Source organism: Astyanax mexicanus, chromosome 1 (assembly GCF_023375975.1).
Source record: "Astyanax mexicanus isolate ESR-SI-001 chromosome 1, AstMex3_surface, whole genome shotgun sequence".
In the NCBI taxonomy this organism is placed as follows: domain Eukaryota; kingdom Metazoa; phylum Chordata; class Actinopteri; order Characiformes; family Acestrorhamphidae; genus Astyanax; species Astyanax mexicanus.
In genome coordinates, this window is record NC_064408.1 from 108,063,200 (window position 1) to 108,274,956 (window position 211,757).

Genomic DNA, 211,757 nt, shown 5'->3' on the forward strand with positions numbered 1-211,757 from the left:
TCTTTGATGTTCCTAGTGTATTCCAAAAGAGTGTCACTACTTGGAGATTTCCCACCAGGAATTTGATAACTATGGCCAGATCTATGATCTATGTTGTTAATATTTTATTCACAGCAGCAATTAAGTGTACAGTGGCGTGCAAAAGTATTTATACCTTTAAACGTTTTCATATTTTGTCACCTTAGTGATAGACCAACACAACATAATTGTAGTGGACTGAAAACCATACATGGTCTCAAAATATTTATCTATAATATTTTTATTTATAATAAAATCTAAAAAAAAGTGTGATGTACACAATTTTTCAGCTTCACTATATTAATAGTAGTAGAGCCACCTTTTACTGCAATTACAGCTATATGTCTTTTTGGGGTTTGTCTCTACCAGCTTTACGCATCTAGGGACTGAGATTTTTGCTCAAAGCTCAGTCAGGTTGGAAGGAGATTTTCATGTCTTGCCACTAAAGCTCAGTGGTATTTAGATCAGGACTTTGATTGGGCCATTCTAACACATGCTTTTTTTTATCTAAACCATTCCACTGTAGCTCGGGTTGCATGTTTAGGGTCATTGTCTTGCTGGAAGGTGAACCACAAAAATTGAGATTTACTTTTTCTGCCACACAGCGCTTTGTATTTAGGCTGAAAATTAAAATTTGGTCTCATATGACCACAGCACCTTCTTACACATGTTTGCTGTGTCTTGTGGCAAAACACAAATAGCAATTTCTGATGTCAATACAAACAGCAATTTCAGATGTCAATGGTTTTCTTATTGCACCTCTTCCAAAAAGGCAAGATTTGTGGAGTGCACGACTTATAGTTGTCTTGTTGACAGATTCTCCCACCTGAGCTGTGGATTTCTGCAGCTCCTCTAAAGTGACCATGGGCCTCTTGTCTCAGTCTGTCGATCTGTCAATCTTTTATTTGAATTTTTGAAAACCATGCATTATATTTTTATTAAACTTTACTATTATGTGCTAATTTTGTGTTGGTCTATCACTAAAGATCTAAATAAAATACAGTTAAAGTTAAAGTTTGTGGTTATAAGGTGACAAAATGCGAAAAAGTTCACTGTAAACGTGAACTGGCTTAAAACTTCTGCCCCAGCATATGAATCTTGGATACATCGTACATACCATGTAAGAAATAACATATCATTTAAAACTGCATAGGCAAAAATTAAGTTATTAACTGAGTCCATAAGATGTTTTGTAGCTCATGGAGTTAATATGTAGAAATTAATGTCAATATTTTCTATTTTCTATATGTAAATGTGGAGATTTATTGTTACTGTCATCTAGCACTGGACTATTTTTAGCTCATTTGTTCCTTTCAGGATAGAGAAAGTATAAGGTGTAGAAACTGCTGATAAAATGAACTTAAGTTATTCATATTATTCCATGTTAGATTCTGCTGTTGCATTCTGGAACTTTGGAACTGTGCTTGGTTGGTTCCATCTCTAATGCCAAGTGTGAGCTAGAGGGGTATAAAGCCCCTCAGCATTGAACTTTGAAGCAGTGAAACTCGAATGATGGCGCTCCATTCAGTCTTTTTGGGATAAGTTGGGGAGTTGGGGATGAGGTTGGGTTGGGTTGTGATTATCCAACTTCCTGACCTCAGTAATGCTTCTGTCATTAGATGCAATCAAATCCTCAGAGCAATCTTCTAGAATCTAAAATCTAATAGTAAAAAAATCCCTATATAGCATAGACAGTTACTCTTACAAAAGCTGACAATGAATAAGATCAAGTGTATCTGTATTTTTTACACGTTTTGTGCAAAGCAGTATAGTGGGCTTAGGAGTAGAAAATTGCTGGTTCAGTTGGAGGCAGGAGTCTTACACATAATTAATTAATGAATTAACAATGTCTGGACACGCAAAATGCTGTATAATGCATTGTTATCAACTGATAATGTAAAAAAGAGTAACTTGGGAAATATTGATGTTGAATTCTCAACAGCGAGAATCGACAACAAGTGGCACACAATCGTAAAGTGGAACAGAATTTATTGGATATTTTAAACTTTTTTTAGAAATAAAAAACTGAAAAGTGGGGTGTGCAATATTATTCATACAGTTTCAGTCTCTTGATGTGCAAAACTGATAGAGACATACTTCAACGACTTGCAGCTGTAGGCATAGCAAAAGGTGGTGCTACAAAGTATTAATGCAAGGGGGCTGGATAATATTGCACGCCCAACTTTTCAGTTTTTTATTTCTAAAATAAAAATGAAATATCCAATACATTTTGTTCACGATTGTATCCCACTTATTGTTGATTCTTCACAAAAAAAAATACAATTTCTAAAATACAATTTCTAAATATACACCAGTCTCATTACATTTCATTTATGTTCGAAGCCTGAAATGTGGCAAAAGTTTTAAAAGTTCAAGGGAGTAGTTAACCTTAAAAACCATTAGCTAACAGCTGTTTGGGAAATGTTTTGAATGATGTACAGTTTTGGGAAACATTTTAAAATAGTGTACAATCTGAGAAGTTTAACTGGAATACAGGAGTCAACTCGGGTGTGACTTTATTCCCAGCTTAAACATTCAACTTCAGAAATCAAAAGGTGATGTATGCCTCTCAGGCTGGACAAAAGGTCAGGCAGGGACTGATCACTGGTTCAGACACATTCACTGCACATTTCTTTCAATAACAAATTTTACCAAGCATCTGACACTTCATTGAACTGTAAACGTTACAAGTATCACCAACATTCCAAACAGCGACGAGTGGCCTGCCTAATTTCTCCTTTCAGAATGTGTGTGTGAGTGTGAGAGAGAAAAGGAAAAAAAGAAAGGGTGAGACAGGTTGACAGAGACAGAGAGAGTGTTCCCACCTCTGGCCCTCTAGTTATAGTTGACTCTAAATATACACCGGTCTCATTACAGAGCCTGTGCCACATTTTTCTCCTCAACCCCTCTCGCCTCTGCACTTTCATCAGATTCACTGCAATGCTAAGCCTGTCTTTCATACTCTCGCGGCTCCCCTACTGTAACAGATTGCATTTGACCTTTGCTTGTTGTACAGCTCAGCCAGTCAGACACAACTATCGATGTCTTTATCTATGACTAGATTGCGAAGATGGAAACTGGAAAATATGCTGTATTGCAATCGTCCTGGATATCTCTACTTTGCCTCTGGTATCCCTAGAGGTTATTGGAGTTTCCAATGTTGAACACTGAGGAAATATTAAATATCACTGAGCCCTGAATGATCATAAAAGCAACAAATTATTGAGCTGGGGGGAGTTTTAATGTAGTTTTTACTAGTATAAACTTTGTTTTTAGAAATTAGCTACAGATCTTTACTGAATATAATTTTGACTAGCAGCAATTAATATACATAGAATTATCTAAAATTATCTTATCTAAAATTACTTGCTGACTAGTTGAAATAGTATTTGGATTTCGGGTATCTCCACTGCAAGATTTCTGATATGAATAATATAGTTAATCACTTAAAAAACAAAATATCTAATGGTATATTATAGTGCTCTAAAATTGCACATATCTGAAATGCACATGACAACATTACAACAGTAATGGCAATGTGTACCTGGACTATTTACTAGAATAAAGTCTATTTATTAGTATAATATAAATGTCTGAAGATTCTTAATGATTACAATCTAATGGCAATATTATGCTATTATATTATTATTTTATCAGTGGTATAAAATGGGCTTATAATGACATTAATATAATTTATTGCAATTATTTCAGAGACAATAAATCCCAATATCTAAGGGCAAATTAAACACTTCTTTGAGTTTAAACTGACTTCCACAAGGTAACATTGGTAACTGTGGTGATGTTTGCTTGTATTTTTTGTTGCTAATCATATTTTATTAGCGGTTAATGGTTAAGTACAGTAGACAGAACATGTTCCATAATTTTACCCTTTTTCTTTTTTAGTAGGTTTATACAAAAAAAAAACAATCCGTAAAAAATGAATTTTCTGTTGAGATTCAGGTAAAGCATATGCCATAAAACTTCTTTTACCGAATTAGTATTATTTTATTCTTTTAAAAGGTCCTATTTCCACTACTGTATTTTATATTCTCAGTCTGTCTCTGGGTACTTTGTGTTCTCTAGCTTTGATTTAAAGTTGTACTAAAGCTTTACACGAAACAGAGTCAACAACTATGGTGCCATATCTTATTGTACGCAATAATATCGCCAACATTTTTAAATATCGTGAACCACATTATACCCTGAAATACTGTTCTATATCACCCACCCCACTTTTTCACTGTTATTAGCAAAAGACTAATTCACACTGTTCTCATTTCCTATTTTATATCTACTAGAGACTTATACTAGAGATTATATCTGTCCAGTATAATTTATTTTACTTTAATCCTGGATATAATAATTGGTGTGCATTATTAGTATAATGACATTCTGGATCATTGACTTCTGTTACAAATCTGATAAAATTAATATACATAGAATTATCTAAAATTATCTTATCTAAAATTACTTGCTGACTAGTTGAAATAGTATTTGGATTTCGGGTATCTCCACTGCAAGATTTCTGATATGAATAATATAGTTAATCACTTAAAAAACAAAATATCTAATGGTATATTATAGTGCTCTAAAATTGCACATATCTGAAATGCACATGACAACATTACAACAGTAATGGCAATGTGTACCTGGACTATTTACTAGAATAAAGTCTATTTATTAGTATAATATAAATGTCTGAAGATTCTTAATGATTACAATCTAATGGCAATATTATGCTATTATATTATTATTTTATCAGTGGTATAAAATGGGCTTATAATGACATTAATATAATTTATTGCAATTATTTCAGAGACAATAAATCCCAATATCTAAGGGCAAATTAAACACTTCTTTGAGTTTAAACTGACTTCCACAAGGTAACATTGGTAACTGTGGTGATGTTTGCTTGTATTTTTTGTTGCTAATCATATTTTATTAGCGGTTAATGGTTAAGTACAGTAGACAGAACATGTTCCATAATTTTACCCTTTTTCTTTTTTAGTAGGTTTATACAAAAAAAAACAATCCGTAAAAAATGAATTTTCTGTTGAGATTCAGGTAAAGCATATGCCATAAAACTTCTTTTACCGAATTAGTATTATTTTATTCTTTTAAAAGGTCCTATTTCCACTACTGTATTTTATATTCTCAGTCTGTCTCTGGGTACTTTGTGTTCTCTAGCTTTGATTTAAAGTTGTACTAAAGCTTTACACGAAACAGAGTCAACAACTATGGTGCCATATCTTATTGTACGCAATAATATCGCCAACATTTTTAAATATCGTGAACCACATTATACCCTGAAATACTGTTCTATATCACCCACCCCACTTTTTCACTGTTATTAGCAAAAGACTAATTCACACTGTTCTCATTTCCTATTTTATATCTACTAGAGACTTATACTAGAGATTATATCTGTCCAGTATAATTTATTTTACTTTAATCCTGGATATAATAATTGGTGTGCATTATTAGTATAATGACATTCTGGATCATTGACTTCTGTTACAAATCTGATAAAATTCTTGTATTTTTTACATCTTAGTTAGGGGTGTCCCATATCACATTGTATGCAATAGTAAAAATGTAATTTTCATTTTGTTGCAGTAGTGTATTCTTGAAACAATAAAAAAAAATCAGTGTTTTGTCACCAAGAGCATCGTTCCGAAAATACCTGATTCAACATCTGATCTCAAAAACACAACAGTAAAACTAATAGAACAGGAACATACCCCCAGGTATGGTGAAGAATTGGTGCCAAATTAAAAAGCAATTACTGCAAATGGAATAAAACCACGTTTTCATCACCGTTTTTTTAATTGTATGCTGATGAAATGTAAAATGCTAATTCAAAATGCAGAAGGTTGAGAACATTATGTTGATTTAACATTTAACATTAAATGTTTCAACGTTGTTTGAACATTGGAACAACAAAAGACATTACTTTAATCATATTTAAACCACTTTTAATATTGAAGGTCGGTTGTGTGCCAGCTGGGTAAATAAATAAATACATGCATAAGTAATTGTAAAGATGAACAAACTAATTAATATTTATTTATTTATGCATTTTATATATATATATATTTGCATTTATTTATAAATAAATGACACATGGATACATAAACTAACAAGTATATTTATTTATTTAGTTATTTATTTATGTATTTTTACATTTATTTATTTGTATATATGTGCAATTATTAATTTTTACGTATGTCATTTTTCGTCCTTCATAAACAACAACATGCCCACCATCCATTATGTTTTACTATAGATTTTGTGTGCCAGATGGCGAAATAAATAAATACATCCATAAGTAATTGTAAAGATAAATAAACTAATTAATAAGTATATTATTTATTTATTTATTTATTGATGCATTTTTATATTTATTTTTAATATATTTGCATTAATTTATTTGTAAATAAATGACATATGGGTAAATAAATTAATACGTATATTATGTATTTTTTGATGTATTTTTACATTTATTTATTTGTATATATGTGCGATTGTTCATTTATACTTATGTAATTTTCCGTCCTACATAAGAAACTCAACATGTCATCCATCCACTATGCTTTACTGCCCATCCAAGCAAATCAGTCCTGAATTTTATACATTTCTAACAGTGAAATGTGAGTTAGGGCTCGTATTGCTGGTGTGATTTTAGGCTATAACGGATTAGTGCTCCATCTCACTGATCTGCCTGTCTGTCTGTAAATCTGTCTGTCTGTAGCTCTGCTATTTCATGCTAGAAATAATCTCATCACGTGGTTAATACTCGCCGATTTAGTGACGTCACGATCATCTGTTCAGGGCGCATCATCATCATCAGTACCGTGGGCTTCAGAGCAGCTTCGAGGAACAGGGTAAGAGCGTAAAACCGTCTAAAACAGCAGTATTTCTGTTATCAGACAGTGATAGACGTGTGTTTAACGTCGTTTAGATGTAGAGTTGCTGTATTACTGTGTTATTATATTACTATACTGTGTGTGTGTGATGACAGCAGCCTCTCTCCTCCCTCACAGCCGAGCCCTGCCTGCCTCTCTCTGAACCAGCGCGCGGCTGAAACAGAAAAAATAGAAGCTCTAAATAAACAGACTGAGCCTTTTCCCTATATTTATATATGTGTTTTATATATTTTCAATCGTCTTGTGTTTAATATCTCGGCTGTGTGGTCCTCACCCAGCTGACTCCACACTCCGTCGTGTGTTTGCTTATGTGTTTTCCTCGTTTTTCTCCATTATTCGCTTGTGATAAATGAATTAAAACCCTGTATCTGTATATAAGGGAGATACAGGAGCTGGTGTAAGCGCGTGTTTTCAGTGTATGTGAGCGTGTTTAATCCGCACTCAGAGACAGACAGGCTGAGGACGGTCTCTCCATCCTCACAGCAGAGCAGAAGCTCATGGCGTCCTTGAGTCCTGAAGGACGGAGCAGCAGCAGCAGGAGCAGCAGTGCTGAGGGCGGATGCTGCAGTAATGACTGTAATATATCAGCCCTCAGTATTAGCTAACGCTACCTAGATCAAACCAAGCTGAACTGCTTAAATGTTTGCACCAGGAGTGGCATTTTATAAATATGAACTTGTTTTCTTTGCATTATTTGAGATCTGAAGGCTCTGCATCGTTCTATAATTTTAGCCATTTCTAATTTTCTTCAAATAAATGCTATAAATTACGATATTTTTATTTGGAATGTGGGCGAAATGTTGTCTGTAGTTTATAGAATAAAACAACAATGTTATTTTTACTCAAACATGTACCTAAATATAGCAAAATCAGACAAACTGATTCAGAAACTAAAGTGGTCTCTTAATTTTTTCCCAGATATATATATATGTATCTAGAAACATCTGCCTATTTCATACACAAAATTCACCAAGACTCTGAGTTTGTACGAAAATAAAATTGAAAATAATGATAAAATGTAAAACATAAATGTAGCACAGTCAATAGGAAAACAAATAAACTTTTTTCAAGGAATTGTATGGTACCTTGATACAGAGTTAAACCGTTAGCAGGAAGCTGATTTGGCTAATCTGCTAATTTTGGCAACATTGTTTTTTGGCTTCATAATAAAAGCCCCAGGGCAGAAAATATTGCATAGATTTTTACTAAAATATTAATGTAGAAAAAAAAGAGTGTAGTGGCACGTGTGACCGTCTTCTATGGATTTTGTATTTTTTTTATCTTTTTATGTAATTTTGTCTGTTACTGATTGACGTTTATTAAAGGGAGCTTTAAAGTCTAGGCCATTTTTTAATTTAATAATTTGCTCCTGGAATTTTACAGTTTATAATACTTTGATGAGTATAATGTAATTAAATAATTAAAGACAATGTAATTAATTGTATACGTTTTTTAATCATCTGACAGCTCTATAAAAAAAAACAAAAATTTTGATAAATGATAACTGAAAACAGAAAAAAGTCAAATGGAATTTGCCAAAAAATAAAACTAATTTCATAGGGCCCTACAGATTAAAAACAAAATGTGCATAGATAATAAGTACAACAGAAACCTAAAATAAATACAAAAATATGTAAATATGTACGTGTGATTAAGATGCAGCTAGAATATGTAGTCCAGTGATATGACTGGGCGATTGTGCGTATCGCGAATAGTCCTGTGGTGAGTTACAATGTGTAGAGGTTCTAACCCACACGAACGGTGCAGTATGGGTCCTAGCGTAGCAGCTGAGTAAACAGGTATACTGCAAACAACAAAGGTTTAATTATATATGGTTATAAATAGCACACTCTATAGAAACCACTCAAGGTACCATAGCAACCACTCTAAAAGCACCAAAATAAAATGTAACACTCCCTATAGAACTTCTGGGACACGGTAACTACTACCCTGTAATGCATTACCAGCACCAGTGTAGAAACCACTTCTACGGCAATGCTGTAGAAACCACCTGGGGCACCTTAAATAATATATTGCTTGAAATACCATATAATCTCCTATAGCAACCACCTTAAATTTCACTTATGACATGACTATAGAATACTAATAAAAATATGTCATTTGCAGGTTATACAAGCTTAAAATAGCTTTAGTATAAGTAACTGTTTATAGCTTATAATCCTGTGTTTTTCAGTGTTAATGTGTTAATAATTATAATTTTCCTTTTTTCAGGTCTTCTGTTCAGACTCCCAGAGTCTGCATTTCTATTCTGGTTGAGAGTGTGGACAGCGGGTAATCATGGGAGAACTATTCCGGAGTGAGGAGATGACCCTAGCGCAGCTTTTCCTGCAGTCAGAAGCTGCATACTGCTGTGTCAGTGAACTGGGGGAACTGGGAATGGTGCAGTTCAGAGATGTGAGTAGACAAAGTAGATAATTAATGTGTTCTATATAAGGTAGTAGAAGGAGAGGTCTGTTTATGCATCTCTCCTTTTGTGTTTTTCACCTACCACTGAAGTAGACAGTATTGGATGGCATCACTTTATCATTTCAACTGCCAAATATTAAATGTCATCATCTCCTTGTGTTCTGCAGCTGAACCCTGATGTGAACGTGTTCCAGAGGAAGTTTGTCAATGAAGTGAGGCGCTGTGAGGAAATGGACAGAAAGCTGCGTAAGCCAAGCACGCACACACACACACACACACACACCATAAATGTCTAATAAAAAGGAATAGCTAAGTGTAATGAACAATAAATAGCTCCCTTCAATAAAACAAGAATCTCTTATGCCTTTCCTCAGTTTAAAGTCATTTATAGAGCATTGCTAAAAAAACAGCCTGGCAAAACTTGAACTGGCCATTTTTGTTAAGCTGGCTGCCAGTTTAGCTCTTGACCAGCACTGGGATCCTTTCCCTTGATAGTTTAGCTGGTCAACCAAAATGACTGGTCCACCAGCATGGCCAAATTGGTGTAAAGTCTGAGCATGCTGTATTACCAGTATGACTAGCTTGACCAAACTGACCAATAAGGTTTACCAAACTAATCAAACAGTATGACCACATTGGGCATGGTGATTATCCAGGTATACCAGCTTACCATTTACCTCAAACGAAAGCAAGCTGTTCAACAACTAGGAACTGGTATTTTTTATCCAAGCAGGATTTTGTCACCATAGCAAACAAACATAGAGACACATGAGCGATCAATAGCTCCCACATAGCAACACCTTACCAACCACCTGGGGCATTTTAAATAGAATATCATCTGAACCACCATTACAACTTTCATACGTGCCACTTGGAACACAAAAGCAACCACCTACAATACAAATTTTAAATTAAAGTTTATTTAGGCCTGTTTATGAAATGATTTATTGATTTTTTGATGGAATATTGCACAAATGTGGATCTCCGTATTGAAAAGGTCAAGATACATGACCTTCTTACTGGCCAGCTTAGCCATAAGGGTTGTGACGGTAGACCAACTAAACCTTCAAACTGAAATGGTAACATACGCTATGCTGTCAAAATTTGAGAGTCAGCCACCATAGCTAGCTAGATTACAGCCAGTTATGGTATGTTGTCTGCTGTCACCAGCTTTTAACCGCATTGTCCATCAAATACATTAGATCTTATACCTTTAGAGTACCTTTAAAGTTGGTCTTGAGCTGGAATCCTCCTCAGCAGGAGTTTTAGAAGGTAATTTAATAGAATTCTGTCAGGTCAAACTGAGGGCCTATTTACTCCTGTTCTACGACAGATAAAAATGAATGTAGTCCCCTTCAGGTACATTGCTCTGGGATAAGAATGTTCTTGTGAAATATGGAAAAATAGGTGAGCCTCTGTTCTAAGGGTTACAAAACCAGTCGCTATTATGCTCTACAGGGTTTGTGGAGAAGGAGATTAAGAAAGCCAACATCCCCACAGTGGACACTGGAGAGAATCCAGAAGTCCCCTTCCCACGAGACATGATTGACCTTGAGGTGAGTTAACTGTAGCCTAGTATTGTAGAAGTATCATGGGGACTGCCATTTAAATGTTCTAATGGAAATAGAAATGCTGGACAGGTTTCCCATTGACTATACTGTGCTTTTATGGCTGACAGGCAACTTTTGAGAAGTTGGAGAATGAGCTGAAGGAGATCAATACCAATCAAGAAGCTCTGAAGAAGAACTTTCTGGAACTGACTGAGCTCAAGCATATCCTCAGACGCACTCAGCAGTTCTTTGATGAGGTCAGATCTTCCTCTTGAGAATTAATTACAATAGAAACAGTATTGAGACTTTTGGAATTCATGCTGAACTCTACAACATTAGCTTGGTTTTGAGCACACACTCTTTTATAACTAGATGTTTAGGGTTATGCTGTTTATTTTTTTTTTCTAGATAAGGTAAATCAATATCTAAAATATGAAACAAGGATATTTTTGTGTGATGATTTTGTGTAATTCTGTGTAAATCTACATGGAAATGTCCAAACTCTGTTCAAAAGGTACAAAAACAATTGTTTATAGCATCTTTGCAACCACACAACACATTTGCAACCACATGGGATACAATATCAACTGCCTAAAAAACACATAGTCACATCTTAGTAACCACATGGGATACCATAGCAACCACCTAGTAACCAATTAGCAACAACATAGCAATACTTTACTTTACCATAGCGATACCTTAGGTAGCACCTGAGTTACGATTTCAACCCCTTAGCAGCACTTAGCATCCACATACAAAATGCATGCAGTTGCCTAGCAACTATTTAATGACAGTCTAGCAAGCATCAGGCATATTTTAGGAACAGCCTATCAAGACCAAAGCAACAACTTGGAATACCATATCAACGACCCAGCGCCTACTTTAAAGCAACCACTTTTGGAACCATAGCAACTCCCTAACAACCTTGTAACCACACCTTTGCAATGACATGTAATCAGATTGTAATAATTGTAACAACAATAATAATAATTATTATTTAATATTATTAAATATTATTATTAGATGGAGGACCCCAACTTGCTGGAAGAATCTTCATCTCTGCTGGACCCCAGTGAGGCTGGGAGAGGGGCTCCACTGAGGCTTGGGTGAGTCTGTTTTTGGTCATGGTTGCTGGTTGTATTTTTTCATTTGTCACATTTTTTTATTGTTTTCTGTGGTTTCATCAGTTTTATAGGCCCTAAAATAGAACCATGTGGGACTTCACAGGACATTTTGCACCAGTAGTTTCTGCATTAGAAATATTTTATTAATAATCGTAGGGTTTAGGAAGGAAGAGAGGGTGTGATAATAGCAGATAGTTAAAATGGCATGTTACACTTTTGTTACAGTTATCCAGTTGCCTGTTGTAGTGAGATCTTAATACAATGCTGTATTGTTGATGGGCTCTGCAGGTTTGTTGCTGGGGTGATAAACCGTGAGCGGATCCCCACATTCGAGCGCATGCTGTGGCGAGTTTGTCGTGGCAACGTGTTTTTAAGGCAGGCTGAGATTGAGGACCCTCTTGAGGACCCTACAACAGTAAGTGCCACCAGTCCATGTACAGAGTTAATTGTAAATATAGTGTAAAAAAGTATCTGATTAACTTCTAATACAAGTGCAGGGACTTTAAAAATGTGTGCTTGCTCTCTGTCTTACTTTATTTCTCTTATCCTGCAGGGAGATCAAGTGCACAAGTCGGTGTTTATCATCTTCTTCCAAGGAGACCAGCTGAAGAACCGGGTGAAGAAGATCTGTGAAGGGTATGCTTGCAGTTGACTAATGTAGCGTTGATAAATGAAGTAAGCTTTACTTTTGTTACTCGTTTAAATATCCTTAATGTCCTTAATCTTGGAATTTGTATTTCATTCCAGGTTCCGTGCATCTCTGTACCCATGTCCCGAGACCCCACAAGAGAGGAAGGAGATGGCAGCTGGTGTGAACACCCGTATTGATGACCTGCAGATGGTGCGTCCAAGCTTCAATTTCTAAAATATTTATTAAGCTACTCTCAGTCCAAATGTTTGTGGACATCTCTTCTAATGAATGCACTCTGCGTTTTAGCTATGTGCAAATACTGCTCTGCCACTTAAAAATGATGAGTTTCTTTGATTTTACCGAATTGAAAACCTCTGGAATATAATCAAGAGGAAGATGGATGATCACAAGTCAACTAAACTGAATTGCTTGAATTTTTGCACCAGGAGTGGCATAAAGTTATCCAAAAGCAGTGTGTAAGACTGGTGGAGGAGAACATGCCAAGAACATGCATGATAACTGTGATTAAAAACCAGGGTTATTCCACCAAATATTAATTTCTAAACTCTTAAATCTTTATGAATATGAGCTAGTTTTCTTTGCATTATTTGAGGTCTGAAAGCTCTGCATCTTTTTTGGTTATTTCAACCATTTCTCATTTCTGTAAATAAATGCTCTAAATGACAATTGTTCTATTTGGAATTTGGGAAAAATGTTGTTCCTAGTTTATAGAATAAAACAACAATGTTCATTTTGCACAAACATGCACCTAAAAATAGCAAAATCAGAGACACTGATTCAGAAACTGAAGTGGTCTCTTAATTTTTTTCCAGAGCTGTACACACACATACAATATATCCAGAGCAAATACGTTTACATGAACCTGTTCTCTGTACACCCAGTTCTAGGACTTGGATAGAAGGGTATAGATCCTCTTACGATCTCTAGGCATTAAGGTGTGAAGCAGTAAAACTGTGTTCACTGGATTGATAGTGATGCTCCATTCAATACTTTTGGGATGATGATAGGGGGATCATCCAAACTCGCAAATTAACTAAGACTCTTGTTGCTGAATTTAGTCAAATTTAGAAAAAAGCCTTTTCTGAAATATAGATGCAGTTACTCCAACAAATGCAGGATAAACGCATTTTGTATATTCCTAATATTGAAATGAATGAGCAGAGTAAGCAGCAATACTTTTGTCCATAGTGTATATTTACAGTGAAATTAGTGGTGAAGTTTTGTTGTTTATTGTAGGCTGGTTTGTATTTTTGTTTGTTTGTTTTAAATAAGATGTCACATGATACATCACTATTACTCAATGGTTTAATAGCTTTGCCAGTCACTTTTTACAAACTAACAGATGGATCCCGTGAGAAGTAACAATCAGTGGGTTGGATATAAATGTGTTTAGTAACGACAGATGTTACCTGACATTTACAGTAGTTATGTAAGTGGTGGCTTAAGCCTCCATCCCCTGGGACTCATTGTTCAGAAACACTGTGTACTCTTGTAGCATAGTTGAATGGGTTCCAGGTTTGGAGGATGTGTTTGGTACAGAGTGCAGTGTCGAGTGATTTAAAGTAATATTCTCAATGGCAGGCATCCACTTTAGTAGAGGATGGGAGTGTCCACTACCAGCTGGGCTATATGCAGCATTCCTTTACCTGTTTGATCTTTGGTGATGTTTAAATGTGAGCTGCAATATTCCTCAAAATGTAAATCCACATATTTTAACAGACAGAAAAAGTTGAGCTTACATGTTTTATAATGTTGCTACATGAATCTGGTGTAACACACATCTGTAATAGATTGAATGCAGTGTGGTGTAGAGTTCTAGTCTCTTGGCCAAAGGACATTTAAGGGCTTGTGGGTTTCTTTCAGTTTGGGATAATTTAGAGATTAGAGTTTCATGGAGACTGGAAACAACATCACACTGTGCAGTTCCTTCCCCAGGCAAAACACAGGATCTGAGCACTTTAGACCCTGTATATAAGCTCACACCTTTCTACTCTCATAACTACATTCATTTCATTAATAACATCAGGTTCATAGGCCCCACAACTGAACCCTGTGGGACTCCAAAGACATTTTAATCAGATGGTTAATGAAGATTTCACAAGATGTTTTGCATTAGAAATAATAACTCAATAATAAACCTCAGTAGGTTAAATAGATAGTAAAATCTAGAATATTTATTTATGTATGCACAATAAATTAGAGTGTGGATGTAAAACCAGAAATACCAAACAACATAGTGTTGGAAAAGTGCAAAACAAAAGCTTAAAGTTCATAAAAGATTGGGCTAATGTTGATCAGAACAGCATTTAAAAAAACAAAGGTTGTGACAGGAAGTGAACTATACCTTGTCATACCTTCCAGTGCTTCTACTGACTTTTCCACCTTCACAAACTCCAACTCCCAGAATGCATCTCTTAATCATGTGTCTCAGCCAGCCAATCAGCACCTGATTGTTAGATCAACTTCACCTGTGTTCTAAGTTATTACTGGGGGTTTTCCGTGTATAAATACAAGTGGGTTTGTCCTGTTTTTTTGTGAAGTATTGCCCCTGTTAATCAGCTGCCTACCGAGTGTTATTTCTTTGTTTATCTTTTTCTGTGTATGACCTATTTTTTGGCTTTTTTTCTCTGATTTTGTCTTGCCCTTTTGGTTAATTCTCTTGGCTATTTTATTCTGGTTCAGACCCTTATTTCTTGTTTATTGTTTATTCCTTTTGGTCTGTGATTTGGCTCTGATGTTTTGGTCAGTGTGGTTTGTACTGTTGTTAGTACTCCGTTCAAGCTTGTTGGTTTAGCTCTGTTTATTAAAGCTTCTCCTGATTTTTACTGCAAGCGTCTCACTCCTGTTTGTGGCGTCACATAACTTTTTTTTTTTTCTTTTTTCTTTGCTTTGTAATTCAGGTTTTGAACCAAACCGAGGACCACCGTCAGAGGGTCCTTCAGGCTGCCGCCAAAACCATGCGTGTTTGGTTCATCAAAGTGAGGAAGATGAAAGCCATCTACCACACACTCAATCTCTGCAACATTGACGTCACTCAGAAATGCTTGATTGCGGAGGTGTGGTGCCCTGTCTCTGACCTGGACTCCATACAGTTTGCTCTGCGAAGGGGAACGGTAAAACAGCCAGCCACATAATCTGATTTCATCCCATCACTGTCATCAGTAGTGGATTATTTTAACCAATTTTCTCTTTATTACTTCTGCAGGAGAGGAGTGGATCAACTGTTCCTTCAATCTTGAACAGAATGCAGACCAAGCAGACTCCGCCCACCTTCAACAAGACAAACAAATTCACCTCTGGCTTCCAAAACATTGTGGATGCTTATGGAATTGGAACCTACAGGGAGATGAATCCAGGTACTAAAAATGACTCTGCGTGTATGTGACAAGGAAAAAAAGCGCTGGAAAAAATGGTTTCTGAAATTTTACATTAATAATAAAACAGATTTAAACAGTTTTTATCTTAATCTCCAGCAAGCTGTCAAACTATTCAAGATGTGAATCTGCCTCTAAAATGCTTACCTGATAATTTCAATGATAAGTTAATGAAGAGAAAGAGTAACGGCCAAAACAGACCTAAATACAATGCAAAGATGCAGCACATTTTCTTACTACAATGAAGATTCCATTTAAAACCAGCCACGTTATGTGTCTTGAATATCATCAGGGTTATAGCCACATAAAAATCCAAGTATAAATTAATCCAACATACATTTAACACACGTGAAAATGCAATAATATTAGTTGAAACATAGGTGTACTCTTTCATAACTGAAGAAATATTAACATCAAACTCTCTGTTGTTACCTAGAAAATGTCAGATAGCATTGATTGAAATTATTTGGCAACCAGCTGATAAACCTACAATAGGTTCTTACAGTATAACTTCCTGTTTCTAACCAAAACATTAGGCCTCAAAACATAGATCCACTACAGTGAGCTTCTCTATTGTCATGCATGTTATAATTTTCTTGAACATCTGTTTTGTTGTGTGTTTTTGTGCTGGCTTCCTGCAGCACCCTACACCATCATCACCTTTCCCTTCCTGTTTGCTGTGATGTTCGGGGACATGGGTCACGGCTTGCTGATGACCTGCGCCGCCCTCTACCTCGTGCTCAGGGAGAGCCGCCTGCTTGCCCAGAAGAGTGACAATGAGGTCTGAGTTTATGTATTACTCTCTTTGAGTCTGTGACCTTATGATACAGTATCACTGATTTTCTCTCAGCTTCTGGTGCTTTACTGTTTTTTCTATACTAATCACTGAAAATACTAAAATCTATTAACCTTAACTTTTCTCTTTCTCTTTTCTCTCTGCCTTTTTCTCCTGCCTTTGTCTAGATGTTTAACATGGTTTTTGCCGGCCGGTATATAATCCTACTAATGGGAATCTTTTCTGTCTACACTGGAGTGATCTACAATGACTGCTTCTCCAAATCACTCAACATGTTTGGCTCAGGCTGGAGTGTCAAACCCATGTTTGGCCCCAAAGGAGGCAACTGGTCGTAAGTTCATATTTAGATAATAGCTAAGACAGTGCAGGCTAGAAAAAGTAAGTGATTGCTAGAATTTATTAATATGTGGATTTCCCATCCTAATAGGGTTAGGAGCCATTCAAAAATCTAATCTTCTATATAGTGTACCGTATTTTTTCACTATAAGGCACACTTAAAATCCTTTTATTTCCCCAAAAATCGTCAGGGCGCCTTATAATTAGGTGCACCTTATTTATGAATTTTACAAGTCAGGTTGTAAGGAGTAGTAAAGCCCTTCGATGAAGTACAGCGCTAAGCACTAGCTCTTTTGCCATTCAGTGGTGAGTATTATCAGCCTGTAGCGTGCGACTTACCCCAGCTAGCACTGCTGGAGCAGCATTACCATTACCCGTTAGCTGCACTAAGCGCTAGCTTTTGCGCCAGTCAGAGATGAATATATTGGACTGTAGCCTGTGTGTTTACTGTGTTAAAACACACTTACCGTATTTTTCGGACTATAAGGCGCACCGTATTATAAGGCGCACCGTATTATAAGACGCACTATCAAAGAACGCCTATTTTCTGCTATTTTTCCATACATAGGGCGCATCGCATTATAAGGCGCGTTAAGTGACACTAGAAAGGGTGCCTATATCAAAGTGAACAGGGGTGGCGCCATGTTTCCCTTCCCCCACCGGGGGTGGTCGCTTGCCGGTGGAGCGTCTCAGTATACAAATCTAGCTCTTTCAAAGTCAAACGAGTGCTGGATATTAATCTACACAGATTCCTCTCCTGAAAACTGTTTATTTGGGTGAGTAACGTGCTTCAGTTTATTTACAGTAAGCTTAGATTTCCAGATGTCCACTAAGGCTTGCTGCACCAGCGTTAGCATAGCTATCCGCTAGCACGCTAGCTAGTCACCTAAACTAGTAAAGTTAACCCAAACTTAAACGACAGCGTTACACTGAGTAATCCTGCGTGTTCTGGTAAGACAGTGAGATATTAGCTAGCGATTCGTCCCCCGTAGCTTGTTTTAACACGGTAAACAAGCAGATTACAGGCTGATAAAACTCACCTCTGAGAGAGTTAGCGCTTAGCATCTAGCTAATGCTAGCCAGGCAAAGCAGCACAGACTTACAGGCCGATAACTCACCTCTGAACGGTGAACGCTTAGCGATTAGCATCTAACTCTAATAATACTGCTCCAGCAGTATTAAAAGTGCTAAATTTAGAAAATACTGATCTCTGAACAGTGAAAAAGCTAGCTAGCTAAGCGGTTAGCATCTAGCTAATGCTATTGCTGCTCCAGCCTCGGAGCGGCACGGCTCTGCACGGAGTGTGTGTTTACTGCTCCTTACACCTGACGGGTAAAATTTAGATAATACTGATCTCTGAACAGTGAATAAGCTAGCTAATGCTATTTGCTGCTCCAGCCTCGGAGCGGCACGGCTCTGCACGGAGTGTGTGTTTACTGCTCCTTACACCTGACGGGTAAAATTTAGATAATACTGATCTCTGAACAGTGAATAAGCTAGCTAATGCTATTTGCTGCTCCAGCCTCGGAGCTGCACGGCTCTGGACTCTGTATAGCACTGAAACTCTGTATAACGCTGCACGGAGTGTGTGTTTACTGCTCCTTACAACCTGACGAGTAAAATTTAGATAATACTGATCTCAGTGAATAAGCTAGCTAGCTTAGCAGTTAGCATCTAGCTAATGCTATTGCTGCTCAGCCTCGGAGCTGCACGGCTCTGGACTCTGTATAGCACTGAAACTCTCTATAACGCTGCACGGAGTGTGTGTTTACTGCTCCTTACAACCTGACGAGTAAAATCCATACAAAAGGCGCACCGTATTATAAGACGCACTGTCAATTTTTGTGAAAATTAAAAGTTTTTAAGTGCGCCTTATAGTCCGAAAAATACGGTACATGGGACAAACTGCTATCTTATATTGCTCAGGGTTCCTGAGTGTAGCTCTGTTGGGCAGCATTAACCACAAACTGCGCTAAGCACGAACTCTTTTGCACAATGTGCCTTATAACCAATGCGCCTTACGTATGAAAATAGACCAGAAAATATATGTTTATTGATAGTGCCCCAAATAATCCAATAATCCAGTGTGTTTTACAGTGCAAAAAATACAGTAATATATTTTTTCAGCTATTTTTTTGTTGATTTATTGTTGTGCTTTGGGTCATTGTCTTGTTGCATCACCTTTTCAACTTAAGCACAAAAGCATGGGCTGCTGCTCTTTTATTCTGCTGTAAAATATTTTGATACACATTTAAATGTATCGTTTTTTATTGTTAAAATAGCTAAACTAACAGCATAAGCATGCTAACATTAAACTTTACAGTCATTTCAGACATTATGCAAACATCAACATGCTGTTTTATATCTATTAAAGATTGGAGAGGCAATTCAGTAAAGAGAATATTTCTCACTGTTATTTATTTCTCTGTGTGTTTGTTCATTTATGTAGGTTTGAGACACTCGATGGAAATGGTGTTCTGCAGCTTGATCCTGCTGTACCTGGAGTTTTTGGTGGACCATATCCTCTGGGCATCGACCCAGTAAGTCAATGCAATTAATAATGCAATTAATGCAATTAATAATTTTATTACTCAAACTAAAGTGTCTAAAGTGATTCCTCTTCTATTGCAACATACCTTAAACGTGTAGTTAAGGACTCAAAAGCAGTAAACAATGAGGCAAACATGGTGTTAATGTTGTTTTGCTGTACATTGATGTAATTCTTCTCTATGTTTGTTTTCTGTTAGATTTGGAACATAGCAACAAACAAGCTGACCTTCCTGAATTCATTTAAGATGAAGATGTCTGTGATTCTGGGTGTGATTCACATGCTGTTTGGAGTCACTTTATCTCTCTTCAATCACCTGTGAGTAAATGTATTGTTGCATTCATGTATTACTATCCTAGACATTTTGTAATAATGTACCAGCAGCTTGTGTGAAGCACCAGTATGCAGGAAAATGTCCTGGTATGTCTAGAGAGCAAAATAAAGAATTGGGGGTACTGCATATTAGCACCAACCCAACTTTAAATCAAAACCTAATAATGCATAAAAGAGACTCTGAGAGAACAAAAATGCAACCCTGTGTTAAAATTTCTAAAAAATAAAAAAAAGAGTGAGATTTCCCTTATTCTTGGCAATCAAGACACTTTTTGAAATTGAGGTAACACTTTACTTGGATGGTCCATTTTATGGCCTCATTGATGATTCAACTGAATGTCTGTTTAATGCAACTTAACCCTATGTTGAATGTAAATTATTCAAAACAGAACCTTATCCTACACCTGACCCTAATCATAACTCTAATAAACCCTAAAATCTAACCCTACACCAAACCCTAACCTTAACTATTAATAAACCCTAAAATCTAACCCTACACCAAACCCTAACCTTAACTATTAATAAACCCTAAAATCTAACCCTACATCTAACCGTATCCTAAAATGTTAAGATTAGAGTTTGGTTTAGAGTTGGATGTAGGGTTACAGTTTAATTGCATTTAATAGGCATGCAGTGGAATGCTATTTAATGACAGTTGAGCATCAAAGAGGTTGAGCATCAATGAGACCATCAAATGGACCATCCAATTAATGTGTTACCGAAATCGATAAATAGCATTTGTTCCCCCTCTCTTTGCAGAACTGATTTTTTGTCATTGGCATCTGTAGATCTTTAGTCATGAACTTTTAACTTTGTTAAGAACATTTAGTAATTGCTATTTTTAAAAAACAGTAGGTCACAGAGCATCACAGTTATGTTAGCCAATCGAGGATTTGCAAGTCATGAATATTCATGATGAGAGCCAAAAATTGGTGTACTTTCCCACCCACTCCTCCAACAAACTAATACAGCCTGAAACAGCTTACAGGGCATTCATTCATACTTGAGACCAAAATTAATTGAAAAAAAAACATAAAATGAGACCCGTATGTTCCTGCTGTGTTACCATTGTATACACTGTACTCACAATAGGCCTTTTTCACTGATGCTTGTTGTGTTCTCAGGTACTTTAAGAAGCCCCTAAACATCTTCCTGGGATTCATTCCTGAGATCGTGTTCATGAGCTGCCTGTTCGGATACCTTATCCTGCTGATCTTCTATAAATGGACAGCGTATGATGCAGAAACCTCTAAAGATGCTCCCAGCCTCCTCATCGCCTTCATCAACATGTGTCTCTTTAACTACAATGATCCTACTAACAAACCTCTCTACAGTGGTCAGGTACAAAGGCAATTACAGTCATCCCACTTGTTCCCTCACTCTTTTACTCTCTTTCTCTCTCTCTTTCTCACTTGGTCACTCACACACAAACACACACTTACACCCACTTATGAATGTTTAAAGCTTAGTATACTGGCCTTCAGTCCTGAAGATATATCTATCTATGATGGAAGAAAATATCTATTTAAAATATATTTATCAGATATATTTTTAAATGCATGAAAATGGACAAAAAATTGCATACGGTTTATACACAATAAAAATTTTGATTTTAGACACATGTTTAGCTTATATGAACTTGACCATTGAAAATATGATTTATTAAATATATTCTACTATATTTTAAATTACCTTTGGTTTAGTTTTCGGTTTGAAAAATAAGATAAAAATAAGATTTATAAAATGATTCCGTGTATCTCATAAAATTTGTTTTGGCAAGTTAAATGGATATTTTACTAATATGAAAGTTTAATACATGCTAAATATGTGTGTTCAAAAACAGATGTTTGTTAAAATATTTTAATATTTAGTCAATATATTCTGATATACATGTATTTGAAATGTGTGGAAATATATGTCCATATAGTTTTATAGTTCTAATATGTTTGTTACATAAGTTTAAGTTATTTTTCCTGCTTTCTCATTCTTCTCCTTTAGACTGGCATCCAGTGCCTGTTAGTGATAATCGCCTTGGCCTGTGTTCCCTGCATGCTGGTAGTGAAGACAATGGTTCTCCGCCGCCAGCACCTCTGGAAGAAGCACCTCGTATGTTTAAACTTTCTTCTGCCGCCTCTCCGTTTTTTACTATCTGTCCTTTTTTTTTTTTTAACAGTGGTTCTAAACAAAGTTCTCAGGCCCCCTGATGGTCCACATTCTTGCTGTATCCAAGCTGTCAACATACCAGAACCAAATCAGCAAGAAAACTAAATATCTGGTATGGGTGTTTTGGGATCTGGATTAGAGACAAATGGGAATCATCTGGGTGGCCCTGAGAACTCATCTGAGAACCACTGATTTAGATTATAGGATTATATTTACACTCACTGAGCAATTAATTAGGAAGACCACATTAGTATATGTAATCTGTATTAGTAAATATGTCTGAAGGCCAAGGACCTGCTGGCAGGAGCTGATAGAAATTTCTGATGATGATAATAATGATGATGATGATGATGATAATGATGATGACCACACTAATGCTTAATAGAATCCTTTTTTGCTCTCAAAACAGTCTCTTCTTATATTCATGGATTCCACTAGTTGTTGGCAACATCTTGTGGAACATTCAAAGATTCTGGTCCATGTTTTATTGATTATATCTTGCAGTTAATGCAATTTCTATGGAGCACCTTCATGCACTGAACCTCTGGGTTCTCCACATTCTAAAGAGGTTCCATTGGATTCAAATCTTGTGACTGGAAGGCCACAAACTCACTGTCAAATTTATGAAATCAGACTGAGACAAGATTTGCTTTGTGCATCATTATGCAGGAATGCAGTAATTTGTGATCATGAAGGGATGCGCATGGTCAGCAGCTGTGCTTAAATATCATGCAGCGTTCAAATAATAGTTGACAGGCCTAAAATGTGCCCAAAAAATATTCCCCACACAATTACACACATTACTCTGCATCCACCTGCCTATAGTGTAGACTCAAAGAAGGTTGGGTCTGTGGATTAAAGCTGCTAGTGCCAAATTTTGCCCCTTTCTTCTGTGTAACTTGGCACAAGTCCAGCTTTACCATACTAAAGTCTACATTCCTCTAGTATTCATCTGTCTAGTTTTGGTGAGCTTGTGTCTATTGCAGCTTCAGCTTTCTGTTCTTGGCTGCCAGACATGGTTTTCTGCTATTCTGCAGAGCACTTCTGGTTGATTTGATAACTGTATAAATGAATAGGTCTACTGGCTTTTTCTAATAAATTGCTTGGTGAGTGTATATTGTCTTTAGAAGTAATTCAGATACTAAATTAAGCCTCTGTGGTCAATGAATGTGCCGGTGTTTCAGACATTCAATATTTTTAAATGTTTTATTAATATCTTTGTGATAAAATATCCAGTTCACCAATAATATGTGAATATATGTGAATAATATTTCCACACCCACCTTTGTTTTTTTTTTTTGTTAAACTGACAAGTAAGTCTTTTGTAATTTTTAGTTCAGAGTGTTTAGTGCCAAGAGTTTCACACAAAGCATAGATGGTCGCACACATCCACTAATTACAGATGAAAGGTAGATAACGGAGAAACACCAGTTAAACATAGCGAGAGGCAGATGATGGACACACAAATCTAATAATTACAAATGAGTGGCAGATGATGCTTAATTATCACAAAGATCAAGGTACATTGAAAAAGGGTGGGCGATATGGCCCTAAAACACAATATTTCATGGCTATTTTTCGCAATAACGATACTCTTGGCGATATGACAAAACACTGGATAAAAAAAATAAACATTTCAAGAATACACTACTAATTAAAAAATAAATTTCATTAATGCATATGATATTATATGGGACACCCCTAACTGAGATATTCAAAAATACATGGATTTTTTTTTTCAGATTTGTAACAGAGGTCAATGATCCAGAATGTCATGATACTAATAATGCACTCCAAATATCTCCACATATCCAGGATTAAAGTAAAATAAATGATACTGGACAGATATAATCTGTCTCTAATAGATATAAAATAGGAAATGAGAACAGTGGATTTTTTTCTTTTTGCCAAAAACAGCAAAAAAGTAGTACCCTGATGTGATAATTAGGGCTGGGAGATATGGCACAATATTTCAGGGTATAATATCGTTCAGGATATTCAAAAATGTTATTCTACGATATTATTGCGTACAATACGATATGGCACACCGCTACATTGAATGTAAATTGAATTTGACATGCCGGCACATTCATCATCCTCAGAAAGTCAAGGATTGCATATTTGTTTGAGTTGTAGTGCTAAAGTATTGTGGGATGTGAACTTTATGTTATGTGTTTTTCATTCTTGATGCTTACAGAATGCCACTGGCTAATCCAAAGCACAACATAATAATCTCCATTTTACTAACTTGTCCCATTTTGTCTGAGGTGTCCAAACCCAGCTCGAGAGTAACACAGCTTTTCCTGCTCTAATACATCTGCCTGTTAACCCTTTCAGGAACTGAATAAGATGTATCAGTGAAGGGAATATACTGCACAAGAGCAGAGCTGTGGCAGACTGCACCATGACTGCTTTTGGACACTCTTGTCTTGATAATAAGTGGATATTGCATACAGTAGATTATATACCTAACACCATTAATAATTGTCTCAATCTGTTTAGACTGATTTAATAGTACTAATAGGACTAGCAGTGTTTTGGCCCAGTGGGGCACCTACCATGTATTTAGCCTTACTTAAAGTTGTATGTTTGGAGTTTTTAAGACATTTTCTTGACAAAAAGTGCATTTCTTTGTTACATAAGTTGAATGGCAGTTTACCAGTATATGTAGTACACTAGATTGATTAACATTTTTTGCTATAATGAGACAATACATGTGATATGGTCTTAATATACAGTATGCAATTGCAAAACAACGAAATACAAGCATGATATAGCAAGTTATATCATACTTGTAGTAGTATGTACTGTAGTAGTCTCTTGTGTAGATAGTAGAATTGTAGATAGAATATCTGGGCATGTTATGGGTGTTTTGCTATTTTTGGGTGTTAGACATTGAGGATCAGAGAAAGAATAGCTCTCAATAGCTCTGATAGTTAGATAACAATTAGAAAATAAACAAAATTAACCTACAAATGAGTTTTATGGATTACTTTTTATCATTTTAATCTAGCAGATCTAGCTTGATTGGATTAGATAAAGCCCCAACTTGGTCTGTTGTAATATTACCAATATTGGAGTAAGATTGGCGGCGCTGAACCTAAGGTGTGTGTTTGGTAGGTGCCCCGGAGCCATCCTGTACACACAGGCACACATATTCAAACACACACCACAAAGAGCCCGTGGCGAGCTGTGAGCCATTCAGACTTTGTTGGGTTTTGTATTTAGTCCCAGATGAGGGAGGCAAGCCCTGCTGAGAAACTAGAAACTTTAGAGCAGGCAGGCACCAGCTCACCCACCGGACTCACCCAACAGGGCACGCAGAAGTTCGGGGGCGTCCGGGTTGGTAACGGTCCCACCGAGGATGAGGCCGAGATCATCGAGCATGACCAGCTATCCCAGCACTCCGAGGACGGAGATGAGGTGGGTGGAGATAGAGACTGCAGCTGTTGTGACTGGAGTGGAGATATACTTCAGTGTACCTTCACTTCAATAGCTTCAAAATAAATATAAAGCTTTGGAAAAAATTAAGAGACCACTTCAGTCTCTAAATCAGTTTCTCTGATTTTGCTATTTATAGGTTTATGTTTGAGTAAAATGAACATTGATGTTTTATGCTATAAACTATGGATAGTATTTCTCCAAAATTCCAAATAAATATATTTTAGACCTTAAATAATGTAAAGAAAACAAGTTCATATTCATAAAGTTTTAAGAGTTCAGAAATAAATCAATATTTCATGGAATAACCATGGTTGTCAATCACAGTTTTCATGCATCTTAGCATGTTCTCCTCCACCAGTCTTACACTCTGCTTTTGGATACTTTTGGATAACTTTATGCCCATCATGGTGCACAAATTCAAGCAGTTCAGTTTGGTTTGATGGCTTGTGGTCATCTATCTTCCTCTTGATTATATTCCAGAGGTTTTCAATTTGGTAAAATCAAGGAAGCTCATCATTTTAAGTGGTCTTTTATTTATATCCAGGGCTGAATATGTACAAATGTTTGTGTTCATCCCTTCTAATAAATGCATTCAGCTACTGTAATTTAGGTTGCACCCTTTGCTGACACAGATTTCATTTGCAAATGCTTTTAGATGCTTATATGCTTATAGATAGAATAGAACTGAGTGAGAATTAATGGGCAGTGTGCCAAAGGCCAGGCATGGGCTTGAAGATTATTAAGCCCCCACCATTTGAGCTGTGGAGCTGTGGAGCAGCGTTCTCTGGAATAACATGATGCGGTGGGGTGGTGGTCACCCAACATTCTGACTTCATTAATGCTCTTGTTTCTCAATGCAATTAAATCCTCACAGCAGTGAACACAACAGTAAGCACTTAGTGGTATTTATTGAATAAACTGGATATGGATTTTAATTAAGCCATATCGAAGACTGAATGTGCCATTGATTTTCTTTTTTTCAAAGTGATTATATACATTAATCTTTATATATAGTGTATTTATGTATATTTTAATTTATTCCAAAGCCAGTGTGCTTTTAGACAAAGATAAACATACTGCCCAGATGGATTGTATGCATATATGAATGCTGGCACATATTGTTGTTTATATTTCACTTGTTTCATCTTTCATTTCATACAGGATGTTTAAAGAGCAGGTCATTCCTCACTTCTCATGTGTTTCCTCATGCACACCGGCAATGAGTTAAAACAGCAGACACATTACATACAACTCAATACAATAAATACAACAACATTTATATTCACTTTAGATTAACTAGCAACTGATTTAATCCTAGCTTGAAGTACAAAAAATACTGTAGGCATAGGAAATATATTTAATGAAATCCAGTTAGACTTCCTCAGTTTTACACTGGACTTTATTTAATCAGTTAAAAATATTACATTTTTTGCAAAACTGAAATATTGCTTTCTTCATAAAATACAGGAATCACAATCTTACTGTATAGACTGTAAACCTAATATTGGTGAAAGTGGTCTTAATTTTATCTCTGGGTGATATTAAAAAGCTCAAATTTAAGTTCCCTATAGCTGTAAATACCCTACTCTTAAACAATATGATATGAGACAATATAAATTCTTACCTTGAGGGTGCAGCGTAAGGCACAATGGAGGGATAGAAGAGGAGTAAGGAAGAGATGAAGATCAGAAGGACCACTTTTCCACTTCACAGTAATCTGAGAAATGTAAACAGTGAGATATCTTCTCCTGAGGAAGCCGCGAGCACCATGCGTCACCAGCTCCGTAAATTCCAGTTACTGTAACACGGAAAATATTTGCATCATTAGCACTGAATGATACAGTCACTGTTCATGTATTTAGTGAATATTTAGTATTGATTTAATTTACAGTCATAGAACAATCGAAAGAGAAAGAGCAATCCTTTTAAATTTATATTTATTAATACATTAGACAAATAGGTATTTTTAACATATAACTTTCATGTATTACCTAAGGAAATATGAACCATGTGACTAACTTCCATTTCTGCTTCTGTTCAAGCACTCAGAGGAAGAGCCGGTAAGACAGACGTGCACTGCTGTGTGTGTGTGTTCAGGGAATGTGTTTGAATGAAAGCATGCCTTTCTTTCCTATATTTCCATGTTTTCTTTCCTATATTATAGAGTGGCATGCAATACAAATGGGGGCACCCCTGATAATAAATGAGTAGAAGATGAATTTTTCTATGATAGGCATAAAGTATTCTTTTTTTTATTTTAACATTTTGTGGAGTTATGAATATAACTTAATTTTAGGAGACTGAGCCATGCCCTTTATTCCTCCCACTCGCTCTATATAAACCCTCACTTCCTCTCTACCTGCCTGTCAAAAACTTAACACCCACCTCCTCCCCAGTTTCAGCTTCATGCTTCCCAGTGATGCTAGCCCAAACTTCTGCCCAAAACTTCTAAGATCCCCCTCCCACACACACACACTTTTTTCCTTTCATCTAAGGGTGTGTGAAGTACAAGCAAAAATTACCTTAGTGTGTTACTTATGATTTGACACTTGGTCAGTTCCTGCCTCTTGAGTACTGTTGATCGAATCAACAAACAAAACCCTTTCCAGTTTAACGGAAACTCCTCCCAGTTCAACTAAAAATCAATACCACCAGAAATAATTGTTGTCTAACAAGCAAATTTGCATATTCCTTCCTGCAAAACATTTGGTCTTAGAACAACAATAGACTTAACAATCAGCATCCATGGGTTTATCTAAGCAGCTGCCTAGCACTTTAAACAGCAGAGTGTTTTCAGGTAAAAAAAAAAAAATTTTTCTAATGTATTGGAGAACTACCATGAGCGGGAATGTCGGAGGTCCTAATGAAGCCTAATGAATCTTCATCTATATTTCACTAAAAGATTTTGACCAGGGCTGTCCAAACTATTGCATGCCTCTGAACATATCCATGCAAATGAATTTTCCATCAAGAATTTTTGTCTTGACTAGACTCCTATTTACCTTAAAAGGTGTAATTTTCCTAGAAACCATTCAGTTTTTTTGCGTTTTTATTTTTAAATAAAATAGGTCACTCAGAGTTGCATATGCATGCTGCGTGTGAATCTGTTCTTCTACCCCCATCGCCTGCATTAGCCAATGAAAGAAAATAGACAGAAAAACGAGTGAATCAGGAAAAGACCCCAAACTGACGCCAACCAGTAATTTAGACTTAATGGTCTCGCCCACCTGCAGAGCCCTGAAGGTATTGTCACAGTGCTGTTATGTTTGCATGTCATACATTTTTTCATGAGTAAGAGTTGAAATCCTGTCGTTCTTCCCCGTCCACTCCTCCGACAAACTAAAACAGCCAGAACCAGGAGCACCGGAGCACTTTCTCACAAAACCAGCTACAGATCACCGCAAAATTTATGAAAAAAACATGAATTGAGATCTTTAAGTTTCTCAAAAAGGGGCACAAACTGTCCTCTACTTGATAATATAATAATATAAAAATTAATTTGCATACAAAAAAAGTCATGCTTCTCAAAACAGCATAACATGCCATAACCACCATAGTGAAGAGGGATGAGGTTTACCTTCAACAGGTACCAAGTTTAGGTTTAGCTCTTGAAGTTCACAAAGTCTAAACCCTAAACAGCCAGTGTCTTAACTGTAGAACAATGAGCGCATTAGCTCACTGTTTTTCCATGAGGCTGATGGAGCCGCACAGGCAGTCCGAACAAAAGGATCAGGTGGGAAAAGGGAAGCAGGTCTTTGCCAAGTCAAACGTTACAAGACCGACATGGAGAGAAGCACTTCTGGTGGGTTTCCTATGTGATAAAAAACACACTTTAACCTCCAGTCTTACCACATACCACACATATTACTGACATGCTCGGCTGTGTACCTGCTTCAGTAGATGATAAAAGGGTTTTTTAAAAGCTGCTAACTTGTGGAAGACTACTTTGTTTGAGAAATGGTTTCATGGGTCATCTGAAGGTCAGGAAAAAAGGGGTTAGCCTGCTATCACAGTCACCGCACCATTGTTTTCAGCAGAAATGAGTCAGAGTGGCTTACTCAATGAGAGGATATTATGATGGAAATAATGATTAGAGGTCCAGCATGGCTACTTCTTGAATAAACAGCCTGGAAGAACTGTACAACTTTATTTTCCAGTGTTCATGTAGTTCAGGAAGGACGAAAGGAATATTGATTGCTCAGTCAGATCAAAAGAAATGAAAAGGTGATGAGTGTCCAGTTGGATTTCTGATATATTGGGGGATTACTTGGCTCTTAAGTACACTATACTTCCAAATGTTTGTGGACATGCTTTCTAATGAATGTATCCAGCTACTTTAAGTTGCACGCATTGCTGACACAGATGTGCAAAAGCACACATACAACTTGTGTAGTCCCTCTAGATAGCACTGTCAATTAAAGAGAAGGTAACACTTTACAATAAGAGTACATTAATTAACAGTATTTACGACAGAATGTCTAATTATCAATTGACACGAGTTAAACCAGGTGTTTCAGTTTCATTGTACAACCCCTGTATATCTTGCCCCAACCCACCTTCTCCATTTTACACTACCTGCTCAATATCATAATATGCTCGTTTTCTCTGTATGTGTGCAGTTTGACTTTGGAGATGTAGCAGTTCACCAGGCCATTCACACTATTGAATACTGTCTTGGCTGTATCTCCAACACTGCCTCCTACCTGCGCCTCTGGGCTCTTAGTCTGGCCCATGCACGTGAGTACTCGCAAAGATTTAAACATGCGGTTCTTAAGGATATCCAGTATTTGCATTATATTGATGTTTTCATCTCTCTTCTACATCAAGTTTGTTTCTCTGTTTCTGTCTGTGTCTATCAGAGCTGTCTGAGGTGCTGTGGGGAATGGTCATGCACCTGGGCCTGGCCTCCCGGAGTGGTGGTGGATTCTTTGGCCTGTGTATCATCTTCCCAGCCTTTGCCACACTGACAGTGTGCATTTTGTTGGTCATGGAGGGGCTGTCTGCATTCTTGCATGCTCTGCGTCTGCACTGGTAAGTTACAGAAGTCCTTCAAATGTCAATTTTTTTCTCTCATTCTCATCATATGCTTGTTGTACTTATTAAATAACATTATTCATTATTCAGTTTCTTAATGTTTCAATCTATATTTCTATATATATATATAGATCATTTCAGTAGCATCTACACTTTTTTCGATTGCGTCTCATCACAAGATTGTACCTGACGCACATCTGGAGTTACGAGGCTGATTGTTTGCTTCACTAAAGAAGCAAATTTAATTAGAAAGCTTCCTTTAAAGTCATCCCACGATGATACCATGAAGTGTCAAATTTGTCAGTTTCACAGACACATAATCAATTACAGATGAAAGGCAAGTGATAGACACAGTAAGAGGCATTAGAACAGTGCATCCTATTTTAGCGATCTATAGCGCACTGGTCAATGGCGCATTGCTCTGGCTTTGGCGCGTTGGGATCATAAGAGCATTGGGCTTTGTGCATCTCAGCAGAGAAAACTGAACACACAATTGACCTGAACACACGTCACTTCCAGACCACCACGCCCACTGGCATTAATATATTCCTAAAGTCCAATGTTTTTTTAAGAACGTGTGCACAAGGTGTGAAAATAGACTGTTGACAGGGTGTAAGATAGCCACGAGCATCACAGGGTGCACAATAAGGCCCAGTATCTAATTTGCATTGTTATTTTGCAGATACTGTATATATTAATAGAAACATCAAGAAACATCAAATTTAACATAAAGGCACATCAAACAACCCCAAAATGAGTTTTTGAAGTTATGTTCTGTTTTAGTAACAGTGTCATAGGTACAACATAGGTACAAAGGTTTTATGTGTGTGCAGAACACACAGACTGTGCATTTTTATGACCAGGCACTTTTGCCAATTAAACTGCAGATCATGCTGCTTGTAAAAGCCAGAGCACAGACCTAGTAAAGGACAGATTTCCTAAATAAGGGCATCAAAATGTTCCATTACATTACATTTGGCAGACGCTTTTGTCCAAAGCGACTTACAATATTGAAGTGCAAATAGAAGAGGTTAAGTACAAAAATAATAGAAGTTAAAAATAAAGCATCTATAGATAGGGCCTTAAGGAGGTCAGAGGGAAATAATGGGATAGAGGAGTAGAGAAGAGGAAGAAGGAGATGAGGTTAGAATTAGTTAGTTTGTTAGAGGTGTTAGGAGAGTAAGTGCTCTTTGAAGAGCTCTGTCTTCAGGAGTTTCTTAAAGATAGCGAGAGATTCTCCTGATCTGGTAGTGGAAGGTAGTTTGTTCCACCATTGGGGAACTCTGTATGAGAACAGTCTGGATTGCTTTGTGTGAGTGTTTGGCAAAGCGAGGCGACGTTCATTGGAGGAGCGCAGCGGCCGGGAGGTAGCGTAAGCCTTCAGGAGCGAGTGCAGGTAGGAAGGAGCCTGTACTGTCATCACCTTGTAGGCGATTGTAAGCACTTTGAATTTGAATTGTAAGCACTTTGAATTTCCATCTGAGATCCTTCCCAATGCAGGACCATGAACTGCACTGTGTGGACTCCTGTTCATTTATGGTTTCTTCTCATGTTAAAGTAACTGTCTCCAATATACATTCCTCCAATATTACTACTGAATTATAGAGCATTACTGTGAGAATTACGATGTATAACAAAAGCAGCATTGGAGATTTGGTTTCTAATCTAATACGTTTTACCTTTAGCTCTTAAGTACACTATATTTCCAAATGGTTGTGAGAATTGCATTTTATTCAGTGACAAGAGCTGCGATAGTGAAGTCAAGGTGTTGGATGATCACCACCCCAACTTATCCCCAATTCCCCAATTTATCCCAAAAGTATTAAATGAAGCCGTATGTTCATGTTTATCGGCTCTACTGCTCAACTCCTGCTTTATTAGCTCTACATCTCTGAAGGGACTGGGCAATCTATGTCAGCATTAAATGTAGAGTAACTTAATGCATTTGTTAGACAGGATGTCCCCAAATATTTGGACATATAGTGTATACTTAATTTATTGCTAGGGCAATACAGCTGATGACAAATAAGATAAGAAAAGACAGATCCACAGTACAGCACCAGAAAAAATAAAAATAAATAAATAAAGCACATAAAAACAAATGTCCATCCCCGATACTTAAATAAAATGAAAATCAGAATGTTAGACACAATCACATGCCAGTAAAAAGTTCTTTGAACTCAAAGCACAAGTATGGAGTCAGAATGAAGCATGAGGTATGAGGTAGTTTTCTAGCCAGTGTGTAGAGAACATTCAGCTTAGCTTGTCTTTTTCGATTTGCACAGACGTAGGGATGGGCAATATTCCTAAAAACCTTTATGTGCATATACTTAAGCAAAATTATGATATACAGCTCTGGAAAAATAAGAGACCACTTAAAAATGACGAGTTTCTTTGATTTTACCAAATTGAAAACCTCTGGAATATAATCAAGAGGAAGATGGATGATCACCATCCATCAAACCAACCTCAACTGCTTGAATTTTTGCACCAGGAGTGGCATAAATTTATCCAAAAGCAGTGTGTAAGACTGGTGGAGGAGAAAGTGCCAAGATACATGAAAACTGTGACTAAAAACCAGGGTTATTCCACCAATTTCTGAACTCTTAAGACTTTATAATTATGAACGTGTTTTCTTTGCATTATTTGAGGTCTGAAAGCTCTGAAAATAAATGCTCTAAATGACAATATTTTTATTTAGAAATTGAGATAAATGTTGTCTGTAGTTTATAGAATAAAAAAACAATGTTCATTTTACTCAAACATATACCTATAAATAGCAAAATCTGAGAAACTAATTTAGAAACTGAAGTGGTATCTTAATTCTTTCCAGAGCTGTACATTACTCCACTATATGATGAAAACCTTAAAAAAGTATAACATTAAAGCATCACTATTTACTTGCAACATCAGAAATACAGTATAGCGTATATAGCAGATTGTCTATAATAATAAACACAGGACAGTTGCACACTGCTGTTGACTGTTGTTTGAGATGTTAAAATAAAATCATCATGCTTATTCTTTAGTTGAGATGTTTCTACAACATAATTTCTACAAGACTACACTCCTGAAATCCTTCCACACCAAACCATTTCCGCACAAAATATGTACCTTCTTTTTTAAAATTAAATCAGACACATATGCTAACTAAGAGATAGATATATATATATATTTTTTTTTTTTATAAAACAGTTTTAAATATGTTGATATTTATGCCTGACGTAGAAGTCCCTACAGTTATTTAATAATTGCACCTTGAAATTAGTATGAAATAAGCATTGAAGTCTTATGAGGATTTATAAGCTGCTGAGACTGTAGTTGTTTTGGAAGCTCTGCTCTAACCTCTGTCTCTCCTTTATCGACTATTCCAGGGTGGAGTTCCAGAACAAGTTCTACACCGGCTTGGGCTTCAAGTTCGTGCCCTTCTCTTTTGACAGCATCCTGGAGGGGCGCTTCGATGAGTAAAGCCGCTCTAACTATCTCCCAGCACAAACAAGGATTTCCCAGTATTCTGCTCTCTGCATGGAGCCCACGTGTACCCTCTCATGTCGTGTCAATACAGCTGCTGTTATGAAATGGCCATAAGCTATTACATTTGCCCTCTAAATGACTACTAGGAAACCATTGTTGTCAGTGTTCTTTTTCCCTAAAGCTATCTTTCCTTCTCTTCAATACAAATAGATGTTGCTAACAGTTTAGAATAAAGAACTCATCATCACTAAATAGTTGCACCCTGAAGGAATTGTCAGATTGCAATGCTATTCTAAAGGAACAATAAATGATTAAATAATTGGACTGATATGGACAACTCTTGGTCATACTTATTGAGCAACACATGCAGAAGTAGTGTGTAATACATGTGTAACAGAACATCAGATGTCTCAGCATGGAGTTGTAGAGGTTCCTAATGGAGTCCAGCAATTATCGATTAGCATTAATGCCGCTCGAATGCTAATTTATGCTAATTAATGCTAATTAATCCATGGAGCATTGATGGCACGTCCATATGGAATTCCTAACATTTTCTATAAGAGATAGGTTTGACATTGTAGCTGGCCATTGCATAGTATCTGTGTCTTCAAGGCAAGCTTTTCAGATCCACTGATTGCAGAATCTCATTAATGTAAGTTTGGGCTTAAAAAAGATTTAAATCTGGCATTGACTCCACCCTTTTGGAGGTGTAACACAAGACAACAATTCACAGTGCCTCCATACAAGTAATTGTTGGTTATTGTTACCAAGACTCAGTTAATTCTATCTGGGTGCAACTATTGTTTTGTTGATTAGTGTAAATTACCATAGTAGTGCAGTACAGTATCAGGAACAGTATTTCTGAACAATGCTGTGGTGTAATGCCGAAAACGTGAAATGTCAGCATGACAAATATGACAAACTAAAGGTTAAACTTTATTATCCTGAGCAGCCCTTCTAAAGGAATTCCAACAATAACAAAGCACGGGGGATACCCATCCTCCTGTGGAAAATACTCATCACATCTTTTACTGATTCCCTCTGATCACCCCGTCTCTCATCTGCACTTATTTTGTTACTGGAATGCAACCATTTGAGGAAAGGAAGCAGGAGCAGATGTTTCCTGATCAAGCCGAAGATTCTTTAAATCTGACTTCAGATTTCCCAAACTATATTTCCCATGGGGACTGTACTCATAAAGGCTTTCCGAAGAGAAAAACTATCTTAAGATATTTATAAAAAGGGATGTCCTTTACCAAGATGATCCTAACAAATCTTACATTCGTTCTTTAGAAAAGTAACTGCAAACTTTATCAAAGTTTTAATGATCCTACTACGCTTGTGGAACCTTTACTTTTAGTAAGCCCTAAAAAAAGAAAATCAATGAAAAGTGAATGTCAGTCAGTCAGTAAAAACTGGTGGCGTTAAAAAAAACAAGGTGTTTGAAAAAAAAAAAAAAGTCAAAAGTGAGTTTTGAGTTCATATGCAGATTGCTTGTAATGTAGCTGTTTATGCTGCATTTTGCAGCTTATTATGAATGAGACACATTTATAATTTTCCATAATATAGTTAAATTTGTGCACAAATTGTTAAAAATTAAGTAAACAAGGAACTGTATTGAGTGGTGGAGGAAATAATCAACAGGACACAAATCTATCTTTAAAAAATAGAATAACAATAGTGTGACATCAGAAAGCTATTGTTTTTCTTAAGTAGAAACTAACAGTAATTTAAGAACAATCACCACTTATAATACTGTAAAAATAGATATTAATTTTAGAAATTTGACAGGTTAAAATTATATGTCACCATTTGATCTTTTACAGAATGTGATAAGTTTAAGGCCAAGTGTAAGGTTACAAAATATTTAAGAACTTATATTTTTATGAATACCAATTATTAAGATTTTTTTAATCAAGAAAATAATGTATTTATTAATATATAACTATTTATCTTGCATTTGTTCTTTAGTATAAAATTATAAAAAAGGTATTTTCTAAGCTCGTTCTTAAGATCTTACAACGTTTTGAATCTGACCCCTGATCTGTTACAACTCTTACTTAACTATACCACCTACAGTCATAGCCCTACGGCAGCTATAATAAACATCAGTGACATATCTTTAGATTCCTAATCTAAGAAGCAGCAGAAGAAGCATTTCACAAATACTACATATTCAGTGGTAAAATGTGTGTGTGTGTGTGTGTGTGTGTGTAAACTCTTCAACCACGGTGCATATCTGTAGCAGGTCATCCATACTGTGTGGTTTGTAATTGCAGTGGCAGAAGATGTAATAAAATGACCTGTATATTGATGGCTCTGGTCTATAACCACTATAAAGAGGTGCTGTGCTCCGTGTTATTGCTGGAAGTGTTGTTCTGTGTGTGGATGTGATTTTGGTCTGTGAGTGTATGCATGTTCCATAAGAGACACCACTTCAAATGTGTTTGTTGATGTTTGTGATGAGGTGGAGCACATCTCTACCAGAAATCCACCATTAAATAAACCTGCTGGGAGAAAAACACTGAAGTGCACCGCTCTTTCTTTTATTTTAAGAAACTTTAGTGTACTTAAGCTGAGATTTGAATAATTAATAAATTGGGTACTGTAAAATGGAACAGTAATAAGCAATTTTGATGATATTTTTTAAAGGAAGTGGTTTTACTTCCTTGATAGCAAGAACATTTAATAAACGGCACTTTTTTGGTGGCGTTTCTTCGTTTAATGTTGATGATAAAAATAAAAATAAACTTTTAAAAACCTTTATTTAACATTCATAGGCATTGATTTTCTGACAATGAATCTTGATATGGAAACTTTTAATTGAGCTATTTAGCTGCTTCCTCAAATAATAATTATTATTATATTTATATATGATATTGATTACGAATTAATTGTAACTTTCTACACTGTAGAAACTTAGCTTTAAGAATAAAATACAAACAATATATATATATATATATATATATATATATATATATATGTTTCATGTAAAAAAAGTTTAATAAAAACAATACTTGTAAGACTAATGTTGAATCAATGTAAAATTGATGGGCACAAATAAATCAATTCTGATGTCAGAGATCAACATAGTTTCAGAGCATTATTAGACGGAAAAATCTACTTTAATTCAACATATTGTTGCCATCTGGGTAGTATGCTTAGAAATACAGAAATTATAAATTATAATAAGTTCTCAGATGCATACAGTGAGTCCAAGAAGTATTTGATCCCTTGCTGATTTTCTTCGTTGGCCCACTAATAAAGACATGATCATTCTATACTTTTAATGGTAGATGTATTCTTACATGGAGAGACAGAATATTAAAAAGAAAATCCAGAAAATAAATCTAAGGAATATATATTAATTGATTTGTATTTCATGGAGTGAAATAAGTATTTGATCCCTTAGTATTCATTAGCAGTTCTGGCTTTTACAGACCAGTTAGACACTCCCAATCAACTTGTTACCTGACCTGAAGCCACCTGTTCTCCCTAATCAAAAGGCAACAAAGGATTGGCTCAAGAAAAATCACATTAAGGTCATGGAGTGGCCCAGCCAGTCGCCAGACCTCAATCCGATCGAAAATCTATGGAGGGAGCTGAAGGTCAGAGTTGCCAAGCGACAGCCCACCAACCTTCATGATTTAAAGAGGATCTGCAAAGAAGAGTGGGCCAAAATTCCCCCTGGTGTGTGTGCTAAACTTGTGGTTAACTACAACAAACGTCTCACCGCTGTGCTTCAGAATGCAAATCGCTGATTTTTCTTTTACAGTGGTTTTGAGGAGAATGTTTTTTTTTCATTGGCTGGTTCACAACACTATTAAAACTCACCGTAGGCTCACAACACAACTTATTTTTTTAAGTGTAACAAAAATAGTCATTATTTTCTGTAATTATTCCAGGTAGCTACACTATATTTGTCTAATCTGTGTTGTATGAGGTAAATTACCTCAGGAGTCTGCAGCCAGGTTAGCTTTTAGCCTAGCTTTACCCTAGCTTTAGCCTGCTCCTGTTTCCAGGTTTTTGACTCAAGTCTTACTAGTGTTATGTATAAGATAATATTGGAATATAATCAGTCAATGTTTTATTATAACCGATTCCTTATAATCGATTCTTGGCAAGCCCAGGCGGCACCTGAGGAGAAAACATTATGGCTCAATAAAGGAGCCAAAATGGAAGCAGGGGTTTGGAGGGGGCCGGACGGCCGCCCTGTGTTACCCAGTGGACTTAGGGCTGCTGTGCTTGGAGAAGCACACAGTGTTGGACACGTGGGAATCAACCAGATGATGAAGAATGTACAGTATTGGTGGCACCCACATTTAAAGGACATGGTAACAGACTGGGTAAGAACTTGTCAAATTTGTAGTCAGTATAATCCTAAACCCTCCATTAAGCCACCACCTGGTAAGTTTCCCCATCGTGGCCGGCTGTTTTCAGGTAAGGCAGAAGCCTTTTTCATTAAAATTCTGCCCATTGGCTATACTAAATTTGACGTGGTGTTGGCTGTATGGAATTGTCTGTAAATTCTGGAGTCGTAGATATATTGGGGGCAAGTAGAGATGAGATATTGGGGTTTCTTGTGAAGTTTGGTGATAATGCGATAAATGTTAAAGAATAAAAGAGAATAAAGGGTTAAGAGTTCAGGCATTGGCAAGCCCATCAGCGTTCCGGACGCGGAGCTGACCCGTTTTACGGTGCTGGGTTTACGTATACAATTGTGTAGGATTGGTGTAGGTTAAAGTGATTTCATACTGGGAGGAGAATTGAGTATTTAATAGGACTGTATGCATGTAATGTTTCAGAGTCTGTCCCTGGAAGCTGACCGGTCTGCGAATCGTGAGGCTTCAGGGCAGGGTCTCCAGGAGCGTCCTGTTAATAAACTTGTTTTCTTTTGAGCACATCTACGACTCCGGGTGAACCTTCATAAACTAACAGAGGTTTTAGGTAATTATTTTGGTTTATATGCAACACTAGTAAAATAAAGTAAGCTGTTTCTTTTCTGATTTATGTTTAGCTGCATTTATGGTAGAGACTTTTGCTACAACACTTGATAACATGCAGGCTGTTATTAGCTAACTAATAAAATAACTAGCAATACATGAAAAACGTATGGTAAAAGTCTAGTATGATTTAACATTCTAATGAGATAAAAACACCACTCACTCTAATGCGTGTCTCATTTGTTTCATTCTCTTGGAATAGGGCAAAATAAACATCTTGTTTTTTATGACAATAGACCAAAAGTATAAAACTCGTAAGTAGAAACTTACAAGGAGGACTTGAAGGCACCATAACACCTTGTTTTTAGTGACAAGCTAACAAAAATACAAATAAATCAAGCCAAGACACCGTCCCAGTTTTGTGGTTTTAGATATGTTCCATTACAGAAGCGGTAATTACAATTGTCATTTATGGTATGTCACTTACATGGACTTGTGTAATGTGAAAGTACATGCAGATAACTTAGACTAACAGTAAAGGGTTATATTGCTTTACTGGCAATGATGCACTGCAGTAATAACTTTCTTTGTGTTAAAGCGAGACCTGTCTACTATAAACATAATAAGCAATGTAGGAAGTTTTGTTGAGGATTAAGTACTCTGCTGTGTAACTTTGCACAATAGTATGCAATGTATATTTTAGTACATAAACAGAAGTGTAAAGAGGTACATGGGGTGTTTTTTTTAAGCACATCCACACACACACACACACACACTGCAGCCTGGCACCAGAAGGGAGGACAGTTCTTCCCATTCAGTAAACACTATTCAGATTCCTGTGCAGGTCAGTGCTTGTCTCCGTGTCTCTTTAACATGGAAATTGCTTTCATTCTAAATCACCAGCTTTTTCCAGAATTTCACTGGAAAACAGAAAGAGCTTTCTGTTTATATATATATATATATATATTAAAAAAATTGTACGTCTTGTACATTACAACATATTTAATGCTGTACATTTAAAATAATTTGTAATTACTTTTATATATTAAATATGTAAGTGCTTTATTTCTATTATTATTTATTATATGCTTAGTATCTAATGCATTAGAGACATTCCGTCTCACATTCAGACATTTCTGTTGCATATTTCAAGAAATATCTAGCCTGTTTGTGTAATTTGCAGGAGGCCTACTATGTATGAGTAATGAGAGTCCTTTGGCAGGACTCCAAACATTACATACATACTCCTACCTGTGCAACATGATTCTAATGTCACTAAAGTCACTCTGGGTAAAAATAGAGTAATTAAGTTTAATTTACTCTGACATGACAAAAGTCATGGGATAGCAGTATGTACATTTTTCATGAGGTGTTTCTTCGCAGATGACCTGGGAATGACCACACCTGAGAGGCATGCCTACCACTATGTGAGGTGTTATCTTGTGTTACCTTGTGAGGAAGCGTGCTCATGACGATCAGAATTTGAGTGATGCTTGATAGTAGGTACCAGAGGGATGGGAGTTTCTATTTTTGAAGTTGTGTGGTCTTTAACATTCCACGATCCACAGTCTCATGTGTGTACCTGGAGTATGTTGTAGGAGGCATTACCACTCACAGTGGACAGCGCAGTGAGTGGTAATGATTGTGACTTGCAGTGTCTGTCTAGAGTTGTCTGTGCGAATCACTGAGTATACAGTTTATGATACAGTTTATGACTCTGGAAGAAATCACATTCCACACACATACCCTGCAGACCAGTACAACATTTTTTTAGCTTTAATACTTAATTGAAATAAATAAAAAAAAAACATTTGGCATGTCAGTGTATATAGCACTTTTCTCATAATCTCATAAAAGGTTGATTTAGAAAAAAAGTGCACAAGAAGAGCATGCATAAGGCTTTTTTAGAGCCATGAAACTAATAACTCTGAATAATTTTTAATTTAAGTCCAACATCCACAGAAGATCTGGTGTGCAGGCTGGATCCAGAAGTTTGGCTAAATAAAAGTGATACAAGACAAGAGCAGTTTAAACTGGATGCATAAAAGCATCAATATGAGCAATATAACAATACATGTAACTTAAGTGGAGTTTGTGTGGGTTAATATGGGGTTCAAAATGAAACACAACACAGTATAAAAAGTATACCAAGGTCTTAAACTAATATAAAAGTTAATTATAACATAGAGTTCTGTTCACTGGTTTAAAGCCTGCTGCCTGATATAATATCTTATTGATAGTGAACTGTCCTCAAAAATACAGTTTAAGTGAAAGAGCGCACTCTGCTGTTTAAAAAATGCATAACCAGACTAGCCTCACAATGAGCCTGTTTTTTTTTGCTTGTAGCTGTTTTTGAACTGGTCCTTCATTGGTTGACAACATCTTATTCTGGCAAGCCAGGGGGCACAGCATAATTAGGGCCCTATGAAATCTGTTTTATTTATTGGAAAATTCTATTTTTATATTTTGTTACATAAAATAATCCAATTAATTGCATGCTCTATCATTAATTAATTTAATAAATGAAACACATTTAATCACATTCATCAAGTATTTTAAACTGTACAATTCAATTGAGTTTTAGCTGAGGAGTGAAGTAGTGCATGAATAACTGGCATAGACTCACTTTGGCTGAAAACTGGCTCAGCTTCCATCCTGTTGCCAATTTCTTTATTAAATGGTTGTTTAATTTCCTCAGGAAAAAATCTCTCCAGTTATTGTCAAATGTTTTTTTTTTTTTAAGAATCTTCAGAGAACCAGAAGCGTTTCTCACATTTTTGACCCACTGATATGTTGAACGCTAATCAGTGGTACGTCCTCCTGGGCCTGCAGGGGCCAATGATGCATTGTTCTCCTGTAATTTATCACTGTTTGGTGAGTCCTCCTCAGGCCATGTCTGCTCTACAACAGAAGGTGTGTCATTTCCATTGGTCACTCACACTTCCTCCGATATATTTTAGCATTAATCTGCATGGATAAGAGCTAGAATAACAGCTAGGTTACTGTTAGGAGAAATTCTGTGTACTGAGTACTGTGTATTATTTATATATTATAGATTATTATAGATTAAATTATATTACAACCATTCAATATATATTTTCAAACCTCCCACGCCTAGCTAATATTTAAATGGTTGTATTTATTAATATAAATATATTAATTTAGGTCCACTTTTATAACAACAACAACAATAACAGTGATGGGGATATAAAACAAGATTTATTTTTTGCATTTTTTAAAACAAAGCAACAGTTTTAAAAAGATTTTAGTGAAAAAAAGTTAGGGACCAAAAATACAAAAGGAATTTTAGTGCTTTACAGTAATACAATGACGAATGACACAAAGATTATCACAAGGTCATTATAATGTGCATTATTTAGTTGAAGAGAAATTTATATTATAAGTTTATATTTTAGAATGAATAGAAACAGAGTCCGGGGGTGTGAGGGGGGATTTCTAGCCAATGAGGTGTGAACTCTGTCCTTATCAAGCTGTCTCGTGCAGCTAAAAAAAAAGCTACCGCAAGCCTGCAGCCGCCTTGCTCTCGCGAAATTAAAATGCCGCATGTCATCACCATGCAGTGAAGGCGCAGACTCAAGTCGGACAAAACAAACCAACATGCACTGAAGCAATTGAAGTTGAACAAACCTCATGATACATTGTGGATGGTTTCTTCAATTACTCTTTTAATTTCTTTAATAACATGTTTTAGGTTGTACCACTGTATTTGAAAACACTGGTTAATAGCCACACTATAAAGCATTAAACTGAATTTGTGTTGGTTTTCTTCCTAGATAGCAAGGAATATTTTATTAACAATGTTATTAACAACTATGGTTGCATTACGTATATTAATGTTGATGGAAAAACAACCTTTCATATAATATTGGATAGTGCTGAAATTCTGACATTAAATCAATGTTTATATAAAGGCTTTAAATAGTTGGGACTCTTCTACACTCTCAATGCTTTTAGACAGAAGGTGCTCCCCTCAAATAGTATAATGACTTATATTTAAATGCCCCTTTATACACCAGAATATCAGTACAAGGTATAATAAAATATGAAGATGTACATATTTAATAAAAATAAAATGTAATGCAAACAATACATATAAAACAATAATAATAAAACAACCTAAAATTGTTGTGCACAAATATTTTTACATCAGATATAAAATCTGATTAAGACGAGGAGATAATAAATATTGATTTAACATAATTTTGCTATCTGTGATAACTACAAGACAATCAAAATACAACAAACTTTAGAGACATTTATTCATATTAATAGTTCTACTCTGTTTACTGAAAGACCCCCTTCAAGTTTACAGGAAATAACAGGAAGTGTCAAACCAAGCTCAGCTTTTGAAACTGAACTTTGATGGCATGTGTTTGTCTTTAAGAGTGTGTATATAGATAGCTGCATAGTTTGGCATTGAATAGCATGCATTTGAAAGTTATGAGACATCAATTCGACCATTCAAATAAAGTGATACCAAACAATTAACACCAGAGATATTTTGTAAAATGTATTTATTTTTTATTGTCTTACATCTAAACAAGAATCAAGAAGCAGATAATCAAGTTAATTTTTCAGCAGACATAATTGAAAATTTATAAAAAATAAAGGAAATATAAAATAAAGAAGGATGAAAAGAAAAAACTTCAATATCAAAAATACAATATTACAACAAAACCCTGTAGATATAGTTATGGTTGGGTTGGTGGATAAGTATATTTCTCTTCTTATTGGATCAGAACTGTAGGGAGAAAAATGTTATTGTTATTACATTATATAAGTCTCTAAGCAAGGTATTCTGACAGAATTATATTATATTACATTAAACTGCACTATGCTATAAAATAATAATAATATTGTAATAATGGTAATGGTAATAACTTACCAGCTCACATGGCCACATTTTCATACAGGACTGTTTAAAAAAAACATATTTAACATATTTAAAAAATATATATCAAATAAATGTTAAAAAAAAACATTATATTGAAATGTTATTTAAATATGACTTGGATGTGTCACGTCCTGACCCTGTTTCCTGTCTGTCCTCATGCCTGTGTGTTCCCCACGTGACCTGTGCCCCTGTGTTCTGTCTCAGTACTTTTCCACCTCAATTTGTAGCTCCGCCCCCTAGCCCCAGGTGTTTCCACTTCCTGTGTGTGTTAAATAGCCCTCCTGTTTTATTGTTTTTTGTCGGTCTTTGCACCAACTTCTGTCGTTTGTCTCCCAGCGTTTCTTTTAGTCTTGTTTCAGTTACTCGTTTGTTTCTTTGTTTAGCCTCCCTGTTTTATGTTATCGTTACTCCCTCGTTTGTTTTGGTTTATTTCTTTGTTCCGTGTTTACTTGTTTCTTTGTTATTTATATATTTATTAAATCTCAATTACCTGCACTTCCGTCCGCCTCCTCGACTCCCTGACTGCACGTGCCTGACAGGATGTAAATAAACTACATGAAATTAGGGAAGAAAATGAACCTGCAGGGACATGTGAACAATGATCAACATATAGGGAGAATATATTGTATAAATGTATATATTTGTGGTATAAAACTATAATTTTTCTCAGAGACCCTTGTGAAAAGGAAGTATCCTTAAGAGCATTAAAAGTATGTTCAAATTAGATTAAGAATACTAAAAGTGCATTTTCAATTTAATATACTTTATGAAAATACACGTTATATATACTTTCTCAGTATTTCTATAAAATGTATTTTTAAGCAATATGATTTAAAATATATGTTGCGTTGATTAAATACTGCTTAAAGTGCACATTTTTTCTCCCAGTAACATTAAGGTGTACACAATATGTGCATCAAAATGCAAAGTAGTACATTTACAATATACTTCAAGAGTATTAAAAAAGGTGTTTAAAAAACACATACTTAAATCTACTGTTTTCAGAAGTTGTACAAAAAAGGGCACTCAAAAGCACAATGTAATGCTTTTATGTTTTGTTTAAATATAGCTTAATTACAACTGAAATATACTTATGCTGCCATAAGTTGTTCCAAAATAGTACATTCAGTATGTATTTAAGTACATATTTTAATTTTAAAAAGGATAAACTTTTCCATGTTAAGTTTACTTTAAAAAAATATACTTAAATATACTTTTCTTTTACTATGGGGATTTTACCTTCAAATACCTAATCTACTGTAAATATATAAGAGCACAATTAGGAGATCAAATGTTTAACAGGTGTTTGAGATGAAAAGATTGAATGTATAGCAGGAAGAAGCATTCACTGTAGATCAAAACCACAGGGCTGACTTTCAGTGATGCATTTCCTGATGCTGCATATTGAAATATTTAACTCACTAAAAATTAAAGATTCACGTTACAGAAGAAATTCTCATTTTATTACATGGTTATAGTTAACTATTATTACACTGTTCAAATTCTTACTGTATAGCCAAAGTGGAGAAAACTATAGAAGTTTAATACCGTGTTGCATGCCTCTTTCTTCTCTTTTTTTCCGGCACACTAATGTACATGCAATGAGGGTCAGTAAGGTGCACACAAAGCCAAGTGAAGCCAGGGTAAAAAACACAGTCAAGTGAAATACTTTAGTCTCCTCAGTGTTTGTTGGCTGGGTCGGCAGTGTTTGAGGGCTGGGTGTTGGATGTGAAAAACCTTCAATTACAAATAAGAAAAACATAACCATTAAAATACTGTTTGCAAAAACTGGAACATTAAACAAGGAGCCCTATTGTTCCCAGTATGTTAAATCCAAAACATGAATAGAAATTTGTGCTCTGAAAATTGCAGAAAATTATAAAAGATATGCCCAATATCTTGGCATGGAGCTTAGAGAGCTTTAGAGCTGCTCATGCAGCTTGAATATTCATTCGCTTCCTGCAGATTTTGTGGTAGGGTGTTGACAGTCTGTGTTGATAGAGGTGCAAAATGCATTCTGTAATATTAAACTGTATCAAATCCACACACATCCCAGATAACGCAGCAGGAGCAAGAACGCATGCGGATATGTGCGCTGTTCTAGGAACAGTATTTGTACTGTGACTTATGACGTATTCCCTGCCCACAAGAACTTACAGATAGACAAGAACGTAGACTGAGAAACAGCTCCACACATTTTAATCAGGGAAAGATCTGGTGGTGCAGATGTCAATAATTAAACGGACTATTAAACAAAAAAAAACATATTTTCCTATATAAATATTCAGAAAATGTAGATGATTTGTTCACTTATTTTTACTTCCAAATGTTTTGTCGTTTTTTTGTTCACTTTTTGACATAATGTTAATTTGGAAGTGACATAATCAACGAACCAAAAACAAAAGCTTTAAAATTACCTGTAAAGTCCTTTGGAAGTTTTCTATCCAAAAGTAAATTATATATTATGTATATAATATGTTACTGAAATATAACTTTATTCTGTAAATGAACATATGCATGTTAAAACAGCATGTTTTCTGGTATAATTCTACAAAATCAACACAATTATGCATAGTGCTGAATTAATAATAAATAAGAATGATAAATCTATAATAGTGTAAAGAATATATATGACTCATCTGAACACATATGAAAACATAAAAATTAAACAAATTCTACTAAACTGCAAGGTAAGAACATTTTAGTTTCTTAAGATTTTAAGAAACGTAAGAAATGATTTTAGAAACAAACCTTTGACGTTAAGCTTAAATGTGTAGCATGAAGAAGCATTCACAATGAATGATAACCATGAACTGTCTGTGATCTTCACAGGACTGATAGTCAGTGATGATTTCCCTGATGCAGCATCTTCTACTGTCTGAACTCTCTCACACAGGGGTCTCCGGGTTCTGCTGGAGGTGCAGGGTGAAGGGCAGCGGGTTATAGGAACTACCTGATCTCCTTCATTGATCCCCCACATGATCTGTGTGGCTTCAGGATGTGGTACAGGGGCAGAATGTGTGAAGGTTGAGTTCACCACAGCTTCAAACAGACCAAATATTGTACAGTCTGAATAGAGAGAAAACGGGGGCAAGACTGCATGGTCAGTACTTATTTACACCGGTGGACTCAAGCTGTTTGGAGGGCAGGAGAGAAAAAGTTAAAAAGGCACCTACAGCAGGACATTATACCCAACCAAAAAGCAAAAGCTATGATGATGAGCCATTTTCAATTAAACTTAATCTTTAAATCTACAATCTCTACAAAAAACTGTACTAAGCCATTTGAACGGGGGGATTGTGACTAAAACTGTAAACTTTCATGGATGGAATAAATGCACATTTACCACTGGAATTATTTATTTTTTACCCTCAATGACAATGACCTACTTTGTCTTTTACCATTAAATAGAATGCATCCTATTGTGAAGGGCACCTATAGGGCACCTTATCCCTTTTAATCCACTGAAAGGGCAACAATATGAAACCCTTATCCTATATCCTCTACATCCATTAGAGGGGCACTAACCGGCACTTCATAATTTTTTCTCACGTGTAGAAGAACCCTATACAGCACCTTATCCTATCACATTTACTCTACTGGAATTGGATTTTTTTTATTTAATCAAATCCACTTAAAAAATATTCCACATGTGTCACTGGCTGTCCAAACCATGAGCCTATGAGGAATTCCCTCAGAAAGTTCTCAGACCTCAGCTTGACCTTCTCTATTCCTGTAAACTATCATGTCTTTATTTCATTAGATAAACAAGACCTGCAAGTGATTTGATATGATCTTAAAGCCTAGCCTTTGTGGAAATCTATCATTTTAATAAAGAGTGCCAGGCTGGATGAATGATAACAACATTCAATGTCTATGAAAAAATAACTGATTTTAATATGTTAATGGTGTCCTTAAACTAAAATCCACTTTTTGTTGTTCCTTGTGAAATACAACAGGTCTCTCTGAGTTGTATATGCATGCTGCTCATGAAAAGAAATGTTCAGGAAAAGCACAATGTCTACTTCAACACGTGATTTTTGGCCTCGTATTCATGACCAAATAACACATCAGTGTTACATGCTTTGCCCAGTAATTCAAAGATAAGGAATAAATAAATAGATTTTAATTATGTGTAGTTAAACTAGTTAAAAGCAAAAATCCAACTGCCTGGGCGGCTCTACTGTGGCTCAGCCAACCCCGGGGTAGAATTTTACTTTCTGGACCTGGACTACCCACTATAGGTTTACATAGGATCTCTGGTGGATTTTGTGGTTTATAGAGACGTTTAGAGATGTTTGCATGTTTGAATAATCATGAGCATAAGACGAACACCCCAAACCCCACCCCCCACCCCACTCCTCCACAGGACTAATGCAGCATTATACTGGAGCATGTTTTTTTTTTTTTTTTTTTTTTTTACAAAAAAACAGCTCACAGGGCGTTTATTAATACTAGAGACCACAAAATGAATGAAAAATGATGGAATAAGACCTTGAAACACACTTACAAACCACAAGAAAAACACCTTACCTTTAGTCAAATGTTCCACTAGAGGCTCATCTGAGGGAAAATGAGAAAAAAGGAAATAACAAATCACAATAGGATGACAATCATGTGTTTTTTTTATTATAAAGTTTTAGATCAATGTTTTTGCAGAAATTAAGAAAATTCTAAAGGGTTTGCAAACTTTCAATCACCAATTAATTTTGTTGTGATTTGTGACTTTTTAATGTAATGCTTTGACAAACCTTTGACTTTTAGCTTTACTTCAGAGCAATATTTCACATTTCCAGTTTGCACTGTACACCGATACCAAAGAGCATCCTGGGAGTTAACAGGAATAATCGTCAGGGTTTCTGTTCCTGTTGCATTATCCTGAACAGTTCTCACTCTCTCACACAGCTGGATTCTGTTGTTGTTGCCCGCCGGGGGGCAGGATGGGGGACACTGGTTAATACGTTCTGCAGTGTTACCATAAACAGCCTCCCAGAAGACCTGTGTGATTCCAGGCTGTGGTGAAGATAGAGGACACCTAAGCGTAACTGCAGAATTCTGCACTGCTGTGACCGGGTCCTGTACTTTACATCCTGCATAAAGGAGAGAAGAGATTTCACTCTGCATGAATGCTTTGGTAAATTCTGAGCAGTGTTTAGGGTCGTAGTCTTGTTAAAGTATCTAGCCTCGGCACAACTTCAACTTTCTTACCGATTCTTGAACATCATTGCTGATATTGACTGAAATCCATGCAACCCTTACCTTTAACAAGATTCCCTGTACCTGCACTGACCACACAGCCCTACAGCATGATGGAACCACCTCCAAATTTTACTGTGGGCATCAGTAAAGTGTTTGTGTTGGAATGCTGTGTTCTTTTTTCGTCATGCATACCGCCCCACAAATAACTCCAAATAATTATAGTTTTATCTGACCACAGCACTTTATTCCGAAATTCCTTCTTCTGCATTACTCTTCAATACAGACTTAACTAGAACTGTGCCTGTGGTTCTTCCATTTCCTCACTATGTTTCTCACAGTGGAGAGAGATTTTTTTATTCTTCCTCTAAACCATGATGTTGAACAATCTTTGTGTTCAGGTCATTTGAGAGTTGTGTTCACATACACTCTAAAAAACAGAGGTACGAAACGAGTACTTTTTTGTACTCAAAGGTACACTTTTCATAATTGTACCCTCAAAGGTACAATATTGGTCTTTACAGGGTCAGATTTGTTCCCTCTGAAGTACAAAGTCATTTCTAACAGCAATAAGTACAGATTTGTACCATTTCACCAGCCAAAAGGTACATTCATTGTTCTGTACCACTGTACTGATAAACAATATATATATATATTTAATTGCACATTTTTTTTATTTGAAAGCCAGACAATTTTGCATCATGAAGTTCTTGACAAATATTTCGTTGATGATAATGTTTATAATGTTTATAATCCATACTGGCATAAAAAACATGGGTACAAAAAAGGACTTTCACTGAAAGGTACTTTTTTGTACCTCAATTTAAGGTACAGCCCCAGCGACAAGCTTTGTACTCTTTTAAGTACAAATCTGTGTATGAATATAGATCAAGGGTCAGTGAGCTTACCAAATTGTGTTCCAATAATTAGTGCTAAAGATATTCAAATCAATAAAACTACAAGGGTGTCCAAAATTATTCACCTGCCTAATTTTGTTTAAAGATTTTTTTTACACTTTCTGTAAATACTATAAACTTCATTTAACAAATATCACTGTGTTTGTCTGTGATATGATACATTTTACTGACATTTCTGATCCAAGCAACCAATGATTTATAAAGTTCACCACTTCTAACATGCTAACAGAGCTCAGAGCAGTTTAATGTGAAAGGTTTTATTCTAGAGAACTTGAAAATTTGAAATTTTCACTGTGCTACAGACAGGAAGCAGTCGTACAACGCATTTAGATACTAACCTAACTGTTGCACAGATTCATAGTTTACATTGCATTATATTCAGCAGATGTTTTTATCTAAAGTGACTTACAAATAATTATGTACATTAACACCAAAGTCCAAGGCAAAAACAGTGTCCGCTAAATGCAATGTAATGTAATTTAAACTATGAACCTGTGCAACAGAGGAAGCACCTGTTCCTCATAGAAGCTGCACACAAATCACTAAACTGAACACCAGTTCAGCTTCATAAACTGAAAAAACAAATGCCAGAGGGGCTGCACCGATTTTAATGTGAATCTAATCTTGACACAGAGCAGGACTTATTTTAGTTTTAATATGTTTTAAACTATTTTTGATTGTGTCATTTAGGACAAATATAGCTCAATAAGCAAAATTTCAAAATTGTGCAGCCGTTTAAAATTACTAATACAACAGGCCTTATTCACTATTACAAACCACATATTGTGTTATAATTTTTTTATTATTACTACAGACAAGTATATTATTTTAGTTAAAACTCAATCATCACGTTTCAGTGCCTTCAGCAATGTCTCAAACCAATAGAACACGCTCCAGACTCACCTCTGCTCTCTGCTGCAACTACTATCAGAAGAAGCAGGACTATTAGATGATGTGAAGACAGACACTGTGCCATCATTTAAATGAATCTACTCATCTCTCTGTTCTCTGCTGAATGGATATAACTTTCTCATGCTCTGCCTCCCCACCCTATTGTCTCAGTCTGAGTCTATACTGCTCACTTCCTGCTTTGTAGGTCCTGAGGTACTAGCAGATAATTTTGAACGAGCTTGCGATGGATATGTACAGTGGTGCTTGAAAATTTGTGAATGTAGAATGTTCCATATGTCTAAAATTCATAAGATTTCCCCACAAACAAATAAAACGTATTGATTTATTTATTTAATAAATGATGAATGAATAATTAAAATGCCTATCAAATGCTTAGCATTATTATTACTTAGTATTATTATTTTAATTAAAGGAATGATTTAATCTAAGCAGGCAGCGCTGTGGGCATGGTAAAAAAACACCTCACATCAAAAAATTAAATGCTCTAAACGTTCTATAAAATGAAGCTTAACATTCCTCTATATATGTTATAATATGTTCATTCAGAGTAAATATTAAAAATGTGTTACAGTCTTATAACTATGCTGTGGACATGAAATGCTTTGTTATATTGATATGATTGATCCTATAATCAGAACTCTTAGAATAAAATGTTCTGTGGCATTGCTCAAAACAACTACAGCGCTGTCAGTCCTCCCATTCAGGACAATGGTTTTACAGAAGACTCCATTTCCCAGCATTCTCAGCCCATGAACTACAATGACTTGGCTGAACACGTGACACTGCAGTTCAGCCTTGCCCACCTTCTGATTGTTCATTTTCCACACCTGTTTGTTTTAGTATAAATAGTCCTCTGTTTCCTCAGTTCCCAGCTGAGTATTATCTAGTTAACAAACTCTGTTACTACACATTTTCCCTACTCTCTTTTGTCTTCTTGTTATCTACCCTTTTCTGCTCTTTTTGAATTATTTTTTAATTTCAATAATCAAACTTGGAAAAAAAAGCAACCTTCAACTCTTTAACCTGTTCCACAATTATGGCACCCTTAAAATTTCTTGCAAATAAGACCTCGTAAAACATAATTTTGGGAGTGTGAGCCATGCCCTTACTCCTCCCACTCTCCGACCTATTTAACCATCACTTCCTCTCTACCTGAGTGTGGAACAACCTCACATGTGGCGTTGGCTCCCGCTCCTTACCTGGCTCCCACTCCTTGTCTGATCCGCGATGGTCCTCCACCTGTGTGTCTCCTGCCTCCGGCCGTTCTCTGCTGCCCTGGCTCCTCCACCGCCACTGTTACCGGCTGCTTTCCCCGGTATGGTGTGTTTTCCGGTCATCGCCGCCTCCATTGCCTCGTCGCCTTGGTCATCTTCGTCCTCCGTCGCCACCCTGTCTACCTTCATTGGTTGCTCCTGCTCTGCAACGTGGAGTGGAGCCTTCTTTTTGGGGCCTTAAACTAAGTTGTTCGACACCGTACTACACTTCAACCAATTCTAACTCCCTGGACCCCATGCTGTTATTCCAGTACACTCCATACATTTGGATAGGCCGGCAGCACCCCAAACACCTCACTTAATTACTTCACTATCTTTATTTCCCTAGAACCCCACACTGCCTTAATCATCTTGCCAGCATTGTACTTACCCTTCTTATTTTACCTCACCGCCTTAATTACCTCTCCGCCTTAATTCCTCCTCATCCGCTACTCTGATCTCCTCACCCTTTCTATTCTCTCTTTATCAGAGATGTCAACGACAGCCCTGCGCGACCCCACTATCCTAGATTAAGGGTGCTTTCACACCTGCCTCGTTTGGTCAGATTTTGGTACGACCAAGAGAGGTGGTCTCGGTCCGGATCTTCTGAAACATGGTCTGATTCGCCTGCAGTGTGAAAGCGTTTTTCTGGATGGTTCGGACCAATTACAGGAAGCTGAGCAGGCGTTCCTCAGCAACGGCAGCAGAAGAAGAAAAATAACCGGAAAAGCAGGAAAAACGAGCCGTGGATACAGTTGCTTCAGGACAAGCACATTCATTTGGCGAAGTTGAACTACTGTGCCTGAAGTTGCTGCTGCTGGTATTAAAACCACAATGGTTTTCTACTATGGAGTAGAAATGAATCTATTAATTCATTTTATCCTTATCCTGGAAAGGCTTTCCAACCGAATGAACCGCCCAACGTCAGACGCATGTCCTTCTAAAACCAATCTACGTCAAGTTAAGGAAAACGCATCGATACATAAGTGATGATGAAAGGATGTAGGAGTATCACACAAAGGTATGTGGTGCGCTCCCTAAACTGCAGTGTGAAAACAAAAATAAGTGGACCAAATATATACAATGTAGCAAACACATGAACCTTGGTTCGGACCACATACCCTCAAATCATACACATATTCACCAGCTCGAATCAGTGCAGCCTCCGGCTCTCCCAAGGACTTCCTGATCACATCCCAAATTCTCCAACTAAAGATCCCAAGTCTGCCACAGCTACAGACCTACTCGCAATCTTCTTCCGTACTCGATGTTCCGATCAAACTTTTTTGGGCTTCAGCTTCACGCTTTTCCAGCGAAGCGGCCCCGAACTCCTGCCCAACCATCTGAGTTCTCCCCCCCCCCCCCCCCCCCTCTCTTTTCCTTCTCTTTCAGTTAAGGGCGTGGGGAAATACTAGCAAAAAAGGGTTATTTCTTAATGTGTGATTTTTTCCCCCACCAAATAAAGGCACTTAAATTAAAGTTTATATTTTCCTCTTTTTTAAATACTATATTTGTAAATAAAGAATGTATTAGAAGCCAAAGAACACTTCTTAGCCAGGGGTACCAATAATTATGGAGGGAGCTGTATTTTATACAATACTATATATTATTTAGTCTAATAATAAATCATGTGTATTTAAAACAAATTTTTTACACACCATACAGATAATTTACAATCAAACTAGCTGTGACACACTTGGCATTCACACGGACATATAAGAGATTGAACCAAATTACTCGCTTATTTCACGCTAAAATAAAAACCATAATAGAATAAATAAAACAAAGTCAATTACAATTAAAATGCGTTAATTCACTGGACACTTTTAAGTCCTGGTGTGTCCCACAGGCTATAACTGTGTATATCAGATACTGAGTTGATTATAGATTTAAAACTCAACTCTTTTGGACCTGTCAGAATATCTAGTTCGCTTGGCTCACCAATATAAAACCACACAGTTTTTTAAATATAATTTATATTTCTATAATTATCAATTATCATATTCAAGAACATGTAGGATGGCCTGCAGGAATTGTTGATGCCTCATTCTTGTCTTCTAATACGTCACCATTTGCAGCAAGCACCTTTTTGCCTGTATGTTTAAAAAGAGAAGATAAGTGACTTGTGCGAGTCACTATTGCCCCACTTTGCTATAAGAGGAAATATGGGTAAATGAAACTAAAAGCAGCCTTTGATGCACGGAAACTGACCTTTGGACAGGGCTTCAGCTCCTTCTCACTAGTCTAGAGGCTGAGAGGTCTTGAGAGCATCCTGAGCAGCTGCATCACTGCCTGGTTTGGGACCTGCACCGTCTCTGACCGCAAGACCCTCCAGCGTATTGTGAGGACAGCTGAGAGGATCATCGGCGTCTCTCTCCCCTCCATCACGGACATCTACACCACCCGCAGCATCCGCAAAGCAACCAGCATTGTGAATGACCCCACCCATCCCTCACACAAACTGTTCTCCCTCCTGCCTTCGGGAAGAAGGTACCGCAGCATCCGGTCCAGCACGACCAGATTCTGCAACAGCTTCTACCCCCAAGCCATCAGACTCCTCAACTGCAGAGACTGAACTGATGTTTTTTCTGTACATGCACACACACTCTTACCCCACTTACCCCAGAAAATGGAAAGCACTAAAAACCCTACTACCTCACTGGACTCTATTGCACACTGTGTAATAGAGGTAATTACTACCTCACTGGTCTTTTTTGCACACTTTTTGCACACTGCATAATTTGCACACTGTCTTGTTATTTATTATTCTTTGTCTGTATGGTGTTGTATTGTCTGTCTGCACTTTTGTACTGTTGCACTATTGTTCTGTCTACACTGTGTTTATGTGCACCATGGTCCCTGGAGGAACGTTGTTTCGTTTCACTGTGTATTCTGTATATAGCTGAAATGACAATAAAAAACACTTTGACTTTGACTTTGACTTTGACTTTGGAGGGCTGGAGGGGTGTGTGGGTGGGTGCAGATGGTTGTGTTTAAGGTACAGGCCTTTGATGATGTTCTGCAGCACCAGCTCCACCACGCAGAGCATTGAATACGACAGGTCCAGGTTACTAATCATGTCAATTGGTTCCAGGGCGAGGGCAGCAACGAGGAGAGATAAGAAAGGAACAGCTAACCCACTGGATTGGGTTTTGCGCTTCTTCTATTCTACCCTCCACCTCAGGTCCAGCTTTATGTCTTTCATCTCTTCAATGTGGGGTTCAAAATGAAACACAACACAGTATAAAAAGTATACCAAGGTCTTGAAATAATAAAAAAGTTAATCATACCATAACGTTCTGTTTACTGGTTTAAAGCCTGCTGCCTAATACATTATGACAGTGAACTGTCCTCAAAAATACAGTTTAAGTGAAAGAGCGCACTCTGCTGTTTAAAAAACGCATAACCAGACTAGCCTCACAATGAGCCTGGCCTCTTACTATTTCTCTCATAATACCAAAAATAACTAAAAACACTGGAGTGTGCACTCGAGTGAATCCTGTTGAAGAGGGCTATGCAGATAAAAATCATAATAAAAGATGTTTCTGCTAAAAGAAAAATCCTGTTTTTTGAACTGGTCTTTGATTAGTTAAAAACAGCTTATTCACATAGCCAAGGGGGCATAGCATAATTAGGGCCCTATAAAATCTGTTTTATTTGGAAAATTCTTTTTTTCTGTTTTCAGTTTTCATCAGGTGAAAAAAAAATCCAAATAATTGCATGCTCTATGATTAATTAATTTAAATGAAACACATTTAATGACATTCATCAAGTATTTTAAACTGTACAACTTAATTGAGTTTTAGCTGAGGGGCAAATTAGTGCATGAATAACTGGCATATTTATAGCTGCACCTTTATTCACCTAGGACTAAGTTAAAATACTAAAATGACTTATATTAATCATGCTGGTTATCCATCATTATCATGGAGGTTGACCAGCAAGACCAGTAATACCAATCTGGTCAACCAACATGTCAAAGCAGCATGACCAGCAAGACCAAGACAGAAGTGGTTTAGCAGCCAGGTTACTAGTATAAAGTATGTTTTCCTCTGCATGAGCTTTTCAACCACCGTGATGATCACAAACCAGCTTGGACCATCTAAAACCAACTACCAACAAAGACCGGAAAGTCTGGTCTTGAGCTGAATTTTTCAGCAGGGTACATAGCAAAAACACCAGTGTTACATCAAATGTGTAAGTGTTAATTTTAAAGTGTTTATATAATTCTCACTGGGCTAGAGTTCATTCAGCACAGTCAACAATGTTAGAAATGTAAGTCCATTTCAGTGTTGATCTATTAACACTCTTGTAGTGTTAAAAGATCTCCGATTAGAGTTTTTACACTCCCTCAGTGTTGATTCTATTTTTTCTAGAGTTAAATTAATAACCCTACACTGTAATTTTTACACCCCCGCAGTGTTAATTCTATTTTTTTCTAAAGTTAATTTAATAACCCTACAGAGTGTAATTTTTACACACCCTCTGTGTTAGTTCTATTTTTTCTAGAGTTAAATTAATAACCCTACAGAGTGTATTTTTTTTTTACTCCAATGCTGCTTCCCTGTCAACACTTTTAAAGCTGAATTATTTTAAATAGCTAAGGTAAATAAAAAAAAACATGATTGATTAATTTTCAACCTTAAAAAGCAACACAAAGTCACTTCATGTTCGTATTTTCCACAGGACTGAATGCACGATGCTAAAAAAATAAACTAGCTAAAGATAATTAGACTAACCTAGATAGCTAACTTACATTTAAAAAAGCGTTTTATCCCCACAGCTACATTTTTATTTGTTAATAAATAAAGAACAATAATAAAAATGTGGTTTACCACAATGCTGCTAGTAAGTACATAAAAGCCAGCTTCATGTGTTATTAATTAATATTCTTTAAAATGGTGCTTTACAGAAAAGCTAAGCTAACTAGGTAGTCAAATTGCATTTAAGGTGGAATGGGAAATTTAAGAAACCAATTTTAGCCTCACAGCTACATTTTATTTGTTATTAAATTAAAAACTATTCTAAAAAGAGTGGTTTCCTGAAATCTTGCTAGTCAGCTTAAAAAGCCAGCTTCATGTATTATAACTTAATATGAGTTACTTTAAAATGACCCCTGACAAAAAAGTAAGTCAATGCTAGTTAGACAGATATCAGCTAGTATTTAAACAAAACAGGGTCCCTCATACAATATATTTACTGTGTCTAGTTATTGTGTAGGTACCGCAAACTTGGTAAAATTTATATTAAGAACAGAATATTCTATGAAATTTGTATTTAAATGGATTTTATTACCTTATTGGACTTCAAACTGTACAAGAAAATGGCTTACTGCTTCTTTTGTCAGGCTGTGGAGGAGCGTGTGAGGAGCCTAAACTAATTAAACACTGAGAGAGAGTTATTCACTTAACACCACTAACCATCAACACCCACTTCAGATTTTAACACTGCCAGTGCAGAGAACATGTAGAGCAGCTCTGAAATCAACTCTACACAACTCTGAATTAGGTTACTCTTGAAATTCAACACTGTAGTCAAAATTGTGTAGTCAGGCTGGTCAACCACCTTGTTTAGGTTGATTATGCTGGTGGACCAAAGCTAAGCTCTGGTACTGCAATTTGAAAGAAATGTAAATCTGTAAATCTAAAGAAAAAATCTGCTTAGTCTCTGGCCCTTCTGGCTGTCCTGTAAATTCAATGAAGGGACTCTGAGACTCTTGGTCTGGGAGGAAGGGCTGAGACTACCAAATGATTGGCTGAAAACTGGCTCAGCTTTTGTCCTGTACTGTGCCAAAATCTTTAATAAATGGTTGTTTAACTGTCCATTAATGATTAAATTTACTTTTTTTAAAGAATCTTCAGAATACCAGAAGTTTTCCCACTTTTCTGACCCACTGATCTTTTGAACACTAATCAGTCTTAAATCCTCCTGGGCCTGCAGGGGTCACTGATGCATTGTTCTCCTGTAATTCATCACTGTTTAGTGAGTCCTCCTCAGGCCCTGTCTGCTCTACAACAGAGTGTTATTTTCTTTGTCAATTAGAAGGGACGATCAAATCAAGTAAAACTGAACTTTGAGAAGTCAGACTTAATGTGATGTGTTTGTCTTTAAGAGTGTGTATCTAGATTGAGCTGCATTTATTAGACATGCAGTTGCAGGTTAGTTAAATGTTAGTTGAGCATCTATGAGGCACCAATGGACCATTAAAAAAAAATGATACAAAAAATTAACAACACCATAGATATTTAGTAAGATTTTTTTATTGTCTTACATCTGAACAAGAATCAAGAAGCTGATAATCAAGTAAATTTTTCAGCAGACGTAATTGAAAAAATATTTAAAAAAGAAGAAAATATTAAATAAAGAAATATCACAGCAAAGCCCTGTATATATAGTTATGATGAGGTTGGTAGAAAAGCATATTTCTCTTCTTTTTGGATCAGAACTGTAGGGAGAAAAATGTCATTAGTCACAAGTATAACGTTATATAAGTGTCTAAGCAAGGTGTCAGAATAATATTATATCATATTAAACTGCACAGTGCTATTAAATAATAATAATAGCACACCTTACCAGCTCACATGGCCACATATTCATACTGGACTATGGTATACAGTAACATATCTGAAAAATAATCAAATAAATGTTAAAACAACCATTATATTGAAATGTTATTTAAATATGACTTGAATGTAAGTAAACTGCATGATATTAGGGAAGAAACATGCAGGGACATGTGAACAATTTTGCCTGGTGTTGGATCAACATATAGAGAGAATATAGGGGTATTGGATAAAGGTGTACATCAATTATTATATTTTTGGGATAATTTTTTTTTTTTTCTCAGAGACCCTTGTGAAAAGGAAATAGCCTTAAGAGCATTAAAAGTGTTACACCTTAGCCTGTGTCTGTCCAGTGTCTTTCCTTTTTTGGTTCCTTCCTGCTCCTGTCCTCTGTTCTCCTGTTTTGTTTACCTGTCATGTTTCCCAGCCATGTGCTACTGTGTTTTGGTCATGTCTCCGCCTTAGCCCCGCCTTGTCATCTGTAACCCCTCCTGTCTCATTTGTAACTCCGCCCCCCTCATTACCTCCACAGGTGTCCCTAGTTTGTGCCTGTGTATAAATACCCCATGTGCTCCTTTGTAGTTTGTCGCATCTTTTGTCTCAACTTGTCATGTTACTCTGTCCAGATTGTGTTCATCTGTTTTGTTTAGCCACAGACCTGCTGTGTTGTTTGTCCTCAGTGTCTCAGGTTTGCTTTATTTAGTTTGTTTCTTTGTTTGCTTAGTTTTCTTGTTTGGTTCAGTATTTTAGTTTATCCTCTGTTTCATAGTGTTTTGTTTTAGTTACCTTTTCTTTTTATACTCCCTAGTGTTCTTTTCTTTGTTAGTTTAAATATGGATAATAAAAAAGACTTGCATTTGCATCCTGCCTCCTCCTCCGTGTTACAAAAAGTATGTTCAATTTAGATAAAGTGCATTTTCAATTTAATATACTTTATGAAAATACACATTATAAATACTTTCTCAGTATTTCCATAAAATGTATTTTATGTTATTTTTAAATGTATTAATTATTTGTTGTGTTGATGGAAAAAATATATAGTGGCATTAAATACTGCTTAAAGTGCACATTTTTCCTCCCAGTAACATTAAGGTGTACACAATATGTGCATCAAAACGCAAAGTAGTACATTTACAATATACTTCAAGAGTATTAAAAAAGGTGTTTAAAAACACATACTTTAATCTACTAAGTTTGCAGAAGTACAAGGGCACTCAAAAGCACAATTAAATGCTTTTATGTTTTGTTTAAATATAGCTTAATTACAACTGAAATATACTTAGGTTGCAATAAGTTGTTCCACAATAGTACATTTAGTAAGTATTTAACTACATATTTTCATTTTAAAAAGTATGTAGTTTTCCATGTTAAGTTTACTTTTAAAAGAATATACTTAAATATACTTTTCTTTTACAATGGGAATCTTTACCTTCAAATACCTAATCTACTGTAAATATATAAGAGAACAATTAGGAGATCAAATGTTTAAAAGGTGTTTGAGATAAAATGATTGAATGTATTGCAAGAAGAAGCATTCACTGTAGATCAAAACCACAGGGCTGACTTTCAGTGATGCATTTCCTGATGCTGCATATTGAAATATCTAATTCACTAAAAAATAAAGATTCCCGTCACAGAAGAAATTCACATTTTATTACATGGTTATATTTATTACATGGTTAAAAGTATAGAAGTTAAATACCGTGTTGCATACCTCTTTCTTCTCTTTTGTTCTGGCACACTGATGCACATGCAATTAAGGTCAGTAAGGTGCACACAAAGCCAAGTGAAGCCAGGGTAAAAACCACAGTCAAGTGAAGTACCTCAGTTTCCTCAGTGTTTGTTGGCTGGGTCGGCAGTGTTTGAGGGCTGGGTGTTGGATGTGAAAAACCTTCAATTACAAATAAGAAAAACATAACCATTAAAATACTGTTTGCAAAAACTGGAACATTAAACAAGGAGCCCTATTGTTCCCAGTATGTTAAATCCAAAACATGAATTGAACTTTGTGCTCTGAAAATTGCAGAAATTCATAAAATATATGCCCAATATCTTGGCATGGAGCTTAGAGAGCTTTAGAGCTGCTCATGCAGCTTGAATATTCATTCATTCCTGCGGATTTTGTGGTAGTGGTGGGGTGTTGATAGTCTGTGTTTATAGTGTTGCAAAATGCATTCTTTAATATTAAACTGTATAACATCCATACAAGTCAAATCCACATACATCCCAGATAACGCAGCAGGAGCAAAAACACATGCGGATATGTGCGCTGTTCTTGGTTAGCTGTAAACTTTTGAATAGAACAGTGTTTGGACTGCGAAGGAATTCCTGCTAATTCCTTCTGACTGCAACAAAATTTTGCCAAAACATATTACATTACATATATTACCTCACACTACAGCAAATGTTTGCTTAATTTCACAAAGCGCAAAGAATGAAGCTAATAATTAAATATTAATCCTGGCATCTATAACGAGAAGGGTCTGCGCGCAGATCTCATTTCTGAGCCCTACCTCTCCTGTGGTACCTACATGAGGCACCACAGAGGAGGTGGCATTGTTTCCAGTATCGCCATCTAGTGGTATGGGGTAGTATTGAGCCTGAAATTCGGTGTTATTTGTGCACGAAGCGTGGGGAACTTGTATTATTATTGTTTTAGATCAGTTATCATCAGGGACAAGCTAGGTGTCGTAGAAGAGGTGGACTGACAAATGAGATCTGCGGCCTGACGCTGTTGTCTATAACAGGAATGGAATATTAAACAAAAAAACATATTTTCCTATATTTTCCTTTGAAATGTTTAGAAAATGTAGATGATTTGTTCACTTGTTTTTACTTCCAAATGTTTTATTAAATATGATTTTTTGTTCACTTTTGGACATACTATGAATGAACCAAAAAGGACACCTTTAAAATTATCAGGTTAATCTGGTATAATTCTACAAAACCAACCAATTATGCATAGTACTGTATCAATAATAAATAAGAATGATCAATCTATAAAAGAGTGAAGAACATTTTACCTTTAATCTTATGCCCATGGGAGAACTCATCTGAACACATAAGGGACAAACAACATGAAAGACATCAAAATATAAATCCAAAAATATAAATCCTACTAAGCTGCAAGGTAACAATATGTTAGTGCGCAAGAAGAAGATTTTAAGATCTTAAAAAACGTAGGAAATTATCTCAATACCTGTGAAAAACTGCTGCGGTAACATGGCCTACCATTTACCAGAGCAATTATTCAAAGTATGCTGACTTAAAAATGGCCACTTTGGCAAACAAGAATAATGTTTTTGGAACCAACCTTTGACGTGAAGCCTAAATGTGTAGCATGAAGAAGCATTCACAATGAATGATAACCATGAACTGTCTGTGATCTCTACAGGACTGATAGTCAGTGATGATTTCCCTGATGCAGCATCTTCTACTGTCTGAACTCTCTCACACAGGGGTCTCCGGGTTATGCTGGAGGTGCAGAGTGAAGGGCAGCGAGTTATAGGAACTACCTGATCTCCTTCATTGATCCCCCACATGATCTGTGTGGCATTAGGATGTGGCACAGGGGCAGAATATGTGAGGGTTGAGTTCACCACGGCATGAAATGGATCAATAATTGTACAGCCTGAATAGAGAGAAAACAGAGACAGAAGGTGCATGTAAACCTAAAAAAAGAACTGTAAGAAGTGGTGAAGGGAATAAAGTAAAGTAGAATGGCTCTCTACACACCAATACTTCATAGCATAATGATCCTTAATTTACTAAAAAACGTAGTATGATTATAAATTATTGTTATTAGAACTAAGCAGTTTGTGTCTTTTTTAATGATTTTTTTTAGGATGCACACTTGCTGGTTAATGAGTCTTACCTTTAGGGAGGGACTGAACTGGAGGCTCATCTGAGTATGAAATAGGATATGAAAAAGACAAATAAGACATCAACCGCTTACATTTCACATAGTGCTGAATATAATTATTTTTCTCTGCATTGACTAAATATTGTCAGAGAAATACATGTTTCTCTAAAACAGCAAGCTTACAGGAAAGATAAAACCTTCTTAATCTTTAATGGAAGTCAATGTAAAAAGGGGTATTTCAAGTAAATTTAAGCACACAGGACAGTTTGTGTTCAAATTATGCAGTGAACTAAAAATGTACAAAAATGAAGATACTTGTTTTTGACTAGACAAGAGAATTGTAATGTTTGTAAACAAACCTTTAACTTTTAGATATACTTCAGAACAATTTTTCACATTGCCAGTTTGCACTGTACACCGATACCAAGAAGCATCCTGGGAGTTTACAGGACTAATGGTCAGGGTTTCTGTTCCTGTTGCATTATCCTGAACAGTTCTCACTCTCTCACACAGCTGGATTCTGTTGTTGTTGCCCGCTGGGGGGCAGGTTGGGGGGCACTGGTTAATAGGTTCCTCTTTGTCATCATGAACAGCCTCCCAGAAGACCTGTGTGATTCCAGGCTGTGGTGAAGATAGAGGACATCTAAGTGTAACTGCAGAATTCTGCACTGCTGTGACCCGCCCCCACTTTTCACATTCTGCATAAAGAAGAGAAGAGACATCAGGAGTCTGACTAAAGATTTTACTGTAATGAGGACACAGTTAGCTTTAAACTGACCTCTACCTGTCCACTCTGAGGTTCACCACTTCTAACAGGCTGCTAACACCTTACTTTGAGTAAGGAGGTGAGAGCTCAGAGCACTTTAATGTAAAATATTTCATTCTAGAGAACTAGAGCGTCTGAATTGTTCACTGTGTTGCAGACAGGAAGCAGTCGTACAACACGTTTAAATACTAACAGAACATTATTACATGAATAGTTACAAATATATTGCCTGATATCTATAATAGATAGCCTTGTGTTAGTGTTTTGAGTGAATAGTAAATTTAAACAATGTAATGCAAAACTTTAGGAAAGCCATGCTCTGTATCAAGATTAGATACGCCCTAAAACCTGTGCAGCCTCTCTGGCATTTGTTTCATAAAGTTAAAATAGGTTGTTTGTTTAAAGATTTGTGTGCAGCTTCTCTAAGGAACAGGTGCTTCTTCTGTTGTACAGGTTCATAGTTACATAATGTTACATTACATTACATTACCAATTCATTGCATTTAACAGACACTTTTATCCAAAGCCACTTACAAATAATGATGTACAATAGCATAGATGTTTAAGATAGATAGATAGATAGATAGATAGATAGATACTTTATTTATCCCGAAGGAAATTTAGGCATCCAGCAGCAACAACACAATACAATAAGAAACATACTCAGACAAATCAAAACACAGAAGAATAGAAAATATATAAGGCTATAAAAAAAAAAACCTAACTATACAAGGTAAGGATCTATCTGTAAACGGAGCAGTGCAGTAGATGTTGCTAATGGTCATAAATAATTAAATAATTAACAGAGTAAAGTGCAATGACATCGATTACGAAAGTGACTGATGTGACATAGAAATATAATATAATATAAATATGCATACGTTACAAGACAGTTCTAAAAAGAGAATGTGAAAATGTGAATACCCAATCATAAGTAAGGTATACTTAAATGTAAGCGAGGTTGGGGAAGTGTTAATATAAATAATTAAGTTGTTGAATAATGTCCAAGTGGTGTGCCTGGATAAGGCAAGATAAGGCAAAGATAAGGCAAAAACAGCATCTGTTAATGTAATGTAATGTAAAGTATAAACCCGTGCAACAGAAGAAGCACCTGTTCTTTGGAGAAGCTGCACAAAAATCTTTAAACCAAACACCAGTTTAGCTTAATAAACTGAGAAAACAAACGCTACAGAGGCTGTACAGATTTTATATCAGCATTTAACAGACACTTTTATCCAAAGCAACTTACAAATAATGATGTACCATAGCATAGAAGTTCAAGGCAAAAACAGCATCTGCTAAATATAATGTAATGTAAAGTATAAACCCGTGCAACAGAAGAAGCACCTGTTCCTCAGAGAAGCTGCACAAAACCAAACACCAGTTTAGCTTCACTAACTGATAAAACAAACGCTACAGAGGCTGTACAGCTTTTAAGGCGTATCTATTGTCGATAAAGAGCAAGTTTTGCATTACATCATTACATTTACTATGCACTATACACTTAACTATATACCTTATACACTTAAAACACTAACCCAATCCTATCTAGCCATATCTTATAGATATGAGGCATTATATTTGTTACAATTCATATAATTGTTTGAGTTGAGTTGTTTTCTGAAAGGAAACATGAAAGAGCAATTATTACAAATGAGCCAACTTTTACATACCCTAATTTAACATTTATTTTACAATTCTAAAATGTAGATGGCAGAGCAAATCACACAGAAAAGTTTCTGCAGTATAAATAGCATTATGTCTCCATGATAATATGTAGTTTGCTAATAAAGTATATAAATATACAAGTATATAAAACTGCCGCGGTAACATGGCCTACCTTTAGTTGTTTGAGAGTTGTTTTCTGAAAGGAAACAGTAAAAGTGCAATTATTCAAAGTATGCTGACTTAAAAATGGCCACTTTGGCAAACAAGAATAATTGTTTTGGAACCAACCTTTGACGTGAAGCCTAAATGTGTAGCATGAAGAAGCATTCACAATGAACGATAACCACAAAGTATCTGTTTCCTCTACAGGACTGATAGTCAGTGATGATTTCCCTGATGCAGCATATTCTACTGTCTGAACTCTCTCACACAGGGGTCTCCGGGTTATGCTGGAGGTGCAGAGTGAAGGGCAGCGGGTTATAGGAACTACCTGATCTCCTTCATTGATCCCCCACACGATCTGTGTGGCATTAGGATGTGGCACAGGGGCAGAATATGTGAGGGTTGAGTTCACCACGGCATGAAATTGATCAATAATTGTACAGCCTGAATAGAGAGAAAAACAGAGACATAAGGTGCATGTAAACCTAAAAAAAGAACTGTAAGAAGTGGTGAAGGGAATAGAGGAAATTGGAATGGCTCTTTAAACTCCAATACTTCGTAGCATAATGATCCTTAATTTACTAAAAAACGTAGTATGATTATAAATTACTGTTATTAGAACTAAGCAGTTTGTGTCTTTTTTAATGATTTTTTTTAGGATGCACACTTGCTGGTTAATGAGTCTTACCTTTATTAATTACCTTTATTAATACACGGCTTGAACTGTATTAATAATTCTACAGCCTGAATAGAGAAAAAAAAACAGGGGCAAGACTGCATGGTCAGTATTTATTTACACTGTTGGACTGGTGGAATCTTTACATCTACAAAGAAAGCTTGCTGTATGAACCCCTCACACACTGAAACATTGTGCCAAGGTTTACAGTTCAGACTTTAATAATATATTTAAACATTCTAGAGGGGGTGTGACTAATACTGTACACTTGCACATGTACATTGGAATTGTTTTAATTCTTAACTCACAATAACCTACTTTATCTTTTATTATTAAATAGAGTGTATCCTATTGTGAGGGCACCTATAGGGCACCACATCCGATTTAATCCACTAACAGGGCAACCATTAGGAAACCTCCCCTTATTCTCACACATGTGGCTATATCCTGGAGAAACCAACAGCTGTTCCTGAAAAATGAATATAACCAGAGGGTTATTTAAATCCACTTTTAAAATGTTCCATGTGTCACTGGCTGTCCAAACCATGAGCCTCTGAGGAGTTCTCTCAGAAAGCTCTCTGTTTTACAGAGCTCAGCTCAACCTTCTCTATTCCTGGAAACTATCATGTCTTCATTTCATTACATGAACCAGACCTGCAAGTGCTTTCATATCATCTTAAAGCCTAGCCTTTGTGGAAAAATGCTATTTTATTTTTCAAAGTGCCAGGCTGGATGAATGTAAACAACAATGTCTATGAAAAAAGAAGTGATTTTGATATGTTAAACACATGTACACACAAACCACAAGAAAAGCATCTTACCTTTAGTCAAATGTTGCACTGGAGGCTCATCTGAGGGAAAATAAGAAAGATTTTTTATGATTATGCTGATCAGAATAAATAGTAATTACTGTCCCTTTTTTAAACAAACAGGACAAAAATATTAATTATAAATATTGATAATTTATTTATTGAGGGAAATCAAAAATTACATATATGTAAGTGGCAAAAATATGTGAATCTTTAACATTAACTGATAAAAGTTTTCAATCAATGGGATGACAATCATGTGTTATTCTTATTACTAAGTTTTAGTTCTAAAGGGTTTGCAAACTTTCAATCACCCTTGTATTTTTTGTGATTTGTGAGTTTTTATGTAATGCTTAGAAACAAACCTTTAACTATTAGATATACTTCAGAGCAATTTTTCACATTGCCAGTTTGCACTGTACACCGATACCAAGAAGCATCCTGGGAGTTTACAGGACTAATGGTCAGGGTTCCTGTTCCTGTTGCAGGATCCTGAACAGTTCTCACTCTCTCACACAGCTGGATTCTGTTGTTGTTGCCCGCTGGGGGGCAGGTTGGGGGGCACTGGTTAATACGTTCTGTTTTGTCACCATAAACAGCCTCCCAGAACATCTGTGTGATTCCAGGCTGTGGTGAAGATAGATGACATCTAAGTGTAACTGCAGAATTCTGCACTGCTGTGACCCGCCCCCACTTTTCACATTCTGCATAAAGAAGAGAAGAGACATCAGGAGTCTGACTAAAGATTTTACTGTAATGAGGACACAGTTAGCTTTAAACTGACCTCTACCTGTCCACTCTGAGGTTCACCACTTCTAACAGGCTGCTAACACCTTACTTTGAGTAAGGAGGTGAGAGCTCAGAGCACTTTAATGTAAAATATTTCATTCTAGAGAACTAGAGCGTCTGAATTGTTCACTGTGTTGCAGACAGGAAGCAGTCGTACAACACATTTAAATACTAACAGAACATTATTACATGAATTGTTACAAATATATTGCCTGATATCTATAATAGATAGCCTTGTGTTAGTGTTTTGAGTGCATAGTAAATTTTAATGATGTAATGCAAAATTTTAGGAAAGCCATGCTCTGTATCAAGATTAGATATGCCCTAAAACCTGTGCAGCCTCTCTGGCATTTGTTTCATAAAGTTAAAATAGGTTGTTTGTTTAAAGATTTGTGTGCAGCTTCTCTAAGGAACAGGTGCTTCTTCTGTTGCACAGGTTCATAGTTACATAACGTTACATTACATTACCAATACATTGCATTGATTTAACACATCTATCCAAAGCCACTTACAAATAATGATGTACAATAGCATAGATGTTCAAGGCAAAAACAGCATCTGCTAAATATAACGTAATGTAAAGTATAAACCCGTGCAACAGAAGAAGCACCTGTTCCTCAGAGAAGCTGCACACAAATCTTTAAACCAAACACCAGTTCAGCTTCAAAAACTGAGAAAGCAAACGCTACAGAGGCTGTACAGATTTTAAGGCGTATCTAATCTTAATACAGAGCACATTTTGCATTACATCATTGTAAATGACAGCTGAATATTTTATTTATTTATTTATTTTTCTTTGGTAAATGATGCAGTTCTACCACTCTACATTTTGGGCTTTTATTTTGAAGAGCTCCGCTCTTATTCTACTACCTCCTGTTATTACTGACGCTAAACCTTCTGTTCGAGTTCTCACCATAATGCTGTGCACGTTGCTCCAGAAACGGTAAAAACATGAGAACAAATTAATTATTTATTATTTTCTGTGTTGACACTTTTGAAAGATATTTTATTGTAGTTTGCTCCGTTTTTGTGTCATTTGTATGTCACGCATAGACTGTCACTGAGAGGTGTGTGGAAGATAGGCTGTTGGCAGACAAAGCTCAAACTTAGCGCCCTTGGAAGCAGAAGGAGGTATGAAGAGACAAATTGTGCATTAATTCAAATGAGTGATTTATTTCATTTAAGACAAAGAGAAATGGTTATTATTATTTTATTTTCAGTAGGAACTGTAACTCATAATAACTTAAAAGGTTAAATTCATGTGGAAGTTTGCTACGACTTACTAATTTAAAAGTTTAAATACTGTTCTATTCATTATCTGTGAAATATGGTACTATGGCATTTGTGTTTTGTATCTATTATGTAGTTTTCAAGGTGTCAAAACGTCTGTGGTGAGAAGAGGAGAGAAATAAAGTTGCACCAGTAGAAGCTCCGAGCATTGTCTTGTGATTAATCCAAGTGGGCTGCTACAATCATATTATTTACTATGCACTATACACTTAACTATATACCTTATACACTTAAAACACTAATCCTAGCCTATCTAGTCTTATATATGAGGCATTATATTTGTTACAATTCATGTATTAGTATTCTGTTAGTATTTAAATACGTTGTACAACTGCTTCCTGTCTGCAGCCCTGTGAACAATTCAGACTCTCTAGTTCTCTAGAATTAAATATTTCACAATAAACTGCTCTGAGCTCTCTTTTTTGTATGTTTAATTAAACATTTTAGTTTTAATATGTTTTGAACAATTATTGGTTGTCCCCTTTATGACAAATATAGCTCAATAAGTACTTTCAAAATATATTTTTAAGGGTTTTTTTATAATGAATAATACAACATGCCCTATTCACTATTACAAACCACATATTGTGTTATAAATGTTTTTATTATTATTACAGACAAGTATTTTATTTTAGTTTACTACAAATGAATGAAAACCGAATCATCACATATCAGCACAAAGATGCTATCAGCCAACAGAAGACGTTTCAGACTCACCTTTGCTCTCTGCTGCAAATACTATCAGAAGCAGGACTATTAGATGATGTGAAGACAGACACTGTGCCATCATCTACTCGTCTCTCTGTTCTCTGATGAATGGATATAACTTTTTCTCAAGCTCTACCACCCCACCCTGTTTCCTCAATCTGAGTCTTCACTGCTCACTTCCTGCTTTGTAGGTCCTGAGGTACTAGCACATGATGCTTGAAAATTTGTGAACCTTTTATAATGTTCCCTATTTCAAAAATTCATAAGACTTCCTCACAATCAAACAATTTAAACTTTGTAATTAATTTATTGAAAAAAAAATATTTACACATATGTGAGTATCAAAAGTATGTAATCCATGGAAATATCTGTTTTTAAGTAGCAATCAAGGATATGTGTGTGTGTGTGTGTGTGTGTGTGTCTGTGTGTAAACGTATGTTAATAGCTGTTCAGGTATGAGTATTCATGCAGATATTAGCAGTTCCATCAGAGCTCCTACAGAGTGCATCCTGTAGAATACAGTCAGTGGCTGGCTCAGGTTCACCAGCACAAACCACACAGAGAACCCGAAGAACTGCTTCCCCAGACCACTCTCCAGCTCTGGGTGCGCACCAAACGCTGGGATCACCCACAACTACAAAAAAACACACACAAACATACACATAAACAACACATCTGCTGTCATTTCAAATAAACTCTGCAATAAGTTGTGCTGCAGAGCTTAATGCCCATTCTGTTTATGGGTCATTATCAGAATACTGTGCCTTTGGTCCTAAAAATGAACTAAAAGAAAACATTTTGATTTTTTTTCATATGTATTTCATATATATATTTGATGTCATATTTACACAGAACCTAAATTATCCCAGCTTAATCACTTTTTAACTACCTGTTATGCATGCAATGACTGGGTGGAACAACTGCTAAACAGCTTGAGATTTTTTTTATAATAATTAAAATGCCTATAAAATGCTTAGCAATTATTATTTTAATTAAAGGAATGATTTAATAAAAAAACCTACATCAAAGAAAAAAAAATAAAATGCATAAACAGTTCTATAAAATGAAGCTTAACATTCCTCTATATTTGTAATAATATGTTAATTCAGAGTAAGTATTTAAAATGTGTTGTTACAATGTTTGTAATAAATGTAAACAACTATGCTCTGGACATTATTGTATTATATTGATATTGATCCTATTATCAGAACTCTTAGAATAATAGGTTCTGTGGCAGATAATTTACACTCAGATTAGCTGTGATACAATTAGCATTCACACAGACATATAATAGATTGAAACAAATTACTGGCATTATTTATGCTAAATAAAAACAATAATAGAATAAATAAAACAAAGTCGATTACAATAAAAATACAATGATTTAATAAGCACTTTTATGTCCTGGTGTGCCCCACAGGCTATAAATGTGTATGTGGTTCAATACTGAAAATGCAATTAAAAACATGCAATGGTTCTTATAGTATGGCGATAGTGTGGGATAGTAGATTATTGTTAGAATCTGTTTTGGAAAACATTTCCACTGTGTGATGGTCTATCCCAGATGCCACCGAGCATATATTGAATATATTGAATATTTTGTCAACATAAGTTTTTGTTCCTGTGGTTCTATCAGCCAAGGGATAGGAAAAATAGCCTGAAATAATTATTTTTAGAATTTTTTAATAATACATACTAATAAACAGAGGTACAATGTAAGTACTTTCTTTTACTTAAAGGTATGCTTTTCATAATTGTAACCTCAAAGGTATAATATTAGTCTTTACAGGGTCAGATGTGTCTTTGCTAACAGCAAGAAGTACAGATTTGCTCTTTTAAGTGTACTTGTCTGAATTTGAGTGTGTATGCACTGTAGAGGGGGGAATATGTAAATCCCTTCTGATACTGGTTTTAAACAATTATTTCCCTACACAGTCTTTGTCTGTGTGAAGAAAAGCATTTCTACAGCTATATATGTAAAAATTACATTACATATATTATTTATTTATTTATATGCTGTTTCTATACTGTTCCAACTTTTCCTGATTTGGATCATGAATCCTGGATTGTAAAATTCAGGTCCAGATTTTGTATTGTATTTCTACAAACCTTCTATTTATGATGCTGTGATACAGATTCAAAATGATCTGTATTTGTATACTTTTTATTACACATTTATTAAACATCTTGGACATGCACACTCACAGTGATATTGGACAGGATGAGGAAAGCACAAATCTCCTGGAGCACTCTTCTGTTCCAGTGATCTGTATTACAGCCTTCATGGCCTGCAGGAATCGCTGATGCCTCATTCTTGTCTTCTATTGCATCACTATTTGCAGCAAGCACCTCTTTGCCTGTCTGTTTAAAAAGAGAAGATAAGTCACTTGTGCACCACTTCGCTATAAGAGGAAATATGCTTAAATAAAACTAAATGCAGCCTGTCATGCACGGAAACTGACCTTTGGACAGGGCTTCAGCTCCTTCTCACTAGTCTTGTGGCTGGAGTGCTGATGTAGGTGTGTGGGTGGGTGCAGATGGTTGTGTTTAAGAAGGTGCAGGCCTTTGATGATGAAGATGTTCTGCAGCACCAGCTCCACCACGCAGAGCATTGAATACGACAGGTCTAGGTTACTAATAATGTCAATGGGTTCCAGGGCGAGGGCAGCAACAAGGGAGAGATAAGAAAGGAACAGCTGACCCACTGCAGTGCCCACCAATAGCACCACGTCCAAGCTTTGCGTTGGGTTTTTACTTCCATTATGCACTTCTTCTACCCTACACCTCAGGTCCTGCTTTATCTCTTTCATCTCTTTGATCTCTCTTCTTTCCTCACATCTTCTCTGTTTCTGCACTTTTTTGTTCTGTCCCATGGTTGCTGTCAGCGAGCACAGAGCCATGATGGGCATCAGGGCCAGGTGGAAGCAGTAAAACAGTATAAAGGCTGTGGATTGCTCTGTACTCTGCCCCACCCAAACATGATACAATACAAACACAGTTGCCCCAGTTAGAAGCACCAGTAAACCCAAAACTGGACCAAACCGAACCCCTCCACGCAGCACTGAACGCAGCGAGCTCTTCTGGGCATGCTCAGTGTAAATGTCAGTCACATGACGCCCCACATTCTTCCACATCACATAGAGCATGCAGCCGGCCAGCAGGCTGAACTCCATGTTGAAGGGATACAGGATCTGGTAGCCCTGCCGCAGGGCCAGACACGCAGCACTGGCACTGCACTGGCATAGGGTGCTGTTTGTAGAACCTAAAATAGTAAATACAAGTTTAAGCAGCTTCACAGTGTTAGTTGCATTCATACCTAATGCTACTCTAACAAAACAACTGTTATTTTATAGCATCAGTATATTTTAGCATCAGGGCAACAACTCTTAAAAACAGTCCATGTACATTCATGTGAGACAAGTAAAACACCCCAAGAAAACAATTGTCTTTTTTAACATATTTAACCATATGGGGGTTCTATGCTCATTTTAACAATATTAACCCTTGTGTGGTGTTCGGGTCCGTGGGACCCGTTTTCATTTTTCATCAAATGATACTAAAAAATATTTTTTTTCTAACTCAAACTCATTGGCATTGGCTCATTTTTTTGTGAAAAACACATTTATATTACATACAGTATGTTTGGCCAAGGGCTAATAAACATTGCTTCATTTGTAAATTTGAAACTAAACATATCATATCTACTCATACGTTTAATTTATTTTCTTTTACATTTTATTAAAAAAAATAATAAAAAAGGAGTAGCACTTTTTGAAAGAAATGTAACATAAAAAAGGTAAAGGGCAAATATTAACCATGTAAGCTGTTTATATTGCTTGCAATTTAGGTGAAGCAAGCATGTGTAAAGCATTTTAATGTAAAATTGCTTTTTTTTGATAATTAAATACAAGTAACAAAGTAAACAAGTAACAAAAATATGAACACCACACAAGGGTAAATAGACTCAGGTTATATACCTCAACTAATATAACTGAAGAAATGCAGTAAAATTCAATATCTACTAGGAGAAGCAGATTGAAACATGGTGGTGGCAGCACCAGGCTGTAGAGATGCTTTCCTTCAGCAGGGACAGGGAAGTTGGTTAGAGTTAATAAAAAGATGGATGAAGCTAAATACAGGCAATCCTGGAAGAAAACCTATTGTAGGCAACAAAAGAATATTAAGTTAAAATGGCCCAGTCTTAAATTGCAAGACACGAAAATTGCTGTTCACAGACACTCTCCATCCAACTTGGCTGAATTTGAGTTTTGAGTTTTATAAGAAGGAATGAGCAAAATTCTCAGTCTCTAGATGTGCAAAGCTGGTAGAGACAAACCCCGAAGCACGAATGGGGGCTCTACTAAGTATTGATATAGGGGGGATTTCTATTTGATAAAAAAAATAGAAAACTATGTATCATCACTATGTATCACTTATGCACTACTTTGTGTTTGTTTATCACTTTAAAATCTCAATAAAATAAAATAAAAGTTTGAGGTTGTAAGGTGACAAAATGTGGAAAAGTTCCAGGGGTATGAATACTTTTGCAAGCCACTGTAGATTGATGGAAGTGAAAATTTACCTTATAAGATATAAATAAAAACACAAAATGCTGTAACCTCAGATTCATATCTCATTCGAATACAAAAATATATACGAATATAAGAATATATAAATATAAAAAACTATACAAAGTATTAGGTAGTGCCTAATAGAGTGGACAATGAGTGGATACAGTGTTTAAAAACACCAGCAGCAATGCTGCATATAATCTATTTGTACTCTCATACCAGCACAACATCCATTGACACACCACCACCATGTCAGTGTCACTGCAGTGCTAAAAATGACCCACCACCCAAATAATACCTGCTCTGTGGTGGTCTCTCCTGTTGAGTCTTGACCATTAAAGAATAGAGTGAAAAGAGGATAATAAAGCATGCAGAAAAGCAGAAGGGCTACCCTATGTAATAAATGAACTAAATTTTTAAGTATGTTCAAAAAGAAGAAGGTTTTCTTGGGGTATCCTCACTTTTACATACAGTAAAAGTAAGTATGATCAAAATCTGATCTAAACACACTGCACAAGAGATGTATACCACCTTTTGTGTCTTGTTGTGGCGATATGGAATATGAATTGTTGACAGGGTCTTGGTTCTGTTTGTCCATTTCTATCTCTGTATGGATGGAATCATCTGTTACTGCACAGAACCACAGCAGAACATCTGTGCACAGAGTCAGCATCAAGCCAAACCTGGTCACACACACAAACACACACACACATTCTTCTGAATCTTAAAAATTCTGAAATTATAATTCAAATTTCATGCACAGAAAGTCTGAGACAGGTACCTGGTAAAGACTTCATGTTTGTGTATACAGTCTTTGGAGTGAAACCACAGTAAATACGTCTAGAGAGAGAGATAGAGAAGAAGTTGTGTTTATTTATAACCTATGATCTTTATTGTCTTACTAAAGTAAGGTGTGAATATGGTTTCATATGAAACCTCAGGCCTCCAGCTAAAGATGTCTGTAAAAAACCTTATATCCTTCCTTATAACTATCTGCATTATATACTCTTTTTCTGTAAATACATTTCTCTGCAACAATCATTTCAGAATAAGTTGGCATGCACAAGTTTCCTACACAGGACTACTACAGTTTCCTATACTACTCCTATTGTATATCTTCCACACAAAAATCTTGCATCTCCATTTTAGCTGTTTTTGACTTTTTTTTACAGTCTGCTTACACAGACTTCAGCTGAATGCTGCAAATATAGGGTGTATTTTTACATTTTTCTATATGACACAGGAATCATATACTTAACTTTCACCTTTCACAATTCTAAGTATTCAGTATGTAAACATGAATAAATTAATAAATACATAAATAAATAAAGTTTACAAGGTGGAGTCGGTTCTGTTTGACAACTGAAGGCAGTGATGACTGTGTGGAAACCCTTTGTTTAGCCAACATGTTATCTTGTTTACTGAGGTAATTAACCTACAGTATCTAATTACAAGATAGCAAAGTTACATAATAAGCACTAGTAGCCCACAGTGCTAAGCCTGATATGCATATGATTTATAATAGGGTTTGATTATTTACTCATTCATAAAAAAATGCACCAAGAAGGAGTTGTTAAAATGGAATGAAACTTGTAATGAACTTGTGAATTTATTGGTGATATATGAACCGATAACAATTTCAGAGTGAAAGAATATATTTAATGAGGAAAACTATACAATTAGAGGCATTCTGGGAAAACCCTTGCTGTGTGTATCTGACATCTGTCTGAACAGTTTGCACTTTGTAAGTGATGCACATGTGCAAAAGAGCATTGCTTCACATTAAGTTTCACTTTGAATCTCAAGAGCTGAGAAGGAGTTCAGGCTGCAGCTGGGCTCATCACCTATAATTCGTTATCTTATTATTCAGGTTGAAGTACTTAAATCACTGTTCCTGTGAGTTTTCCTATCTTTTCACAGTCTTTTTTTTCATTTTGGCATCTACTCAAAGTCTTTCCTTCTCCTTGATGTAAAAGTCGTATGAATTCAAAATTGCCGCAAGACAGATATGTAACAGATTTTAGGATCACATATTGATGTTGCCTAAATCGGAACTGAATATGTCAGATTCGATTAGTTTTTTGCTATTTGCAGAGACAAACAAATGACACACCTGACGAAAAAGATCAGATTTGGGACACATTTACCTGTTGTGTGAACATAGTTTTAGTGTCCCTTGTATTACTAATAGGGGTTACTGAATGTCACATGCGATAGCTTGACAGATTTTAATAAAGTTAATGTGATGGCGGCAATTTGTAGAAATGACCACCCTGCTTCTCTCAGTCCAATCATGCAAACACTCATTTACAAAAAAAATTACACATACTAGATTAATGCAAAACTCGGCAAGCAGTTACGATCCAGGCAGATATGTAAAGAATTACAGATGTGGTCTGCACTGTTGGTCTTAGCACAAGAGTGCATAAAATGCTTTCTGTGTGGTGGTACCTAAAGGCTCTCAGAGGCTTCTCTTGGGTAGTGTACCTCCTGGTGAGACATTGTTGACTGCTATACAAGCCTCTACGACATTTTGCCCAGTTCAAAGACTTTGACAAAGCATATAGGTCATTATTGTGACATTTTAGATATAGTGTCATGGCAGGTAATTAAAAGAATTATGATTATGATCTGTGTTATTATTATTTACAGTAATTACATTCATTATGCTTAGGTTTATAGTATGCTGCAATTAGTTTGTATTAAACTATGATTGTATTACAAGTAAATTAAATTAAGCTTTTTAAGTGTATTACTATTATTATAGTTATAGTTAAGGGTTATGATTATTATAATTATTTTTTACCTGTAGGGCGAAGAAGGGAGCCTGTATGAAAGGTGAAAGGATCTGTACGAGTGACTGGCAATCTTTTAACAGCAGATAGTAGCTCACCCGGAACACACACAGCAATAAACTGAACCCTGCAAATAACATCAGCACCACTGGCACCAGCAAAAAACATACATATAAATACACACACGCGCACACACTCATATTAGCACAATACAAAAGAACGGATTCAATGATCAACAAAGCATATTTCTTGAATATGATACAGATCTTGGCTGTTATTTACCCATGACTGTGGTACTCCCTGCGTGGTGGTCAGTGTGAGGCAGTGGTCCAGGCTGTTTTCGAGCCCACAACAGGTACCACAGCATCCACAGCAAACTGAGCCCCATCAGAACCAGCAGAAACAGCTGAGGCTCCTGGTGCTTGAGCGCTGTAGGTTTTACTGCATCCCCAGCCAGAAGGGCCCCACCAAGCAACACCACATTCAGACCCATCAGCCCAGAGATGAGCCCGCGGCCACTGGGGACCCGCCGAGGGGGGTGGTCTGTTTCTTCACCACTGTCCACAGCAGCCTCAGAGATATCAGTCTTCTCAAGTCTGTCTGATCTTGCCTGCATTCTGCAATCAACACTTGTTTCTTTTGTGTTTCTTTTGCTTTCAGTCCCGTTCTTGATATAAGATCTAAAGCTACAATAAAGCTACAAATGATTGCTAGTTTAGAGGATCGAGACACACCAGAGAAGCTTCCAGCCACCTAATTTTCCAGCCCACATGCTTAGTAAAAGTGGGCATGCTCAGTTCAAGGTTATGAAGATAGTTATTAAAATTAATGACTATCTAGGGCACAAAGTTCAGCGCACTGGATGAGTAATAAAGGGGACTGATTAAGTACAACAGATTAGAAACTTGAGTCTCTATAAGTGCACAGGGGACACTGGGATAATATTCAGGACTCGTTTTACTGCAAATGCTTACAACTGGTAAAATACAGCGTGACCGAATGAGAAGGATGGTTGGCCTTCCATTGCCAAAATCCCAGCTAACAAAGAACATTATAAGAATGTTTAGCAATGTTTTAAAAAGGTTCCAGGAAGGTTAGGAAAATGTGTGACATATTAATGTTTTGTATCACAACTTTATTAGAAGGTTTCTCACATAACGCTTCAAGCTAGACAAATACAACATTATGAAAACATTAAAAGTAGTGTTCCAAAATCTAAAAATTAAAACATGGCCACAAGTTAGGTTTTAGTGACGTTACCAGAAAGTTTAAAAACTTAATATGAAAACAATAAGAAAAGCTGACTGATTGAAAAGAAAGTAAGAAATTGTAACATTTATAAAATGTTCTACTCAACAAAAAATGTGAGCTGGCATGACCTATAAAAATGTATTTAACTCTCATTTTATCAGTATCAAGAGTTTTATGTAATTTAACTAAACAAAACTAACTAAAAAACGTAAAGAATTGTCTTTTAAAATAATTTGTGTGGCTCTGAGTGGTCCAGAGGACTAAGGCACTGCCACTATGATCAGAAGATCGCTGGTTCGAATACTGTTTATGTAGCTTGCCATCAGCTACTGGAGGCCTAAGAGACCACAATTGGCCTTGCTCTCTCTGGGCGCTCTTTCCCCACATCACTCCAAAGGGTGATATCGCTCAGTGAACTGATGTATCTTAACTGAGTCGCTGCGCTTTCCTCAGAACATTGCTTTGCAGAACATCAACTCCGCCTCCGCCTCTTGTCTGCGTGACGCTTCTGTGTCGTCCTGGCAGACAAAAGGGCAGCCCGAGCCCTTCTCCAAGCCCGGCAACAACGGTTAACCGTCTGGTCGGCTGAAGGCACCCCCGTTACTGTCTCCTGTCCGGGGAAGGCAGGCGGAGCATAACCGAACTGGCACTCGAAGGGTGACATCCCTAAGGACGAGTGCCAGAGCGTATTATGGGCATACTCCGCCCACCTCAGTTGGTCGGACTAGGTAGACGGGGCCGCCAACGCCAGACAGCGGAGGGTCCGTTACAGATCCTGGTTGACCCTCTCTGTCTGTCCGTTGGACTGGGGGTGGAACCCTGAGGACAGACTGACCTCAGCCCCCAATAAGCAGCAAAAGGCCCCCAGAACCGGCTGGTGAACTGCACCCCGCGGTCCGACACAATGTCAGCGGGTGGTCCGTGGATGCGGACCACCTGGTCCAGCAGCACCTCTGCAGTCCCCTGCGCGGTTGGTAGCTTGGACAGGGCCACAAAGCGACCAGTCTTGGAAAACCTGTCCACAATGACCAGTATCACGGTGTTGCCCCGAGACGGGGGCAACCCCGTGATAAAGTCCATGGACAGGTGTGACCAGGGACGTGAGGGGACTGCTAGAGGGTGCAGTAGACCCGTGGGCCTGGCTCTGGGGTCCTTACCCTGCGCGCATGTTACACAGGCGGCCACGTGGGCACGCACGTCTTTTTCCATGCGGGGCCACCAAAACTGGCGCCGCAGGAACTCGAGCGTGCGTGTGACCCCTGGATGTGCGACCTGAGGTGAGGAGTGTCCCCAGGTGAGTACCTTTTTCCTGAGGGAGGGAGGTACATAATCCCGGCCTGGTGGGCCATTCCCCGGACCGGGATCTGTCTCTTGGGCCCGTCTGATGGCGTCCAAGAGTCCCCACCGAAGGGACGCCAGGATCCTGGCCAGAGGTAAAACGGTGGAGGGCTCGCTTAGGAGAGGGAGGGGTTCCCACTGGCGAGAGAGGGCGTCCGGTTTGATGTTCTTGGACCCAGGGCGGTATGACAAGACGAAATCAAACCGGGTAAAAAACAACCCCCATCTGGCCTGGCGTGGATTTAGGCGCCTGGCCTGTTGGATGTAGGCCAGGTTTTTGTGGTCTGTCCAGACCAGAAAGGGGTGTTTGGCCCCCTCAAGCCAGTGCCTCCACTCTTCTAGGGCGAGCTTCACCGCCAGGAGCTCCTTATCTCCCACGTCATACCTCTGCTCGGCAGGGGTCAGACGGTGGGAATAGTAGGCACATGGGTGCAGTCGGCCATCCAGCCCCGCCCGCTGGGACAAGACCGCACCCACACCTACTTCAGAGGCATCCACCTCCACGAGCCCCCTGGCTCGCCCCCGTAGCACATGGGAGCCGGTAACAGTGGCTCAACCAAATGTGCAGAGGGGGGTGCAGCCGCCGCAGGCTGCTCTTCCAGAAGAGGGTCCGGCCCCTGGGGAACTGGTTGATTGGTTGGGGGTGGGTTCTGGGCCAGCCTGGCCGTCAGACCCTGCAGCTGGGCCAAGATCTGCTGCAGGGTCTGCTCATGTCTCCTGATGGAAACCCCCTGGTTCCCTGGGGCGAGCTTTACCTGCTCGAGATCTTGCTGCTCTGCTGGGTCCATGTTAGGGCTGGATCTTTCTGTAATGGGCGGGGAGGAGCAGCTCTCCAGCCCAAAAGGTTGTAGGACCCAAGTGCAGAGCAGTTGATCTCAAAGCAGGTAAACCCAAGAAAAGGAAAATAATAATAATAATAATAATAATAATAATATATAATCGTTAATATATATATATATATATATATATATATATATATATATTAATAGGATATATAATATTATATAATAATATTATATCTGTGTATATGGGGGGTCCATCCCCAGTCCTTATTCCTTATTACACCCCGCTCCACGCGGGGATCGAACCCAGGCTGTCACAGCCGGCTGCTTTAATCGCCTTATAAGGCTCCACCGAAAGGGGCGGAGCAACGAAAACGGCGGAGGGGGGGAAATGGGTGGAAAACAAACCCCAAGGAGCGTGAGTGAAAGAGAGAGGGGGAGAAAACGTAAACAAAGCCGGGAAGTGCGGCTACCTCTTATGGCGCGAGGTAAAAATAAAGAGCTTCCAAGCTAAACAAAGAAGTGAACTGGGGTGCTTATGGATTAAACGCTGCTCCACCAGAGAGGAGAGGAACAGTGAGGGGAGAGAAAAGGTGAGCACACCGCGTGCCTCGCAGCGGCTACCACACACACACACACACACACACACACACACACACAAACAAAGACTCAGAGGAGAGCGGCGGAGCACACTGCTCTACACAGCCACACCAAACTCGAGAGGGAAATAAAGGATAGAAGCAGAAGTGAAATGAGAGCCGGAGCTCAGAGAAAAATCGGGCATAGATTCGCTCTCATGAGCTTCAAAGATCCAGCCCCGAGGACCTGAATCCAGTGTTGCCAACTCCTCAGTAAGGAAAGTAGCTATTGGCTGTCCAAAAAATCGCTAGAAGTCGCTAAATGACGTCATCGTCGAATTTGCATAATACATGTTTTTTAAGCTGTAAAGCATTAGGGTTGTGGGAGAGAAAAAAGTGAGTAAAAAACACCATAAATGTGTTAGAAATGTTACAAATGAACAACTTCTGTTGTTTTTTTAATAGGAGGTCACATTTTTACAGTAACTTCATTTTTACATGAATTACATAAATTAGTTTTTTGCCATGTTCTTAAATGTTATTATAAGAGCAGCAGTTAGCCGGAACTGTTATTCTACGTTTTTTTTTTGTTTGTTTGTTTGTTTGTTTTATTTTATTTTTATTTTTTACGTTTTCTTAAGTTTTCTTTATTTTTAAACCTATCATAGACAAATTGTTCAATGGTTCAATAGATATTTAGCTTTGTTTTATTAATTTATTTATTTTTAGCTTTGTATTTAGCTTTGTTTTATTTTATTTTTATTTTTTTACGTTGTCTTCTACCTATCATAGACAAATTGTTCAATAGATATTTAGCTTTTTACAAAGAGGCAGACACTGTGGAGGAGGTGAGTGACAGGCTATGTGGTGAATGAGCTGAGAGAATGACTGTGTGAGTTAAATTAAGGGATTTCTGTTCGTGTCACACTGAAGACGCATTAATATTTATACTTCTGCTCTGTAAATACAGAGCGGGGTCAATCAGCGGCGGCTGTGGGCACGCGCGATTCATACGGTGTGTTGGTGGAGCGGTGTGTGTGCTCTGACAGTCAGACTGCACTGTGAGTGGTGTGGGGCGGGGCTGACGGCAGCGCCCGCTGCAGCGCGGAGGACAGTAACCAAAGAGCGCGTGTTCATCTCAGAGTCGCCAAAAGTCTCTAATAACACCACAAAAACTCGCTAGATTTGTCGCTAGTCGCTTTTTAACAGAAAAAATCGCTAGAGGGTCTGAAAAGTCGCTAAATATAGCGACATAAGGCAGGTTTCCATCCAAACCTTTCGAAAAAAGAATGCGCAATTTCCAAATTTCGGCAGAAAAAAATGCGAATTAAGCTGTGTTTCCATTCACTACAGTTATGCGAATAAACTTTAGATAACGTGGGAGAGGACGCCAAACAAGAATGGAGAGGTTTGATTCTGTTTTTGCTCTGTGCAGAATTATTTTCGTGTCCATTTGCCATCTCTACATGGTGATGGTGTTTGGTGTTCAAAGACGCCGGGCAGGACGAGCTCTGGAAACGTTATAAGGGCGGAAATCTCGGCGCGACCACGGCGACAGCCACCGTATACCTGGGAGCACAAACGAAACAAACTGTTCTGGGAGAACATCGTTCAGAGCCATTTTTCTGATCAGCTTTGGATTCGGCATTTTAGAATGTCCAAAACAACGTTTGAAAAGCTGTGCGTCATGATTGGACCATATGTAGGGCCACGTATTTCCAGTGATCGCCCACATGTGCCAACTGATAAGAGAATCGCCATCGCCATATACAAGCTGGCCACCTGTGCTAAGTACAGAGTAGTGGGTGAAACATTTGGTGTAAGCGTAACAACAGTCCATCGTTGTGTGTACGCTGTATGCCAAGCAATACGAATAAAACTAATGAACCGGTACATTGCATTACCGGACGCGACGGAGGCGCGAGAAATAGCACAGCGCAATAACGCTGCGCACCATATACCACATACGTCATTTTTTATGCGAAAAACCCTTTTCCATCCAGTTTTTCCGAATTTTGGCGATGCGATATTCTAACTTTTCTACCCCCTCCTAGCGTAAAAATCGTTTTGCGATATTTGGGGCTTTTTTCAAATTTTTGACTTTTTCCATCCAGCTTTTTTCATGCGCATTTTCAAAATGCGCAAAAACTTGGTGGATGGAAAACCCTCTATAGTCGCTAAGTTGGCAACACTGCCTGAATCTCAGGGTTTATATAGGGGCAAACCCAGGTGGAGTGGATCAGGTTTGATTAGGGGCTCAAGACCTCCCCCTGGGTGCCGAAGAAGCCCTCGGCCGGCCCCTAGCCATTACATTTCTCTGTGCGAAAAATAATTTACAACATGACTTGACTAGGCTGTCCTAGCAAGCTCAGACCAGTCTTCAGCAACCCTGAAATAATAAAGTGGGTTTTTTATACAAGAATACGTTTTTGCTAATAGTACATTTTCCATTATTTTCAACTTAGATACTAGTTTTTTATCATTCTGACAGAAGGACATATGCATATACTAACTGTATGCATATAAAATTACTGTATTAATCCTCTGTATGTCCTGTACATATGCAGCTTTGACAATAAAACTACTTGAACTTGAACAGATATTGGCCAGTTACTTTAGCTTGATAATGACAATTTTAGCTCATTCTGTGTCAAGTGAAGATACTGTGATAGAAGTAACTGTGTTGTAAAAGTTGCAGTTTAAGGATTTATTTTCTTCAGTTTATTTGAGTAGTGTGTGTTAATGAACATTATTTTGGTGTTTATCACTACCTAGCTAACGCTAGCCTCAGAAAGAGAGGCATACCTTCCTAGTAAGTATAATATTCTCAACATTAACAATTTGGGCATTTTAATATATTTTGTCATCTGGCCACATTAAGTTCTTAATTCCATCAGTTTGGTGTAGGATTAATATTAGTGGATAAATGTTTGTGTGTGTTGAAGCACTACAGCTAACTGCTAGCTAGAACCATTTAGTTAAGCTCATAACTCACTTTTCTGTTGTCAAGTTGACACAGTTTTTGCATGTTATAATATTTATTTTTTGTATGTTCAGGACAGCAGACTTGTTGTTTTACAAAATATAAAATGTTTTAAAATGAGGTGTACTAGCTATCCTATCCAGACAAAAAAAGGGGACAATTTAAATTAAAATGTTTATATTTGATTAAAACAGCCAAAAAATGGGGGGTGGCTTTATTCAAGGTTACTAACTAGAGCAGGGGTCACCAACGTGGTGCCCGCGGGCACCAGGTAGCCCGCAAGGACCTTATGAGTAGCCCGCAGGCCTGGTCTAAAAATAGCATTTTTGTTGCTATTCTTTTTTTTTTATATCACAGTTGCATTGGTGTAATTTTAGATTATATTTGATTAACATTAGCTTAGAGATAGCCTATAGTTTATATATTATTATACAATATAATGTAATATAATATGTAATATTGTCATTAATTATTAATAATAACATATAATTAAAGGTAAATTGAGAAAATTTGTAATTTCACGAGTGTGTATCAAACTGGTAGCCCTTCGCATTAATTGGTACCCAAGAAGTAGCTCTCAGGTTCAATAAGGTTGGTGACCCCTGAACTAGAGCAAGTAACTCCAGTAACTAACATTTAAGTAACATTTAAACCATGTTAGGGAGAGCATACAGTACTCTATCGTGGTGAGTAAACATACATTTTCTCTTTGCTGTTCCTCTTCTTGCTTTAGACTTTTTTTACTCCTTTATTTTTACCTTCCTTTCTATCAGTCTTAAAATTGCCTGTGGTGATGTTGTGGGCTCTCGTTAAAACTCAGGGAGGGGTAGTGGTTAGTTCTGTGGAGAGTTCATATAAACTCACCCAGAATGGAAATAGTTCAGTTACGCATCCCTGTTAAGCCTTCAACCCCCCCCCCCCCCCCCCCCCCCCCCTAAAGGGGTAAATACAATAGTTTGGGGTGGTTAAAATATTTAAATATACTTCTTGCATATAATGTTAAATACTACAAAACAATGCAGTATCTGTTTCTGAAAAAAATATTGTGACACGATTTCAAGCCCCCCTAAAGTGGATACCATTCTGTGTTAATAAGCATTCCTCTTGTTTACAGCATTGTGATTCTAGCAACACTTGGCAGGAGTCCAAAGCGATTTCGTGTCAAAATAAAAGTCCCCCTAAAATGTAATAAAAATCAGTTTTGAGGCTGTAAATGAAATAGTATGAACTAGTTTAATAATAGTTACAGTTTAAAACTAATTAAAAGCGTTTTAAAACTTCTAAACACGTTTAAATAACGTAGATAAATGTTTACCTGCCTGCTGGCCATTTTTGGTCAGGTGGCTTCCGTCTAAGTTAAGGTACACAAGTTGCTCAAGCTACAGCATTAAGTGTAAGTAGCTTGCTATCTACTTAGCTTTCTCAAATATGCACTTTAAACACACTTTTCTTTACATAAATAACTCACATGAATTCGTTATACCACCTTAAATGCTGCTAATTTACCATTCTGCCTTAAATGCTGCTATCGCGGCATATAGGCTTTGGGCTGTTGATACTATTTTTGGCGCCTTTAAGGTGGAACAGAATATTACAATGGGAATCCACGTTCTGTTTTGTGATTTCTGCCCACCCTAAGTAGAAATGTGTAAAACTCTTAAAACACTTTATCATCTACTACAGCAGGGGTCACCAACATGGTGCCCGCGGGCACCAAGTAGCCCGCAAGGACCTTATGAGTAGCCCGCAGGCCTGGTCTAAAAATAGCATTTTTGTTGCTATTCCTTTTTTTTTTAAATCACAGTTGCATTGATGTAATTTTAGATTATATTACATTAATATTAGCTTAGAGATAGCCTATAGTTTATATATTATTATACAATATAATGTAATATAATATGTAATATTATATTAAAATATAATATAAAATGTAAACACTTGCAGAGATTTATAATAATAGTGTTGCCTATTGATATCTGTGTCTTCACATAGATGAATGTCATTAATTATTAATAATAACATATAATTAAAGGTAAATTGAGAAAATTTGTAATTTCACGAGTGTGTATCAAACTGGTAGCCCTTCGCATTAATTGGTACCCAAGAAGTAGCTCTCAGGTTCAAAAAGGTTGGTGACCCCTGTACTACAGTCTAAAGTGGGAACTGTGTTCTAACCTAGAGAATGTTTGTTTTAATGCAGGGAAACTGTTAAGGTGGAATGGAAATATGTTTTAAGGCGGAAGGGAAATGTGAACAATAAACTAAAAGCTTCATATGCTAAAGTAAACCTAGTAAGGAATTAGTGAGTAGTTTTTTAAAAGGCATTAGCCAAGTTATATAAATGCATTCTTACACCTCCCCATAACATTTAATATTGTAGTCCAAGTGTCAAAATGTGTGGATGAGATCTGGGCCTTATCTACAGGGATTTTCAGTTACATTGTTATTTTCTATTTATTTAGAATTAAATAACAATTTATTCTTTTGGGAGCGATCCTGTAGAATAATAATTCAAATTTAATGGTTAACTGTGGATTTTGCTGTATAATATATTATTTATGACTATAAAGGTTTTTGTGTGGTATGTGCTATATTAGCTGATGTAATGGAGTTAACTTTTACGTGGTGTAGACATTACAGTAAAGAAGCGAGACAATGTAAGACATTACAGTTTAGTGAAGCATGCACCTTCGCTGTACTGGTTTCCAGGGCCGTGCAGAGACCTTTGAAGAGGCAGGTGCTCAAAGTCAAAAGGGAGCACATCGAGCTGTTTCTCCTGAAAGGAGGGACTTTATCCGTTAACCGGCTCAATGATTGACTTTAAGAGCTTTCCCATTCACACAGCAGTCTGTCTCCTGATTAATACTGTTTTTTAATTTAATATAATATGGGACATTTACAGAAAAGCAAAAAGAAACTCAGGAAGCTGTGTTTTGACCCTTTTTATTATTGCTGTTTAATTCTGATTAACAACAGCAACGAAAGTGTCAAAAAGTATATGAAGAAACAGCTAAATACAGGCTATAAATGAAACTTTCACATTCAGTGCTTCTGAGGATATATATATATATATATATATATATATATATATATATATATATATATATATGTATGTTTTAATCTTTATTTTTGTTATCGTTATTTTATTTGTAGTTTATTATTTTATTTTAGAGAAACATGCCACAGCAAAGGTTTATAAAGGTTTATTATAGACTTAGTCAGTGGTGCAGCCTTTAGGGACGTCAGGGTGTTATATATACATCTAAATAAATTAAAAATACATATGTTTATGTATTAACTAATTTACTTGAGCCCCCAAACATTTTTAAATGATGTTTTAGTTGGTGTGGGTCCACCTCTAGGAGTGTAGGACTACTGTTATTTGTGAATTATCACTATCACTGAAAAAAAAGAAAAGTCAAAATTTAACTTGTCAATTAGGATGATTTTATCTTACAAAAATGTACAATAATTCACAAGTAAACAAGTTAACATTAAAACAAACATCATATTTAGATTAGTTTAAGTTTTAAACATTGTTAGGAAAAAACCCTGAACTAAAGACCTTTAAAGATCATGATGTCTTCCTAATCATGTATCATACACTGCATGTCCTATACTGTAGTAGATGGAACTCATTTCTTGTTGATTTGTGCATAATATATATGTTTTTTGTTAGTTTGTTTGTTTTCTTATCAGACTGCCTTAGATTAAGTTACATTTTTTTCCTTGTGTCTAATCACAATAAACCACACAAAACATGCAGTTATTAAAAACAATATGTTGTTCTGAACATAATGAACTTAACATTTATATACAATATCATAAAGGGCTCTGTGACAAAACAAGATACTTAATTATTTAAACATTTCTTAAAATATAAAAAAGAGAATTACAAAAGAGCAAAAACAGATCTTGTCACGTATGCCACTCATATAGCCGCATTTAGCTATGTGGGCTGAGATCTTCTCACTGGTCCTTAACTGTAGAGAAATAAACATGTCAAAACAAAACTATTATTAGCTAGTTTTATTAACTTGGACTGATTATATATATATATATATATATATATATATATATATATATATATATATATATATATATATATATATATATATATATAGATATATATCTAATATATATATATATATATATATATATATATATATTAGATATATAACTATGTTTGATAGGCTATATACAGTACCAGTCAATAGTTTGGACACATCTTTCAATGTTTTTATTATTTTTAATTGTTTTTCTACATTGTAAATTAATCTTATTTTGGGTGCTGTTAACCTGCAGTTTTTGATGCTGGTAACTCTAAAGAACTTATCCCTTGCAACAGAGCTCTTGGTCTTAATTCCATGGGGCAGTCCTGATGAGAGCCAGTTTCATCATAATGTTTTAAATGGTCTTTGTGACTGCAATTGAACATACTTTTAAAGTAAAAAAATTCAGATTGACTGACCTTGATTACATAGTTGAGCAGTTTTGTGTAACATTACTCAAATAGGGCCATGCTCTCAATCACATTAAGAGGGCAGGAAATTCAAGTAATAAACTCTTGACAAGGTCAGCACAGCTGTTAACTGAACGCCATTGCAGGTGACTCTACCTTATAAAGCTGACTGAAAAAATGAAAAGATATGCTACTTTGAAGAATCTAATATTTAAACAGCTCTGGAAAACATTAAGAGACCACCTTAGGTACTGAATCAGTTTATCTGATTATGCTATTTTTAGGTATATGTTTAGGTAAAATTAACATGTTTTATTCTATAAACTTTGGACAACATTTCTACCAAAATTCAAAATAAAAATAATATCACTTAAAGCATTTATTTGCAGAAAATGATGAGAGAAAGGGCTGAAATAACAAAAAAGATGCAGAGCTTTCAGACTGTAAATAATGCAAATAAAGTTCTTATGTATAAGAGTTCAGAAATCAATATTTGGTGTAATAAAACAGTTTTTTTAATCACAGTTTCCATTCCTCTTGGCTAGTTCTCCTCCATCAGTCTTACACACTGCTTTTGGATAACTTTATGCCACTCCTGATGCAAAAATTCAATATTCAAAAAAAAGAAAATGTAAAAATAATGAAAAAACACTGAATTTAAGGCGTGCCCAAACTTTTAACTGGTACTGTTTTTGTCATCATTTTACACATGCTATACATAATGAATGTTCTGTTAAGGGGTCATTCAAAAGCTGTTCTCTATCATCCATTATTTTGCTATTGAATACAGTCTATCTACAGTAATGACTGAAAACAACCCACCCATCTTCAGAATAACAACTTACATGTGCACATGCCCTCAGGAACATGATGGACTACAGAATATGGGTACTCTACGTAGAACAAAGGGAGAAAAGGCATTCAGTATATGTCCAAGTGAAAAAGAAAATCTATCAATTCTTGCGTATATTTATGGTATTAAATTGTTAAATACACTTACCAATGTCTACAATTTCTGCATACGCAGCATACTGGCTCTCAAGCTCAACTGTGTAAGAAATTAATTTAATGAATTAATTAACATGTTCTGTGCAATTACACATTCTCACCAGAGAGGTCTCTAAATCCCCAAATCCCCAAAACTTACAGACTGTTGCTTTAAAACAGCCCATTCAAAGCCAATATACACTAACATTTCATTAACCATCAAACAGCGAGTATTAAGTGACTCTCCAGCGACAATAATGTAACTGAATTAAACACCTGAATTCAGACATTAAGAGGTGTGTCCCCATAACTTTGTCTTTATAGTGTAGCTTATACATAATGGGGCAACATAAATTGCATTTTAAAATATCTATCAAGAAGCGTTCAAAGTGTTGTAAAATTTGTATTATTCAGATATGAGCCTTAAATTGTATAATTGCCCTAGACCAGTACTTCTCAAACATTTTAGACTAAATTAAAAAGTCAAACTGGCAACTAAATGTCATCCACAGGAATATATGCAAGCAAACTAGGGGTGAGCAAAATGGACATAAAATGCAATGTGTAAAAACACTTTGGGATATTCTGATGTCAGTTTGAAACACAATAAAAGAATGCTATTGAGATGTATACCCCAAACTCCAATAGGAATTCAGCAAAATTACTTTAATTTTAAAGTTCATGACATTTGCAGAATAATATGTTTTTTATCTGACAGTGACAATTAAAACACATTAAATTCATTAAAACATTTATTTGGTGTGCTTCACTTGCCACCAGTAGTACACATACCACAGTTTGAGAACCATGCTCTATACAGTCTTTGTTCAGATGCCCAAACTTACTTTTGCGCGTGTTTTGGATTTTCTGTTTTCTAACACAGAGGCGGATTTTCACCAGGGCCACCACTAGAGCCACAAGCAAACAGGCAAAGACTGTTGATGTTACAGCCACCATCACAGTCTGTGGAGGGCTTGGTGTTGTGTGTAAACCACCTGTGAACAAAGTAACATACATATTTATATATGGTTTTAATTTTTACACGGTAAACTGAATTATCACTGAGAGTGTACAATTTAACACTGGTGAATTTACTGTGGAAGCACACAGCAGGGAAAGTGACCCCAATCAGATTTTATTACCAAACCTGATGTGTATTTCAGGCAGTTCATACTATCTTTCAAAAGTGACCCATATTTGTCATTTGTTGGAACAGTTCAAGTTGTGCAAGTGACTCACTTCCTCAAAAAAACAGTGTTTTACGTTAAGTTTCAATTTCATCCTTGCCAGAATGACAGTTGCTATCAGAGAGTTTTGTTGGCGCACTGAGCATGTTATTTGTTTACACCCACTTATTTGATTTGTGTCATTAGTTTTATTTTATATATAGTTTTTTCTATTTTTTTCTATTCAGTTTTCAATGCCAATTACACAACCCACTCATTAGGACTCCCCCTATCACTAGTAATGTGAGACATTACTATCACTAGTAATGTGAGGAGTGTGAAGACTAGCACATGCCTCCTCCAATACATGTGAAGTCAGACTCCGCCTCTTTTCAAACTGCTGCTGATAGATAGATAGATAGATAGATAGATAGATAGATAGATAGATAGATAGATAGATAGATAGATAGATAGATAGATAGATATATAGATAGATAGATAGATAGATAGATAGATAGATAGATAGATAGATAGATAGATAGATAGATAGATAGATGGCATCCAGCAGCAGGTTACACAATACACAAAGTTAAAAAAGATAAAATATAAAGATACATATAAATGCAATCAAATAAGAAATAGAATATACAGTGTAAATGTACAGTCTTCGTGTGTGTGTGTGTGTGTGTAATGGAGATGGAGAATGGAGGTAGTGCAGTTGAACACAATAGACAGTGAACACCAGTTGATGTGCATAAAGTGAGGATAACTGATGTCAGCCAAACAGAAAGTGCAAATACACAGTTATATAATAATTTAAATTAAGCAGTGCAAAAGATACGTAAACAGTGCAAAGGATACGTAAACAGTAGATGAATTAACTAGTGAATGAACTACTAGTGCAAAATATGGTAGAACTATAAAAAGTGTTCTAGGCATCAGCAAGTCTGAGAGTGTGTCCATAGCTGGGGGTGTGTCCATGGTGTGGCCAGAGTGGCCGGAATGAAAAAGTTTCACAGAGTCTTTAGTTTGCTGTGCTGAGAGGAGTTGAACAGTCTTATGGCCTGAGGAACAAAAGACTTTCGGAGTCTGTCTGTGGAGCAGGACTGGGACAGCAGTCTGCCGCTGAATGAGCTCCTCTGCCTGGTGATGGTGCTGTGCAGAGGGTGGTGAACATTGTCCATGATGTTCAGCAGCTTACTGAGGGCTCTCCTCTCTGCCAGTGGTGTTAAGGACTCCAGCTCTAATCCCAGCACAGAACCAGCTTTCCTCACCAGCCTGTCCAGTCGTCCAGCATCCCTCTTGCTGATGCTGCCTCCCCAACACACAACAGTGTAAAAGAGGACGCTGGCTACCACAGACTGGTAGAACATCAGGAGGAGTTTCTGGCAGATGTTGAAAGCCCTGAGCCTTCTGAGGAAGTACAGTCTGCTCTGAGCCTTCCTGTAGAGGGAGTCAGTGTTCACTGACCAGTCCAGCCTGTCGTCCAGGTGCACACCAAGGTATTTGTAGGATTTGACCACCTCCACGTCGACCCCCTCGATGGAGATTGGCCGCGGAGCAGAGGGCCTGGACCTCCTGAAGTCTATGCACATCTCCTTGGTTTTGGAGATGTTCAGCTGCAGATGGTTCATCTTGCACCACATCACAAATTCCTCAACCAGGCTTCTGTACTCCCTCTCATCATCATTACGCACACACCCCACAATTGCAATTGATGTAGCATTGCCTAGTACCATCACAGCACGCTCGGAGGAAAGCACAGCAATTCGGTTCTGATACATCAGCTCACAGACGCCTTGTGCTGATTAACATCACTCTTTGGAGTGATGATGGAAACGAGCGCCATTTATCCACCCAGAGAGAGCAAGGCCTATTGTGCTCTCTCGGGGCTCCAACAGCTGATGGCAAGCTACAGGAACAGAATTCAAACCAGCGATTTCCTGATCATACATGGACTATATTTAGTTTTTAAGCATTTCATTTTCCTTGCTACAGACATGCCCTTCTGTGGTCATGCTTAGTCATTTCATTAGAAACATGGATTGATTGCAATAGGATACATTTTTGGAACATCACCCTGTATATTTTTGAGGTCTGTTACTTCCCTGTTGACTTCCACGTTGTCCATTTTTCACTCCAATTCCCTTCTCCTCACAGGCTTTTTCAGTCTCCATGATGTAAATGTCACATAAATTCTAATCTGGCTGTTTAGACAAAGTCACAGTGCTGTGAACTGGATATGTATTGGATTTCAATAACATATATGAAAGTGGCCCAAACTGAAATTGAAAATGTCCGATTGAGTGTTTTTTGCCATTCTCACAGCCACACAAATAACACATCTGAGGAAATAGGATCAGATTTGGGTCACTTTTACCTGCTGTGTAAAAGCTAATCGTTAAAAACATGTCTGGATTAAAGGTGAGCCACAACATTTTGAAGCAGTATTGCTGGATTTGATTTCATGTTTCAGTTGAAAGTTGATATTTCAAATTATGCTTAATTAGACTGGTTGATTGGTTGGTTCCGCTACATGACAAACAAGAAAAGCACACTTTTTACCTTGAGTGGTGACTGTCAAGATTATTGGCTTTAATGTAAAAGTGTAAACAAGTGTGTCTGAAACAAAAGGTAAAAACAATGATGTACTACTGAAGAACCACTTTCATGCACAGAAACCAAAGCACTTTGTCATTGCCAGTCCGGGACCAGAACGCTTCTACTGCAGGATGTGAGAACTGCGTAACGAAATAAACCGAGCCATATTTGTGTTAAATCCACCTCAGTTTACTGGCTTATTTCACTTTCATATTACAGTTTTGTATTATATTGGATCTGTATTAATACTGCAATTGCACTGTATAGCTGTCCATGAGGAGGGGAGCTCAAAGAGTGTTTCTTATTTAGGACAGTGGTGCAAAGGAAATTACACTTCCACACTGTAGGGGAAGCCCAAAATAAGGCAACATTAATTCTCACACAATGCTGCTTTAGACCAGCAGTTTGTAGAAGAATAATATTGTGGTAGAATAATATTACAAGATTTTACACAAATATCACTTCTCATGCAGTGAGTTAATGCAGTGTTATGTAGTTTTTGCATGCAATGTCATTTCCACTTCACTAAAGATATATTGTCAGACATTCCAAGTCTCTTAGAAGTTGCGGGAGTCTACCGCTTGTTAATATCGGCTCCCTGATGCCCACAAGTCAGATTAATCTCCTGGAATCTAGAATGAGAGTGAAGAGTGAACACAAACGCACATGCAGGTGACACAGACCCACAGATCTCGTATGGGAAAGAGAGGGAGAGGGAGAGAAAGGCGCTCCCCTCGTCTGCATAATCATGAAGTACATGCTAAACAGAGAGGGTTCTGATTGACCTGTTCTCCACAAAGAGTCTCTGAGTCAGTCAGTTTTAAATGTGAGCGGGCAGTATTTTTTTTTTTCCCTCCTGGCTGGGATGCATTCAGTGAGAAGAAGCATTATTGCGGAGGCAGGGAAAGTGGTGGCAGAGCCTTCCAAAACGAAGAAATGTAAAACTCTTCTGATTACACAAAAGTATATCCATGGTAAAAGTAAAAAACAAAGTCTTACAGTTTGTAATACTGTACAGTTGTACAGGTTGTAATAGTGATTGCCCACAGCATTGCCCATAGTGGATTAAATTTCGAGGACATTTGAAATAATTTTTTGCAACTTGGTATGTCTGCGTTATGCAGTAGTGAAATTCCAATCTGGAGACAGAAATGCTGTTTTCCCTCTTACAGGTCATCAGAGCAACAGAATCATTTAGACGCTGCTATGTGGAGGTAAATTTGCTACATAATATTTCAAACTGCAGTTGAGCTGATTTCATTCAAAATATGAGCCAACTTTTATATACCTTAATTTAACATTTATTTTAAAATTCCAAACTGTAGATGGCAGAGCAAATCACAGACTTATTATCTGCAGTATAAATAGCATTATATCTCCATGCTAATATTTAGTTAGCTAATATAGTATATAAGTATACAAGTATATAAAACTGCTGCGGTAACATGGCCTACCTTTAGTTGTTTGAGTTAAGTTGGTTTCTGAAAGGAAACATAAAAGAGCAATTATTACAAATGAGCCAACTTTTACATACCCTTATTTAACATTTATTTTACAATTCCAAACTGTAGATGGCAGAGCAAATCACAAAAAAAAATTATCTGCAGTATAAATAGCATTATGTCTCCATGCTAATATGTAGTTAGCTATCATAGTATATAAATATATAAGTATATAAGTATATAAAACTGCTGCAGTAACATGGCCTACCTTTAGTTGTTTGAGAGTTGTTTCCTGAAAGGAAACATGAAAGAGCAATTATTCAAAGTATGCTGACTTAAAAATGGCCACTTTGGCAAACAAGAAGAATTTGTTTAGAACCAACCTTTGACGGTAAGCCTAAATGTGTAGCATGAAGAAGCATTCACAATGAACGATAACCACAAAGTATCTGTTTCCTCTACAGGACTGATAGTCAGTGATGATTTCCCTGATGCAGCATCTTCTACTGTCTGAACTCTCTCACACAGGGGTCTCCGAGTTGTACTGGAGGTGCAGAGTGAAGGGCAGCGGGTTATAGGAACTACCTGATCTCCTTCATTGATCCCCCACATGATCTGTGTGGCATTAGGATGTGGCACAGGGGCAGAATATGTGAGGGTTGAGTTCACCACGGCATGAAATGGATCAATAATTCTACAGCCTGAATAGAGAGAAAACAGAGACAGAAGGTGCATGTAAACCTAAGCTAAATGGTACTGAAAAAAAGGAACTGTAAGAAGTGGTGAAGGGAATAAAGTAAAGTAGAATGGCTCTCTACACACCAATACTTCATAGCATAATGATCCTTAATTTACTAAAAAACGTAGTATGATTATAAATTATTGTTATTAGAACTAAGCAGTTTGTGTCTTTTTTAATGATTTTTTTTAGGATGCACACTTGCTGGTTAATGAGTCTTACCTTTAGTGAGGTGCTGAACTGGAGGCTCATCTGAGTATGAAATAGGATATGAAAAAGACAAATAAGACATCAACCGCTTACATTTCACATAGTGCTGAATATAATTATTTTTTTCTGCATTGACTAAATATTGTCAGAGAAATACATGTTTCTCTAAAACAGCAAGCTTACAGGAAAGATAAAACCTTCTTAATCTTTAATGGAAGTCAATGTAAAAAGGGGTATTTCAAGTAAATTTAAGCACACAATTTAAGCACACAGGACAGTTTGTGTTCAAATTATGCAGTGAACTAAAATGTACAAAAAAGAAGATACTTGTTTTTGACTAGACCAGAAAATTGTAATGTTTGTAAACAAACCTTTAACGTTTAGCTTTACTTCAGAGCAATTTTTCACATTGCCAGTTTGCACTGTACACCGATACCAAGAAGCATCCTGGGAGTTTACAGGACTAATGGTCAGGGTTCCTGTTCCTGTTGCATTATCCTGAACAGTTCTCACTCTCTCACACCGCTGGGTTCTGTTGTTGTTGCCCGCTGGGGGGCAGGATGGGGGACACTGGTTAATACGTTCTGTTTTGTCACCATGAACAGCCTCCCAGAAGACCTGTGTGATTCCAGGCTGTGGTGAAGATAGAGGACACCTAAGCGTAACTGCAGAATTCTGCACTGCTGTGACCGGCCCCCACTTTTCACATTCTGCATAAAGAAGAGAAGAGACAGCAGGAGTGTTAGTTGGTAAAGTTACTCCACCAATCCAATGTCAGACAGATTGTACACAAATGTGGCAAAGTCAAGATCATTATAACCATCCACAGGAGTGTCTATGGTGTCACATCAATGTCAAAAGTCAAGGGAACAAAAATACCAGGTGAAAAAAATGAGTTAAATTTACTTCTCGCAAAAAGAGCAGCCGCAGGCAGTTTGCATAACACGTGAGGACAACTGAGAATCTGAGAGGAAAAAAACATGAAAATAAAAAACATGAATGCTAAGCTTGAGAGCGATATTTTGTTCAGTGCGCACACAATTTTTCACATTTGTGCTCGCGTAAGTAAATTTAAGTAAATTTACACACACAAAATGTTTAAACAGGCAGGTTTATTCTTTTCAACTGGTATTTTTGCGCCCCGACTTTTGTCATTGATGTGACACCATGTGAAGCCATACGTGTCCACCAACAAAGATTACATCATGAGCAAGTCGTATAATATTGGTGAGGTCACAAGGTAACTTCCAAGCAACTGAAGGCCTTTCTCACATTGGTTCTTGTTAATGTTCATGAGTCCACCAGCAGAAGAACACTGTACAGAACAGTGTTAAGAATGGCAGGGCTGCATGATGAAAGCTGCTGCTCTCCAAACAAAACTGCTGCCCATCTGTAGTCAAAACACTATGAAGGAACATTTTGAGAACAGATGGGATGGAAGCATTATGTCTGAGGAAAGGAAAATAGTGTATATACAGTACATGGGTATATGTACATGGTGGTGGTAGTATCATTGTTTGTGCTTGCTATAAACCAGGGAATTCAAAAGGTAAATGTTTTTGTGTAAAATGTCATCTGTGTTCTCTTGAGCAGAACCTCAAGAGAAGGTGGGTCATGCACAAGACAATTCCTCTTAGCACAAAATTCTTCTACCAAAGAATGATTAAAGAAGAATGAAGTTAATGTTTTGGAATGGCCAAGTCATGTCCTCACCTTGTTATAGTATAAATGGTGTGGAAGGACCTAAAGTAAGCAGTTCATTGGAGATAACCCACCAACATAACAGAACTGAAGCATTTTTTAAAGTTTTGTACTGAAGAATGGTCTAAAATTCCTCCAAACCGATGTCCAGGAATTATTGCTGCATAGTAGGAGTTATAGGTGGTTATACCGCATACTGAAGGCTAGAGTTTATATACATTTGACACTTACAGGTACGTAATACTGGATAATTGTCCTTAATAATTAACAACCAATTCTAATATTTTTGTCCAATGTATGAAATTTAAAAGGGTTTGCAAACCTTCAAGCTCCACTGTTAGGTGGGGTATTTAAAGCATTTTAAAGCAAAGAAATCTCCTGTTTGGCCTTCAAATATTTTCATATTTATATTGACCACCAACTGAGGAGATCACATCACGCAATGCAAAGATCATTTTGCCTGAATCCCTCTGAAGTGACAGTCTCTGCTGCTCTGCTGTTAAACTGCTGTGGGGATCTAACAGCTTGTCTGGTTTGTTGTCTTGTTGTTAGTAAATGGTGACATTTAGAGAGTATTTTGGTCTAATGTGAAGCGTTGAAGAAAAGCACTTTGATCTCTGGCCCCAAAGAGCTCAGCCTGCTGCTTCTGACAATGCCTCTGGGCCTCCATTAACGGGATGTGAGAAGGAGAATTAGGAAATCAAGTTCTAACGGTACAAAAAAACAGAAGTGTTAAGGCACAGATGTAGATTAAGAGTAAAGGAGCAAATTTAGCAGTAATTAAATTGTTCTTTGAGGGACAAAGAAGATAAAACTAGCATCGCATCCCTCTACTTTTGCCATATCCTATAGAAGCTAAAGCACTGACCTGTGGGATTTCTGTCTTTATGTTTTTATAAAAACACATTTTTTAACAATTCTAATAAATTAAATTGAATTGAATAAAAATAATAATAATCATGATATAGTTTTCTTAAACTACAAGATGCTAAGAATCAGATCCATGCTTTTGCTTCCTACCACTGTAATGCATTATTCACTAGATTACCAGCTTGAATTCTAACTCAAAAAAGAGGGAGGACATTATACCGATTTTAGCTTCACTCCACTGTTTGCCTGCCTGATTCAATTTATTAGTGTTAGAGTTAGTACTAATTAAAATAAGGCATCTAACCTGCCAAATGAACACTGTCTATTTAATGATAAAACGTTATTGCTGCTGTCCAATAAACAACATGCATCTTCATTTTGTCCATTTTAAGTTTTATTAATTTCTCCACATTGTGTAAATAATTTTGAATGAATAGATCTATAATAATGCTCTAAAAAGTAAAGTTCCATTAACATTTTTATGCTCTTGTTGTCACAGTTTTGGAGATACATATTTTTCACTGAACAGCGCTGATGTGCAAATTATAATTATAAATCTTTAACTCCCTCCCACATACTTCCTGACACTGAGTCGTGGACGCTAGGTGGGCTAAAAAAAACAACAACATCTCTCTCTCTCTCTACAAAATACCTTCACTAGTATGAAGACAAAAGTATAAAGTATTAAATCGGACATAATAACAGATAGCAGTAAAAATATAAAAAAAAATATATATATATATATAATATGCATACAATGTATAATATATATGAAATATGATATATAAAAGATATATAAAATACCTACAAATACAACTTAAAAATGATGAGTTGAAAACCAAATTGAAAACCTCTGGAATATAATCAAGAGGAAGAGGGATGATCACAAGCCATCAAACCAAACTGAACTGCTTCAATTTTTGCACCAGGACTGGCATAAAGTTATCCAAAAGCAGTGTGTAAGACTGGTGGAGGAGAACATGCCAAGATGCATAAAAGCTGTGATTAAAAACCAGGGTTATTCCACCAAATATTAATTTCTAATCTCTTTATGAATATAAACTTGTTTTCTTTGCATTATTTGAGGTCTGAAAGCTCTGCATCTTTTTTGTTATTTCAGCCATTTCTCATTTTCTGTAAATAAATGCTCTAAATGACAATATTTTCATTTGGAATTTGGGAGAAACGTTGTCTGTAGTTTATAGAATAAAACAACAATGTTCTTTTTACTCAAACATAAACCTATAAATAGCTAAATCAGAGAAACTGATTCAGAAACTGAAGTAGTCTCTTAATTTTTTTCCAGAGCTGTATATAAAGCAGTTGATTTATATAGAAAAAAAGGATCTGAATCTTAAAATTGTCATGCTTGCTTTGGAGTAACTCTGCTCTAGAATGCTTTATTTTATTAGCATGGCATATGTGTGTGTGTGTGTGTGTGTGTGTGTGTGTGTGTGTGTGTGTGTGTGTGTGTGTGTGTGTGTGTGTGTGTGTGTGTGTGTAACCGGACAAAAACAGAAGCGTGCTGCTATTCATTTTGCTACCAAATAAACATTGACAAATTCAGCAACATTACCACAGAATATGTGCAGCTGATAAAACAACCTGGTTTACTGAGATGAGAGTGAAATTAGGAGACCTATAAGAAAATGTGGATAAAAGCAGTGGTGGACCATGTAGTTAAGTTAAATCAGATACCTGAGGTAAAATATTACTTCAGTAAAAGCTGAAGCTGAGGCTCCTTTTAGACCCCCAACTAAATAAAAGTACTAAATGATTTGCCTTCAAATTGACTTAGGTATCCAAAGTAAAATAAAGTGCCTTATTATGTCTCTAACGTTCTGCTATTATTTTTGTAACAATACTCTTGCTTAATCAACTCATTATATCTGAAAAGAAAAGACACATTTGAATAGAATGTCATTAATTAGTCTGAAAAATGAAGGGCAACAATTTCTATTATATAGAGCACACAGACAATGCACAACTTTGTGCAATCTATCAAAGTTTCGGTTTAAGGTTTTTTTAACATATAGGGGAAGTTTTGTGGCCAAGATTTCCCAAGATTTTACTATGTTGCTCTGACATTGAAACATCTGTATTCTTGCAATGATTAGCTCTTACCAACAGATCAGAACAAATTCAAAACAAAAGTGGGCATTGTTCCCTTATTTGTGTGCTTACTTTATGATTCTTTTTTTATGTTAAATTTTATTACGCACATGTAAACCTAAACTAACACCTTTTACTTTTTTATATTTTGTATACTATTGTGAAATAGTAGATATTTGAGTTCAAAATGTAGTAGAGTTAAAGCAGTCACCCAAAAATGAAATTAGTCAATAAGTCAAGTACATTTACAAAGAAAATACAAAAAAGTACAGTAATTACATTTACTGTACTTTTGCCATTCACAACAGGACAACTGTCAAGACTCACCTTTACTTTCTGTTGTGAGCACCAACAGGAGCAGAACTATTAAGTTGTGCGAAGACAGACACTGCGCCATTGTCATCCTCAGACAGTTACAGTCCTTCTACAGAGTCCTAACAGAACAGACACAACTTTCTCATCCTCCTCAGCTCTGTTTCTATCTGAGTGCTCACTGCACACTTCCTTATCGACTGACAGGAAATAGTATCAGTGGTCACCCTGTGAGCTGATTAATCTGTAGGCCGTGAAGTAACTGCTAGTGGTCTGCAGGCTGATTTTCAGTTGCATGTTGTGGGCCAGTAACATTTTTCAGTCAAGTACAAGTAGAAAAAACACTATAAGTAAAAACACAGAGATCAACTGTGTTCAAATTTTAAACATTACAGAAGCACAATAGAAGAAACATGCTGCTAATACAAAACACAAATAAAAAACAAGTAACTCAAGTCAAATTAAGTGTTATAACCTTGAGACAATTCAGCCATGGGCATCTGACCCTGCAAGTAACTTGGGCAGAAGCCACATCTACATTCAAAGCAGGAGGCCCTAGCCCCCAGGTCAGTGCAGCATACTTATAATTTCCTTTAAAGGTACCTTTACATTTACCTTACATGGTCATTATACAACTAAATTACATACTTAAGCCCTATCTGGACGTTTTTAGTTTTTTAGAGGGCCTGCCCTGAGGTAATTTTCTCTTTTATGGGGTCCTCTCTTTGTGTGTGGTCCTCCGGTAATTTTAGTCTTGTCCGGACGCACATCTGAGTTTTGTCACCTCGTGTTTAATAAAATAGCTATTTGTAAAAAAAAAAAAAAAAAGCCTTATAGGCGCGCTTCTATGGAGATCACCGTAGAGACAACAGCAGGTGGAAAGTGGGGAGGGGGCTTCTAACATTATGTCATGTGATCGAGAAAGCCTAAAAACTCACTGGTCCTCCGTTTTTTCAATTGCAGTCCGGACGTAAGAGTTTTATCACTAGAAGTGTGAAATATTTTTACATATGTTCCACTAAGAAATGAATCCTGTCGAGATAGGGTTCTAGACAACATTATATATATATATATATATGTTGGAAATATATATTTGTAGATGTACATATTATACACTGCCTGGCCAAAAAAAATCTCCACCTGCATTTAACTAAGCAAATGATGTGGGGTTGATGCTGCAGTTGGTCAGGTCTAGGTTCAGCAACAGTATGTGCTGAAAGAATGAGGTCAGCTGACTCCCTGAATATACTGAATATAGACCAGGTTATTCCATCAATTAATTTTTTATTCCCTGATGACACGGGTATATTGCAATATGATAATGTCAGGATTCATTGGGGCTGAAATTGTGAAAGAGTGATTCGGGGGCATGAGATCATCATTTTCACACATGGATTGTTCACCACAGAGTCCAGATCTTAACCTCATTGAGAATCTTTGGGATGTGCTGGAGAAGACTTTGTGCAGAGGTCAGACTCTACCATCATCAATGCTGCAAGATCTTGGTGAAAAATTAATGCACACTGGATTGAAATAAATCTTGTGACATTGCAGAAGCTTATTAAAATAATGCCACAGTGAATGCGTGCTACAATCAAAACTAAAGGCGGTCCAAGCAAATATTAATGCGTTACCTTTTTTTTTGATGCTGACTCTTTTTTTTGGACCAGGCAGTGTATCATTTTTATGTTTAAATTATTTTTTTTCTGCTGGATCTTCAGCAGGCCTATAAAGTTTATTGATAAAAACTAATTATAATGTGTTGATTAAAAAAAAAAAAAGATTTAATTCCTGAATGAATCGTAGACTAGATACATATAACCAATGTTCCTGTTTTATTTTGTTTTCTGCCAGAGCCAGTGGGAGGTGCTAATAAATTCAGGAGTACAACTATAAGAAGAATAAAACAGTAGCAGTGACCTGTGCTTGTGTGCACACATAGTAAAAATGGTTACAGATTGTTGTGTTGGGTTACTGTGATGCCGAATGCAGACCAATGTATAATGGTTTAGGTTCTCATATTATTTGTGGTTTACTATGCCTAAACAGGCCAGGATCTTAGGGGCTTCCCTCTAGTGGAGGATTTGGAGTATTACAATGGAAGCATTATATACTAAATATTTTATAATTTAGCTTCTTTGAGAATGTGTGTGTGTGCAAGAATGATACTCAAAGGTAAAAAGACTTAAGATATTTTTTATTAAAGACAATTTCATACAAGGTACTTATATCCTAAACAAACTGTATGACACAAAATATAACAAATGTAACAATGAAGAATAAAGGAGGCTATAATCATTCCCTTTTGTTACTGTGGTTCTTCCACACAGGACCAGTAGGCATCTTATGAAAGATTCCAATTCAAATGTCTCTTCAATTCATATTTTCATTTCTTTTTTGCTTAATTAACATAGAAAAGTCTATTCTTGTCTATCCCTAAACGATGTAAAACATTTTTGGCTAAAAATGATTGGCTCTTACTCAGCAAATATAAAAAAAAAAACATTTATCATTCACATTAAAACAAATCAAATCAAATCATGTCTTTTAATTAAAGCTTTCATGGTATATTCACTTCACTAAATTAATTTTAATAATTGAGGCATTTACCATTTATTATGACGCATTTTCATATATTACTATTTCTATTACTATTATAATATAGATTCCTGTAAAAAAAAAAAACAGGAACACTCGTGTAATTTCGTGTCATTTTGGAGAATTTCTATTGATCCACTGATCACCAAATCCTGGCACAATGTAAAGAACAACCATATGATTCCAAAAAAACAAAAAAAACAGCAAAACTGGAGATATAAGGTATTTGTGTGACAGCAACAATGTGTATTCTTATAGGCTTGTTGTAGTGATATAAAATGAGAAACATATACAAAAGACTGCAAAAATTACAAAACCCAACACTATGACAAAAATAAGCCACAGACCCAGAGGAAAACATTTAACAGTGAGACCCACTCACTTTTTTAAAGCAAGTAGAAAGCTCTACAGATGATACTTAACCAAACTATAATGCAAGCACAAAACAACAAACAGAAAACTGAAAACATAAAAATACTGCGATAGAATACAGATATTATTTGCAAAAAATGCACTTTTTTCTGTGCAATTGTTCAAATAAAGTACATAACGACCTACTGTTCTACAACCTTGTTGGTCTGGTATGGTCCTCTAGGTCAGTGGTTCTCCGCCCAAGCCTTTCCTGAAAAACATTAAAATGTGCAGAGAAGAGGGCCTCTAGGATGAAGCTTGAGAACATCTGCTCTATGTGATCTTGAAATACCCCTTTTTCTTATGAAAATGTTATAGCAGGACAATCTTTCCAGACCAGGGGTAAGAAACACTACACTACTCTACATAAATACAAAAAAAAAAAAAAAAACAACAACAATTTAGATGTATGAAAAATATAACGGAATAACAAAAGCAATTTGCTTTTGTTGGAGTGGTAAGGGTTCAATAATCCACAGTGTTAAGACTATTCCAGTGATTCATTCTTCACTTAAATCATAAATATGAAAAGAAAATTGTGCCATGTAACGTCTGTGCATTCTATATTTACTATGAGTATCACATCAGTTATTTAGACGATTTCATGAAGATTGTGGAGGTTGGAAAGCATGCTGGGTTTTGGTTTTTCTGACAGGAGCTGATATAAAGGTCCAAAATCAAATACAGATATCAACATGAATAAAACAATACAAGACTTAAAAAAGTGAAGCATGTTTTGGTACCACTATAATGCACTTAAGGTATGATGAAATCATAGAGGTTAAAATTGGACGCATTTTGTGATAAACCTTACTGACTATATCAACACTGCATCATAATGCAATATCTGTTTAGTCTGCATGTTGCTTCTGTGTTGTGTTTTGTGTCTATGCCAGAGTATGTTGTCCTATAATTGGCCACCAGGGGAGCTCTAACTCTACAGGAGTCTGAAAGCAGGACATCCTGCTTAGACAAATCTAGCACTTCCACTTTATACTCTGTATAAGCTCGCTAGCATTTATACATTTTATTAAATTCATGTTTTTGAGGAAGTAAGGAGTGCATGTTATTAGTTACCTTTTTCTCTTGTTTTGTTTCAAGTTTACTTGGTTGTGTTTACTGTGGTATGATGTGGCAAATGCTCACCACTAAAGTCATGTTTCCTCCACTGATTGACAAATTCATACTGGTTCATACAGTGTCTATTGTTTGGTCTGGCAGAGGATCTAGGGAGAGAGGCCAAGACCCTTGTTATAACAGTGATATATATTTATAGGATATATATTCATTTCTTGTTCCCAATTTTCTCCCAAATTAGTCTTATTCATATTGCTCATCACATTATAAGAACAAAACTAGCATTCGGTCTTCATCATGCAAAAAATGCAAACTGACATCTCAAATAAACAAAAAAAACAAAAAAACACTTTCCTAACATTGAAAATGTTCTTATTTTTTTCAATTATTATAAGAATAGATATATAAGATCTTTGTGACAGTTGCAAATCATCTCACAGCACAGACAAAAATGGAATATTCAGCAGAAATGCACCTAAAGCAAACTGCTTCCAGCCATAATACACAAAGTGATGTTAAAGAATACATGACATTCTTCTTCCTCTTCTGTGATGCATTTTGGCAATAGATATTCATTCTGCATGAATATGTAAGGTACACAAGGCCACAGTGACTGTTTTAAGACTGTTTTTAGGGAGGTCACATCAGTCACTATGAAAGTGAGAGATAAATAAGACTGCTATGCATTTATGTGTGTGTGTGTTTTTGCTTCTCATGCCTTAGGGTTTGGACTATTCCTGGCCTGGCTATGTTCTGTAGCAACATCTTCAGGCCTAAGGATAGGGTTCTGGAAAGAAGACTGACCAGTAGGCAGCGGCATCTTCTCTGGTAAGTCATTTTTTGGCATCCTTAAAACACACAAAAAATATAACCATGAGAAGACCATAGTATGCAGCTGACAACCAACACAAACATGACAAAGAATGCTTACTGTCAGACCACTGTTAATCATGGTTGATAAGTCGACTATCATATTCAAATTAAGAGGTCCTTCCTAAACAGAAATGGCAATATTTACATCAAAAATGATTGAGGTTATATCCATATACTGTATGATAAGTCAATAACATAATTATTGTGCCAATAATACTGTCAAACAAGCATACAGATTAAATCTAGCTAATAGTAGAAACTGACCCCACATAAGGCTTAATCTGTGTCCGAAATGTATACATTTATGATGTCCATATGCAAACCTATATTGTGAGGTTATAACTAATTATACAGTTAGTTCCAACCCTGCAATGTTATTGGCTGAGAGAAGTTCTTTGAGTGCTGTTATCAGTCGGTAATACACTGTAACTGAAGCTCTCCATGTATTACTTTGCTACATACAGGTAACCTAACAACGATGCAGCGCTTACAAACAGCTCAGCTACAAACAGAGCAAAATATATTGAAACATCAAAATATTTCAATAAACAGCGATAATGGAACTGTGGTATAATAAATAATATGCTCAATGTTCGTGTTATAACGTTTAATATTGACAATGCTGTAGATCAAAATATATAAGTATAAATAAATGTATTATTTTTTTATTATATTACCAATATATCATTGCCATAAATAGTCATAAAATAACAATAATAATGTTTTTCACAATTATTTCTGCATATTGTTTCAATCAACATTTGAGCTCACCTTCCATCAGGGGCTCTGCGAAGGCTCTCAGTCCTGCTGCTCACTCGACTGGAGCTTCCAGCTTTGCTGCGTCTTTCCACTTGCAGCCCTCCACTCTGCTCCTTGCTGCCCCTGCTGGACCCCCTACCAGAGCCCCCCGGCTCCCTCTGCTCCCGTGCAGATGTTTCAGATGAAGCCTGTGGTTCTGACCCAGATGCATGAGCTGGCATGTAGTGGTTGCTACAGGTGATTGGAGCAGATGAGTCGTCGTGGTTAGAGGTTGCGGTTGCTGGACCGCCCGTGTTGGTGCCCATGGACTTGGAGATGACCTTTAGCTTGTGTGAGCTGGGCTTGTAGTGCTTGTTTTTGTGCATACGATTGTTGTGCTTTAGGAAGAACTCGCAGGACTCTTGTAGAACACGCCGGCTCTCGCTGATGGGGCTGAGAGAGAGAGAGAGAGAGAGAGACAGAAGGATATGGATAGATGGATAAATAAATAAATTCACTAGGGTTTTTAGTGTTTAGAGCAGATTTACATTATTAGCTACAATGTAAAAAGCTAAACTAATATCATACTTCTTTAACTTGATAAACTAATGTTCCATTTCAGATCAGCATGGTCCTGCTTAAGTGGCTGTTTGGGATCAATAAAAGAGTAGTAGGATAAAACCAGAAAAAGTGAAGATGCTCCACACATAACATATTGAGGACGTATGCTAAGCGGGCCATTCTGAAAGACCTGGTTAACTTGATGCTTGGTGGTTCTAACAAGAAGCAAACTTCTGACAGCTGACTTCTGACCTGGTAGATTTTTGTAATTTCTAAGTCTTTGTCTGTGGCGTTTAGTTTAAAAAAAAGAAAATTAAACACTGTCTGTCCAAGCTGTGTGCAGAAACACTGTTAAAGTTAAACCACAGTTAAGTTAAACCACTGCTTTTTCAAACAACAGAAAAAAACATTTTGTTTCTCTGTTTAAAATCACTTCCTTTTTGTTATGTATTGCACTTTGTGGGTAATTTGTTTGTAAGGTAGGATACAGGGGTAGGCGACATGGCCTTAAAATAATATCACAATATTATATGACAAAACATAAAAAAAAAATAAAAAAAATCAAGAATACATTACTGCAACAAAATTATTATTGCATACGAAATGATATAGCACACCTCTAACTGAGATATTAAAAAATAACTATTTTATCAGATTTTTAAAAGATGTCAATGATCCAGAATGTCATGATACTAATAATGCACTCCATATATCTCCATATATCCAGGATTAAAGTAAAATAAATGATAATGGACAGATTTAATCTGTCTCTAGTAGATATATAATGGGAAATGCAAACAGTGTAATTTTTTTCTTTTGCTAAAAACAGTATTATTGTGTATGATAAGATATGGCACAGCCCTAGTAGAGAACATGACATTATTTGAGATGGTGCTGATAGTCATCTACTATTCATAAAAAAGGCAGAAACCGGACAGTGGTCTTACTCCTTTTTGCGTGTTCTCTTGAAAAAGAAGGCCCACTCTGAACATGTCTTCTTACTGCTGACCCAGAAAACTGCTGAGATGCCCACAATAAGCGTCATTAGGTATTTAATCAAAAACAGAGACAGGTCTGGATGAGAGGGGTCTGTTTTCTAGACGGGAAACAAAGACACAAATAGATTCAAATAAGAAAACACATACAAACACATTTACTTGAAAATGAATTTGTTGTTGTATATTATTTTTGTGTAGTAAGGAGGTTAATCTAATGAGAGATCTTACTCTATAAGAGCAGGGGATGCTGTACTCCTGACAGCGCTCGTTAATCCACGTATTCTCCCAGGCACTGCGGTGGGCCTGCTCATACACGTAACAGGCGAGCAGGATGAGCAGAGGAAGCAGGTACAGGCCACTAAACACACCAATACGGATCATGAACTTCTTCAGCTTCTCCTGGTTGCGCTCGTCATGCTGGATCACTTGTCGCACGTGGTTCAGTGAGACGATCCCAGCCAGGAGTAGAGAGAGCCCAACAACCACACCCAAAGCCTGCGGAGCCAGCACAAACCATCGGAGGGCTGCTAGATCATACAGCCCCACAAAGCACACGCCACTGATACCATCTCCTTCCACCTTATTTAGAGCCAACAGCATGACAGTAAGGGACCCTGGGATACCCCAGGCTGATGCATGGAACCACACAGCCTTCTTTTCAATCGCCTCACAGCTCCATTTAGGCCCTGCTGCTAAAAACCAGGTGATGGTGAGGATGACCCACCAGACCATGCCAGCAGTGGAGAAAAAGTAGAGCATCATGAAGAGCAGTGTGCAGACTTTGCTCTGGCTGCCCTGTACCACTGTTGACACTGTGCCAGGCTGACTGGCCTTGTTACAGGCTGCCTCATTACCCAGCAGGAACCCGATGAAGTAGATTAAAGACACCAAGCTGTAGCAGACAGCGTAGAAGATAATAGGTCGCTCTGGGTAGCGGAAGCGCTTGACGTCAATGAGAAATGTCAGGAAGGTGAAAAGTGTAGCGCATAAGCAGACGATGGAGCAGATACCGATGAAGGTCTTGGCAAATTCGATTTCATGCACTTTGAAATACATGTTTTCACATGGTGGAGCACAGTCCTGAGCGCCCAGGAAGGCGGAGCCCTGGCCAGGGCGGGTCTTTAGCTGCAGGGGGCACCAGAAGCCCAGATCCCTACTGGCTGATGGAGAACTTTTAGGTGTGGTTATGTCCTTTAGGGGAGGAACCTCAGAGCCATGTACAGATGTCTTACATGGCTCCAACCTATAAGAACACAAATAAAATAAAATTGTATTTAAACATTGCCAGATTTATGCACAGTGGCAAGTTACATCGAATAATCTTAATAGTAAACACATTATTGCTTTTAAAAGTATGCAAAATGCATTATTATGCTACTATAATATAATTACAGCAATGGCATACAATAATATTGCTTATTGTAATTATTACAGGGATGATACACTGTCCAAAAAATGGTAATTGTGACTAGTATAAAGGACTGAACACAAAACAAAGAAAAAACAGATGTGCTGTCCAGAATGAATAGATGTTTGATCACCTGTCACACTGCAGCTCTGGAGGCCAGGTGATACCAAAGGTCTGCATGTTCGCAGCACAGTCAGACAGGACACGTTCACATTGTGCCCTACAGGGTCGCAGAACCCGCGTCTGCTCCGTGCACTCCGGAACAAAGGCTTGGCAAAGGAAAAGATGCACATCTGGAGAGCAGCGCAGATTAGCCAGTGGCATGAAGTGCTGTAAACACAGAGAAATACGCTATAAAAACTGAAGTACAAAAGAAAAGGCAATGAGGAGAGAAAGTAGCACTTAAAATCATTCTCTACCCAATCACATCTACTGAGGCTGATGTGGTATAACAAAGTGAAATTTTATTTGTGAGGCTCCAGGAACTAAGATCTTCTTCTTTTGCAGCTTTTCTACTACTCAACTGTATTACTCACTTTCCTCTATTTTCCTACTCATTCATTTTGGCTCTGAGTTACAAACCTAGGTACAAAAAAAAACTAACAAAAATAGGTCAAAAGTCAAATATTTGCTGCTAATCCAAAAAAAACAAAAAAAAAAAACATAATGCTATTATGAAACCAGAAACCAGAACCACAATGACCAAATCACCTGTATACAGATGGCACACTCCACAAATTTATACAAGTGTAATACTTTTCAAATATTTGTGCCTAAATCGTGACATGTAATAAACACAGAAACCCATACACTATACTGACTCAAGTATTGGAACTCCTGCTCATTTATTGTTCCTTCTGAAATCAAGTGTATTAAATAGTTCATCCTTCTTTCTATTCTATTTTGGCGCTACTGTAATGATTTAATTGCATTCAGTGACAAGATCATTAGTAAGGACAGAATCTTGGATTATCACCACCATCCCACCCCATTCCAAATTCTCTAGCTTATAACAGAAGTATTGGATCGAGTCCCATCATTCCAGAGAATACAGTTCCACTGCTTTACAGTTCACTACTGGGGGCGTTGTACCTCTGTAATTCATGTAAATTTGTTTCATAGTCTTTTTTTTATAATTTTATTTCTAATTTTTATCCCATTTTCTACCCAAATTACAAGGCCAATTACCCAACCCAACTCTTTTCGAACTGTTAATGATGCAGCATTGCTGAGTAGCATCACAGCGTGCTCGGAGGAAAGCACAGCGACTTGGTTTTAATACATCAGCTCACAGACACCTTGTGCTGAGCGACATCAACATTTGGAGTGTTGAGGGGAGAGAGCGCCATCTACCAACGCAGAGAGAGGCTCCTCAGGGCTCCAGTCATCAATGGCAAGCTACATGAACAGGATTCGAACCGGCGATCTCCTGATCATAGTGGCAGCGCTTAGCCTGCTGGACCATCCAGAGCCATTTCATAGAGTCTTTAGTGGAACTAAACTAATTTGTTCATTAAAGGGTGTGTCCAGAAACATTTGGCCATACAGTGTATTACAAACATCTTCCTTTCCATTTTATTCCCAAAACCAATTTTGCTTTTTTTCTCTACACCGTATAACATATCAATACAGTACAGCAAGTACATCGCCTACTACTGTGTCCAAATCTACATAGTGAACTGGAACTATATCTCCAAATAACGATTAACTGACATTTTATAACGTTAAGGTACACTATATGTTCAAATGTTTGTGGACACCACTTCTAATGAATGCATGTAGCTGCTTTTAATTGTATCCAGGTGTGCAAATCCACACACACATACACAAACAACTTATCTAGTCCTTGTAGAGACATACTGCCAATAGTATACAGTTGGCACCATGCCTAATGCCAGGCAGAGGTTAGAGGGGTATAATGCTCCCCAGCACAGAGCTGTGCATTTCAGAACAAGCAAAGAATGAGCTGCTGTCCGAATACTTTTGTCCATACAGTGCAAGTTGTTTTTAGTTAAAGTACAGCAACACCAGCAGAACGGGAGATAGAAAGGGTAGCTGGCTTATGAGGACACTATTAAGCACAACCTTGTCAGGAAAGGGGTGGAGTAAACATCCTGTTACCCACAGAGCACAAAGCTATTGTCACTTTTAAAGATTAAGATCCACAAAGGATTTTTTAAGCGACAACAGAACCATATTTGGTTCCCTTAATAACTAATTCTATACAGGGGAATGTGTGAGCTTTGTAAACCTTTAAATTGTTAAAGTTAAGGTTCTTTAAAATCTAAAAAGGTTTTTAACATGTATTAGCAAATTAAAACGTGACTCTTCTTTGGCATTGCAAATTTCCCTTTATGCCCGTTTCTTCAGAACATAAGTTTCATACTTCACTTAACCTGGATACTCAACCCTTACACACATTCTAAGCACAAATTAAATATATCATCACTGCTGTCTCACAAGATCTCCAAAACCTTATTTATTAAAAAATATATATATATTATTATTCTTTCTCTAAAACTTCACTGGAGAAGATAAAAATCTTAAAACCGTGTTGTAAGTCAGTGCAAACTTTTTTTTTGCACTACATTTTTGATGTAATGAAAAAATGATGAAAAACATATTGTTCAACCATTAGAAGTCACAGATCAAGACATTCTGATACTCAGTAGCTCGGCATGTTTTTCTTTCCCTCTTTCCTTCCTTCCTCTGCTGTGGCAAGTTTTTAATTCAAAGGCTCTAACAATAATGCTGTGAATGTGTTTCCCCTGCAGCCTGAGCTGCCTGGTCATTTGACTCCCATTATTTGATACAGTAACAAAAGGAGTTGCCTGGTCTCTCAGCACTCACAAAGCCTGTGGGAAACTCAATCTGTTAGACATTGCCAGAAGAACTCCTCTGCTGGGCACAATGACTCTTTACATCTCTACAGCCAAAACTGCTTTGATTACGCAGTACAGTATAGTTTATCTAATGATCTTACAGCTTATTTTTCAAGAATTACATAAAGTCAGATCAGATTGTTGGAAAATGTGAAATCCTGTTGCCTAGTGTAACTGATTATGGTCTGATCAGACAGTGGGTCTTACCACAGGAGAACATAAAACTGCTTCTCCTACTGCCCTATTAGAAGGCTCTTAGGGGCTACTTTTCGGTGGCGTACCTCTTGGTGAGAGACTATTGACAGTTAGACATGCCTCTACTAAGCACTCAAAGTCATTCTGCCCAACTGACAGACATTAAGTGTGGGCACAACACTGGACTTAGGAAAGCAGGATGGCCAGTTCAACAAATTATCCACCGTCTAGACTATACACTGCCTTCAATTGCAGTAGTGACGTGCACTGGACTGCTATGCAGTGGAATTGTACCATCTTTAGTTGTGCTGTGCGATTATGGACAATTTTTTTTTTCTCTTTTCAATTATAATCGATTTTCCAAAAAAACAAAAAATCCTACTACACATGACAAAGAAATGGTTAAAAACTAGGTTTACCTGTAAAATAATAAATTTACACACACAGACACGCACATTATACTTGGATTATTCTTCAGAATGTGTGTTTCTGACGGAAATTTGAGAAAGAACGCCCTAAACTAGTCACAGAAGAAACTTTGAAGGAGTAATTATCATTGTTTTCCACAATTAATCATGCATACTCACTGACACTGCAGTTTTTAGAAACGATAGGATTAATTTCTAGGTAAATATATACTTTATCCCACTGGGTGTTTGTGTCGGAAGTGCTGGAACTTTTTTTTCAGTATGAGTCCTCAGGCTGAGCGCAATGGTTATTTAATATGTGCACGCTGGTCTGGGGGAGGTGCCAATAAGACGGATAAACTGAGTAGCGTTTTCAGATATTGTAGATTAAAATGATAAAATGTCTGTGTGTAAAATCTTGTTTACTCCTACTACATTTTAAAAATCGCATTAAAACTGTAATTCAAATTACCCGAATTAATCGTGAAAATTGCCCAGCACTAACCTTTAGTGATGAATCCAGGTTATTTTTTGGATCTGATGGCATCTAGAGGTGGCCAAACAGGTTACTACATAGTCCACTATATATTTTATTATTTTCTATTCAAATCCTCATTCTTGGTGCATTATTGTTTTTTGTCTACAAGTATATAGGAGTAAAGGAATGGAACCCACAGTTAGGAGCTTCTGAGCATTTAAGGGGGTTTTAAAAAAGATTACAACGGCTTTAAAGAGGACTCACAGTGCTTGTACCTTATCCAGTTTCATGTACTGCTGCAGAGACTGCTTATTAATTATGTGGCAAGAAGAGAAGCCCTACCTGCATTTTGCTGGCGGCGATATCCTGGTCGTAGTGCTCCAGCATGTTGGGGAAGAAGGTCATGTTGTAAGGCATACCATGGCACCACTGCACCCTCACCGGCTCACAGGTAAACAGGCTGTGAGCCAGGCATGAGCTCACCAGCGCCAAACACACACCCAAGCACAACCAGGCACGGCTTGGCATGGTGCTAGTTACTCCACCACAGTCAGCTTTGCAAAATCCCTCAGTAATTCAACAGCAACAAAACAAAGTATGGACGATGCTTAAGTTCCAGATAGTTTGGCAAGTGCTTCATCCAAAGTCCACGATGTCATGGGTCATTTTCATGGATACAAGTAGCCTGCCACCTGGCCTGGAAAGATGTCTGGAATCCTGCACTGTTCACTCCAACACACAGCAGAGATCTGAAACAGTAATGGAACAAGTCACGCAAGTTACAACCAACATAACAACTTAGTGCTGCACAGCAACAGGCATGCTGGGATACCTAAACACTTTACTCACTGGGTATTTTGGTGGAACTTACCCTAATATTATGATAAAGTCTCTTATTGTCGGTATTACATTGTTATTACAAAATAGTACCTAGATGTTACTAGATAATGCCAATAAAAACAGTTACATACAAACTAAAGCAAATTTTGGGATATGAAGGCATAAAAATTATATAGGTACAGCATAAGGACATGGCAAAAAATATCTTGTATATCTTGTATATACAAGAAAGCATCAATCAAACTTATCAGTTAGGATGAAAACAACAAAGAGGTTAGATCAATTTTTACATGTATATAAACCCTACAATTTAAAAGTGTTTATAATCTTAATGTTTAATAATGAGATATTTTCTCACAATTACAAAATGTTCTACTGCATGATTATGATGTGTCGTTTTTAAAACAATCTCATAATTAGATTTCTGTAAATGTTTTTTTTCACAAAAAAGATGTTTGTGTCTGCTAGTGGTGGGCGTATTTAAAATTTGCGATATGTGGCATCAAATAAAGATTTTTCTTTTTTTTTTTTTAACATAGGTGAATCCCGAACACTTGCCCTCCAATGTGACTCAGTTGAGTCTCTGCTTCATTACTCAACACATGGATACGAATAAAATCCTCACAAAATTCTGTTGGCATAGGGGTTACCTTGAGCGATTAGCTGGAGCCATCTCTCTGGGAAGAAAACACTGTGCTTTTTGTGTGTGTGATTGTTGCTAAAACCCAACCTGAACTCAAGAGTTTGCTACCGTCAAAAAAACAAGCACTCAGAGGTGTGTGGGCAAAATATTGTGATAGGATATAATTTACATTTTGGACATTTATCAAACGCTCCTATCCAGAGTGACTTACAATGTTATTCCTATTACAGAGTTGGGCTAATGTAGTATTAGGAGTCTTGCCCAAGGACTCTTATTGATGTAGTGCAGCATAGGTCACCCAAACTGTGAATTAAACCCCAGTCTCACACATGATGTGGTCACTCAGTGGTATTAGACACTGCACCACACCAATCAGGAGATGCCCTGTGATTCCACCTCTAATTACAGCATGTGTGGTTCTAATGACATACACTGCCTGGCCAAAAAAAAAAAAATCGCCACCAAAAAAAAAAAAAGGTCACACACTCAAATATGGGGTTGGAGCATCTTTAGCTTTGATTGCAGCACACATTCACCGTGGCATTGTTTTAATAAACTTCTGCAATGTAACAAGATTTATTTCAATCCAGTGTCCAGTATTTCAATTTTTCACCAAGATCTTGCAGCATTGATGATGGTGGAGTCTGACCACTGCAGAAAGTCTTCTCCAGCACATCCCAAAGATTCTCAATGAGGTTAAGATCTGGACTCTGTGGTGAACAATCCATGTGTGAAAATGATGATCTCATGCTCCCTGAATCACTCTTTCACAATTCCAGCACCATAAATCCTGACATTGTCATCTTGGAATATGCCCGTGTCATCAGGGAAGAAAAAATCCATTGATGGAATAACCTGGTCTATATTCAGTATATTCAGGTAGTCAGCGGACCTCATTTTTTCAGCACGCACTGTTGCTGAACCTAGATCTGACCAACTGCAGTATCAACTCCACATCATTTACTTATTTAAATCCAAGTGAAGACTTTTTTTTGGCCATGCAGTGTATCTAATAATAAAGAGAATAAATAGAGAATAAAGATTTTCTCTCACAAATACTAAATGTTCTGCAGTAATTGTTTAAATGAATAATTAATAAGATATTTTATTACAATTACAGGATGCTTTGTCTTAAATACATTATGTTGTTTTACAACATATCTTTAAATAATTCAATTCTTCACTCTTACAAGATGTATTGCCAAAAGATGCTAAAATTAGGATTCACGATATATAGCTTTTTAGGGGTATTTTATTATGATGATATAACAAATTTACATTTTTAATTTTATAATGTTAAGTCTTATACCAGTCATGACAACCTCATAGCATGAAACGTCATTTCTATGACAGTCTTGTAACAGAATGTTATCTTATTAGATCTGATGAATAGTGATATTCCTCTCTTGTATAGCATATAGTAGAATTCATAGAAAGATATCTAGCTATATTGAAAGGAAAGAATTTATTCTCTGAAGCTGAAGGTCCAGCTCACCCATAAAACATTATACAGAGGTATCATCTTCTAAGGAGGAGTTAGTTAATTAAACAGCTTAGTCAGCTATCTTGCTGGTACAGACATGCTGTTGTGAACTGAGGAATGTGGGGAGTTTGATTTCAGTCCACGCCACGAAGTCTGCACTCTGTTTGTAGCCTGGAGACACTTTACTGTAACCTGTAGCTGAACTTGTTGTTAGGGATTAGCTAAGTAATCTAGCCAACACTAGCTAATAGCTGTATAGCTAGGTTAGGTTATGCTGCCCATACACTGCACAACTTTGAAAAGACTCTGAAAAGACTTAACAGACAACAGTCTGACACCCCCTCACATCTAAAGACAAGTCACAGATTTTCAGTCACAGACTGAGATTTTACAAAGACTGAGGCTCTTGCAGATTCACTATTTGCAAAACTGCAACAAGATTTTTCTGGGATTATTTCCCATCATGCTTCTGATTTTACAGTTTACATACAATACACATTAAGTTACAAATAATGTGTACATTAATACTGTGATTTATCAGAGACTCACAGCTTTTGTCTCCGTCAATAGTTTATTTTTCTGCCACACTGTAAGGTCATGATATTTTTAATAGAATAAATACGTGTTCAACTCTGCCTATAAGCACCTTTTCTTTTCCTTTTTTTGCTACAACTTTGTATAGCAAAGGATCACAGTTTCACTGCTCAACATTTGCCTTTGTTTTAGGTTAAATTAATGCAATAAAGAACAACATTCTTGCAAAATGTGTATTTATTAAACTTGTTCGTATCAAAAACAACAGTGTGCAAAATATAATAACTTTAAATATGATGACTTTAAAGTGCTACATGTGGATATTAATGTGATATGTACAGTATTTTAAACACAGGTAGCACTTTAAAATCATTCTATTTAAATGTATTATATGCACTACGTTGTCTTATTGTGCAGTGTTATTTTTGATACAAACAAGTTTAATAAATACACTTTTTGCAAGAATGATGTTCTTTATTGCATTATTTCCTAAAACAAAGGCAAGTGTATAGCAGTGAAACTGTGTTTGTTTGTTTGTTAGCAAAAAAAATGTTGAAGAAGAAGCTTATAGGCAAAAGAACACAAAATTTATTCTATCAAAAAATATCGAGAACAAACAGTGTGGCAGAAAAATAAACTGTTGTTGGGGACAAAAGCTCAAAAGCTGTGAGTCTCTGATAAATCATAGTATTGATTTACACAGTATTTGTAACTTAATATGTTATATGTTACGTTATTGTATGTAAACTCCACCAGAAGCCTGATGGGGAATAATCTCAGAAATAACCTTTGCTAAATCTTAGTCTGTGTTTAAAAAGTCTGTGACTTGTCTTTAGATGTGAGAGGGTGTCAGACTTTAGTCTATTAAAAGTCTTTTCAGAGGCGTTTTAAAGTCGTGTAACGTAGTGTATAAAAAGCATTAGGTAACTTACAGAAACTTACTAACAAGCCAGCTAGCTACCAATACAGTGGATTTCCAGAGGTCTTGTGAAGACAGTCAGGAAATGTTTTGCTCTTTGTTCCCGCCTGGAAACTTTCAGAGTTCATAACTTAAAAGATAATAAATATAAATCCATATTTTACCTTAAAATAGTTTCAAAACAAAGTAGTAAATTAACCTAGCTTAGTTTAGTTACCCGTAAGTAAACAGCGAGCTTGACAGTGTAGCTAAAACTATAGTAACTAGTGTTGTACATCGGTCTAACGTCAATATTGTCCCTTTTCTGCATTATTAAGTACTTACAAAAGCTCCACAGTCCTTTACAGCATGTCCAAAGAATCCAAAAATCCCCAAACTATCAGTAAAACACCCGTCTCTCCGCAGAGGCCTCGGAAAACTCGTCTCTCAGCCTGGGAGTTACACGCTTCCTGAGGGAAATAAATCAAAAAAGCTGCGTTTCGGTAACGCAGAACTTCCACAGACGCCGCAATCTACATATCATACACTCACCACGGACCTGTGCGGGTATGACTTGTAGATCAGCGAAGCTTTTCACACAGCTGCCTGAAACTCCAGCTCTCCCAAGACTTTTACTGTTAAGGTCGGAACATGCGCAGAAAGCCCCCGACAGCTCCAACAAAGCAGGGTAGCAACAGCAGGGAACAACAACTAATTATACAGTAACTATATAGTAAGATAAGATATGTGATTGATGATTATATAAATGTTTATAAAAAATTAAATCAGAACGCGCAGCAAAGTTTAGCATTTATTCACTTCAATTCATGCACACAATGGGCATCTCCACTAGGTGGCGTGAGCAACAACAACATATGGAAGCAGAGATGAGGGGGAAAGAGGAATATTTTACATTCCTGATAGATGTCAGGCTATAAATCAAGACACTTTTATTGACGCCTAGCATCAACACAGGTGTGAAGGTGAAGGAGAATTGCATAAAAAATTGCATTGGATCAGTCCCCCACAGTATGTAAAAAAAACTAGAATTGATGGATAGATACACATTTTGAATAAATGAAGTTGCAAACAAATATAGGATTTATTAAATAGGAGAATTTATCAGTTGGTTACATATATGTTCAAGTAAATGTGCACAATACAGAAATTAAGAATTGATCAGTTGGTTTAAGATATAGAGAGGAGTTGGGTGTACATGTGCAAAAGTGGATGTGCCACATATTAGTAAATTAATCATTCAAGTGGTTTGTGTTCAGTTCTCTGTGTGTTGTGTTCTTCTTCTGCTACTACTACTACTATAAGTAATAGTAGCAGTAATAATAATAATAACACAATTATTATTATTAGTATCATTGTTATTATTATTGTTATCAGAAAGAATACTAATAATAAAAATACCATATAACAAAATGATGATGATCATCATCATAATAATCATCATCATTATTATTATTATCTTATTGTTATTCTTCTTCTTTGAATTCTTCGTCTTTTTCCTTGTAATAATAATAATGATTATTTTTGATAATATAATAATATCATACATAAAATAATTGTGTTTTGTTGTTATTATTAGATTCAAGATTCATTATTTTTTAGAGAATAGTATTTACAATAAGTAGAATAATAAAATAAAAAGAATATACTGATTTAAACTTTACAGTATAAACAGTTTACACAGTACACACAATAACAATACACATAATAACTTACACTACAGACAAATGAAAAAATGGTATCGCATGGAAATATGCTAAGTAAGACTCAATATATGAATTTACAGTGTTGTATAGCTGTGCAGATATCTAGAGAATGTATGAATTATTATTATTATTATTGTTATTATTATTATTATTATTATTATTATTATTATTATTATTATTATTATTATTATTACTATGATTATTGTTATTTATATTTAAAATACTTGTATTATTATTATTATTATTATTATTATTATTATTATTATTATTATTATTATTAGTAGTAGTAGTATTATTAATGCACTGTTCAGGAGCCTTCTAGTAATGACCGCGGCGACTTTCTAGAAGCAGCGTGGTTACGTCACGGACAGATGATCCTGTGGAAATCCCTGGGTGGTCACGTGGTGCAGGGGCCGTGTATCACCCTGGCTGGCAGGCCGCCGCCGCTCCGCTGTCAGTAATCAGCCGCAGGGCGCTGCGGATGATGTGAATGCTGAGCGGAATACGGCGTTTCTGTGTTCTTAGTTCCTCCGGAGCGGAGTAAAGGCTGAGAAGATGATTTCCCCCTGGGAGCGGCTTCACTCCACGCGCTGCTGTCTCTGCTGCCATGTCCGGACCGGGACCATCATCCTGGGCATCTGGTACATGGTAAGAGTTCAGCTCCATAACCAGTTAAAGAGAGTGACTGACTGCAATCCCACACTGACTAGTACAGCCACTGTAGTGCACATACATCCATGGCTGTAATTACAGTTAAGGACAGTGCACTGTAGAAGCTATAAAAGGCATATAGTCTGTACAGCATCACCATGCTGTGTTGTTTTGATCCATAGACTCATATGTAGCTACAGCAGGGCTGGACGATATAGACAACATTTATATCACAATATATATTTTTTAAATATCCTCGATATGCTTACTAATTTTATCACAATAAAATACAATAAAATATCGCTGTTATCTATAGTCTATGTTTTGATCATTTCATTTTAGTAGACAACAAGGCCTCACATCACATTATTTAGACCCCTTCAAAGAAAAATTATTAATCAACCGTTTCATATCAGTTCTTTTTTATTATTGGGTGATATTTTATTTTTTAATAATAAAAATAACTGTTTTCTCAAAAGGGAGATATGTTTGACATATGCTTATTATTTGGAAGGGCTCATTTCATGTAATACAAATCCATGAAACTAATTTCTTTTGTTCCACATATTTCTCTTTTTTTTTTCAAAAGGGAAATAAGTTAGGTAATATTATAGCTGAAGCACCGCCACACTCATACAAGCGTGGAATGAGGGCTGTTTAACTTCTATCATTGAAACATTTCTCTGTTCTTTATCCAAAAGAAAGAATTAGATCAGCTGAGAAAAAGTAACACCCCTCTATTCATGCATTATTAACTGAATGCCGTCAGGTGAAGCCTGTTTGTCTCAATTCCTCTGTAATAGGATCAAGCTGCTGCGGTGGAGATTAGCCTCCATTTTCCATTCAATTCACTGTAGCTTCAAACTGACAAAATAATACAACAGGCAGGCAGGAGACTGTTAAACACACTATTCTCATATGTCATTAGTCCTGGATGTTACTGTAAGACCCTGTTGTCTTGTTGGTTAATCTGGCTTGTAGTTTGTGGCTTGCTCTTGGGGTGCACACTATTAAAAAACAAACTGACATTGCAATAGGACTGGACAATACAGTCAATTTTTGTATTTTAATGTATTTCTTGATTTCAGTTCATTCAACAGAATTCAGATTTTAATATACTTTCATATAGGATAAAAGTTTATAAAAATGCCTGCATGCGTCTCATGGTTTGGTGGTTTCTTAATGCATTGTTTTAATTAGGCTATTAGTTGTGTTGTTACTGAAAAATAAAAATATATATTTTTAATGTAACCCATATACAGTGGTATGAAAAAGTTTGGGCACCCCTGATAATTTTCAGGGTTTTCCCTATAAATCTTTGGTTGTTTGGATCAGGAGTTTCAGTTGAATATATGAAATAGCAGATGAACACAGTGATATTTGAGAAGTAAAATTAAGTTTATAGGATTTACAGAAAGTGTGCAGTAATTCTTTAAACAAAATTAGTCAAGTGCAGATTTTTTTTTATAAATGTAGACAGGATACCTTTTTGATGACATCACCACAAAGCCTTAAAATGCTGGCTACTAAAAAGGAGGACAGTCTTACAGACTTTAAAGTGCTTCAAACTGGCCTGAGGCTCAGAGTGACATCTGGGTCATCTAGTATATGGCGTGTTTATTACATGTACTCATTTATTCAGTTAGGATCAAATGTATTATTTTAAAACATATGCTCCTTTTAGATTCTACTGCAGTTATATTATTGATAGGGATGGTAAAGGTATGTAGAGACAGATGCTTGGTAAGCTGCTGCTGAAAGTGTTTAGATGTCCAGGTCATAATATTTTCCAACACCTGCAGCTCTAAAGATTTGTAGCTTCTTTACATCATGGAACACTCCTCCTCAGAGCATGAGGGAACAGCACCGGTGCGCCAAAGATCGGAGCAGGTGACTGGTCGGATGGAGTATTGTGTGCATGAAGAGACAGCATTTGGAGTTCTGCATAATGTGTATAGATAGACTTGTATAGATCACCTTATGACATGGGTTAGTTAGTTAGTCAGTTAATTCGATAGGTAGGTAGGAAGGAAGGAAGGAAAGAAGGAAAGAAGGAAGGAGGGAAGGAGTGTGAATATACAGGATGTACCATAAAGTGTCCATAGTGTCCAGGAGTGCAAATGTACAGGTCTGGACGTACCCTAAAGTGTCAAGTGTCCAGGAGTGCAGTTAGAATATGTTAACAAGATGTGCAGTAAAATGACAATAGAGTCCCAGGGTGTAGATGTACATGTTACAGAGTGTGATAATAGTACAGATAAAAATAGGCTGTGATTAAAAAAGCATATGAGACTCGTTCCTCATCTGTCCTCTCTCTTCCGGCTCCACTGGGAGGAGTTGAAGAGTCTGATTGCTCTTGGAACAAAGGATCTCCTGAGTCTGTCTGTAACTCTGTGACAAGAACCTGCCACTGAAACTGCTTCTATGATCCATGATGATGGAATGCAGTCGGTGACCATCATCATCCATGATGGAGAGTAGTTTGTGCTGTGTCCTCCTCTCTGCCACCGTAACCACAGAGTCCAGCTCCACACCAACCACGGACCCCGCACGCCTGACCAGTTTAGGCACCTCTATGCCTACATGCTTTGTACATGTTTTGTAACCTCACATCCTCTGTGCCAGAGGTTGTTAGATGTTTTATTTAGGGATGCATAGATGTGAGAATTCTGGGCCGATATTTGATATTACACATGTTTAACTTCCAGAGAGACTATAAAGCCTGGTATAACTTTATAAACTCATGTAAATTTATTTGCCTTACATTTTAGCTTTCAACCAATAAACCAATAAACGTCGCCTCGCTTTGCCAAACATTCACACAAAGCAATCCAGACTGTTCTCATACAGAGTTCCCCAATGGTGGAACAAACTACCTTCCACTACCAGATCAGGAGAATCTCTCGCTATCTTTAAGAAACTCCTGAAGACAGAGCTCTTCAAAGAGCACTTACTCTCCTAACACCTCTAACACACTAACTACTTCTAACCTCGTTTCCTTCTTCCCCTCCTTCACTTCTCTATCCCATGATTTCCATTCGACTTCCTTTAAGGCCTATCTAAAAAATGTTTTATCTTAACTTCTATTACTTTTGTACTTCACTATTGTAAGTTGCTTTGGACAAAAGCGTCTGCCAAATGTAATGTAATGTAACCAACTGTATGCCAACAATGAAATGAAAGGTGTCTCCAAAGAAATTAGTTTTCATTTTTTTGGTCAGTGTCAATCAATTATAGTAGTGTGACCAGTGTTCAGTCCTTTTCCAGCATACAAAAAAATACATTAGCAAGTATCAGTGTGGAACATCAACAAAATCTAGGCATCAGGTCCATGCTGATGTTTATAACAAAGCAATTATCATCTGATACCTATATAATTCCCATTTTTTTATATTAAGTTCAGCAAATAAATAAAAATCTGAAAAGAAAAACTCTAACTATATATTTGGGAGAAATATTGTCCAAACCTGTCTATATAGCTCTCTATATGTGTATTTAATTTTTCAGAATATTGTCATTGTGTTTTTGGTATATTTTAGGTTTTAATTATGGAGTGTCACAGTTCTGATATAGTCTCTTGTTTTTCTGTCTGTAGCTCATCAATGCTGTGGTGCTCCTTATCCTCCTCACGGCACTCAGCGACCCAGACCAGTATCACTTGACGAGCGCTGAGCTGGCCAATGACCTGGATGTGATGGATGACGCCAGTAAGACAACAGTAGCCCTGCACACTAACACTTATTTACTTAAATTCTTATTGGTAATTATTGTTCCAGATTAAATATAGCATCACTTTTCTGCTAAGACAGTAATACTCAATATGTTTTTTTGTAATTTCTCTGTCTAGATATGTGCATTGCTTCAGCAATCTCACTGCTCATGATAGTGATATGTGGCATGGCAACCTATGGAGCTTACAAGGTAAGATTTACTTTTGGGATATTTTTTTAGGTAAAAAGGTATAAGAAATCATTTTAATTGTAAACAGCTTGTAGTTTGAGAACACTGCTATAGTGGATTTACTTTTTATTTTTCATATAATTAATAGAAAGTATGTTTAATATTATCTTCTGGGTGACCTTTTGATTTAAACATAAAATGAGGTAGTTAGCTTGAACAGAGCTTATTTAGATAAATCCCATTTAGAGCTTATTTTTACCCATTCATTGTGACCGCTGGCTGCTAAAAACAGCAATGTATAAAAGGAGAGAGATAATTTTAACATATAGATATTCAGCTCTAGAAAAAATAAGAGACCACTTCAGTTTCTAAATCAGTTTCTCTGATTTTGCTATTTATAGGTATGTGTTTGAGTAAAATGAACATTGTTGTTTTATTCTATAAACTACAGAGAACATTTCTCCCAAATTCTAAATTAAAATATATTGTCATTTAGAGCATTTATTTGCAGAAAAAGAGAAATGTCTGAAATAACAAAGAAGATGCAGAGCTTTCAGACCTCAAATAATGCAAAGAAAACTGTATTAAGTTCATATTCATAAGGTTTTAAGAGTTCAGAAATCAATATTTGGTGGAATAACCCTGATTTTTAATCACAGTTTTCATGCACCTTGGCATGTGCTCTTCCACCAGTCTTACACACTGCTTTTGGATACATTTATGCCACTCCTGGTGCAAATATTCAAGCAGTTCAGCTTGGTTTGATGGCTTGTGATCATCCATCTTCCTCTTATTATATTCCAGAGGTTTTCAATTTGGTAAAATCAAAGAAACCCATCATTTCCAGAGTTTTATGTAAAATAAGATTTATTTACAGAATACACATTTCATTTTTTTGCAGGGTAAAGACATGCCGGGTACAGAAGGCATCCTTGTTTGTATTTAATGTTGAGCTTAAATTAGCCAACAAAGCAGTTATTTAGTGTAGTGGAAAGTAACACTACTGTACCCTTGGCAGACTATCGCTTGACCTCTTAACCAGAAAAGCTTATTACGCAATCACACACCAAAAAGTCTCAGTGTAACACTATTCAAGTGTAAATCATTCTAAATAAGAGCATAGGATAAATGCTGTCAATGATGTTAAAGGCCCAGTAAAAGAAAATAGCATGTTTAATTCTAAGGACAGAATTAGATTTATATGGGGTCCTGGGGTAATTTCCCTAATTCACAGATGCACTACTGTTTTTTTTTAATAATTTTTATTGCCATTTGGATCCCTTCTCTTTTTCTCTGTCCTCTAAGAAAATCCCAAGCTGATTTATCTACTGTTTTATCTACTACTCTGATTATCTTAGCCCCTCTGTATACACATCTCGTGTTTTCCCAGCAGATGTTGCCTCACATTGGAAAATGATTATTTTATCTGTTTTTCCCATAGAGACGCTCTGCTACGTTTTAAACATTTTCCGTATCATGAAACAAAACAAATGTATGCTTACTGTACAAAGTAAATCAACCACTTACATGATATGGATGGTAAAACATCCACTCCATACTCCCCAGGGAGGGAGAGCATTATTACTGTTATTATTATCAAAAAGGATAATTAAATCAGTGAGTTTTAGTTTTATCACTGAGACCTCATAAACTACTAATGCTAATAAGAGCTTGAAATAGAAAAAAAATGTAAAAACAAATTCTGTCTGTTTTTGGTACACCAAAGAACAAAAACGTCATCAGGGTCAGGCAAAAAAAGTGTACGGCTTTAAATATTTAATTGGAATGTCATATTTTTACCAAATATGCAAGATGAGCATACAGTTTCTGCACTATAAAAGTTGAACATTTAGAAATGTGTTTATTTTTTCATTCTGTTATTTTATTTCTGATTGCATGCTGCAAAATTGTTCATAATATTGTCTCTCCTCTTTCAGCTTCATGCTCCGTGGATCATTCCATTTTTCTCATATCAAGTCTTTGATTTTGCTCTGAATTCTCTGGTGGCGGTGAGTGTGGTGGTCTATCCCAACACCATCCAGGACTATTTACAGCAGCTGGTAAGTAAGCTGTGGAGGTGATTGTATACACTATATGCAAAAATTACATAATAACTGTGTGATATGGTGGGTCCCCACACCAATCACCAACTATCCTGAAAGACAATTTTTAAGTATTCAGTTATGCAGGTTACCCCTGCTACTTACCGGCTTCCTTAGGGAGTGGCAGCGCGCGGGTCACCCAGCTGGGAAGAAACCTTTGGTGCCGGGGAGGTTCCAGATTACCTGTGGGGGAAAAAGCAGAATTGTTAATTAAATGTATATATATGTATGTGTATTATACTTACCTGTCCTATTAGTCCTAGTATGTCGTATGAATGGAAATAACCGGTTATGTGTATATTTGTTATATGTGTAATTGTTTGTAGCTGTCTCACCCTTGTACTCTTTTGGTTTAGCCCGGGGGGTATTTAAGGGGTATCGGGTGAGCATTATTGAGAGGAGAGGTAGATTGAGTTCTCTGGGACGGACATGTTCGCTGGAGCTAAAAAGCTTAAGAACTCTATCAAGGACTGGGTTACCGTTTTTACCCGTATAGTCTTAACTAGTGGTAGCACAATCCACTTATCTCTGCCTTCTCCTTATAAGTGTATATAGTGTATCGTACTTTTTTTGTCAATAAACTGTTACAGCTGAACAGCTTACGACTGCTCCAAGCGCCTCCTTTGCCATTAATTCGCTATTCAACGGCGGTACCTCCTGACCACACCACCCACACTACCACAAACTGTGGGCTAATTTTTGGACATATTTGCAAATGCCTGAAACAGTGCCATTAAATAACCATTATAAGGCCTAACATTGCACAACTTTTTAGCATGTGGAATTTACTCATGTAGGGTCAAAAGTGCAGTAAGATGAAAAAGGCCTGAAACATACTGGACTGGATTTTTTTCTGGAGACAGAACTAAAGCTATTTTTCCCCATGTTTTCCCTTTTTATTGGCACTTTGCAGCATTGCATTGTGTGTTAATTAATAAAAAATGATTCTAAGCAGTGATAATATAATGTTTATGCTCTGCATTCCAGCCTGGAAACTTCCCCTACAGAGAAGAGATCATGTCCATGAGCAACGTGTGTCTGGTCCTCATTGTCCTTCTTTTTATCACCAGCATCCTTGCCTTTAAGGTACCCACTCTTTCACTATACCAGAATTATTACTCAAACTTAGCAAAATAAATCTGTATAACTGTGTTATTTGTACTTAACAAACTCTCACTGATAACGTTATTAGAGCTAATGATAGATTGATAGATATGATAGATAATGATACATTGTCTTATATTTCCTTTTTTCAACTTTCTTTAGGCTTATTTGATGATGTGTGTGTGGAGCTGCTACAGATATGTGAGTGGTAGAAGTGCTGCAGATGTCCTGGTGTATGTCACCAATACTAATGACACCACGGTGAGTCTACCATCTGCACTGTTCTCTCACTTCAAACAGGAGGTACTATCGAGAGACAACACATTCTTTTTCTACCCTTCATTCATTCATTTGTCATTCTTTGTTATATAAAATGTAAAGCTTTTTGCTCTGAATTTGTCCGTTGTGAAGTTTTTTCTCATGTATAGGACTTAGAATTTATTTTTTGTATCTTTACTACCTATATATATATATATATATGTGTGTGTCAGGTGATAAAGTAACTGATTACAGGCCATTACTTCAAATTAAGTGCATTTGAGATAGCTTATAAACACTCTGTAATAACCTTTTTTAGTCAGACTGAACTTCCTCTCCATCATGCCCTGTCTCCTTCCTCCAAAGGAAATCAGTGTCTGTGTTTGGTTCTCTTGAGGGGGGTTTACAGAGACGCCCCCTCTAAAAGCTTTGCTGAAACTGAGCCCTTTTCGCAATTCACTTGTCTTAAGGTTCCCAGATTCAGTTTCCTTTTTACTGTTTGACAGATATGGTAAAGCGATCTTTGAAGCACACACTAAGCCTAATAGTATTAAATATTGGGCAAAGGTCTCAGTCAGCAGAATTTCCTCCCACAGGAAAGATTAGAGTGTTTTACCATACAGCATCTCTTATAGGCTACTTACGTATGGTATCATGATTTGGTTTAGTTCAGTTATTTTCTAACTTTCTTACTTAATAATCATTAAGTGTATTTATTTAGTCTGTGTTACCAGACTAGCTTGTCTGGTTTATGGATTCCAAAAGAGTAGAGGAGCAAGAGAAAAATAACAAGAGAGCACGGAAATGAAAAAGGGAGAAAAAGACAACATAAAAGAATAGTCATAGACAATTTAAATGGTAAATGTACTTAAAACCTAAATGATAAATGTAATATTGTTTTAAGTAAAGTAAAGTGTTAAGTAAATAAAATATGAAAAGGGCATTGTATCAAAAATGTAAACAAAATAAAACCAGAAAAAAATGCATTTTCTGAAGGAAATATGGAATGGTTGCAAATCTGAATGGGGAAAAAGGGATGAAAAAACAACAAATAGATGAGTATGGGTCAAGATGACTGTATTTGAACTTGGACATGCAGTTTGATGGCTACTGAGAAAATAAGATTTTAGGCATGAATGGGTGTAGATTAACGGAACGAGAGATAAAACTTACAATTGCAAATAGTAAGTGCAGGTCAGCAGCCTGGTTACTGTCAAACAAAGGAAAGATGAGGATTAGGAAACAACAAATAAACAAATGTGGGTCAAAATGACAGTAAAATGCTTAAAAATAGTGTATCCCCGCATGGCCTGTATGGTGTTGAATAGTAGTGCAGTAGATTGGTGTGCACTCTAAAAATAACATATTTTAGCAAAGTTAATGCCAAAAACTAAGCATCTGATCAAAAAGTGGTGTAAACAAGCCCACCTTAAACAATCAGGTCAAACAGTCTGGAGTTGTAACATTTTCAATATCTCAAAAACTGTGGGACAAGATGTGCCTTGCAACACGCAAACACATAAATCCTTTCATTTTAAGTTATTTGAAATAAACTAAAAATGAATTAGGGTCTGGTGAAAATCAGAGAGTAAAGAGTTAAGGTCTGAGAGCTGCAGGTGTAGGAGTTCACATATGTTCCACTCTGCTCTTAACTCAGTAAGGAAGGAAGTGGGAAAAGAGCCGAGGTTATATCTCCACACTGCTAAAGCCATCAAAGAGCACAGGTTCCAAGAAAGCTCAGTGGCCCCTTCTCTCCAGGTCCTACCGATTACATCAGTCCTGCAGGCTTCGGGCTCTACAGAATGTTTGTTATTAGTTGTGCTGTTGTGTGTGGTGGGTGAAATACTGCTGTTAAGCACCTCTGTTATTCACATCACCCTCACCGGGCTCAGACAGGACTCTCCTGTACTGCAGGAATAACAACAATCTACTTATCCAGCTGCTGATGTCACTGTTACAGCTGTAGAGGAAATTATGAACTGCCTGGAACCAATATCTTTAGAGTCATGTACACCATCAAAGATCTGGAGAAATCAATCTATCATGAAGCACTGTGTAATGCTTTATCTGCACTCCTAAAAAGAAGGGGGGAGGGAGTTTTTTTTAATGTTTCTTTGTTGATTTAAAACAGCTAATGTTGGTTTAACATTTCTTTGTAGTGGATTCTATATGGATTCATTAGTGGATTATATATTCTACATTCTGTGCTAAACTGTCTATTTTCATGCCTTGCATCTGTATTGTTTAAATAATGATGGAGCCTTTTAAATGGTCATTGCTATCTTGGCAATACAGGCACACTATGCGCCCTTAACACGTGTACACTCACACTTTTTACACCTACATGGACACACAGCAGTGCACAAATCCAACTTTGCGCACCTTTACAACCTGAACAGGCAGGTCATTGTACAGATTAATTTGTACAGAAACAGTACATGCCGAGTCGCACAAGGCATTCTGTTGTCATCATTATGATAGCAAAGGCAAATAATAAAATGCTTCTATGGCAAGCTTTTGTTTACATACCTCCCCTGTCCTTCCGTTGTGCTCAGTGTGACGTTTCCGCCCACATGAGGAGCGGTGTGTTTTTTTAACTGCTTTGAGATCAGCTGTTCCGAATCTGGGTTCAACAACCCTCTGGGTTGGAGAGCTACTAGTCTGTAGCACTCCATCTCATTACACTTAATTTTCCCAAACAGATTTTTTTTTTGTGGCCCGAAATGTAATGGCTTGAAAAAAAAATATCTGGCCAGCGGCCAAACTTAGTTGCCGACCCCTGCTGTACAACAACACATGCAAAGGTCACCGACACACACACAATGGTATTAATGCACACTGATAATAAATGTTCCTTAATGATTCTTGACTTTATGGTGAAAATAACATGAGAATGCTCTTACCCACATCACACGCAGCACCCATAAGTAAATGAAATACTCTTAGAGCAGAATAAATGACCATAAAGTCCACATGCAGTGTGCATTGTCTATTCTGTGCTGTCCACCTATGTTCTCTGTTGAACTGTTTATCTGCACCTTTTATTGCTATTTTTGTTATTTATGGAGACATTTTTCATTTGACAGGTCCTGCTGCCCCAGTATGATGACACAATGGCCCTTCCAGCCAAGCAAGCTCAACCTCCATTCATGCTGGCCTGAGTTCATTGGGTGTAAAGTTCTGAATCTATGTAATAAGACATCCATTCAGCATTATAATAATACTGGTACATGGTGCTCCAGAAAAAAAAAACATTTCAGAGTCCTTAGACCTCTTCATACTAAGAACACTTTAGCTGATTCTGTTTTAGAGGTCTGACACAGACTGAATGTGTACTCTCCAGAGTATTTCACTATTCAGATATACACATATATGGTATTAATTATTGATTTTTGAATAATTAATAATCATTTTCCTAATAGATTCCTCTGCAAAGCCTGTTTATTGTTAATAGGCTAGATGTTTTCCACAGACCAGCAGCCACCCCCTCAGTAACCAGATACGCAAACATAGAATACATATTAATGCTCATGTTTATGTATTTATTATGTGATTCTGTGTGATGACTTTCTGATTATACTCTTATAGTAACTTCTTAAGCTGACTGCACTTTAGAAAAGATGATTAGTGATGAGTATCTGTCCCAAAGACGGACACGTTCTGTCTCACTCACTTGCACACTTTGCACTGATTTTGAACATTGGTTTTAATAATCCTGTAGTCGTTGTCTCAAGTGTAATACGTTGTTATTCTGCGTTTATTCATGTTGCTGTGATTTAATGGATTTATCTGGATTCTTCTTTCTGTAAACTGGAAGGGAATAGTCACTGTGAAGGATCAGATTTTTGTAATAAACAGGTTGATCCATATTTGAACAGGGTAAAGGCTCCTGCTGCCCACAGTTTGTGATGTTTGTGTGATGTGATTCTAACTTGAGGTGTTTGACTACGTTTTTGTGAAATAAACTGTTTTAATCTTAAAACATTTATCCTGGGTCTGTCTCTGCTTGAATATCAAGGAAAGGTTTGTTAATAAGTTTATGAATTGTATCAGGTGAACTGGAACTGGAAAAATACTGATATAGTATGAGGGTTTTCTTCTGAAGTATCAAAAGTAAGAAACACTGCTCTGGTAAATTGTAGGTGTAATATGATATACCTGTACAAAATGCAGTCTGACCAGCTCAAACTGTCAGGATTGTCAGCAGGGAACATCTCTGGATGATCACAAGCCATCAAACCAAGCTGAACTGCTTGATTTTTTGCACCCTGAGTGGCATAAAGTTATCCAAAAGCAGTGTGTAAAACTGGTGGAGGAGAACATGTCAAGACACATGAAAAATGTGATTAAACACCAAGGTTATTCCACCAAATATTGATTTCTGAACGTTATAAATATGAACTTGTTTTCTTTGCGTTATTTGAGGTCTGAAAGCTCTGCATCTTTTTTTGTTATTTCAGCCATTTCTCATTTTCTGTAAATAAATGCTCTAAATTATAATATTTTTATTTGGAGGTTGGGACAAATGTTGTCCATAGTTTATAGAACAAAACAACAATGTTTATTTTACTCAAACATGTACCTATAAAAAGCAAAATCAGAGAAACTGATTCAGCAACTGAAGTCATCTCTTATTTTTTTCCAGAGCTGCATTTGACCTTTTTTTACCAAGAAAAAAATAGTTGCTTAAAGAAAAAGTAAAAAAAAGTCACTGTCTTGTGGGTTTTGTATAAATAATGGGTCTCAGTCTTGTCCAATAGTAGGGGTAGTCATGTAGGAGAGCAGTGGGTGGGAAAAGTGAACTAAAGCACTGCACATCTGGGTAAGCTGAAAATCTGGATGTTTACCAGTTCAGTCTACTTTAGCTGAAGTTCTGAACGGCTGGATCCCATACATTTCTCTGGAATACAGACTGAATTTAAATCCAGGTGAGTGTCAACTCTTCTTGTTTACTGAATTATGTCTCTGAATTATGTCTGCGTTTCTTCCTTCCAGCCTGAAAAGTCATTAGCTGTGTTTCTTCAAGTGCATTGAAATCAGACTAGCAACAAGCAGGTCTGACAAGTGTTTACTGTTTAAAGGCTTATATTAAGGATCTTCATCTCACTTGTTCCATTTAGACATGGCAAACAACCTCAAACAAATAACATTGATGGCTGCATATATGTATGTGTACATATTAATGTATATTATAATACAGTATATTATGTATTTACTTTTATTACCATTTACTAAATTAGTGTTTCTAAAGTATTGTATAAAATGAACTGAACCCTTAGGCATTAGTTCCTAATGTTTTTGTATGTAGTTTCATTCTGATTAAGACTTCTATTTTTATTCACTACTCACTACTTTTTTGCTGAAGGCACTAATATGGACCATCTATTATATCTTTCTGATCTTATCAGTTCATATTGGCCTTCTCATAGAACAGGGCTCTGACTGTTCCCTCAAATAGACATCCTATTATTGCTGGCACAGCCTTAACTTCATACTCTCATACTCATTTTTCTTCTATTGATCCACTAATCTTTCTCCTTTTATGTAAAGTGTTATTGGGTTTGTGAAAGGTGCTATATATAAGCTAAACTTTATCATTATTTTCATGAATATTATTATTAACAACATTATTAACAACCTCTGCAAATAGTATATATTTGCTGTGTGTGGCATCTGTTAATTAACTCTTCAAAAGGGGAATATGTGGGTCTGAGTGATTCTAAGACGCCCCCACCTTGATCTGAGGATCTTCACATGCGGGTGTCATCTGCAGCCAGAGTCCGAAAGAGTATAACTGGTGTTACTCTCTCAGGGTTGGCAAGTTTTCTGATATAAACGCAGCATGGTTGCACACCTAACCTGTTTCCCATCAGTCAATTAGGTATTTCCAGTGGTTGCCAAGTGTTTTAAGGTGGTTGCTTTGGTATCCTAGGTGTTTGCTATGGTGTTAGTTAGTGTTTGATAGCTGGATACTAATTATTTTTGTGGTGTTGCTAAGTAGTTGCTAAGTTGCTAACTAAATATTAGAAAGTTAAATTATCTAATTTCAAGGCAATATATTTTTTTTTTCTCCCATAAGAATTTTGGTCTTATTAAGCAGAGTTTTACTTATTTTTATTTATATTTTATATTTACTTATATTTTTACTCAGTCTTAATTAGAAGTTACTTCCTTAGAATTTTAAAAGTTTTTTAGCTTGATTTAAGTCTAACTTCACTCATTTTGAGACTTTGTGATTGCTTATTTAAAAAAATGTTAATAAGAATGGCAGATTTTGCTTAATTTAAACATTTACATCTCAAATTACTTATATGTTGTCTAGTTTTTGGCAATAGATTTTTTTTTGCAGTGCTGCTAGGTGATTGCTATGTTATCCAAGATGGTTGTTGTGGTGTTGCTAGGTGGTTGCTAAGATGTTCAAGATGGTTGGTTGCTATTGCATCCAAGATATTTGCTATAGGATCCAAGATGTTTGTCTAAGGTGTTGCTAAGTGGTTGCTAGGTTGTTTGTCTAAAGTGTTGGCAGGTGGTTGTTGTGGTATCAAAGATGGTTGCTATGGTGTTACTATGTTGTTGCTAGGTGCTTTCTGTGTGTGTGTTGACATTAGGTTACTACAGTGTACCAGGTAGCTAAAACTGTTGCTAATTAAAAAAATGACAAACTGATGAGTGCGGGTCTGAATTCATGTTGTTTGAGTGTGCAGTTTTCAGTCCTGATTGAGTACATGAAGTCCTCCTCCTCCTCCATTACAGTGTTTGACTCTTCATCACGCCATTCAATAAAAATGGAGACCCCTGTGTTTCTTCTTCTCCTGGTGCTGTGCTGCTGTGTGTGTTGTGCTCAAAACAAAAAACACTCACAATCAGTTGAGAGACGCAGAAACACTGCAGCCAAACCAGGTACAACACCACACACAAACACATGCAATAATTTATTTTCACACTGTCTTTTTCTATACTTTTGTGCATCTAAAATTGAATAGACTACCATGAAACATGCCATTATCTTAGCTGTTTAACATATACAGCTCTGAAAAAAATGAGACCACTTAAAAAACACTAGTTTCTTTGATTTAATCAAACTAAAAACCTCTGGAATATAATCAAAAGGAAGACGGATGATCACAAGCCATCAAACCAACTGCTTAAATCTTTGCACCAGGAGTGGCATAAAGTTATTCAAAAGCAGTGTGTAAGACAGGTGGAGGTGAACATGCCAAGATGCATAAAAATATCATTAAACACCAGGTTTATTCAGCCAAACATTGATTTCTGAATTCTTAAATCTGAAAATGAACTTGATTTCTTTGCATTATTTGAGGTCTGAAAGTTCTGCATCTTTTTTGTTATTTCAGTCATTTCTCATTTTCTGCATATAAATGCTCTAAATGACAATATTGTTACTTGGAATTTGGGAGCAGTGTTGTCTGTAGTTTATCAAATAAAACAGCAATGTTAATTTTACTCAAATATACACCTATAAATAGCAAAATCAGAGAAATTGATTCAGAAACTGAAGTGGTCTCTTAATTTTTTCCAGAGTTGTATAGATACAATAATATAGATCTGACAGGCTACACTAGTAGAACTAGTAGAACTATCAAGGCCCAAGACTTTTGCCATGTCAAACTGAATCTAAAGAACTGTGCAATCTGTGTATCAAGCTTTTTATTTAAAAAAAAATTCAGTGTGCATAGTAAATAAATTGACCTAAATTGGTAAAAAAAAAAATATACAGTTTATACAAACAGACACAAGAAGTAGCCAGCGTGGCTGTTTATTTTGTTGCTTTATTGATCGGTAGATCTTGTTTTCTAGACAAAGCCTGTACAGGAAAGGTACTGGATCTGGTCTTTGTGATTGACAGTTCCCGCAGTGTTCGCCCCAGTGATTATATTAAGGTCAAGGCCTTTCTCAAAAACATGCTGCAGTTACTGGACGTGGGGAAGAACCGGACCCGTGTTGGGTTGCTGCAGTATGGCAGCACGGTCCAAAATGAGTTCTTCCTCAATGCCTTCTACAAGAAAGAGGGCCTGCAGCAGGCGGTCAGTCAGATGGAACACCTGGCTGCAGGCACCATGACAGGGCTGGCTCTACAGTTTCTACGAGAGGAGGCTTTTACTGTGGCTAATGGAGCGCGCCCAATGGAGCTTAGAGTGCCACGTGTTGCCATGGTGGTGACGGATGGACGACCCCAGGACCAGGTGGAAGAGGAGGCGGAGCTTGCACGGCAGGCTGGGATTAAGATCTTTGCTGTGGGCGTGGGACGAGTGGACATGGCCACACTGAGAGCAATCGGAAGTAAACCACATTTGGAGCATGTGTTCCTAGTGGCCAATTTCAGTCAGATTGATACGCTAATCTCTGTGTTCAACTCTACACTGTGTACAGGTGAGTATGCTTTGAGAGGGACCTATCTTAAGGTCGATCAGTTTTTTTTTTTCTTAAATATTAGAATTATAGGGATTCGATTTTTATTGTGTATCTCATTTTGAAGTTTTATTTAAAGTCAAGTCAATCTGTGTTCATAATGCAAAGATATTCTTTATGAACCAAATCTAAATCACCACCAAAGCTAAATTGAAGTTACTAGATCTATAATCTCTATACTGATATATGAAACAATTGGACATCCCTTAAACATTTTAAACCTATTTTACTGCTTAGATTCTACATGCACACATTTAAGTTATTTACACTTATAACTACATTAATTACATAAGTAACATAAAAAGTTACCAAATAATGTAGAATTATGATTGAGCTACGTAACTAGTTCCAGCACCAGAAAATGAAATATATAGAAACCTATTCTTCATTTGAACATGATGTTTTATAGTAAGTAAACATATAAAAAGTGAGATCAAAAAAGCAAAACTAAAGCTAAAGTGGAGGTGGACCATGCATCATGACAATGACATTTCACTAAATGCAATTTGATGATGTCTGATGGTGTGTATTGTATTGTGTGTGTATTGTGTAGATATGGACCCATGTCTGGTGGTGGACCATCAGTGTGAGCACAATTGTGTCAGCACTGGTGCGTCCTATGTGTGTAGATGCAGGAAGGGCTTCGTTTTGCAGCCAGATGGCAAATCCTGCCAGGGTGAGTCTGATCCTTCCAGCCCCTCTCCCTCCCCAAGCACACACACACACAAACACACACACACACACACTGTGTAATGTTGTGCTAAAAGCTTGATCAACTATTTCTTGTTAAATATATACACTACATGGATAAATGTATCACAATACCTGTTCATTGATTTAAAATTACTGTCTCTACTGTCCAGTGAAGACTTTCCATTACATTTTCAAATATTGCTGTGAGAATTTGATTGCATTTTTGTCACAATTAGTGTTAGTGACGTCAGGATGTTGAATGATCATCCCTACCATCCTAAACTCCCCTATTAGTCCTAAACAAACTGGATGGAGCACCATAATTCCAGAAAATGCAGTTCCATTGATCCACAGCTCAGTACAGGGGGCTTTATAACGCTTTTGTCATATTTGGCATATTTGCTATAGAGAGTCCTATTCTATTTATAGTAGTTGTCTACAGTGACTATAGACTCTGTTTCAGCAATGGGTGCAACTTAATAGAGCTAAACGTGTTTATTAGAGGGGGGGTTGACAAACATTTGGACATAAAGTGTATATTAAAGTAAGAATCTGTAAGTTTTTCATGAATTTCGAGATTTGGAGACTGTCATGAAATACTGTCAAAACCTAGATAGCAGTTACATCCTACAAGCCTATCAGACCACTCTGTTCTATGAATAAATATATAGTATAATAATTCATCACCAGTACACTGATACAGTTATTCGGGTGTTTTGTCCCCTCCCAACTCAAGAACACTACTGCTTTCCATTTAAAAGAAAATAAAAAACAAGTATCTCCAGTGTCTGTCAGGCCATGTGTCATGTGTTATAGTCTTTCAGCTCTGAGGATGAAGATAGTAAAGCTGTTTAGTTTATCTCCTGTTCTGTACCAGCTCTCAGCTCCCATAAAACACTGGAACACCTGTTAGAACATTCCCTTAAATTCACTTTAATTTCCTTCACATACAAGAATGTCTTCATTTATGCAGCTGTTTTCCCAAAGCAGGAGCAGCACATGGTGATAGGAGGTGTGATGTGAATCTCAGAGCTGTTTAGGACAACAGAGGTGTTTAGGACAACAGGAAGTGCTCTCTCACAGCCAACAATGACAACACCAATGTGCACTTTTTTGAGTATGACTTAATTCAGGATTATCGCAGTTAAACAACCAATATGTCTTTAATTTTCTGTAATAACTCATAAAGTGCTCTGGGTTTGTCATCAAATATTAAGGAAACATGCTAAGTTTAAGCTCTGTAATCTTGACAGCAGAGCAATCATTTCCACACATTAGGTTGCCGGGTATGGAACACAATGGTAGGTAAACACAGCAACAAGTAAGCAAATTGCTTTAACTTTGGCATTCTTTTAAAAAGCTCCACGGCCAAAGATGGAGTAAAATATGAGAAAATATTGGTAATTTATTTGGCAGATGGAAACAGCTTGGAACCTAGAAGGACTACAAGACAGAAGCTTGAGTTGATAATTTTCTCCTGAACAGGTAGCTACAATAAGCACTGAGCTACGTTACCTGTTGAACTGAGCAGTAGTTTATCGTGATCAGTAAAGCAATATTTTTAATTCCAGAGTGTATATTTCCCGATGTTTTGGCACATCTAGTAGGGCATCAAGCTTGCTGGATAAGAGTTGGCAAAGTTGTGTAAAATTAAAACATAGCTATTGTAAACATTAGCTGATTAACTACGTCGCTTGCTATTGCAAAAATTCTTGAACTCGTCTTACGCTTATTTGTGCAGGTTCAGTGTCCACAACCTGGCAAACAATTTCATTAAGAACAGATTGATTCTTAAGGTAATTTGTTTGTATGGTTACAAGTTAGTACTGGGCAATGTAATCTCAAATCAGTATGGCGATAAACTGAACATTTTATCTCTGGTTATGGTTAATAAACACATTTGGATTTTTCGGGTACACTTATGGTGCATTCACAAGTACTATCATGCAATCACTTTAATGAAATTTCACAATAATGAAACTTTCTGGATTAAGCTACTGTTTACTATATTGACGTATGAGTGTGTGACTGTGTGAATTTGTTTACAGCTGAAGATATCTGTGCCACGGTGGATCATGGCTGCCATCATATGTGTGTTAATGTGGGAGAGTCTCATAAGTGCCAGTGCAGACCAGGCTTTCAACTGGAGGAGGATGAGAAAACTTGTCACAGTGTGTCATCCCTCTTCTCTCTTTCTTAATTAATATTTTATTTATTTAATTAAAAGAGATTATTTTCCTTACTATAATGCACACAAAAATTGTCAGTGCACCGCATAATCAGGTGCACCTTATGTATGAATTTTACCAGTCAGGTTGTAAGGAGCGGTAAAGCCACTCCGCTGAAGTGCAGCCTCAAAAGAAGTTTCAGTGCAGTTTCTCCAGTACTGAGGCTGGAACAGTATGAGTATTAGGTGCTAATCATAGCAAATCACCATTCAGAGGAGAATATTATCTGCTGCTAACCCCAAATAGCACTGCTGGAACAACATAAGCATTAGCTGCTAACTGCGCAATGTGTTTGCTTTTTCACTGTTTAGAGGTAAGTATTATTAGACTGTAGCCTGCTGCTAAACCCGACTAGCACTGGTGGAGCGGAGATTAGCATTAGCTGCTTACCACACTATGCACTAGCTCTTTTGCCGTTCAGAAGTGATTGTTATCTAACTGTAGCCTGCACATTTACTGTGTTAAAACAAACTGCATCAGACGAATCGCTAGCTATTATCGCCCTGGCTTACCGGAACACTCAGGGTTGCTCAGTGTACTGCTGCTGAGCAGCATTTACTAGCACTAACCGTGGCTAGCGCTAGTGGTTAGCAGCTAATGCTAATGCTGCTGCATCCAGTCTTAATGAAAATTTGGAAATCTAAGCTTAATGTAGGTAAACAGAAGTTCTTTACCTACCCAAATAAACGGTTTTCAGCAGAGAAATCTGTATAGATGAACTAAGAATGAACTAATGTATGTTTGACTAAGAATTACAGTTTTGTTTACTTAACTTAGCTTAGCTTTACAGGTCTTGCCACCCAGCGGTGAGACCTGCTGAATGAGAAGGAAAACATGGCCGCACTCCTGTTCCTTACTAGTGTCACATAATGTGCCTTATGTATGAAAATTGACTAGAAAATATATATTTATTGATAGTGCACTTTATAATCTGGTGCGCCTTATAGTGTGAAAAATACAGATTTTTCTGTGTAGTTGTTCTTTTAGTCAGCTTTGATTATGTGTGTGTATGTCTACCAGGGATAGATTTCTGTGATTTGGGGGACCATGGATGTGAGCACAACTGCATGAACACACCAGACTCCTACATCTGCAGGTGCAAGAAAGGGTTTGTCCTTAATGCAGATGGCAAAAGCTGCAGCAGTAAGTAAATCACTTATTTACTCTTACAATCAGTAACAACTTTTACATAGTCATAAACATTGCACATGTCCATTGAGGTATGTTGAGTCACCTTAAGATATAGGCTCAGTGCCAGTAAAATACAATAATATCCTACTTTTTACAACAAACGACAATAAGATGAGAAAAACTTATGCTAGCCCTTGACTACACCTAGCTAGCCATCTGCAATGATGGACATTAACTGATTAAATTATTATATATATATATATATATATATATATATATATATATATATATATATATATATATATATATATATATTATTTATATATTTATATATACATATATACATATATATTATTAGTCTGTCTGACAAAATTGTAGTCCAATGTCTTCCAAATTTCACATCCCGATCTTACATTGGTATAAAATCCAATCCAAAACACATCATCTGCCAATCTTTATGATGTAAACGTACACATAACTGTTGAAAGTGTACTATTGTTAGATGTCAACGTGTTGTTGGTCATGAGTATTATGTAACCAAATATAAACAAATTCAACATCAATCTAACATAACATGCTGTAAATCATTGTTCTTTGATGGATATGTGACTTTTATCCAACAAAAATTCAACATTTTTAATTACTGAAACCTAATTTTAATTCAGTGTCGACTTCTGACAGATATATGACTTTGTGTCTGTCTAATAGCTGAACTTAATGTCAGCCCAATGTTGTTCTTTGATGAGTGTGATAACTAATTCCAATCAAAATTCAACATATATTCAACTCATTTATTTATTTTTTTTGCCTAAAATTTAATGTCTGTCCACAGTGCTTCATCATATTACAGTGTCATTCTGTCTTCAGCTTGATATGGATGCCTGCTGGACAGTGACACTACTTACACAAACAGTACAGAGATGGAAACAGTACAGAGATGTACACTGTGCGCTGAGGTTGATCCAGTGTGTTACATAACACAGCGATGAGATGTGATGTCACTGCTAATCCGGAGGCTGTTTATCTCTGATCAGAGAGGAAGATCAGTGTGTGTGGGGGTGTAAATGTTTGTGAGGTGGATTAAGGACAGTACTGATTCATTAATTACTGTTTATTTTACAGCACAGTTTACAAGTATCTGGACAGGGACATTATTTTGTTTTGGCTCATGACTGTAGATTTATAAGGGATTTATTTCAATCCAGAAGGAGTAAAAAAAATTACAAAATGTGGAAAACATCTGGTACTAACCATATGCACTGTAACTGATGAGATATTTTTAACGGTTTAATACTTGTGCTTTGGATTAATATGCTTACTGTCACTCAGGGTGTGCTTAAGGATTTCAAAACTGTAGGTGTATTTTTAAGCATGGAAATATTTAACTCATTTTAGCTCTGTAACTGTTTAAAAAAACGTTTTAAACCAATAATAAAGCTAACAATAACAAAGTTGACATTTTCCACTATTATGGTGGTTGAGAGCTTTCTGTATTCCTGTATCAATTTCAAACCAGACATCACATGGCAGGTGTAAAAAAAGAACTCTTTATGAATTTACAAAATAATTTAAATTTCTAAAATAAGTAAATAAATATCACAATCAAATATTTGACGAATAATGAACATGTTGAAGTTAAAATTAGAAGAAAAGTAAGATAACCTCACTGCCTTACACATTCATACACAAGGAATTGTCCTCACTGGGTGCTGGTCACTTAAATTTTTTTTTGCAAATTAAGCATAGTTGATCAGAACATTGAGGTGAACGCTAATACACTCTTCATAAAAGAAATATTAACAAAAATAGTTGTACTCAGAAGTTAGATGCTAAAAATACTAGACTGATATGTGAAAATTTATTGTGCCACACATACAGCATGCCAGACATCTCGGTATAGAGGTAGGGTGGAGTGTTGATAGCATGTGAAATAGCATCCCACACTTTTTTAATCAGGGACAGGTCTGGCAAAATAGCTGGCCATAGCATAGTATAGTGTTTTGAGGGCAAAGTCTTAAGGTGGCAGCAGTATGTGGACAAGCCTTGTCTTGCTGGAACAGCACACCAAAGTGTAAATTCTGAAAAGACAGGGCCACTGTTTGCAGGATCTCATTAAATTGATGCGAGGCTGTGAAATTACTCTTTAATCTGTGATCTGGTACAAAATTGCACTCCACACCATGATACCAGTACTACTGTGACCTGTAATGTCACACTACGCTCTGATCATAGTGCCTCCCTGTAGTTGTCAGGAAGATGGTTGAAGATGACCAGCTGCCATTTTAGGACTACCCACCAATTTACATAAACATGTATAGTGAATTTGTGTGTATTACGAGCAGTATTATTAGTGAGATTAATTTGTATTATAGTATTAGTATTATTATTTACACATGCTTCAATGATCAACTGTGTTTTTGTGTGTTAATCTTTCAGGAGTAGACATATGTCAGACAGTGGATCATGGCTGTGATCATCAGTGTATTAATGAAGCTGGTTCATATGTGTGTGTGTGCTTTGAGGGATACACACTTGCTGAGGATGGCAAAAGCTGCAGAAGTACAAAATTCTCTTTCTTTTTGTGTGTATATTAATAATTAATAATCATTAACTATTATGTCTTACTGATTCTCTAGGTATGAAATAGTATAGAAATGGTAATTTATTTATAATAGAGAACACTGGAAAAAAACATAGTTCAGTAATTTAGCCAGATATTTGACCTGGATTTAATGGACATCTGTATTTAGGTGTAATGTTGCCATCTTTAACAGTATATGGAACCTACCCACCAATTTCTATACACATATATAGTGAATTAGTGTGTATTACAAGCAGTATTGTTAGTGAAATTAATTATGTTAATGCTTCAATGATCAATTGTGTTTTGTGTGTTCCTCTTTCAGGGGTGGACATATGTCAGACAGTGGATCATGGGTGTGATCATCAGTGTATTAATGAAGCTGGTTCATATATGTGTGTGTGCTTTGAGGGATACACACTTGCTGAGGATGGCAAAAGCTGCAAAAGTACAAAACTCATTTTTTCATGTGTATATTAATGGATTTAATTCCTGTGTATATAATGGATTTAATGTATATCTGTTTTATTTTGTCCCCTTTCCTGCTTCCCAAGAGTCTGAGTCTGAATGCAGAGAACAGGCTACAGATCTGATGTTCGTGGTTGATGGGTCCAAAAGCCTGGGCATGGAGAACTTTGAGCTGATGAAGAAGTTTGTGAGCGGCCTGGTGGGGGCATTGCCGGGCAGTACCCGGGTGGGGCTCATGCAGTTCTCTACATCTGTACAAACTGAGTTCAGTCTGGGTCAGTACCGCAGTGTGTGGGATGTGCAGAGAGCAATAGCAGCCGTTCGATACATGGGCCGGGGATCCAGGACTGGCACTGCCCTCCAGCACATGGTAGAACACAGTTTCAGCAAGAGCCGAGCAGGCGTCTCCCGCATCGCTGTCATCCTCACTGATGGACGCTCACAGGATAACGTGTCCAAATGGGCCTCTATGGCCAAATCAAACGGTATACATGCTTATATCCAGTGGTTCAGTGTTCAAACAAGTAGCTAGGAACGTAATTTTAATTAAAATGTGTTACTATTGTGATCAGCATTCAAATTTTATTCTAACTTTCTTAAAGGAGAAATCTGGTGAATCACATGAAATGGATTTATTCAGCAGGTTACAGTGAAACATGATGATGGCTACAAACTTTTGTCAAATGTCCCACATTCATTCGTTAGCAGAACTACCTGAAGATACTGTGTGTATGAACAGTGTTTTTAATAGACTAGCTGTGCACTTTCAAAGTTCCCAGTGTCTCGATTTAAATATCAGGGCCGTTAGAATTTTACCATTGAAGTGTGGAGATTCGTTGAGCTTGTTAATGGTGTAAAAACAGAGGTTTTTTTTGCATGAGCAATGCTATTCCCCTATCACTAGCATTATAAGTCTGTTGGGAGCATCTGCTAAAAGTGCTGTATTTCAGAATGCTGGGGGTAAACAGAGGTAAGCTATTTGACAAAAGTATGTACTACGAGTGTGCCATATAGTATCGTACGCAATATTATCACCAACATTTTTTAATAAAATTAATGATATTATATCCTGAAATATTGTGCCATATCACCCAACCCTAATTATCCCATTGGGGTACTACGTTTTTTTTAGCAAAAGAAAATTCACACTGTTCTCATTTCCCATTATATATCTACTAGAGACAGATTATATCTCAGGGCTGTATGCAATAATAACATTTAATTGGCATTTTGTTGCAGTAGTGTGTTCTTGAATTTTGTGTTTAGTCTTTTCATCAAGAGTATTGTTATCGTGGAGGTCGCCGGTTCGAACCCCAGCTCATGCAGCTTTGCCATCAAGCTGCCGGCGTTAGAGGGAGCAAAATTGGCCCTGCTCCCTCTGGGTGGGTAGATGGCGCTCTCTCCCCACATCACTCCTACGGTGATGTCTCCAGCACAGGGCGTCTGTGAGCTGATGTACCGGAGCCGAGTTGCTGCGCTTTGCTCCGAGCGCGCTGGCTGCTCGGTAATGCTGCATCAGCAGCAGCTCGAAAAGAAGCGGTGGCTGACTTCACATGTATCGGAGGAAGCATGTGTTAGTCTTCACCCTCCTGGTGTGTTGGTTCATCACTAGTGATAGGGGGAGTCCTAATGAGTGGGTTGGGTAATTGGCCGTGTAAATTGGGGAGAAAATGGGAAAAAAAAAAAAAAAAAAAGAGTATTGTTTTCGTGAAAATACCGTGAAATATTGTGATATTATTTTAGGGACGATATCGCCCATCTCTAGTCTGTACTCCTTATCACACCGGATTTCTCCTTTAAGTATAATTAATTTGAACAGTGTTAGTACAAGCATTGCTGTAAGGCTTTGATTGCATGTAGTTTAAAAGCATTAAAGCAGTTAGAATGTTGTTCTTAGTTCATGGTTATTTATTGTACAAGTGTTCACCCATAAACAAAATGTATCTATCTGTAGGTATCACCATCTATGCCGTGGGTGTGGGGAAAGCTCTGGAGGATGAGCTGAGGATAATGGCCTCACTCCCAGAAGAGAAACACCTGCACTATGCACAAGACTTCAGCCACATGGAGCAGATTGCTGAGAAGCTAAAGAATGAGTTTCAGACATGTGAAGGTATCAGTGAGTCCTAAGATGTGGTCAATCATTGGGTGTGCAAGTTAGATATTGGTGATAACATCATCCTAACTGGGAGTCCTGCAAACGCTGATAGTGTTTCAAGAGGCACAAAAACCCGAGAGCTATCCTAGAACAGAGGATTGTGGTTTGTCTGCCCTCTCCTGGCTCTGTGTGGAACAACTTTAACTCTTTACGTACACAAACAAGTTTCATTTACCAATTTGTTCTTGAATAAAGCCCAGGCAAAATGTCTGTTAGTGTAATGATATGGGATTAATCTGCATTTTAGCTCAGAACTGGTGTGTTTAAACTTAAATGGCAATGTGTTATGTAGTTTCGTAGTAGGCCAAATTAAGGCCTAGCATAAATATTAAGGCCTTAATGTTTTTTTTTCTCATCTTGTTAAGGAAATTTTATCCAACAGATTTATTACAACTAGCTAAACTTAGTTATCAAACAAATCTTAATCTTTACCATAATATAATTGATTCACTTACATTTAACCTTTAATAGTTTTAATTAAGTTTAAATATAATATATAAAATGTTATGAATAAAGCAGTAATCTAATGGGAAAGACAATCCAATGATTGTAAATAAACCAGGTGAAATACATGCCCAATGTGGAAAACAAAAAATAAGACAAAGAGGAAAAAAGAAAAATCAAATTAAAATAAATTTTCTCTTGCACCCATTTGTTACTCAGTATGTGTGTAGTCTCTACATTTGGCAATAGATTAGATGACTAACATAAATTAACTTATTTTATTTGCAGTGGTTGATTTAACGATATAAATGAATTTTGGAGCACACATGGTCAATTTAGTTGACTTGAGTGTGCAAACTTAAATTGATTTTAAAAATAAAACTAAATCAGTGTTCTTTAATCTCTCTTCCAGCACAGCAACCTAAAGACCTGTGCAGCTGTGAGAGTCTTACATCATTCCAGACACAGGCATCTGAAGATCTGAGGAAACTCACACAAAAATATATCCTTTTATATACAAAATGCATATACATTATAGACTAATATTGTTGTTCTGGCTGTATTACACAATTACATCTCAACTATTTTCTATTTAATACTGTTTCCTTAACTAGACCACTAGAAACCATGGCTAAAAAGATTGATGTCCTGGAGAGCCAATTACACCACAAGTGAAGGACAAGAAACTGACTTTCCTTTCCCTTGTTTTGCCAACTGCATAAGCTATTTTACTACAGAATCACACAGAACTGGTACAGACACCTGTAAAACCTCTTAACGACTTTCTTTTTTGTACAGAAATGAATAAAATTACATCACATTATTTATCATGAGGGAATGTACCTTGCTGGAATCTCAAATGTTGTTCATTTTAAAAATGTACCAAGCAATACCTACATTCGGTCCAATGTTAATGAAATGTTAGATTAATAAGTGTAATACATACAATGACTTAACACAGTACACATTTACTCTGTAGAGATTTTTTATTGACACGTTACACACTGCAACTTTTACATTTTACATAAAGCATGCAGGAAATAGACAATTAAGATTACTGTAAATAAATACATTAATAAAAACGTACTATTGCAACCTGAAAACTTAAAAAGTGCCTGTATTTATCTTGGTAGTTTCTCTGTTTCCACTTCTCAGAAGTTGGACTTGTCCTGCATTTTCCTGATGGGTCACCTAAAGAAAAAGGGTACAAAAAACAACAACTTTTATTTAGATTTAAATTAACTACAGTAAGCTAGCAGAGTAAAAATGATAAGGTAAAGTGAAAAGGTACTCAGTGTTGAGTTAATGTGACTAGCAGTGCAGGTAGAGTAAAGAGCAGGCACAGCAGCCTGACCCCAAAGTCTCTTGCGAGTGCAATACTCTGGCGAATAACCAGCCCTGATCAGACCACGTACAGATCCAACAGGTGAGAATGATTCGCCATGGAAAAACATAAAAAGGCCTAAATTGTCCACTCGTGTTTCAAGCCATAGAGTTGCTAATTAAAACCTACATAATGTAATGCCAAATGCAACCATCTGCGTCTCACCGCTATCAGAAGCATGCTGCTGCAACTCAGCCAATCGGCTCTCCCTCCTGCCCACCCCTAAACCCATACATCACCCAATGCCCTTCCACACTACCCCTCCATTTTTTCCCCAAGCATTTTTCAAATTTGAGCTGAGCATGGAGTCAGCAAAAAAAAACAGGGGATTTAGTGCCCCTTAAAGGACATGTGGTCCTGGTAATGAGTAAGCTTGTTAACTAGGAAAGCTAACTATGCAGCTAGTTAAGCATGTTTGATATTAGTAGCCCAATTGCATAGTTGATATCTGAAATACATATGATATATATACCAGGGGAAAAGTCACAGAAACCGTGAATATTAGGGTTTTATCACTAGGGGCATTTAGGCCACAACATCTACTAAGTTAGAGGTTACCATACACATAACTTATGCCTCTAGAAAGGGCTCTTCTTGCCTACTGTTAACAATAAATACACAATAAGAGTTTCACTGGGAGAAAATTAGAAGTTTTAAGAGAAGTCTGGAACTAATCCAACCATAGGACCAAAAACAAATACCTAGAAGAACAAAACAAAACCTTTAGCTTGGTTAGGTTAGGGTTAAGTAGTTAGCTTAGCTTTCCCAGAAGCTGCCACGTGCTTGTAGCCTACCCAGGCTGCATGGGAACACTTGACCAGCGTCCAAAACGATTTAATGTCAAAATAAAAGTCCCACTAAAATGTAATAATCTGTGTCTTATTATTATCTGTGTAATAATAATGCCTTTTGAAGCGTATAATTCACGCATTAAATAATGTAGATAATAAAAAAAGTAACAAAACTCAAAATTACAGACAACAATCCCTCCTGTTACAGAGCAGTCGTGCAGTGCGGTATATAAACAAGATTAACTAAGAATTTAGCTAGCAGCAAGGCCTGTACTGTGTCTGTGTGTGTATGTATGGAAGCCACGTGCTCACCTCTCCTCTTCTTGATGTTCATTTGTTTGAATGTCATAATTAAAGTTGTGCCCAGATCTTCAGTCTAATATATATATATAGCCGGATACTGAGATGGTTAAATAGGATTTAAAGCTTGCAAGTTAGATAACTATATGATTAGCTTTTATATAATCTAAATATATCCGGCTCCTGCTCGGCCGCCAACCTCTAGCCCACTAACTACAGCACTAAAGACTATATGACGAGTCCGTCGTAAAGGAGCCGACTCTTTAAGAACCGCCTCTCTGAATTGGACGACGTATCAGTTTAAAATAAAATAAATACATTTCCTTTGGGTTTTTTATTGTTTTAATCTGTAGTTTAACCTCTCACTATCTTTTATTTGAACGGACTCTGTATATAGTGTAAACATACGCTGTAGCGTCTCATGGCAGCCCACTGTTTTTTTTTTTTTTTTTTTTTTTTTGGCTAAGACTGCTGACCCATTTAAGCAAGTTAAACTCAAGTTTATTTATTTATTTATTTATTATATTTTAGCTATATATATATATATATATATATATATATATATATATATATATATATATATATATATATATATATAACTATCTAGATATATATTCGTTGCAAACCAATTTACAATTGTATTATTTTCAGCTTTTATTAACTTCATATAATGTAAGTTTGACATTAGTAATTAATTCCACACATAATTTGGTAATACATTAATTTAAGCAACCCCAAAAAATCAGAGGATGCACTTGGGAGCTGAAAGAACTGGTTAATTTTTTTCTTCACGTTTTTTTATTTATTTATTTAGATTTCTTTAAATGTACAGGGGTGATTCTATTATTTTCTTAATATATTAAATAATAGAAAGATAGTAATGAAAATAAACTACACATGAAACAATATATTACATACATTTAAACACCGTATATAGCCGGTATATATTCATATAATACGAACAATTTAATATTTTTTAAAAGAAGCGATGTTTTTTCAGCTTTTTTTAGTTGCATATGTAATAAAGAATCATAAAAACCCCTGGCTCTGGGTCTGAATCAAAAGATGAGACCGCTAAAAATGAACCGATTCCCTTCCCCGCCTCGTTTCGGTCTCGCGAGAACGTGAACGAGAAGCTGACGGTAGGAAGAGGTCTTGTCCCAATTCTTCATCTAGGGCACTTATTGAGGTGCACACTTTCGTGACGTTTCTGTACTCAGAACAAATAATAAGAACTAATCCACCGTCTAATATATAAGATAAAATGCCATATTAAAGCGATAGATTTAGAATTAGATTTTGTTTCGATAAAACTGAAAACCTGCCAGTACTAGAGGTGGGTAGTCCAGGTCCAGAAAGTAAAAATCCTTCCCAAGATTTTGCTTCCACTGCATGGGAGGCTGGAGCTGCAGCTGAGCCGCCCGGAAAGTCAGAACTATATACTGGGCTGGAGTTTTACTTTCGGAACCCTGGCTTGACCACCATTCTTGCCACTTAAAATAAATAAGAACGTTTTTTTATCATCATTAGGTACATTTTGCTTTTTTATAATACAATGTATCTCAAAGTACTGATTTAGTATCTCAAAATAACTTAGTATTTCAAAATGAGATAGTATTTCGAAATAACGTCTTCTCAAAATAACGAGACAGTATCTCAAAATTAGGATATAGTGTCTCAAAACATTGACTTATTATCTCGAAATATTGACTTAGTTTTTTTAAAATAGTGACGTAGTATCTCAAAATAATAACTTAGTATCTCAAAATAATGACTTATTATCTCAAAATAATGACTAAGTATCTCAAAATAATAACTTAGTATTTGGCACAATGTAAAGACCAACTACCAGATTCACTTTTGTCAAAAAACACTAATAGAAAATGACAACAGAAAACATGTGTACTTGGAAAGTCAGTGGAAATATTAAGATGAAGAGATTTAGTCTGCACAATTAATTTATTATATTACCATTAAAACTGTTTAGGTTTATTTTATCCAAACTACTGTTAACCGCTAGATGCCTTGTTGGGTAGGCTTTTTAAAATTGTTGAAAGATCAATCGACTGCATTAAGATGCTGTAATTTTGTATCATTAGTTAATTATTAGTTAACTTGCGAGTTGTGTTTGTTAGCAACTCCAGGGCTCAATAGTGTCAACACTGATGTTACCAGCAGAGCCACAGGATCAAGCCGGCTGTGTCTGAAATACAAGAAATGCTACCTTCAGGCCTTTAGCTGAATAATTCACTGCTAGATATAAGTGATTTGTTGTTCTTATCTGTTAACATTCTTACCGAATAACAGAAGGCTGGATGATTAAACCTCGATTCAGAAATGACTGGGTGCCTTAAACTTGTCTCAGAATCCTGTCTTAGTTGGCAGAATTTTAGTATAAAAAATATAGAGAATGAAAAATAAATAATGAAAAAAAACAATAGATTTAATAAATGGTAAAACATGCCACAACAATCTTTTGATTATTACAACATTCTTTTAATTTTTTTAATATTCTTTTTTGTCACAAAATGTGACTTCTTTTTATTTTACATTATGCAGCAATGCCACCTTTTTTGATAAAGCAAAGGTTGTTGTTATTTTCCACCCAAAAAAACAAATAAAATCTGTGCCTTAGAGAGTTAATACATTTATAAAATTAAACAAAAATGTATATATATATATAAAAAAATCAGAATAATATTTACAAATATTTTTGGGATAAAATACAATGACATAATAATAAACGCATATGTGTAAATCAATACATTGTGAAATTATTAAATCTTTTTAAAGCATTTTTTTAATATAAGGATATATTTAAATTCCAAACATTAAGCTAATATCCAGACCCACAGTATCCTAAAGAATGTCCTTTACAAGCTCCTTGGTGGCCATGTTTTTTAAAGTCGTATTAAAGCTACTCTGCATTAATATGCTGCATGTTTGTAGCATTAGTAAATGATTGGTTAGTAAAGTAGCGAGCTGCTGTGTTTGTTAGTAACTCAGCACCGTCAACACTGAGGTTACCAGTGGAGCCACAGGCAGGAGTTCAGTGCGCATGCGCTCCACGTTTCTTCACCTCCCATTCCAACTAAACCCCCTGAGAGAGAGATCAGCCGCTCTGCTGTTCACTGTGAGCTGAACCCCAGACCCTGCTGACCCAGAGTAAGAGAAAGAGAGGAGGGCTGGTCATGACCAGGCAGACTGGAGAGGGAAGATAATGAGTCTCTGCTAAACACCAGAAAAAAACAATAAGTTTCCAAACTCTAAACAAGTTGTAAACCCAGAGTTCTGAGCTGTGAGAGTAGATCTGACTTCAGGGATAAGATGGGCTGTTCATCCTCCAGCTCTCAGACTGTGGATCAGGAAAACAGACCAGGCTCTAAACCTGAGGAGGCTGGTGAAGACACGGACTTTGGTGAGTTTTCTTTTCTTCTGACTGTAGCTTCACTCAGCCTTTAGACTTCTGGCATGTTTTGGTTTAACCTGTGTTGAGGTGGGTTTCCAGTCCAGGCTTTAACTAACGCTTTGTCTAGATTTAATCATAAAAGCAATACAACAATATAAGTGGCATTTAATTTACTATGTTTAAAATGATACTTTTTATAAGCTAAATTTCCAATACAGAAAGCTGATGATCATATATGAACCTGTACACAATATATGTACATTTATGTACACACATACTCTTTTTTTCCAGATACATTTTTAATGATAAATTAGCCAATAGTTTTACATTCACTTACTCTACAGATACTTTTTCCCTCCTCATTAGACATGACCCTTTTAACAGACAGTGCAGTGTACATACCAGCATATCCCATGTTTAAAAATAGCGTGATTTAAATCAGTTGTCAGATATACACCTCCGGAAAAAAATAAGAGAGCACTTAAAAATTCTGAGTTTCTATGATTTTACCAAATTGAAAACTTCAAGAATATAATCAAGAGGAAGATGGATGATCACAAGCCATCAAACCAAGCTGAAGTGCTGGAATGTTTGCAGAAAGAGCAGTGTGTAAGACTGGTGGAGGAGAACATGCCAAGATACATGAAAACTGATTTAAAACCAGGGTTATTCCACCAAATATTGATTTCTAAAATCTTTTTTTTTGAAAGCTCTGCATCTTTTTTGTTATTTCAGCAATTTTTCATTTTATGCAAATAAATGCTTTTTATAATGACAGTATTTTTATTTGGAATTTGGGAGAAATGTTTTGCTTAGTTTATAGAATAAAACAAAAATGTTCATTTTGCTCAAACATTTACCTATAAATAACAAAATCAGAGAAACTGGTTCAGAAAGTGAAGTGGTCTCTTATTTAATTTCCAAAGCTGTATATTGGATAGAGAGGAATGCTATATATTGTAATATGTGTGAAATATTTATTACATATGCTCAATTTGAAGTTAATAATGTAGGGATCATCTAGATATTGTTCAAATATATGAGCGATTCTCCATTTCTATTTTTTGTTCTTACATAACAACTTAAGTGATGTGCAAGCCGTTGTTTCCTTTACATTTAATTGATTATAGTAATATTCAGATATAACCTCCTTGTATTTCATTTAAGAAAAAGTGTGAAATATGAAAATCACTACCACATAAGTGTTCAGGTTTCTGACAGAAACAAATGTGTTTGTCCTGATTCTTGATCTTGATTATGCCATTTTGAAAATTGCATTAAAACCATCATTCGATTGATTAAATTTGGTTGTAGGTTTTGGAATAAATAATATGCAGTGATTTATATGTAAAGTTGTGTAAAAACAAAACTTTTCAGAATGTTAAGAGCTAAGCTTCATTTTTCTTTTAAATGTTATTGTTCATCCAGCGTTCAATAGGGAATAGTCTTTACTTCAGTATCACAATAGAAGTTTAGCTACTTTGAAGTGCACTCATTAGTGACTTTTATTATCTCCTTTAAAAGCATGACACTCGAGCAGTTGCACAAAAGCGCCCGTGTCCAGTGCTATGCAACAGCAACAGGAGTGTATAGTCCCTGTCATGCAACCTTACATAAGATTGAACTTTCAGTGGAAGACCATGTAAAATAATGTAATCCATATTTTATTAATTTTGGAGCATTTCTACAGAATAATTATAGAATTTTGACACAATATTAAAAATAAACATAACTTGACACCAACATTGTTCCCATAGTCCTGTATACAATACTGGTCTCTAAAGCTGTGGAACTGGGTTCTCTGGAGGTATGAAACAACACCAAATACCTCACTCAGGGAGCGAGTGCCATTCAGTGATCCAGAACTAAAACGAATCATCCTACATCAGTATTTAAACAAACTGACGGTCTTATGGCTGGTCAGTATTATTGTAAATTATAAAATTCATCATTATGATTATGGAAGTCTTCATTACTCATTATTTAATTATTATTTATTATTATTTAATGAATGTACAAGCTATTTTTTCATTGGTGGGACAGGCCACACTAATATGAACAAAATGATTATAATTGTTAATTTGGATATGAACCTACTTATGTCTGAAACATCATCCTGGAGATGTTGGGAAGTCAGTTTGGAAACTTTCAAATCTCTGAGTTGAACTTGTATGTAAAGAATAACCTCATTTTAATAAAAAAAATATATGAAATGTGTAAAAAATGTATTTGTGAAACATTATTCCCACATGCCAAATCCTCCTCTATAAAGGAACAGTGTTAGAAGATTATTCAGCAATGTTGCTTATTTGAAGTGTTTAAATCTTCTGATTGAGGAGTTAGTTGGGTTCTCTCTTCACCCCACTGTTTGTTGGGTCATTATAGGAATGTGTGTAGAGTTATACACTGAGGCTACTAAATGCCCCAAGGCATGGATCTGTTGTTTTTGTCCAACCAGTCTGGTGTGTCTCCACATCAGATTCGTATCAGTGCACCCAGAAAACTCCTAGACTGGGTGGTTCCAACAGATACAGCGGTCTACAGGTACACTACTAAAGCTAATTCTCATTATTTCGAGAATTCAGCTTTTTTAAAGTGCACTCACTGATTACATAGGAGTTTCATTGTTAACTAATAGTTTGTATAATAAAGCACCACACTCTGAAGCCACCATCCCCAATGCTAAGCAATGGCTGCAGGAGAATAGTGATGATTCCAATTCCAAGTGAAACTGGGTTCTCTGGAGTTCAAAAGCTCAACTAAATACCAATGGAACTGACCACCATTCAGTACATCAGTCACTGCTAAATGCGATATGGTCCTAAAATAATATCACAATATTTTATGGTATTTTTGCGATAATGATACTCTGGGCGACATGACAAAACACTGAATAAAAAAAAAAAAAAATAAAAAAAATACACTACTTCAACAAAATGAAAATTTGATTTTATTATTGCATACAATATGATATGGCATACCCTTAACTGAGATATTAACAAATTACAAGAATTTTATCAGATTTGTAACAGAAGTCAATGATTCAGACTATTGTTAAGACTATTTTGTGCCACTTATGTACTATTAATATATGTAAGTATATGTAATAATGCAAGTACACCATAATAAAGAGCAGTAAACTTTTAATTATTCAGAATATTTAGATATGGATTACATCCATTTTTAAATACAAGAAAAAAAATACTTAAACAATTTTAACTACATAAAAAAAATCTAAACAAATGTTTAAACATCCGACACACTGGCAAATCGGGTAAATGGATCTGTTAATGTCATGTCATGTCATGCTAATATATTACACTAAAACTTGATAACGTAATTATTGTGACAGACGGTACACCAAATTTGACCCCCTACCCTTTTTAAGAATTTGTCAGACATATCATAAAATTAAAGATGCCAAAAAGGGTTCTTATTGGTGATGTTATATAATATCTGGAAGATGGAAGAGAACTGACCATTTTGAAAATTCTGTCTGTGAGTGAGAACCTTTATATAGTTTATATTTATAAGTTTAAGGGAAGATAAGATGGATAAAAAACTTTAAAGGCTCCATTCCATTTGATGTTCTTTAAACTGTACATTTTAATTAATCTTACGGTATATAATTTGTGTAGAGTAGTGAAATTCACTGATGCTCTGTCAACTATGCAGATTAGACCAAATTCCATATATCCAGAGTGCCACTGCAGTGGGTGTTTTCTCTGTTTAACAAACACATAAAACTTTATTAGAATTTGTGGTTTATATCCATTTTAAATAACACCTAGATATACAGTACTCTACAAACCTCAGTGGTTCTTTTGATAATTCGTTAGTTATTAATATGGGAAAATACAAAGCATTTCATTTTAATAATGGTTTCATAAAACCTGAAAAAAGGTTTCAATAGATAATACATATGGTTTTTCAGTTCTGTGCAGATCTATAATCATTATATAGTAATGTACATATTGTTCTACTGTGCTCGCACAGATTTGAATATGCCTGTGTGAATCAGTTACGCTGTGTGCACAGATCCTGACTGAAACCTGAATGTTTTATTTACATACAAATCAATTCTCCTGAATTCAGTCTGTATTTGAAGATCTTGAAGGATCTGGACTTAAATAAAATTGTATGAGTGAGGTATAAATAATCCACATTTATTATTATATATTATTAGACTATTTTTTTGTATTCCCCACCTAAAAATACTGTGTATACCTGACCTGTTTTTACAGTGACTGGACAGTAAGTCAATAAAACCTAACAACGGTAAAATGCTGAGACCATAAAACATTTCCTCAGGGTAAGATGTTATGTGATAGACCTCTGGATTTCAGTAGATTCTTTTATTAATGTAGAGAACATCCTGAGAACATTGTAGAAGGATACCTGAGCGACGCTTCTTTTAGTAGCAGAAAGCTTTAAAAGAAACCTTCTAAAAACACAATAATGGACAGTAAACTCATCGTTATTAAACAGATGAGTGGTGTACAGTTTGTTGTACTGTGGCTGTGTCAGTAGGGAGATGGTGAATGGAGGCCAGTAAATCTGTATGTAAGAAAAGAATAGGAACAGTGTTGGAGTGCTGCTAAAGTGATGCAGAGTGCCACTGTGTGTCAGACGGAACAGAACAGTTTGGAACATTGTTTACCGCCACACTTCAGACGTGCTTATGTCATGGCAGCAGTAAATGTTGTGACATGGAGAAAAGGTGACATATTGTCTGCAGCAGCTCTATAGTGCCCCCTTCCCCCGTCTCTGTCTGTCTGCAGACTGTTTTGATGGGAAAGCCTGTCATCTTTGGCCAGCCTTCATCTTGGCTCCCGTTGCCGAGCGTCTGCCTGCACCAGTTTACACCAGCAGGAAATTGCAGAAGCGTCTGAGGATATTGAAGGAAGAGCTTCAAACTTATGCTGAGGGCAAAAGCCCTTATCAAATATTCATACATGACTTGTGTTAACATGACATCTCAAATACACGCAGTCCTGAATCTATGAGTCATTCATAACCAACAATAATTTAAATTTGTAATTTCAATTTACTCTATTCAGTTTCCATAGTAGAACTATTTTAGTCCATAAAGAATCGCAAATGTAAGAAATGCATGAGTGTAAAAAACTTTTAGAAGTTTATAGAAACCTCTTTTTTTTACCAGTTTAATGTAATAATATGTACTAAATGTTAACTGCATCCCAATAAAAAAATGGGAAAAGTTATCTGCCTCACCTCCTCCACAGATGCAAAGCTCTCGCCAGGTTAATGACATTTAACAAAAACAAAAAATTAGCGTAAGATGAGTTCAAGAACTTTCGCGATGGAAACATATAATCACATTTGTAGTCAAATTAAGTCAATACAGAGTCAGTCTGCTCCTACATTGTGACTGATAGCAGTTCATGTTAGCATGTTGTAGCACTCTTCTGGATCACTTTACCTATGTCAAATACTCACTGCCTCGATAACCCACCTGCAGAGGAACCACTGAATATAATCGCAAGCACCGTTGTAATGTTGAAATGACTCAAAATGCCCATCCCTACTTGTGGTTGTGATACATTACCTAGCTAAGGTTAGCTAACTTTATCTGAAAATCAGTGCTAACCTTTTCAGAAGAGAATTAGGCATGCGTCTTGTAGTCCTTTTGGACCCTAAACTGTCCTGGGTCGCATCTAATGTTCCTGCTAAACCAGTTCACTTTCAAGCTTCCATATCTGCAACATGCTGCGTTTGCATGCCTGTGCTACAAAACCACAAATAGTGGTTCTTCTACAGAAGTGCTCAAATAAACTTTTGTAGCAACTTTATTATTAATAACCTTAATTTTTGAAGAGCGTACCTAAAACACTAAGATCATAATGCATCTTGTGCACATACGTGTTTTCACCTTGCAGACATCATAGGGTGAATGGATGCAGAAAATGAGAGAGTGTTTTTATTTTTTCATCCTATTTTCATATTTTGTGCCGTGTCATCACATTCCGTTCCAGTGGATGCCCGTGGGCTGTCCAATCCTCTCTTCAGCTGCAGCAGGAAGCGGGAGCTACAGGCTAAGCCCAGTATCAACTTCAGACGAGGACATCAACAGCAGCTTTAGTATCAGCTTTAGAGTGTGTGATACACGGATTTTAATTATTATTTTATTTTTATGTATTATTTATACATATTTATTTTATTTTTAAATTACATTTAGCGGTGAAGACCATTTTTTATTAACAGATGGTTTATATCTTAAATTAAATTGGCCAACTGAAGTGCCCCTGTACTGTAACTTTATTGTTTATATACAATAGAAATGCACATAAAATTAAGGAGAGGTTCTGAGTGGTCCAGCTCTCTAAAGCACTGCCACTATGATCAGGAGATTGCCAGTTTGAATCCTGTTTATGTAGCTTGCCATCAGCTACCGGAGCCCAATTGGCCTTGCTCTCTCTGAGTGGGTAGATGACACTCTCCCCCCACATCACTTCAAAGGATGATCTCAATCCGCAGATGGCATCTGTGAGCTGATGTTCAAACATGGTGTGACTAGTGAAATAATACGTCCCCACAGAAAAATCCTAGATCCGTCACTGTGATGGTCTTCTTCTGTACCTTCTAAACTAAATTAGCATATCTGTATCCATACAATAAAAGTGTCATAGTTATGATAGCCTTCTTAGCTGTGTAAAAAATAAAAATAAAAAAAGCTTTCTTAAGTCTCCTGTAATTCTTATTACTAACAATAAGAATGGGACTCATTCAGCACCCACTCTTCAGCATAGAATATTGACATAGATGCTGTTTTTTTCTGATTTGTTATATGTTTAGTTTATGAAAATAATTTGATCCATAGTTATAAGAGCAGAACTGTAAATAATATTATTAAAAAAAGCTTAATAAATCAGGAATCTGATCACTGGGAATGAATGCCTTAAGAAAATCTTGTTTTAAAATGATTAAAGCTTTCTTAAGATTTTTTTAAAGATCATGCTTCTTTGCCTTCAGCAGCTAGAGTCAGAGAGAGCATGATTAACCATGCTCTCTTTGGGTGGATGAATGGCATGCATGTCCTTTTCACATCACTCCTACAGTAATGTTGTTAATGTTGGTGACCACAGGCTGAAGTAATATTTGAAATAAAGATCGTTTGTGGGTTCTACCCTTCTACCCATGTAAGTTACATGAAATTATAATGTGACATGTGTCTTTTATTCTACTTGTACTTTCACCACTTTCTATTTGTAAAGCAGCTTGTTTCAGTGTCCAGGCACAGAGCTTCTCACTAAACTTCACATGTTAAAATTGCATATTTCCTACTTTTTCCTGCTTGTGTACTTTTTCCCAGTTTAGTGTCCATGTCAATAGCTGTAGGTTGCAGGCAGTATTCCCATCCAGAACTGCCTCAGTGTTACAATTAATTCAAACATAATTTTGCATTTTTGCACTATAGTCTTTATAGTGTTCTTAATAGCAGTCCAACAACAACAGAATTATCCTCCATTTCTGTTTGGTCTCCAAGGCTCTTACTAGCCTAACAAACTACTATGTTAGCTCATTCTGGTAAATATTAACCACTCATAGACATCTTATATCTTACATTCTTACTTACAGTTATCCATATAGTACCAATAGTTGACCTGTGTCCTGGCAAATAGCCTACCTCTATTTTCAACCATTCTATATGTCTTTGTCTGTTTTTCAGTCTCCAGTAATGGAATACTAGCAGATGATGCAGAAACTATAGCAGACCAGATGCAGCTGCCAGTGCAGAGTGCCCTGTCGGAAGAACTAGGCCCTGCAGCAGAAGACAGCGAGTTTTCTGCTGCCATTGAGGCTCTGGAGACAGTGGAAGTGGTGGCAGAGCAGGCTGATCTGATTGAGAGTCTAGAGACTACAGCACCTGAACAGCCAGCAGCTTCCACTGAAACGCCACAGGAAGATACTGTGGTCATTGCTGCTTTGGAGGAGCTGAGTCTTGCAGAACCAGCTGAAGCTCCTGCACCTGTTGAGGGTGTTGAAGCAGAATCTGTACAGCCAGTTGAGGCCACGCCTGCTGAGGAACCAGTGGAAGTGGCTGCTTTAGTAGAAGCAGTTCCGGCACAAGAGCCTGAAGTTATACCAGCTGCAGAAGAAACCACTGTAGAATTAGCTACTGTTGCTCCAGAACCTGCACCTGCACCAGAGCCCACTATTGATGTAGAACCTGTTTTAGCTGCTGAACCTGTGCCAGTTCCAGAGGTCAGCCCAGTGGCAGAACCAACAGCAGCTGCAGAACTTGCCCCAGCTGCAGAACCTGCCCCAGTTGAAGAACCTGTCCCGGCTCCAGATCCCATTGTGGCTGTAGAATCCACACCAGCCCCTGAAGAAACCTGTGTAGCACCAGTAGCAGATTCCAGTGCAGTGACAGAGCCTGCAGCAGCACCAGCACCAGCACCAGCGGAACCACCACAACCAGAACCTATTGCCCCAGCTGCTTCTGATCCAGAGCCAGTTCATGTGGAGGTAGCAGTGGCTGCAGTAGCAGCAGAAGTAGTTCTACAGGCTGCACAAGAATGTGCAGTCCTCACACCAACAAGTGCAGATACAAATACCCCTCAGCAACCTGCTGCGGAGGCCCCAGCGGCCCCTCAAGGTAAGCTTTGTCACAATAGGGCTGTCAGAGTTTGTTTGTAGGAATGATGCTCTCTGAGTACACCTGAAAGAACTTTAACAAACGTGTGGAACTGGGTGTGTTCCTGCTTGGTTTAAATGAAAACCTGTAGTCACACCTTAAACAATCCTAAATTCTGGTGTGAATCACTGACCTAACCACTTGGAATCAAGCATGAAAGCATTTTGAGCGAAAACAATACCTTTCGAAGTGAGCTGAAATTCAGTTTTGTGTCATAAATGGTTTCTCCCTTATTACAATTGTAATATTGGCTGGAACAGGCGTCTGTTGGCTGATTTATCAGAGCTGGGGATCGAGCACTTTCCTCTAAGAGTGTTGACTGCCTAGTGATGCTGCATGCCTACAGATGGTTGTTCTTATGTAATGGAGGAGGCAGGTACTTGTTCTTACCCTTCTTGTGACCAAAACATTGCAATAAATAAGGGGAGTGCTGATTGGTTGGTTTAATTGTATCAGCTAAAATAACAAAGAAATCCATGTAAAAAATTCATAAATAAAATAAACAAAAGGTTTCATTTATACTTAAATTGAAATATTTATACTATACCAAATGTATGTGTGCAAATACATGGTGTTACTATTCCAGTCAGTACTGTTTGTTCTTGTGTGTTAATGTTGACAGATATTTGAGGCTCCGAGTAGTTCAGTGGTCTAAAGCGCTGCCACTATGTTAGGGAGATCGCTGGTTTGAATCCCGTTCATGTAGCTTGCCATCAGCTGCTGGATCCCTGAGAGTGCACAATTGGCCTGGCTCTCTCTGGGTGGGTACATAGCACTCTCTCCCCACATGTCGGTCAGCAAAAGGCATCTGAGAGCTGATGTATCAGAACTGAGTCGCCGCACTTCCCTCCGAGCGTGCTGTGATGCTACTGGGTAATGCTACATCAGCAGCAGTTAAAAAAGAGATGGTGGCTGACTTCACATGTATTGGAGGAGGCATGTGCTAGACTTTATTCTGGTGTTGGGGCATCCATAGGTTGGATAATTGGGGGGGAAATGGGATGAAAAATAGCAATAAATGAATAAAAAAAATGTTGACAGATATTAGGCATTGTGACAGCATGACAACTCTAAATATAGGGGTGATGTTTTAAAGAACTACAGATAGATGATGGGTACAACAGTGCTCTGCCTAAATTTGCAAAGTATAATTGAGCAGGATTTAGAGCCGTAGGGTTCTGCAACATACTGTATAGAACAGTCTTTAGTTGTTTTCTTGTGAAACTGTACATCCACAAGCAACAAGCACATGCAGTTCTACTCCCAACACACTGGATATTGTTTTAATACTGAACACTCACTGTAATGTAGGAGAGAGGACAAGAAGCCATAGTACTGCCTGCTGCTATCCGGAGTGTGTCATTCTCTTTAAGCACTCTTCCATACAACAGCTTCTTACATCCCTGCAGACTTTCACACATCATAGACCATCAAACTCTTTCACTCCTGTGTCGCTTTGTGGGTTTGCAGAGGCTTCAGTTGGTTCTTTGTTTCTAGTATATACAGTACTACGAGGGCCAACATAAGAGAAGGTGATAGATGTATATGAGTCTGAGAAGATTTTTAAAAACAGAATGCTTGAGTAAAAGGTGAGACTACCTATCCAAAAACTGTAGCTGAAAAATCACAGAAATGAAAGAATTCTGCAGAGAGGAGTGGGAAACATTTCTTCCAGCAACAATGAGAGAAAAGAAGATATACCAGCTGTTAGGACATTGGCAAGTACAAGGAAGTATTTTTCCTAAAACTAAAATAGCCTTTCTATTAATTACATTTTATGAATGGTTTTCAAGTTTTGCCCCCGTATTTCAAATTAGGTTAATTAGCAAAATTAACAAACATTATGCTGTTTGTGTTAAACCAACAAAACAAGAACAATTTAAACAGTTTAGTGCAATTCATATAACTGTTTTTCTCCTAATTCAATACAAAATTCATCCTCAATCAATATTTTTTCCTGATATTCAGGTTATAAGTGGCAGAAATTAAAAAAGAAAAAAAAAACAGAATGTGGAAAATCTGGGCTGATGCCGATATTCAGTATTACACATGTATATATCTGCCGGTTCCAATGCAATGCTGATATACATATTTATAACTTACAAAGGGACTTGACACCTGAATATAACTTTAGAAACAAATGTAACATTTGTTCACTCACTCACTTAAAATAAAACGCCAAACCTCAGACATTTTAGCTGCACTGCTAACAGAGGTGCCAGCAACTTTTAGTTCTCTTCTAAAATACAATAAATACTTCAGCAAGTGTTGGTTTCACACATTGGTCAAATCGACGCATCAGCCTGATGCAGTTATTAGCCAATAGTTATATAATTCTAATATTATTTTGCATGCATAATTAAATCCTGTTTATTCTATGCTATGCCAAATGGGAAAATAAATAAATGATAGAGTTTAACACACAATTTTATGTTTTTTTATTTCTTTTCTTTACTTCACTCTCTTACAGCTGACCACATGTAGCCCCCCTGGAGCATGAGTTAGGAATGTGAGACTCTGATTTCCTGTGTGTGTTTGTGTGTTTTGTAGGAGGTGTGGGGGAGGGTCCAGCCTCTCAGGCTGAGGCTGAAGCAGACATTGCTGGTATTAACTTTTATTTATTAAACTTTACACACCCTGCTTTATCTCTACAGCTTCAACCACAGTTTCTCCACTGAGTAAAACACGTGTGCTGAGCCAATCACGTACTTTTATGTGTTCCTGTGTGTTTCAGTTGCTGCTGAAGAATGATGGAGCACTTCAGACACTGCTGAGAGACCAGCAAAATGGGGGATAAAACGAGGATGAGAACAGAGGTCAACATGTGTCCCTCTTTCATACACAGACAGTAGTGGGAAATGGTTAGCCCTGATACAATGGTGCCTTTATTCCTGTGAGTCTGTGACTGTTTCTACTGAGCATAGTGTGAGCAAGTGTGGCGCAAAGAAATAAAACTCTTCATAACTCGCTTTCTCTGAGGAAAAACATACCAAAAAATGAATAACTGTGAACTGTGTGTGCTGTAACAGACAAAAAAATCTTTGTATGGGATAGTATGGTGTAAATGTGATTACTGAGCTGTTAGTTCTCACCTGTCTGGTTTTTCCTCTACTCTTGTGTCTGCATTGTCTGTGAGGCTGAACAAACAGGTTTCTTCTTCGTTCTCTAAGGGCATCAGTGCATTGGTATAAATAGAAGACCAAAAATACATATCAGGATATTATGTGTACCTTATTGTTTCTACTCTCATATCCATTAATTCAGCTCCACTGGTCGTATACAGTACACAGGTGCACGTTGTAATATAATTACAGGCAATAGTCCTTTAGTTTCTCTGCATACTTTATTATCATCATTTCACCCTATTCTTCAGTCATCAAGACCCCACAGGACCTCCACAGGACATTATAGTGTGTGTTATAGTATGTAGTGGATCAGATAGAGCAGGGCTTCTGGAGTTTTTAAACATCTCAGTGGCTACGTTCACATTACCAGGCTGAAGTAACTCAAATCTGATTTTTTTTTACTCAATGTGGCTCAGATCTGATTTTTTCATGGCTGAGTCACCTTCATATGTGATCCTAATCGGATACGTATCCGATCCGTGGACATGCGGCATTAATGTGAACTGTCAAATCGGAATTGATGCGTCTTTTTGCGTTTTAGGCATGCGCTACGTGCTTCTCTCTTGTACCCACACATCTCTTGGTGCAGCTGCAAAACAGCAAAAGCAAACCGCCTGCCCTTTTTTCTCCTCCTCGATCTGAGCATGTACTTCAGACCAGCTGTTTACTCTCCACTCCAGAAAAAGATGCTCCACATATGAGCTGCTAACGCATCCATTTCCCCTTTATAAAGCTAAAGTCGTCTCTGAAATATGATTTTTTTTTGTTGTTGTTGGTAAAGTAGGTGACGTTTATACAGATATTAATGTGCACATGTGAGAGGTTTCAGGGACAGATTCGTTCACTTTACGCACAGATACAGCTCACTTACATTTGTGAATGTGAACCGTCAAGATCTGAGCAAAAAAACGAATTTGAGCAACGTAACCAGTGTCACTGCTGAACTGAGAATAGATCCCCAACCATACATATCCAGCCAGCATTGCCTGTGGAGCGTCTTGTGAGCAGCCTCCTGTGGGTAATATCCTGTGACCACTGATAAAGAACTAGAGGTGGACCAACACAAACTGCAACAACAGATGAGCTTCTGTCTCTGACTTTACACCTACAAAGTAGACACTATGTAGGAATCTCTAATATAGTGGAGGACAGTGGGTGGACACAGTGTTTAAAAACTCAGCAGCACTGCTGTCTCTGATCCACACACCAACCACCACGTCAGTGTCAATGCAGGATGGATAATTATCCACTTCCCAAATAATACCTTATCTGTGGTGGTCTTTTAGGGTTCTGTAGATTGGGTTGTAATTCTAGAAATACAAAGTGCTCCTATATGATCAGTGCAGCTGAAAAAAATGACAGAGTGGAAAAAACAAGGATGTAGCCATAAAACTATGATTATAATGTATAATATGTACATATAAACATTTTAAAATAGATTGAGCTGTTTGAAACTGTTGTATTGAATCTAACAGTCATTATAGCTGAATTTTTAAAGGCAAATGCATAGAACAAGGAGTAGTGAATGAATTAAACAGACGGACATATGTAATATTTTTATTGGTAGGGTATAGTGTGTGCTACCCTTATTTGTGTGTTCACTAGCTTACTGAAGCTAGTACTGAAAAACTGCATCCTATAACTCACACCAGTCAAACCTCTCCTGTAAAAATGTGAATTGTGTTACTGGTCCTTTCCTTCCCTCTGTGCTCAGAGTTCACTATTATTGGGTTTTTCCTGGATTCTTAACCGTTTACTCTGTGAGAATTACATTAACGGTTTTATTGGGAAAATGTATCTAATGAATTCATAATCTGTAGCAGGACCCATGTTGCAAACTTGTATTGTAGTTGCATGGGATTCTTCTTTTTTCACATTTTTTAGTGTACAGAACCAATAAAGTTACTTTTACTAATGAAGAAATTTCTGTTTTTTTTATTTTTGTTTGCACCACTGTGGGGTCTCCTTATTAATACAATCACATGGCCAAGATGAACACAGATCTGATGGGAGATAATGCTGCCTTTATATATAATCCAGTTAAAAGGTCCAACTTCCCAGGTGCAAAGTCAGAATTATGAGCTTTACACATTTAAAATGGCAGGCCAAATGTCAGCTAGTGTAATGTTAATAACTTTCACCATGCTAGAAAAATTAATTTGTTCTGGATTGAAGAATAATATAAAGTTTAATGCACATTTATTACAGTTCAAATAATATGCACAAACAACCAGTGACTGCACTAATTTGTACCAACCTGATAGCAAATGAAGACAGAATAATGCTCTGTTCCATGTACACTATTTCAGATTTTGGTGATTTATATTGTATCAAACTAAAACCCTTCCTTTTTTGTAGTACACAGTCAGTAGTGCATTTTTATTTTTTGATTTTGTAATTCTTTTTTTTTTTCTTTTTTTTTCAATGTACTTTGTTTCAGTTTTAGTTCATTGATTTTGTCAGTTTACTTCTAACTTTTGTATTATTTACATTGTGGTCTCAAGTGGAATGAATACCCCAACAATTTAATGATTTTATGTTGTGTTTAAATATAGCTTTATTGCAATTGAAATATACTTAAGTTGCCGTAATTTGTTCTAAAATAGTACATTTTATATTTATTTAAGTACATATTTTAATAAAAAAAATATGTACTTTTTCATGTTAAGTACACTTTAAAAAAAATACTTAAATACACTTTTCTTTTACAGGGGTTGTTTTAAAAGGCCTGACTGTTACTACTGTACTTAGACAGGTGTTAGACAGGCCAGGAATCTAAATTAGCACCTTAACTCATCCCCAACTCTCCAACTCAACCCAAACGTACTGAATCGTACTATCATGTACTTAATTGTGTTTTTTTAGAATAATGATCTTAACTGATTGTCCTATTTTTAAGCACATATTCAATTGAAAATATATATTTTTTAAATTTGATGATAAATAAAAATTGTGTTGATTTATTGCACAGGATGTATACATTTACCACCATTTTAGATATCATAGTTCCACTGCTACACAGCTCAATGCTGTGGGGTATTATAAAAGGTATTATACAACTCTAGCCCATGCCTGGCATTAGGCATGGTGCTGATTAGTTCATGTTTATCTGCTTAAGAAGTTTCTATTTAATTGGTAATAAATATGTACATTAATTATACCAGTTCTTTTTATCGTTGTTGTCCAATATAAAACAAGTATCTCCATTTTTGTTGATTTTTAGCTTACTAAATTATTTCAACTACCCACATTTCCCTTATACTTTGTCAGGATGTCTTGATTTATGGGCCAATAGAAATCCTCCCAAATTATTTGAACATTGACATCCATTGAAAGTTAAAAAAGGTTTTATATCTCTCCTGTAAAGTTGCTGTTTTGGAGATACTTGTTTTTCATTGGACAGCGACGATATGCATTTACAGTCATCATTCAGTGTCAGAAATGGATGCAAAATAAAGGAGCTAAATGATGCATTCATTACCAGGGTTGTCCACAGACATTACACAGAGTTTATGAACACATCAGAACTGCAGCATTAGTGAGGAGTGTGTCTTCACACTTTCCCACATTATTCATGCTTCACAGCATGGATTGAGTGTATGCAGACAGAATGATCTGTAGTGACAGTTTAGTTCTGCTTATGTAGGCATGTTTCTCCCTGCAGTGATTCCTTTAAACCAGCTCAAACTCGTCTGTTTAAGATAAGTTCCAGCAAAGGGAGTTGCCTCAAAGCAGGATGATTTTATAACTTTATGGCATCTGGGACCAGATGAGCAGGTGAGAGAGTAGTATACACACATTTGCCTAAAGTAAGAAATGAGACTTGGTTTACAGTAGTTCGGAATTAGAATAATATAATATAATATGTTGAAATATGTATTTTTCTGTTGAATCTTTTCTTAGGAATTCTTATTCTCAGCAGTTTTTCGTAAGCACTTGAATGAGAGATTGGCTGTGGTCCCTGTTCTTCTCTTCCTGAAGGGCATGAATTCTAAAAAAAGAAAAAAAAAGCAGATGGTGCGCATATTTGATATTCTGTTGACAAGACTGCCTCTGAAAGCTGCAGGGCTGTTTTTCCACCCAAAAAGACTGTTAGATCATTTTGCTGGATTATTATCAGAGTGTTATTCAGTTTTTAGAGCTGCAAGGTTCCTGAATACAACACATGTAACAACATAGATGATGGGCCAATTAATTATCAGCACAAGAAAAAAAAAGGAAAGAAAACATTTATAGTATGTAATCTCTTACTGTCAGCATTTCATTGCAGATTATTTGTCATTTCTGTAAACTACCTCACCTTTGACTGTCAACTATACCAACTCTGTAGCAGCAGTAGCATTAACTTTAATTTAATACTGTATAAATACAGCCATATTTCATTTTTAACATCGTAGGAACATCGATAGTTTGTATAAAGATACATGCACACATACTTACAATGTACAGTACCAGTCAAAAGTTATGACGCAGCTTCTCAGTCAGTGTAATGTTTATCAGTTCAGTTTAGGCTAATTTCGAAAATAGAAAATTGGTGGTTAAACACCTTTATTATGTAACTCTTACAATTTGGTGCAGTATAGAAGAAATAGTTTTTTTTTTAATCTAATTTTCCAATTTTCTATTTTCTTTATTTCTGCACCTCACAATTTTAGGACAAATAAAAAAAATCTTCTGTCAATTTTTTAGATTTTTCTTGTAACAATAGTAAGTTTATTATTAAGTTCTACATCTAAAAAAAAGAGTTGAAAGGAGAGTAAATTTTTCAGTTCTGTTAGTGAAAGTCAGAAATAGAACACTAAAGATTGCAAAAGCAGATCAATTTCTTCTTTACTGAAGTAAATGAAAAAAAACATTTTTGTAACAAGTTTTATAAACAATTTTCTATGTTTAAATTTATCCTGAAACATAAAATTAAACTGATAAATGTTATGATGCAACGTTTTTCTTTATTTAATGTATTTTCTACATTGTAAATTACTATTAAAGACATGAAAGCAAGTTTATTTATATAGCACTTTTCATACACAATGGTCATTTAAAGTGATTTATAAATTAGAAAATACAAAAAGACTCACATAAACGTGTAAGAGAATAACAATAAAAATGGAAATAATAAAAGAAGAATAAAGCATAAATAAAATGTGATTCAAACAATCAATTAAGGGACACATATGGGATTACGTATTAAACAATAAAAAGTGTTTGTCCACAATCCCCTGATCTAAACCTGATCAACTGTGATGAGTGATTTGAGATGATCTAGAGCTTCACAGTGTTCAGCACCTCCAGGACACTCCACCTTCCAGACACTGAGAAAACTATTCCAGGTATCTCTACTTCATGAAGACACTGAGATTAAAATACCAAGAGTGTGCAGATCTGTCCTCAAAGATAAATGTGCTACTTAGAAGAATCTAAAATATAAAACGTGTTCTGGTTTGTTTAACTTAATAATTCTGCCTGTTCCTGTATAGCGTTAATGTCTTTAATATTAAATGTACAATGTAAAACATCATTAAAAAGAATAAAACACATTGAATGAGAAGAGGTGTGTCCAAACTTTTGACTGGTACTGTATTTTAACATTTTCTTGAATTTTATTTCTGTGTTTATCATGTACTTAATTGTAGTTTTTAGAATAATAATCTTTACTGATAATTTACTGTCTAATTTTAAGCACATATTCAATTGAATATATATATATATATATATATATATATTTTTTTTTTTTTTTATTTGATCATAAATAAAAATGTGTTAATTTATTGCACATGATGTATACATTTAAACAGGAGAAAAAAAACTTAAAATAAACGTTTTATCTATCTGTTGTTTTTTTTCTAGTTTTATTTGGTGTATATCATAAATGTAAGTAAATGCCATGAGTAAATGTATATTATGTCGTTTTTATTTTATTTTTCTTCTTTAAAAAAGCAAGCCTCTGTCGCAGAACTACAACTCCCATAAGCCCCTTGTACCCGGAAGTGCTGGAACACGTGTGTGGGTAGTGGCGTGCTGATGGTGGGGAAGCAGTTAACTCACAGTGGAGCTCAGTTCAGGACTAAAGTGTTAACTCGTCTTATTCAGGCTCTCTACGCTTCTGCGTTTGATCCGGCGCTACAGTGAGCATTGATTACATGATTATTCATTACAGCGTGTGAATTAATTCATTAATATTAATGATTTTAATCAGGTGTGATCAGAGTGTCTGAGTGCGGCGTGGTTTTGCAGCAGTAGCGAATTCATCTCGCTGTTTCAGCAGAAATACTGTCAGAAGTGTGTTTGTTTTCCAGCTAGATCTGATCTTTCCCGATGGGTGTAACGTTTAGCAGTTAATTTCTGACTGTTGTTCAGTCGATATATGCTGCCCATCAATACGTACTTTCTAAAGGCACTACGCATGCGCTGACCTACACTTTTTAAATATTTCTCGTGTTTGTTTATAATAATTCTATTTTTGTGTGCGTTAAACAACATCGAATCACTGTCATTGCACAAAAGTTTAAATGAAAAATAATAATAGTAACTAGAAAAGGCAAAGTTCGTGAACGAACTTTAAGTTGGCTTGTCAAATAGTTACTAAGTTGTGTAGTGTGTGTGTGGTGTGGAGTGTGTGGGGTGTGGAGTGGGTTGTGGAGTGTGTTTGGTGTGGTGTGTTTGGAATGTGGTGTGGAGTGTGGTGTATGTGTGGTGGAGTGTGGGGTGAGTTGTGTGTATCAGGTGTGGAGTGTGTGTGGTGTGGTGTGTAGAGAGTGTGGTGTGGTGTGTGGAGTATGTGTGGTGTGGAGTGTGTGTGGTGTGGTGTATGTGTGGTGGAGTGTGGGGTTTGTGTCAGGTGTGGAGTGTGTGTGGTGTGGGGTGTGTGTGGGGTGGAGTGTGTATGGTGTGGGGTATGTGAGCTGTGGAGTGTGTGTGTGGTATGGAGAGTGTGGGGTATGTGTGGTGTGGGGTGTGAAGTGTGTGTGGTATGTGTGGGGGTGGAGTGTGTATGGTGTGGGGTATGTGAGCTGTGGAGTGTGTGTGTGGTATGGAGAGTGTGGGGTATGTGTGGTGTGGGGTGTGAAGTGTGTGGTATGTTTGGGGTGGAGTGTGCGTGGTGTGAGGTATGTGAGCTGTGGAGTGTGTGTGTGGTATGGAGTGTGTGGGGTGTGGGGTATGTGTGGTGTGAAGTGTGTGTGGTGTGGGGTATATGAGCTATCGAGTGTGTGTGTGGTTTAAAGTGTGTGTGGTGTGGGGTATGTGTGGTGTGGAATGTGTGGTGTTGTGTGAATTGTGTGTGGTATGTGTGGGGTGGAGTGTGTGTGGTGTGGGGTATGTGAGCTGTGGAGTGTGTGTGGTTTAAAGTGTGTGTGGTGTGGGGTTTGTGTGGTGTGGATTGTGTGTGGTGTGGGGTATGTGTGGTTTGAAGTGTGTGTGGTGTGGGGTATGTGTGGTGTGTGGGGTGGAGTGTGTTTGGTGTGGGGTATGTGTGGTGTGGAATGTGTGTAGGGTGTGGTGTGGAGTGTGTGTAGTGTGGGGTGTAGACTGTGTGTGGTGTGGGGTGTGTGTGGTGTGTAGTGTGTGTGGGGTGGAGTGTGTTTGGTGTGGGGTATGTGTGGTGTGGAATGTGTGTAGGGTGTGGTGTGGAGTGTGTGTAGTGTGGGGTGTAGACTGTGTGTGGTGTGGGGTGTGTTTGGTGTGGAGTGTGTTTGGTGTGGGGTATGTGTGGTGTGTAGTGTGTGTGGGGTGGAGTGTGTTTGGTGTGGGGTATGTGTGGTGTGGAATGTGTGTAGGGTGTGGTGTGGAGTGTGTGTAGTGTGGGGTGTAGACTGTGTGTGGTGTGGGGTGTGTTTGGTGTGGAGTGTGTTTGGTGTGGGGTATGTGTGGTGTGGAGTGTGTGGGGTGGAGTGTGTTTGGTGTGTGGTATGTGTGGTGTGGAATGTGTGTAGGGTGTGGTGTGGAGTGTGTGTAGTGTGGGGTGTAGACTGTGTGTGGTGTGGGGTGTGTGTGTGGTGTGGACTGTGGAGTTTGTGTGGTGTGGAGTATGTGTGGTGTGGAGTGAGTGTGGGGAGTGGACTGTGTGTCGTGTGGTGAGTGTGTGGAGTGTGTGTGGTGTGGGGTGTGAAGTGTGTGGTATGTGTGATGTGGAGTGTGTGTGGTGTGGGGTATGTGTGGTTTGAAGTGTGTGTGGTGTGGTGTATGTGTGGTGTGTGTGTGTGTGGTGTGTGTAGTGTGGTATTGGTTCTGGTGTGGGTTGTGTTCAGCAGTCTCTTCTCCATACAGATACAGTACTGAGGAGCAGGGCAGAGAGGGGGGCCGTGCGCAGGATCGGCTGGTGTGTGTGAGATGGCCAACATTCCGCCCATTCATTCCTATGGGGAAAGTTCGTACGATACTTTTACGAAAACCGTAAATCGTATCGGTGAGATCAGCATATCGTCTGAAACGTCTCTGCAAGTTCTGTATGTCTTGTGAATTTCGTGGTTCTAGCTTGAAAATTGTGACTTTTACAGCAGTTTGAAAAAAGTGTGAATGGAAGTCTATGGGGAAAAAAGTGACTTTGACGGAACCGTGCTAGAACCCTGGTTCTCCGATCGCTTAGAAAAGCACAAGCAACTTAAGTGGCTATGGTTTCTACCAACCTGTGAAGTTTGGTGGTTCTAGCTCGAAAACTGTAGGAGGAGTAGCGTTGAGAAATTTTAGCGTAGAAGAATAATAATAATAAGAAGAATAAGAAGAACTATAAGTTGGCTTTGACAAGCCAACTTAATAAATACAATTATTATTTAATACATTTAATACAAAACCAGTTTGTAATGACCTCTCATTGACATAACTTTACCATGATACAGTGATTTATGCTATCCAAATATACTAACGCTACATCTACTGGGACTTCTGCTGGGAACATGCTCTAATATGGTGCTTTTTTCTGTGGTTAAATTATACACTAGGGTATCATGGTTTGACAGATTACCGTATCAAGCTAAATTCGAAAATAAAAAAAAAATGGGTATAAAACTTATTTTTATTTTTTTTTCCATTCAGTATAATAAAGAAGAAATGTGTTTTTATCTAATTTTTTAATGATCTAGTTGTTCGTTTTGGCTTTTCACAACTAGAAAATTAAGAAAAAAGAAAAGTTGAATCTTCTCTTGATTTTCAGAATTGTCCATTTTTGTATCTTGTAACTCAAATCTGATGATATAATTAAACTTGCAAAAAATCATAAAATATAGAGAAGGTACGTTTTTTTTATTTTTATTTTTCAAAAATTCAGATTGTGAGCGGAAAAGATGAAAAAACAAAAATTGGAAAAATGGATGAAAACGTATTGCTTGTACACTGTACTACATAAAAAAAATTAAATACATGTTTACGTTCAATTTTCTGTTTTTGCATTTAGCCTAAAACAATTAGAAAACATATTTAATAATCGGAACACTGACCTGTCCTGATGATTTTGCACGTGTTGTTTTCTGTGTAGATGTCGGGAGCCAAGGACAGGATGCGCCACAAGAAAATGAGAAATCAGCCGAGTAACATGACCTACTCTTCATCTCAAGAGTTTCCTAATGGTGAAGGCTCTGGAGGTTCTGCAGGTTGGAACGCACACATTTTTTTGCATTGATGATTTTAACCCTCCTATTATCTTTGGGGTAATTTTGACCCCTTTCAAAATCTCTGAAAAAAACATGTTTTAAGTTTAATGTCTTTTATTAAGGCTGTTTTATAAGCATAAAACATAAAAAATATAAATATTTAAATAAAATTTTAATAATGCTTCCCTCTGCTGACAACATTTATGGAGATGAGGATTTCATTTTCCAGCAGAACTTGGCGCAATGCCCACACTGCCAAAAGGTACCATTTGGTCTTAGATTATATTTTCTGAGACCGCAACCTTTGTGGTTTCTAATCATCAACAATAAAATAAACACTTGACATAGACCACTCTGTGTGTAATACATCTATATAACATTTTGAGCTGAATTATTGAAATAAAGTGACTATTCAATGATATTCTTTTTTTTTTTTTTTTATAGATACACTAGTATTCTAGCTGCTGGTGCTGTGTCATGGCTTATATTTACACCCACTCACCTCTTAACAGCTGACTGTGTTTATTCACCTATACTATAAATAATTTACCACAAGGTACAACATCTGTCAATCTTTATTTTATATCAATTCAAATATTTGTAGGGAATAGTCCAAAATTTCCCCCCCAATAAATATTCAGCATCTGACTCTGAGTGGAGCCTTTATGGATTCTTTGGAGCAGGCCATTCAAATATGGTTTAGATTAAAGTCCTTTTATCAGCTATGAGTGCAGATAGATTCTGTTTTGTTAGTGTTTCCTTTAAAAGATCTCCTCATTGCAGGTCAAGGTTACAGCAGGTCACAGCACACAAAGGGACCGTCAGGGTACGGCCAATCACAGCAGGCCAGTGGATGGGTGAGGGGGCGACAGGATGGACCAGTCCCTCGTGATGAGGTGCTACCCAAGTACATCACAGGTGAGCATTTTTAAGTATTTTTAATTTAATTAACTAACCTTAAATTTTGATTGACCCATATAATTGTCAATTATTGTTATATATCATTGTTTTTTCACAAGAAAACCTTTCGGTCCTCAAACTGCCTACTTTACGCAAAAGCAAATACCTTAAATTTCGTTATAGAAGTCAATGTAAAAGGATTTTAATCTGAGACATTTTAAAGCATTTTTGTTGTTTGATTCATCATAAAGTTTTGACTCATGGAAAAACATAACAGCTTCGAATAATGTCACAATGTAATATTCTGCAGCCAAAATGATTTGGCCGAACATGGCGCAAACTATGTAATTTTTGATGGTGCCATCAAATTGCAACGAGCCAGGACATTATAAATATTGAGTCGTTTTTTTATGAATTTTTTTATTTTATATATATTTCTTTTGAGTCATACAGCATCATATATGTGTCATTACGGGACATATTTAAAATTTTGTGTGTATATATGTGCGCAGTCAAAAACAAATAGTTATTTTTAGACATTTCTGTAAGTCCCAATACTTAAACATTTCTTTTGCAAGGCTTCATGTATCCCATTCCAGTAATCTTTAATATTGGGGCAGTCCCAAAATATATGGTAATGGGTAACATTTAGATTTCCACAGTTTTTCCAGCACGCTGTGGGTATTATTATTATTATTATTAAACAGTAGTTTTGTAATAGGTTTTATTTGAAAATAGACATAATATATTTAAGCAATTTTAATTTATTCCGTAGTAAAAAAAGCTGAGAAAAACTCTCTCTCTCTCTCTCTCTCTCTCTCTCTCTCTCTCTCTCTCTCTCTCTCTCTCTCTCTCTCTCTCTATCTCTTTCTCACTCTAACTCTCACTAATCACCTTCCATTTATTTCTGCTTCAGCATCAATGTTTGCGAAAGCCAGAGCTGCGGAAGTGAACTCCATGCTGAAGGCTGTTAGTAAGACGACAGGTAGCTCCCATGTGTTTGGCGCTCTGCCGAAGCACATGCGGCGACGAGCCATGAGCCACAACACCAAGAGACTGCCCCGCCGACTGAGGGAGCTGGCAGACAGGATGGTATTCCCCATTTCCCTGCTTTTCACGATAATGCAACATGTGTTTCGTCAAACATAGTAAAGGTTTAAGGCAGCATTATAAAATATCAGTATCGCTTGGCAAAGTTCACTTTTGTTCCACTGCATTCTTATGCACACTTCACAGAAGTGCAGTAGCAGCATTCAGGGCACAGATTGACAAAAATAGAAACACCATTATATTCCAGTCAAGCAGTGTGAAACACTGGCATCTAGTGTAAAGTACATGTAAGAACAACTCAGTGTGAGCAGCCAATCCCCTAACCCTGTCAAATGGGCAGCCAGGGTGTATACCATTTCTAAAAGATTATTACATTTCAAATCATTTTACATCAAGCGTGTACATTTAACATGCTTTGAATGGTATTTTAATTTTGTTCTTTTTTAATTTGTCTTGCTAACTGTTTAAGGCATAAAGTATTTGTTTACTTCCTTAATTTTGCATTGATAATTAGAATTCTATAATATACTACAGCAAAAGATATTTTGTAAGTTCTGGTGCTCCACAGTCAACCTGGTGCTGGAGAACAAGTGACCTAAATGGTCTTGAGTTTTTCTTGCTCTCCACACATCTAATGCAACTAATGGACTAATTACAGAGTTAATAATTTACCGCTTTTTTGTTTTAATGTTGTCCAGTTGGAGAAGAGTCATCATGCAGGACAGAAAGAGAAGAAAGAGCAGTCAAAGACAAAGAGTCGCCGTGCCCGCCGGCGTCATGGTAATCTGTTGCTGGAGTTTAACCGACGCCAGAGGAAGAACAAGTGGTTGGAGACGCACATCTGGCACGCCAAGCGTTTCCACATGCTAAAGAAATGGGGCTACTGCCTTGGAGAGAGACCCACGTACAAGTGCTACAGAGCCAGCTACAGGGCTATGAGCTCGGGCTGTCTTCTGCAGGTTAGTTTAGAATATGAACTCAACAGCACTGTCTGAGTATTATAAGAATTGATTAAATAAACCCTGTGAATGCTGTTTATATTTTACCTTATATTAGTCTTTTCATGAGCAAAAGACATTTATTGCTAAAATAAAGATGTGTTTTTTCCACAATATTCCATTTAAGTCTTTTTCATTTTTCTTTTAGGACATGTCTTACTACTGCTGTTTGGAGCTCTGGGGTCCAGAGGAGCAGCTGATGAGTGCACTCTCCAGGCTTACGAGTAAAGATACAGGTGTGTTCTAAAGTCCCAAACAAAAAAAACTAAAGTGAAGTTGACCCTTAAGGTTTTTTTATTATTATTATTATTTTAAATAAATGTTTGTAGCACAAAATAAGTACTAAATGGCCATATAAATGATTTCCATTTACCATATTTTTTGCACTGTAAGATGCACTTAAAATTCTTGATTTTCCCAAAAATGGTCAGGGAGGCTGCTAACCCCAGCTAGCAGTGCTGGAGCAGCATTAGCATTAACCAATTGCTAAGTGCTTGCTCTTTCACTGTTCAGAGGTGAGTATATCAGGGTGTAGCCTGCGGGTTTATTGTGTTAAAACAAGCTACATGGGACGAACCGCTAGCGAGAGGTGCACCTTATGTATGAACATAGACCAGAAAATAGATGTTTATTGATCGTGCGCCTTATAGTGCGAAAAAACAGTAAGTATGCATAATTTCCAAAATAAACAAACTAAAAAATGTCACACAAAACAATTCTGTGATGAATCATAAGTAGATTAGGACTGATATTTTAAATGCTGAAAAGTCTTTTCAGTATTTTTGGGAGGGAGACGGTAGCAATAGTGTGGTATTTTTTATTGTTATTATAATTTCTATATTATAAAATAGTGAAGTTATTTTCTTTTTGTTCTTCTTTTGTTGTCTGAGCTTTAATGAAGAAAATAAATGCTAGTGTAACTGCATATTTTGTATATATTGAAACGCTGTGTGTATTCATGAGCGTGAGAGTGCAAGGGACACATTGTTGGTTATGTGTAGTATATATATAAAACAGTATGAATTAACACTAAGTCAGCACCATGCTAATATAAGAAAAGTTCTGGTACTTTATCAGGCAAATGTTTATATCACTTCAGGTCCAACCTTTGCAGCAGTGTTGTGTGTATCGGGGCAGAGAGAGGGCAATACTCTGCTTTACAAGGCTGATCAGTACCCTCACCAGCCCATGGGCCCTGCACAGTTTCTCTGGAGGCCCCGTAATGCTGAATCATCTCTGAGACAGCTGTGGATCTGGGTACATCCCACCATAAAACAAGTAAGTGTCCACATTCTAAAACAAGTAAGTTTATACCCCAATTTAAGACATACAGTGAGTCCAAGAAGTATTTGATCCCTTGCTGATTTTCTTCGTTGGCCCACTAATAAAGACATGATCATTCTATACTTTTAATGGTAGATGTATTCTTACATGGAGAGACAGAATATTAAAAAGAAAATCCAGAAAATAAATCTAAGGAGTATATATTAATTGATTTGTATTTAATGGAGTGAAATAAGTATTTGATCCCTTAGTATTCATTAGCAGTTCTGGCTTTTACAGACCAGTTAGACACTCCCAATCAACTTGTTACCTGACCTGAAGCCACCTGTTCTCACTAATCACTTGTGTGAAAAACACCTGTCCACAGAATCAGACAGATCACACAGATTTCAAGTCTCCAACATGGGTAAAACCAAAGAGCTGTCACAAGACCTCAGAGTCAGAATTGTTGACCTTCACAAAGCTGGAATGGGCTACAAAAAGATTATTAAGGTGTTGGATGTGAAAGTAACAACTATTGGTGCAATTATCAGAAAGTTTAAAGAGTATAACATGACAATCAATAGACCTCGGCCCGGTGCTCCAAAGAAGATTTCGCCTCGTGGGGTGGCAATGATGCTGAGAACGGTCAGAAATCGTCCTGCAACCACTCGGCAGGAGTTAGCAAATGACCTGAAGGCAGCTGGGACCACAGTTTGCAAGGAAACAATTGGCAACACTTTGCGCAACAATGGATTCACATCCTGCAGTGCCCGAAAGGTACCCCTGCTGAAGAGAGCACATGTGGAGCCGCGCCTCAAGTATGCCAATGATCATTTGAAAGATGAACCAAGTTATTGGGAGAAGGTTTTGTGGTCAGACGAGACCAAAATTGAACTTTTTGGCCTCAACTCCACCCGCCATGTGTGGAGGAAGAAAAATGCTGCCTATGACCCCAAGAACACTGTGCCCACCGTCAAGCATGGAGGTGGAAGCATAATGTTTTGGGGGTGTTTCTCTGCCAAGGGTACAGGGCTACTTCACCGCATCACTGGGAAGATGGATGGAGCCATGTACGGCACAATCCTGAGGGACAACCTCTTCCCCTCTGCCAGGGATCTGAAAATGGGCCGTGGTTGGGTCTTCCAACATGATAACGACCCTAAACATACAGCAAAGGCAACAAAGGATTGGCTCAAGAAAAATCACATTAAGGTCATGGAGTGGCCCAGCCAGTCGCCAGACCTCAATCCGATCGAAAATCTATGGAGGGAGCTGAAGGTCAGAGTTGCCAAGCGACAGCCCACCAACCTTCATGATTTAGAGAGGATCTGCAAAGAAGAGTGGGCCAAAATTCCCCCTGGTGTGTGTGCTAAACTTGTGGTTAACTACAACAAACGTCTCACCGCTGTGCTTGCAAACAAAGGCTTTGCCACTAAGTATTGAGTGTGTTTGGCAAGAGGGATCAAATACTTATTTTCCTCATTGAAATACAAATTAATTAAAATATATTCTTTAAAATTATATTCTGGATTTTTGTCTTGATATTCTGTCTCTCCATGTTAGAATATATCTACCATTAATAGTGCAGAAGGATAGTGTCTTTATTAGTGGGCAAACAAAGAAAATCAGCAAGGGATCAAATGCTTCTTGGACTCACTGTACATAGCCCTATATTTTGTTCTGGCTGGTCTTCATATGAATGTATGTTCTGTATGTTTGTCCATGTCAGGAACTTCTTTCAGAGTTGCAGGTGGTGTGCCAGTGCTTTGAGGCAGTGTCTCCACCCCCATCAGAAACCCCAGTAGAAGCAGGCCCCTCTGACCAGCCCTCTGCACCTGCCTCTTCAGACCTCAAATCTGAGCCTCAGCATCCCGGGAAGAAGAGGAAGAGAGAAGGTGATGGGAAAGAGGACAAACCTGCTAAAAAGATCCTGGGTGATGGCACTCGGTCTCCAATGACTCCAGTTAGTTGGAGATCAGCTGAGAATGACATTGTGATTAAGTGAGTAGTTTAATGGATTACAAAATGTAGGCATTTTCAGCAGCCTCCTGTATGCCTAATTTCTATCTATTTATTTGTACTCCCTTCATAGTGATCTATCTATGGAAATAGTACGCTATCGCTTGATTGGTCCACTATCCCACGCTGTACTGACAGAGACACTGCTACCAGCTACTAATACTGAGGTAAAACAACTGCATGTGTTTAGGGAACTGATGCTGGTCTTATTAATGATATGAAATGGGCACTAGCTCTGCTGGTGTGTAGTTTTATGAACAAAAAGATAAATTTTCAGAAATAAGGCTGCACGATATTGGAATATTTTGACATTGCAATGTTTTTTAACCTCAACAATATATATTATAGACTCGTGTATATAGACTCGTGACATCACCACCCCTGCCCCTCTCCTCCACTGTTTCATGTCAGAGATCTGGACCGACCGACCCAGCGCTTTAGGGTCAGCCAATCACTCAAAACCCGAGGGAAACTGTAAAACAATAATCGAGCATTTAACCTGCCATTTAAATGGCATAAAGAAGAGCGATTTTTCCTGGATTAAAAGCGTGATTTCGGCTGTAACTGGAAATATCTGCGCAAAACTGTGCCGAACATTTCAAGCATGTGCCCAGCTATGTTACCTAGTGTTTATGCTCACTCCATCTCCCCCTCCCGCTTCTCAGGCAGCAGCAGCCTGTCACTCACACAGACACAGAGACAGCACTGCTCACTTAGAAAATTACAATGTTGTGTATACACTTCTTGCTTCAAGAATCAAAACATTGCAACATTAAGTGCCTTACGTGACATCGCACTTACGTGACTATTGCACATGAGCACATTGTGATGTCAATGCTTAAACGATATATTACGATTATTAAAGATAATACCTATTTGTATGGTTAAGATGTTCCTGAGCTAGTGCCAGGTTAAAGTTAAGTTTGATGCTTGTAAATGGACATTAGTGTATAAATGTTATGGCTGTGATGATTTTTTTTTTTTTTTCCTTTTTAGATTGATATTGAAAGTACCTCCTCATTCTGGTGGCCACAGCATTGTAAAAACAAGGACAGTATGTCTTTACACAAGCAGCAAGCAGATGTCTTCCAGCTGCTGAAAGGTACACAATATACATATATATATTTTTTTTTTTGTACTATTATTTAATTTCATAGTTAGTTATAACTACAGTCTGTCTGTAAACCATTTTTGTAGGCTGTTTTTCTTTGCGTTAGAAAAAAAAACAACTTAGTAGGTTTCTGGATAATCATTCAATTTTATTTTATTTTATGTTATTATTATATTTTTTTAACATGAATGTGATGCAACACATACCAACAAACACCCTGCCACCCACATGTTGTTGTCAATACCTGGGCTATCACCTGAGATAACCTAGCAACCACTGAAATATTGTATCAACCATCTCGCAGCATCATTAGCACTGTAAAAATTATTTTGCTACACCTTCAAGCGTCTCAAGATATCTCAACAGCCACTTTTCGAGACCATTGCAGCCCCCTAGAAACATCATAACATTTAAGACAAGATAATCACATACACCATACTTTAATCTCCCAACCATGTCATTAATAACCAAACTGTTGAGCTTCCACTGCCACCAAGATCACTTGACAGGGCAGCCAAATCATCCTGTGATACCATAGCAACCACCTAGAAAGTTCAGAAATTAAAAAATATCTTATTGACCACACATTATCACCATTACATACTGCATTTGTGGATGATGGACAAAATCTGCAGTCTAGCTTAAGTGAAAATTCACTCCATCTCAATACATACTCAGGAGTGTAATTATGTGTCGCATGTGTTTGTGTGTAAGGTGTAAACTCTACATCAGAGCTACCAGCAGGGTGCGTCTTGGGGCTGACCGTGGACGACCCAAGGCTGACTTTGCCTAAGAAACGGGTTACAGCTGCACTCGACCTACAAGCAGCACAAGGTAAACTTCCTCATGCAGACACATACTCGAGCACATAGGTACCAATAATCTACTGTACCCTGACTCTGGTGAAGAAACAAAGTATATAGGAATCAGTATATATTTTAAAATAAAATAAATGTATTTGAAATGTAATACTAAATTGATAATCTTGTCTAGTTATCCAAGGTAGCTGCATTATTTGGTTGCAGTTGCAGAACCAGAGTCTGTTGTACAGTAAAACTACAGTGTGTGTGTGTGTGTGTGCAGCTCTGATGTGGGTGGGGAGCACATGGTGTGTCTGGCCCTGAGCTCCTGGGGAGCCTCTGCTTCTCCATGCAGATGAACCAGGTTCAAATCCTGGCAGGGCCCCTATCTCCATCTCTCTTCCTCTCTCAGGGATGTTGCACACAAATAGAAATTGGACCATTTCCTCTTTGTGTCATTTTTCTCTGTCCTACTTTTTCCTGTTTCTATGAATTGTGTCTGGTCGTATGTGTGAATGTGTGGGTGTGTGCATACGTGGATGTGTGTTGTAGATGTGGATGAGGAGCAGAGGAGAGATCTCACTCTGAGAGGAGTTCCTGCTCCTTGTGCTCAGACTGCCCTGTGGGACCAGGATGTCCGAGACAACGTCACAAACAACAGGGTTTTAGAGCAGGTACTAAAAGTGCTAAAATTGGCTCAAATTTGGTTATAACACTGATTGGTAACCTTTAGTTAGGAGTAAATACGTGTTTGTGTGTTTCAGGAAATGAACAAGATGAAAAGGGAGTTACTGGTCCCAGGATCTAGGTTGCCAGTCTTTCCACAGAGCCGTGTGCCCATCCTGCTTGTTCACCAGGCAGGGAAACAGCAGGGCGAGGAGCGACGAGGCTGGGGCTCTGGATGGGATTTGCTACTGCCCAAGGGTTGGGGCATGGCCTTCTGGGTACCTTTGGTGAGGAGAAATGGCTTTCTGTTCTGTCAGGATTGTATATGTTTAAATCTTCATGTTTTTCAAGTTAAGCTTTTCAATAAATCAGTAAAATTTCACATCAGAATATATGGATACTAATGTGAAATATACCGTATTTTTCGCACTACAAGGCCCACTTAAAATGCTTTAATTTTCCCAAAAACAGTCAGTGCACCATTTAATCCAGTGCACTTTATGTATGAATTCTACCAGTCATGTATTAAAGAGCAGTAAAGCCACTCCGCTGAAGTGCAGCATTATACAGGAGTTTCAGTTCTTTAATACCGGGACTGGAGTAACATTAGCATTAGCCACTAAATGTTATTTCCCCATTCACAGGTGAGTGTTATTGGCCTGTAGCCTGCTCTTAACCCCAACTACCATCACCTGCTAACCGCTGTTTAGAAGCGAGTATTATCGGCCTGTATCCAGTTTTGGTTACTTTGCTTAGCTTTACTTAACTTAGTTAGCTACTCCCTGACACCACCCAGCAGCGAGAATACAGAGAGCTGCTTAATTAGAAGTTCCTTATAGTGTGTCCTTAAATGCAGCGTATAATCCATTGGGCCTTATGTATGACAATAGACTAATCTAATCCAATCAATAGACTAATGGACTAATCTGGTTCACCTTATAGTGCGAAAAAGACAAGGACAAAAGCAAAGTGATATTTCCTTCATTCTGCCTTTAGCACAGATATTTTTTGAGTTTTGCCTTGATTGAACGTTTAACCTGTGTACTGTATGCTACAGATGTTGAATGAATAGAGTTGATTGGTTTCTGGAAATGAATTCAATGGATGGTCTGATCATGACGCAGCTTTTCAAAGGCTGATTAAGACTTTGTGAAATTCTGAATCTGAGCTAGTCTGAAACATGGCTTTGCACTACTCACCCTAAACTGTCTGGTGCATTTGTGCTCCCAGATATAGGGTGAAAGTTGTAAGCCATAAAAAGATTGAAAATGAATTGTAAGACCCTAAAACAGTAGGGTGTCGCTCCTAAATGCTTAAATTCAAAGCTAAGATGAATTAACTGGACTGTGTATTTGTGTGTGACACAGGTTTACCGCGGTGTTCGTGTTGGGGGTCTCCAAATGAGCTTGAAACACTCCCAGAACAAATGCCTGCCTCATTTCCCCCACGAGTTCCCAGACTGCCCTGCAGGTGTTCGCTTCCAGGAGGAGCAGGAGGTGGAACTCCTGAACAAGTTTAAGAGGTGCAGAACTGCCTTCTTTTCTTTACAAACTGTTTCAGCATTATGATACATTAATTAAGACCCACTTATTTCTGCTGTTTTGCAAAATCAGTGCTTCTCACTGAGAATATGATTGATTAAAAATGTATTTTTGTATTTTTGTGTATCCATGCATTTTTATTTTATTTTTTTTACCTGAGGAGCTTTATATAAATGTAAACTTGACCTACAATGTGTTTAATGGAAAGAAAGTAAAGCACTTGAAGTGACCAGTGCTTAGGGAGGGACATCGTGGCCTAGGTGATCTTTTGTACCAAAGAAGAAATCATATATAGAATATTATGTAATTGTGATTCTTTTGTACCCAGTAAAACCTCATGCATTAAGACTGAAAGTTTCATCCTTATAAAAATATTTTCCACTCTGCCATGGTCAAACCCAAACTGTGTATCAGCCTTTTTTTTTTTTATTAGTGTTTTTGAGCGAGTGGTTTTATTCTCACATTGTTCCTGTTAGTTACGCTTCTCATGTTTGTGATTGTTTACAGACGTCCTCCTGCCAAACGCACAAACTACATAAAGCATGGCTGCCTGGCTCCATTCCGCTGCCCATGGCAAAGGCTGACAGAGGAATGGGAGAAAATAGTGAAACAGGATGGAGAAGAAGGAAAACTCCAGTCTGCTGAAATGGAGGGAGTGATATCACAGTCTGGAGAAGACACACCCCCAACATCTGCCTTCACTGTGTTGAGGTACCATAGCTGTTTAAATGTCAATTTTTATATTTCATCAATTTGAGTTTTTTGTCCATGTTCTATATACACTGCCTGGCCAAAAGAAAAGTCACCACAAAAAAAGGTCACACACTCTAATATTTAATTGGACCGACTTAGCTTGGATTGCAGCACACATTCACTGTGGCATTGTTTTAATAAGCTTCTGAAATGTTACAAGATTTATTTCAATCCAGTGTTTTATTCATTTTTCACCAAAATCTTGCAGCATTGATAATGGTAGAGTCTGACCAACTGCTCAAAGTCTTCTCCATACAGCACATCCCAAACATTCTCAATGGAGTTAGTCTGGACTCCAATCCATGTGTGAAAATGATGATCTCATGCTTCCTGAATCACTCTTTCACAATTCCAGCCCCATTAATCCTCACACTGTCATCTTGGAATATGGTCGTGCCACCAGGGAGGAAAAAAATCACTGATGGAATAACCTGGTCTATATTCAGTATATTCAGGTAGTCAGCTGGCCTTATTCTTTCAGCACATACTGTTGCTGAACCCAGACCTGATGAACTGCAGCATCAACCCCACATCATCCAGGTGGCGAGACAATTGTTTTTGGCCAGGCAGTGTATTTTGGTACAAAGGAATGACTTGCGTAATTTCTTGTAAAAGGAAAAACATAATTTGAACAGTATTGAGAGACACACATAAAACTAAAGAAATACACTATGTCCAAATGTTTGTGGACACTCATTTTAATAAATGCATTTAGCTATTTTAAGTTGCACCCATTGTTGACACAGATGTATTGTCCAATAGAATCTCTGGACTCTATGGAGCAGATCAACATTAATTATTTGGCACCATACCTAATACCAGACGTGGGCTAAAGTATACAGTATAAAACACTCCAGTATTGAGCTGTGGAGCAGTAGACCTGTGTCCTCTGGAACGATGGAGCTCCATCCAATAGTTTGCATAGGATGCATTGGTGAGGTGGTTGGGTGACCATCAACTAGCAGGCTGTCCTTACTTACACTGTTAATGCCTCTAAATGCAATCAAATACTCACACCAATGCTTTAAAATTTTGTAGAGAGCCTTATTTTGACAGAGACAGCTAATCCAAAAAAGCAGGCTAAACTGGTATTTCTCTTATTACTGTCCTTGATTTTGGAAGAAACAATATATGAGCAGGCATCCAAATACTTCTGTTCTTATTGAAATTACTAGGAATGCCTGGCCTGGCCATGATGGTTTTACTTAAAAAAAAAAAAAAACTGTAATAACCTAATCATATTTTGTCTGTATTGTATGGCCGTTAAAAAAAGAAGTGTCTATGGGCGCCAAGTGGTCCAGCGGGTCGCAGGTTCGAATCCCATTCATGCAGCTTTGCCATCAGTTGCCAATCGGCACAAGGCGTCTGTGAGCTGATGTATAGAAACCGAGTCGCTGCACTTTCCTCCGACTGCGCTGGTCACAAAAAAAAAAAAAAGGGGTGATTGACTTCAAGTCTTGGACAAGGCATTCGCTCATCCACTGCTTATTCCACTGGTGATGGAAGATATACTACTGACTAGCAGTCGAAAGGGGTGAGACAATTGGCCAGTCAAATTGGGGAAAAAAGGGAGAACAAAAAAAAAAATCATGTCTATGATGTCATTTATGTACATTGTTTCTGCAGGAGCCGTAAGGTGCTGAGACAGCTGTCAGTCTGGAGTAAGCCGTCTTCTGCACGTAACTCGAGAGTGCCACGTGGTTGCCTCCCCACCCCTTTGCTTAACACTGCAAGTGCCATGGAACTACAGGCACAGTGGAGGCACTGCCTGGTCTGGGTCCGTGTATGTGTCCTAGGTAAGGGTCTGCCCACCCTGCACACCATGCTGTGTGTTCCCACTGCTGAAGATTTGCAGCAGTTGCGAAAAGATCCCAGAAGCATTGGCCCTAAGGAGCCCAGACACAAAGACCACCTCCAGCACCTACTGAAAAGGAGGAGCAAGAGACGCAAAGCTTCACCACAGTTTCCTGCCTCTGAAAAGGATGAAGGCACTCCGGCTGCTGTGAACAAAGACTCCAGCTCTAGCTCTGCTCCCAAGGATAACCAAGACTCTGTTGTAACTTCTACACACCCTAATCTCAGCACTTCCATCAGTAAAGGTGCTGAATCTGCAGTGGAATCAAGTTCTGCAACTGATCTTAGTGACTCGTGTAAGGAATATGTGCGGGGACTGTGGCCAGAGCCACTTCCTAGTGTGTCCTCTCACTGCTCACGGGTGACCCTGGGGTGGGTGACACAAGGAGATTTCTCTCTGGCAACAGGCAACGGCGAGGCACTGGGCTTTGTGAGCTTGACCGGGCTACTGCACATGCTCCTGAGCCAGCCGGCGGATCAGCGTGGATCTGTGCTTGTACGCAATCCTACATCCCTACAGTACAGATATGCACGGCTCCATGTAGAGGCATGAATTGTTGTAACCACACACATCTGCACCAGGGTGTAAACTGGTAGAAATGCACAAGTACCAGCTTTAGATTTTAAGGGTGCCAAGTGCGGCATGCAGTGCTGTGCAGTCTTAGGTTGCCAGGTGCTGCACATAGTGGATCAGTTTCCCAGGCAGGGATAAAATCTAGTCTTAGACTAAATGAGAGGAAACTGTAATCTTCAAATAATGGGAAACTGATCCAGTATTGTACAATCTTGGTCTGCCAAATGCTTCATACTGTACTATGCAGTTTTGCCAAAATATGCAGTACTTTGTAGTCTTGGGTTACTGATTGTTGTATACAATACTTAACAGTCTTTGGCAACCAATCGTGGTATACAATATTGTACAATCTTTGGCTATCAATTACTGTATACATTATTGTGCAGTTATGGGCTTCCAATTGCTGTTCACAGTACTCTGCATCTTGCATCTATACCAAACTGAACCTGGGCTATTAATATAACTATTATAGTTAAAATAAACTATTTATTTTGGTATTACAGTAAAAGCCAGTAAAAATAAAACAGAATATAAGAATTTTTTTTCTTTATTAATATTCTGCATAGACTAAAGCAGTTTAGAAGGATTAATTCCTGAATTTTATGTTCAAGTCAGTGGTTTGTGTGTATATTTGGTAAGTTCAACCATGAGCCTTTTATTTATTTTTTTTTTAAGAATTGTCTTGCCAAGTCCTGGATATACGTTTACGAATATCTACCTTAGATGCCTAAGACAAAATATGTGTATCTTCCAGTGCTGTACTTTGCTCCACACTGGATGATCATGGTGCATACAGACACCTCTACAGTACCCTAGCAAAGCATCTAGGCACAGAATGACATGGGACTGGTTTCCCAAACCCAGATCAGGATTAATTTCTTATTAAAAATGACTGCTAATGGTAATTCAACATTAATATGTAGGACCAGTTTCCCGGACAGGATTTAAGCCTAGTCATAGACTGTATTTTTCTTTTCAATAGAAACATTTCTTAGAATAGAAAAATTCCATTAAAAAAAATAAATATTGTGTAGTCCAAGATTAGGCTTAATCACTGTCTGGGAAATTGTTTAAGATTTGGCCCAAACTATAGGATTTATCCTTGCTCTTATCCCTGTATGGGAAGCCAACCAACGTAGATTTCTGTAGGACTTCAAAGTTATAGTGATGGCAATAAATTCTGGCTTGTCAAACGCTTAATTAATATTTATTTTCTCTCATATAGTTATGTTAAAAATATCAGCCTTCTGTGAGCATGTTTACTCGTTCTGAATTTGAAAAATGTACTCTTTATTGAGTTTTATTATTTTAGTATTATGATTTAGTGAAGGCAGGATTTTGAATGATGGCTGGTCTATGCAATGGTCAATAAAATCACTGACAAATCAGCGAGGATGCTCTCTCCATCTCTTTTTTTGCCTGTAAAATGAATTGTAAAACAATATTTCTAAGTAACTTACAGTTTTTAACACATTACTTGCTTTTAGCTTTTGCTAATGTATGTGTTTGCATGTATAGCTACTACAGTGGCGATAAATGAACCAGATGTTTTCTGTCCTATTACATAAACATTCGATATGATTCAGAAAAGTATCAGTAATAATAAGTAATAATAATAAACAGTAATAATAAGTAATAATAATAAACAGTAATAATAAGTAACTAAAAACTCTTTTGACGTGCCATTTTACACTAAGATTTGTTGTTGCCCACATGTAGTTATTATTATTATTATATTAAAATGTACTCTTGTTGAGCCAATCAGGATATAGATCGCTCTGTTGTTAGGCAGATGTAGTGAGGGTGGAGTTTCAGCCAGAGTGTCAGGCAGGAAGAACTGTCCGATTCAAAAGTTCTGAAACACACGTCGGTGGACAACTGAAGGAGAACCCCCCACCCCCCATTTAACATCTGAAGAACTGCGCGCATCCATCCCACCCCCCCCCTCCCCCCAATCTCACTCACACCAAACTTCAAAACTTGAGAGCCCTGAGAAAGAGATTTACAAAAGCTTCACTTATATACACAGTAAATTATGGCTCTCAGTCATAGTTCAACACAGTATACAGATTTACATTTCTGTCTAAGATGCTAAGAATACTGAAAATGCTAATACTGTAATGTAATTCTAAAATTCATTTCCATTTTGAAATCAGTGTTGACTATGGAAGCCAATTTCTGACACTTGGAAAAAATTAAGGGTCCTTCGCTAAGTCATAATTTTGTGATAATGAGTCATAATTACGAGATGCTAGGTCATGATGCTAAGTTATATTTGACATAATACCCTCAGATTTAGTATCTCATAATCATGACTTACTATCTAATATTTATGCCTAGGGATGCACCCATGTGGGAATTCTGAGCCAATTTAAAAGAAGCCTGGCCAGTGATTGACAACTGTAGTAGAGCAGCCAGCACCGCTTGGTCCTTTTCCAGCATGCAAAATATCGATATATTGGTATTTACTATTTCAAAATAACAGTGTTTTAAAAATAACGACTTAGTATCTAAAAAAAAAAAAAAGACAGTATGGCAATAAAATAGGATAGCAACAAAACAAATATCACATTTAAATGACTTATCTCAATATAACGACTTAGTATCTTAACAATAGCAACTTAGAATCTGTGTTGCTTGGTCCTTTCTAGCATACAATAAATACATCAGCAAGTATCTGTTTGATATATTGGCTGTATCGACCGATACCAATTTAATTTCGATATTATTGTGCATGCCTAATTATGCCTCATATGTGTCTCATATTAAGTGACAAAAATGGTTACTTCCATAGTTAACAGTTGATTTAACATGTTTGTTGTGAAGATGTTTTGTAAGTATGTGTTTTTTTGCCACAGCAGTGCACGGCAAATACTGTCATTCTCCGTGTTTTCCTAGCCAAACAGATGGAGATGGGATGGAGTAATTGGGTAAGGGATTTTTTTTATCAGCTTAAAAACAGACTACTTTATTTTACCCAACAGTAGTGTTTATTACATTTCTGGATAACATAAATGAACAAAAATGTACAATTTTCTAAAACACATCAGTGCAAATGTTAGCTATAAATGATATCCACTGTTTAGAAAAAAAAATTGGCTTTTTCTTTTTAAAACAGTGTTTAATATCATAGGAACATTACCTATTAGCTGGTGCCCAACAAAAACTAGCATAGCTTTCATTAAACCTTTAAAATAGAACAGTAGATCAGACACAGGATCAGACTTTCTACTTCTTGGTACGACACTATGGTGTCAAAACACATTACAAAAGGAGATGTTTTCTGAATAGCACCTCTGGTGTTGTATATCAGAAGAAAACTGCTGCTAGGCTGCTGTTTTGTTTATATTGTGGTTTTAATAAATAAGATTAAATAAGGTCAGCAGCTATCTGATAATCATTGTATGTAAACCCAGAGCCTATTTGTAGTACTCGAGTACCATAGTTTCTTGGTCACAGACACACACACACACACACACAGTCTCCACACTCATATGCTCACAATTGCACACAGTACTCAGTCTGCCCTATTCTTATAGTCATTCGTGCAGCTCTTTGTTGCTCCACTAGATGTCCTCCTGCTCTGTGCTGCTGTTACAGACCAGTTTGGAAGCCAGAGCTCCATGCTTACTTTCTTTCTTCTCCGGCTGCACCTTGTCTGTATGTTTCTTACCTGTGAAACATAGATCTGTTACCATAAACACACTACATAACTCTTAACAACTGTCATCATTGTATTTTTTATTAAATTAATACACCTGTAAAAGGAACACTTACTTGAAACTTGTCCCATAGAGAAGAAAACTCTGTCGGTTTTGATTTTGGGTCGAGTCCTTGCGATCAAAAACACTCCACTAAACGCTAACAAACACCTGTAAATAAATACAGTAGAGGTCAATAAATACCATGGATTAACTAATTCATAATTTGTAAAAAGTTAGTGTTTCTGTTAACCAGTAATGCAGCACTTACCCACACACAAACATAAGGATGTATATAATTGATAAACCATAAAACTCCTCATAGAATAAAATCCCTACACACAAACAAGACAAGGATTGTAGTTAGAGCGCATTTAAATACTGCAAGTCACATGTGAAAAGAGGAAAGTCAAGTGGTCAGCTGAGACAAAAATATATGTAGGAATAAAGGCATTTCATCCCAAACACATTGTACCAACTGTTAAGCATGGTGGAGGTAGCATCATGCTTTGATTTGTAACTGGTTCATTGAGCTAAGTAAATGGAGTAATAAATGAAAGAAAGGTCAGAGTTTTTTAACATCAGGACAAACAATCAGACAGACAGATGATATGTCTGGATGTTCCAACAGGACAACAACCCTAAACACATGAATGATGGTTGTCCTGACCTCATATACAGCTCTGGAAAAAATTAATAGGCCACTTCAGTTTCTGAACTAGTTTATCTATTTTTGCTATTTATAGGTATATGTTTGAGTAAAATTAACACTGTTGATTTATTCTATAAACATTTCTCCCAAATTCCAAATAAAAATATTGTCATTTAGAGCATTTATTTGCAGAAAATGAGAAATGGCAGAAATAACAAAAAAAAAATGCAGAGGTTTCAGACCTCAAATAATGCAAATAAAACAAGATCATATTCAAAGTTTTAAGAGTTCTGAAATCAATTTTGGTGGAATAACCCTGGTTTTTAATCACAGTTTTCATGCATCTTGGCATGTTCTCCTCCACTAGTCTAACACACTGCTTTTGGATTACTTTATGCCACTCCTGGTGCAAAAATTCAAGCAGTTCAGTTTGGTTTGATGTCTTGTGATCATCCATCTTCCTCTTGATTATAATACAATTGATTATATTATAAATTTGGTAAAATCAAAGAAACTCATCATTTTTAAGTGGTCTCTATGTTTTTTACAGAGCTGTATATTCAAATATGTGGACTTGCTGGATGTGCTGGTTGGGCTTTAGACTCCTCTTGTACCTGCTATTACAGCACTGGCTGTGAAGAAGACATAATTGATAGGGACAATTTCAGTGGCATCAAACATCTTCATGGCCTCATTGAGAAATCTGTAGATAAAGAAACAGGAGGTCAAATTAATAGTAAATCCCTGCACAAAATATACACAAAAAATAGCAATATTTCGAAGACATACTTGATCTGGAACGCACAGGAGATGACCATGACCACGAACATGACGTAGAAGACGGGATAGGTGAGCTGCAGGTGACTCCCACGTATCGTCTCTGTGAGCATCCCAGACACAGCCTTCACTGAGATCACGGTCACAGAAGCTGACACACAAAGACACACATCAGTGAACATATAAACCACATATAAATAATTTAAATGCAGCAGTAGTGTGTGTGTGCAGTTGAGTGCATTCTTACCAAGCAGAGCCACCAACAGCATCACAATCACAATGTGGTTCACATTCCTGCACTTATACAGGAACAGCAGGATACAAAACAGAACCACTTCAATAAACTGGATAACAGAGAGATAGACAGAGAGGGATTAACAGAACAATCTGCAGAAAACAATCCTTAGCAGTAAAACAAATCTACAGAAGGTGCTGCTGTCTTACACTTTTATAATCTGAGCAGTTTACACAGATTGTAAACTGACATGCCAAAAGTAACAGGACAAAATTGTCTTTTTTCTATAGTAATGTTTTGTTATTAATGTGGGCAGCAAGTGACAGTGTGGGTGAGGTTGGGTGAGGGTGGGTGAGGGTGGGTGAGGGTGGGTGAGGGGGAGAAAGTGGGTTAGGAAATTAATGAAAACAATTGTAAAAAAAATGCAATATAATTAATCTCTGCTCTGTATTATTTTTCTATCTTGCTAACCCAATAGATAGAATGGTCAAAAAAAAAAAAAAACGGGACGGAAACTACTATCATGTCCCCTGATTTTGCCACATCCCACTGAAGTGATTTTTATTTTATATATGTATGAAATTATAATCCTAAAATTATTAGTATATATTAGAATTATGCCCTGATATTTTGACCATGTAACCATAAACAGAAAAAACATACTGTACATATCATATATTTCATGTCATTCTGAACCATTCATAGGTATTTATGTCATCAAATTATACTAACATGGAATAGTGTTGTATATGTAAATGATTGCAAAAAAACGGAAAAAAGCAAAAATAGAAATAGGCTACGTTCACATTACCAGGCTGAAGTATCTCAAATTTTTTGCTAAATGTGGCTCAGATTAGATTTTCTTTTCATGCCTGTGTGAAAGTGCCAAATTCGTTTTTTCTTTTTTTCAAATCAGATTTGAGTCAATTTTATATGTGGTCCTAAATCCATCGGATGCGCTACGTGCTTCTCTTTTGTATACACACATCTTTTGGTGCAGCTGTGCAGCTATAGCTGCAAAAACAGCAAAAGCAAACAGTCTGGCCTTTTTTTCTCCTCCTCGACCTGAGCATGAACTTCAGACCAGCTGTTCACTCTCCACTCCAGCAAAAGATGCTCCACATATGAGCTGCTAACACATTTATTTCCCTTTATAAAACTACAAGTCGTCTCTCACATATGACGTTGTTTTGTTGTTGGTGAAGAAGGCGACGTTTATACATGTATCAATGTGCGCATGTGAGGCGTTTCAGGGACAGATTCATTAATATTACACATATTAATATAATGTGAACCATCAAGATAGCCAAATCTGATCTGAGCAAAAAATCGGATTTGAGCAATGTGACAGCAAAAATGTAGCACCTACAAAGTAGGCTAGGAACTGCCAGCTGATTAGACAGCGCTCCACCATGTTGGCCGTGACATGAGGGGCAGAGTGAGGGGCGAAAGTCACCAGTAGATATGTCCCTGTAAGAGCAAGAGCGCCACCTGTGGAGCAAGCAGAATAAACACAGCACAGGATTTACGGGTATAGTGAACATTCTGAATACATGAGATTAAAGCACAATTATATTTAGTGGAAGTAACTGCTCACACAAGACCTTCCATAATGTCAATATGAAATATGAAAACCTGTGAAACTTACCCAGGAGATCAGAGGCTCGTAAAGTCTCTTTTAGGAACACCACAGAAATTACAGCACTGGCTAAAGCAGAGAGACACAGGGAGAAAGAGAAAAAATTAATGCCTATGAATGAATGCCTAATGTAATGTAATGTAATGTAATGCCACAGGTGGGTTTGTGTATGACTACCTTATGTACATTCAAACCTATCCTCTTTAATATAACTGCAACATAGGTTGCCAGGGAGGTATCAGGGGAAAAAAGCAGTGTGTAGCTGCTCAGTTTTCTGCAGAATTTTTTGGTATGTAGGCAGAGGAGCTTACCGATGACAGATACACAGCCAAGAGGAGCGATCAGAGAGGCTGGAGCAAATCCATACGCAGCAAAGTTGCCCAGCTCCCCAAGTCCCATGAGCAGAATGCCGCACCACCACAAGCGGCTGGTGTAGTATGGCTTGCTGCCCCGCTGGGACTGTCGTATGTGGGTGTACTTCTACACCGAGAGAGTGAGAGTCAGATTTAGCAGTGAGCAGTGAGTTTATATCTAATTCAGACTCAGAAAAAAAAGTGGAATGATTGTTGTTGTCTTTGAATTTTCACTGACCTGAATGTTTAGGGAGATACTGATGAGGAAGTTGCCACTCACTGCAATGATGATCCCCAGGATATATACCTAAAAACAGGTGGCACAGACACACAATACACACACACACAGCACATGTATCAGGTCACATTACATCACACATTTTATCTATTTCAATCTTGTCTAAACTAAAATGACAACAGAGAATTTAACAACATTTCTAAGATCTGTGAAAAATTATATGCTGGAGAAGAAAACAAAAAACATGCAAAAACACATATAATTACCTGATAAACAAATACACCTGACAATAAAATAATCAATAAATATATGGACGCCCTGATAATAAGTTCTGCTACTGTTCTGTTATAATGCGTAGAAGATGAACTGATTATCAATTACTTATACACACAACCGTTTTGCATTATTTTTTGTTTTGTACAATTTTAGACTGAAAATAGATAAGTTTAGGCACTCTAAAAGATTCAAGCACTTATACAATGGTCTAGGCCCAAATTCCATGCCCATGTGGGGAATGTATGGGCAGCCCAATTGAAACTGAAAGTTTTGTCACAGGGTTTCATATTGTCCTCTCATTGTTTTTATTAATTAGATTAATACTAGTTAGGTTAGATTAATACATTTTTCTTTTTAATTAAATATACAAGACAGCACAAGTTATAAAAGTGTCATTTCAATCCAGCTCAGTCTGATTACTAATAATAAGAAGGCAGTATATGCAAATATTTGAAATAGACGTGGAACAAATGCATCACAGAATATTTCAGTCTTTCAGAATATTTGTTTACAGCTTTTCAGTTAATCGCTAGCAGCTTATGAGATAAAGTGTTTTATCTTTTTGCCAATCAGCTTTAATCACAGGAGCACACATCTTTCTAAAACACATGGATCTTTAAAATGGGCTGTGAACATTACTGTGCACCATGTCATGGAGGCTTAAGCAACATCCCTCTTTCTTATTATAGTAAACTGTAGTGAAACTAGGATTTAAAGCCTGCATACGTGTGTGCGTGTGTGTGTGTGTGTGTGTGTGTGTCTGAGGGAGAGTGGAATGAGAGTCAATTATTTTGACAGGTTAGCCCGGATTAGCCCGCAGGGAGGATCTGTACACACACACACACACACACACACACACACACACACACACACACACACACACACACACACAGTAGTAGGGATCAATTTCACAGGCAGCACATTCACACACACAAAAAATGAAACATATACCTTTAATGAAACAGAGGAAAAATAATCAAACACAATATCCGTATGTCATCACCAGTTCTAACCAGTACATAATCATAAGTGTGTTAAGCCTGAAAGAAAGAGGATAGCACACCAATATTGGCCCCCTAAACAGCAAATATGTCAATCCATTAGCAAGTAGCTTAGCATTCTCTATGCGTTATAAATATGTAAAGGGTCTTGTTTGCATTGAAGTGATAATGCAGTTCAATTAAATGCAAGGAAACTTGATGCAATTTCACAGACACTGCCGTGACTGATCCGGGGATCGCTGATTCGATTGCCATCAGCAGCCGGAGTCTGAGCGAGAACATTGCTAATGATGTGGTGGACATGTGGGTGGTGTAATTGGCCTATGAAATAGAGGAAATAATGGAATCAATGTACAGCTCTGGAAAAAAGGAGAGACCACTTATAAATTATGAGTTTCTTTGATTTTACCAAATTAAAAACCTCTGGAATATAATCAAGAGGAAGATGCATGATCACAAGCCATCAAACCAAGCTGAACTGCTTGAATTTTTGCACCAGGAGTAGCATATATTTATCCAAAAGCAGTGTATAAGACTGGTGGAGAAGAACATGCCAAGATACATGAAAACTGTGATTAAAAACCAGGTTTATTCCACCAAATATTGATTTCTAAACTCTTAGAAACTTTATAAATATGATCTTATTTTCTATGCATTATTTCAGGTCTAAAAGCTCTGCATCTACTTTTTTGTTATTTCAGCCATTTTTAATCATCTTCAAATAAATGCTCTAAATTACAATATTTCTATTTGGAATTTGGGAGAAATGTTGTCTGTATAGAATAAAACAATAATGTTCATCTACATATAAATAGCAAAATAAGGGAAACTGATTCAGAAATTTAAGTGGTCTCTTATTTTTTTTCAGAGCTGTATATAATATTTTTCATTGAATTACTGAGCTAAATGTAACTGTTGCTTATACACCTATATAACTTTAATAAAGGTAAATGTTAGGCCTTTCCTCCTGCTTCTTGAGGATTGTGATTACCCAACCCAAAAGAAGAGTATTACATAATGGATTGTGTTGTTTTTTTTTTCTTTATCCAGTTATTGTATAGTTTGTTATTTTGGTGAAAAAGACTGTAATTTGACTATTGATTGTAATTTAAAGGTGTCATTTGAATGGTAATTTGAGCTGTGGCTCATGTACCTCCATGATGGATCTTCAGGTGTGGCTCCAACGAGGCATCAGAGAAGAGAGAAGCTCTCAGTTAGAGTGCTGCACACACTCACACACCCTTTTGCAGTGTGCTTTTACATTTACTGTGGAGAGAATGAATGAGAAATATAAATTTATAAGATACAGAGCAATGTAACAGAGGCTTTTACAAGTCTGCTCAGTGGGTTAGCGGTTAGCACGGCAAATTAACACAGGGGTCCATTGTTAGCAGATTCCTTTTTCTGACATAATCACACGTGACCTGCGCAATTGCATCATTAGCATGTGTGAGATCAGCGCATCCATTCATTCATCCTTTCTTTCTCCTTCTTACTCTTTCTGATTCTCTCTTTCTTTCCCTTTCTGATCCACTCTTTGTTCCTCCTCCTCCTCAGCAATGCCACAAACCCCTTAGTCACTCATAATAATACAATAAACATTTAGGTCCATTTCCCAGACAGAGGTTTAAGGTTTCTTTCAATGGAAAATATCCATTTAAAAGTCCGGGACCAGGCTTAATCCCTGTCTGGGATACACTCTTAAAAACAAGAATGCTTCAAATGGTTATTTGAGTGATGCCATGTAGCAGAGCTAATTCATCATGACTCCGTAAGATCCAATTACAGAAAATCTCCTCAAGCCAGTGTCTAGTAGCTACTAATATTAGAAATATTTCAGTATCACAAATACAATTACAATTCAGTACATTTTAACGATGTTTAGTTTCCACACAGTACTGGATGAATTATTAATAACAAATACTCTAAATAATGTTCTTTTCCTGTTTCAAGTTTTTTAAATGAAACAATGTTTCAAACAATTTTAAAATATTTACTTTTGCTTGACAATACTGTTTTAAATCATCGTTAATCATACATTAAATATGTAAAGTAGCTCAAAAGTCAAAAATGTAGTTATGTCAATCATAGCACGCTTCCTTGTGCACAGATCTGATTGGCTGAGTAGTGTCACGTGTTAATTTCAACACATGCCAATAGTCTTTGATTTGTCTGGGCCTAAACCTGTACTATAAACACTACAAAAACACTACAAAATATATAATAAAACACTCACTATACTGCAGTCTGTTTATTTCTTACTTTTTGGTTCTATAGATATGTAGGTTTAAATGACATCAACATTTTTAGTGCTTTGGAAAATTTTAAAGATTTGAAAGAAACATGTTTTTTTTTATGGAATCAAATGTGTTTCTTCTATGGTTTCACTCAAAGGACCACCTTCAGCTTAGGAGTGCATTATGCATTGAACTGTATTAAACATTTAAAAATGTTTTTTTCATCTTCTGTAACTTTGCTCTTTTGGAGATATCAGTTTTTGCGATGATATGGAAAAACAGGCATATGGATTTTGTCACAACATTAACATTATCTCTTAAAAACTGTGACGTTAACGGCAGAAGCCAAAAAAAACCCTTATGTTTTTAATTGACTCAGTATAAAAAGTTTATATACCATTTTTTGGAGATTTTTATTGGTCATTGATCTGATCAACATTTGACACAATGTAATGAACATCTGCCAGATTCACAAAAATGTAAAAAAATGGCAACATTTGAGCTAAACGTTTTTCATGAAACAGCAATGATATACTGAACTATATATGTATGTATAGTACATATATAGATATATAACTCTATCTGTGTAGATATAGATACAATTTTGTTGCTACCCAATGAAAAACAGCAACTTTACAGGAAATAGAAAAGTTTAAAAATAGTTTATTTCAGATCATTTTGAAGTATTATTATTATTGGTCTGTTCATCAAGAAAAGCTGGCACAGTGTAGTGTGTTTAAATTATGTAGTAAACTACAAATCGACAAAAATGGAGATACATGTTTTTCATTGGACAGCGACAATATATGCCTCAGGTCACTGTGTATTATAAAACATCAAAGACAGTCATAAAACATTTTAATCTATTAAAGCTTTGAAAAACTTGAAAAAAATGTCTGTATTAATCACAGTTGTAGTTAACATTGTCACATGGGAAACTAGGCCTGGGTTAAAACAAAGCTCAACCATATTATTAATAAACAAATCACAAAACAGGTCTTCAACACAACACAACACACAACCCCAAAAAGTCATGTATTGATGCAAGCAAGCCTAACCATTAGTTACAGTTCATACAATCAATTACCAGACTAAGAAAAGCAAGCGGACAGAGCTAGGCCTCCAGCTTAACCTCAAACCCGGAGTTATTGTTAATGTAATAAAATAAAACACTACCTCTAACAGAGCAGCTTCTATGCAGCAGAATCTGTTCAGTGCTGCTGGTGGGATGGAGCCAGAAGTCTTCAGCAGAGTGAGAGAATGTGTGACTGTACAGGACGCTTTGTGCAGAAACGGACAATAGTGGTCTGTACTGCTGTGGCACTCAAATGCAAAGAGAGACAGGGGTGGGCCTGCAGAAAGCAACTGGGGAGGGGTGGTGGTGGAGGGCAGCAGGGCAGCGGTCCACTAGGATGGAGACCATCAGCTTCAGCTGTCAGGACACTAGAGCTATTCACACAGGGCCTGCTCCTCTGCCTACCACAGCACCACTAACATACTGACACTCTGTGTGTGTGAGAGAGAGTGTGTGTGTGTGTGTATTTGTGTTACTGTGTGTTGTACCTGTATCAAAAGGCTCAAACATAATTAGACAAACCAATAAAGAATGGCAAACTGCTAATTTACTGTATGTATACTCACAAAGAAAGCCAGCATTTTCAGTATATAATGTTATAGTATAATATACACTACAGTGGTGGACTGTAGGCAGGAGTGAAGAAATAAAGCAGGACATGCCTTCTGTACACACTTGAGTCCACTACTGATACACTATACACTATCATTACAATTTGGACACACCTTCTCATTTATCAATTCAGTTATCTCAACAACTAAGCCTAAATTCAAAACAGAACATTGAGGGTAAAACCTCTTATTATTTAATTCTTATAATTTGGTGTAGTATAAAAGAAATAGGTTTTCATCCATTTTTCCAGTGTTCTAGTTTTTTGAATTTCAGGAAAAAATTAAAAATTAATCTTCTCTCAATTTTCTGATTTTTCATCTTATATCAAAAGTAAGTTTCACTATACCATCAGATTGTTGTTCCAAGACGCAAAAATGGGGAAAAAAGGGAAGATTCTGTTTTGTTTAATTCTGTTAGCAAAAGTAAAAAAAAAAACAGATACATTTATTTTTCACCAAAATAAAAAAAGATAATAATCAAGTTTTATATCTGATTTTCTATGTTCAAATTTAGCCGGAAACGATCAGACAATTAAATTCATAAACGTTACACTGACCTTCTTGTCACTGAATACAATCAGATCCTCTCAGCAACAAATAAATGAGCAGGGGTACCAATACATTTGCCCACTTTAGTGCATAACATATGGGGACATTTATAATATCCAGATATGCTGAAATGTTACCAAAAATACAAAAGGGTTATGACCCTATGTCCCTTTCATGGAAATTCAAAATCCTTAATTTACTGCAATGGGAAAGCAAGTTTGGGTAAATTTCCAATATTATTCCAGACATCTCACCTCAACATCTGTAAAGTTGATTCCCATGTCATCTGCTTTTAATTGACCAGAGCAGCTCTTTAATTAACAGCACATTATTCCATTGTCTCCTGCCTTCCCTCTAGTGGTCAGTGTGGATATGTACATGTTAATGTTCACTGAACAACAACAGCTGGTTTAGTATAAAGCATGTGCAGCTCAGATGGATAATAGACATCCTCTCTTCTCTGATGCTCTGTGCTGGTTGGAGCAGCAGCAGTTGATGTGGTGAATTGAGCTGGTGGGCAGTATGAGCTCCTCCTTAATATCCATAAAACAGCAGAGTTTCTTTGCTTCCACCTGACTAGTGAAACAGTGAGTGAGTATGTGGGAGGGAAGCTGCAGTGAGTGTGTGTGTGTGTGTGTGTAAGTGGGTGAGTGAATGTGTTTTATCTTGCAAACCTTAAGGTCAGTGTTAGATTTTGTGTCACGATTATTTTAATAATTTTCATTAATAGTTTTTTGTTATAAATTAAACACCGTGTTTGCTCTAAAGATTATGTAACTTTCTAAATGTTGACATCTAGTCATGTGAGTCATGAAATACACAAAAAAGATACTTTGGACCAACTTAAAAAATATACTTTAATTTAATAAATTAATTAATAAATTACACCCAAATACATTAGACTCTTTGTTAGACTCTAACTATCAATCCTTTGTTTCCTTTGTTGTATATATATATAAAGAAAATGCTTGGTTGCCTGGTAACAGCGTTAAAGGCTGTAAGAGCAAGTTACGTTTTTCTTTGTTGCTGAGTGTGAGGACATGCTAGCTGAACACTGTGTTGTTCACACTTGGGGTGGTCGTGATGAGGGCCAGTTTCATCCTAATGTTTTTGATGGTCTTTGCGATGGCACTTAAGGATACTTTTAAAGTGTTTGAAGTTTTTCGGGTTGACAGACCTTGTTTTAATTGGTTATAATATAGTTTTATATTATATAATATAGTTTTCTTGGCATAATATAGATTAGAAAATTACTCAAATAGAGCTATTCACTGTATACCAACCATACCTCTTCACAACTTTACAACTGATGCTCTTAAACACATTAACTCTTGATCATTTCAGAGCACAGCTGTTAACTGAAAGCCATTCCAGGTGACTCTACCTCATAAAGCTGCCTGAGAAAATCCAGCCAAGATGCGCAAAGCTGTCTCTATCTAAACAAGAGAAGCTACTTTAAATAATCTAAAATATGAAACATATTCTGGTTTGTTTAACACTTTTTATATTACTAAATTATTCTGTATTTTTTTTGTTTATAGTTTGATGACTTTCGTATTAATATGCAAAAAAATATTTAAATAATGAAAATGCCAAATTTAAGGTGTGTCCAAACTCTGGACTGGTTCTGTATATATTTTCAGTATTTGCATATAGCATATGTAAGACCTTCTACCAAAGTAAGTACCACTGCTTGTATCATTGCTTGATCTGTATCTCTAAGTAGTGATGGGTAATAGTTACATTACCACCATAATTCACTGCCTGGCCAAAAAAGGTTGCCACCCACATAATAAGATCTCACACTCTTATATTTCATTATACCGCCTTTAGCTTTCATTGTGGTACACATTAACTTATTTTAATCCAGTGTTGCATTAATTTTTCACCAAGATCTTTCAGCATTGATGATGGCAGAGTCTGACCGCTGCACAAAGTCTTCTCAAGCACATCCCAAAGATTCTCAATGAGGTTAAGGTCTGGACTCTGTGGTGAACAATCCATGTGTGAAAATAAGGATCTCATGCTCCCTGAATCACTTTTTTTTACAGTTCCAGCCCCATGAATCCTGATATTGTCATCTTGGAATATGGCCATGCCATCAGGGAAGAAAAAATCAATTGATGGAATAACCTGGTCTATATTCAGTATATTCAGGTAGTCAGCTGACCTCATTCTTTCATACTGTTGCTGAACTTAGACCTGCAGACCAACTGCAGCATCAACCCCACACCATTTATTTACTTTTTACTTACTTAAATCCATGTGGAGACTTTTTGTTTGGCCAGGCAGTGTATTACTAATCAAAATATCAAAATAATACTATAAAAATGATAAGGAATTTTGATGTAGTCTTATGTGAGTAATTTAGGGTGTTTATATATATATATATTTTAATGTAGACCTTTTTCAATACGCCTGGGCCTTAAATGACTCATAGACCACATTTCAGTCAGAGCACAGACCCCTATTCATAAATCTCTAGTGACGCCCTGCTGTGAATATACAGGGTTACAACTGTAGCACATGCAAGTGCGTGAGGTCCTGAGCGCCCACCAGCGTGCATGACATGAGTCTTACATAATATTAATACATTGCAAAATAATATTCTATTAATATCCTATTAAATCTAGTGTTATGTTGTTATTTATTAATTGCATATGCTTACATTGTAAACATGTGCTCGAAAGCATTGATTTATAAATGACCTATATTTCCTCCCTCTTTTTTATAAATATCTGTGTATAATGCATTAGATGTCAGTTATTACAGATCATCGATATCAGTTTATTATTATTATAGGTGTTGTTGAGGCACGCGCGCCCCTGCAACTGCTGTTCTCGTGATTTGGGGGAGCTGTCCGTTTCAGCACCGCTGCTGAAGATCGTGCGCTACAGCCTACGTGTTGCTGCGCAGCAACACAGCTCAGCCAGGCGAGGATCTGCGGGGATTTCCATCGACTGAGACAAAGAGCACGAAGATGGAAGATCGTTCAAGACTGTGCTTTACTCCTGCACGCCTGAGATCCTTTGTAGGAGCTGTTATTATCTCGTGAAGGGGGGATAAGGAGACCCCCAGTCTTTAAGAATGCCTGAGAGGCAGAGGAGCGTCTGGAGGGTATAGTGAGCATAGTGAAGATTGTGTGAGACGCTGGCTGGATCCACCCCCAGTCCTCTTAGTATTAAACTCAGACTCATTTCAGAGTCAGTTTAATGGAATCACCCGGCTAATTCCTACCATCAGAGCCAAGGACTTTCAGTAGTAGAGTAAGTGAAGCATGTTTACTATCTGATCTGTTGCTTTGCGAGACTGACTGGAAGGGAGGCATTTTTGAAGCAAGATCTAAGAGCTAAGAGGATTTGCATCAATCACTGATCACTGATCTCTAAATTAAGATTGTGTTTTTTTTTTTGGTGAATGAGTGTTTAAGACAACTTTAAGAAAACGAGCATACTGCATGCTGTGCATTTCCTACTATGAAAGGGATTAGTGTTACTACACTAATGGCAATGAGATAATATTTTTGTAACCTAGTTCTTGTAAAAATATCATACTATCTGCCAAGTGTCCAATCTTATCCGTAATGCCAATTCTGATTCCACTTTTTTATCCCCTTGTTTAACATGCCAGTGTCAGTACACACTTCTATAGCTCTATAGCCAAAGAATATCCCCAATCAATTTACACAGACTACAGTCCCTGAATAATATGCCTTAGTACGTGATACGCTGTGTAATGTTAAGGGGTTAATCAACTGGTCAGTTTTCCAACAACTTGCAACATCTGCTTCTGGTTGCCTGGCATAAGAATGAATTAATGAAATCTTAATGAATAAGACTGGACACCCACACATCAAAACCAACAACTCAAGGTATTTTAAACAAGCACTCCTTTTAATCTCTGTTTTCTCCTCCAAGATCCACCCAACAAGAACCTCAAGACATGACCGGACAGAGTCTCAAGGGTTTAAATGGAGCCAGTGCAGAAAACAGCGCCATATGCATCAACGTAGGAGGTTTCAAGAGGCGACTTCTATCAAACATCCTCTGCCGTTTCCCAGAGACAAGACTAGCTCGTTTGCTTCAATGCCAGTCAAAGGAATCGATCCTTGAACTGTGCGATGACTACGACGATGCAGAAAAGGAGTTCTATTTTGACAGGAACCCTGCACTTTTCCCCTACGTCCTGAACTTCTACAATACAGGTCGCTTGCATGTTATGGGTGAGCTCTGCATTTTCTCCTTCAGCCAGGAAATTGAATACTGGGGCATCAATGAGTTCTTCATCGACTCCTGTTGCAGCAGCACCTACCACTGCAGGATAATGGAGCCGGATCGAGAGGAGTGGGAGGACAAGAGTGATGAGGGGAGTACTACTTCTTCTTTCGATGAGATCTTGGAATTCTACAGTGATGCTGCCAAGTTTGACAAACAGCCACTGGGCAGCATTAGGAGAAAGATCTGGCTGATGCTGGACAATCCTGGCTACTCCATACCCAGTCGTGTCATCAGTGTCTTTTCCATTCTGGTGGTTCTGGGGTCCATAGCTACCATGTGCATGAACAGCATGAGTGAGTTTGCTCTGCAGGACAGTGAAGGCCTTCCTCAGGAAGATCCTCGCTTTGAGACTGTTGAGCATTTTGGAATAGGTTGGTTCACCTTCGAGCTCATAGCGAGGTTCATGGTGGCGCCAGACCTCCTCCACTTCTTCGAGCACCCTCTGAACCTGATCGACCTGGTGTCCATTCTGCCTTTCTACCTCACGCTTCTGATTAACCTGGTGGTTGAAAGCAGTCCTGCACTGGCCAACCTGGGCCGTGTCGCTCAGGTGCTCCGGCTGATGCGTGTCTTCCGAATCCTCAAACTGGCACGGCACTCAACAGGTCTGCGATCTCTTGGAGCTACTCTGAAAAACAGCTACAAGGAAGTAGGGCTGCTGCTATTATACCTGGCGGTGGGGGTGTCCTTCTTCTCTGTGATGGCCTACACCATTGAAAAGGAGGACAATGATGGACTGACCACCATCCCAGCCTGCTGGTGGTGGGCCACAGTTAGCATGACGACAGTGGGCTATGGAGATGTGGTGCCAGGGTCTATCGCAGGGAAGCTCACTGCCTCTGCTTGCATTCTGGCAGGCATCTTGGTGGTAGTGCTGCCCATCACGCTCATCTTCAACAAGTTCTCCTTGTTCTACAAGAGACAGAAGCAGCTGGAGATTGCTATGAGGAGTTGTGATTTTGATGAGGAAATTAAGGAGGTGCCCTCGATGAATCTGAGGAACTATTACGCCCATAAAGTGAAGTCACTCATGGCGAGTCTGTCAAATATGAGTCGCAGTTCTCTCAGTGAGCAAAGCCTGAATGATTCTCTGCAGTAGCCCAAAGCCTTGACTGCAAACTCCCTTGAATGGCTTTAGAGAATGGAAATATTCAATTTGTGTCCAGAGCACTCTGCTGTATGAAATAGTTCTGTCACACTGTCTGATGTTGGCTGGGTTTTCAATTTTCCTGCACTGCCATTCTAAAACGATGACTGATTTGTGTGTTTGCTGTCAGTGTTCTTGAAAACAGTCTGTTTTTCACTATGAGTGAATGCGTTTACATGCACATCATGATCTGATTATAAACTGATTTCCGCAGCAAAAATGCTTTTTTTGCCTAGGTTTGACTTCCTATTATTCCAAATTGCTATAGTAATATTACTTGAAACATATATCTCAAATGCATAAGTATGATATATTTATGAATACAGTGGTGTGATATGGCAGCCTTTTGATTTTGATTTTTTATTGGACTCCAAATCTGGTCTATATATATTTTCTTTAAATTCTGTTTATTGAGCTGTAAACTCTTTTCTTTTTCATTTTAAGTCTCTGCACGACGAGTGCAATCATCTTCTCCCCAAGCTCAGCTGTGCACACGGCTACCGTAAAAAACATGGTTTAGATGTGCACTCCAACCTTAAATCGCATCTGGTTCTGTGTGATTATTGGCTGGCTTTAAAGCAAAAATTGCATTATTGACCTACTCAAATCTCCCATTTGTTTTCCCATTATAAGATTAAACACACTTATCAGATTACTAGCAAAATCCAATGATCTTTAGTAGTAATTGGATAACTATGTGCATGTAAACACACTCAGGGTTTGGATGCAGGTTTAGAATTTCTCTGTTTTTACACCAGTGATATTCACTGATCCCCAACACACCACTCTAGCATTTACTCACTGAAAAATGAACATAACCCTATTTTACCAGCCATACAGTGATTTAACCAATGCTGTTCCAGTGAAATTCAATCTGTGGCAATGTAACAATGTTTTCTCAATGTTGGAGTTCTGTACTTGAATCCTGGTAGGGCACATGTATTCAGTGTTGTATAATTAACAGTCTGAATATGTTGTCTCGATATGTGCAGGAATATACCCCTCCTGCCAGTGGTGTCTCTTATGAGAGTTTCAGTGTTTAAATGTTAAGTGGGAACACCGTTTCTGAATCACATGTAACAACTGTTAAATTGCACAAGTAAAGAAACACAAGCTTTTATAAATATTGTAATGTGTCTTTAATGTTTTATTTTCTTTAATTCTCTGAAACACCCAAATGTCATGGGATAGCAGGCTGCAACTTGATTGTGAAATATTGCATGGCAATATAAGGTATGGCTTGAGAATGGTAACACCAGTATAATTTGTAAGGTGTTATCTTGTGTGAGGTTGAACACTGCCTAATGTGCTCATGGCAAGCCGACCCAAATTTTCCTAGTTAGAGTCAGGACTGTTTTTCTTGATTTATATATTGATCTCTGTGGCTCTGGCAATAATTACATCCACATTCAGTAAAGACAGCAATTAGAGTCTCAAAGTAATGCTCTAAAATCTAGTAAAATGCCTTCCATTGACAGGAGAGACAATCCAGGAATAAGTGGACATGTAAATTGATGGATGGATGGATATTATGACTGACGAATGGGAACATGCTTTTGACAGGGTGCTGCTATGAAAAGCGCTGTGAGCCACAAGAGATCAGTATTCACTATGACAGCTTCAAAGTGCTACTCCAGTTAGCCGCTTGAAAACAAATTGGCCCAATATCATGCTCACTAGTGGGCTTTGCATGCTTATACAAATCTCAATTCAGAAGTGCAGAGAGGCCTAACTATATTTGGGTTTAGGCTGTTTTCTGGATGGCAGCATACAGCATATGGTCAGAAATGTTGGGACACCTGCTCATTCATTCATTTCTAAAATCCAGAGCATGATTTTAATTGTAACTGTCTGTACTGTCGAGGGAAAACTTTTTATTAGGTTTGGAGTGTTGCACTGAGGATTTGATTGCATTCAGAGACAAGATCTTTAGCAAGGTCAGGATGCTGGAATTTTTGGTAGCACAGTTAGTTAACTTCACAGTCAGTTTCCACAGCAGTACCATCTTTTTGAGACTATTTTATTTTTCCAAAAATCTTCAGAGCACCTTGTAATCCGGGGAGAACCACCAGGGCTGGCTAACGCTGCTAACCGGGACTGGCTAGCACAGCCGAGACTGGCTAGCACTGCTAACCACAGTTTGCTGTGCTGCTAACTGGGACTGGCTAGCACAGCTAACTGAGGCAGGCTAGCACTGCTAAACACAGCTGGCTATGCTGCTAGCCATGGCTGGGTAGTACCGCAAATCAGGGCTGACTAGCCCTGCTAACCGGGTCTGGCTATGCTGCTAACTGTGGGCTGGGCATGCTGGTAACTAGGGCTGGTTACCACTGCTAACCAGTGCTGAGTAGTGCTGCTAACCGGGGCTGGCTATGCGGCTAACTGGGGTTGGTTAGCGCTGCTAACCAGGACTGCCTAGCTTTGCTAACCGTGGCTGGGTAGCACTGCTAACCGTGGCTGGGTAGCACTACTAACCGTGGCTGGGTAGCACTGTTAACCACGGCAGGCTAGCACTGCTAACCGTGGCTGGCTAGCACTGATAACCAGGGCTGGATAGCACTGCTAACCATGGCTGGGTAGCACTGTTAACCAGGGCAGGCTAGCACTGCTAACCGTGGCTGGCTAGCACTGATAACCAGGGCTGGATAGCACTGCTAACCGGGGCTGGGTAGCACTGTTAATCAGGGCTGGCTAGCACTGTTAACCAGGGCTGGATAGCGCTGCTAATCACGGCTGAGTAGCGCTGCTAACCAGGGCTGGCTAGTGCTGCTAACCGAGGCTGGGTAGCGCTGCTAACCAGGGCGGGCTAGCTCTGCTAACCATGGCTGGGTAGCACTGCTAACCAGGACTGGCTAGCCCTGATAACCAGGGCTGGATAGCACTGCTAATCACAGCTAAGTAGCACTGCTAACCAGGGCTGGATAGCACTGCTAATCACAGCTAAGTAGCACTGCTAACCAGGGCTGGATAGCACTGCTAATCACAGCTAAGTAGCACTGCTAACCGTGGCTGCGTAGCACTGTTAACCAGGGCTGGCTAGCACTGCTAACCACAGCTGGCTAGCGCTGCTAACTGGGGCTGAGTAGTGCTGCTAATCAGAGCTGGCTAGTGCTGCTAAACGGGGCTAGCACTCAGCCTTGGACAAAAAATGGAATTCTAAGTTACAGTAAATAAACAGAAGCACTTTACTTACCCAAATAAACAGTTTCAGGAGAGAAATCTGTGTAGATTAAAATCCAGTGCTCGTTTGACCTTGAAAAAAAAGTTTTTTTTTATTACAGTTTGGTTTACTTAGGCACATTCCCTAGCTTCAGCATTAGAAGAGAAACATGGCAACACCCTTGCTCACTTCAATGTGGGCATCCGTAATAATGTTGCTTGAGGCACTTTATAATCCAGAGCACCTACGTATGAAAATAGACCAGAAAATAGACGTTCATTGATAGCACACCTTAATATCCTGTGTGTCTTAAAGTCGGGTAGCTACTATAGACTGCATATACTTAAATATGTTACAATCATAAACCATTTGCTATGAAATTATAGGAAATTCTAACACAGTGTCAGAAGAAACATGGCAAAAAAAAAACACCTGTCATTAGGCAGAATTGGCAATTCTATTGACAATATTTCACTACAGGGCTTATACAGGCTGCATGTGTGCATTTGAACATCTGTGTCAGCAATAGGTGCAACTCAAAGTAGCTGAATGCATTCATTAGCGGGGGAGTCCAAAAAATTTCTGGAATGAGAATGAAATGGCCTCAGCATTAGAAACCATTCAGTAAATGTTTTGGTGCATTAAGAGATTGAAGTGGTATTGTGTAAGACCTGTGTTGTAACCCTCACTTGGTACAAATGGCTGTACTGATAAAGAGTGTCTTTTGGGAGTGAGCTGGAGTGTGCTTGGGTGTTGATGACTATTCACTTCAGCTAAAACTCTTTGGATTTCATAACATCACTACAGAGTTACTACAGAGTTGCTGCTTAACTTATGTAAGAGCCCTATGAGCAGACTAGATCTATTTTGTGCCTAGATACAATCTAGCTACATACAGTACATTAGCATGATGTTGACATCCCAAAACCTGAAGCATCTTAATTGTAAAACATGTTTGACAGCACTTTGATTGTGTTTCATTTACAACATGCTGCCACTCATTTATCCTCCACTGTGCCCAGTTAAGCAGCTCCCATGTTTAACATCATTAAACTGGATGTGGCTCATTTAGGCTCAATTTGCCTCATTAATGCTTAAAACATCCCTGCAGGAATGGATGGAATGGGCAGAGGACAAAATAGCACCAGACATAAGACCGACGCCTTTTCTTATGCTTTACAGCCACAATTCTTAAAACACTTGGGCACTGTGTAAAATGTAAATAAATGCAATGGGAAAACAGAATGCAATTATCTGCAAATCTCACAGATCCATATATTATGTACAAAGTCAGATGTCAAAAAAAAATATATATACTATTTCATGAAGACGTTGCCACATTTACATTATGAAGTTAATTAAAATATATATAAAAATATATATATATAAAAAATATATAAAAATAAAATACCAAAGATTTAAAAATCATACATATGCTTATTCCACATCAGATTCTACAGCTGTCTCTCACAAAGAGAAAGCTGAGGCTGCAGTGAGCATGTTCCCACCACAACTGTACTGCTAAAGACTGAAAAACACCTCCTAATCTGATAAATCCTTTTTCTGATTTCTGCTGAGGCCTAATTTGGCAAAGACAGCTTTAATTCATGGACCCAACCTGATATGTCTTCAGGCACATTCCAAGCACACTTTGAGCCTGTTAAAATACCAATCAACCATCACTTTAATGCCACAGCATGTTTGAATATTGTTTAGAGAACCTAAACTCTAGCTCAGTGGGCTTGCCATCAACAGCTCAACCCTGAAAGAATTTGACAATTTGCCATTGCTCCCATTGTGATGCAGGCAGGCACAGGCATCTGTTAGCTGATATGTCAGAGCTGTGGATGCAGTTCTTTCCTCTGAGCATGTTGACTGCCTAGTGATGTTGCAATGATGGCAGTTTAAAAGAGGCGACTTCGCATTTTTTTGGAGAAGGTGTGCACCTTTCTACTGTCAGAAGCAATGCAAGTTATAGAAGGAGTCTTGTGGGACAGAAGGTGACTGGTGGGATAATTGGCTTAGCTAATTTGGGGAAAATATTTTTTTTGAGGTGAACATTTTTGATATTGTGATACTTTTGTGATACAGGCTACCACCTTTAAATATACAGGCACCACACAAAATGCACTAGAACTCCAGTGGTCATTCATCCCCTTGGGCTTACCGTGACCTCTTCAGTTCCTCTTCACAGCACATCTGGATCCAGCAAACACAAGCATTTCTTGGTGATGCTTACACTTCATTTCATATAAACCCTATTACCTTAACCAACATGCAGGATCATTTTCTTCTCGCTGATATGCCACTTTGCACAAAATGATGAAGTGTTCTAAAGATGCTATTTTTCCATTTACACGACAGTTTACCATAAGCATTGCTATTTTAGTTTTTTCTGCTTTAATGGGTGAATATTTACAGTGATTCTCAAAGAAATAAACTTAAATGGTTTGTTAGATATACAAAACACTTAAGAGATCACTTAAAAATGAAGAGTTTCTTTAATTTTAGCATATTGAAAACTTCTGGAATATAAAGAATATAGGAAGGTGGATGATCACAAGCCATCAAACCGAGCTGAACTTCTTGAAATTTTGCACCAGTAGTGGCATAAAGTTATCCAAAAGCAGTGTGTAAGACTGGTGGAGGAGAACATGACAAGATGCATGAAAACTGTAATAAAAACAGGGTAATTCCACCATATATTGATTTCCTTTATGAAAATGAACTTGTTTTCTTTGTTTTTTTTTTTTTGTTATTTCAGCCTTTTCTCATTTTTCTGCAAATAAATGATGAATACTCTAAATAACAATATTTTTATTTGGAATTTGGGAGAAATGGAATGGTGTCCATGGTTTATAGAATAAAACAACAATGTTTATTTTACTCAAACATATAAAAATCAGCAAAATCAGAGAAACTCAGTTTCAGAAACTGAAGTGGTCTCTTATTTTTTCCAGGGCTGTATTTTCTGATTTGTTTAATATTAATTAATATTAATATGTTACACAATTTGCTGCATGCTGTGATTTGATTGTATGTTGTGTGGTTTCATGCTGTTGCTGTGAGATGAAAAAGTGCGCAGAGTGGTTTAGTGAGTAAATGAGGTGGTGATTATTAAACCGCTTTAATTATCCAATTTCTGATCAGCCTAATGGCAGACACTGTTGCCAAGGAAGAGCAGTGATGACTCCCACTTCACCATCTGTTCCTTCTATACTGTTTAACTACACAGCTTCTAGCTAATGCTCCCTTTCCCACTGCTGTGCGCACACACACATGCACACACACATACGCACACACATACGCACACACACTGTGCCATTGAACACAGCTTTCTTCCCACCAATCAGCACCCACTCATCATATGCTTACATGAAACTATTTTACTGCTCTGCTATTTAAAACCTCAATGCAACCTTCCTCCAGCAATTAAAGAAGTGAAGGGTTATATATTCCAGACCTGACATCTGCCCTTACATCCCATTGTCTCTCATTAGGAAGTGATCATGTTGCTATGGAAACTGACAATTACACTATCACACTGTTTAATGAGTTAAACAGATGATGGATAACCCTCAGCTGGGGCTAATAGTGCAGGAAATGTCAGAGAACAGTAGA

The 211,757-nt window shown here is 37.1% G+C and overlaps 10 protein-coding genes and 2 long non-coding RNA genes across 17 annotated transcripts; 7 read left to right on the plus strand and 5 right to left on the minus strand.

The window, feature by feature from the left end:
• Positions 1 to 6,830: 6,830 nt before the first annotated feature.
• atp6v0a1b (ATPase H+ transporting V0 subunit a1b) lies at positions 6,831 to 36,723 on the plus strand. 3 transcript variants are annotated; one of them, XM_007239762.3, is made up of 22 exons: positions 6,831 to 6,902; positions 9,177 to 9,359; positions 9,539 to 9,617; positions 10,830 to 10,927; positions 11,050 to 11,178; positions 11,945 to 12,027; positions 12,334 to 12,460; positions 12,599 to 12,681; positions 12,793 to 12,886; positions 15,598 to 15,810; positions 15,903 to 16,053; positions 16,713 to 16,852; positions 17,035 to 17,198; positions 19,653 to 19,743; positions 19,951 to 20,069; positions 21,209 to 21,425; positions 22,083 to 22,190; positions 25,476 to 25,670; positions 27,734 to 27,751; positions 30,311 to 30,428; positions 30,551 to 30,722; positions 34,100 to 36,723. In XM_007239762.3, the coding sequence occupies exons 2-22, from the start codon at positions 9,243 to 9,245 to the stop codon at positions 34,191 to 34,193; spliced, it is 2,610 nt and encodes an 869-aa protein (XP_007239824.2). In that variant the 5' UTR covers positions 6,831 to 6,902; positions 9,177 to 9,242; the 3' UTR covers positions 34,194 to 36,723. The 3 variants fall into 3 exon arrangements, with proteins under 3 accessions (XP_007239824.2, XP_007239826.2, XP_007239827.2); XM_007239764.3 differs by having other exon boundaries at positions 25,563 to 25,670; XM_007239765.3 differs by lacking the exon at positions 27,734 to 27,751 and having other exon boundaries at positions 25,563 to 25,670.
• A 6,978-nt stretch (positions 36,724 to 43,701) lies between these two features.
• On the minus strand, positions 43,702 to 100,707 carry LOC103037430 (uncharacterized). 2 transcript variants are annotated; one of them, XM_049463944.1, is made up of 13 exons: positions 100,544 to 100,707; positions 95,905 to 96,243; positions 95,546 to 95,575; positions 65,483 to 65,800; positions 65,367 to 65,390; positions 63,120 to 63,458; positions 62,773 to 62,802; positions 62,212 to 62,529; positions 61,922 to 61,951; positions 45,606 to 45,794; positions 44,548 to 44,589; positions 44,049 to 44,078; positions 43,702 to 43,904 (listed from the first exon to the last, which is right to left on the minus strand). In XM_049463944.1, exons 1-12 carry the CDS (start codon positions 100,617 to 100,619, stop codon positions 44,053 to 44,055), a joined length of 1,761 nt encoding a protein of 586 aa, XP_049319901.1. In that variant the 5' UTR covers positions 100,620 to 100,707; the 3' UTR covers positions 43,702 to 43,904; positions 44,049 to 44,052. The 2 variants fall into 2 exon arrangements, with proteins under 2 accessions (XP_049319901.1, XP_049319908.1); XM_049463951.1 differs by lacking the exons at positions 43,702 to 43,904; positions 44,049 to 44,078; positions 44,548 to 44,589; positions 45,606 to 45,794 and adding an exon at positions 60,293 to 60,789.
• On the plus strand, positions 68,390 to 69,065 carry LOC125781050 (uncharacterized). The gene is made up of 2 exons (XR_007424112.1): positions 68,390 to 68,573; positions 68,684 to 69,065. It is a non-coding gene; the product is annotated as an uncharacterized LOC125781050 (long non-coding RNA).
• On the minus strand, positions 69,571 to 77,956 carry LOC103039953 (proton channel OTOP3-like). Its single transcript, XM_049463939.1, has 7 exons — positions 77,277 to 77,956; positions 77,006 to 77,142; positions 74,981 to 75,039; positions 74,731 to 74,882; positions 72,091 to 72,890; positions 71,834 to 71,989; positions 69,571 to 70,262 (listed from the first exon to the last, which is right to left on the minus strand). The coding sequence occupies exons 1-7, from the start codon at positions 77,608 to 77,610 to the stop codon at positions 70,092 to 70,094; spliced, it is 1,809 nt and encodes a 602-aa protein (XP_049319896.1). The 5' UTR covers positions 77,611 to 77,956; the 3' UTR covers positions 69,571 to 70,091.
• A 1,997-nt stretch (positions 100,708 to 102,704) lies between the features above and the next one.
• fzd6 (frizzled class receptor 6) lies at positions 102,705 to 118,052 on the minus strand. 2 transcript variants are annotated; one of them, XM_022679935.2, is made up of 8 exons: positions 117,898 to 118,052; positions 113,497 to 113,903; positions 109,326 to 109,522; positions 108,013 to 109,027; positions 107,734 to 107,882; positions 106,259 to 106,678; positions 105,333 to 105,462; positions 102,705 to 104,763 (listed from the first exon to the last, which is right to left on the minus strand). In XM_022679935.2, exons 2-8 carry the CDS (start codon positions 113,680 to 113,682, stop codon positions 104,740 to 104,742), a joined length of 2,121 nt encoding a protein of 706 aa, XP_022535656.2. In that variant the 5' UTR covers positions 113,683 to 113,903; positions 117,898 to 118,052; the 3' UTR covers positions 102,705 to 104,739. The 2 variants fall into 2 exon arrangements, with proteins under 2 accessions (XP_022535656.2, XP_015457172.3); XM_015601686.3 differs by lacking the exon at positions 113,497 to 113,903 and having other exon boundaries at positions 117,898 to 118,047.
• Positions 118,053 to 119,678: 1,626 nt separating this feature from the next.
• On the plus strand, positions 119,679 to 131,277 carry LOC103037764 (lysosomal-associated transmembrane protein 4B). The gene is made up of 7 exons (XM_007234719.4): positions 119,679 to 119,924; positions 123,523 to 123,634; positions 123,775 to 123,848; positions 125,765 to 125,887; positions 126,917 to 127,015; positions 127,196 to 127,294; positions 130,378 to 131,277. The coding sequence occupies exons 1-7, from the start codon at positions 119,832 to 119,834 to the stop codon at positions 130,450 to 130,452; spliced, it is 675 nt and encodes a 224-aa protein (XP_007234781.1). The 5' UTR covers positions 119,679 to 119,831; the 3' UTR covers positions 130,453 to 131,277.
• An 838-nt stretch (positions 131,278 to 132,115) lies between these two features.
• Positions 132,116 to 146,247, plus strand: LOC103040588 (matrilin-2). Its single transcript, XM_022679910.2, has 12 exons — positions 132,116 to 132,219; positions 134,045 to 134,191; positions 135,110 to 135,682; positions 136,275 to 136,397; positions 138,463 to 138,585; positions 139,663 to 139,785; positions 142,210 to 142,332; positions 142,680 to 142,802; positions 142,909 to 143,307; positions 144,777 to 144,935; positions 145,837 to 145,926; positions 146,044 to 146,247. The coding sequence occupies exons 2-12, from the start codon at positions 134,077 to 134,079 to the stop codon at positions 146,097 to 146,099; spliced, it is 2,007 nt and encodes a 668-aa protein (XP_022535631.2). The 5' UTR covers positions 132,116 to 132,219; positions 134,045 to 134,076; the 3' UTR covers positions 146,100 to 146,247.
• Positions 146,248 to 146,391: 144 nt separating this feature from the next.
• LOC111194819 (uncharacterized) lies at positions 146,392 to 148,031 on the minus strand. The gene is made up of 2 exons (XR_002651299.2): positions 147,912 to 148,031; positions 146,392 to 146,615 (listed from the first exon to the last, which is right to left on the minus strand). It is a non-coding gene; the product is annotated as an uncharacterized LOC111194819 (long non-coding RNA).
• A 2,934-nt stretch (positions 148,032 to 150,965) lies between these two features.
• Positions 150,966 to 165,015, plus strand: LOC103038077 (skin secretory protein xP2). Of its 2 annotated transcripts, XM_007234720.4 has the most exons (4): positions 150,966 to 151,317; positions 158,999 to 159,928; positions 162,518 to 162,571; positions 162,702 to 165,015. In XM_007234720.4, the coding sequence occupies exons 1-4, from the start codon at positions 151,227 to 151,229 to the stop codon at positions 162,716 to 162,718; spliced, it is 1,092 nt and encodes a 363-aa protein (XP_007234782.3). In that variant the 5' UTR covers positions 150,966 to 151,226; the 3' UTR covers positions 162,719 to 165,015. The 2 variants fall into 2 exon arrangements, with proteins under 2 accessions (XP_007234782.3, XP_022535625.2); XM_022679904.2 differs by lacking the exon at positions 162,518 to 162,571.
• A 4,065-nt stretch (positions 165,016 to 169,080) lies between these two features.
• pop1 (POP1 homolog, ribonuclease P/MRP subunit) lies at positions 169,081 to 187,596 on the plus strand. The gene is made up of 16 exons (XM_007234722.4): positions 169,081 to 169,217; positions 172,562 to 172,676; positions 173,460 to 173,594; positions 174,493 to 174,668; positions 175,325 to 175,585; positions 175,773 to 175,860; positions 176,724 to 176,902; positions 178,620 to 178,891; positions 178,983 to 179,076; positions 179,906 to 180,011; positions 180,735 to 180,854; positions 181,373 to 181,494; positions 181,585 to 181,773; positions 182,854 to 183,008; positions 183,535 to 183,738; positions 185,407 to 187,596. Exons 2-16 carry the CDS (start codon positions 172,562 to 172,564, stop codon positions 186,185 to 186,187), a joined length of 2,997 nt encoding a protein of 998 aa, XP_007234784.3. The 5' UTR covers positions 169,081 to 169,217; the 3' UTR covers positions 186,188 to 187,596.
• Positions 187,597 to 189,181: 1,585 nt separating this feature from the next.
• LOC103038905 (NIPA-like protein 2) lies at positions 189,182 to 198,599 on the minus strand. Its single transcript, XM_022679890.2, has 12 exons — positions 198,494 to 198,599; positions 196,234 to 196,346; positions 193,804 to 193,872; positions 193,524 to 193,692; positions 193,222 to 193,281; positions 192,943 to 193,064; positions 191,586 to 191,682; positions 191,351 to 191,489; positions 191,176 to 191,264; positions 190,181 to 190,244; positions 189,986 to 190,080; positions 189,182 to 189,881 (listed from the first exon to the last, which is right to left on the minus strand). Exons 2-12 carry the CDS (start codon positions 196,237 to 196,239, stop codon positions 189,775 to 189,777), a joined length of 1,017 nt encoding a protein of 338 aa, XP_022535611.1. The 5' UTR covers positions 196,240 to 196,346; positions 198,494 to 198,599; the 3' UTR covers positions 189,182 to 189,774.
• Positions 198,600 to 202,428: 3,829 nt separating this feature from the next.
• On the plus strand, positions 202,429 to 206,103 carry LOC103035925 (potassium voltage-gated channel subfamily S member 2). The gene is made up of 2 exons (XM_007243417.4): positions 202,429 to 202,818; positions 203,470 to 206,103. The coding sequence occupies exon 2, from the start codon at positions 203,495 to 203,497 to the stop codon at positions 204,926 to 204,928; it is 1,434 nt and encodes a 477-aa protein (XP_007243479.2). The 5' UTR covers positions 202,429 to 202,818; positions 203,470 to 203,494; the 3' UTR covers positions 204,929 to 206,103.
• The last annotated feature ends 5,654 nt before the right edge of the window (positions 206,104 to 211,757 follow it).

What these genes read in the sequence shown, in the direction of transcription:
- pop1 (XM_007234722.4), top strand. Translation starts at nt 172,562, where the DNA reads ATGTCGGGAGCCAAGGACAGGATGCGCCACAAGAAAATGAGAAATCAG. An exon ending in TACATCCCACCATAAAACAA is followed by an intron (nt 176,903 to 178,619) that starts GTAAGTGTCCAC and finishes TGTCCATGTCAG; the next exon opens with GAACTTCTTTCAGAGTTGCA. An exon ending in TACCAGCTACTAATACTGAG is followed by an intron (nt 179,077 to 179,905) that starts GTAAAACAACTG and finishes TTTCCTTTTTAG; the next exon opens with ATTGATATTGAAAGTACCTC.
- LOC103037430 (XM_049463944.1), bottom strand. Translation starts at nt 100,619, where the DNA reads ATGACAATGGCGCAGTGTCTGTCTTCGCACAACTTAATAGTTCTGCTC. An exon ending in AGTTCAGCACCTCACTAAAG is followed by an intron (nt 65,801 to 95,545) that starts GTAAGACTCATT and finishes CTCTCTATTCAG; the next exon opens with GCTGTACAATTATTGATCAA. An exon ending in AGTTCAGTCCCTCCCTAAAG is followed by an intron (nt 62,530 to 62,772) that starts GTAAGACTCATT and finishes CTCTCTATTCAG; the next exon opens with GCTGTACAATTATTGATCCA.
- LOC103038905 (XM_022679890.2), bottom strand. An exon ending in TCCTGTGCGTTCCAGATCAA is followed by an intron (nt 191,265 to 191,350) that starts GTATGTCTTCGA and finishes CTTTATCTACAG; the next exon opens with ATTTCTCAATGAGGCCATGA. An exon ending in AGCCAGTGCTGTAATAGCAG is followed by an intron (nt 190,245 to 191,175) that starts GTACAAGAGGAG and finishes GTTTGTGTGTAG; the next exon opens with GGATTTTATTCTATGAGGAG.
- LOC103040588 (XM_022679910.2), top strand. Translation starts at nt 134,077, where the DNA reads ATGGAGACCCCTGTGTTTCTTCTTCTCCTGGTGCTGTGCTGCTGTGTG. An exon ending in GGATGAGAAAACTTGTCACA is followed by an intron (nt 138,586 to 139,662) that starts GTGTGTCATCCC and finishes TATGTCTACCAG; the next exon opens with GGATAGATTTCTGTGATTTG. An exon ending in AGATGGCAAAAGCTGCAGCA is followed by an intron (nt 139,786 to 142,209) that starts GTAAGTAAATCA and finishes TTAATCTTTCAG; the next exon opens with GAGTAGACATATGTCAGACA.
- atp6v0a1b (XM_007239762.3), top strand. Translation starts at nt 9,243, where the DNA reads ATGGGAGAACTATTCCGGAGTGAGGAGATGACCCTAGCGCAGCTTTTC. An exon ending in GGGGCTCCACTGAGGCTTGG is followed by an intron (nt 12,028 to 12,333) that starts GTGAGTCTGTTT and finishes TGGGCTCTGCAG; the next exon opens with GTTTGTTGCTGGGGTGATAA. An exon ending in GTGAAGAAGATCTGTGAAGG is followed by an intron (nt 12,682 to 12,792) that starts GTATGCTTGCAG and finishes ATTTCATTCCAG; the next exon opens with GTTCCGTGCATCTCTGTACC.
- fzd6 (XM_022679935.2), bottom strand. Translation starts at nt 113,682, where the DNA reads ATGCCAAGCCGTGCCTGGTTGTGCTTGGGTGTGTGTTTGGCGCTGGTG. An exon ending in CCAGAGCTGCAGTGTGACAG is followed by an intron (nt 109,028 to 109,325) that starts GTGATCAAACAT and finishes GTGTTCTTATAG; the next exon opens with GTTGGAGCCATGTAAGACAT. An exon ending in GCATCCCCTGCTCTTATAGA is followed by an intron (nt 107,883 to 108,012) that starts GTAAGATCTCTC and finishes TTTCCCGTCTAG; the next exon opens with AAAACAGACCCCTCTCATCC.
- LOC103037764 (XM_007234719.4), top strand. Translation starts at nt 119,832, where the DNA reads ATGATTTCCCCCTGGGAGCGGCTTCACTCCACGCGCTGCTGTCTCTGC. An exon ending in AGGACTATTTACAGCAGCTG is followed by an intron (nt 125,888 to 126,916) that starts GTAAGTAAGCTG and finishes TCTGCATTCCAG; the next exon opens with CCTGGAAACTTCCCCTACAG. An exon ending in CCAGCATCCTTGCCTTTAAG is followed by an intron (nt 127,016 to 127,195) that starts GTACCCACTCTT and finishes AACTTTCTTTAG; the next exon opens with GCTTATTTGATGATGTGTGT.
- LOC103038077 (XM_007234720.4), top strand. Translation starts at nt 151,227, where the DNA reads ATGGGCTGTTCATCCTCCAGCTCTCAGACTGTGGATCAGGAAAACAGA. An exon ending in TGGTGAAGACACGGACTTTG is followed by an intron (nt 151,318 to 158,998) that starts GTGAGTTTTCTT and finishes TCTGTTTTTCAG; the next exon opens with TCTCCAGTAATGGAATACTA. An exon ending in GGCCCCAGCGGCCCCTCAAG is followed by an intron (nt 159,929 to 162,517) that starts GTAAGCTTTGTC and finishes TGTGTTTTGTAG; the next exon opens with GAGGTGTGGGGGAGGGTCCA.
- LOC103039953 (XM_049463939.1), bottom strand. Translation starts at nt 77,610, where the DNA reads ATGCAGGCAAGATCAGACAGACTTGAGAAGACTGATATCTCTGAGGCT. An exon ending in AGGGAGTACCACAGTCATGG is followed by an intron (nt 77,143 to 77,276) that starts GTAAATAACAGC and finishes TGCTGGTGCCAG; the next exon opens with TGGTGCTGATGTTATTTGCA. An exon ending in TCATCCTGTCCAATATCACT is followed by an intron (nt 70,263 to 71,833) that starts GTGAGTGTGCAT and finishes GTTTTTTTGTAG; the next exon opens with TTGTGGGTGATCCCAGCGTT.
- LOC103035925 (XM_007243417.4), top strand. Translation starts at nt 203,495, where the DNA reads ATGACCGGACAGAGTCTCAAGGGTTTAAATGGAGCCAGTGCAGAAAAC.